The following is a 233,246-nucleotide window of genomic DNA, read 5'->3' as shown; positions in this document are numbered from 1 at the left end:
GTTAGGAAAATGATGGACCAGTAGGGGGTCAGAGATGGACACGACCAAAACATGTGGGTTAAATTTGCAGAGGAAATACGACATCTATTGCAATTTTCTTTAGCATTTGGGCATATCCATCTAGTTAAATGCAATGCTCCTTTGTGTAATACCATTCATTTCGCTTCCATATAAATTGCTGTGGTATATTATCAGCAGAGGAGGAAGGCGGTAAGTAATTTTGAGAGTGCACTTGGCAGGAAGCGGTCTGAGTCCAGTCATCTCATGCTGCCATGGCAACTGTGACATCACATATGTTATTCTTACCACCAGCAGGAGAGAAGGGGGCTAAGAAAGAACGCAGCAGATGGAATGACAAAGGGGAGCAACGGAAGAGTCATGAAAACTGCCATCAACACAAGATAAAATGTAATGAGGTCTGCAGAGAACCTCCTCACACACACGCACACGGAGGTGAGGGATAAAAATGTGAGCAGGAGGCAGAGGAAATGACTAAAAGTTATAAAGAGGGTGTAGATGAAGGTCAACACGCCACAGAAAGTGACATGGCTGACTGGATGTAAATGCCCTCAGCTTAAGACTAATACACATCTTCCTTCATGGTGTGTTAGCATCAACACTCAGCATGACAAGCTGTCAAGGACCATCTGGCTGTGGAGAACTCTTTGCTGGTCCTTTTCTCCTGTCGGGACCTCATCAAACAAGTCTCGACCGGGTTATGTCAGCGCTGAGTCAGACAGGAAGTGACACACTGTTAGGACAGAGAGCTCCCGAGGTGAGAGTAGTGTTCTTCCTGAAGTAGATGATTGAAAAAGACGGACACAGGATAGAACCCCAAGTAAACAGATGAACGAGCTGCTGGATTTAAGAGCATACTAACAACCTTTCACCCGACCTTTCACCCTTAACGCACTCTCTGTCTCGTCTCAGTCGGTTTAATTTGTCTACATCACATTGTAGTCCCTCTCTCAGCTAATCGTCTTACGCCGTGTTTTTGTCACCCCCCCCCCCACACCTGTCCATGTCAACAGCCTTTGAAGAATGGCCAGTTCAGCAGCCAGAAGATATGTCATGAGTTTAGTACATGAGCTATGATATTCAGGTACTCTGTATTTTTTTATTATTATTATTGATTTAAGAAAAACAAACACTGCGCCAATCAGAAAAAGAGCTTGGACTAAAAGTACACACACTGCACCAAGTGTCCAGCCATCCATTAGCTACACATCATTTCACCACAGAGCTCACACACGAGACTGACGCACATGGAGAAGATCACACATGTTGTCATGCTTTTTCCACTTTTCTGACCTATAAATGTAGTTAGAATGTTGCCAAAGTTTCAGATGATGAGGTTTGCGCATTTGGAAGTGATCCCTGAAAGAAATTTGAGATGTCTCTGAATGCTCACTTTCAGAGAGTTTTTTCTAACACTGGCTCTCTGTGATGCGGGCTTCCATATATGGGCGTGCGCTGTAGGCCAGATTCGCTCTCTGCCCTCCCCCAAGCTCTGCTTCTCTGTTTAAGGTGTTAGCAATGTCTCCCAGGAAGTGTTTCTTCAGGTGTAATGGAAAGCTACATTTGTTTAAAATTCATAAAGAGGCAAACATCAGGCACAAGTGGTTGGAGTTCCTGATGCCCTAGCAGCAAAAGATAAATATTTTAATATGTCAACAGCATTTCACCCTGGACTGTTTTGTGACGTATGCAGCTGAAGTAACCGACAAACTGTTGCTGGGGCCTGACGCCTTTCCAATGTTAGTCGTGTGGAAGAGTCAGAAGAGCAAACAGTAAGTAACAATTTATCAGTGTCCTAACTGTGTTTATATTGTGTAAGTCATGAAACAAAAGCGGTTGTCTGTGTGCATACAGGGAAGGGGTTGCTAATAGCCATTTCCCACCACAATTAGTGGCTCTAATAAGAGTTTTTTTAAACAGTGGCAGTCCCGCAAAAAATGTGTAATGACCACATTAGGTACAGTATTATATATATATATGGCTGTATGTTAAAAGCTGACATTTTAAAAAGATAAATCACAGTTTATTATCAACTCCTATAAAGTTGGGTTCGGCAGCTATCTGGACCTCCTTGTGAGCACGTAGTGACCTACCACAGCATAATAGGTCCCATTTAACAAAATAAGGGTATCATAAAAATAGCGTTCAAATTGAAACAATTCCCAACCCTATGGGCAAGTTGTGACCTGCACATTCACCATGTCATGAAATAACACACCAGGGACATCCCGCTGTAAACCAAGACCTCATTCAAGAACTGAGTTGGAACTGGACTTTAGGAAGCCTCTTTCAAAATCAAAAGACAGAACGACATACATTTTTGTTACAAGTACTTCCAATACATCTGTGGTTCTCAATTATTTTTGTCATGCCCCCTCCTTTTGAAATACAATTGATAAACTACTGATAATTATCTTAAAAAATATATATAATATTTATCTGTGCTGTGCAGACTGAACTCGTAACTGAAACCAGTAAAATGAAAACAATGAGGCAAATTGAAGAGTCAAATTATATGCTGAGTACGACAAATTCATACATGTTGGCAGGTCTACGCTAATGTCCAATAAGCACCAATATACAACCTCCAGTAAAACCCCTAGCTATGGTAGGTACAAGAGTGGTATTAATTAGAGGTCATTAGAAGACATAAAAGCAATAAGAAAAAGAGTATAAAACATTTGAGATGTTATAGTGGATGAATGGATATTGCCCAATTAGTTAGCTAAGCAGTATGCAAAGATTCTCGCCTAAATGTGCTAATTTTTCCCAATGTTCCAAACTCAAATACACTGACATATTAGAGTGGAAGACTCTTTCCTGGTGAAAACTCACAACCAAAACCGAGCATGCTGTGAGAAAAACACTGCCAGTTTTCATTAACATTGTGAGAGAAACGCTGACAGTTTTCTTACCAAGATGTCGCCACTTGGCTGCCTCGTCTCGAGATCACAGAAGCTGCGTGGCTCGCGCGCCGCAGTGACTGGTCCCGTGCCTCAGCTCGTGCCTTGTCGCTTGCCTGTTGCCTGACACGAGCGCGCTGCGCGGGCCCGCCAACTGCAGGCCGAAACGCCTGGTGATGACGTCACATGCACACATATTGGGGTAGACCCTGTGTGCTTATGTAACTCCTCCGCACTGTTTCCAAGGTGACCATCGCGCGCTTCTTTTCATGTACAGCGGCTTTACTGTTTACTGGCGATGCTAAATTATGTAGGGCTTGAAAGGTTCTCTGTTTGTGTCCCGTGATTGGCTGGTGCATCCTGTCTGTCACCCAAATGAGGACAAGCGACAGATGTAAGGATGTGAAAAACATCATCGGAGTCACGTGACTAATAGAAAGTTGCCTCTCCACAATTGAAATTGAGATAATATGATCCGGAACCCTTGGACTAAAAGTTTTGTAATATTTACACAGGGTCAGAAACTGATCTGAGAGCTGTTTGACACTGTGGATCAGTTTTTGCGTCGTTAATCAGAACCTTTCGTGTTACTTCAAACTGGACCTGACACACCTGTCTTTTAGTCAATCAACCAATCCTGAATACTGAACACAATATAATATTTGTATGCTAGTGTGAGCCAATATTTGGTTAAAATGAAAAACATGTGCAAACTTCTCTTTCCTGAACATCTGAAATCAAAGCCTCTGACTCAGACTTCCTGAAATGTGTGTGTTGTACTTCATCTCTCTGCAGCCTTCTTCCTCTGCAGTGGAGGCTGTTATGTAAAAGGTAATGAAAAGCGGAGGCGGGGAACTCCACCACAACACAAAGGGGCATCAATCAATACCACATTCGCGCACACACACACACTGCACCAAATGACTGCAGCTCACACACTCAGGCATGATGCACTGGCTTAACCACTTAATGTTTATCTCTCTCCTGCTGGTCTCCTTCAGGCAGCATTGTTGTGTAAAAACTAGGGGCGTCAATTCGTTAAAATATTTAATCTAGATTCATCACCTCATCTGTAGTTAACTCATAATGAATCACAGCGAGAAAGAAGTTTATACTAAGTAGGAATCGTCTTCAGTCATGGTCACAATTGTACGACAGTATTAGGAAATACATTTACAAGAGTTATACATTTGAGAAAAAATGTCGTATTATCTTTGCCCAAGGTCGCATAAGTTCCCCCCTTTTTTTTATAGCTGTCTCAGGCAATGACTTACGGAGTAGTAAAATAACCGGAGATTTCAAGAATGAAATTGTAAATTTCTGAGAAAAAACTCGTATTACCATCAGATTAAACACGTAACTTTGTTACAGGCATTGGCTGAGACGGCTATGAAAAGGGGCAACTGAGGTGACTTTTGGCACGTGGAGTGAGAAGGGCTAGACATGCTAATCAGTTTGCGCTCAGCTGCTGTTTTGCTGCTACGTTATAAATAAAAGGCAGTTTCCTTCATTCCTAACCAGCTACGACCTATTTTCCTGGTGGTATGCAATATCATGACTTCATTCTCAACACTCAGTCGTACAATTGAACCTGAATGATTACATTGGGATCCGGGATCGAACCAGCAACCATCAGGTTGTGGAACAACCACTCCACCTGCCGAGCCATGTCACCCTGGAGAATAAGCAGAATGTTTCACGTACAGTAACGTACAGTAATTTCATTTTCCACCAGTTAGGGGCGCTTCATAAACGACCTGTTCATGCAGTCCGGTCCAGACAGGAAGCAAACACGGCATTGACTCATCGCAGTGTTTTATTTTCTGCTCTTCATTTATACACAGGCATCCGCCACGGCTCGTTCAGAACCACTTCTGTCGTACCGAGAAAGAAAAACATGCACAATCTCTGCATCGCAGTCGGCACGCTGACCTGGCAGCTTCCAAGTTGTCGCAGAAGCGCTGATGGAGGGAGTTTGTCAGGTTGCATGGTGGGTAAACATGTTTCGTGACATTTAATGCTGACTTGGCTTGAAGTTCTACGAGGACCTGCTGGCTTTGAGGAAACAAGACGCCATCCATCAGCGGTTCGGACAGCGTATGCTATGATTCTTATTAACAACTCACAGTGCAGACTGGACACCGCGTGTCCGTGCTACAATCACTTGAGATCCCAGCATCCCTCTGTCACCGCGCACACGTAACACAAGGATTTTAAAAAGATAGCAATAAAAACAGCAAAACCATAAAATAAACACACATGCTCTCTCTCTCTCTCTCTCTCTCACACACACACACACACACACGTAGAAAACAAAGAATGCCAAAGTTCCCATGAGTCTCTGTTGACGACATCACTGATCAACCAATGACATCAATCACTTAGGCTCCACCCTCCAAGAGTCCAGTGTTTTGTTGGAGGGGCAGCACAAGGGGTTAAAGGTCACAGGGGAAGAGCGGCGTCGTGACCCAGACAATCATCTTCAGGAAGGGGACAGAGAAGGAGAGGAAGAGGAGGAGGAGGACAGGCGGGGATGCCGTGAGCTAGCGGTTGTTCTTTGCAGCTTCCTTGGCGGCCAGGATGAGCGGAGTCAGACTGGAGAGAGGCTTAGCCATCTTCAGGAACTGATGCTGAGGTGGACACATGAAATAGTTCAAAAACAAAAGCAATGTGTCAGAGAAGAAAACATATGCGCGCGGGAATTCAAGCTAATTCAAGTCACGATCAAAACTGTTTGACATACTGTTGTAATGTAGGCGGGAAAAGGTCATAGGTGAAAAGGCCTATTAGTATCAACTTTGGTCTTTGCCCCCCCCCCCCAATAATTTCCCAAATATTTCACATATCCTCTTAAATAATCTTCGTAAATTTTCTTCTCGTAATATTATGACTTTTCTCCCATAATGTTATAACTTTTTATCCATCTATTTTCCTCCAAAAATACAAATTTAATTTGGGTTGTTGTTTCTCATAATATTACGTTTTTAAAAATGTGATATTTTTCTAAACATAAATCTGCTTAAAATGATGGCGACCAGAACAAAAAGTACCTCGCCTCCCGCCCAAAAGTCTGGGCTTCCCGAATGAGGCTGCTGCTCCCGCGAGCCGGACCCAGAGGAAAATGGATGGATGGAATTATGACTAAATTCCGATCTTTTGGCTATTCTCATAACATTAAAATGTTTTCTGCTACCCAACTTTTTTGTTTGACGACTTAAAAAAAAACTGTCTTTAATATTACAATTTTATGAAGGTAACATTTCAGTAATTTTTCCTCATAAAACGCCAACATTATTCTCATAGAATTACACATTTTTTCTCTTAAAAGTTCAAATCCTTTTAAAATGAATGCTGATGTTTCAATTTTTGTTGTTTTTTTTAATGAAGAAAATTATTTTATTGTTAAATGATATTGTTAGAATGTGCCACGAATGACCCCCGGACCGCACATTGGACACCGCTAAGATAAACCCGTCTCTCAGACGTTCACCCTTGATTAAACAAATCGTACTTGCAGAGCAAAAAGCCTGGAGTTTGTTCTTAACCTGACCAAAAGTGACACGTGTGAAAGACCCTTACTGCTAGCATTGCCTCACTTCTTTTTCCACTTGTACGAGTTACTATGTGGCATCTGTTCTCACTCTCTGTGGCAAAGTGAATTACGCAGGTTCAAGAAGCTCCCCGTGTTCTGAAGCAGTCCGTACCTGCAACAGCTCCTTGGCTGAGCCCCTTTTCTCCACATCCATCTCCAGACATCTGTTGAGGAAGTCTCTGAAGGTGCTGGATAGTTTCTCAGGGTTCTGCAGCTCTGGCGTACCGTTGGTGGCGATGAGATAGAGGGCCTAGAGAGCACACATGACTTTTTACTATACTACCACCCAGTGGTCATGTAGGGAAAACAACAATAGTAGATGATAAAGACACCAAGAGTCAGACCAATACGCTTGCTCACCCTGAGTGGGTTTTCATTGAGGTAGGGCGGCTCCCCCTCCACCATCTCTATGGCCATGATGCCCAGGGACCAGATGTCCACTTTGGGACCGTAGGCTTTGCGGGTCACCACCTCTGGAGCCATCCAGTAGGGAGTGCCGACCATGGTGCTGCGCTTACTCTGCTCTGGCGTGATCTGGGCGCAAAAGCCAAAGTCAGCTGAAAAGAGAGAAGAGAGAGAGGCTTGGTTACCTTAAGCTTGCAAGATTTATTTATCTTCATCTTCTTTAGGTTAAAGCAACGTCCAAACCGGCATTTCATCATGGCGCTATTTGAGAAATGCTGCACTATGCTCACGTGTGAGTATGTTATTATAACAACAATGGATTAGCGCATTTAAAAAGGCACCCGAAGTGCATCACAATGAAGTCAACCCATTATTCAGTAACACATTGGTGGTTGTATACATCTGTATCCACAGATGCCCTGCGGTAGTGTGACGGGAACATGGCTGCCAATTCGCACCAACGGTCTCTGCAATCACCAACAAACATTCATACGCCAGTGTGGGCAGCACTGGGGGCAGGGTGGGTCCAATTGCCAACCTTCCCGTTTCTGGACGACCTGCTCTACCTCCTGCGCCAATGCCGTCTACTATACTGGGTGAGAGGAGTGTAAAGGTGACTATAGGGGTGCTATTTCATGTCTGGATGGCTTTAACAATGTTAAACATTTAGAAGGTTGTAAACTAATTTTCTATGCTCTTACTATAAAGATGATTATAGGGGTTTTATTTCAGGTCTGTTTAAAAAACATATTTAGAAGGTTGTATACAAACTTTCTATGCTCCAACTACAAAAATACTCTATTTATAAAATAGGAATCCTACTTCCAGAAAATTCACTTGCACCGTTGCAAGTGTCTGAAACTAATACTCAAGAGATTACTGTAATATCTAATTAAAAGTAAATACATTTTATCTTTATTGTACACCAAGAGCCAATTGAAAATGGCTGCCGGGCCACTCTTTGGACACCGCTGGGTTGAAGGACCCAACACAGAAAATGATAGCATCTTTTAGAGTTGCTAAAAGCTGTTATCAGTGGAACTACAGCACACCCTAATGGCCAAAATTAGCAACTACAAGATGGGTATACTTCCACACCAGACTAATCAGTTCGTAAAAAGCTTTGAAATTAGTTAATAGTATCAACATTTCAGCTTTCTTTGTGGTCCTCCAATATCTTATTTCAATACCTACATGGACATGGCTTTAGGCACTGGGGACACAAACAGGGTCTTCCCCCCACAATTGTCCAAACCGTCCACCAGGTAAAGAAATAACAAACAATTATACAAGCTGATGTGGACTGACTGAGCTTGACGGATCCGTCCATTCCCAGCAGGATGTTGTCGCTCTTGATGTCTCGGTGGATGACCTGGTTGGAGTGGAGGAACTCCAACGCCTGGAGACACTGGGATGGGATGGGGGGGCGACACAGGCGGTGGTTAGATCGAGCAAATCACTTTCAGACTTTCTTTGAAGAACAAAGACATGAGATGTTCCTTTACCTCTCTGCACACTGCGGCTATCTGAGCTTCATCCATGCAAGTTTCTGTGACCACGTCAGTCAAGGAACCTCCGGCCAAGTACTCCATCACCACCCACAGCTCGTCACCCACCAGGTAACTATGGCAACCACAGAGAGAAGCAGGAAACCAATGAAACAAACTCAAAACTTGAACTCCAGAGGATTAAAGTGAAGATGCCATAGTCTTCTCATTTATATGGTGACACAAGGTGCGCAGGCCTCACAGCTAGGAGACCGAGTTCGATTCCACCCTCAGCCATCTCTGTGTGGAGTTTGCATGTTCTCCGATGCATGCGTGGATTTTCCCATGGTACTCCGGTTTTCTCCCACATTCCAAAAACATACTAGATTAATTGGAGACTCCAAATGGACTTAAATATGCTTTTTCTTAAAGTAACTAATTAATTTTTGACAAACCACAATAGTGAGGGTGCAATTTATGAATCGTGACTGTGTATTAAACACATTTGAGTAGGTACATTTTTGTTAAAAGATGTGTAATAAACTCGTATAGCTTAAAATGCAAATATAAAGCAAATTCATGTACATATTTAACAAATGACAAAATTTAAGGCAGTGAAATATTTATATGTACCCTTTATCACAAGAATTATTTACCTTCAAAGGCAGTTACTATTTTACCAACAACTGCACAGTATGTACACAGACGTTAGGGGGCAGCAGTCTACATGCTGACCGCTAGAGGCCACTAAATCCCTCACACCCTACTGCTACACTTGCTGCAGAAGATTCTCTGTAGACATTTGTAATCATTATCCGAAATATAAAAGGGCTCCAGCCAAAGATCGGTGATCCGCTGTGGCGACTCCGTAATCAGGAAAAAAGCCGTAAAGAAACCAAATTTACATTGAAGAGCCAGGCCAGGACTCAAACTGTTTACTACCTACTGTATGTATTCAACAAATAATGAGTGCAATTCATGAACAAAACAGTTTTTATACACATCAAGCAAGCTGAATATAACCAAGTCAGTTGGCCACTCGATGGCAGCATTGGCTTACCTTCCACCTTTCCCTCTGCAACCAAATGGCTGCTCATGTTATCACCCCCCCCCACCCCCCACACAATATAAAAGGTAGTGTCACGTTTCATGCCATGTTTACTTTTGCTTCCTGCTCCCAAAGCGCATACAAATGAGCAATAAAGTGATAACAATGATAAAATCATGATGACCATTATTGATCAGATCATTTTCACCATTTAAAAACTCAACTGCAGTTTGAAGCCCTCTCTTACCTGTCCAGGTAGTTGACAATATTTGGGTTTTTGTTTTCCCTCATCACCAGAATCTCGTTGATGATCAGCTCCTTCTTGGGTTGCTGCTGAAGGTTCATCTGCTTGATGGCAACCTTGAGACACAAGAGATACGTTTCATCTCCTACCCGTCCCAGAAGATGACTTTTATGCATGTTCCATGCTGTGATTTTATAGACAGATTTGTGCTTGATGGACGGACGTGATAAAGGGAACCGACCTCTTGTCCGGTGGCGATGTCAATAGCCGTGTACACCGTCCCAGACGCACTGAAAAGAGACCAAATTCCAGTTCAACATCAAAATTGTTGGACACAAACTTGATTGTAAATGTCAACACCTCACCCTTGTCCTATCTTCTCAAAGCGAGTGTATTTCTTCTTGGGGTCTCCTACACTCACAATGGTTCCTGGCAAACACACACACACACACACACACACACTTATTAAGAGGATTGACTTTACTACTAAATGAAGTTCTGTTTCCAAAGAATTAGGATGGATAGAGCAGCCTATCATCCTAATTCTGATAAATCTGTGACTAGATGCAGCATGCTGACTGACAGGAAGAGCAGAGACGGAGAGGAGGATCAAACGCCAATCCACCAGGAAAGAAACAAAATGGAGAGAAGAGTTCCATGACAGTTCCCCAAGAAAGAAACGTTTGTTCCACTTGAGCAGGAAAGTTCGGACAAAACTTCACTCAGGAGAAGACTGGACAAAGGGGGCGGGGACAAGGAGATATCAGGTCTGTCCATCATGGAGACAGACAGTATCACAGTCTTACCAGCGGAGGGCGGCCTGAGCACATCTGGACATGCACGTGGGCGTGGTTTAAAACAAATACACACAGGCTTTTATTGCGGAATCCGGAAAGTCTTTTCCAAAATAAAAAGTCTTCTTCACACCTCCAACATTTTAACGACCAGATCCTGTGGCCTATTTCATCATTAAACTGATTATCACGGTTTGAAAGCGCTTACTCAGCTTCTCCAGGATCTCCTCATCTGACATCTTCTTCTTCCTTCCTTTGTCCTGAGGGCGGGGCAGGGAGGGTCCCGGGGCGGGGCTGGCGCTGGGGGGGCTTCCGGGAGCACCTTCCGGCGCGGGTGTGGGGGTGACTGCGGCGGTTGGCACGACGATGGGGGAGGTGGCGGCATCTTTGGTGGGAGGAGGCGGGAGTGGCTCGATCACTGAGCGAGTGTATATCTGATGACAACAATGGACGCAGAACATATTAGTGCATTAAATCTCATTTTAAAACACTCATCTTACTGTGTGTGTGTGTGTGTGTGTGTGGACATAAATCTGACACATGGTGAGGACATGATGGCCTCTAACGTCAAGTTCCCACAAAGTAAATCATGAGTTTAATGTGTTTGTGTGTCCAAGTTCCAATCAAGTCCAACAGAGTCATCACCATGGAGACGCTGGAGGGCGCCATAGCAGCAGCCTCTCAACCGCCAACATGGCTGAGACAACAATGTGTGTGTGTGTGAGAGAAAGAGAACGTGGAGGGGTCATCAGTCATTGCCTGATGTGAAAAAAATGTGTGCGTGCGTTCATCCTTACCGACTTGGTGTGTTCAGGTCGGGGGGCAATGATGGGCGGGGGCTCGGCCTCGTCTTCGTCCTCGTCCTCAGACACGGTGGCGATGGCGGGTGTCTCCGAGACAGTCTTAGAGCTCTGTGGGAGGGGGACCATCACATCGTAATGCCATCCCTTCCTGTCATCCTACAATAAACCGACTCCAGACTTGACACGTCTGCTTCTCGATATCCAACTAAAGGAAGCTGGGATGCAAGGACACTGAGATGTTGAGATGTCAGCGCCGCTGGGCAAGCGCCCAGGTTGCAGCAGCGGCAAAGAAAGTTGGGAAAGATGCTGATTCACGTTGCAGGGAGAAATCAAGGACTGGCATCAACAATACCTTTTCATCCCCATCTCATCTCAGCAACGTGCAGACAACACTAGCACCACATTCAACTAAAACACTCTAAAACCTCTAAAGCCTTAGAGCAGGAGTGGGAAAACTACAGCCCGGGGGCCACATGCAGCCCACCAAGTGTTTGAATCCAGCCCGCCAGTTGCTTTCTAAGTATTTCAACATACAAACTGGCAACATGACTTACAAGCTGCATGTCTTATTCAGTAAAAAACAAACAAAAAAAATGTAAAATTCAATTTCGTAGTTTGATGTGGTCTGATGTTTAAAGTGCTCCTGAAAAAAGGGACATGAGAACATATAGCTAATAAGATGACACGTTTTCAGATTAAATTAGGCAAATAATTCAAGAAAACTTATAAGCATAAAATAGTGTGTGTATTAAATATATATTCTGGCCCCCCGCACAGTTTTGTTAGCTCAACGCGGCCCACGAGTCAAAAAGTCAAATGCTGACAAAGCATTTGCAGTATACATGCTGACCACTAGTTGTCACCATATTCTCCAAACCACCCCAGCCATTGCTAAAGAAGCTTCTCTGAGGACATGAAAGGTTTGCTCCCTGACTCCATTAAAATGATTCTCTCACAATATAATATTGCTAATACAACAAGAAAAAGTACATTCCCGCAAAGTAAGATTCCTTATTTATAAATGGAAGCCTGTTTGCAACCTTATAAACATGTGTAACATTACAAGAGCCCTCTGGACATAAAATAATACCCCTATAGTCCCTTTTACATTCGTATTACTCGGCTTCAAAGTTGAGTTTTAGCCAAGCGTGGGTTGCGGCCTCAACAATAGCTCGTGTTAGGGATTATTGGAACTGTTGTGAGATAATTTAAAGCTGCAATAAAAGCCTGTCGTTCCGGCAATCAAGCCTGGTGCTTGTCCATCTTACCAAACATAACACTACTTTGAACATGTCCTCTAAATGGCTTATGTTTGTATTTGACTTTGTTTTGCCATTTTTATGCTTGGAAATGCTTAATTTAGGCCAAAATGTGTAACATTGGCATTAAATATGCATTTTTTTAAACTAATAATAGGCCATGGTCAACAACAAAACAGCATCATTTATTAAGTGTGTATATATTCATACTGAAGCGGTGGAATTTGAAGAGCAAAGTGACAAGGTACTATTGCTTCCTGAAAGCTGATTAAAAAATGATGACATATTCTTACCGCTGCAGTGGACGACATGAAGACTTCGGCACTTTTATCTGCATGGAAAACCAAAAAGTGAGATACAATTGGAAGTGTCGATAAGAAGTGTGTGTGTGTGTACCAGTGAAGCTCATGTATTTCTGGCTGTTGCTGGTCTCTTTTGAGTCGTAGAACTTAAGAACATCCAGGACAGCCTGAGGATTCTTCTTTTGCTCCAGTTTAGTGATGTTGGAGGTCTGCAGGAGGCGGGCCCACTGCTCGGGCATGCCCTGTGCACACACACACACACACACAGACATAAAAGAGTTGTCCTGTCCTTCTTTGATCACACAAATGGGTCACATGACATCAAATGAGATCACATGATTTCACTGCTGCAGTCCTTCATTCAGACAACACCACTTCAACTGGAGTGACTTCAGCCAAAAAAGAAAAAAATAGCAGCAGCATCTAGACGTGCACGCGCACACATGCACAGACTGCCGGTTAAAAGAGTTCAGTGAAGCGGATCAAGATTGAAACTAAACAAGACCTCTTTGTCTGATGGGACTATTGAGGGAAAAGTTCATTAGTGTGTAGAAACCCCCCCCCCACACACACACACTTACAGTAAACTCCCCAGTGACAGCATCAAATCCGACATGGATGGTGTGTTCAAAATCAGACGGCAAAGAAATCTCCGGGCGCTCCTTCCTCTTGTAGGCTGAAACACAAACAGACAAGACGTGTTGACGTATGTATTCATGACCTCTGACACGTACCACACACACCTTTTTATTTTTAAAAACCGTCCCACACAAAGCTGTCATTATAAATAAACCCAAAGCAACAGGTGGCGCTATAATCCCCAATTGCGGGAAAGGGGATTTCTGGTTGGGGTCTCACTCACTTTTGTCGCCTCCCCCCGTCAGGATGAATCGGATGGAGCGGTCTTTTTTCTTCTTGTCCTCCGGGTTGGGTGGGAGGGGCTTGGAGCCGTGGTTGACGGGGGCGGGGTCCTTGCCACAGGAGCCAATCATGGTGCTGGTGTTCCTCATGGGCGGGGCTGGGGGCTTGTCCTCGACCTCCCCATTGTCAGACATCTTCAGCGACGCTCCTGCAATGAGGACAGCAAGTGCATGATGGCCGCGGTCAAAGCCATTACTCTTCTTTAGCTTGGCACCACGTTGCTATTGGAGGAGTAGTCAATGATCACAACATTTTACAAGTTATCAAATTATATTGAAAAATAAGAGCAATATATTTGGTTACGCAGGAGAGTGACTTTGGAAATAAAAGTTAGGTTTGCGTCAAAGTGAAAGTTAAGTTTCTATAAGGGACGATGCATGTGTTGTGAGTCTGCTTCCCATCCTCCCAGTATTTTTCCATCAATCCTAGGTAAATGTTGCATAACCTTGATTGTGTTATGTGAGTATTTGTGTTAAAAAGGCCTTCTATGTGAAGTTATTAGACGACACTGACAATAACAATATAATAATTAAAGGATCTACCGATACATTGGCCGGCAAATATATATATATCGATATATCGGGCCAATATTTGCGTTCTTTACTTGAATCGGTATCGGCCGATACGGGCGTGGGTTCACCGATATATTTTTCCGCCGCATGATTTACAGACAGGCATCCGCTGGACAGCTATGTGTATCCGCCGGGCAACACCGCTGAGGAGCAGTCATCACATGGATGCTAGATAAAACTTAAAACTACGACAGAAATGTTTTGCACATGGTTGAATATTTATTCCTTTTAAAGTTGATAATGCCGTTTAAATGTGTGTTTAAGAAAGCTGAATCCTACTGTGTTCAGTGTTTACATTTCAATAAATATTTGTTTAAACTTGAGACCTGTAATATTTGTTATTATTGTAATTTTTTCATAAAAATTGAGGAAGCAAAAGCAGTATCGGCCACAAATATCAACCCAAGCAAAATCGGCCATCGGCTAAGAGTGATGGGAAAAAAATCGGTATCGGCATCGGGTGGAAAAAAAACATATCGGTCGATCCCTAGTAATAATGTAATAATAATAATAATATCTAACACTGCAGACCACCATGCCTAGTGGCTACAACACTTTGATGAAGAGTTGCATGGTCATAGACCATCACAATGTATCTCACTGGGCATCCTCCCCTTTCTTATGAAGCATAACAACACGCCATCACTCACATTAGCTGTTTGCAAGACAAGATTTCAATTAAAAATGCATAGAAATAAGAAACCTCCACCAACAGACCGCCAGCTCCGTGTGGATGAGAGGCTGACATGATAAAATACTTTGCTGCTTAGACCTGAAATATTTCCATGTGGATATCCCCGCAACACTAAATCAACAGGAAGTTGCACACAATACGAAAAAGCAAACATGCTCACCTGAGTGCAGACACATACACACAAAGCAAAGTGAAGTGAAAAATGTGCATGAAAGCGAGCGCAAGGCCTCCTTTTGACCAGCCTGCTGCCACAAAGTGTGATGTCACACACCATGATGTCACAAGGTGAGTCACGTGACCCCCGCAGCTTATTGTGCGTGCAGTGTGACACACACAAGGCGCAGTTTGTTTGCAGTCATCAGGCCTTCAAACGTTTGCAGTTTACAAGGAAGTGACACCCTCTTTGTTGTTTGTTGGTCTGCAACACACACACACACACACTGTTGTGTAAAGAGTGTATTTTGTGTGCCTACCGGTGGTGACACATTAGAAGGTAACTCGAGACTACTCCTTCACATCACACATAGATAGGCGTCCACCTGAAGGTCTGTGGAACATCCAACACTGTCACACTGAAATAAAGACGTGTCAAAGACAATGTGGACTTGTACCAAGCAGCAGAGTTCAGGATTTGTTGAGTCTGGATTGTGGTCTGAGACACACAACCGTAGCATTATTAGTTTGGGGAAAACACCTCCTAGACAGGTCACATGTCAGGACTCTGCTGAAAGTGACACCCCTGTCAGCACCTCCCTGTCTGTTATGAAGTCAGTGAGGACCACACCTCTTCGTGTCTTGTTGCGACAGCCTCGATACAGCTTGACTCCTAATGGACGTCCTCCGTGTGGCTAAACATCTTCCTTAAAGGAGCAAGAGTCTTGAACAGAAGCACTGAGTTAGCCGCTTTGTGTTAAATCACAAAGCGGGGGAATGAATGAGGTTGTTGAGGCTGCCATTGAACTCACCGTGCACCGGTGCCATCATGATACAGAGGTTTGCTACCCATTCCTAAACACAGTATCCAGATTCGGCTGCAACGAATGATTATTTTCATAACCGATGAATTGATTGTTGATTATTTTTTCGATGAATAGAGCAAATAAGTGTACAGACACCAGGTTGCCACTTGAATATTCTGTTAAAATAAGGTTAAATAATAAAAAATCTAAATGTTTGTCAAATGGCTTCAGTAAAACAAATGTACACTCCAATCATGATCATTTTCTAAGTGGGTTAATCTGAAGCTTGTTGTTTCCATGAATGGAGTAGGTAATCGGTCAGGCCATAGATGGACCAAATTAATACGAAGCAAACACCTACATGCACATTGCTGTTTTCCAAAGTAAAAGCTAATGTGTGAGTATCTTGTTTTGGTCTGCTTTCATGGATGACTGGGGAAATTCAAAAACATTGACATTTGAGAGGCTAAAATCAGAGGATATATACATACAGTAAAGTCTTGTTATATCGATATTCTCGGGAGTCGGAAAAAATACCGATATAACCGGACTATCCATATATCCGATCCTGCGCCGAACTGCATTAAAAGTGGGCAATAATGCAGCTTAAATCAATCTTTGCTTAAGGATTTCAATACCAAAAAAGAACACGGCGAACGGCTGCTTCCAGTCAACTTTATTTTTCACACTTCCACCACCAGAGCACAGCACACACACTGATTCCCGCACTTCCTGGTTCACAGGTCATGCTCAACCCGCCCCACATAGCTGGCCAAACACATGCCTGTATAGAATCTATACACATGAGAGAAACCACGAACGCCAGCATGTACATATGAAAAACAGTGATTATTGCAAGCGATAAAAAGATATCTGAATACAACACAATTAAATACATGTATTTGTACGCTTGTGTCTTCGTTGGAATAGGTGTGTATGCTATGTCAGTTGGTTCTTCTGTTGCAGGCATGTGTTTGGCCAGCTATGTGGGGCGGGTTGAGCATGACCTGTGAACCAGGAAGTGCGGGAATCGGTGTGTGTGCTGCGCTCTGGTGGTGGAAGTGTGAAAAATAAAGTTGACTGGAAGCAGCCGTTCGCCGTGTTCTTTTTTGGTATTGAAATCCTTAAGCAAAGATTGATTTAAGCTGCTTTTGTATCGATATAAGCAGACCAAATTGGCTTCCAGAAGCGACTGTGATAGAAATTAAAATGCATTTCTTTTGGTAGGAAATAAGGACCAACCACTTGTGCCTGATGGTGGCGACTTTAGAAATTGTCAACAAATGAGGCTTTGCGAGCAAGTAAACAGAAAAGTGCTTGGGGGAGGGCGGAGTGCTTATCTGGCTTACAGACATGCCCATATAAGGAAGCCCGTCCTTCTGTGACATCACAAAGGGGCAGTTTTACCACGCCTTTGGAAACGGAGTGTTTTGAGCCGTCGCAAACTTCTTTCAGGGCTCACTTCCAAATGTACAAATCTCATTATCGCAAACTTTGGCTTCATTTAACACGAGAATACAACATTGTAACTACATTTAGAGGTCAGAAAAGTGGAAAAGGCATAATTGGTCCCCTTTAACTTACATAAGAAGTTTGTTTTTAGAAGTGTCACTCACCTGCACAGCTTTTTCTTGTGGCTTACATTTTTTTTCTTTAATCAATAATCTTTGCATTGGTGATGCAAATGCTTTGCATTTGTTTTTAAGTCTAGACGAAAATGAAATCTACAGTTTTACATATGTATCATCAATCCATTTATATTTTCATAGCAAGAACTCTATGTAGAACTTTAGATGCCACAAAATAACCTTCTGTACACGCAAACAAAGCAACCTCAACATTACGACAGCACAAAAGAAGACCAACACACACACACACACACACACACACACAATGTAGACTCAGCTGGTCCTTAAATGCAATACGCAGAAGGGGTGGGGGGGTGACAGATGGTTGCATGAAGCTGTGTGTATGTGTATCAAGGGATCTTAAGACACATGCAGAAAAAAACGCCCTCACACAAACATACATAATCAATCTTGTGTGCTGCTTCCACTTACTCATCGACGACTTACTAAATGACACAAACTATGACATCATCACCATAACAATATCACATTCCAGTGTGTCTGTTTCGTGTCACGGCTAATGTGAGATGGACACACCCTGAAGCAGCACAGTGGACTTTAGAAGACTATGTATGAACACGTATCACTTACATCCCAGTCCAATATTCAACATTATACAGCACCAGTATTAGGCATGGACACTTTATTTACTTTTGTTGTCATTATGTTGCACTATATGTGTGTTAAAAATGGCTGAAGCCTTCCAAAGTGCTCTTAAACCATAAAAACAGTCCGACCACATATGCATGAAAAACATGGACAGGAAGAGGCGGAACTAATACTCAATAGAATTTTCTTAGTGGGGTAAATGTGGGTAGCCTTAAGGGTCTTCACCTTATTGCTCACAAAATACACAAAAACTAATTCAATATATGGTGCTTAAATAACTTAACTATAACTCGAGCCCTACTGATTTATCGACGGGTCAGTGATAACTATTCACTGATTAATTAATACGAATATGTAACTGATAGATTAACTTTTCTTGCTGCATGGGGATTCTGTCACTCTGTGCTGCTCTCTGCCCGAGTGGTTAGCGCGCAGGCCACACAGCTAGGAGCCCCGAGTTCAATTCCACCCTCGACCATTTCTGTGTGGAGTTTGCATGTTGTCCCAGTGCATGCGTGGGTTTCCTCCCACATTCCAAAAACATGCTAGGTTAATTGGCGACTCCAAATTGTCCATAGGTATGAATGTGAGTGTGAATGGTTGTTTGTCTATATGTGCCCTGTGATTGGCTGGTCACCAGTCCAGGGTGTACCCCGCCTCTTGCCCGAAAACAGCTGGGATAGGCTCCAGCACCCTCTGAGGATAAGCAGTAGAAAATGAATGAATGAATGAATTTGAAAAAAGCTTCAGCTGGCACTTTTTAACAATAACAACAACACTTAAGTTGTTCGACGTATCCAGGTGGGCAATATAAAGGGGGCCGATTTAAGCGGGTTCCATTGTTGTCGCTACAAACAGGTAGAAGCTAGCAGCCAAACCAAAAACATCACAGACAGGGTAAGAGCAACAAGTTGAAGGTCTTAGCCGCAGGTAGCCGTGCTTAGCGTTTCCCCAAATTGGAGCGTTGCATGTTAACTTAAAGACGACATGATGGCGGAGCAGAGGCGTCCTGATGGGTGCTGACTGTGACTCGCTGTCACTTCCCACTACAATCACTTTGCCGCTCTACTTCACAGACTGATAAAAAAAAAAAAAACTCCAAGAAACACTCCTCATGGTACTGCAAGGACACGCCGCTCAGCACAGGAGCCCTCAAAGAGTTTCATTGTGTCTTTTTAGTGGTATGTTAAGCTTCTTATTTTCAGACAAACTGGGTATATTCTGTCCCACGTGGGACTCTCATGAAGCGGTAGGCGTGTCTGACCTGGTGGAACAGCTAATAAAAGTGATACGTCATCGTGGTCATGGTCACCTGCAGGCTCTAGTTGTTTCTAACACCGAGTTCTACGAATGTCATTGCGATCCACACTTCCTTGTATGGGCTGCAGATTGTCTGCACTCAGTAAACGTGGACCTACATATCCGGAAGTCCTCGGGAGCGCTTGGGAGTGTGGGAATTAAATTGGCAGGAAATCCATGGAAAGGCTGCAGAAAGAGGTGTCTGGAGTCATTCGGGCCCATAATTATAGCCTAGCTTTTTGTGTTGGAAACAAAACCATTGAAGGGGCTGCGTTCCCCAAGATAATTAACATGTGTGGTGGTGGTGGACACGAAAAGTAGCAAATGTTATTGGATTTCCAAAGTGCCTGTGCTTGGTCAATATTATCTGTGTAGCCGAAATTGTGTGTGGATTTTTTTTTTCACGTCGACTAAGAATCTCAAAATATACATATACAAACATAGAATAGAAAATAGCTGTAAAGATCTCTGCAGGTTTGACAAACGTGTAACAAACAGGAAGTAAGACGCATCATTTAGTACTTCACTTCTTTTTACACTTGTATGACAGCTAATGATGTCAAAATGCAACTGTACACTTAATAAAGGCCACGGTTTGACCCTGGAATGGACTTTTTCTACAGTATTTCTATTGTGCATGGCTGTCTAGAAAAGGTTGCGACATAAGGAGAAGACACATTCATCATGTTTGGACAGTTCCGTTACATTCAATGAGCTATTTATCATGTAAATGAATGAATGAGGAGGACAACTAAGGCCCATGTGGACAGAAGCAACAATGACAAGCGTGAAGAAACACAAAAGAGGACAAAAAAGGGAGCGTCAGTGTGAGAAAATAAGACAAAACCCTTTTCTCTTTCACTTCTTGTGTCTTGTTGAACCTGGCACAAAGCAAATTCCTTTTTACTAGTGCATAAAGAGTGAATTAAATGAATTATTTAAGTGTTTTTCGTACAAATGCGAGACAGACACACCAACACCATCAAAAATGCATAAAAGAGCAGCGAGAGCACAAGACTACAGGTGTGTCGGGGGGGAGGGGCGATTCCCCATCACTTACACGCCAGCTGTCAGGCTCCGCCCCCATCTCCAAGCGGCCGTTACCATGGTGACCTCATAAATAATGGAGGCGGCAGTGCATGCTGGGAGGGGCCCCGCTTGTGGTTACGTAACGTGAAGAGACATCAGCATGATGTGTGGAAGCTTCTGGAGGCTCTAATGAGGATGTAGTGGAGGAAGACGCCTACAGGCCGCGCACTGATCGATTCTCAGCGACCTGGAGTAGATTAGAGCTACCATCAGCTGCTATGTCAACACCAAGCAAAGGAATCGGCTGGATAAAAGCTACTAGTTTATATAAGAACAATGCTAATAAAACAAAGTCAACATTCTCCAACATGGCATGGCGAACTTTTAATACTTAACATTAAAATAATTATAAAATAATTATTGTCCCAATATCAGCATAAAGTTTTTTTCCCCCCCATCCTGAAAAATGCTGTATACAACACGTGTTCATTCCACCAAAGGAGATATGTCATGTTATACATATCGGTATCATAAATTGAGAGTTGGACAATATCGCATATCAGTTTTCGGCAAAAAACCCAATATCAGACCCCTCTACTAAAAATGTCAACAATATTGGCTGTAGGTATCCGTGTGTGTGAGGTTTCATCGTGCAGTGACATCGCCAACTAGTGGCCTGGCATGCACATTACACTCTTTTCTACTGACTAAACATTTTTCCGACAGTGGAACTTCGGTATTTGTCATGAATCCGTTCCAAACGGTCAGACGAAAACAGAAATGTAATGTTACATATTATTATGTGTGGCCAGCAGTGGGGTTTTTTTATTTATAATAATTTAACAAAATTGAAAATATTTGCAGTAAATGTACAAGAATAAAATTAAAATTTAACAAAAGCAATTTTAGCAGCATAAAGTTGAAATTTTAAGGAAAAATAAGGACTTTTTTTAAGTCATAATATTCTAAAAAGTCCTAATTCAAAAAAAAAATGGATGTGTAAAAAGTTTGAATGTCATGAAAATAAGGTCAAAATATTATGAGGACAAGTCGAATGCTAACTGGACAAAAAAAAACATCACGATTTTACAAGAATAAACATACTATAAAGAAAAATATTTTTTTTGCTTAAGTACCATAAAGGTGAAATATTAATGAACACATTTGTTTTTAAAGGCGTAATAAAAAAGTTACAATATTATTGGAATAAAATAAAAATATTATGAGAATATTATGAGAAAATAATTTACAAAGATTGAAAAAAGTTGAAAAATTATAAAAGGAACAGCAAAAATCAAACAAATACTTATGTTGATACAAATAACACACGTTTTCACCTACACAGCTGAGATGTACATTTTTTCTTGAAATATATACAACTTCTTAGCATACACTGTACATTGTTGTCATTCAAAACATTCACTCAGTCTGACTTCCTGTCGCGCCGACGCAGTGTCCTGACGGTAGAGGAGAAAGACGAGAGTGGAGGATGAACAGAAGGCTGACAGCTGTGCACACATTCACACCTTACTGTCACAACACACACACGATTTATCTGCTGCTAAGCTGCCATTACAGCAGGCTAATGCTACATTTCAACACCTGTGGATCTACTTTTAACCTCCAAGCCTGTGTGTGTCTTGATCACTTACGTTAAATGCACAAGTCTCAGTGACAGTTGCTTCATCAGAAGCTTTTGCTAATCGTGTAACATGCGTCAGGATTCACACACACACACAACAACAGCATGCTCTGTCGCACACGTCATGTTTTTTCCTACTTCTGCTCTAATTAGAGAAAAAAACACTCGTAATTTTCAGAAATCCAACACATGCCGCATGTCTCTCTAATACAATGTGTGTGTGTGTGTTGCTTCGCAGAGTGCACAGAGGACACGCCGACAGGCTACATTAGAAAAAGTGCCCTGTTGGACAGACAAGGTGGTGTCATGTGTGTGCAAGTGTGAACATCAAATCAAACGTGCCCTTTGGGAGGGGGGTGGGGGGGTCGCAAGGTGTGGCTTTCGGTGGTGACAAAGGACGTAGCTTCACACAACAAACTCATCCAATTTTTTTTTCCAAAAACACTTTTCCACCAAGTACTGCAGTCCATTTGAAACTCAGCTCTGAATGTTGCAATTGACAATGTTCCACTCCAGGCCTGTAGGTGGCAGTAACGTGCATACAGAGTAGTCGACAGCTGCCAAAACCATTACAATCAGCACAACAAACTAAAGGGGACCTAAAGGGGACCTATTAAGATAATTTTTTTTATAATTTTTCGAGTTGTGGACGGCGACCGAGTGGTTAGCGCGCAGCCCTCACAGCTAGGAGACCAGGGTTCACAATTCCACCTTTGGCCATCCCTGTGTGGAGTTTGCATGTTCTCCCCGTGCATGCGTGGGTTTTCTCCGGGTACTCCGGTTTCCTCCCACATGCCAAAAACATACCAGGTTAATTGGCGACTGCAACTTGTCCATAGGTATGAATGTGAGTGTGAATGGTTGTTTGTCTATATGTGCCCTGGCGACCGGTCCAGGGTGTACCCCACCTCTCGCCCGAAGACAGCTGGGATAGGCTGCATCACGCCCGCGACCCTCGTGAGGATAAGCGGTAGAAAATGAATGAATGAGTTGTGGACTCCTACAGAGCAGCTCCACCAGCACATAAAGCTTTACAGTACTTCCAGAATATGCACCTATTCAGCTGTATTTCTTTGGATTTCGTTGTTCCCACTAGAACGGTCTGTTTTAATTCATTCCACACACAGCCCGCCTTCAGGCACACCCACTCCGCTATGGTTGGTCACACTAGCGAGTGCATAACAGGACTTCCGGTTTGTGCCGCTAGCTGGGAACGGTATAGGAGTTGATAACAAAATGTTGGCTTTTAACATACAGCCATATGTGTTGGATTCCGAATCTGATCTAGAAGTAGAGACCGGACACACACAAGTTTTTCAAGAAAAGGGGTTCCTCCATCGTAAGCAGCTTTAGCATTTTAGCATTTACTGCTTGTTCTTCTGACCCTTCCACACAACCAAGTAAGGTTGAAAAGGTGTAGGGCTTCATTAAGTTTGTGGGCTAGTCCAGCTGCATACTGGCCCATGTTCATATAACAGTCCAGTGTGAAATGCTGCTAACAGATTAAAATACATTTCTTTTGCTGGTAGGGAATCAGGAACACAAACCACTTGTGCCTGATGGTGGTGTCAACAAATGTGGTACGAGCCATTGCTATCAAGTAAACAGAGGAGCAGAGCTTGGGGGAGGGCAGAGAGCTTATCTGGTTTACAGCCACGCCCTTTTGAAATTGAGCGTTTTGAGCCATCCCAAACTTCTTTCAGGGAGCAAATACAACATTCGAATTACATTTATAGGTCAGAAAATTGGAAGAATCATAATGGGCCCCATTTAACAAGCTGCATCCCAAACAAACACTCCCATTTTACTCAAGTACTCACACTACATGGTGGCCGACACCAGTCTGCGGGACTGGCTCTCACAGTCCCGCAGTGAGCCTGCTGACCAGGGCGAGTTGCCTCCACTGCCCTGGTTCTATTTATTATTAATCAGCCTGCATTTTTACTTGCATGAATGCGTTGTTGAGTGAGAAAATGTGCTAAGTTTTTGATGTGACTGATTATCTTCACTTGGAACTGACGACTGTTTCTTAGTTGATTGATCTGAAGCTTGTTGTTTCGATTAATTGAGTAATTAATCGTGTGGCGGGGAATAAAAAACAATCATACCAGGGAAACACAATCGCAATCCGAAGCAAAAAAGTGGTGATTGACAATTTTTTGCAGAGCCACAGAGAGTGTGATGGAGTATTTATACGGCAGATAACCACATTAGTGTTGCTTCACTGCATGTGTCACACTGTAACCATACATGAAGACTGCAAGCCTGAGGAGCAACACACACACACAGAGGAAGAAGAGCGATGCACTGGGAAAACCAGGAGCAAGTGGAGCAGGAAGCAACTCTTCTTGCCAAGGATCAAAGATCAAGTGCGATGCAACTCAGACAGAGAAGACGTGTACTCTCATTCATTGATTATTGATCATTTAAATGAGGGGATGAGGACAACACTGAATGCTGAGGTGTGTGGAAACGTCACATCAGACAAATCACTGGCAGGAACGCTCACCATCATCAGTCAGCTTCTCCTGGACCACTACTGAAAATTAAACCCTGCACTGTTACCTCCGCCCTGGAAGTTTGGCTTCATCTGTTCTTCATTATTTATACAGTATAACGGACAGGATGTTCCCATTCAATTTTGGCAACTATTCATACATTGTTAGAACCTGCAATTAAACCAAGTTGAATCCAGATCTGATCCAGATAGCAGGATGCCATGTAAAACGCCCATCTGTTAATGTTGAAGCCTTGCGGAGGTCTGCACTTGTCTTGTGGAGTCTTGTCTCTGCAGTGTCATAAAGTTCATGGCGGAGCAGAGGCGGATAGCAACAGACCTGCCCAAGTGTCTTCCTCCAGTCATTCATTCATTCATTCATTCATTGAAGTCAACACTTAACGTTCCAATAAAAGCTAACATGGGCACAAGAACAAGGTGCACAGACAGGCCTGTGGGGCGTTAAAAGACGAATAAAGACGAGGTCAATTAGAGTTTTTAAAAAAAATAAGAGCAGCTTCCAGTCATTTAGCCCTCCGTCCAGTAAGTCCACCGCACGCCTCTACATCATGATAGAACATTCATTACAAGTTGATTGGAAAAGTAAAAAAAATAAACAGTCTCACCCTTTGTGTGCTTGCTGATCAGAATCCAGGGAGAGCAGCAGGGGCGAGGTATAACATACACCGGGCCACGCCGTCTGAAGTGCTGCTAAAGTCCTCTAAGCTCCACCGCCCTGCGTCTTGCTCCTCAAGCCTTAGCCCAGCCTCTGGTCCCGGCCTATTGTTAGCTAGCCACCGTGGAGCCTCCAGCAGCGCTCTCCCCGCCCCCTCAGCGCCAAGGCGACCACGCTGTTGGCCAGTCCCTCTTCTTCCTCGCTGCCTATTGGCCGCAGTGGGTGTTCCTTAAACACCACGAGGTGGATGCCAGGGATCACAGGTGGTGCGTTCAGGGACAATGGGGCATTACGCCGGGGCTGAAGAGTGGCCAGCGAGCATGCGCAAGACCGACCACGCCCTCGTGGCCAATGCCCACCTGACACTTTTTTTTATATTTCTTAACAACTTGAGTCACGTCCAACCAACATCAACATATCATAGCTAGCAATCTTCATGAATTTATTATCATTAATGTCAGTGTTTCTATTATACCATTATATTGTATTGAGTATTCTACCACAGAAACTACAGTTGCTCTGAAAAGGAGGTTACTGAATCTTACGACCTGTTGAAAAGTTAATCGGATTTGCTTTCATTCCTCCAAACCGTGAAGTCATCAAATCCATGAGGTTCTCATGTAGGTCCAATCCAACCGTGTCTATCCAATACAAGCAGGACACTGGAGTTGATGATTGGAGACACAGCGACATCCTGTGGTTAAACTGGCACTGCATTTCCAAATGAGATGACGCAATGATTAGCCTAAAATGAGGCGTGGCCAAATGTCACTCAAATGAACACTGCATCAGTGTCAGCGCATTGCTAGCGCTTATGGACAAAGTTCTCTGTTTGTTTACATTTATCGTTAGTGAGGGTGAAGGGGGGGTGGTCTCTCCCTCCTCATGTGAGCCAGGGTCGCTGCAGCTCATTCGTCCCCGGCTGCACGCCTCGTTCCTCGGCTAAGAGGAGAAGTGGTAGCCAAACTGGACACCGAGGAGAAGCAGCAGCAGCAGCCGAGGAAAAAACGTATTTGTGCGGAAGATGTTTGCAGACTTGGCAGTGTCCCTGGCGGTCCTGGTGGGCGTAGTTGCCCTGAGTGACGGCACTCGAAGGACCTTGTGGCGGATCCTCGCGGGAACGAGTGTGCGCGCGTACGCGGGTGAGCTCGTGTCTACCTTCCAGCTGTGCTGCTGCACGCACGAGCTCAGGCTGCTGTCCGAGATGGGCGTGGTCCCTGCAGGTGTGTCTCTGACGCTGACATACCTGGCGGCGGTGACCCACGGTCTCACCTTTAGGGGGGCCACAGGCAACCCCATTGGCACGGTCGAGCACGCGTACCGCGCCAGGATCTCGGGCAAGGACGCGATGCTGAAGATCTCGTGCCAGTTTGTCGCTGCCGAAGGGGCGCGCGCCGCCGTGCAGGTGATCTGGGGGCGGGGCTTGTCCGTCCTGCACACGCGCCACACTTTGAGCGGCTTCTGGTGCGCCAGCGCCATACGCGCGCCTCTGTACATGGCCGCGTGCGTGGAGTTCGCGTGCGCGTTCGCCGTTCAAACGGCTGTCACGCACACACGCGCTCTGGAGGAGAAGTACCGCGTGCACGCTATCGCTGCAGTCATCACGTCGGTGGTGTATGCAGGTATGACGTCACTTGTTACTGTGCAATTTGCAGTGTAGGGCGTCACTGATGCTGGTAGTTCAACTCCCAAGTTTGTGGGACTTGTGAGTGCACTGTGATATACTAGTACATGACAGCTGCAATGACGTGGTGTGCCTGCAGGTGGCAGTACGACAGGGGCAGTGTTCAATCCAGCCTTGGCCTTCTCCACACTCTTTAGCTGTACTGGAAGCTCATTGCTGGAATACTGTGTGGTCTACTGGATGGGACCCCTACTGGGTGAGACTCTCTCCCGTTTCCTCACATAAACCGTTGTCTGATGCTTCCTTTTAGCGCGCGTTTGCTGCTCTTCCTACAGGAATGACATTCTCTGTGCTGCTCTTTGACAAACTGTCAAGCCAAGCGTCTTCTCAGTCGCCTCTGGACACCATGAAGAGGAAGTGAGCAGCGTCTGTCCACGTCCGAAGTTGGACAAGACTACTGAGCACCATCTGACCAGAAGAGCACAAACTACAAGAATGTGTGACTTTTTAGATTGTAACAAGCCTCACATTAGTAGCCACTTCATTAGGTATGCTAAGTAAAAATACCAATACACAATACAAATACTAATGTACTCACGGTGGGATAAAAGCTCATAGTAGATGTGTACCTAATGAAGTGGCCAGCGTGTGTATAAACAATAGCATGTTTGACATTCCAGCACAGCTAGCATGACCTTTGAACTCATCTACCTCAGTCACATCAATATTAAAAAAGTTCTGATAGGTTGGCCAAGTTAGAATAATATAATAAAGCTGACGAGCAAACAAATCTACAAAAACTAATATTTTATTGACAATTACGAGGAAGGATATCACATGTTAGGTTGGTGTTTAGATACAAAAACAACTTTGACAGGAATGGACAATTCCAGTGACTACTAGCACACATGCAAGACTACTGGGATGATTGACAGTGTCAACAGGAAGTGCTGATGGCCTTGAAGAAGTGCAGCTCCCATGACGACGTTCATCTACAGACACGAGAGTGGTCTGTTAAAGCCATCTTATGTGAGACATGAGACATGTGACTTACCAGTGGTCCACATCTGCGTCCTCAAACTGACCCGCTTCCGCGGCATCAGCATCCACCTCCATCCCATCTGCACACAACATGCACTCCAAGTCAAGTCCGCTGTGACACGATATAGGATATGAACGGATCACTGCGGCGTCCAACCTTCAAACTCTGCGTTGCTTTGCTCCGTCCGCACGCCAGCCATGTGATATTGCTGCGCCACGCTGTGGGCCAACATGCCCTCCAGTCTCTCCAGCGTGGCCTGGCCCTCCTGCGTCAGTGCCGACAGACCTTCGTCGCATGTGTAGAAGGTGGGGATGTCGGCGTGGCCATGCTCTGCCGGGACGTACAGAAGACGAATGCTTAAAATGACGTGTTCAAATGTTGGATGACGCGTGACTTACCAGCCTCTGTGGCGAGTCCACGGCAGCAACCAGAGATGCACAAGCAAAGAAACGCATGTCAACTGTTAGACCCACTCCATTGCATTTTAGTGTGTGTATGTGTGTGTCTGACCGGCCTCCTCCACATCGTACTCTTCTCCTTCAAAGTCGTTGTCCGAGTCGTCGTCCTCTGGGTCAGGATGCAGCGCCTGGCACTCACACATCGCCGTGAACATGGAGTCCACTGCTCACACACATAGGCACAGAGTATGTTACCTAAGCTGCATCAGAAACATACAGTATTTATGCAACATTTCAGAAAACTGGAGAGTTTTGTAGGAAATATCCCACTTGGTTCTACCTCCAAGTGCTGCGGTAAGTATGCCTTAGCCTGGCCACAATAAAACGCCACTAGAAAATGTGCACTTTTATCACACAGTACAATGTGACAGATGTCCCAAATGTTGAGGGAGCGTGTAATAGTCATGCTGCCTGCACATCCAACCGGTCTCGCAACTTCAGACCACATATAACCAGACCAGCACAGGACAGGGATAACTGTACATGTACTGTATATTCATTAGAGTTCAAATATCCAATATAATTCCTAATGAGTTCTCACATGCAGTTTTGTCACCGGGCACAAATCGGATCTCTGTGATGGGTCCTTCATCATCATCATCACCACCGTCACTGCTGGCGTCATCACCTTCCTCATCAGGCACCTTGTCTGCCATTTCTGCCTCGTTCTCCTTCTCTGGGAGGGAAAGAGGAAAAAAAAACACCAGTGACAACGACGACTCCCATGTCTGTATGTGAAGGCTGCGGGTCTCACCACTAAGTTTTCCGTTGACCATGACGTAGAGATGCTCCTGTGGGTATGCGCTAACATCTCTGGAGATGGCATGCAGGCCAATGGTGGGGTACTCCAGACAGAAACCCAGTCCGGCACCGTCGAACCATGACAAACGCCTGCAGAGTCAAAGAGACACCATTTGTTTTTAGCAGTGAAGCTGAAACTTGCACTGAAGTTGAGAATTATGTTCATACATGCATTTTTGTATTTTACTTTGAAAGACACCAGTTAAGGACGAGCTACGCTGCAAATTCTGGTATCAATCCGATACCAAGTAAACACAATGTGAGCATAACTGATCAGGATACTTTTTACTTGACAGTTTTTCAGATTTTTTCCTTTAATTTGTTCATAATCACAATAAAACACAGGACAATTCCAGGCAAACATTAAAAAGATACTTGATATATATATAAACAGTATATAATGTACAAATATGTAATATCAACCAACATCAACAATAACACACTATATCAATGTCAATCAATTGTTCGCTTCTATTACATATAATTTTGTGAGCAAAATAAGTAACCAAAGCAAAAACTACCGTTGGTGCTTATTCATATCCATTGGCTTTATGCCCCCAAATCCTAAAAAATATGAATTATGTCATTCATACCGTTAAAACTGCATATTTGTGAACATAAACAACAGAAAAATATCGATCTCGTCATGCTAGTATCAATCCGCCCACTCCTACAATAGCTACACCGGAAGTTCCGGTTTCTTTCCAAAGATTGCATTTGTGACTCGGATATAAACACAATTTCAACACAGTGTGCTTCGAAAAACGACGCAAAGTCATTTTACTTCGCACCAGCAAGCCGTGAATATGCAATTTTGTAGCGAAAAGCGCCATGGAGGGTTTGACTTACGTTTCAGCGACGTAGAGCGTCCCGCAGCCCAACTTGTTGCCGTCCATGACCGCAGTGGTGTCGGCTTGCTGGAGCCTGACTCCCTCGGTGGGAGGATGGAAGTTCTTCAACAAAACCATCGTCAGAAGATGAGAAGAAGATTAAGAATCAAAAGCGCTCTGCTCGTCAACGGGAAGACGTTGGCGTGTCTGTTGCGGCAAATCCTGCTAATTTATCTCGATGACATTAATCTGCTAGCCGGGATCAAAAGGAGCATGGACGCTAAGTCTGCCGCAGCCCGCTGAAAGCGTGACGTCGAAGCCTGCGTAAGATCTCTAAAACGTGTTTAGTGTGAGTTCTAGCAAACCGTAAGACGTCTTTTCATGAGTTATCAGCAACACAACGTGGCCTTGTGCTAGCGCCTGACAACCGGAAATGAGAAGCCTGGCACGCAAACGGCTTCCGCCTGCCTTTTGACGTTTATTTTGCAAGTCTGTCCCGGAAGAGCTTGCTTTCCACTCAAGGATGACGAGTGAAAAAACGTATTAACAACTGTTTGAAGAAAAAGAAATCTTAAAACCCTCAAAAACTAAATACTACATTTATAAATAAATATATATACATTTATTCATTGTGTCATAAACTGTAAGCAAGTTCTCACAGAAATAATATATGTAATATTGTATAAATATATATAAAAAAGACACGTTTTTAAGGAGATGCTCGCAGTGATGTTTTTTAATAACTTAGACAACATTTAGAAGACAGTGACACTACAGTAACAACAACAGAGTCACGTCCACTTGAGTGTTTCAGTCCTGATAAGTTGCACTTGGAAAGAGGACCACTTTGTGATGGGCGCACATCAGCTTCATCAACACAGCAAACTTCCAGCAGTAAAAAAATAAAGTGTTTATTTCGTCTCATGTGACCAGGCTGGCCTGCTGGGCGTTGATTGGGTAATACATCAGAATAATTAAGTTGAAAATGGGAGCTGGAATATAAAATATTGAACATGGCCAATATGTTGTTCAAAGAATTTGATGATCCTTGTACTTTGAGGCCAAAACAGTTCAGTACTTGAAAAGAATGCATTATGTTCCAAATTAATGCTGTTATAAATATAATTGATTTTTGATTAACAATACTTTTATTACAGATGGACATTTTTCTTTAAGGCCATTTATTGCTTATACTTTATAAAACTTTGAAGATTATTATTTGTGGGAGATTAACTTTTAAAACAGTTAAAAAAAAGGTATCGTATGTTGGGGAGCAGCAGCTTTGCTCCGTCCCACCGGGCACACGCCCCCCTGGCTGCTTGCTGTAACCATAGTAACTTCGTTGCTGTTGGTCAGTTTAGCTAATGCTACGTAAATGAGCATTTCTACTTCTCGCTGTTAAAATGCTGCCCCCTGCTGGCTTGATTAAAAGTATCTTCTCCTGGTCCGCTTTCACTGCGAGCAGCTGTGGCAGAATCTCAAACATGGCGGCGAGGCTCGCAGTGCCGCAGCGGTCCTCTCCTTCATAGAGAAAATAGAACAGTGTATCTTACAAGAGCACTAAAACAGACTAAACATGTACTATTTTACAAGAAGAGCGTATGGTAAAGTATGTACAGCCAACAACCAGCTGACATTTCCAGGAAGCCACCCCCTTAAAAAGACAGAGGTTGCTTCCCCTTAAAAAGTCAGTGGTTGCTTCCCGCCAACGGGAGACAAAGTTAAGTCTCCAGGTCACGTGATTCAGAGTGTGTCCTGGCACTCATTGACTGGAGTGCTGTGAAAAGGACCACAGGGCTTTCAGGAAGAGTCAGGTGGATGGATGATCAGTTGTAGTATCCGTTTATGGTCACAGCGTGTGGCTACTTCTGTGTTGTGTTACAAGTGTTATGGCGGTTGGACTACGATGGCGAGGAAGGGGAGGGGGCACAAAAGTCCAGAAAGTTCCAAAGTAAAAGCCACAAGGAAGAATGTGGTCCATCATGACTGTGGACTGTTCTGGACAGAGTTTAATGAGTCTGACTGGGCCTGCTCGTCCTCCTCCCTTTCCTCCTCCGCATGTGAGGGGCCGTTGTGTTTGTCCTGCCCGCCTGACCTTGCACTGTCCCTGGGCTCGGCAGCAACTGCGGTCCCAGGCTTGGCCGGGCCCCTGGAGGTCCGATGTCTGTTAGACAGAGGTGGGCTGTCGCCCCGCCCCTCATCCTGAGCATCACTGTCATCTTTGCCTCCGGCTTCTGACTTTTCCATCTCCTCCTCAGACTCCCCCTCCTCATCGTCTTCATCTGAGTCGATGCGGTTGAGTCTTTTTCGTATCGGGCGGTCCTCCTCGGAGGAAGACTCTGATTCAGATTCCTGGGAGTCATCTTCATCTGTGGAAGGTCTGCGTTTTTTCAGCATCTGAGCGAGGCGCTTGCGGCGCTGCTGAGACAGCATCTCTCTCCTCTTCCCTCTGCCCATTTTGTCCGGGTCTTCCTCCTCTCTGGCTGTCCTCTCCTTGTCTTCGTCATCGTTCTTTTCCAAGGATTTCCTTTTACGCTGCCTCCCTCTCGCCTGGTCGTCGTCATCGTCCTCCTCCTCATCTTGGCGTCTTCTCCGCTTTGCTTTGGACCGGCGAGCGCAGAAGTCTTCCTCCTCGCTTCTGCTCCTCTTCTCTCTCCTCCTCCGACCACCTTCATCGTCGTCCTCCTCTTCTGAGTCCCGTGAGGAAGACGATGCTGCAAGAACAACACGTGGTGAGCACATGATGGTGTGTGTGGACGATGGTTGCTATGGCGACCACTGACCATTGCTGTAGTCGCTGGAGAGACGTTCCTTGCGTGGTCGACCGCGTGGTTTGACTTTGTCCCTTTTGGGAGACGTCCTGGAATTGTCCGATGACTCTGAAGTCTCTCTGTAGTTGACCTGCTGACGGTGGCCCCGCCTCAGCCCTCCTCGCTTCTTATCGGAGTCCGACATGTCGCTGTACTGATCTGCGTCTAACAGAAGCCCAAGAAAACATTAGAATTGCTTTTCAGCACAAGTCAGACGACCAATCAAACTCACCCAGCTCGTCATCGCTGCCGCCATCCTCTGAGGAGTGTCTCCGCCGCCGCCTCCGCCGCCCCAGTCGTCTCCCGGCTTTGTCTTTGGTCCTCCCGGGTCTGTGCTTCAGTGCCGAACGTCTGGGACGGGACGCACTGTCCCAGCTGCCCGCGCCGTCATCTTCCTCATCGTCGTCGTCATCATCATCATCATCACCTGAACCTCCGAACTCTTCATCCTCTGAGCTGTGCGAGGACGACAAAGCCACGTTTGAAATCACACGGGCTGGCAACAATGCCAGACTCAGAGATGCAGAACAAGATGATGTCACCTTTCGCTGAGCGTGAACTCATCCTCGCTCTCCGCCGCCGTGCTGTCGCTCTCCAGGTCATTCAGGCGACGCTTCTTCCTGTTCCTGGTGTGCATCTGGGCTCGGATTGGCCCGCGGCGACCCAACCTCCCGTCCTGAGACAGGAGGGCTGTGATGTCTCTGCCTCCCCCTGCTGTTACATCAGTGCCATCGCAGATTACTTAAGTTTCTTTCGGCTTTTTTACTCTTATTACATTTTTATCTTTACTTCTTTGCTTTCCTATAACATTGCTCAAGCTAAATTATATACTCTTATACCATTACCAAGCAACAATCCGTAAGCTAGTAGTATAAACCATCTCTAAGTCCACTCACTTTGAATGTCCCCAGTGTCCTCCTCGATGGCTTCATCGATGGCGTCATCAAAGTCGTCAAATCTGAGGCACAAATATACTATGTAAGTAAACACAGAGTGGTTCACATGGTAAACCAAGATGCCACACCCACCTGTAGCTAATGTGTTTCCTGGTTCTGGTTGATCTTCTCCCCAGATTTTTACTTTTCTTTGGATCTTTCTTCTTAGCAGACTTTTCTTCTCCCTCCTCCTCTTCCTCATCTCCCTGCGTGAACGAGACAGTCTCAACTGACGCACTTCAGTTCGTTCACACTGACAAGTGCACTATCAGCATCCGGGTGTGGACCCCATGATGTCCAAGTAGTGGAAGTGGAGGGACTAAGTTGAAATAATGGTAACCCATAACCAAATCGTGAACAACAATCAAAATGTGTCCACTCAAAAGCTACCGTGAATTCTGAACTATTAAGTCGCAACTACCAAATTTAAAGAGAAAAAAAATGTTGTCCCTATACAGCATATATAGGCCGTGCTTGTCTATAACACTATAAACCTTGCAATCCTACCTAGACTTGGTGTTCCCAGCCTCACTCATTAGCTCCGTAGCTCCGATGTTGAGCCGCGAGTTGCCCCGCCCCCCAAACAGAGTCGAAGCAGTCTCAGCAGAAGCTGTGGCAATTCTAAACCTGATCAAACTTAAGAATTGTCAACTGAAAACACAGTTGCCAGATAAAACATCAAAACGTGGTATTAGAATCCACTTCAGAAACTCTCAACTTGGTGAATCTGGAGTCTTAATCATGATGGGAACTGTAGTTCTTTTAGCCATATTAGCCGTATCCTTGTTTAAGCCACAGAAATCAAAGCGTGTGAAAAAAGTAGTGGCTCATGGTGGTGGTAGTAGTAGTGGCTGGAGTGTACTGACAGAAGTATTCCATTTCCATCTGCACACTCACCATTTGGGGCGTGATGAGTGCAACACCCGTGGGCTGATAGTGCACTGTGTTTTGCCGTACTTCTCACTGAGAATGTACTTGTGCACTCAAAATTCTAAGTGTGTGAGTGTGCCAATTGTACCACACAGCCACAGCTTCAGTGTTTACATTCACCATGTTGGTGCTTTACTCACAGGAATGATGTTCTCCACGCTGATCCCGACGTATACCAGCCTCTCCCTCCTGACACAAAGTTAGACAGGAGGGTCAAAGGTTACCTCACCGTAACAAGTTCACCGGCATTCTGGGCTAAGCTGCGTCAGCGTACAGGTGAAGATGCTTCATTGAGTGGTTTTTTGTGCTCACAAAAAGTGTGTGTTTACCTCCTCTCGGCTCGCTCCCGCTTCTTCAGAGCACTGTCAAGGTTCTGCAGCTGCTCCTCCAGTCTCTCACACAGCAGCTTCTGTAAACACACAAACACAGCCGATACCACATTGCTCAGAAGTGTGCAAATCCTGTTATCAAACCCATACATACAGTACAGAGGCTTTCATTGGGGGGGACTTACGTGTTGGCAGGGGGGACAGAACCACTCGCCATCAGGGATGAGCATGAGCGGTGGTCGCAGGCAGGCGGTGTGATATCCACTGTCACACGAGTCGCACAGCAGGATCTACAAAAGACACGCACGATATATGAGCATGTCAGACCGCAAGAGGACACGATGGTGGTGATGTCACTGAGGTAGAAGAGGAACACTCGCCAGTTCTGGGTGGTTGGGAAGGCCGCAGTGAGAGCAGGCGTCTTCCTTGGGAATATCCTCAGATTGATAGGATTCCTCTGAGTGGAATCCTCCCTCGCTGGCCTCCTCCTCTCTGTCCACCACCTCTTCTGCATCATTCGGTTTGCGTCTTTTGGTGCGAATGTTGGTCCAGCGGGGGCGTCCGTGTCTCCGTTTGCCCTGAAACACAACATGATGAGGAAAACAATATAAAAAGAAAGAATGTCACTCACAAAAAAAGTTACCCTTCGCTTCCTTGTTTGGACAACAGCTTGAGCTTTTCTGTCTTTCGTGGTCACCAAACTCTGTTCCTCATCATCTTCTACTTCGTCGTCATTGTCGTCCTCCTCCTCTTCTCTTGCGGTCTGCTTTCGTTTCTTTTTCTGGCCGTCAGTAGTTTTGGTGCTGGGCCTGCAGGTAGACAAAGCAGACAATCTTTAAAAAGACGACAACAACTCCGGCATGTGAATGCTTTATGGATGACGGATACAAACTTGCAAATCCTTGCAGACCTCCTGAGCGACCTCCCCTCCTCAGACACTTCCCTCTGCTGATCTTTGGCCCGCAGCTTGTTTCTGCGATGAGGGGGAATCTTAATCTTCAACCTGATTCCTTCTTTCTGGAGCTCTGAGGAGGCTTCCTCTAGCGGGCGTGGCTTGTGCTCAGAACCATGTGCAATGTCCTTCTCGCCAGACTGATCCACCAGGCCGCCATTGATGCCTTCCCCATCCTGCTGGGGTTCTGTGACAGAAGGGTCGGAGCCTAAAGTACTGGTGTCCTTCTGGAGCCTGTCTCTGCTTCCTTCCTCTTCCACATGAAGTTCCTGTGATCCCGAATTGGTGGTCATTCCTTGAAGGACGCTCGCCGCTGTGTCTTTGCCCTCATCCTTTGTTGGTTTCTTGCCCTTGTCCTCCACCTCCAGTCTCTCAGTGCCCTCCGCAGCCTGAGGCAGCAAAGTGGCGGCCACAGATGGCACCTCTACAACAACGGGTGCATTTCTCACCAGAACCGACTTCCTGCTCAACTCCCTGTCTTCCTCCACAAGTCTGCAGTCGTTCTCTTCTTCTGGACCAGCGCAGGGCATTTGAACGCGCTCGGGTGGCCCACGGATTACCCCGATGTGACCTATGACGCTCACTGCCTCGTTTTGTCCCTCTTTGTGTGGCGACAGGAGTGACGCCCTTCCATTGGTCAGCTCTCGTTTCAGGATCGACTCTGTGTGCTGTTGCAATGACACAGAGCCACTGGGGGGCGCTACTGAGACGTCCTTGCTCTGGATGACTGATGGGTTGCACACAATGATGCTGCTGCTGCTGCTGCTCTTGTTGTTGAGGTGGTTGCTCTGGTAGCTTTCTGCCAGCTTCAGCTCTCTCTTCTTCAGTGGTATCTTAGCTTGCTGGCTGCTCCTGACGACTGCACGCTCGGCCTCCTCCTCCTTGTTCACGTCCTGTTTTGATGTGGCCGTGCCAGGTGCCATGACGACAGACACAGCGCTTTTGTGGGCATCGGTGTCCCTGCGCTCTGTCTTGATGATGGAGGTGATGGTGCTCACGTGGTTATCAAAAACAGGAGGTGGGTAATCGGCCTTCTCTTCTTTCACCTCCTGCTTGATGGTCGTTATCCGCTCTTGATTTGTCACTAAAAACCACAAACAAGAATAACAATTACTGTCAGGTTTGCTATGTTAAGAATGAAATGTAATGAAAATTACTTTTTACTACCTTGTTTTAGGTTTTTTCCTTCACTGTCAACCTTCACACCATCAGAAATGCTTTCTGAGGTCTTGCTGAGTTTGGTGACCTCATCCACTTTGTCACCACACAAGAAAAAAGCTGTGTTAGGTATTTTTGGAATACATTTTATACAGCCCATTAAAGTCAGTAGCCGTCTTTAGCTGTCAATGTGAGGAAATATTGTACTTGTTACAGATGTTTCCACCTACCTGCTTCTCCCTGCGCCGGGCTGCTGTTTCCGGATCCAGCCTGGTTTTGGTTTGAAACTTGGGCCTTCAGGAGTTCCAGAGCATCAGCCAGGTCGTTGCGGGTCCTGAGGAAACAGTTTGGCGGACAAACGGGTTGAAGGGAGACAGGCCATGTTAGCTGATGGCACACTAACCGCTCCACGAGTCTCACCGGACGATGCACCTCCAGGTGGACCCGTCCAGGTCGTCCTGCTCCTCCGTGTACAACCGGATGTTCTGCTCCTGGTCCAGCTGAAGCCAGTACATCAGGCCCTGTCGGTCCCGCCCGATAGGCTGCAGCCGCATCTTCTCTGGCTCCTCTTCATTGATGGCCATCTTGAACTTGAGGTTGTCGTCAAACTGGCACTCGCACAGATACTGACAGCACACATGGGCAAAAGAAGAATGAAATGAAGAGTAATACTCGCTAACATGTTTTCTACATCAACTGTTTGGATAATCAAGTGTTGCAAAATTAGTGGTGCTATACTTTGAGGATGCTGGACTTGCACTCCATGGACATATCTTGGTAGCCGTTCTGTTCCAGCTCCCACGCCCAGGCACTATTCAGTTCCTGGCACATCTGCAGAAGTCAAATGGTACATTTAGTCTTTGGTCACCTCATTACCACACAGATGGAAAAAGTTGGTGTGGATTCTACTCGCCTTGGCAAGGTATTTTTCCCAGCGGTCAGAAGAAACAGTCTTCCCAAGCTTTCGGAGCAGTTTCACATGGAGTTCTATGAGTGGTTTAGGAACTGAAACACATTACAAACAGAATTATTGTACGCATCAAACTGCAAATGCTCCTTAGTGTTTCATCCACTTCTTATCTGAGGACATTTGACAGCTAAATTCAGAACTAGAATGGCGACCAGAGTCTTAGTGCAAAATACAAGCCTATCTGTGAATGCGCATGTGAAGAGAACGCTTAGTTTATTAACTTATTAATTTCTGTTGTTGACTTCCTTCTACGGCAACAATAAGAAACAACTGTCGTAAATAGTGTCGTAATCTGTTACGGCGTCACACCGTTCTTACGCCAAAAAATTCATCAATTTACACTGCAAAATGGAGTTAATAGTGTGCAGAAGAGTTTAAGTGGAAGCTTAAGTATCTTCAGATGTTATCAAAGCTGAAAAGAGTGTACATTAAACGCCAACACCAGCTAAAACGCGATAAACGCATATTATAGTTAGTCTCAGCATCTTGCTAACTTCTCGAGCTAGCAAACAGCTAAGAGGCCATACTGCGCATGTGCACATTTGACAGCCACAAATTAACATCCGCTGTTTTGGCTGCTACTGTAGCTTAGCAGTGACACTTATTTTACTTATAATATCCAGTAACGTATAAATAGTTACATTAACTTGTCTGTTTGCGGAATATTACTGCAAGTTCTGTTGGCAGTAAAGAAGAAGTCCACCTGACAAGGCTGAGAGCTAACAGGCTGCATCATGGCTACCTTCACGATCACATTCGTGATCTCCTTCACAACATCAACAACATGACTCTACCCAGGCCTCTTAAATGTTATGCCAAACCTTACTCACGCACTGGACCCAATTTTCCACTAACTTTAGCCCATTAGCTTCCTCCCCCACGACAAAGAATGTAATGCTTTGGGTGCTAGCTTTGTGTTAGCCAGCGACGCTTCCTCCTGGTGCAAACTTGTAAACTAGCTATAAATGTTAGTGTTTGTCTCTCAGATGGCGGAGAACCAATGGAGGCAAACACTGTGTTGTGTCCATATAACGTGCTGAAAGCTTTATTAGCGAGCTGCAGTAGCTGGTGATGTTCAGCAGGGCCACACATATCTTCATCACCCTCACCATCATCGCGATGATAGTGCTGATGGTGCCCCCCTCCTTCTCCTCCTCCAGGCTCCGAGTGTCGCAGCTTTCCGCCACTTCTTCGCTCCGCCACTAACCAGCCTCTCACCTGTCGTCTTGTCGCGCAGGTAGCCCTCCATCTGTGGGAAAGTCATCTCGGGCAGGTCGAGGGCCGCTCCGTAGCGTTCCAGAAATGAGCAGACCTCCGCGAAGCTCGGGCACAGCGCCGGCTCGGAGCTTCTCACCAGCGCCGGAGCAGCCATCTTTCCAGGCGGAGAGAAGCGGGAGGGGAGGGCCGCTGCTGGGATGCGAGTGAAAGGAATGAATGGGGAGCTTGAAGCAGTGCTGTCATCAAGGCAGCGCTGAGAGAGGTCATCTTATTTCCGGGTAAGCATTTCAATATAAAAGCACTAACTCTGTACATGACACCGGAACGTGAAAATAAAGCTTCTGGAATATCACTATTACGCCAGTACTACTGTATATATTGTAAAATTGTATTTGATAAGCGCAAATGTATGCACAATATCCACGCTACGTTCCAGTGAGGTTATTTGTATCTTAGTGCCAAAACCGCTCTTCATATTTCCGGCAATTGTCTTGGTCTGTGACAGTAACTTGTTTGGACTCAACTTGAATTTATCGCGATATAACACCAGCAGCAGTTAAACATGGTTTTGGTTTCATTAGGCAAACTTACACAACAAAGCAAAGATAGGAGGCTGCATGCAGATTGGGTTAAGGGCAATGCTTTATAACAACAAACGTTGGTATTTGCTAGAGAGAGTATTATTGGTTGTAAATTGTAAGCGTTGTTAAGCTTACTTGTTTTTCGTTGATGTTGTAGGTACAATGGTACCTTCTGTACTTCTGTACTTTAGCGCCCCTACTGGGCCGATTCACCAAGCACAGATTTGATTAAACGAAAGCCCCCAAACAAATCTTAACTTTTTTTCGACGTTAAAGTAACAGTTAATTTGTAGCGCAATACACCAACGACACCAAACTACTCGGATTAAAACAATATAGCCGAGAACCTGTTTCGATTTGCCCCCAACTAACATGTAGGCAACATTGTCAGAAATCCGAGCCGACACGAGTTCCTTGGAGGCATCAGCGTCAATAATGCCGGAAGTGGTTTTGTCCCGACGGGAAGTGGATTCTTTATAAAAGTTGTCTTTTGTTCCACCAGTTGAATGCCTCTGCTGCCTTATGATTTAAGTGAAAACGCATCGAGCCACCCTTATTGCCGCCAAGGTTGCGCCAGTTCAGTCATGTCACGGTAGAAAACGGCTTGTAAAGAACCAAGGTGAGTTATATTTAATTTTCCTGCTTTTGTTTTTATTAGAATCATCTAATCGGGCTACTTTTTAAGAATACATCATCACCGAATCTTTACTTTTTTTAAAGTAAAGAGTTAATTGAGTTGAGGTGAAACCAACTTACTTGCACGCTCTGCAGAATTAAACATTACAGTCCCGTATTTTTGTGATTGGTCTCTGCCAATTTAAGTGGTGACATCACGCTGTGACATAATTCAATATACTTGTGCAGCGCTGTTAGTGAATGTGGAGCTCTTGGTAAACATTGCAAAGCGCCACTCTTGCTGAACAAAGAAGTCTGTTTACAGTTCGGGAAGCCTGGTTGTTTTGGACTGGATTTTATTTTTAACCCGCAACCAGACAGCTGCAGATGCAATGCGGTGATGGAGACCAGCATGCCAGAGACATGCTCAATCGTGTCTGCTCTAAATATCTATAGTATATGAACTGTTGTGCTGTTTATAAGTCATTTATATGGGGAAGAACGACCGGTGGCTGGTTTTAGAATACAGGAAGCATGTTGACTATTAAGATGATACAAATAAATGATAATTGAGGGGTGTAGCTCATTTCTGTGACAGCTGCAGGCTCTGTGCACTGTGCTACTCTTCTTAGTTCCATTATGGGCACATTCATTTTTTGAATGTACGCGAACGACTCATACTTTGTACAAATACATGGAATATATTCATTGATTTTTGTTATATTCCATGCTGCACCCGTGTAATACATAATTTTGTTGTGATGTATAACTGAAATTTGATAAAATCAATGATGTTAGGATGAAATAGATACCTCATATTCCAGAATTTAAGGAAGTGGGATGCTAAAAACCCACACACACTGTCCTTCATGTGATGGCTAAACCTCAAGTCATGAGCCAAATTAAGCAAGTCTTGCAGGCTGGTATCATGTCTGGCAACTTTAAATATGTGTGTAGGTTGTCTAAGAATTGGCCATCTAGGATGTCTCTTGCCATGCCTCTGCAGGTGAACTTAAAGCGGCAACATGGCCATCGCCCATGCGGCCACAGAGTATGTGTTCAGCGACTTTCTGCTGAAGGATCCCAACCAGGCTCGATACCGCAGCGTCCGCACCGAGCTGGCGGTGGACAAAATGGTGACGTGCGTGGCTGTGGGCCTCCCCCTCCTCCTCATCTCGCTGGCCTTTGCTCAGGAAGTCTCTGTCGGTGAGCATCTCCCATGGGACTCCTGCGCACGTGAACTCGTTTGAGGAGCATGAGTATGTCAGGTGGTTTTTCTGTCTGCTTATTTCAGGCACTCAGATCAGCTGCTTTGCTCCCACCAACTTCTCCTGGCGACAGGCGGCGTACGTCGACTCGTACTGCTGGGCCTCCGTGCACACGCACACGCTCCCCCTATGGCTGCACAAGGTACACACACACCACTGTTCTTATCTGGATTGTCTGAATAAGGTCCACTGTGCCTCCTGTCCAGTTCTTTCCGTACATCCTGCTGCTGGTGGCGATGCTGACGTACACGCCGGCCTTGTTCTGGAGATTTTCTTCAGCGCCGCTCCTGCAGTCGGACCTGGGCTTCATCATGGAGGAGTTGGACCGCTGTTACAATCGCGCCGTCACGCTGGCAAAGCGGATGACCACCACAGGAGTGCAGGGTGCAGACAGGTAGAGCGGTCTTCCTGGTCTCCTCCAAGAACCCGTAGCATTAATAGCATAACAGTTGTCTCTTGGTTAGCGACCCCACTGAGGGCTGCTTCAACTACCCGCTGGTGGAGAAGTTCCTGATGACCAAGCGATGCTCGCGGGTGCTGCTGCTTCGTTACCTGCTGTGCCGCGGCCTGACGCTGGCCACGCTGCTGTGCGCCTGCCTCTACCTGGCCTACTACCTCCGCCTGGCGTCTCTCACAGACGACTTTGGCTGTACGCTGAGAGTGGGCCTGCTCGCCAACGACTCCACCGTCCCCGACAAGGTGCAGTGTAAGCTCATCGCCGTGGGAGTCTTCACGCTGCTCAGGTATGTGAGTGGTAGTTGCTATGGTTGGGTTGTCAGTTGTATTTTGTCGCGGCCCAACGGAAAGTATGTTTTGTGTCTTGAGATTGCCATAAAAAATGATAGTTGCGATACAGAAGAGATCTGCTTAGCCCCCAGATCGCAATGCAATCCAGCAGATGGCGTTGTGTTGGAAAAAGCTTGTTGTGTACCTTTTGCTGCACCATCACTAGGACTGGAGTCCATTTTATACATTTGTTGCCTAAATTAAGCATTTTCAAACATCATAATTAACTAAAATACAACTAAAAGTCATTCAGAAGGCGCATTCAAAGATGATATGTAGTATTCTACACTGGTCACTAGGTGTCAGTAATGTTGGATGAGACACACAAGCACCAGATTTGATCATCAGAATAACAGGATTTTACTGCAGCTTTGAATGACATCCCAACAGGCACAATAATCCCTAAGGTTGTGGCCGTCACGCCAAGCCAAAACTCAACTCTGAACCCCTGACGTCACTTCCTGTCTCCCCTATCACTGGAGCACATTTACAGCAACACACACAAACGCAAGTCTTATGTCCTCAATGGCTTATTTTATCTTTTTATGCCTACATAAATAAATACTACATCAATCTGTACTCCTTTACATTGGTTAATACAAGTGAATAGGTGAATTGGGGTGTTTATATATGGCTGGAGGGCTTTAATCTTGAAGGATTTCTATGCTCTAACTACGAAAATATTACATTTATCAATGAGAAATCCTACATTGCGGAAATTCACTTATCACGATTAAGTGAGTCAGGTACCAATTAACCACAATAAAGGAGGGATTACTGTACATAGTACAGAAGTGAACGATTTGGAACACACCCCTTGTCTCTTTCCTCCCAGCCTCGTCAACCTGATCATCTTTGCTGCGCTGATCCCCGTGGTCTTCTACGCCAGCCTCCGCCCACTCCTCTGTCACGGGTACGCACACTTCCTGGAAACCTACCAATCACTGCCCACAGTGAGCGTCCTGCCCAACCCGAGCGGCCAGTGGGACGACCTGTCTCTGTATGTGCTCTTCCTGGAGGAGAACATCAGTGAACTCAAGTCCTACAAGTACATGAAGGTGTGTTATTGTGCGCTGCCGCATTCGTTGCTGAACAGGACAAAATAAATACATCATGTTATTGTTATCGGTGGTAGGTGCTGGAGTTGCTGAAGAAAGGAGGAGAATGCTCTGGGGAGGACTTTGATGCCATGGGTCTGCTGCAGACGCTGTGTCTGGTCAAGATGGACTCCGTGGATTATAGAAAAGCCCCTGAAGCCACCGCCAAACCCGATCAGCTTGTCATAGATGCAGAAGGGTTGCCCGAGAACAATTCGACGAGCCCCAGCTCAGGTGCCGACAGTAAAATGGAAACTGAAATGAAAGGTGAGATTCTGATTAGGACGTTTTACTGTGAAAGGTTACAGTCAGACGTTCAAATGATTTCTTTACAGAGTTCACTCCCCTGCTGCCGGGCAACGGCGATGTGACAGGCAGCAAAACAAACAGCGAGGGCGGGGCTCTGCGGCAGCGAGCCATGTGATAGGTTGCTGGTGTCTCAGCGGAAGCGGAGTCCACTGCACGTCCGGGTGCGCAAATTGTTTTGACGATGCAGATGATGATGGGGAAGTGAGCGAAAAGCTTCGGAGCCCTGTGATGTCTTCCGCTAATTTGCATGTTTCTGTACATTGCGTGTGTGTTTGTGTGTGTTGAAGTCAATGTAGTGTTTACATTAGGAAATACCACTGCCCTCCTTCCACTTAGACCACAAAACTGTGGTCATGTGACTACTTCTACCATCCACAGCCATTAATGATCACAGTGATGGTCATTCAAAGAAAACATGATGTATTTGCACTCTTTTTGACTTTATGACATTGTTAAACACCCAAAGGCAACATGGAAGAAATGTCGGATTATAATAATGACACTTCTACCCTGGGAACTTATTGGAAACTTGTTTTCATTGTGATGTTGAAATGATGCTTCACAATGATGGTACGTGCTGGGTGACTCAATGACATGAACTTTTATATAAGACTGGAATGAAACATGTCCTGATCAAATACAACTAATAGTCGCTTCTTAACAATGTGTCTACTACCGTTTCTCTTGGCAGCATGAATGTAAAGTTTTATTGACCGTACTGGTGAAGATGTCACGTGCAAGTTTTGAGGCTCTGGAATTTTTTTTAAAGTGGTACTTTGTCTCAACCTTTCTAGCAATGAAACATACTGGTTTCAGTCCTTTGAAAAATAAACTTGCTGCTGAGTGCTTTGATCAATGTTGTCATGAATATACGTATGTGTTAGTATAATTTAACAAATTAATTTATTTTATATGAATCACATATTTTAATATGTTGGCCTTGAGCTTCTAACACTTTGTGTCTGTACTTCAATGAGAAGTTATCTTAAGCTACAGAACTGTGGTAGCTCTGTGAATAATAAGATTGCACTTATATAATTATACATTATATATAAAATGTAATATATTGAAATGTATTTGAAAATTCTAAATGATCGACAACTTGTGTAAAACCGTTTACTTTCTGTGCAAATTCAACCCAATTCTTGTTCCCACACGGTAGGTGGCGGTATACTTCGGCGTATCACGCTGGCGGCTACAAAGCATTGTCATAAGAACTACATCTCCCAGGGTGCACCTCGGCCAAACACCATGCTGCCTCTCAAGAACCGCCAGCAGAGACTTTAAATGTCGTGCTCAAACAATCCATTTACAGTGATGCAGACCTTTATCACCTTCGTGCTACTTTTCGGGGCGGTTGCGACGACCTCAAACCCCAAAGGTGAGTTTATTTAATCGTTTGCCTCAGCCCGGAACTATAGTTGTGTTAGCAACACACAGTTAACGTTGCTAGTTAGACGTAACCTTACATTTATTTGCAGCGGGTGGCCTCACCTTTAGTCTTTTTTGACCCCAATGCAGTTTAAGATGGTCGAAGAAAACATTAACCTTTCAGAGAGCCTTTTTTTCGTTTTTGATGGTAGTTTTTTGCATGTTTTCACATGCATCACCTGCAGATGACAGAATCGCTAAGCTAGTGAAATGGGCGGGTCGGTTTTGTTTTCCATAAGTAGAACCTAAAACGGATGCTAACTTCAGCCTAATTCTAACTCTCAAAAGATCACCCGAAGACATAATTTGATTTAAAAAAATACCCCTCCGGTGTTGGCTTGATTTGTTTGTATCTGCAGTGTCCCTTTCTTCCCACGGTTCCTATGAGAACTACTTCACCGCAATATGGCACAACAGGCGCTACTTGTACACAGCTGCTGCACTTGCCTTTGGACTCTGGTTCTTACTCAAGATGGTTCTGAAGAAGGTAAGGTGTCCCTCCCCGGTGACTGTACTGCAGCAATGTGTGTAACATGGGGATTATTGCAAATTATTCATTCATTCATTTTCTACCGCTTTGTGACTTCAAAATCTCTTGTTTTCAGCAAAGCGTCTCAAACGACGTCGGCCTCTTAGATGTCCACAACGCTGTGAAGAAAGACGACCATTGCGATGGATATGCGAAGCGGAACGTGTCTGGTGTCAAAGTCTTCTTTGGCTCTCAGACTGGAACAGCAAAAGTATGAATGCTGCTACAGTACAGCTGAAATACAGATTGGGATGCCAAATAGCCACACAAAATAAAACGCTGTCCTCTGCAGAGCTTTGCCAAAGATCTATGTGAGGATGTGAGGAGTTTGGGCCTTCCGGCTGAGGAAATTGACTTGAAGGTGTACGATCCAGATGATCAACTGGCTGACGAGGTAACATAACACATGCATGGAGGAAGACCGCTTAAGAGACGGAGACCGGCTTCTACAGCCCTCATTTTAACTCCACTTTGTCACGGTGTGCATGCAAAGGCGTGCATGCAGATCCAGAAAAACCTGCACTCAATCCGACACCGACTCTGAATCATAATCATAAACAAGTTGTATGACAGAGAGGAACAGTCCTTCATGTTTGTGTTGGCATCACACCCTCAAGATCAGGGGGCTCAAACTCAACCTACATGGGGGCGGGGGCACTGGCGGTGGAGTCTGTAACGCTGTCACGAGGCTGACCTCTGGGAGCTTTAATTCCCAATTAAAGAGCCTCTTCATGGGCCGCACTCTGATACAAAGTAGGGGTCAAAGTCCTGCTCAAGAAGGCTACCTAATTGAGCATGGGGTTGTTTCGCTTTTGTTTCCTTCTTTCTTCTTATGGCTTCCTTCACTGTGATCTCCTGTTTTTTTTTGTCACTCAGTGCACCAGTAAGTCGGTGTGTGTATTCCTGGTGGCCACGTACACAGACGGGCAGCCCACCGATAACGCCGAGTGGTTCTGCAAGTGGTTGGAGGAAGCGTCAACGGATTTCCGATACGGGAAGACGTACCTGAAAGGCCTTCGATACGCAGTGTTTGGTTTGGGCAACTCTGTCTATGTGGGCCACTACAACACGGTCAGTTTTGTGCTTTGTCACGTATTTGTGATGAGTGATATGGAGAACAAGCACTGATGGAGAAAGAGCATTGAGCATGAACCTCCTGCTGTGTCTCCAGGTGGGCAAAAACGTGGACAAGTGGCTGTGGATGCTTAGCGGCGCTCGCATCATGACCCGGGGAGAAGGCGATGCTAACGTGGTGAAGAGCGCCAACGGCAGCGTCCAGGCTGACTTCCTGGCATGGAAGGTCAAGTTTATGAAGCGACTGCAGGCTCTTTGTGAGGACGAGATGAAGAACTGCTGTGGGAAGAGCAAGACTTCCTGTCTGAAGACACAAGAACACGAACAGGAAGAGAACTCCAATCCGGATATTGACGGCTCTGAGGTAAGGAACGATCTTAAAGCAGGAACAAAAAAAGCACAACTTTCACTTTGACCCGAATTTAGCCATGTAGTATATTTAACCAAAATGTCTAAACGGGCTGCACGGCGGACGAGCAGTGAGCGCACAGGCCTCACTCTAGGAGACCCGAGTTCAATTCCACCCATGGCCATCTCTGTGTGGCGTTTGCATGTTCTCCCCGTGCATGCAGGGTTTTCTCTGGGTACTCCGGTTTCCTCCCACATTCCAAAAACATGCTAGGTTAATTGGCGACTCCAAATTGTCCATAGGTATGAATGTGAGTGTGAATGGTTGTTTGTCTATATGTGCCCTGTGATTGGCTGGCGACCAGTCCAGGGTGTACCCTGCCTCTCCCCCAGCTGGGACAGCTTAGGTAGACTCCAGCACCCCCGCAACCCTCGTAAGGATAAGCGGTAGAAAATGAATGAATGAATGTCTAAACGATGCCACAACATAAACAACCCCCCAAAATGGTTGTTTTACATTGAAAATAACAATTTATTTATGCATAACACCATGAACGATTTACAATTGCTACTTTTGCACATGCATCAAAATTTCCCTTTTTACAAAGCATAGATGCATGCCGAGCTCTTTGGCTTAAAACTGCACCAAACGTCTATTGTGGGGTTGCATCATCACCTGTTTGTGCCTCTTGTGCAAAAAAACATAGAAATATGTCTTTGGTAGTAAACTCACCCCCATCACCATGTATTGCACATTTGTGTATAAACAGACGTTCCATCCATCCATTTTCTATACTGCATATCCTCACTCGGGTCACAAGCATACTGGAGCTTGTAAAGTGCAAAATATCAATTTGAGATGATTAGGTAAGGTTACAGCTGTTGGTTGTAGTTGGGATTGATCTGCCCCACCTCCCCATTTAGTAGCGCCCATGCTGTTAAGAAGTGCCTGCCTTGTGTGTGATTTGACATTTCTGTCAGCTCTGTCCATCCCAACAGCACTTTTTGCTCTTCTCACCCATCACTGCAACCACACATTTTCACACACATACACACACACACACACACAGTGACAGCAGATGACCAGTTGTCATAGCAGCGGACACCTCGCAGACGACTCTGACTGAGACTTCTTCCTCTTAGCAGCTGACAACTGCATCCGTCATCTTGGTTCATCTCTTTGTATTGTATTGTTAGGAATGCATTCAATGTGTTTGCTTTTAAAAGGTTCAGTGTGTTACATGCTTTGATAAGAGGGGTCAGCATCATAGTCTGTCAGGACTGTGTTTGATCTCTTCATAAGCCTCAGTCGGCCTTTTTGAGACTTTTATTTTGTAATTCATATTTCACGTCTAAACCCACCTTTTCCCAGGAGGAGCTGCTGGAGTCCAGCAGTGATGAGGAGGGCTCGTCCCCCTCTGCCTCCGTGCTGGACGTGGAGGACCTGGGCAGCATGATGAGCGGCGTCAAACGAGCCAAGGTCAGTGTGTCGGCAAACCGGAAGCTGCATCCGCTTCACTTCCTGACTCAGCGTGCGGGTCTATTTGCGGTGTGGCGTCATGCCTTTTAAGCCTCTCGCCGCACCTTCGCCCGAGCTCAGCGTCGGCTAAAGAAGAGCGCGTCGAGGCGGCAGATGGCCCGATAGACACCAGACCATGGGTAGCGTCAAGCTGTGGCTTGCGTAAGAGCTGTGACGCCCCCATCACGCCACACACACGAGGAGTGACTCGGAAACGGAGCTCTATTGGGGACACCAGGGATTGGATATACTGGCCTTGATGCATAATTCCAGATTTAACAATCTTTGAACACTGTTTTTGCATTATATACAAAAGTATGCATTTGTAGGCATTACATGTGTAATTATTTTAGCAAGGCGGCGAACACATTTCAAGTTAGAAAATACATGTATCATTGTTCAAATTCAAACATTTTATTTATCCCTGAGGGGCCATTTAAAGGACACAAAGAGCAGCATACAGAATAAAAATGTAAAAAGCAAGACAAGGACAAGTAAAACAGCACTACTGGATACACACACATACCTCGAAGAAGAAATAATAATTAAATATTAAAGAAAAAACTTAAACAAGCTAAATGGAGGTTGTGCAAAATTTGGACAGGAAGGGTTATGCACCAGGGGTGACCAAACTGCGGCCCACGGGCCATTGTGGCTTGCAGCTGATGTGGCAGATGTAGGTCTAACGGGCGCCACATACGGGAGGTGGCAAATAACCGCGACCCTCGAAGTAGTTGCGAGGAGGAAAAGCAGCCGGTGTTGACAATTGGCTGTGGATGTGAATGCGTCGCTCACTGATGCAGCCGGCCACAGCTGCCACGTGCCGGTGACGAGACCTGCCAACCGCAGCTCCCCGTTGCCTCCTGTGTGTGGTGCTCATAAGGCAGATGGCCTGAAAAGGGGTTGGATTCCTTGGGGGTCCTGCTGCAGTGCAATCAAGCTGATTTTTCATCGAAATTCTTTTAAAGAAGGTGCCTGGTCCTCTTTAGTGAGTTAGAAAAACTTAAGTCAATTATGTTTTTGTGTAAATTTTATACCATACCATGTAAGAGCACCCCTGATAGTTCTGTGATCGGAAGTACAAACCCTGATTAGAGCAAAAAATACATTTAAGCGTGGAAAAAAAACAAAATGAAGGGAGGGGTCGGGGGGGTATGGGTGCGCACGAATGCCACAATTCAAAGCGGCACTGTCCACCCGCTTGTTCCTCTAACCCTCCTGCTAGTTGGACCTTGATGTTCTTTGTTTTTGGATCAACATTTGCAATAAAAGTGACTTTTGCAGAAAAATAAATCATAGCATTGTGTCTTCAGCAGAGCCGAGAAGACGACTGGATGGTGAAGCGGTCCAAAAATGGTGTGAGGAAGATTGAAAAGGAAGAGGAGAGACGCGAGATGATCACCCCCGCCCTCAGAGAAGCCCTAACCAAACAAGGTGGGGGGGGGGGGGGTATATTAGAATCCAGTATGTGACTTTGCTTCAGCGAGTCCTTAATGTCATAGCGAATAGCTTTTTCCAGATGAGCATCTGCCAGGTGTGTCTGGATGATGATTGTGATGGAGATGAAGCGTCATTGCTTGCCTTTATAAAAAAAAAAAAAAAGTCCACCCTAAGGGAACGCCAGCTGTCTGGCGGCACTCGTCTCCGTGCCCTCGCTGCTTGCACAAGGGCAGCAAAGTTGTAAATTCACTTTGCAAAAGTCCTAAAACTCTTGTGTTGTTTCAGTTGTAAATCAATCAAAAGCAATTTGTTAAACTCGACCAGAGGCTGCCTGGGCCGCGTGTTGCATCATTATTAAGTGATAAATCAATATGTGTTTCTTTTATGAAGGTGTCTTCTTCTGGAGCCCGTCTCTTCTTGGCTCGTTCACCTGGCGAAGTCATTGAGCAGCCCCTGGCAGCCTTTCAGCTCCCTGCTGCTAGAGCTTACGCAAGACCCTATAAATAGACACTTGTCAGAGTCCACCCGATGTTGACCCGCCGGATGCGGTCTGAATAGGCAGCTTTGAATAGGGGGAAGCCTGAGAGCGCCGGCTTTAATCAGACACTACTGTTTCTTTACTTCAACAAGTGCGGGGGGGAGAGCAGTCACGTGAGACATATTTCACTGTAATGTGATTGCTTCCTGAATTGCAGCCAGACGCATTCAACTTTTCCGTAGATGTGCATAAACATTCTTGCCATCACATTTATAGAATTGCTATCGTCCCTTTGCATAAAAGATGCTGAGATTGATACCTCCATTATGAAAGTGAAGAATGAGCAGGTTTTGCAGAATTGCGGTTTCCTGCCGCCTGCATGTTTACATTGAGTGGCAAAAAAAATAAATAATAATAACTCACCCACTTGGCGTTTTGATGAATACCTGAGCATGTGCTCGCTTTTCAGGCTTTGTTGTTTATAGGACGCCTTCTGTGGAAGTCATTAAGTCTCACATCCTGATGACTCACGGGTCCAAATAGCATGTTTCATTGAGCTGCCTGATGTATTATTACACCCGCTCCTATTTTCTGACATATTTCATCTTCTCATACATTATCCATGAGTACATCACCAGGTAATGGATATGATACACATTTTGTAGTCTTCTCAGGGCCCGTTCTGAATGCACGTACTTCATCTTGGAGAGCATTGGCGCAAAGTCTGTTTTCATTCTCTCTCTCTCTCTCTCTCTTTCTCCCTGTGCAGGTTACAAGCTGATCGGCAGTCACTCGGGGGTGAAACTCTGCCGATGGACCAAGGTACTGCACTTCACTCAAACCCCAAACTCTTTAACCCGCCGATTCACATTAAAGGCGCTTGTGTCATTTAGTCCATGTTGCGAGGACGAGGAGGCTGCTACAAGCACACCTTCTACGGCATCGAGTCCCACCGCTGCATGGAGACCACCCCCAGCCTGGCCTGCGCCAACAAGTGCGTCTTCTGCTGGAGGTACGCTACTCTGAGAAGAAAAGCCTCTGCGGCAATGTGCAGTAGTATGTATGTGCATCATGACTGAACCCATGCAGGGTAGTCATATAAGCCGCATTATTCCCTATTGAGCAACCACCTGCTGTGGAAATTCAAATATCCAACGCTAGATGCTGATTAATTGCAGCTCTGGTGAGAGACGGGACTTTCACTGCCCCCACCCCTACCCCCCGCTTTGAGCGCTGAAAGGTCGCTGTCGAGCGGCGCATCCCGTTGTCGCCGCAGATATGCTGTTTTGTCCTACAGTGGCGATTAAGGGTGACAGGAAGTCGGCGGTCTGAGGCCACAGCTGCCCAGCCATCCACCTCCACGCTGATAATCACTATGGAATGGTGTGTGACATCACAGGGCCAGTCACTGACATTTAAGGGGAAAAAAAACAAATGACAACAAATGGTTTGCATCGTTTTGATTTAAACTTTGCATATCCAGAAAGAGGTGTTTCTAATATTGTCACCATATCATGTAGCCAAATAAGATAAGCCAGTTATGCTAATCCCTCGCCATTTTGTGGCCTTTAATCATCTTTGGTGTTTGGCAGGGTTGGGTAAACTTTTTGACTCAGGGCCGCGTTGAGTTAACAAAATTGTCCGGGGGGCCAGAATACATATTTAACGCACACATTATTTTACACTTAGAATTAGAACAGTCCGCATTGAATTAATTGTCTAATTTTATCTGTAAAAGTGTCATACTATCAGCTATATGTTCTCAGGAGCACTTTAAACATCCGACCACATCAAACTACGAAATTTGAATTTTACAGTTTTTCTGAATAAGACTTCCGACTTGCAAGTCATGTTTCCAGCTTGCATGTTAAAAGTTGAAATACTTAGAAAGCAACTTGCGAGCCGGATTCAAAGGCTTGGTAGGCCACATGTGGCCCCCGGGCCGTAGTTTGGGTGTGGATGGTTCATTTTTATATACATATAATGACGAACAACTGTGTAGCTGTCACTGATGAGGCGTTCAAGCGCACTGGGTATTTCTGAATTTGTAGAGGTATCTGCTTTTTTTAAAAAAAAAATTAATCACTGTAAAAAAAGTGCCAGAATTCTGGTAGTTTGGTGAGAAATCATATTAAATACAAGAAAGTAATCGTAGGTAGCAAAGTAGCAAGTATAAACGTGGAAGGAAACCGCGTCCCCTCTCCACTCATTACTGTCTTTGCTAGCCTACAATATAAAAGATGAAGATTCAAGATGATTTTTGCATTTAATGTATCAATTGTATGTATTTAGCTTTGTTTTTTGCATGTAAAGCTATAATCTTTAGCAAATGTTTTGTGTTCATATATTTGGGTGTCTGGTACAGATTTCTTGAATTGTTTCTTGAATGTTGTTTTTGTATGTTTTGGTTTTTGTCTGACCTCTCCCATTGTACCAAACATGTTTTTTTAGACACCACACCAACCCGGTGGGCACAGAGTGGCGCTGGAAGATGGACCCCGCTGAGAAGATCCTGCAGGATGCGCTGGAGAAGCACCAGAACATGATCCGACAGTTTAGAGGTCAGTCATGCAAACATGGCAAATGCAGCCAGAAAGAACACGCAAGGCCACCATTTCCTCAGTGGCCTTCCTGATGCCATCAAGCAGCATATGAAGACTGGATGCGGCGTAGCTGGAGGAAGGAGCGTAATGCTGGCAGCCTGGTAGACAAGCTGCCTGGCTGCTGTTTTTGATGTTTAAACTTTTGCAGCAAATACCAGGCATGAATTAAATATTTCCTCTGTGCGATTGCACTCATGCATACTGCGCCGTATGATTTCAAGGGAACCCACGGAGCAAACACACACAGATGAAGATGTAGCACACTAAATATTAAGTTTTGCCGTTGATTGATGCTGTAATCTTTTCACGTTTAATCAAACGTTCAGCTCTTCATGTCAAGACGCCGCCCTTTTGTCCCTCCCCTCCAGGTGTCCCCGGAGTGAAGGCAGAGCGCTACGAGGAGGGCCTGTCGGTACAGCACTGTGCTCTGTCGCTGGTGGGGGAACCAATCATGTACCCTGAAATCAATGGCTTTGTCCGCCTTCTCCATTCCCGCCACATCTCCAGCTTTCTGGTCACCAATGCTCAATTCCCAGAGGAAATCAGGTAGCTGGAAATCCCACATTTGTTCGAGCTCTGCCTATGAACTTTGCAGCAGGCGGCAATGAATTGGGAATTAGGACACATCCAAGTGTTGTTTGCTTGCGGGAAGGCTCAGTTTTCACAATTAAAAGTGCAGCTTGACCTCAAACAAGCAGATTCTAATGCACTCTTATCTGCACCGCTTGCAGCTTTCAAACAGCAACAATACCAAAGTTAATTAAATTTAGTTTTAGCTCTTTCAGCAGAACGGCCGAAGTTCCATGCACGTCCAGGGTTTGAGGCTTTAGTTGTACAATATTTGCATGATTATATGAAGTTGAAACATTAGTTGTCATCCTCTCTTCCCGATCCTGAAAGCTGTGCAGCCATGGAGTCATTTGAGCAAGACATGTCTTTAATTCAGGCCTTTTTGTGTCGTGAGAGGTCTCGACGCGAGTGTTTTTATCTGCAGCATGTGAGCACAACAAAGGCACGCACCTACAGTGACTGTAGAAAAGCACTCAGACATGACATGGGCCAGGGGTCTCAGACTCAATTTACCTGGGGGCCACTGGAGCTAGGGTCTGGGCAAGGCTGGGCCGCATCAGGTTTAAAAAAAAAAAAAAAAACGTATTTATTAATAACAGAAAAATATAACTTTTTCAGTGCTTTGGTTCCGATTTTCTAAACGATTTTTCTGAACAAAATGAGATGAAAAATAAATAAACAAATCAAGAATAAAGAAAATCAATCAATCAGTAATAAATAAATATAATAATAATAAAACGGCAAATAATAAAAACTTAAGAAACCACATATAGTTGGTGGGTAGACAAATAATTTTTTTCAGATTAAAATTAACAAAGCATTATTAGAGCCCTGTAGACATGACAAAACACAACTATAGTCACATTTATACTTTTTTTATTTACAACATATTGCGCAACTGCAGGGTCTTGAGACACATGCTAACTCGCAAACTAGAGAGCTAGCGACCTAAACGGTAGCCTTCAAGTTATTTCCTTTAAACTTAAATAGCCAAAAACTTACCACTTCCACACGGATAGGGAGGATAACGATTAAGTTATTTAACCTTTAACATGAACATTAATCAAACGTAATAATGTTTTCTGGGTACATGATACCATACAGCATCCATATCAAACTTGCGCAGACTGCACTAACATTAAACTTTCATATCAAGGCCTCAAACTAGTGTCCTGCGGGCCACATTTGGCCCGCGGGCCGCGTGTTTGAGACCCCTGACATAGCATTTCTTATGCATGTGTATGTTTATCTGGAGAGCCTAACTGCACACATACCTCCAGGAACCTGGTGCCAGTCACCCAGTTATACGTGAGTGTGGATGCCAGCACCAAGGACAGCCTAAAGAAGATTGACAGGCCGCTCTTCAAGGACTTCTGGAGTCGCTTCCTGGACAGCCTTAAGGCCTTGGGAGAGAAGGTGAGCCCACACCAGCGCTACATGAGACCATCATAGGTGTACAGACAATATTCATTTCTTTGGCGTTTGGAGGGAATGATCTTTTTAGACTGTGTAGAGAGGCTCACGGTGGTCTGCAATTAGATCCATGTTAATCACGGTGAAATTCAAATGGCAGACGCACAAAGGATGTGTGAGATGGTAAATGTCAGAACACTTTCGCCTTTGGATGCACTCCGCTTTTTTATCGATCCGCCTAAAACTCTGTGTCTTCCTCCAGCCGAGCCTCTCTGCCAGCATGTGGCTGTGGACATTTCTATTGAGAATGTATCCGTGTCCCGCAGGATGACTTGGAGAAAGGTCGGACTTCACTGGCCTTTTTGTTGCTGGAGAAAAGAGGCAAAGTCCATTATCACAGCCTGCATCCTGCAGCGGTCTCGCTCATGTGAATCAATACTCGGCAAGGCTCTCCTAAAAAGCCAAAGTGAGGAAGGCAGAATGTTTGGGTGCATTTAGATAAGCGCTTCCATGCGGCAACCTCCGATCGGCCTCTCTGATTTTTTGATGCGGAGCAGATTGTTGACACGTCTGTCATGCTCCAGCTTGTCAGGCTCTAATCACCGCTGTGTGATTGACTGATCAATGTGGCAGCACCTTTGTACTGCAACATCACACATCCCTCTCCCTAACCTTATTTAAGCCCCGAGCACTGACAGATAATGGTGCAAAGACTGCAGATTGCATTGCTGTACAAATTGCGTCTCAGGGGCCATTTGTGGCCTGCAGCTATTTTTTATTGGCTCGTGGCACCTTATGGAAATCAAATGAAACCCTGAAAAATGGGGAAAATCGAGCAAAACAAAGTCAGCTGTTTTAGTTTGGACCAGTTTGTTGTGTTTTGATGAACTCCTCTTAGTTTAATTTTTAATTTGGATGTTGACATCACATTGCTGATGAGGAGTGATGTTGTATGCCGTTTGTTCAGTTGGCTTCCGTTGAAGATGAGAAATGTTATCAATGTGGATATAAAATGGTTGGTATCCCTCTGTGGAAGATGGTCACTGAAGGACTTCTAAAACTGACCCAAGCCGGTCAAAAGGTCAAAATGCATATGAACGAGCGACAAAGCTCCTGGCAAGTGTGACATCAGCTACAAATTGTAGACAAAACTGAAGCATAGCGGGAAAAGAACAGCATACCTCCTGTGAAACACGGAGGATACCCGGTTATCTTCTCAGTTCTGCTGTGCTGTATCCGACACAGGGTGTCTAATCTGCAGGGTACAGTGACATCCCAAGACTGTCAAGACATTCTGGAGCCAAATACGTTGCCCAGTGTCAGAATGCATGGTTTCGTCAACAGGAGAATGAGTCAAAAACACTCAAGGATAACGAAGAACCGGATATTGGATGATTGTGAAGTGGCCTTCTACCAGCCCTGATTTAAATCCATTTGAACATCCGTGGAAGTCTTTAGAATTCATCCATAAAACCTGAGAGAGCAGTAGCTCAAGTGGGCCAAAATACCTGTGGACAGGTGCAGGAGTCTGAGTGTTCTAGGAAGTCAGTCTGTGAATATTCATAATGATTTTATTGTCCAGACCAGTTGATTTAGTTTGCTTTTTAATTGTGGTTCAAGGGACTGGAAAAGAATCTTTTTTGTCAATGAACCTGAATGACAGCTGCTCAAGGTACCCTGCCTTCTTGGAGTCCATCAGCTGGTGACTCCGTCGTTCTACTGGGAGATGCCCGTGTGGGCAATGACAGTGTGACCTGGAGGGACGTGATTCGGAGCAACGGCCTCCCTGATCTGAACCTGTGCGGTTTCAATTGACTCCACACTTTACAGGATATGTTTATTCTCACGTTAATAAGGGACAGTACAGCCTTTGTCTGTCTATACAGGACACGTACTGGTCGCACATATGCCAGCTTGTGAAAATTTTTCATGCAATGTCTAAAATTTTAGAATGCTACTATTTGGAGATTCTTGTCGGTTTCCAATGATTCCACTTATTCTCCTTCTTTTGACGTAATCATGTGTGTTGTGTTTTTGAATTGGGTTGATTTGCTAATATTTGCATCAACTTAAAGACAGACTGCTTGCATACCATGAAGATTAATGAGAACGCTTCCACCTCACTGTGACATCAGGCTTTTGTCTTCCAACTTCTCTCCACTTTCTAAAAATAAACTTCATCCCTGTTCGCCACCTCACTCTCCAGTCTTTCTTTCCGCACTTCCTCATCCATCTTCTCTGGGCTTCACCTTCACCATAATTTCCCACCTGTTTCCACCCTAGTCTCTCTTCTTCCACCTGTTCTCTTTCCACTACCTTCTTTCACCTATGTTCCCTTGCTCTGTCCCCCCCCTCTCTCTCTTGCACCACCTGCTCTTTCTTTTCCCTGCAGAGTGCATGTGTATCTCAAGCTGCTGGCACAGTGTTGAGTGTCATAGGTTGCCACCACTTTTTAAAACGGTGTTTTTGGGTGGGGTGGAGGGCCCGGGGAGTTGTTGTTGTTGTTGTTGTTGTTTGTGTATTTATGGGTCAACATAGAGTTTTAAGCTTAAGACAACACAGTGGTCCTCACCCACCTCTTCTGCTGTAAAGCAACATTTCCACAAGGGCTAGTTGTCAGTTGTGCCACCCCCTCCTCTCCCCTCCCCATCCACACAGGGAACCTTTTTGGGCTGCAGAGAGCAAGACAGTAAATTGTAGGCCCTCGGTTTGTTTTTGTTTCTTAATCATTTGCTATGCATTGTCTGCAATTGCAACGTCATCCTGCACCAGTGGAACGCCAGCGCTCCTCTTCCTGTCTATCCAGCCGGGAAAGTTCACAGTGTACATATTCCCTGATCCAATTGTTTGGGTGTAGCATTAAAATGCTGGCTTGCTTTCTTTTATTTATTTATTCACTCACCGCAGTGCCGCAGCTGCTTTCACGCAGAACAATTATTTTAGTGCTCTTGGAATTAACAATGAAGTCTTGGCAAGGCTCCGAGGGAAGGTGTTTGTTTTTATTGCAAATTAGACTTCAGGACGTCCTTGATCCTGACTCTTCAACTGCAGACAATGTGGCGCTTCTGGCTTGGCTTGGCCACTTTTTAAATGTTAGTGTTGTTTGAACGTGTGTAGAGGCAGAGGACGGTCTACAGGCTGACGCTGGTGAAGGCCTGGAACGTGGAGGAGATGCAGGCCTACTCCGAGCTCATCGCGTTGGGACAGCCAGACTTCATTGAGGTCAAGGTAAGGTCGGCATTTTGTGATGGTTTTAGTCTAGTGTGTGTGTGTGTGTGTGTGTGTGTGTGTGTGAGTGTGATATCAGATGTCTTCAGAGACAGCCAGTCCTCATTTGTTTTCTTATTTCATATGAATGCCAAAAGCGCCGGCGGCCAAGCTTGCTAAAGCCTGGCATGCACAATCGTCTGTGCTTAGTTAAAAGTTATGCAAGGAAAGATTTCCGTCCCATTGGCTCCCTGGCAGAAAGCAATGAAAAAAAGCATCAGCATGTCAAACACAAGTCACTACTTAAAAGTGTGCAACATTTCATCCTGAAGCTGCACTTGTTTGTTGTATTCAAAGTAGAAACGTCCAAATGCATCTCGTCAAGTATTAGGATGACTTCTGATTTCCAGACTAAAACACATCAAGGCTTTATTATTTAACAATTTGTGGGTGCTTTGCATGCAAGTCTATTTATGTTTGCAGAAACCGATGAATAATTGACTTAGCGGGGGCCTCTGAGCAGTCAGAGTGTGACACGCGTTTGTCATCTCGTCAGATCATTGAGCTTTCTGCATCTACATGGACGCTCGCATATCGAGACGAGGCCGTCACATAACCTCCTGCCCAATGCCCCCGTCACCCTCACTCTGTTGAAGAAGTGAAGTTCATTTCATTTTTTTTCATATTTAATACAGCATGGTATTTTTGTCTGTACGTGGTCATGCGTTTACAGTTCCTCCTCCGTGTCGTGTGCTGAGGAATGACTACATTGTAGTTCCTAGTTCCTCTGTCTATGTGCGAGACACCACTCATACTATACACAGAACACTTGAAGGCATGCTTACATCTTTATTGGTATGTCTTCTGTGACACTGAGGTGTATTTTTTTTTTTTTGCAAAACAGTCGCCCCTTCCCACTTTTTCACAGCTTCATCAGAAATTGTAAAGATATATTAATGAATACATTTTTTTTAGGTTAAATATGGCCTATTATTAATCAAAGATATGCATTTCATCAATTTATTTGCCTAAATGAAACTTTTTCAAGCTTAAACATTGCTAAATTAACTAAAATATAAATAAGGCGTTCAAAGATATGTAGTTCAACACTGGTCGCTAGGTGTCAGTAATGTTACACACAACACACAAGACACACAAATACCAGACTTGATGGCCGGAACAACAGGCTTTTATTGCAGGTTTGAAGCATAACAATTCCCAACACAGACTACTGTTGTGGCCGCGACCACGCCATGCTAGAACACAACTATAAAACCCAGATGTTTTCTCTTCTGTCTACTATATTGGGTATTAAAAGTGTAAAAGGGGCTCTAATAATGTTTAAAAAACATATTTAGAAGGTTGTGTATAGGTTTTTATAGCCTATGAAAATATTCCATACACAGTATCATGGTGGAACCTACAGCAATAAACGAGGAATATTCCTTAGATGCAAAGGCTTCAGTGTCTCTATAACTGAAATATTTACGTCAGGCATCTTATAGCCGCCTATTACTAGAGATGTTCAAATACTGCAGCAGTCATCTAAAATAGTGGAGCAAACCTCTCTGGCTTGGTCAGCTCATCATTTATTTATTTGAATTATTCAACATCTGTTAAGTTGGCTGATCATTTTATGCTACGCGAGTTTGACAAAGTACTCTTATGAACTGCAAATACGTGACAGATAAAATGGAATCATTACATGAAGAGTTTGTTTTATTTATGGCTTTGTCTGTCAAATACGGCCGCAATTTTAGAAGATTCTCGGCCATATTTCCCCCCACAAAATTGTAAAATATTAATACGACCAGAAAGATATGATAATTCAACCGTAACAACCTCCAGGCAGGTGACCCACTCTAAAATGTTTAATTAAAGCTTCACACGGGAATTTTTTCTTCAAGCAAACGACGCAGCAATACAGACTGTGGCGCACACACCTTTTTGTTACTTAGTGTGTGTGTGTGTGTATACGTATGCGTGTTTGTGTGAATCTCCCTGGCCGCTGTTGTCCCATTACAAAAGCAAAGGAACAGGTGAAGCGCTTTGTTAGAATTCATGAGGCAGCTTCTCGTGGGAACGTGTGCTCTTGCGCTCTCATTCATAATCAAGAGCACATTTCATTCCTGTTTCTCCCGCTGGACGCTCTCCACCAGGCCGCCCCAGCCAATTACTTCCCCTAGGCTGGCTTCATTTGAGCGGAGAGTCTGGCCTGCTCGGGCCTCGTCATTCACCAGCCGATTGGACGGCTGCGGTAATCAGGCATCACGTTAGCGGCTGATGAACCGCGGCAGAAGGGCGCAAATGATGATGAAAGACTGCCGCTTCATGGCAGCCTTACATCCATTTTCTGTTGCGCTTGGTCTCATTAGGGTCACGGGGTGAGAAAGGGAGCCTATATTGGCTGACTTCGGCGGCAGTCTCCCTTCTACGGCAAACCCAAGTAAATAATTCAAAGTGTCTTAAGGTGTTGGGACACAGCGGGTCCCATTTTTTTCTTGTAAGTCTCTCGTGAGCGAGGCTGGTATTTTTGTGGAGGTGCCTGAGGAAGGCTCCTGTAGGTGTTTGGACAGGTACCGTGATGCATCACAATTATGCCTCCTGTGGCGTGTTGCACACCTCGTGTGGATATTTGGGGCTGCGAGGAGAGTACACTATACAAAGTAATGAGATCTGCCGCAGTCCAACACCTTTTTGGTGGCAAAACTAAACTTTTTAGGAGCGCCGACAAGCCTGCATGCTTGTACTGAATTAGGCGTCTGACTGTGTTTCCCTTAATGAAGTGTTTTAGTGTCTTGCTTGCGTTGCACTTTGCCGCTACATTACAATGAACCAGCTAACACTAGTTAGCTCATCAGTCCTCCTCCGAGCTCGTAGTCGCAGAGACAATCTGTGTTTTATTTCCTTGTGTCATCATTTTCCTGTGAAGTCTGCACGCGTAAACTAAACTACACAAGATGGACAGGAAGGGTGTACAAGTAGTCCTGGAAGTTGATAATCAAATCGATATCGGCGAATGCACTCACTGCCTTCTTTAAACTGCAGGCACAATCATAAACGGCACTTGTATTGGACCTCATTGAGCTTGTGTGCCTAATTTGGTTGTGTGTGTGTTATCTCACATGTCCTTTTTTAATGGACAACAAGCATTAAGACGTTAAGCTCTCTGCGTCTGCTCTCTCTCAAGATGAACTTTATCACGTCTCGTAAATGTCCTAGCCATTGTTTGCTTCCCGTGTGCAGATGAGGACAATCGGCTTGTATGGCTTGGCTCGGTGCTCTCACAGGGAGTTGTTCTCCCACAGACTATTGATCCTTCACTTTGTTGCTTTTCAGGCCATGAAATAGAATGGGGGTAAACTCTCAATGTTCAATGTGTATTTACAGTCTTTCCCGCAGGGCTGGGATCTATTTGTGGTGGTGCCATGATCACGTAATCGTCACATTTGCATAAGCTTTCTTATATCTCTTCTTTTTGGAGGTTTTTTTTAATGTTACACACAAGACGGACCCACCGGTGAGCGCTTTTAGATGGGGGAGGGGACCACAACAGCACTGCTTGTTGAGAAGACGGATACATGCTGTGGGTTTGACTTGATCATTTTGAGTGTTTTATTTCTATTAATTGTGTTGCTTGTCATTTCAATAATCCCATTTTATAAATTTTTTGTTCATTGGTTCCAGATCTGAAGTGAATTTCCGTGAAGTTGGATTTCTGATTCATAAATCAAATATTTTCAGAATTAGACCCCAAAATGTTTTCACAACCTTAGAGTTCAACATGATTAAAGCCCTCCAGCCATGAAATAACACCCCTATAATCACATTTACACTCATACTACACAATATGGTAGACGTAAGAGAAATATAGACATTTAAGACATCAACAAAACTCAAATGTTCATGTGTGTTTACTGTAAACGTGTTCCAGTGGCATGGACAGGAAGGGACCTCTGGGTTTCAGAGTTGAGATTTAGCTTGGTGTGGGTTACAGATGCAGCGTTTGTTGTGAGATAGTTCGAACCTGCAACGAAAGCCTGTTGTTCCAGTGATCAGGTCTGGTGCTTGTGAGTCTCAGCCAACATTACAGTAACATTTGTGGCACACGGTGACCAGTGTAGAATACCACATATCATCTTTACGCTTTTGAATCTGTCTTTTTGTATTTTAGTTCAGCCATTTTTATGCTTGAAAAAAAGTTATTAAATATGCAGATTTTTGACTGACTGTTATTACTGTCACATACTAGACTACTTATTTGAGCAGGGATTTGAATGCGTCTTCTGAATGACTTACTTTTTTATTTTTGTTCGTTTAGTCATTTGTGTATTTTGTAAATATTCAGTTTAGGCAAAACATGCGTACCATTTGTTAAATATGGATTTTTTTTTTACTTTTAATAGGCCATATTCAACTACAAAACTAATTGCTGTCGTAACCTGCAAGTAGCAATGGTATTCCTGTCATTCTTATGAGCGTGTGCATGGAATGGCATTGGGCCCTATAGACTACATCCTCCAATCGTGCCAATGCACAGGAAGTGCTTGAGGATATGAAGAGTGACTACATTCACACAGCAGCGTTTAAATTATGAAATATTAAAGCTTTGCATGACCTTCAGCGCAGTGCAGATTAAATTAACATAATCAGTTATTGAAGCTATGTCACAGGGTCATCATCACTTTGTCCTTCACCTTACCAAACATCATCATCATCATCATCTGTGCCCACTCGGCCTTGCTTTGAGTTGCTTGTCTTCCATTATCGGACCGCTGAGACTCTGCAGCCTCCGAGCTTGCAACGAGGTATCGACCGCAGCATCATGAGTCCAGTAATTAGACTGGCCCTCGTCGGCCAAATGACAGGATGACGGAACGAGTGACCCGCCTGCGTCGCCAGCTCTCATTAGTCGTCATCGCTGACTGATCGAGGCCCTGTGGCAAGCGTTTAATAGTAATAGCCGCACATGATGATCATCTTAATGTTTAATGTGTGATGGATGTTCTTCAAAAAATGTTCTTTCAAAAATAATTTCACTCATTATCGTGCTGATGAAACAACACATGTGTTGCTGGACTGAGACTTTTGCAACAGTAGCTCCACAGTTTTGGATTCCCGACTTAAAATTCTGTTCTTGAACTCAACTGGTAGGACCCAGGAGACTTTGTGAGCGATGAGTCAGTCTGCACTGCGTGCTGCCTCTGAAGAAACCAATAGATCTTAAGAGTTCCCAAACCCCCCGTAATATCTTTCTTTTCAGCTATTGATTTACACATTGTGTGTTTACATCGCCGCCCTGGGTTCCCTGGAGAAAGCACCATTCTTCAGGCAACTCGACTTTTGAAATACCTTTTTATTGACAGAGTCTATTGATTAGGGCCGAGCCCTTGAAATTGACCTTCTCATTTCTCATGTGTCAACAAGCATTGAAGAATGGAGATCTGTAGCGCAACATGACACGCTCATTGATCTGTGGGAATTTTACATGAGTGGATGAATAATATAACGCAGGCCGGCGCGCATGTGCACTACGTGGACAAAAATATTGGGCCACACTCCACACGCCTGCCTAGATGAGTGGCAAAATCACAGTAGGGACAGGTGGATGTGTCCCATTGCAGTGCATCCGGAAAGAAAAGTAGTCACAGCATTCCACAGTATTCCTCAAAGTTCAACAGCCCAGTATAAATTTTTTAGAAATGTTTAATGTATTTTAAAAAACAAACTATAAAATAATATGTGCATAAGTATTCACAGCCATTGTACAATAATTGGTTAATGTAGCAATTGGTCTGTTTTCATATGATGCCACAATATTTGGGCAGTTTGGTGCATCTCTCTTTGCAGCACATCTAAAGCTCCATCGGGTTGGATTTGGAAAAGGGCAAATCCTGTTAATATTTTTGCTACATCTTTTATTATTTACGTATCAGTATATTTCTGATGCACTAAAATTTAAATATACTGTCCAAACGGCAAAATATGGTAAAGTGTTGTATAGCCTGACTGGTGTACCTAATGAAGCGGCCATTGAGCGTTTCATTTCTTCAGTAGGATGCTAGCACTTCAGGGCCGCAAAAGCAGGAAATTGCAGTAATTGAATTCAGTGACACATTTTCTTCCTTTTGTGAGATGAAGGTGTTTTTATTCACAGTAACTCAGCTTCATCGCCCCCCCATCCTGTCCATACGTACCACGGTCCAGTTCTTGTTCATGCTGCAAGGCATCAGTGCTTCTTAAGCATCTCTGGTCGCTGGCTAATGGATGGCGATGCAGCGGTACATTTAAAAACCTAAACAGCTGTGATCGACATCGTTTATCATCCTCATTACAGGGCAACAAACCCATTTGAGCATGTAAAGTTCCTCAAAGATACAAAGCTTTCACGTCCCCCCCCATATATCACTGATGACATCTGTTCAATCGCGTAACAGCCAGCGCTCTCCACCCATTGTCTGGCCCCTACCTGTGATATATCAGGAGTCCTGCCGGTGGGCTGTTTCTCAGCAAGCCTCAAGGGTGCAGCTGCCATCATCAATTGTGTCGACCTTGTTGCTCCGCCTCCACACCATGGGGGTGAATGCACAAACAATCTTGAAGACACACGCCTTCTGCAAGAGCTCATCGCCCTGAAAATGAGCTAACCACCAGCAGAAAGAAATGTCATCTTTTGGGGAAAAAAAATACGTTTATGTAATCCGGTATCCCTCCTCCCAGAACACATTGACAAATATTACCTCCACCGGGGAGCTTCTGTGTACTCTGGTGAAGTTTGGTGTCCTGTCACAGGATGTTCCTATTGCATTTCAGCGAGAGTTCAAACCTAGACATTAACCGATGAATTAACCATTCCACACTTGACGCAATCCTCCACTGTCATGTTTAGGGCGTGACGTACTGCGGTGAAAGTTCAGCCAGCAGCCTGACCATGGCCAACGTCCCGTGGCACCAGGAAGTGGTCTCCTTCGTCCAGCAGCTGGCCAACATGCTGCCTCAGTATGAGATTGCCTGCGAGCACGAGCACTCCAACTGCCTGCTCATTGCGCACACCAAGGTAAGACACCTTTTTTTATGAGTTCAGTATTTTTTTTATTGTTTGTATCCATTCAATTCTGCTGCAGTGTGCATGCCAGGCCACTAGTTGGCACTGACAGAAAAACACACCATGGACGTGCCCCAGGCCAACAGACAATTATGGATGTTAATGTCACACTTAAATGTTTCAGATTATCAAACAAATTTAAATATTAGCCAATGACAATGCAATATGCAGTTTTTGAATGAAAGGGTGAAAAACTACAAACCGACATGGCCCTGTATAAAAAAACGTGATTGCCCCCAAATGCCGTTAAAACATAACTGTGGTTTATCACACATTAATTTATTTTCTCTAGCCACACTCGGGCCTGGTTACTGCTACATATGTTTAAGAAATCACTTAAAATAGGACCTGCCTTTCCAACGTTACTTGGTTGTGTGGAAGAGTCAGAAGGGCAAGTAGTAGATGACAATTTATCAGTGTGACCAACCACAGCAGGGTGGGCGTGCCTGGAAGCAGGCCATGGGTGTAATACATTTAAAACAGAAGCATGAAATCCAAAGAAATACAGCTGGAATAGGTGCAGATTCTGGAAGATCTGGAAAGCTTTCTGTACTGGTTATCGTGTGTAGCTGCTCTATAGGAGTCCAACTCAATACAAAGGGCCCAAAAAAGAGCATAATAGGTCTCCTTTAAGGGTTTAAAGGTTCTGGGTTCAAGGGTTCTGGCAAAAAAAAGCTTTTTGCCCGAAAACATATTTTTGATCCTCAAGACCTTTTGGGAAAATACTCTGGTCTGACGACAAAAGTGGAACTTTTTGGAGGACGTATGTCCAATTACATCTGACGTAAAAGAACCTTTTGGAAAATAAATTTTTGAAAAAGAACATCATACCAACAGTAAAAAATGGTGGTGGTAGTGTGATGGTCTGGGGATGTTTTTGCTGCTTCAGGACCTGAAAGACTTGCTGTCATAAATGGAACCATGAATTCTGCTGTCTAGCAAAAAATCCTGAAGGAGAATGTCCGTCCATTTGTCAGTGACCTCAAGATGAAACCAACTCGGGTTCTAGAGCAGGACAATGATCTAAAACACACCAGAAAGTCCACCTCTAGATGGCTGACTTTGGAGTGGCCTTGTCAAAGTCCTGACCAGAATCCTACAGAGATGCTGTGGTATGGCCAAATCTCCTCCACAGCGTTGGAAGAGACTCATTGCAAATTATTGCAAATGCTTGATTGCAGATGTTACTGCTAAGGGTGCCCAAGCAGTTATGTTTACAGGGAATCACTTTTGCACACAGGACCATATAGTTTTGGATTATTTATAAAGTTTCATTTAAAAACTATATTTTGTGTTCAGTTGTTAATATTTAAAATAGGTAAAATGATCTGAAACATTTAAGTGTGACAAACATACAAAGATAAAATCACTTTGGGGTTCTGCCTGCAGATGTATTAGACTGTATGTGATCCACACAGCACTGCATGGTCCCTGGCAGCAGGGAGAGTGGGTACCTTGTGAAACACACACAAGCACACAGAGTGGAAAAAGCAGTCAATATTCCACGCCCCCACCCCTTGTCTTTCCTCTCCTGTGCACCAGTGGCCGTTTGTGCAACCACTTCAGACGCTTTCCTTCATTTGCACGTCCTCGCCCACGCCTGTCAGCATTTCCTAATATACTCGCGCGCGCACACGCACACACACTCTTTGCACTTGTCACACAGATTGTTGTGTTGCTGTGCGATGCACTCGAGCAGACCTGCTAACTCAGAGCTGAGTGCTGACTGGCGTACTTGCTGTTGGTCGTTTTTGGAGGCTTCCTTTCAGAGCGGTTCTAAATGCTGAAACGGAAAAACACGTACATGTGTGTTAAGCGCTGGGCTTAGACGTCCACGTGGACATCGCGGTCCGATCAGATCTGTGTGATGTTATCTTGTTTTGTATGTAAATGATGCGCTCCACAACCTCAAAGTTCAGCCACCCTAATGAGGCCCAACGAGACGGAATCAGTATCCCAGCTGGATAGTCCTGTCTTTGTTCACTACATGTGGTTACTTCATTATGTGCACAATTCAACAATTCAACGAGCTCCAATGCAGTAACACCTCTCTCAATATGCGACCATGTCTATCAAAAGTGTTTTTTTTTTATAAATAACTGTTCCGTGTTAAATACTGCAGGAGCGGTGTGCCATGCATGTTGATGTACGAGTTGTGGAGTATTCACAGTCCAGCGAATGCAGTGAGTGTGAGCGATGTGGAAATGTACAACAGGAGCATGTTGTTCTTTAATTGGCCGTGTTTACACATCGTGAGTGTGCGCCGCTCCCCATCAATAATACACAACGTATGCTATCTAATGCACACGGTAAAGAACACGGCATGTGTATAGTGTTACGAGTCACTTCATTTGCTGCATTGCATTTCTTCTCCTCCCGTCGGAGGACATTCCTTCTCTGCTCTTGCTGCTTTTTCCATCCTTCCTCCTCCTCCTCCTCTTCCTATTCCCATCTAACATTATCAACTCAATCATTCTCTTCTTTATCTTCTTTCTATCATCTGCCTTCCTTGTTTTCTTCCCATCTCTACTAGCCTTCATCATCTCGTAATCGGCATCCCATCCCATTCCCCAGTCTTCCTCCTCCGCTCTCATTGCTCTTCATCATTTCATGTTCATCTTTAGAAATAATAAAGCAATTATCTGTTCCGGGGTCAAGCTGCAGGCATCATGCAAGCTTTATTTAGTGTGCAGTCAATGTTTCAAGTATTGGGGCCTATGAAATGTTTTAGTTTTTTTCCCCAAATTCCTTCAATTACCAGCCTAGAGTGCGGGATTTTTGGGTGATTGATTAAAAAGTCTGCTAATAATGCATTGATGCACTACATCAAGACAATTTACCCCAGTCATGCTAATTTGTAGCACAACAGGATGTGCTGTTATTTTGAAAGTGTCTTTATATGAGGAGACTTGACGGTGGGCAGTCAAGAAACGAACTGTGACGAGTGAATGCGCCTCCTGCAGGACTGGCTCCAGTCGTTTTGTTCACACTGCAGTCCCACAATGAGCTGGGTTCATGAATAAACGTGTTTCTCACCTTTTTTTCACTCAAAACCTGCACATCGTCATTGTTTAACGCTCCTTACATTAAAGCGGTAAAACACGTGTTTATTTAGCCCGAGGAGCGCACACACGCAACCACACTAGTGCTAAACTAAGCTAATTTGGCTGTCTAGTTTGGGAGGGAGCGATTTTGTGTTTGGGATGAGATTCCGCCACAAGGGAAAAATACATCACTCACGAACTTCCCTTCTCCTCATAATGACGCGTTTCATTGTTATGACGCTTCCCGAGAGATTCCGTGTTTAACAGTAAATTCTGTTTTTATTGGGCAATTCCGCGATTTTGTTCACGATTCCGTTTAATAATTTAGCCCCAGAAGTAGCTCTTCCCTCATGTCTTGTAATGAACACGTTATACATCTTCTACTGGACACATTTCACAAATAAACACTGTTTGTGCAAATTAAGACAAATACTGCAATATGCAATACAAGCTGCGTGTGACTCAGTGATTTTTCCTGAGGTGTGATATTAAATTAGAATTATTAAATGAGTATGCCTTACGCTCCCCTCACATGCCCAGCGCTTCATGCCACATTCAGCATGACAGGTTGGACTTTAGTTTTGGTTTTACGTAGTTTGCTGTTTTGTGCTGTTTTGTTTTTGGCGCCATGTGCAGCTGCTTCGCGGTCGCTGGAAATCGTGTAAAGCGGGACCTGTTTCTCATTAGTAGTCAGCGCTACTATTTAGGAGCCACATAACTCAAAAAGGGCAAGACCTTACAGCTGAGGGGTTTTGTTTGTTTGTTTATTTTACCAATAACCGATCTACTGATATTGTCCAGCACCTTGTTAGTGGTACAGATATTTGGCAGCAGCTCTTCCCTCCAACTCATGTCAGGTCACATGGGTACATCATGCTTCTTTTGCTTTGATGCCACAAATAAAACCTCTCTGTGCACAATATGACAAATACTGCAGCATGCAATATAAGTTATACTGTGGAAAGTGCGCCACATTTACTGTAAACCTTTTTTGTTTCAAATCATGATCAATCAATCAGACCAACCAGAAATCATGACCAATCGTCATATGAATAACATGTTTAATTGCTTCTACATTACCTTGCCTGGCTTCTCACGAGGCTACCCTCTTCTGCACTTTGTGTTTATGCTACCGGACCCGCCTCCACCCACTGAGATGGACTGTATGAGAGAAAAGGGCTCACTCTGTTCGTGCCATTGTTTTATGGAAGAATTGCGCTCCGCATTTGCATTTTGATAGGGATATTTGTTCTTCCACCCATCTATTTTCTAAATTCTATCCTCATTAGGGTTGTGGGGGTTTGACTGACTGACTTTTAGGCGAGAGGCGGGGTACACCCTGGACTGGTCGCCATTCACTCACGCATTCATACCTATGGACAATTAGGAGTCGCCAATTAACCTAGCATGTTTTTGGAATGTGGGAGGAAACCGACGCATGCACAGGGAGAACATGCAACCCAGATGTTCTGGATCGCCCGACTGTGTGATCAACATGCTAACCACTCGGCAGTCTTGTCCAATAATATCGTCCCATCCCTAGTTACTAGTGTAAAAGAGTCTTTTTTTGGGGGGAGTCGTCTTACGTCACTGTCGTCTTGAGTCCCATCTCCATGGACCATTTTGATATCAGACATGAATAGAACTTCCATTATCGTCATGTTTGCACTCTTAGTCTTTTTAGCTCTTTTGCAGCATTATTGAATCTTATTGGATTTGCCAGAGAGCACTGGTGCATTGTGGGGGAAAACAAAGGTCACACTCTCACCTGCTTGGGTTGGATTGGAGAAGCAGAATGATGTTGGAGGCTGTAGTGTGTGTGTATACACACACACACACACACACACACACTTCCATTTATCCCCCGCCTCTGGGCTCTTTAACGAGATGGATGGCGAGTTGGCTGTGAGAGCGTGAAGCAGTGATTGATAGGAGCAAGGATGCCAGGAGGAGTGCGCGAGGAAGTGAGCGAGCGAGCGAGGGAGGAAGGGAGGAAGGGAGGGAGGAAGTTTGTATCTTAACATCAGCAAATTGTTGTTTTTCTTCCTGGTTTTTAAATCAAGATCACAGCAAGGTCAAGATGTTGGTGATGTGCACAACAACCCACTTCCTGTATTTAAGAATTATATACGTGTGCATGCGTGTGTGATTGTAGTTCAAGATCGATGGCGAGTGGTGGACGTGGATCGACTACGAGCGCTTCCAGGACCTGGTCCGGGCTCACGAAGAGAGTGGGGGCCATAGAAGCTTCTCCTCAATGGACTACATGGCCCGGACCCCCGCCTGGGCTCTGTTCGGAGCTCACGAGCAGGGTTTCGACCCGGTCGAGACTCGCTTTCAGAGGCGCAACAAAACCAAAGACCTGTCTGGATGCTGATTGGTCCACTTGGACTTGCCTTTTTCAAATAACAGTTTTTATTTGGCCACACTCTTATTTTGAAGCCATTCCCTGTTTGTTTGTTTATTTTATACAAATTAATAGAGAGGGTTTAATCCGGCGAGCGCCTGATGCTTTTGATGCTTGTTGATTAAATTGATCCTCTCAGCAGGTTCATTAGCGGCCCCATGATGATTTGATCTTGGATGAGCTTCCCATAATCCTTTGCTCCTAAACACCGTATGCCACGGTGCCTGACACAACACATGAAATTGTTTTATGACGTTGCTAAATGGACCCCAGGCTCACACTGAATCCATCATGGCTCTGTTGATCCCTAACAACAATATGATGTAATTCAATGCTATTTCATCATAATAAATCTGAAAAATGTACATTTTTGTACTTACTCATTGTATGAAGTCAAAAGGAAATGAAAAAATAAAATTAAAAAAAAGTGAGTGGCCGGAAGGCCGGACCGGATCAGGACCGGTGCCGCATCGGATTCATTGTGAGCCCGGGGATGGACTTTCTGACTCAGTGATGCTGCTGATGTTTCTCATTTTTACAGGAGGTCAACCTTTTACTGTATCCACTAGCCGATACGTTGAATTCATAGTCATCCGTCCGCCACAGATTTCGATCATATAGGTATATTTGGCTCATATGTGTTTGTGTACATTTAGTTTTGACTGTTAACATTCTCATTTGATGTGACTTTATTACAGCATAGGATCCTGATTGTTTTCATTGATGCTTGGATGGTTTGTGTTTGATTACAATACAAATATCAGTTTCTACTTTCATGTGTCTTGTTATTGTTGAAATGTCTGTGAGAAAGCACACAATGTAAGAAAAGGTTGGATGTTTTTTTTTTTTTACACAACCCCACATGTACACACGTCACTGGTGCATGCAATGTAAAAGGTCACACTGCACTTACTTTTTGTTATGACTAACTGTGCTCTCTTGACTGACAGCGAGTGTGTGTGTGATTGGCGGTCAGGATGGGCCGAGGAAGAACCAACTTAGGTAACCGAGCGTCAACCCTTCAAAGCAGCGGTACCACATCACACATCAGTCATAGCCAAGCGTTATTGAGCATTATCGTCTTTTACAAAGATCTCAATAGCTAATGCAGCGTGTATTCCCAAACGCCACTGGCAGCGAGTCACGTCACAGCCCACTAGATGCAAATGTTGAAATTGTGCATGTTTACACGTGTGTAATGGTCATGTTTATCTTCACCGATTGCACAGCGAAACAAGCTAGTGATCAGTGCTTTAATGTGAGTTAAAGGAACATTATGTGTTGCTGTCACACGTGCGACGCACACCGCTTTTTAGTTAATCGTGCATGGCGGCAGCTCGCTGATGAACTTTGTGAATGATGCACTATGAAGCATCATGCCTCATTGAAGCTCTCATTTGGTGTTTTATTTATTAACACTCGTGTCTTTCAGCGCCACGTGATGACTTTTATTTGTTCAGGACTTACACTACACGCCTTTTGGAGCTTCTGTCAATCACCTGACATGGAAGGAGTGGGAAGAACCACAGCTGGAGAAAGACTTGACTCCACTTTCTCCAAGTGTAAGAATTTTTAGTTTTAAATACATTTTTCGGGATAAAACATTTGATGATTCCTTTAGAAGTGCTTTGTGAATGCTGAACAAAAGACGGCCTATTGTAAAAACACCAACCATGAAAAGTGATTTCTTGGCTTTTCTTCATTTGCTCCAAAAGGTAGGACGAAAATGTACAAATGGAAGGCAATCGCATAAATCCAATTCATCTGTTCCAGATGACAGAAATATTAACAAAACATACATTTTACAGAGAATAACTTTGCCTTTTAAATGTGGAAAACAATGTCAATTATAAATGTAGTTTATAATCTGTAGTTCAAGTGCAATATTCTACAAAAACTGACAAAAATATACAAAAAGCTTTTTTTTGCCTGTATCCCCAAGACTTGTCTTCAAGTGTCTCAAGGTTAATCTTGAGTCTCCTTCAAAGGAAAACATGATCCCAGCCCCCCCCCCCCCCCCCCCCAATCAAGCTGTTGTCCGTTTCCAATTAAGTCCATTCAACAGTGGGATTAATTTGAACCAAAAAAGTGCAAATGCAAATTTATGAAGGAAGACAATCTGGGTGAATTGCCAAACTTGGACAGATGGGGTGGGGTCTCCCATTTCCTTTTGATCCTCCTCCTTGATTTGGTTCCCTGACTTGACCGCATCCTTGGGATCAGGTGTGTTTCGCAACCTGAAATCAAGGTAAGCACCCAGGTAGTGTGTTTGACATGACAATGAACCAGTTCGGCCGTGTGGGCCTTCCATGCATTTGTTGTGTCTTTTTGCATGTATAGACTTACCGTAGGAGCCCATACCACCGGTGGTGACCTAGGCCTTAGTTAGCTTGTGGAAAGAATGTTAAAAATTGATTTATTCAAGCTATACAGTGTATTATATGCAGGTTCACACCTGGTTAAATTGGACCCTAAACATAATTTAATTTAGTGCCCCATGACATGGGGCGGCATGGCTTAGGTGTTCGTCTCCCAACCTTAAGGTTGTGGGTTTGATCTTCCGTCCTGCTGTGATCATGTCAAAGTATCCTTGGGCAAGATACTGATACTGATGCGCAGCATCAGGAGAAACTGGGGGTAAAATAGGTAAATGTGCAAACAGTGTCAAAGCGCTTTGAGCTCCATGAAGGTTGAAAAGCGCTATGCAAGTCAAGACAAAAAAAAATAATAACATTGTCCCTAACCTACTTATTAAATGCTATTTGTATACTATTGACTTGAACCTGAATTTAGTTGTGAATACATAGGGAATTATTTTTAGTGCAAGATGACCTCTACTGTCAAGGCAGCAGCTGTACCATTACACCACCTGGTACATGTGAACAGGTGTAATGTGCTATTTAATTGTAATGTCAATCATTGCGGGAACGTGATGTCAGATTACTTTTTTTCCCTCCCCTCTCCAGCCTTGAGCTGACTTGCTGACATTTGCAGAGCCCCCCCCCCCCCCCCACTCAGATTCATGGAGGGGCAGCTCTGGTTATATGGTATTATATGGTAGCATGTAAATGAGACTTCATATTTCATGTTGTCTCTTGCTAAGAACAATCAGAAAAAGCAACGTATTTCTTGATTAGCGCTTTGAGTATTCAGCCAGAACTTGAGCGCTAACGAAGTGGAGCGTTAAGCCGCACGATGATGAGGCTTAGCCGGGCCGAGTGTGGCCCGGTGTTAAACAACAGCAGTGCGATGAATCATAGCCCATCAGGCTGCTCGCTGCGTGCTGTGCGATGATTCTATCATGCAGTCCTCAGCTGTCATATGGTCTGTTTGACAAGTCACCACGCCACCAAGAATATTCCCTGCGCCATTTTCACACCTCTTGGCTGCATCAGCCGAAAGTAGCTTGTGGCTAAATGTAGAGCATTAGCATAATGTAAATATCCTGTGTGTGTGGGAGCCTGACCGAATATTTGACGGTAGAAGTCGCACAAAATCGTCACATCGGCAAACTACATGAGAGTGAGTGTCAATGTGTAAAATATGTTTAGCTTTTTCTTTGACTTTTTTTGCACCTGTCCTCAATTGTTAAGATGTTACACCATTAACATGGCTTCACTTTTTTTTTTTTTTTTTTACAATTGAGTGTAAAATCCAACCCGTTTGTGCACTTAAAGGGGAAATATTATGCTAATTTTCAACCATTTGTATTGAGTTGTGGACTATAGAGCAGCTACACATGATAACCTGCACAGAAAGCTTTCTAGATCTTCCATGGATTTCCTACTTCCCACCCAAACGTCTGGTTCATTTATTCATTTATTGTAACCACACACCCCAGCCCGCCCACTCCGCTGTGATTGGTCACACTCCCCAGGACTTCCAGATATGTACAGTAGGTCCCAATCTGCAAGCCATCTAAGGTAGTCCAGTTCACATTGACATCAGTAGAACTTAGAAAAAACTCTCTAAACCCAAACGTGCAACGCCATCCCAAACTTCATTCAGGGCTCACTTCCAAATGCACAAACCTCATTATCTGACGCTTGGGCATCATTTAACATGAGAATACATTTGTAGATCTGAAAAGTGGCCCTTAATGAAGCTTTTGATGGCCGCAGTTGGACCCTGGAGCAGACTATTTCCGTTTCCATGATGTACTATGTCATTTATGATGATGGTCATAATCATGTAGCGTGTGTAGATGTGTGTAGATGTATTTATTTCACACTCCCCATGACTTCCGGATATGTACAGTAGGTCGCAATCTGCAAGCCATATAAGGTAGACATCAGTAGAACTTAGAAAAAACTCTCTAACCCTAAACGTGAATTGCCATCCAAACTTCATTCAGGGCTCACTTCCAAATGCACAAACCTCATTATCTGACGCTTGGGCATCATTTAACATGAGAATACATTTTTAGATCCGAAAAGTGGCCCTTAATGAAGCTTTTGATGGCCGCAGTTTGACCCTGGAGCAGACTATTTCCGTTTCCACAATGTACTATGTCATTTATGCCGATGGTCATAATCACGTAGCGTGTGTAGATGTATTTATTTCTTTGAATGGGTCTGTGAAGTAGATCAGCTCCAATTAAAGGTCCATTTTGGCGCCATTAAAAGACAGTTGGCGGTAAATCGTCAGTGTGCGCGCGAGCAGAAAAGAGATGACAGACTTGAGAATGGAAGGAGTGGACTCTAACGTGTCATTGAAATGTTTCCCAGACAGTAAGGGAGACGTTTGACTTGTCTAAGGTGACATCACGAAGACGGCAGCCAATCAGCGTCCTTATGCGCGACGTTTTGCTCTCGTCTATCATCATCATCCTCCTCCTCCTCCTCTTCCCGCCGCGCGGCACCTGCAAGCGCGCGTCTCTCGTGCACGGACCCTGCCTGAGAGACATTGTCGCCGGAGGACATGTGGCAGTGAGCAGCAAAGATGGAGTAGGAAGCTGACACGAGTTGGACTCTTGTTTGGGAATATTCACCATCATTTTTTTGTTTTCTTTTTAAAAGCAGCCGCTGTGACCCAAATTCGACATGAAGACAAGAGCTGCCTTCTGCGAGTAGAACCACAAGAACTAGCTCAGTCCTCCAGTGGACCACACTGCGGTACCGACTAGTGGACCTGAGTAGAACTGAACACCTCCGAGGTATGTTGTGTCTCACATCACACCTGTTGTTTGGATGAGACTCACTTTGGACCTAGTCTACTCCTGATTGGCGTGATGATGGTTAAGCACAAACATCAAAGACACAATCATCTTCCACCACAAGGTGGCGCTCTACGGGACGGGTTTTTACAGTGTGGACACCCAGAGATGACACACTTTAGGGTCTTTTTCCTAATTTTTTTGATTTGTCTCTCACTGTCTCTGAACCGGAAATGGCTCTGTCCATCTGGAGTTTGTCTCTGTCTCCATCGCTTGTCTGTCTTTCTACCTCTGTCTCTGACTTTATTGTGTCTCCAGTGTGTCTTATTTTTTGGGCTGTCTTGTCTTTGTCTTACCTTTAGTTAGTCTATTTGTAGTCTGCATCTGTTTTAGTTTTGTTTGTGTACCTGCATCAAGTGTCTTTGTGATGCTTTACCTCAAATGTCCCTGTCTTGATGTTGTCTCTCGACTGTGTCAGTCTCATATGTAAATGTGTCTCCTTGCGTCCCTTATGTCTCTGTCTACTTGGAGCCTGTCTCGATGTGTCTTTGTCTCGGTCGTCCCTCTGTGTTGTGTTTGGAGTCTCCCAGTGGGAGCTGGTTGTTGCTCTCCATGTGGAGGAATGTTTGCCGGAGGGGCGGGGGTGCTGTGGATGAGGAGGGAGGGAGTAAGGATGATAATGATGAGGATGCTGCGTACCTGCTGCTCGGGTGCTCAAATATTAACGTCTGGGAGGGAAGCGGCGATGATGTTGCTGCCGTTGAGGCTGGAGCGTCGACTTGAAGCAGCCGTGTGGAGGCTGGGCTGTGACTCAGAGTTCTGATGGAGGAGGGGGCGGCGGCGGCGGCGGCACCGGTGCCCGAGCCTCATCCACTGGCGGGACCGGCGGAGGCTAATGGGGACCTGCCGGGGAAAGCATACCTGAGGGACGGGGGGGCGTCTGCCGGGGATGTTGTCGCTCTGCAGCGTCCCGCTGAGCTGCACCGCATGCCTTGTGGGTAAGAATCCTGCCGTCCTTTGGGATGCCTTGTCAACAGGCGCTTCACGGGTCAGCTTTCAGATCCAGACCGTGGACCATGTGGTGTTTGGTCTGTGACCTTGTGTCTCTATGTGCCTGAACACTGAAAGTACTGCAGTGTTGTCCGCACATGTCTGTGCTGCAGCAAAGAAAGGAAAACTGGACTAGGACTTGTTGTTCAGTGACATGTCGTCTGGCGTCTCTGTCAAAGCCATGTGAGGTCACTCAAGGTCACAGTTGTGAAATTTGGTGGGTGTGTTTAGTTGAAGGGTCCTTTTGAGTCATGCTAAACGCTTGGTGAGGACCAAAAGCGTCCCCTTGTTGTTCCTCTTGTCTCCAAGGAGACTCAGATGGCCACCTGTCCTCCTCCTGCAGCACAACCATTGATCAAAGCGACACATTTGCATCAGTTGCATTTATTTATTTTGTGGATTGACTATTCTGTTGTGGTAGTCAGGAGTTTTCTTGCTGTGTTGATACAGGATCTCCACCTTAGTGAGTCACGCAGTCTCATAACATTACGCACCTTTATTGTGATCTGCAGCATAAAATCAGTACGTTTTAAACATCTTAACTTACTTGGTGGAGGTAACAGACACTTTTTCACTATTTCATCATCAGAATCATCAGAAGAATCATGGAAGCAGCCAAACAGAAATACAGTGGAACAGCATGTTTTTAGGTACATGTTGAAAATCAATGCATTTTCCGATTAGTGTACAATATGGCGTACGTCTTGTCGTGTTATTGATACGCTGTGTCAGAGCAACTGTGGTCTTAAGTAATTTTTATGGCAGAACATCCTTGTTGGCAGTTTGCTAATACGTGGAAACAGGAAGCAAAAGTCGATTTCGTCGCCCGTCTGTGATGCCATTAGCTGTCGGCTCCAACACAGTTACGCCACAAGTCACAAAACACGTTTTTATAGTTTTCCATGCATGAAACAATTCTAAATGCTTATAAAGGATGACCTTCACTGAAGACGTGATTGGTAACAAAGACACATTCTGGCAGCCAGATCAACACAGACACCGCCTTTTGTGTTATTTTTTGAATTCAACAGAGTTCCTCGCCTTTTTAATCAAATGCTGGCACTTGCAACTTTCTTTGCCTCCATTTCGGGTTATTTTTGTAGCCGCAGTTAAAGGAAAAGCAGAAGCTTGAGGTGATAAACGCTACTGAATTCAAGGAGTAACTCATGGCAAAACAGGAAGGTGGTCGCATGGCGGACGAGTGGTTAGCGTGCAGGCCTCACAGCTAGGAGACCCGAGTTTGATTCCACCCTCAGCCATCTCTCTGTCGAGTTTGCATGTTGTCCTCATGTGAGGGTTTTCTCCGGGTACTCCAGTTTCCTCCCACATTCCAAAAACATGCTAGGTTAATTGGCGACTCCAAATTGTCCATAGGTATGAATGTGAGTGTGAATGGTTGTTTGTCTATATGTGCCCTGTGATTGGCTGGCCACCAGTCCAGGGTGTACCCCACCTCTCGCCCATAGACAGCTGGGATAGGCTCCAGCATCCCCTGTGACCCTCGTGAGGAAAAAGCGGTAGAAAATGAATGAATTAATGAAATTGTCCATAGGTATGAATGTGAGTGTGAATGGTTGTTTGTCTACTATATGTGCCCTGTGATTGGCTGGCCACCAGTCCAGGGTGTACCCCGCCTCTCACCCGAAGACAGCTGGGATAGGCTCCAGCACCCACGCGACCCTCGTGAGGATAAGTGGTAGAAAATGAATGAATGAAAAACAGGAAGGTGTTGTCCCTGTTGATCTCGCGGCCACATCATGTCTTTGTCAACAATCACGTCTCCACTGAAGGTAAAAGTAAGCTTAAATTTTCATTTATGTTTTTTTTAGTTATCATTTATATGTATTCATATGCCACTGGTCATTATATTTGTTTGCATTCTACTGACTGAGGGGTTTACCTTTTTGATTACGACTCTGCTGATCGCCTCCATCGCAACTATCCCACATACATACATGTGGTAGCGCCGGATCAGACTGTTTGTTTTTAACAAAAGCCATCATACGAAGGAGGAAGAAGAACGTCCAATCACGTAAGACGTCTCTATTATGCATCCTGGCCGCCTGTCCCTGCAGCTCATCCTCCAGCCTACATCAGCAGATTGCGTGCACACCTGGAAGCCTTTTGAAAGTCACCAAGTGTGTGATTTATTTAAGAGCATCCCTGCTGATGATGTAATGATGTTATCAATGCGTCCTCACCAGGAGACGCCACTCTAACCGTGATGACCATGCATTGTGGGAAATCTAACATGCGACACAAGTGTCTTGAGTGTGTGTGAGCCAGTGATTTGTTATTATGGAATGTCGGGCAACATTCCTCCGCAGAGTTGAGGCCCATGCGGCGTTAAACGGCGTCGTATTTAGATGCTTTTATATGCGACATAAAACATCTTCACGGGTCCTCGGGAGCGCCTGCGGAGCACAGAGAGGTAAATACGGTATTCATAAAGTAAAGAGCAAGCCATCATTATGATGAGATGACTTTATGCTGGTAATAAATTCCATACAGTTGGATCTACAAGTGGTCTCTGGGTTCCGTTACTAGACTGGTTTTGGTGGAAGTCCGAACTCATGCCTAAATGAACTCCAAAGTCAAGTTAAATTACAGTACTAAAAAGGCCTACCTTCTTAGAATATTGTCCAAGTCTCGCCTTCTCCCAGATCTTCTAACAGCGCAGCAAATCCATGACCTAGCATGCATTAGCATTCGGTAATCTTTATCCTAAATGATGGTTGAGCAATTCAGACCAAAAGCACGGCCGATATCGGTGATTGACGTATCTTCTTCCTGGGAGATTTTTATGTTTGTTTTCGCTTCAATGTTGATGGCTTTCCTTTTCTTTGGCGCACCACCATTTGGGAGATGCTATTCATTCATTGATTCATTTTCTACCGCTTATCCTCACAAGGGTTGCGGGGGTGCTGGAGCCTATCCCAGCTGTCTTCGGGCGAGAGCCGGGAGTACACCCTGGACTGGTGGCCAGCCAATCACAGGGCACATATAGACAAACAACCATTCACACTCACATTCATACCTATGGACAATTTGGAGTCGCCAATTAACCTAGCATGTTTTTGGAATGTGGGAGGGAGCCGGAGTAAACCCACGCATGCACGGGGAGAACATGCAAACTCCACATAGAGATGGCCGAGGGTGAAATTGAACCCTGGTCTCCTAGTTGTGAGGTCTAGCGCGTGTAGCGCGTGCTAACCACCGCCGTGCAGCCCTGGAGATACTATCATGAAGTACAAAAAGTTAACAAGTTAGTCTCTTGTTTATGGATCAAAATGAACTTTTTAATTAATTCATGGGAGCATGCTGCAACCAAGAAAACTGATAATCTTGATCTCAAAATGTTGCGATCCTGCGATCTGCCCAGATCTGTTGCCACGGCAATGAGCCCCATCTTTCTCAGGACCACCAACTCCTTCCCAAAGTGGCATGATCTCCTCCTGTATTCATGCTTACACAACACGCGTCCACACGGACAGCTTTCCACTGTGACTTTCCATTTAGTGGATGACCTGTGCTTGCTTTGTTATGGAAGCTCTTGTTTTAGCTCACAACACAAGCACATATTTGGGAGGGAGGGGAGTGGATGCTGTGGCTCAAATCAGTAAAGACTGCAGGGGGGGCATTTCATGACCCATTGAGCTCAGAAAGTCAAGATCTAGTTCATCTGAGTTTCCTTTTCATATGACCCACGCAGCCAGACACCTTCAAACGACCTAACATATCATTTTAGCATTTCCTTTGTTCTGTCCATATGTAAAAATATGTATTAAATATGACCTCGGACCTGTGGCCATGTCCATCGCATGACCTTGTCTTGTCTTCCTGTCAGGGAGAAGATGCCGTTCCATCATGTGACGGCAGGTTTGCTCTACAAGGGGAACTACTTGAGTCGCTCGCTATCAGACAGCGACAGCAACGTGCTGTCCAGCATCTCCGTGGAGGAGCTGGATGGTGAGTCTCACATGGATGCATGAAATCCGTTTCATATCATTCAATTGTGTACTGAATGACTGATAACAATAAGGGAGTCTCCTCATAGCTTTTGTGGCGGTAGCGTGAAGTGTCATCTTCTCATCAAATCCAAAAGAATCTTCTTGCTGTTGGGGGAGAGAAAAGAAAAAAAAAGACTGTTTGCCGCGCAGCTTTAGTCAAGTTCCACTTAACATATTTTCCAGAAGCAGCGACATAGCAGAGCAACCAAACACATCAAAGCCGGAGAGAGAAATATGTGCTGCATACTAATCATCACACACTGACTGCAGTGCCGCACTACACGCACCACTTCACCACCAGCGCAGCTTAATAAAGGAGAATATGGCGCAAAAGCTTGTGGATTTCAGGACTTCAATTGAGAGAAAAATAGTGATTAGATGTTTTTGTAGTTTGTTTGATGATAGTGTGAAGGTTACTATGTTGAACTTTTTTTAAAAGTTATACGAGAGCATGCATCAAGACCGCCCCTGGCCAAAATGGGGCCCTAAGCAGAATTTTATTTGGAAGCACCCAGTCCAATAACAAAATGTTTGTATCGCCGCCAGCAATTCTGGGCCAGATACTAAATAAATAAATAAATTAATAAGCCACATTGGGCCCCTGCCGGGCAGCTGTGGTCTCCGCATCTCTATTTGTGACATTTAGTTAGATTACGCTCACCCCTCCCCTCTCCATTCTTTGAGTTTTGCGGCTTCACTCTATTACGGCTTTTCAGAAATACATTAAGTAAATTAGACTTTTTTCATTCATTCATTTTCTACCGCTTATCCTCACGAGGGTTGTGAGGGTGCTGGAGCCTATTCCAGCTGTCTCCGGGCGAGAGGCGAGGTACACCCTGGACTGGTGGCCAGCCAATCAGAGGGCACATATAGACAAACAACCATTCACACTCACATTCATACCTATGGACAATTTGGAGTCGCCAATTAACCTAGCATGTTTTCTCCGGAGTACCCGGGGACAACCCACGCATGTCACAAGAGAGAACATGCAAACTGGCCGGGGCTGGAATTAAACTCGGGTCTCCTAGCTGTGAGGCCTGCGCGTTAACCGCTCATTCGCCGTGCAGCCTGTCAAATTTAACTTTTTTGTCTAAATTAAGCATTTGTAAGCATAATAATGGCTAAATGACCTAAAACACAAATATAAGGCATTCATGTTCAAAGACGCTATGATGATGTATAGTACTCTGCACTGGTAACTAGGTGGTACAGTAACTAGGTGTGTACATTGTTACATTGATGAGACAATAAGTAAAAAGTAAAAAAAAAGCAAAACAAACCAATGTACAAGGGAAGTCGCATTTTCTGTTATTATATCTACTATATTGGTAAAGTGAGTGACTATAGGGTTGTTATTTCATGTCTGGGTACTCTAATAGTTTTAAATTATATTTAAAAGGTCATGAACAGTTTTTCTATTTTTTCTTTTTGTGTAAAGATTTGGAGCATAACTTTCCCTTTGACACAAATGTAGCCATATATTCATTCGTTCATGTAGAAGTTTCAGATAATGAGGTTTGTGCATTTGGACATGAGCCCTGAAAGAAGTTTAGGATGGCTCAAAATGCTCGATTTCAGAATTTTGTGATGTCACAGAGGAGCAGGGACTTCCTTATATGGGCGTGGCTGTAAGATAAGCTCTCTGCCCTCCCTCAATTTCTGCTCCTCTGTTTACGAAACAAGCTCATCCAGAAGTTATTGTATTTGGTTATTCATTCCCAGCAAGAGAAAAATATTTTCATCTGTCAATGGCATTTCACACAGGACTATATCCGCCAAACTGTTGCTGCAGCCAGAAGCAGCGCACTTTTGCCGGTGCATTAATTGACCCACGCGGCGCCCTCACATCCGGTATCTGAGCTCCTCTGCACCAACGCCGCCTCTGACAGTGTGTCCGACAATGAGCGCTCTTCCTCGGGCAGGCAAGGTTGCCACACGTCCGTGGTCAGGGGTCTCCAGCCAGCAGATCATGAGCTGCCAGTAGTTCCTAAACACTTTTCAATTAGCTCTCCAATAAATTAAAACAGACAGTTTTCAGGGCCGGAAGCACAAATCCAAGGAAATACACCTGGAATTGAGGCATATTCCGGAAGCTCTAGAAAGTTTTCTGTGCGGTTTATTGTGTGTAGCTGCGTAATAGGTCCCAGCCGCAGCTGTACCATTACACCACTCTTATATCTCTTATTCTGCTGCGTGTTGTCATTTCCTGGCCTTTTCCTCATGGCAGAATGCGCCCCCTTTGCCCACCCTTGTGGATTGTAGTGTCATACCCACATCGGATGCTGTAAGGAAGGGCAACCTAACCTTTGGTAGCAGGATGGCCAGGGGGCTCACCTGACGGATTGCAGCAAGTCACTTGCGTCTGCCTGTGAAAAGTAGGAATGCTTTGGTGCCACATTAAGCCGTCAGCTGGAAAATTGCTTGTGCAGAGTGAGGGCGAGAGGCTCCGTCGGTGTTAATACGCTGGCGACACATTAAGTCCTCATTCCACTTCCACTAAGGTGATATCATCAGGGGAGAATGGCTGAAAGGTTGTGGCGGGGTTGACGGAGCGCTGACAAATTAATGCCTCACCTATTTGCTGCTTCCCGTTAGCCGCTGCACATATTTTGTTCTCCGCAGAGTTAGCAGCCACTCTTAGCTTGTGATGGATGTCATCAACTTATGTTATTTTTGTTCAAGTCCTTCCGTGCGCCGTTGGTCGGAGACTGAGAACAATTTACATAAAGATGAGGTGGATCAGAAGGTCAAAGAAGCCAAAATGACACTGGGAAAGTAATCAATGCTGGAAACTGATCTTGTTAACTTCAGGCAGTCATGTGAGACTGATTGCAGGGGTGGTGATGATAGAGAGAGGGAACCTTTCTGTGAGACACCTGTTCAATCATATTATTTACTCCTACAAAGCTCAGGTAGCGAGGCTATCTCCACCTGCTTGAACTAGCGTAACCTTCTTTTCAAAGCACACGCACTTGTGTCAAAGCTGTCGGCCTTATTTCTGAAATGCCCTGTGCACCCACCATTTTCTGTCATTGCAGCTAAACTGTGGAATGTTCTTGCAGCTTTGGTGACGATGGAGGGAGGTGACGCAGGACAAGGTGGGAGGGGTATTAATCCAGGGGATGGATGGAGAATGTAGGAAGGTGATGAAAGACGTGATGTGAGACCACGGGAAGGAAGTGAATGGATATGGAGGATCGTGAAGGACAGATGGGGCTTATTGCACGTACATTTGGCGGCCGCACTTTTGCAGCTTTTGCGCAGCATGATGACGTCATCCAGCTCACAAAATGGACACTCAAGGCTTTAAACCCCAGAATTTCGTCACAGACTTTTATAGACGGTATTGGCTTAAAGGGGACCTATGATGCTTTTCGACTTTTCTGACACATAAATGGAGTTACAATGTTGTATTCTCGTGTTAAACTATGCCAAAGTTTCAGATAATGAGGTTTGCGCATTTGGAAGTGTTCTTTTTTCTAACGCCGGCTCACTGTGATGTCGCAGTGAGCTGAAATCAAATAGGCTATAAAGGTTTTCCTCTCATTCTGTGTGGAAGTGGTACACCTTGGGCTTCTTTGTTCTCCTTTCCCACTCCGATTGAGGCCCTTTCTTAAGTTGACAATAAGTAAATGGGAAAGGCTTACTTACTAGCTCCATAGCTTGCTATGCTAGTGTTGGCCATCTGCGATCCTGTTACTGGGCTATGTGGTGTAAACTAGGGTTGGGAGATACGTATATTTTATGTAACGTTATACCGGTATAGATTTGTCCAATGAAATTCTTCCGAAATGATTTATACCCGTATAAATGATAAAACGTATTACATCGCGAGGTGGCGGATATATACGTAAGATGAATGAAATGCTGTGTGTGAAAATATTTACTCGACAGACCGCTCAATCATGGCAGGAAATCATTATAAACACTGAAGAATCTGCTCCTGTGTCCTGAGTTGACTTCCTGTTTGTGTGGCAGAGATCCGGGAGGCCTTCAAGGTTCTGGATCGGGATGGGAACGGCTTCATATCCAAGCAGGAGCTGGGAATGGCCATGCGTTCTTTGGGGTACATGCCCAGTGAGGTGGAGCTGGCCATCATCATGCAGAGACTGGACATGGATGGTGAGGACACACACACCCAGTTTCTTATTCGGCAGAACCGCAGACAGGTGGCAAGAATGTTGGGTACTTGAAGTTCTGTTGTCTCCACACTCTACTTGTTCTGGTCCAAATTGGAGCGGAAGCATCCATTTGCATCTTTATTTGATAATTCGTAAAAAAGTTCTCGCTGCAGACGGGACCAGCCCTGCTTTTAATTTGAAATGACGAAGGATGGTGTGTTCATGGAACATTTCACATGAGTTCTGATCCGTGCTGCTCGGATCACCGAGCGCAGCAGGATCTCAGCGGGGAGCCGCCCACATGCTGCCGGGCTACAGTACTGATCCGAGTGTGAGAACCAGAACCACATGGAGGACAACAGCAGCCATATTTAGCCATAATAAAAAAAAAAAAAACATTCACGGCTGTTGAGTCCATTGGAGCAGAACTTGGGTGCTGTTCAGGATGGGAACGTTGTTGGTGTAATAGAACATCGACTGTGTTTTCATGGAATAACCCCCTTTAAGAATGTGGGCTGTTATCCTGCAGGTGACGGACAAGTGGACTTTGAGGAGTTCATGACCATCCTCGGACCCAAACTTCTGTCGTCAGAAACCAGAGAAGGTTTCCTGGGAAGCACCATAGACACCATCTTCTGGCAGGTACTGTCTCCTCTTCTTTATAGTATGCTGCTTGGCAGTAAGAATACTTTTATAAGTACTTCAGTACTATGTAGATGAACAAAATGGCATTTCAAATTAAAGCTGCAAGCAGTGTTGAACTGGAGACATCCTACGCATAGCTTCTAGGTGTCGTCTTCATCATATCAACGAAGGAAGGAGCCATAAACGTTCACATTTTTATAGCCAATCATCCAGTTGACCATCAGCATTCATTACCAGGCGAAATTCTAGAAAATGGAAAGATGGACTACTTCAAATGTCCATTTTTGGTGAGAGGGGGCAGGGTGACGAGCACATAAGGAATGATGATTGGCTAAATTGGCCAAGGGTAGAAGCCAATCAGAACCAGACCTCAGGTCAGTGGGTGTTGTTACAAACCTCAACATTCAATGTTGGCGAGTCCGAAGCGGTCTGCGGAGTTAAGTGTCGTTTAGTGTCGTTTTTGTTCATACACCAGACGAAAACGAGGGCAAATTTTCCCGTAGAAAATAATTAGCCTATTCCAGGCACCTGAAAATATGAACAACAAATACATTTTTACAGTTTTAGACATAGAAAAACATTCAACATAATTATAAATTACTTATTATTGATGCCGGCAAAAATTGGTGAATACGTTCAACAAAATTGGAATCAATTGGAAAATTGGGGTGTACGATATTTTTCAAAAAATATCCAATGGTAACTAACTAATGGTAGAACATTGGACATGTATCTCTGTGAAAGATGAGAACAATCTTGGCATGTTCTCCTTCTTCTTTATGTGCCAACCACCACCTGCAGTGGACTGTAGACATTCACATGGGGGTGCTTTTCTTTTGTTAGCACGTAGGCCTGGGTTCCATTCCCTGCTTGGGTTTCTCTGTGTGGAGTTTGCATGTTCTCCCCATGCATGTGTGGGTTTGCTCCGGGTACTCCGGTTTCCTCCCACATTCCAAAAACATGCTAGGTTAATTGGCGACTCCAAATTGTCCATAGGTATGAATGTGAGTGTGAATGGTTGTTTGTCTAGATGTGCCCTGTGATTGGCTGGCCACCAGTCCAGGGTGTACCCCGCCTCTCGCCCAAAGACAGCTGGGATAGGCTCCAGCACCCCTGCGGCGTGGAGGACTTTATATTGTCGCATTTGGTTATACTGTCCACTTGCATCAGGGACAAACAGCTTTGTAATGTGCATTACTGCCACCTTCAGGGCTGGTGTGGGATAGATGCCACATCTTCGTTTTTAGGATTGTTAGGTGTTGGTGGAGGTCCCCTATTGGGCATATTTTCAATAACTAGTAATATTTTGAGCCTCAATTTGATCTTGTTTAGGGCCACAAAAAGCCGAGCACTGCCAGTTGTATTACATTGTCCACCTGGTGACCCATGTGACCTCCTGCTGCCGCATGAAGAGCTTTTTGTGTGGCGTACAGAGCGTTCATGAATCCTCCAGCAGCACCATGGAGACACACCAGCGCACATGCAAATCAGCTAGCACCATTCTAGAACACGCTCCACACATGCTAATGGACCGCGCTGCCGCCGTCTAGCTAGCGGCATTTTATTTGGCATCACACACACACTTTTTCTGGTGTTAGCTTAGTTTCAGTAGCATAACTGTGTTCTGTTAACTTGTATAAACTTGACTCCCCAGCACCTTAAGAGCTGCCCCGGACTTAAAACTCACTACACAGCTGGACTACGAACACCTTTAACTGCTCAGTAAAGCAACAACCTGACCGGCCAATCACATTTGAGCACATTTAAAGGCATCGGGGTGATATGCTAAAGGGGAAAAGGAGCTTTAGCGTGATGATAGAACATTTGTGCAGGAGCAGAGATTATCTTAATTTGAGATAATGTACGAAGGTCATTCACTTTATTGTACTTTAGTGTGTGACTGCAGGCCTTTTGTCTCCTCGTGTATATTTATTCCAACAATAAGCTGACTCGGCTGACTGTCTGTCTCGGAGTATTTTCTTGCCTCTGTTGCCCAAGGGTTTGCTCATGTGGGATTTGGTTTGTTTTCAGGGGGTGTTTTTTTGACTCCAAAATGACTTTTTTACCTTTTTTTTTCATGGGAGAGAGAGTGGAGGAATCTGGATAATACTCAATATTTTTCCATATGCATTCCTGCCCCCTACAGGACTGGAGATTAAGGTCATGGAACGCTATTTACAGTTTTCTCGTTTTAAACGTTATTAACAGCACAACTTATTTCCAGCTTTGTTCCTTGTACGGACACTAGGACAGTAATCTCTTGAGCTTTGAATTTTGTCCAAAATATATGAATTCTGCTATTTTATGGTTGAATACGACCTATTATTAGTCCAGAAATATGCTTATGTTGATGGCTAAATGAAGTAAAATACAAACATAAGGCACTCAGAAGACGCATTCAAAGATGTTCAGATGATATGTAGTATTCTACACTGATCACTGGGTGTCGGCACTGGTACAGTAATATTGGGTGAGACACACAAGCACCAGATGTGATTGTTGGAACAACCAACTTGGTGTCACTTTCCAATGAGGTACACAGAAATACAGTAGTTACTGAGGATTTCATTAAAAACTAATGAGGGTTAGGTAGATTTGTTGTCATTAGCTAATTAGCTAATTTGGTGTACCTTGTTGTAAAGTTACCACAGACTTTTACAGCTGGTATGGATGATCTCACAGCTAAATCTCAACTCTGAATCTGACGTCAATATCCTGTCCGCCCCCCACTTCACTCCCTTAGCATTTACAGCAACAGACACAAGCATGTGACTCTTATTTCCTCTTATTATGTCTACTATATGCTGCACAGCGGTAAAAGTGGTTAGCATGCAGGCCTCACAGCTAAAAGACCTGAGTTCAATTCCACCCTCGGCCATCTCTGTGTGGAGTTTGCATGTTCTCCCCGTTCTCCGGGTACTCCGACTTCCTCCCACATTCCAAAAACATGCTAGGTTAATTGGCGACTCCAAATTGTCAGCTGGGATAGGCTCCACCCCCCCCCCCCTCCCCACCCTGTGAGGATAAGCGATAGAAAATGAATGAATGTCTACTATATTGGGTAATGGGAATGTGAAGGTGACTATAGGGGTGTTATTTCATGTTGGACGGCCTTTGATGAGGCTACAAACTGCATTTTGAAGGTCGTAAACATCTTTTCTATGCTCCAATTATGAAAATGCTCTTGTTTTCATTTGATGGTTTAGTTTACTCGGAACTCCAACACATTTAGACAATTGAACACATCTGAAAAGGAGCGAAAACACAAGCTTTAAATCCATCTTATGAGCATTTTATTGATTTTATGAGCACACACAGCAGTTTAGTTCCAGCAGGATGTAGCGCTGTGTGCATTATTTTTGATGTCGTCGTGTTGTTGGAGTGTAGCGGGTTGTAATGTTTGACGACACTGTTTGATTCAGATTTGAATCAGAGTTCTAGAACAAATGCGGCGTGTTTATCAGGCTCTTCTACGCGGCCGTGTGTGGAATGTTTGTTTGAAGCCTTCGCCCTGCGTCACGGCCTCTCTCTCTCTCTCTCTCTCTCTCTCGGTTTTGCTCTCTCTCTCCTATAAGCATTGACCTGCACACGCGCTGCTAACGAGCAGCATGGCCCTCGGCTTAATGGTCGTAATGATGAATCACTCTGACGCTAATTGGCTATTGATAACTTTGCTCCTCACCTCTGAGATGCTGATGGGTGAAAAAAAGGCGGCGTGATGGACTGTTTCCTCCCAGATAGAGATCACGTGTTCTCTAAAGCGGACACGGGCAGCCAGCTTTTCACACACCAGATGAGAACTCCTGATGCCATGAATGACGGCCAGAATGTTTTTTTTTTTTTTTTTGATGTCATTCCCTCTTTTCACGCTGACTGCCCCCCCCCCCCACCCCCGAGAGCCCCTCCATCACCACCTTGCAGCGTAAAGGTCACTGGCTGCTGGAGGACAGTCGCTGTGCCACAGGAAAATAAATGTTTCATACTTTTCCTCTTATCTGAGGCCACCTGCTCCTCCCCTCAGCCTGGCTGTGATGTCGCCGGGGTTGGGGGGGCAACCAGTTTATTAAGTACAGCAACAATCAGCTCACTGACCTCCCCCTCCCCAAGGACATGGTCCTCACTGGGTCCATTCTAGCGTTCCCACGTTCATCAAGGAGCTATAGTTACATCTGTGAATGTGTGCCCGCAGTTTGACATGCAGAGGATCACACTGGAGGAGCTCAAGCACGTCCTCTTCTACGCCTTCAGGGACCACCTGACCATGAAGGACATTGAGAACATCATCATCAACGAGGAAGAGAGCCTCAAGGAGAACGCCGGAAACTGTCAGACCGAGTTTGAAGGAGGTAAGAGTGAGAGTGTGTGTGTGTGTGTGTGTGTGTGTGTGTGTGTGTGTGTGTGTGCTGTCAGAACATATTTGAGGTTCCTCATCAAATCTCCAGTGGGCAGAGTCGCTGCTCACCTGCTGATTTATTAATTGGAACATGTCGTCACCTGACGGAGGGAGAGGTGAGGATGCTTGCTGGCCCTATAAAAAGACAGGATTCCTCCTCATGTGATCTCACAGATCATCACGCTGTGGTTCTGATCAAGCACAGGGGGGGTGTTGACTCATTTGGGGGCTCGTTGCATCTTTGTATTGCACTTAGAAAATAAACTGTAAATGTTAGTGTTTATCATCTATTAACAAGTGTCAATATGAGGCAAATCTGTTTCCTGAGCCTTTAGTCCTTGAAATCCTTGTGGTGGATTATTAGCACCCAGCATGTGAGTCATCGAAACACTTTTACTGTCATTGATCATAACATCAAACATATACTGTGTAATATATACTGTAAATTCAAGTGTATAGGCCGCTACTTTTTTCTCAAACTTTGAACCCTGCAACTTATACAGCAGTGTGGCTAATGTGCAACTTTGTTCTTTTACTTCAGAACTACCGCTAATCGTTTACTGTGCCGCTCGCCATTCGGTGAGGAAACGGTAGCTCTTTCTTGCGCCCCTAAAAGCCAAACACGAGATATCAGTGCACTCACAACGTGCTTGTCAACCTGTCAGAAGTCTCAACATGTAACACTCTGGCTCACAGTGTCATCTCACAAAGGACACTACAATCATCATACAGCAACTTAACACTCAAACATAGCTAATAAATAAGCAATACAAGTACCAATATGAGTTTAAAATTAAAAAAAAAAACTAATGACAGCTTCCCATTATGCATTTTGGCTCTATGGCTCCTCTGGCTCCCTCTCCCCCAGCAGCCATGCTTTGCTGGGATGAAATGCATGATGGGAAGCCGTAAAGTTTAGTTTTTTATTTTATTTTAAACTGCACGTGGGACAAAGTGGGCAGGCCTCACAGCTAGGAGACCCAAGTTCAATTCCACCCTCGGCCATCTCTGTGTGGAGTTTGCATGTTCTCCCCGTCCATGCGTGGGTTTTCTCCGGGTACTCCGGTTTCCTCCCACATTCCAAAAACATGCTAGGTTAATTGACGACTCCAAATTGTCCATAGGTATGAATGTGAGTGTGAATGGTTGTTTGTCTATATGTGCCCTGTGATTGGCTGGCCACCAGTCCAGGGTGTACCCCGCCTCTCGTACGAAGACAGCTGGGATAGACTCCAGCACCCCCTGTGACCCTCGTGAGGATAAGCGGTAGAAAATGAATGAATGAGCTTGTACTGGAACTTGTGTTGTATACATTTCTTAGCTACCTTTTGAGTGTTAAGTTGCTGTGTGATGATTTTAGCATTTTATATGACACAGTGAGTCAGACTGTTAATGACTAATGACCTCCTATGACCGTCGTATGAGACTTTTGGGGGTGGCAGGAAATTTTGAGGTGTTAATTCTCTAAAGTAGAATGTAAACAAGTTATGATTTTGTTGCAGCTGTGCCACAGGCTATTGTCTCCCAGGGGAAACAAGTTGTAACACACACGTTCCATTTTATTGCTTGACTTAATATGAAATGACTGAGAATATTTATTTCTCTTGGAAATGAAATGTTTCCACGTCCCTCCTGCAATTTGCTGTTTCTGAGTTTGCCTGATGGTAAGTCCGCCCCTCATCCAGCATCATGACGGTAGATGTCGGTCCTGATGAGAGCACTGAGCTGAGTGATGTTCAGCATCATCACCTTCATCTTCTTGTGGACACTTGCGTTTTGGTTGTTCATTCGGTAAAAAATCATGAGAAACGAAGAGAATGCTGCCCTCTGCTGGATGGAACGTGTCATTACATTAACATTGCATCGCTTTACATTACAAAAGTGCCACTCGGAGCTCCTTTCACAAGATAAAAACTCATTCAGGAGAAAATCAATGGAGTGCATGTGCACGCTGAGCATCCACTTCCTCTGCGATGCTCTTCACTGAGAGATGAGGCGGCTTGCCGATCCTTTGTGGACCAGATAAGGCAATGAAGTGGAAATAGACGTACAGGGTCAAACTGTGGCCACCTTGAACGCTTTATTATACGGGGCACATTTAAACATTAAGTGTATCACAGTATTAAACAGGGGTGCCTTTTTCCTGTGAAGGTCGCAGACTGAGAAATCAAAGGCCATTTTGATGTTTTTGTGTATTTTTTTAAAACCATCTTCAACATTTAAGCTTCTTTTGTTTGATTTCATGTCATTTACCAATAAAAACGCACTTTGGACACCCCTGGTCTAAAATGTGAACAACTAAGGAGGCACATTCTGAAAGTTTCCTTTCCAGGTGAGAATTGAAGCTGGAAGTCGCCATTGACGGATTGTTCAGTGCGATGCATTCAAAGAAACATTGTAAAAACTAGCGCTGGCCTGACAGGTGTGCTTGTGTTTTGTTTCTTAGTCCACCCGTCGAAGAAGAACCGTCAGACGTGCGTGAGGAAGAGCCTCATCTGCGCCTTCGCCATGGCCTTCATCATCAGCGTCATGCTCATCGCGGCCAATCAGATGCTGAGGAACGGCATGGAGTAGCCACGCCCACTGTGAGCAGGCGGGGAGGGGGCGGCCAGCACCTGCACGTGCATGCCAGTGGGTGCGGTCACGTCTTCGCCCCCCCCCAGACACACCTTTTAAAAACGCATTTTTTTTTAACTGGGCGACACCTTGTCACTGAGAAGCCAGCATGGAGAGTCCCCGCCCCCTCTGGGGCTGCTCCTCCCCCTTTACTCTGACAGGGACTTCTTTCAAGGGCTGACATTACCCACAATCCTCTGTCCTCTCCTTGATGCAATATCCACCCAGGACGTGCACAGGGAGGAGCGCTTGATTCCGAACCTGGAGAAGTTGACATTGGTCGTCTCCTCTCTGTGGACCACAACACGTGGAAGGACACAACACGTCCAACACGGGACACGACCCAAGCTGCACCTGCCCCATATTGGCACAAGGGATGCTGGGAATTATTCTTTTCTCTTTTTTTTTTTATTTCAACTATAGTTTTGACTCCGGGCTGGAAGCAGGGATCGAACAGTGATCTCTTTGCTACAAGGCCTACTACCCTCCCCCAACTCCACCAAGCATGAATCTTTCCCCGCTTGTCACCATCATGTGACTTTCACTTCACACCACCAACAAGCGTGTTTGGTTGCTGGCCAGGAGACCAAGCGGCAACTTCGGTCTCGTCAATCTGTGCTGCGTGCGCGTGTCTCCACTGCTCACAATCCATGATATTTACGAAGTATTTAAACGTCCATATGAGAAGGTGCACATGATGGTGAAGGAGAACAGACATAGCCATAGATATACTACTATATCACACTATAGGCTATTATTATTCTTGATAATATAAATAATAGTAGCATGTGTTGTTTGCAGCTCCTCACTGTTTGTCGAAGCTGTCCTTCATTCTACAGGCGTTAGATTGACAAAAGATCCTCAACTCAACCCTTAAACAATGTACTTGGTAGAATGGAAAGACTGTCAACACGCGGGAGATCAAAGCGACCGCTAGCACCGTCGTTGGACGCACAAATGACTTCAAGGAGACATTTTAAAACAGGTTTTGTAGGCTTTTACCTTGACGTGTGCGCCCGCTGCCCTTCCTTGGAAGAAGCCACCTGCTGTCTCCGGCCCCGCCCACATTGTGTTACGTGCGTGTTGTTGTGTCACGTGACATGTACTAGTGAAACGAAACACTGTGATGCGCAAGACGTGCGCGCACCGTCTGACGCGTGTGCACGTGGTCCACAAAGCCATACATTGAAAAAAATAGCGCGGACACATACACACGGGCATTATTTGACTCAAACGTGTTCTTAGGTTGGGTCTGGTGCCGTCGAGTGGTTCTGTACGTGCCGGCTAAGGGGACAAGCAGTGACAACAGCGCCATCTGGTGGAGCTCACTGTCAACATGCGCAATCCCGTTTAAGCTGTCAAAGCTAAGCAGCGTCTTTATTTAGAGGAAAATGTACAGAAAACCACAATATTTGTTTTTATCTGAAATGTTGCATTTTTTCTTTTTTTAAATTAACCACCAAAAACGATAATTCACTGTTGTTTTCTTTTTCCAGGAACTTTGTATTTGCAATTGTCACGTGATTCTCTTTGACTTAGTGCACGAGCCCTGCAGAACGGTTGCATGTTTCCTAAAGAAAGACTTTTATTTTTGGAAGGAAGTGTCTCCGGAGTAGCATGGACGCACATGTTTTGTCTTGACACGTCCTCTTACAGTATATTAACCAAGCACACACTAGTAGACACTTTGCATGGACAACACGTATAGACTTGGCATTGTCGTCAGCCTGTAACTACTCACAACGTGTACAAACACCACAGAGCTGATGCAATAAAAGCTTTGTTTTTAAAACGACTCTTTGGGATGCCTTTTTGTCATCTCATTGTCATCTCACATCAATCAAGGGGTCTTATAGCAGGGTGGTCTTTAGCTCGGCAACACCAACAATCATTTCCATTGCTGCCTTTCTCGGGTTTAAATACATAATTCTTACATGTGAACATTTCTGGCTGCCATTTTCAAGAAATTTTTTTTGACTGTTTTGCTCCAACTATTTCCATCTTTCCTGTAAATTTTCATTTTCTTCCTGTAATTATGACTTTATTCCCATCTGATTTGGCCTTTATTGTGACATTATAACTATCCCCAACCTAATTTTACAAACAGTAAAACTTTATTTGTGGTTTTGTTTCTAACATTACAACTTTTTAAAAAATTTTTGGCATTATGCAACTAAAATGTTATTATTTTCATAAAATTATGACCTTTTTTCATTAGATTACCACTCTTTTGTGTCAATATTTTACTTTATTCTTGAAAAATTACTGTTTTTTTTCTTGTTCTATTTTCAGAATGCCATGGGCCCATACAAAACCTTAGCGGTCCGCAAATGGGCCCAGGCAGGACTTTGGACACCCCTGATGTACAACAGTTTAAAGATAAAAACTTGTAAATGTAGGCTGGCCCCTTAAGGTGGTGGCAGTGGTCCCTGTGTACGTTAGCAACAAGCTAAAACAGGAAGTTATGCTGCAAATGAATGATTATGTAAAGTATCAAGTAAGTGCTTTATTGGAAGACATGTTGACAAAAAAAACATGATGACATCATAACAATCAATACAGATGCTGACTTTTCTTCCTCCACTTGTCGTCTGACAGTACTTTCACGTCACGTCCATGAATGGACCTTCTTTGTCCTGCTGCATGCAACAAGATGCAGACACTCAGAATGTCCACCAGATCGTAAAACATGCTAGGACGCACGTATTCACACGCTGCTTTAAAGTTCATCTTTTATACGTTTGAAGAAGAAGCGTTATTGTCCGAAGAAAACGTAGACGTCAATGAAGAGTAAAGAGTCTGCTTGTGGCTTCATCCAGTCCAGAGGACAGACTTCTACTGGCTCATGGTGTTCTTGATGGTCCACCTCTGTCCAGAGCAGGTCTGCAGCACCACCTGGTGTCCAAAGTAGACGTTTGCGGGTACCACCTCCAGGCAGCGCCCCGTGGCGGCGTTTACCATGGAGTCGCCCTGCAAGGAGGGAGGGGGTCGGAGAGACTCAGCATGACAGACCAATCCCAACCCTCGATCCCATGAGAAGCAGGCATCACCTGAGTGTAAATCCACTTGGTCTGCTGGACGTCCTTCGCTTTGTCACAGTCCACCAGCTGTGGCAAGGTGCTGCTGTGATCGTCCGCCACGCAACGAGTGTCCCCCCCGGTGCTGCCCAGCGGACCCAGGAACAGCTCGCCATCTCTGGTGTAACGTCCTAACTGAGAGACACGCACGTGTTGGACGGCAGCGAGGGAAAACGACTGGACAAGGGCAGGCTCTTTGAAAGGAAAGTGGAAGGTGACTGAATGTCCTCCTACCTGAGGCCCCCACCCATGGCAGGGGTGCAAGGTGGCCGTGTGGTTCTCCTTGATTCCCTGGTCCAAACACAGGTGGGTCGCTTTGGAGTTGCGGACCTGAAAAGACAAAGCATCTTAAATCCTGTAAAGGATGGCAGCAGCTTCTTTTTCTGTCCAGAACTTTCCATCCATCCACTGTCTTCTGCTTGTTTGCGTATAAGTCCACCAGAAGGACACACAGTGTTTTCCCAGGTCAGTCACTTCGTCCTCCCAAGTTGATTGACACTTGGCCATAACAGATTGGGACCTACATGTCTCTTACACTTGAGACCAAGTCATGAGGGAAGCAGGTCTAGCAGGGTTACCTTGAATATTGTCTCCTTTAGTTCAACCAGAAAGACACCGAAGTGTTCCGAGACCAGTTCCCATGTGAGTCACTTCTGCATGCCCGATACGTCCCACCCAACACCTCCTCTTGGTTGATTATGTCTGATACACCTTGCCAGAAAGACCCAAGACCAAGTCATGATGGAAGCAGGTCTAGCAGGGATACCTAAACATTGTACCCTGTAGTTCCATCAAAAAGACACTGAAGTTCATCCAAGACCTCCTCCTGGTTGATTATGCATGGAACACTTACAGATAGGGACCTCAACCTGACACTCGTGTTTTTTAAACCCAAGACCAAATCATGAGGGAAACAGGTCTAGCAGGAATACCTAGAACCTTGGATCCTCTAGTTCCATCAAAAAGACACTGAAGTTCATCCAAGACCTCCTCCTGGTTGATTATGCATGGAACACTTACAGATAGGGACCTCAACCAAGACCAAATCATGAGGGAAGCGGGTCTAGCAAGAATACCTACAACCTCTAATTTCATCAAAAAGATCCAAAAACCCAGATCAAAGTTCATCCAAGACCACCTCCTGGTTGATTATGCATGGAACCCATCGCCAGAGACACATCCGTAACAGATAGGGACCTCAACCTGACACTAAACCCAAGACCAAATCATCAGGGAAACAGGTCTAGCAGGAATACCTAGAACCTTGGATCCTCTAGTTCCATCAAAAAGACACTGAAGTTCATCCAAGACCTCCTCCTGGTTGATTATGCATGGAACACTTACAGATAGGGACCTCAACCAAGACCAAATCACGAGGCAAGCGGGTCTAGCAAGGATACCTACAACCTCTAATTTCATCAAAAAGATCCAAAAATCCAGATCAAAGTTCATCCAAGACCACCTCCTGGTTGATTATGCATGGAATACTTTGCCATAACAGAAAGGGACCTCAAGATCACCTCATCCTCAGATACCAGAGATCCTCCACGAACCAAACGGGCGTTCATACAGGACTACCAAGTTCCTCTTTCAGTTGTACAAGGACAAAATGCAGACCGCCTGACTTATGTGGACACTCCAGGCCCGGTGAGGGTATACTACAGACTGGCTAAAAACCACAAGATTACTGCTCAAATTCAGGTTCCTCTCCTTTGGGGACTGGGAGTTTCATACCCTTGTAGTATTTTGGGCACCCCTGTGGGTGCGGACACCTCTGAAGTCCAGGAGGACTGTCCCTAATGTCCAAGCTATGTTGATGAGACCATCCAACCATGACAGTCAATCAACATCTGAAGCTTTGAGGTGTTCCACCATCGGAATTTCCCAACTACCCTGGCGACGGATGTGTCACTGTCCTCATGTAATGCTTCCTGTGTCCTCTGGTGCGTCCTTAAAGTATTCCCCCAACTGCACAACTCTATCTCCAATTCCAGTATCAGTTCCTCTCATCGTTTCTTCTAAACCCACTCACCTCTCCATAGTAGATGGTGTTGTTGTAGGTCTTCATCTCAGGGTAGATGTTATCCAGGTACCACTGGAAGTTCTTACACTGCAGCTTCTTCCTCAGCTCCACCCTCTCAGAGACGTCTCCGTAGTCGATGCCGTGATTCTGCGGGAGTCATCACACCAGGTTATCGCGTCGTCACAAGCACTCTTATGACGGCGTGTTCCTCCTCCCACCTCCATGGGGATGTTCCAGGCCAGGTAGACGTTGGACTTGAGCTCGTCCATCCACACCTCAGCCACGCGGAGGGCGTTGCGGCGCATGTGGAAGATGATGTTGCTGTGGTATGGCTTCTTCATGCGGGCGATGTGAGCCACTCTGGAACACGGAAGAACCTCCATGCTGCCCCCACACGACCACACCTGCCGGGAGTCATGGAGACGTCAAAGACTGACAGAGGAACTTGTGGAAGGTAAAACAATGGTGTCGAGCATCAAGCTGAAGGTTGTGGGTTCGATCCTCAGTTATGTGATAATGTCGAAGTATCCTTGGGCAAGAAACTGAACCCCCAGTTGCTCCTGATGCTGCGTCATCAGTCGGTATAAATGTAAACACTGTCAAATACTATACACGTGAAAGACCGTTTACCATACAATTACGTATATATTTAATTTTCTGTTTGAGGGTTTTCAAATATTTTCTTTTGAGGATTTAATATTTTTTATTTCTTTTTTAAATTATGTATTTTGTTGTACAATTAACATTTAGTGAGTTTTAGAATTTTTTAAATATCATTTTTCTAATATTTTTTTCATTCTTATTTTTAGATTAATTTTATTTCAAAGGTTTTATAAATGTTTTCTCAATATTTCTGAAAACATTTATTAAAATTTGAATTTTGCTTTTTGTTTTGAGGGTTTGTATTTTTATTTAGTTTTTTAATGTTTTCATTGAAATAAAATAAATTAGAAAATAAATGAGAATGAAACTTTTATTAAAATTAGAATTTTGCTTTTTGATTTGAGTCTTTTATATATTTATTTAAATTTTAAATGTTTTCATTATCATTTATTTTTGCAATTATTTTAGGGTTTTATATAGCTTTTATGTATTTTCATGTTTTTTTGTTATTTATTTTGTAATCAATTTTAAATAGTTATTTTAAATATTTGTGCGGGGGGGCAGGCTAGCTGACATCAGCTGGGTGATGCGGTCGCCCCCACCTGGTGACTGGTGGTCCGGGCTCGCCCCCAAGTGTCTCCAGCAGTGTGGTGATGACATCAGAGCTTCTGGTTGTCATCATTGACAAGTGAGGGTTTGGACTTAAACATGAACAAGAAAATATCAGAAACACAAACCCTGATGCCCAGTTCGATGTTCTCCCCTCCATAAACGTCCATGCCCGGGTCGAGCAGGCCCAGCTCGCCAAAGTAGACCCTGTTGACCACGAAGGAGCAACCGATCATGGCGGGACTCCTGCGAGATGTACATGACATAGAATGAATATCATCTCCGTCTTCTACTGCCAGATGCAAGTTTCGGACTGGCCCCACCTGATGGGGGCTGACATGTCCCCCTCGTCCCACCACTGTTTGGGGGGGTTGATGTACATGCACCACAGCTCCCAGTTGTAGCCGTGACCCGAATTCTCGTAGCGCTCCACCTCAAAGGTGTCGTGTTTGATGTTGTCGATGGACGGCAGGATGATCCTCGCGCGGTCCTCCTTGATTCTGGACAGAACCGGCTCGGCCCTGAAGGGACGACCCAGGTAAGGTTTGGTTCTGTTGTGCATCCACAGCTTCTCATTAGATGACGCTGGGTTTCTAATATGGCGTTGACGTGTCTCACCAGAATGGGGTAAACTCCACATGGGCGTCGAAGAAGCCCGTCACCTCTGCGGTGGCCACCTTCCAGCCCTCCAATCTGGCCCGGATCAGCCCCTCCCTCTTCTGGTTCCTGACGATCTTGACCAGGCCGGGGTAGCGCTTCTTCATGTAATCCTCCAGAGGTCCTTTCAGCTGCTCTGGAAGACGTAAAACACAACATCACCGTCATCTCCATCATCTGCTGGCGAATGTGGCCTGGAGCAGCGCCCCCTGCTGGCGTGAGAGGTGAGTAGAAGACACTGCTGCATTTCCTGACTGCAACTAAACAGGAAGTGCTCCTCATTCATGACCGAAATAAAATAAATGGCTCTTGGTGTGATCATGACGACACACACATTGTTGCTTGTTGTCACCTGAAGGAGTTTTAGGGTGAAAAGGCACACTTTGCATGGAGAAGAGGGCGTGGCTACAGACCGTCGTCACTGTGGTCGTCCACCAGGATGATCTCCTTCAGCAGGTGAGGCGGCGTGTGATTGACAGCTGAGTGCACCGAACGCAGGATGACCGACAGCGCCTCGTTGACAAAGATGAAGATGAGGGCCATCTGAGGGAGGTCTCTCAAGTGGGACACCTCTTTGCACCTAAACACAGGACAGGTGACACTAAACTGCAGCATTTCAGTAAATCTCCTTTCTTCCAGTCGCTCACCTGCTGGGTCTATGGTCCGGGATGGTCCGGTCCAGAGAGATCCTGTCGCTCAGGTAGGCGTTGTAGCCGTACTTGTCCCGCAGGTGCGTGGCCTCACTCTCCTCGGCCGGGGTCAGCGTGGCAGGGAGGCCGCCCGCTCCTCGGCCCCCGAAGCCCTCGATCAGGCCCAGGGATTTGGACAGACCTGAATTAAGGAGCCAGAACACAACAGAACTGTGAGCCACTTCCTGTGTTCCTTTCTGGCGTGGAGCAGGTCAGCATCTATTTACACTCATTTACTAGTTTAAGGTCAAAGCCAGTGGACAATAAACTGCAGAATGTAATCAATATAAAGATGGTCAATTATAAATTATAATATGATAATAATATCTCTCAATGGAATATGTTATGAATATATTGCATTTGTTTAAATATTCATGCAACTATTGATGGGAACAGTATTTTGTTGATTTAAAGCAGGGGTGCGTGTTGAAAAATATTATATATATTTTATATTATATTATATTTTTTAATATTATATTATATTTTTTTAAAAGGATCCCCCTCCAGCATAATATGTATTTAAACATGTGCCTTTTTGCTCTATTTTTCCCTCTTTTGTTTTCATTCTGGGCGGCACGGCGGACGAGTGGTTAGCACGCAGACCTCACAACTAGGAGACCAGGGTTCAATTCCACCATCTCTGTGTGGAGTTTGCATGTTCTCCCCGTGCATGCGTGGGTTTTCTCCGGGTACTCCGGTTTCCTCCCACATTCCAAAAACATGCTAGGTTAATTGGCGACTCCAGATTTTCCATAGGTATGAATGTGAGTCTGAATGGTAGTTTGTCTATATGTGCCCTGTGATTGGCTGGCCACAAGTCCAGGGTGTAACCCGCCTCTCGCCCGAAGACAGCTGGGATAGGCTCCAGCACCCCCGCGGCCCTTGTGAGGAAAAGCGGTAGAAAATGAATGAATGTTTTCATTCTACAATATGTATTATTCAATAACAAAAGTATAAAATAATATACAATATACATACAAATATTATTTAAATATTATATAATAAAAAAATGAACCATGTTCCGCAAATGGCCCCCGAGCCACACATTGGACACCCCGGGTGTCACGCACGAAAGTACCGTTGAGTTGTCTGTACACGACATCCTCCAGCAAGCTGAGCCTCTTCAGCAGTGCTTCATGGCCGACAGCGGCACCCCGCACGGTTCCGTTGGCTCGAACCGGCCTCCGTCGGTCCACGGTGGAGTCCGGAACGGCAGTTTGGACCTTGCGAGAATTACACCTGCTCCACAGAGTCATGAATCCCGCCACCGCCATGACGTTCAGCACCAGGAGAAGCCTCCATCTTCTGAACACAAAAGCCATGAAAAGCTCGCCGGTGACGGCGGGGAGCGAGGTGGGTTCCGCAGAACACGAGCAGTCACAGGTTCCGCTTCGGTGCTCCACGCGTCTGAGATGAGAATGAAGCTACAGGAAGAAAATTGCTTACATTTAACGGCATAATTGCAAATAAGTCCGTTTCGAACATGCTCCGGAATTCTGGTCCGGTTCTGCAGCAGCAGGGTCTTACCGTTCATCCCCGGCCGCGTTCGAGGAGGCATCCCGCAGCTGACCGCTCTCACAGGACACGAGAAGTGATAGGAAGCGGCCAGCATATGTCTGCTTCTATTATTCAACACCGGTACTGTTCTTCCGGTCCGGTTCGCTAGTCGTCGTCTTTGGTGCTGATGCTGGAGTGGCGGCGGCGCGCACACTAGCGGCGCGCAGCCTCCGTGCACGTCCTCACTGACACACACGCACAGACGGTATTTGATTTCTTTCCTCTAATCCTCCCCTGACATAATTGATGGATGAAGGCTTCAACTAAAACATGGCCTGGATCCACTGGAACATCACATGACCTGTCACATGACCGGAAGGCTTCATTAGCTGTTTTTAACCCCACCCACCAGGTTCTGTTATGACATGGTAGACTTCAAAGGCAACTGAACTGATTGTTTTGCCAACCGAGGCTATCCAAGGGGGCGGAGCTTCAGACGGTGCAGCATGTTGATTGGTGCACACAGAATTGTCTCCTCCATGACACTTTGTAACCTGAGTATAGTGACAATTAACTTTTAGTATTATCTTGTCAAAAGTGTTGCAGTTAACTTATATGGTAGCAATATAAGTCATGTGACTCTCGCAAACCAGGAAATGTGGACCACATAATGAAAGATCAAAGGATGCGGGAACCATTTTGATAGTTTTCATTTTGTAACCCACCCCCCTCCAAACTGTTAACAACATTTATTCATTTTCTACCGCTTTTCCTCACAAATGTCGCGGGGGGTGCTGGAGCCTATCACATTCATACCTATGGACAATTTGGAGTCAAAGGCTTTTTTTTGGAATGTGGGAGGAAACCGGAGTACCCGGAGAAAACCCACACATGCACGGGGAGAACATGCAAACTCCACACAGAGATGGCCGAGGGTGGAATTGAACCCTGGTCTCCTAGCTGTGAGGTCTGTGCGCTAACCACACGACCGCCGTGCCGCCCCTGTTAACAACATGTTTAATTGAAATAAATAAGTTTAGAACAAATTAACAGCACATGACCTCAGTGTTAAAAGGTAGCAGCTGTACCATGACAACACCAGTGAGTCTTGAGTTCTGCCATTTTTATCTGCTGCATGCTGTCAATCACTGCAGCAATGAGCGCTGTGTCGGATTATTCCTGTGTTTTCTCCCTCTCTTGCTTTGGGTTGACTTTGCACTCTATGCCTATTCGTATCCTTTGCGCATTTGCCAAGAATGCGTCCCCTTGCACTAAAGAAAGGGAGACCTGTGGTCATATCTTGACGTGTCGACAGTTACAGCTTCCTGTTTGCAAATGAATGGCAGCAAATGTGTGTTTAAATTGAATGCTTTGTCAGTGAAACAGTTAAAGATGTGTATCGACATAGCAGAGGTTGGGGGCTGAGAAAGCAGCCCTGTGGTACTCCTTGGCCTCATGTTGCTGTGTTTTTCTCCTCATGTGGAAAACACTTGACTCAGCTTCAGTGGGCATTGGCAGAAGCGGGTCATCGGACTGTCAAACAAAACAAGACATTGCTTGGGGGGGAGGGTAACATGGTGAAGAACAGCGGAAGGAGAGAGGGATCACCATGGATCACCATGGATCACGCTCCTGTTGATGAAGTCTCAGAGCCGCAATAGAATGTCTTTGTTGGGCATCACCACTGCCCTAAATGAGCAACAAGCTAAAACTCTTTATTGTGTAGCCGTCAACTGCATGCAGCAAAACATGCTAGCATGGACAGTGAATCAAACTTTTTCAGGGCAGTTAAAGTAAAAACATATCTTTCTACGCAATGTACATATTTACACATTTTTCATTTATAAATAATAATGTACATGTTTATACATGGTGAGATAAAACACTGAGTGGCTAGTTCCAGCAGTACTATTGGTAGTAGCTGTGTGTAATGTATAGTATTGACAGTAGAAGTAGAGTATAATATATACTGTATAGCAGTCATCTTTTGACCTATACATGCATATTAGATTATTTTGTATTTTAACCCGGACAAATAGCGGCTGGCTGATTTGCATGAATATTCTATTTCATGTCATGGGATGGCATTAAAATGGTTTATGGTCCACCACTGTCCAGAGCAAGTCTGCAGCACCACCTTGACGAAGGGCTCCTCCTTGATGGGCACCACCTCCAAGCAGCGCCCCGTGGCCATGTTTATCACTGACTTGTTCTGTGGTAAGAAACTCTCTGTGACAGACCGCCTCTTGCCTCCGCCAACCCCTTCACCTCACAAGACGCAGGTCTCACCTGACTGTAAATCCACCTTGTCCTCTGCACGTCCATCACCTGGTTGCAGACCATGTGCTGCGGTTCGTTTTTGCTGGGATCGTCTACCAGGCAGCGAGCGCTCCAGGAGAAGGTGCCCAGTGATCCCAACATCAGCTGATGCTCTGTGGTGTAACGAGTCAGCTGAAGGCCACAACGTGAGGACAAATGTCACCGCCAAGGACAATTAACAAAGGACAATTAAATGTGAAGGAACAGACCCGACCGTGGTAAGTGGATTTCTGCCAAGTAAGATTCCTTTTTAGAGCATAGAAAACCTCTTTTGTTTTCTAAACATTATTAGAGCCCCCTAGACATGAAATAACACCCCTATAGTCACATTTACACTCCTATTACTCAATATAGTCCACATAATAAGACAAAATAAGCCATTTAAGACAGACTTGTGTGTTCCGGTGCTTGGGGAGCTGACAGGAAATAACATTGGGGTGGAGAGTTTTAGCTGGGCGTGGGTTACGGTAGCCCGTGTTAGGGATTATTGTGCCTGCTGTGAGATCATTCAAACCTGTTGTTCCAGCGATCGAGTCTGGTGCTTGGGTGTCATACAGTAATATTACTAGTGACCAAACCTGCTATACTCGTGTCATCACAATGTATTTTACATTATTTAGCCAGGGGTGCACGGCAGACGAGTGGTTAGCGCACAGGCCTCACAGATAGGAGACCCGAGTTCAATCCCACCCTCGGCCATCTCTGGGTGGAGTTTGCATGTTCTCCCTGTGCATGCGTGGGTTTTGTCCGGGTACTCTGGTTTCCTCCCACATTCCAAAAACATGCTAGGTTAATTGGCGACTCCAAATTGTCCATAGGTATGAATGTGAGTGTGAATGGTTGTTTGTCTATATGTGCCCTGTGATTGGCTGGCGACCAGCCTCTCGCCCGACGACAGCTGGGATAGGCTCCAGCACCCTCGTGAAGATAAGCGGTAGAAAATGAATGAATCATCTAGCCATTTTATGCATACAAAGGCACAATTAAGGCAACAAAATATATGAAATGTGCTTCAATATGAATATTTTTTGACTAGTCATCTGCTGCAGAAATCCACAAAACAGTCATTATTAATATAATATATTTGAAAAATTGTGGTTGAGTGAAGTTGCAAAATTCAAAGCGTGAGGTGACCAGGGATATTTTTGTATAAACTATAAAAAATTTTAAATCCAGCAAAAATGTGAAAGTACTTTTTGTTACATCTTGGCTTCAGCATTGTGACACGGCCCCAGTATGCAGAGAGCAGGAGAGCCAAGTGCAGATAAACAAAAGAATATTTAATTGGAAATGGCTGATATACAGCAGCATGACACGAACAAAGACGGTTGGAGTAGCATGGGGAGCTACAACAAACAATGCAACAACAAACTAGGGTGCTGAACTAAATAGGAGGGGAACACAAATAGCAATAGGTGCGAATGAAAAGGGAAAAGCAAAGCAGGCAGACAAAACCCAGGGCAAAACAGGAAATGCTACCAAAACAAGAGCATAGAACAGGAACCTAGGCATAGAAGCAGAAACCAACTAAACTGTCACACAGGCTAGCTTGAGGATTGTGACACTTTTACGGGAACAAAGTCAAAAATGTGTGTTGAAAAAAGGTGTAATCCTACAACAAAAAGTCATTTTATAAGAATAAAGTTGTAATTGTCATGATCTGCACTTGTTTTGGGCGGCACGGCGGTCAGTGGTTAGCGTGCAGACCTCACAGCTAGGAGACAAGGGTTCAATTCCACCCTCGGCCATCTCTGTGTGGAGTTTGCATGTTCTCTCCGTGCATGCGTGGGTTTTCCCCGGGTACTCCGGTTTCCTCCCACATTCCAAAAACATGCTAGGTTAATTGGCGACTCCAAATTGTCCATAGGTATGAATGTGAGTGTGAATGGTTGTTTGTCTATATGTGCCCTGTGATTGGCTGGCAACCAGTCCAGCGTGTACCCCGCCTCTCGCCCGAAGACAGCTGGGATAGGCTCCAGCACCCCCACGACCCTCGTGAGGAAAAAGCAGTAGAAAATGAATGAATGCACTTGTTTTGGTCTGCTGCCCCCTGTTGTCTCTTTTCTGTCGTGCAGTGGATTCCTGCCTTGCTCTCCTGCTCTGCACACCTGTTGGCCATCAGCCATTAGGCCTTCATATACCACTCCAGTCCACTTCCATTGTTCCCCTGTCCCCTGGAAATCTTTATTTGTATTGCCAAGGGAATAACTGGGGACTCAGGTATAGAACCATAGGTGGTTTATCGTATGTAGACAAAGCCTTTGAATCGAATGTATCGTATCTTAAGGACCACACCATGTGAGAAAGTGATACGACACGTCTGTCCTACCTGAGGCCACATCCCGTGGCATTGGTACAAGATGACCGCATTGTCACCATCGGCGCCCTGGTCCAAACACAAATTCTTCATTTCGGAGTTGCGCATCTGAAATGACAACGTATGTTTCTTCTTTCAGCTGAGTATGTCCAACAAAGTCAGGCGGAGATGATGGCGTAGACTGACATCTCCGTATCGGATGGTGTTATTGAAGTTCCCTAGGCCCGGGTAGATGTTATCCAGGTACCACTGGAAGTTTTTACACTGAAGTCTCTTCCTCAGCTCCACCCTCTCAGAGATGTCTCCATAGTCGATGCCATGTTTCTGAGGAAGTGGTCACAGCAGATTAGAGCTTGGTTTCAAGTGCACGAATGAGAGCATGCCAATGTGTTACCTCCATGTTGATGTTCCAGGCCATGTAGACGTTGAACTTCAGTTCGTCCATCCACACCTCGGCCACGCGCAGGGCGTTCCGCCGCATTAGGTTGGCGATGTTGTCTACCAAGTAGGGCTTCTTGAAGCGTGCTAAGTGAGCCACTCGGGAACACGGAAGAATCTCCATGCTGCCGCCACATGTCCACGCCTGTAGGGGAGGAGGGGCGGAGTCATGGAGCCACCACAGGTAAGAAATATAACATGGAGAACCATGACATCTGTGCTTCTACCGCCTCTTAGACAAATGGGGGTTATTCAACTCAATTGTTTGGGGTGGAGTGGGGCAAACTTGTCGCTTGTATTCACTTTCGCTTTCATTTTAGCAGCAAATGGCTAACATACTCTTATATAAAGTCAGAAAATCATTAACCAAAAGAGATGTTCATAGTAGTCACAGATCCTCTACGATGCTGTTTTTAAAGATTCACTGCAAAAAGATAGTCAAAGATCATCTATATGGCGCAACTGTACAAAAAGGTAGTCCAAGATCCTCGATGTAACAGTGCTGAGCTCTTTTTTTGAATTTTAGTACCAACTGCAAAAAAGCAAGCCAAAGATCCTGTATTTTACAGCAGCTCTGATGTTTTTAAGGACCGACTGCAAAACAGCTGGTCAAATATCCCCTGTAACACACAAGCAAAGGTCCAACTGCAAAAAGAGTTAGTCAAAGATCCTCAATATGGCAGAGCGATGTGCTGTTTTTAAGGACCTACTGTAAAAAAAAAGTCAAAGATCTTATATATGGCAGGAGGAGCCCTGACATTTTAAAGACCTACTGCAAAAAAAGTCAAAGATCCTCTATATGACAGGAGGAGCCCTGACATTTTAAAGGACCTACTGCAAAAAAAAACGCTGGTCAAAGATCCTCTATAAAACGCAAGCACTTTGTAAAGACCTCTACAAAAAAGCTAGTCAAAGATCATCTTTATGACAGGAGCGCTCTGCTGTTTATAAAGACCTATTGTAAAATACCAAGTCAAAGATGATCTATATGACAGGAGGTCTGATGTTTTAAGGAAGTACTACAAAAAAAGCTAGTCAAAGATCCTGTATATAACAGGAGCATTCTGCTGTTTTTAGGAATCTGCTGCAAAAATGTTGGGAGTTGGTGTGATGTTATTGAGGGCCACCAGTGGAGTAGGATGGGCTGGGGTACACGTTGAGCAAGCAGCTAAGCTAGCACATATGCTTTCTTGGCCACTTAAAGGAGAAACAGGACACACAAACCCTGATGGCCAGTTCCACGTTCTCCCCTCCGTAGATATCCATGCCCGGGTCGAACAGGCCCAGCTCTTCAAAGTAGACCCTGTTGACCAGGAAGGAACAGCCGATCATGGCGGGACTCCTGCGACGGCAACAAAACACAGGCATGTACATTCAACGACGCGTTTCCAACCAGCTGATGTGTTTGGAGGGAGGAGTTTGGACCACCTCATGGGGGCGGTGTCATCATTCTTCTGCAGCCATTCTATGGGCGTCTTCGCGTACAGGCACCACAGCTGCCAGTCGAAGCCGTGGGCCGGATTGGAATAGGGCTGCACCTCAAAGGTGTCATGCTTGATGTTGTCGATGGTGGGCAGGACGATCCTCGTGCGGTCCTCTTTGATTCTGGACAGAATGGGCTCAGCCCTGAGAAGCATATTATTGTCTGTGCTGCAGGGACGTACGGATTAATCCAGACATCAATAGTATTGATACTAATGGTAGTACAGTCAGACCCAAATATAGTATATAGTATGTGCGTTTTTTATTGACTAACCCAATAATGGATGAGTTTGATACATTATGCCCTACGCAGTGTTGAATATGTTACTTTAAAAAAGTAATTCGTTTTAGTTATTCTCAAAAAAAGTTACTGAGTTACTCCCCTACAAAAAGTAAAAGTAACAGCAAAGACGGGTACCATTACAGAGGTTTGCAGTTATTGCAGCCGACATGTGTTTCTGTGGGTTTGAGTTGCTCACACATGACGTGGACGAAGTTTTTTTAGGGGACATAATGTACATTTTACCTTTTGACATCAACGAGGTTAAAGTAGTGTCTGTACTTGCATTTGGCAAACGTTGTCTTCTCACTAGAGTCCTCCTCACCATCATCTCTCGCTATGCTGTATCGCACTTTGGACATACTCTAAACACCCGCCCACTCAAGTTCTCTGATTAGCTGAAAACGTAATCTTACTAAACCTCAGCCAATCCTCATTGCTTATGTGCTCTAAACACCCGCCCACTCAAGTTCTCTGATTGGCTGAAGACGCAATTTTATAATAATAATAATACATTTTATTTCAAAGCGCCTTTCAGGACACCCAAGGTCGCTGTACAGAAGATATAAAAACACCAATATAAAAGAGAACATACAATAAATAAGAACATGCAATAAATGGGGGAGGCATGTGAAGCAGTAAAAGAGAATAAGCACGTTTGAACAGATGAGTTTTGAGTTTGGATTTGAAGATGGGAAGAGTGGCAGCGTTATGGAGGTCTGGTGGCAGAGAGTTCCAGAGTTGGGGAGCACAGCGGCTCAAAGCTCTGCTCCCCATAGTGCTAAGGCATGCAGAGGGAACAGTGAGATAGAGGGAGGAGAAAGATCTGAGGGAACGAGATGGATTGAGAATGTGCACGAGGTCAGAGAGGTAAGGGGGTGGGGGGGGGCAAGGTTATGGATGGACTTGTAGATGTACAGAAGGACTTTGTAGGTGATTCTTTGAGTCACTGGGAGCCAGTGGAGTTGCTGCAGGATGGGGGTGATGTGGTGGGATGAGGGGGTTCTGGTGATGATGCGGGCAGCAGAGTTCTGAACCAGTTGTAGTTTACGGAGGGATTTTTGAGGGAGGCCGAAGAGGAGTGAGTTACAATAGTCGAGGCAGGAAGTGACAAGGCTATGGACGAGGATGGCGGTGGTGTGGAGGGTGAAGGAGGGGCGTAGATGATTAATGTAGCGCAAATGGAAGTAAGCTGAGCTGGCGACGTTATTAATGTGAGATTGAAAAGATAGTGTGCTGTCAAGGATGACGCCCAGACTCTTGACCTGAGGGGAGGGGGAGACTAAGGAGCTGTCGATGGAGAGAGAGAGAAGGAGTCAACTTTAGATAAGGTGGATTTGGTGCCAATGAGTAAGAATTCAGTTTTATTGCTGCTAAGTTTCAGAAAGTTAGAGGTGAACCGTGATTTTATTTCAGAGACACAGGAGGTGAGGGAGGGAGGTGGGAGTGTAGAGTTAGGTTTGGAAGAAAGGTAGAGCTGAGTGTCATCCGCGAAGCGAAGTGGAACTGAATGTTGAATTTGCGTAAGATATGGCCGTGGGGGAGAAGGTTATGAAGTGAAGGGGCCCCAGGACAGAGCCCTGGGACACACCTGTGGTGACTGGGGAGGGATCGGAGGAGAAAGACTGAGTGCAGTCTGTGAGATAAGAATGTTTTACTAAAACCTGAGCCAATCGTCATTGCTTAAGTGGTTATTGCGCCCCCTCTCTCACTGCGCTGCAGATTAGTCATGAAGTCGGTGATATATTTTTAGGCGACTTCAGTAACGTGCAATTACGGGGTGTCAAAAATGGACACAGCGTTATGCTGACAATAAAAGTAATTACTTAGATTACCCGTTACTGAAAAAAGTTACTAACGCCGTTATTTTAAATGCCATTATTCCCATCACTGGCCCTACGGGACTACCTCCTACCTCGTGATTGTCTCACCAGAATGGGGTAAACTCCACGTGGGCGTCAAAGAAGCCCGTCACCTCTGCGGTGGCCACCTTCCAGCCCTCCAATCTGGCCCGGATCAGCCCCTCCCTCTTCTGGTTCCTGACGATCTTGACCAGGCCGGGGTAGCGCTTTTTCACATAGTTCTCCAGAGGTCCTTTCAGCTGCTCTGGAAGCCGTAAAACACAACATCATTCACATGCATGCATTCATTCATTCATAGGCAAGCTACCGTTATTTGATTTCAGGAGGATTTCAGTTCAGACCAGAGAGCAATGAATGACAGCTTTCACAATACTGAACTTTTTCCATCCGACACAAAGAGAAACATGGCGTCGCACCTTCTCACAGTTACATCAACTCTCATCAAGTCCCAAAGTCACTGTCTGTGAAGAAGCCTGCTGGTTGAAAAGCAAAAAAATGTAGTTCCTGCTGTTTGAGTCCAACCCCAGAGCAGGTGGCCGTTGTGGTATGCATGAGCTAACGTTCTAATGTTGTAATGATGTTCTGCTTATTATGGAGGCAAAAGGTTTGAACTCTTGGCACACCACCGCTTGTGCTGACGTCACCTAATTGCCTTAAACGCAGCTTCAAAGCAGACAGGACAGACAGGTTTGTCTCCTCCAGGGTTGAACCGCTTAAAACTGTCACCTATTGACGACATTTAGGGATTGCTTTCATTGTAAAATGCATGGGCTGATATAAAATATATATTTAATATTGTCGGTAGACCAGTCCCTGTTTGACAAAGGGATAATCAGAATCTGAAAAATAAAGCCCTGATTGGAGCATCACTTGTGTAGTTTTTTTGTTTTTTTGTCTAACGTCTGTGGCATTGGGCGCAGTTTTCAAATGAATGAATCAGGATTAATCACCATTTGCCACTATGTCTGAATCATGCCCATGCAGCTACAAATGAACTGAAAATTTAAATCATACTGAAGAAAATTCATTCATTCATTCATTTTCTACTGCTTTAGGTTTAGGTCTGCCGATTAATTTATTAATTTCATTAATTTTCTACCACTTATCCTCACGAGGGTTGCTGGAGCCTATACCAGCTGTCTTCGGGCGAGAGGCGGGGTACATCCTGGACTGTTGGCCAGCCAATCACAGGGCACATATAGACAAACAACCATTCACACTCACATTCATACCTATGGACAATTTGGAGTCGCCAATTAACCTAGCATGTTTTTGGAATGTGGGAGGAAACCGGAGTACCCGGAGAAAACCCACGCATGCACGGGGAGAACATGCAAACTCCACACAGAGATGGCCGAGGGTGGAATTGAACCCTGGTCTCCTAGCTGTGAGGTCTGCACGCTAACCACTCGTCCGCCGTGCAGCCCGCTGAAAGAAAATGTATTTGTTTAATTCTAGTCTCTTGAATAGGAGCAGAACATTTGAATCACACTAACAATTAGGTGTTGCGTTCAGAGACACCTGTGCGCCTGTAGCTGTATTTTCTGGGATTTGCGAGCTATTTGTTATGCTTGGATGTTGCAACTTCCGCAGTGTAGAGTCACATTAGTGAGTGCTACGAATAGTGTTCCTTGTCTTTCTGTTTATTTATAGGCCACACACTCATGACACTTTAAAGCGGTTTTTGTGATGTTCAGAGCGTCCCTGAATGCACCTCACGTTCGGCTCGTAACAATGAGTAATGCGAGGAGGAATCCGTTGCGAGTGGGTAAGAGATGGAGCTATTATATTGTATACGATGTTGGAATTGCACTGCTGTTGATATGTTCCGGTTAGAATAAACGTATGCGTCAGAGTTTGAGTGGCTACGTTGGGACGCGGTTATGTCTTCGTGTGCTGTCATAACAGAGAGGTGCGTCTTGACACAATGCCCATGTGTTATTACTCTACACATTATGGATTCTAATTATGGATTATGGATTCCAATGAATTAATCAGTAATATGCTATTTTTGACCGCCCTGAACATAAATCAACGTGACACTTTTTGGTACTTAATACCACAAAATAACGTGTTAATTAAAAAATGACAGTGATATTTATTGAGTGGCTTATATAAGCGTATTTGGACAAATGCGCCTCGTCAGGCTAAGTCTACAAGACAGCAATATTTTCCTTGCTTGTTTTATATGAATTTATTGAACAAATATAGCAAGAGCAGTTCAACTGTAATATTTGATGTGCTACACAAGAATTAGAATTGTTAAATGGGTTTAAAATTACTTTTAAATGGCAGAAAATATGCCTTTGAAAAATAGCTAGCATACTTGATACACTGCCCTTTTGAGGAAGCCATATCCATTATGACATGACTGTCACACATGACGAAGGTTTTTAAAGGGAAAGTGCTTTTTTTGGGGGGGGGGGTTGCCCGCCCATCATCCTAAGTCCTTATGTGAGACATGACCACACGTCATTCTCATTCTTGTGTGTTCTAAATATGTCAAAACAGGTAAAAAGTAGCAGGTAATTCCATGCACGTAATGGAACACGCCTAGAAAGCCCACCATTAATTGGAAAAATCCCCACTGAGGGACAAATAATGGCATATCTTATCTTTTTAAAACCCCTCCAAAAACTTCCAACTTCCGATATACATGTTCTGACCATGTAGTAAATTCATTCATTTATTTATCAATTCATTTATTTTGGTAATTTTAAGCATTAGTGGAACTTACTTCCTGGTTTCACATAGGAACATAGAAACAAAAGCTACACTTAGCATTAATGTTTCCAAACTCAAAGCAGCATTGACGAGAGCTCCAATATGTGGCTTTACCTTTCAGTATAGTGGACTGAGGCGTTGTGTGCGCGGCACTGATACGCTACAGGAGATCCTGTGGTGAAGCTAGTCCCTAGCTGGATAAAAGCTAGCTGGCGTGGTGTGGCGAAGTGTCACTCATTCATTCAATCATTTTCTACCGCTTATTCTCATGAGAGTCGCGGGGGTGCTGTAACCAGCTGTCTTCAGACGAGAGGAGGGGTACACACTGGACTCACATTCATACCTATGGACAATTTGGAGTCACCAATTAACCTAGCATGTTTTTGGAATATGGGAGGAAACCGGAGTACCTGGAGAAAACCCACACATGCATTGGGAGAACATGCAAACTCCACACAGAGATGGCCGACGGTGGAATTGAACTCGGTTCTCCTAGCTGTGAGGCCGGCGCGCGAGGTGTCACTATGCCAGTAAAGTAGTTCTATGGTGTAATCATTTTATTCATAAACAATGTTGCTGTAGCTTGATTAATATGCTGAACATATTATGTAAATTGAGCATTTTTTGTGTTTTTTCAGAAGGCTTTTTAGGCAGAATAGGTGCGTCCCATTATATCCATTCGTAGCTGCCTCTTTTAGCTGTTTTTATATCTTTAGAATGCACAGAAAAGAGAAAGACCTGTATTCATGACTCACAGAAGAATTGTGGATGATTGGGAAAATTCTAAAAAAGTGCACTTTTCCCCTAAGGCCTGTGACGACAAGTAGTCCTGCTATCACACTCATGCACACAACAACAATGTACCAAAGCAATCCAACATGTTGCGTTTGATCTGTCAGTGAACTCATCAGACTTTTTCCTCCTGGACCCAAACACTTCCTCCCCCTCACAAACACGCAAGCATTCTTGCCAAGTGAAAATACTCACCACTTGATTCACTATAAATGCCAAAAATTGCAATTTCCAACAATTCAATTTTTTGAAAATTGAAATATAAATTCCTTACTACCATACCACATAACAGTGGAACCTTTGGTTTCCTTATTTGGAAACCATTACCAAAGTGTCCGAATCGTCGAATAATAAATGAAACACAAGGGGTTAGTACGCAGGCCTCACAGCTAGGAGACCCGAGTTCAATTCCACTCTCTGCCATCTCTGTGTGGAGTTTGCATGTTTTCCCCATGCATGCATGGGTTTTCTCCGGGTACTCCGGTTTCCTCCCACATTCCAATAACATGCTAGGTTAATTGGCGACTCCAAATTGTCCATAGGTATGAATTTGAGTGGGAATGGTTGTTTGTCTATATGTGCCCTGTGATTGGCTGGCGACCAGTCCAGGGTGTACCCTCTTGCCCAAAGACAGCTGGGAAAGGCTCCAGCACGGCGGTGACCCTTGTGAGGATAAGCGGTAGAAAATAAATGAATGCATGAAATGGATAAATAAACATTTAACATCACTTTTGCTGGCAAAGACTGCAATGAGCGGTTTGAGAGGAGGGTTTCTCTCACCTTCTTTATCAAAATGCTGCTAAATTTATTTAGCCCCATGGGGTTTATTTTGTGGCTATAAATTAAAAAAAATAAATACCAGACTTGTGGTAAAGTATCTTGCTGAAAACCAGTTTTGAAACAGTCGGACCCTGTTAATTGTAACACAAGCGTTGCTTTTAATAAGCATCACAGGTCCACAAGTGTCAAATCAACAAAGAAGCCATTAGGTGTTTGATTGGTCCGGCAGTTGACGTGCGTGTTTGGGACAAATTTGACTGGACAACATGTGTGAGGGAGTTGAATTTGCGAGAAAATGACGCAACATCATAAAAAATATTAGGAATGGAGCGGTTCATTTTACGGACCGTCGTCACTGTGGTCGTCCACCAGGATGATCTCCTTCAGCAGGTGGGGTGGCGTATGATTGACAGCTGAGTGCACTGCACGCAGGATGATGGACAGAGCCTCGTCGACGAAGATGAAGATGAGGGCGATTTGGGGGAGTTTGCTCGGGTAGGACAGCTCTTTGCATCTGCAGACACAAGCGGGATTATTATTGTTATAAGCGTTACATAAAAGAGATTATTGTATTTGCTATCATTCATGCTAGTTTCCTGTTTGGGAGCACATGACCTGAGTTTATTTTTTGAGCTATATTTATGTCAGACAGACCCTCCAAGTTGGACGTACACTCACCTGCTGGGTCTGAAATCCGGAATGGTGCGGTCCAGAGAGATTCTGTCGCTCAAGTAGACGTTGTAGCCGTAATGATCGTTCACATTTTGGGCTTCTTTCTTCTTGTTTGGGGGCACCGTGGGCAGCGGTCTGTTTTGGCTCCCATTGCTGCCACCCTCGATCAGGCCCAGGGGTTTGGACAGACCTGAGAGACCGAAGCGCACAGCAAGGTCACTGACTTCCATCCATAGTAAAATAGTAAAAATAGTAAAACTGCACTTAGTGTTGTGCCAATCCTTGATAATGTCATGTACTGTAATCATCATGTAAGTTTATTGTGAGAGTACTACATACAGTACAAGTACATATACAAATACTTTATGTATTCTTTCTGACCTAACATCTTATGAAATAGGTTCTGGTTCTACCGTTCATGTGTCCGTACACGATGTCCTCCAACGACTTGACCCGGTTGCCTAGCTCATCCTTTACGGTCCAGCCAGTCAGCCTCGGCCTCCTCGCGTCCACTGGAATGTCCGGGTGCAAGATCTTTTGAAACGGGCGGGTGTTAATGGCGGTCCACACTGTCATGAACGCCACCAGCCCCATCCCATTGATCAGTAGAAAAAGCTTCCATCGTCTGGACCTCACAGCCATGAAAAGATCGCCAGGTAGCGAGCACGGTGTGGTCTCTAAAAGCAGACGTGGCTGAGCAGAGTGAGAGGTGCTGCTTAGGAGTAATTAGCACATGGCGATCAAGTTTTGTTCCACTGAGGGCGGGTTTCCCCGCGGGAATGTTAAAAATGAAGTGAGGCCACGCCCCCCTCACTGGCAATGAAGTGACAGGTGACAGCAGAGGCTGAGCATCCTCCTAAAAGTGTGTGACAGCCTGTGGCACTTCCTCTCTGGGGATTTGCTTCCCGGCAGGTGTCGGCCGGCGCAGTGGGTTGCCTTGCTGCCTTCCCCCTCACCCGCTCTTTTGTCTGCCTCACTGCTGGGGTTGAGGGGGGGCTGGGGTGTTATCCCTTGGCGGTTTGTATCTCCGTTGGCTCGGGGCCTGGTTGTGGATCTGGGTCCCCTGGTTCCCCCGCCCTGTAACGGCCTACCCAGTTTAAGATGCTTTATCAAGTTTTTTGGACTTTTATTTCCCACTTTTTTACAGAAGCTTGTCAGGTTAGGTTGATAACAGTTGTCATACTCTCTATGACAGTTGTCATACTCTGATGAATACAAGTGCAGTCATGCCGTGCTTAACAAATAAGGATAATAATTCCGTCAGGCAGCCATTGAAATTGAATCAGCAGAGGAGCCTCTTAGTCCAAATGCATCCATTGTCCCACACATGTTCCCATAGGGAAATAATGTAGACAGAAATTGTCTGTTTCAGAATCAAGCTGCCACCATCATGAATAAAGGCTGTCCAGTGGACAAAAATGAATCTATTGTAGTTGATATTCTTGTTGAGGTCACTCTAGTGGTGTCTTAATGGGCCGCTACATCAGAAGATGGCAGCGGAACTGAAACACAAATGGAGAGAAAGTAACGCCGAGCGATTGAGCGGTGTGACTTTTGTGCTGCAAACGTATTACTCTTTTGAACGCATATTGTTTTGAGAAGCAAAAAAAAAAAACTAACAAACAACTAAACAACCACAAATCGGCTCACGGGACGAAGTGGGGAAAAAGTCAGCTTTGATGCACTACATCGCTGATGAGCATTCGCATTCATGTTTAACCATATGAAGATTTTTCTGTCTAACTTTACAATAGGGTATACAAAAACACTGAGAAGGTAATGAAGAACAAAGGGAACAAAAGGCTAACTTAGGGTTAGGTTGGTTTGTTCCTCATTAACTAGTGTGATTTTGTACACATTATTGTTACCAAATTTTCAGGCCCATGCCTTTTGTTTTTTTCACTGTCAAAACGGGGTCCTTCAACAGAAGACAGTTTGGCAGGGAGTGTCATGCAATCTTGAGTCATTCTAATGATAATTGGCTGCCATTTACTGGCAACAACATTAACCACCAAAGGTGTGCCTGACTTGGAAGCAGGAAGTGCCACTTTGGCACTTGGTTACTTTTTCCAATGTAGCCGACTTTGGTGTTGCTGCTGGATTCAGTTCAAGGCCGGGGGGTACCTGAAATGACTTTCTATTATCCCACGGTCCGTGTCCTTATTATCACAGGGGTTACGCCACTGATCAGCAAATAAGAGGAAATTTCTATTGTTGACTATGTTTTCATCAAAACAGACAACACACTTTAGTCCTTGACATGGCACATTATTTACAGCTGAAAATATCAATATAAAAGGTGCAAAAATGTCCAAATTAAGGTGGAAACTGCAAAACATTTTAGCAAAGATTGAACATTAGATCCAATATCAAGTAAATACAGGGCCAGTATCGTTGATACTGATACCGATACTAAGTTTGATGCATCATCAATCTATAAATCTGAATGAATTGTGACCTTTTTTGTGATTTGGCTTTTAGATTATTAATCAATTACATTTCCTGAAATAATTTGGCCAGAGCTTATAAGTAATACTTTATTAGCACAGTAAGTTTTTATTCGGAAATAACACAAAATCACCTGAGAATATTGCACTGTTTTTTGATAAAAACCTACAAAATTATCATTCCACGACAAATATTATTATTATTATTATGCACGGTGTATCAAGTGGTTAGCGCGCAGGCCTCACAGCTGGGAGACCCGAGTTCAATTCCACCATTGGCCATCTCTGTGTAGAGTTTGCATGGGTTTTCTCCGCGTACTCCGGTTTCCTCCCACATTCCCACTCCCACAAATTGTCCATAGGTATGAATGTGAGAGTGAATGGTTGTTTGTTTATATTTAGCTTTCAAGCTTCATGCACACTTTAGCTCACTCTCTAATTGAGTTATTTATTACCAAGTCACCAGAATACATACTGTATATACAGTGAAGAAAATAAGTATTTGAACACCCTGCTATTTTGCTATTTCTCCCACTTAGAAATCATGGAGGGGTCTGAAATTTTCATCGTAGGTGCATGTCCACTGTGAGAGAGATAAACTAAAAAGAAAAATCCAGAAATCACAATGCATGATTTTTTAACAATTTATTTGTGTGATACAGCTGCAAATAAGTATTTGAACACCTGAGAAAATGAATGTTAATATTTGGTACAGTAGCCTTTGTTTGCTATTACAGAGGTCAAACGTTTCCTGTAGTTTTTCACCAGGTTTGCACACACTGCAGGAGGGATCTTGGCCCACTCCTCCACACAGATCTTCTCTAGATCAGTCAGGTTTCTGGGCTGTCGCTGAGAAACACAGAGTTTGAGCTCCCTCCAAAGATTTTCGATTGGGTTCAGGTCTGGAGACTGGCTGGGCCATGCTAGAACCTTGATATGCTTCTTACGGAGCCACTCCTTGGTTTTCCTGGCTGTGTGCTTCGGGTCGTTGTCGTGTTGGAAGACCCAGCCACGACCCATCTTCAATGCTCTGACAGAGGGAAGGAGGTTGTTCCCCAAAATCTCACAATACACGGCCCCAGTCATCCTCTCTTTAATGCAGTGCACTCGTCCTGTCCCATGTGCAGAAAAACACCCCCAAAGCATGATGCTACCACCCCCATGCTTCACAGTAGGGATGGTGTTCTTCGGATTGTACTCTTCATTCTTCTTCCTCCAAACACGCTTATTGGAATTATGACCAAAAAGTTCTATTTTGGTCTCATCTGACCATAAAACTTTCTCCCATGACTCCTCTGTATCATCCAAATGGTCATATGCAAACTTAAGACGGGCCTTGACATGTGCTGGTTTAAGCAGGGGAACCTTTCGTGCCATGCATGATTTCACATCATGACGTCTTAGTGTATTACCTACAGTAACCTTGGAAACGGTGGTCCCAGCTCTTTTCAGGTCATTGACCAAGTCCTGTCGTGTAGTTCTGGGCTGATTCCTCACCTTTCTTAGAATCATTGAGACCCCACGAGGTGATATCTTGCATGGGGCTCCACTCCGATTGAGATTGACCGTCATGTTTAGCTTCTTCCATTTTCTAATGATAGCTCCAACAGTGGACCTTTTTTCACCAAGCTGCTTGGTAATTGCTCCGTAGCCCTTTCCAGCCTTGTGGAGGTGTACAATTTTGTCTCTGGTGTCTTTGGACAGCTCTTTGGTCTTCGCCATGTTACAAGTTAAAGTCTTACTGATTGTATGGGGTGGACAGGTGTCTTTATGCAGCTAACGACCTCAAACAGGTGCATCTGATTCAGGATGATACATGGAGTGCAGGTGGACTTCTAATGGGCAGACTAACAGGTCTTTCAGGGTCAGAATTCTAGATGATACACAGGTGTTCAAATACTTATTTGCAGCTGTATCACACAAATAAATTGTTAAAAAATCATGCATTGTGATTTCTGGATTTTTCTTTTTAGTTTATCTCTCTCACAGTGGACATGCACCTACGATGAAAATTTCAGACCCCTCCATGATTTCTAAGTGGGAGAAATACCAAAATAGCAGGGTGTTCAAATACTTATTTTCTTCACTGTATAAGAAAAAGCACACAACATGCTTTTAGATGATGAACCAGTTGCTGTTTATTTGAAGGGAGGAAAGGTGTGATCACATTGTTCACTATAATTGCTTATAATTGTACAGCACAATTGTTATGATCATTGTTTGTTTGGTTAGCAGATGAAAGTTAATTTTTTTTTTTTATCGTGATTTCCCTAAATGCACTCTTCACAGTGCTTTGGTTTATCCCACATGCTAAAAATATAAATGGGTGTGTCATTAATCATTAATTGCAGTAGATTATACAACAGCCACATTGACAGACAGTGATAATAAGTAGGAAGTAAGTAGGAATATTCTGATTGTCATTGAAATGGGTTACTTTATTTGAAGCGTGCAAGGTTCCATAAAAATACATCATATTTACAGTAGAACGATTCAACGGGAAGGAGCAGGAACAAGGCGTGTGCTTGCAATCCTACCCCTTCTCTATATCATAGCAATCATCAATTTGTATTGTATTAAATTCTCAAGGTGGTTAGCGCGCAGACCTCACAGCTAGGAGACCGGGGTTCAATCTCACCCTCGGCCATCTCTGTGTGGAGTTTGAATGTTCTCCCCGTGCATGCGTGGGTTTTCTCCGGGTACTCCGGTTTCCCCCACATTCCAAAAACATGCTAGGTTTATTAGCGACTCCAAATTGTCCATAGGTATGAATGTGAGTGTGAATGGTTGTTTGTCTATATGTGCCCTGTGATTGGCTGGCCACCAGTCCAGGGTGTATCTCGTTCATGACCGACACAGCACTAGTTGTTGCGCTTTTGAGTCGGAAGGAACGTGAACATGAGTGAACGGACTGACTCGAAAACGGCTGACCGGGTCTATGCACAGGGGGAGATCACAAGCTAATGACCAATTGACTGAAATGAACGGATCTTTTTACTGAATGATTGGGTTCACTGAAATGAACGGTTTTGCCCACCACTATTTTGCAGTACTTAGTGCAGTTGTATGCGTATGAGCAGTGACAAAGAAATGTGAAAAATAAATGTGTGCATTTTTAGTAGGCACCCCTGCTCTAGACAATGTTTGGGAAATTTCACTCGTGTTTCACACTCTGCCGGCCACCCAACATTGTATCTTCATGACTATCGTTTAGCACCACTAAAGTGAAACCTCTCTTGTTTTTTTGTCATATTCTCTAAGGCAAATGTCCTTAACCAAGAATAATTTCACTCTTTTCTGGTGCAACAGTCATTAAGGATGGAGTGGGGCTCGACTGGCCAATGACAGATTCCACAGAAACAACTCCTTCCGGTGCAGGTAGGCAGTCTGGATTCTTGACCCAATGCATACAGAATGACAATGTTACTGCATCTGAGAACAGTGGGTCATGACCCACCAGTGTAGAATTTTGCCACACAACATTTAATCCATTCTTAGTTGGGGCGTGCTTTTACCTTCAGGGAAAAATACTTGTACGACCCAAGTATTTAGTCAGAGTAAAACCGTTCTTGGATAGGGTGTTTATTCTCCAAGGTAGTGTTATGCCCCAACTAAGAATGTTTGTGGTGCGGCGAGGCCTCCGCCAGCCACCCCACTCTATTGTACCCTAACGACTGTCGTTTTGCACCACAAGTGAAACTGTTGTTTTTCTGTAGGATCAAAGTATTTATGTCCCGAACCAACAATTGTTTCACTCTACTACAACAGTGGTTACTACAGAATGGGAGTGGAGCCTCTGCCAGGCAAATCAAACGACTATCGTTGGCCAGCAGAGGCCTCAATCACGCCAACACAAATGGGTGAAAACATTCTTGGTTGGGACCAATGCTCCCTCTTGGCAATCGCACACTGCTCACACTCTCAGCACACAGCCAATCCATGCAGTGCGCTAAATACAACCTGCAAATGAAACAAACACGTAGCAATTTATTCTGTACCGTTTTATAATGCAGCTCGGTGACAGGTAACAACAAGCGGACACAACGCAATGACGACTTGTATATATGTACCGTATTTTCTGGACTATAAATTGCTCCGGAGTATAAGTCGCACAAGGCCAAAAATCCATAATAAAGTAGAAAACAACATACATAAGTCACACTGGAGTTTTGTGGGTAATTTATTTTCCAAACTATTTGACCAAAACAAACGATGTTAACCTCTCGACATCCATTGCAGCCTGGTCATCCTAGAATGGGGATTTCTCCCATCTGTGATGGTTTTGAGTTTTTCCTTGCCCTGATGGGGGTTCAGATCAGAGGATGTTGTCTATTGTCTATCATCTACTGTTGTCTACTGTTGCCTGCTTGTTAAGCCCGTTGAGGCTCTTTTGTGATTAAGGGCTCTATAAATAAACTTGATTTGACGTGATCCAGGTGCTATAGTCTTTTTAATTGTGCATTGTCAAACATGTCCAACAAGCAGTTGAGTCCCGCCTTCGCAATAAAAATATCGTGCTCGTGACATTTCACATAAAGAGTCCAAGCAGATCAAAACAGCCATGATCAACATGGCTGACGTTCAAACACAATGAGTTCCTCGTGCCAAGAGTGCCTGGCAGTGTGCCGACTTCTCCTTTTGGAAGTGTACCAGCATTCCTGGGCTCTGTGGTCTCCATCTGGAACACCTTTCAGGTTCAGCTGTCCAACCTCCTCAGCCTCCTCCAGCGCAGCTCCTCCTCTGATAGGCGGAAACCATACGGAGGGGGAGGGCCTTCTCTGTGGCTGCGGGGTCCTAACCAACAAAACAGTTGAGCTGCGCTCATATGATGATGGTTAAGGCTGAAGCCCCTCACCTTGTCATTACTAAGCTTCTCCTGCTCTATAAGACCCAGTCCCCCTCTTTTACAAAATAATTGTTTAGTAATAAAATGTATTTGATTTGCAGGTTCTTTTAAGACAATAACGCCGCCGTCCTGATGCTCACCTCTGTCATAGAGGCTGTTCCTGATGGCCGCCGCCAGCTGCTCCTCTTCTGTCAGTCCACCTGTGTAAGATGAGTCACGGGCTGTGTAGTCATGGCTTCTACTTGAGTAGCCTCCATTGGTGCCACTGTAGCCTACGCACACACACACGTATGTTGATGCAGGGTCGTCTCAACAGCACACCAAGTGATGCAGTGCACGGGGTCACCTGAGGATGAGTAGGTGGAGCTTGAGGTGAAGGTGCTGGATGCTGTCCATGCTGATGAGCACACAGGTGAAGTTATCATTGTCGTGTATATGCCTTCTACATGATCATATAGTCGCATACCTGCACACATCTTCATCACCTTCTTCAGCGGTCCAGAAGTGTAGAGCAGGCCCACCAAAATACCTGACAGGTGACCAATCAGGGAGGTCCTGATGAAGAAGATGAGAATAACACTGGTGCTCTCTGTTGGCCGCTTTAATCCATAGTGCGTCCAACAGAACTAGTGCGACTACTGACCCTGGTGCTGTTATATGGATCAGCACAAGCTCCACCCAGCTAGCATAGCGATTGGACACAGGGAAACCCATCACATAGGTCACACCCCCTGGGTAGTAATGGTTACTGAGCACCTTCAAGGCAAAAATCACCCCTAGAGAGAGTCAGAAAAAGAAGAAAATGAAACCAAATGTCAAATCACATGAAAGATGTCAGGTCGCTTCACCGCATATTGTCAGATTTCTTTTTCACTTAAAATTGGAACTAATGTGTTGTTTTATGGCAACAATACTGTATGCCTAATTGTTTCTTAATGGGCAAAACTGAAATTAAAATGTAGATATATAGAGAGTATCATAAACAGGTATTTTAGCGTTTTTATGAGTTATCATTATTTGCATGGCTTTATCTTAGAATGTAACCCCCCTCCAGATAGCTACTGTATTTAAATTTAACCTGAGAAGCCAACTGCACATGCATTGCTGTACGACTGGTCCTGGGTCAGCTCAGTGAGCGCTGCCTCCAGCCCTACGTAGACTACTCCTATGAGCAGAGAGAAGACAGACAGCACATAGGAGAACCAGACGCTGCCCAGCCGCCGCTCCAGTCTGATGCCTTTCATGAGGAAGGACACCATGTTGAAGTACAGGTGCATGTCGTCCGCGTGGTGCACTGGCGACAACAGCAAGCGGCGCCAGTCTTTCAACAGGTACGCCTGCTTGACACTCACACAAGCCTGGGTCAACAGAGGTCAACAGTCAGTGTGAGAGGGTAGGATATTTGTATGTATCACTGTTAAACATATTCCCAGTACCTGCATCAGTGGTGCTGCAGGGAACAGGAACAGGTACACGTTGAGGCCCAGAACAGCCAAGGTGACAGGGGGGATGTTGTTGAAGCCCACATGGTACAGCTGGGAGGCCAGGAGAAGCAGTCCCAGCTGGGAGCTCCTCTCTCGGCGCCGCATGATGAAGACCACCAAACAGGAACCTGGACAACACACAATGTGAGCCCGAGGTCTCGCTTTAAAAAACTTCAAAACAACACTTAAGTTTTGAAAAATACTGTTTCGATTAATAACGTGTACTTTAATGTTTCAGCTATGATATACACGTACATTTGTGTACGTTGACCTGCAAATAAATTGCCCCATATATGACAGGTGACTATAAGTGCTGTACCACCATCAACTTACTTCCAGCTGAGATCAAAACTTCTTCCCGTTTCTTCGGCTAATGCTAATCCTAGCGAGAAAGTCCACTTTGTGGGCTTCAAAACGCTACAATAATGATGAGAAAGTGACACCGAAGTTACAAAGCGACACTTGTTTGGACTGTACCACGTCAGCTCAGTGTGAATTTGTCATAATTGCGCGTCAATAACCGGAAGCTTTACGGTACGTCACGTGATCAAAATATCATACGTCATGTCACACATGCGCAGTTGCACTCCCTGCTCATATTTTGCGGAAGTATGCTAGACCCACGACCATCGCACTTTTTATTACCGTGTTCCGTCGAAGAACGCAGGAATTGCCATATGTTTGAATTAATAACAATAACAGAATAATACGATGGGTGGTGGCTATTGTGGGGGAGATGCAATTCTTCACAGACGAGGACTTTTGCTGCCCCTCAGTGGTCAGAGTGAAGGACTGCCGTGTTAATTAGCTAAACGCCATTGGAGTACAATATTACATTATCATTTTAAAATAATTCAAACATAATACTCTAACATATTTTTTGTTGTCACTGTGATTAATAATCACCATGAATGTTTTTTGATAATTAACGAAAGACAGTTTGACTGGCTTAATGTATAGTATGGCAGTGATGGTAAAAGCGATGCATTCCCAGCTTTAAAAGGAAGTTGAAATGTATCACTTTGTCCAAATAGTATCGGGTGTCAATTACAGACACGTGTGTCGGGTGATGCATGAATTATTCACTAGTGACGTCATTAGACTTGTCATCTCATCACACCAGGTGAAATACGACCCCAGCTTTTCCGGTGTGTCTTCATGGGGTAGGGGGAAACCGTCAAATTGTCACTTTCTAACCTCATCGTCAACATGAGCCAGAGCAGACGGAGAAGCTTGTTGCCATGGAAACAGCTATACGCCTGGCAGATGGGGCGAGTATGACTAATCAAGTGGACGGAAATAGTCAAGAGCTCGCTTTTCAAATTAAAGCTACCTGATTTTGTTATTGATAAACCAGAGTGCAATATCTTTAGAATAACCACATGGAGGCGTTTTCATTAGAAATTATCACAATTGGAAGGCGACATTTCATGACAACATGCTGTATTTTTTTTAGCTAACAGGCAACTCCAGTGAAAGTACTCTGAAAGGGCAACGCGGGAAGTGTGTCTCCCCTCAGCGTGTAACTTGAAGTAGCGGTCAGTGGGGGGAGCGTGGACTGGCAGGTAAAGGTGCGAAGTGTTGGTCAGCGTGGGGTGGACAACAGCGAGGTGACGGAGGAGGGAGGAAGAAAGGAAACGATGGATAGAAGGAGAGAGTCGCAGAGGATGATGTCGTCGTGTGGAAGCCTGTACGACAGCACCAACCTGCTGCTGCAATACTGCAACAACACCGGTGAGTGGACACATCAACATGCACCACCACACCACTCAAATGATACAGAGAAAATGTCTAAACGCCACACCAAATTCAAAATCAGCCTTGGGTCTTTTTGTTTGGAGATAACTGCCCTGACATTAGTGTGTAGACAGGAAGTAAACGCATCCAAAAGACACATATATCCATATCCACCACTTATATTCTTCACAATGTCAATACATGTCGTGTTTTTAATGCTTAGAATCACGTGGTTAGTGCTTAAATACACATTTTGACTGGTTTGAGTCATTTTTAGTTTCATATTTTGATGTCCAATGTATCATTCATGCACCACAGAGTGACATGGTACAATAAACGAGTCTGAAAATGTTTATTTGTACTTAATATTTACTTACTCACTTTTTCTTTTCATTCCTTCGTCACTGCATTAGCTAAAAATCTGGTGTATGTGAATGAAATTCTTTGGAGAAACACACTAATGGCCTTTTAAAATGCATGAAAACAAATTGGCGGGCTGTGCAAGTGCCAAAGCAACAGGTGGCGCTACAGCCCCAAACTAAGTTGCATTTAATGAAACGTGGACTGAACTACTGCGAGTTTTGCTATCAAAACACAGAGCGTGATTCAGTGTTGGGGCCAGTGAGGTTATAGACTGGTGTTGCATTCACTGCCCACTGCGTGTGAGGGACATATTGAGGGGCAGGTGGCGAGGCAGCAAGGCTCTGAAATCATGGTTGTTTATTCTAATGCAGCTTCAGCGGATGCCACATGATACGCTGTGTCGTGTTGTGTTCAAGTGCCAACCACAACTACAGTAGACGGCGTTAGTGTTTGCTATTTGACACCTTCGGCTGAGAGTGAAGCATCATGAGCATCAATCATGTCCTCCTCCTTCATCATCTTCTTCCTCTGCCATGTGTCTTCACTGTAACCAAAAACCTCCTACAGGAAGACCAACAGTCTTGTCCTTAGAACATGCCCTTTGACCCCTGACTGACTTCCCTTTAGCTGACAGCCATCATAGCTTTTTGGCTAGCCTCGCTAAATGAGCCCCCTGAGTTAATTCATAGTGAATTATCTTAAGTTAGGCTTTTCTTAAAACAGCAGAATATAGATTTCCCCCACTTATATGTTCCTATTTATTTAAATAATGTCTGAAAATGCTTTCATGTTAGGCAAAGACGTTGAAATGGCGCTGAGCCATCTGACTGTAATACCACTTCTCTCCTTAGGGGGCAACAATGAGTCAGCTTTAAAATAAGATGGAGGTGACTAATTACTTCCCTCTCTATTTTTATTTTTTCAGTTCTAACACTGAATCAGTGAGTCCCAGTGGAATGGTTTCATTCCGAGTCTTTAACGTTTACATTTTCAGCGAAATTATTATTATTTTTTATAATTTCTTCCTTGAGTGGTATGAACTAGGATTGGGCAATACTGCTAATTTTGGTATTAATGTGATACCAAATAAATTGAGGGCAATATTCCCAATACATTTATAATAAAATGTTTCTAACCCATTGAATGATTTTGTAATTTAGCCTTTAATTTGTTGGGCTTGATTTTAATCAGGACTTATATTATTATTATTATATTAGGTAAAAATATGTTTAGCATGTAAAATATTAACAACATCATACAATTTTTATCATACAAAATAGTATCTCATTCAAGTCTTTATTTTTTTGGCCCTGTCAAAACAGTATCACACTGGCTTTGTCAATATGCTGCCCCCTAGAGGTGGCCCAACAGTTTGCTCCGATTGATGTGGATTGTTTGTTTTTTTCAACACAATTATCCGTCAGACGCAATAATAAGTTGTGTGCTTGTATGTGTTTGTGCTCATGTGTGTAGCCCTGCAGCGTCTTGGGGTGGGGTGCCTGTTACTGATGTTACCTCCATCCCCTCTATTTGCCTAAGACAGAGGAAGAGGAGGAGGCGGGGCTTAAAGGAGTAGTGGAGGAGGGGAGAAAAGGATGGAAGTAGGAAGTGGGCGTGATCAATGTGGGGGAAGCTTGAGGGAAGGGTGAGAGAGTGAGAGAGTGAGAGAGTGAGAGTGACCAAGCAGACAGGGTGGGGCCGGGGGAGTGGGGGGGAGGGGGGGGGGTGGAGCAAGGGGATATGTGCTGAGTGGGCAAGCCGCCTCTCTTGACTGTTACTCTGCGGACTGACCGTTTGATTGACAGGAGCAGGCTAGCAGGATGGCAGGTAGGCCACACTAGCCCCACCTTCATCATCATCATCATCATCATCATCATCATCATCCTCATGACCATGAAGGTTTCAGCATCACTCTCAATCTTCATCCCATTGTCTGCCCTCCTCCTCATCATTTTCCTCCTCTTCTGTGGTCATTTCTCTGCTTCCTGACTATGATCATGTGACCTTATCTGTGTGTGTGTGTGTGCGTGATTCAAGGACGTGTAAAGTACAGTACCTCTACTGCACCTCTGCATTCATCTTCCTATGTCACACTGAGTCATGCTAAAGGCTAACAATGTTGCATTTGGTAGACAACCACACAATTTCATGCAAATGTTACCGTGCACTCATGGGACACTTTATTAGGTACACTCAATGACTTCCTTTTTCGAATTTTCGGTGTTCTTATGCTTTCACAGCTGTACTGTTTGTAATATTTTGGCACTCTTGTACAGTGAAATAAGTTCAACAAAATATTCATTATAGAAACAGGCATGTTTGGAAGACAAACATTCCTACAGACACACTCCTAAAGATTGGAAGCCATTGTAGCCACAAAGAATCCAGATTTTCTTTGCTTTTCACTTCCTGGATGTGTCCCAATACTTTTGTCCAAGTATTGTATAAAAGTTGAACACTAAAAAACCATGTAGTGTCAGTAATGATTAATTGACTAATTGCTTAGGCCTCCAAATCGATATGAACCAAACAGAATTGGTCCAGAATAAATTAAACTAGAAGAGCCTTCTGAGGGAGCAGACATCCGCCAAGCACCATAGTTCCTTGCATATCGGGATTTACTCCAAATGTAATAATCCTACATTTATTTTATCTACATGTTTAGATTCATTGACCATGGAAACATACCAATAGCAATTGAAATCATAATGATACCAATATTAGTTCAGTGGTTATTCACAAAAATGGCATTTTCCGTAATGGTGGTTTTCTCCTGGATATACAGTGCATCCGGAAAGTATTCACAGCGCTTCACTTTTTCTACATTTTGTCATGTTACAGCCTCATTCCAAACTGAATTAAATTAATCTCTTACCTCAAAATTCTACACAAAATACTCCATTATGACAATGTGAAAAAAGTTTTTTTGACATGTTTTGAATTTATTAAAAATAGAAAACAAAAAAATCACATTTACATAAGTATTCACAGCCTTTGCCATGAAGCTCAAAATTGAGCTCAGGTGCATCTTTTTTCCACTGATCATCCTTGAGATCTTTCTACAGCTTAATTGGAGTCCACCTGCAGTAAATTCAGTTGATTGGACATGATTTGGAAATATAATAACTGTCTATATAAGGTCCCACAGTTGACTGTGCATGTCAGAGCACAAACACCAAGCATGAAGTCAAAAGAACTGTCTGTAGACCTGCGAGACAGGATTGTCTTGAGGCACAAATCTGGGGAAGGATACAGAAACATTTCTGCTGCTTTGAAGGTCCCAATGAGCACAGTGGCCTCCATTATTCGTAAATGGAAGACGTTTGGAACCACCAGGACTCTTCCTAGAGCTGGCCGGCCTTCTAAACTGAGCGATCGGGGAAGAAGGGCCTTAGTCAGGGAGGTGACCAAGGCCCCGATGGTCACTCTGTCAGAGCTCCAGCGTTCCTCTGTGGAGAGAGGAGAGCCTTCCAGAAGGACAACCATCTCTGCAGCAATCCACCAATCAGGCCTGTATGGTAGAGTGGCCAGACGAAAGCCATCAGACCAGAGAATTTTGTTTCTCATGGTCTGAGAGTCATTCAGGTGCTTTTTGGCAAATTCCAGACGGGCTGCCATGTTCCTTTTACTAAGGAGTGGCTTTCGTCTGGCCACTCTACCACACAGGCCTGATTGGTGGATTGCTGCAGAGATGGTTGTCTTTCTGGAAGGCTCTCCTCTCTCCACAGAGGAACGCTGGAGCTCTGACAGAGTGACCATCGGGGCCTTGGTCACCTCCCTGACTAAGGCCCTTCTTCCCCGATCGCTCAGTTTAGAAGGCCGGCCAGCTCTAGGAAGAGTCCTGGTGGTTCCAAACGTCTTCCATTTACGAATAATGGAGGCCACTGTGCTCACTGGGACCTTCAAAGCAGCAGACATTTTTCTGTATCCTTCCCCAGATTTGTGCCTCAAGACAATCCTGTCTCGCAGGTCTACAGACAGTTCTTTTGACTTCATGCTTGGTGTTTGTGCTCTGACATGCACAGTCAACTGTGGGACCTTATATAGACAGTTATTATATTTCCAAATCATGTCCAATCAACTGAATTTACTGCAGGTGGACTCCAATTAAGCTGTAGAAAGATCTCAAGGATGATCAGTGGAAAAAAGATGCACCTGAGCTCAATTTTGAGCTTCATGGCAAAGGCTGTGAATACTTATGTAAATGTGATTTTTTTTGTTTTCTATTTTTAATAAATTCAAAACATGTAAAAAAAACCTTTTTTCACATTGTCATAATGGAGTATTTTGTGTAGAATTTTGAAGTAAGAGATTAATTTAATTCAGTTTGGAATGAGGCTGTAACATGACAAAATGTAGAAAAAGTGAAGCGCTGTGAATACTTTCCGGATGCACTGTAGCTTTTCAAGCTCCATAGCTTTTGAAGATGCAACAAATCCATTGGCACACTCTACATTCCACAGTGTCTTGGCTATTTTTAATTGGGGTTGATGCATGTTTATAGCTTCATTTGTTGGCTTACTATGATAAAAAATCCAAATATTTTTTCATATTCATATTTTTCATATTCATAGTATTCAGAATTCTGTGATTGGCTGGCGACCAGTCCAGGGTGTACCCCGCCTCTCGCCCGAAGACAGCTGGGATAGGCTCCAGCACCCCCGCAACCCTTGTGAGGATAAGCAGTAGAAAATGAATGAATGAATGAGTATCCAGAATTATTCCATTATCCGAATCAGTCTTTGATATTTTGTAGAACCTTGTCCTCTATTTTCTTCCCCAAGTGTTCTAGTCATTTTTATGCACGAGCCTATCCCAGTTGTCTTTGGACGGGAGGCTGGGTACACCCTAGACTGGTCATCAGCCAATCACAGGGCACATATAGACAAACAACCAAGGTTACAGCATCGTTTTAAAAAAACTCCTGGATCCAGACAGTGATTCGGATCACCCCATTTGTATTTTTTTCTTATTGTTTTGAATATATTGGGTAATACTGTACAAGTGTCAATGTGAAAATAGGGGTGCTATTTCATGTATAGAGGGCTCTAATAATGCTAAAACTTGTATTTATTTCTGTAAAAAGTGTGTACCACCCTGCCCTGCATGGATTTAAAGTTGCCAGTAGCAGCAAAGAGACTGTTTGAAGGAAGTGAGCGGTCTGAACTGCTGCTGCATTGTTCGTCCTCCTTATCCCCATCCATCTTCATGCCGTTATGGAAATATTAACGCTGCTTCCTGTCTCATTTCACTGCCAGATGTGATACCACCACAATTAACTTTTCACTTGTGAGGCTTTAATCATCCATAACAAATTTCCTGCGAGGCGAGTGAGAAGAATAGTTCATGGACTCTATGTTGTCGGTTAGATTATACTTAGCTTACAAATAAAGTTGTTGTAGTTTTTGTGTAATCTGCTCATGTGGGCGGCAGATGCACATTTTTGTCTCATTAATCGTCTTTTCCACTCTTGATGTCATTGTGGCGGATGATCAGACAGTAAGCACAAAGAGCTGGATGGAGTCAGAAGTTGGAAAAACAAGAAATACTTAAAATAGTTTGACGCTTTAGTTTGGATTTTTTGGATTGGACGACTCCGCAGCCATTCTTGTCATTGTCTTCCCGCAGGCCTGCCATCCATCTGTGGTGTTTGGTTGCAGCAGGGCTCGATGACATTGCGGCGAAGGGCAAAACTGAGCCTTGTTGGTTTTTGTCATGAGAAATGTGCGCCATTAGCTCATGTTTTTAAACATGAAGGTCTTGGTTTATGGTTGTTGGTCTCATTTTGTGCAGCGATAGACATGCTAGCATCCCACATGGCTTTAAACACACCAGTCAAATACTCTTCATTGTTTTTTCTTCTGTCTGTCACCCGCACACCAAATCTGAATTATTCAACATGGTTATGTTTCCTCTAAGCTCTTCTTTCAGCCTCGGAGAAACTTAAAACCTGTTGCACTACATGGACAAAAGTATTGGGACAGCTCCAGGATCTAGAAAGTGACAAAACGGTGTGTCCATTTATGAAAGGTCACCGTGCCTCCCCAACAAAGTCCTCCAAGCATGCAACACAAAGCAGCAACAGAGAGCGTAGAAATGTCCCAATGTGTCTTGCAGACGACACCATGTCGGCGGGCAGCAACATGGACATGGAGGACCGCGTGTCCCACCTGGAACAGAAACTGCAGCTCCAGGAGGACGAGATCCAGCTGCTAAAGGCCGCCCTGGCCGACGCCCTGCGACGTCTGGGCTACTGCGAGGAGCACAGCCTGGCCTCGCAGGCATTGGGTGCTCAAGCCGCTGGGAGGAGGTCCCTGGGGGGAGCCACTGCGACCCCGCCTACCAAGGGTGAGCAGGGAAGTCTCTTATCTACGGAGCCATTTGATGTTTACTTATGAGACGTTTGCAGGGGTGTCCAAAGTGCGTCCTGGCGATAATATACTGTGTGTACCTGATTTTGTGTGTCACCAAGTATCCTCCATGACCAATTCTTATCAGAAAAAGCAAAAGAGGTTGAAAATGATTCAAAATAACAACTTTTTTCAGACGTAGCGTGAATATTGAGCTGCTAGGATTCCCTGCATTAGCACATGTGGCGCTCACGCTAGCTTTGTTGCCGTCAGTGCGTCAGCTGCTGCAGACTCTACCCTCCAAGCCGCTGAGCAACGGCTACATGCAACACAAACGCCTCCTGTCCTCCCCCTCCTCTCCAAAGAAGGACGTCTTGCAGTCCATCAAAAGGTATACTTCAAGCACTAATGGCTAACGTGAGGCCTCTGTGAGACGTTCTGTGTCTCGTGTTCCCCGTCCCAGGAAGAGCATGTCTACAGAGCGCCTCACGCTGGTCAGGAGGGAGGCGGCAGCGGAGAGTCGAAGTCGAACTACCTCCTCCAGCAGCTCCTCAGGTGGCAAAAGGTAATTAATTGTTTCATTTTGTATTTGATAATATGTGGCCATGTTTGGGGTGAAAAGTGTGTCCATAGTTCTTTGTATTAAAAAGTGCCTGTTAACTACAACATTAAAATGTAGGCATAAGTTCCAGAGTCAGTGAATGCAACACTCTGGTCCCTTTGTTGCAAACCAAATTATTTTTTTTATACTTCCTGTGTTCCTTTTGTCCTTCATGCTGTTTTAATTATGTCTGCACGAATCTCCTCCTCTTCCTCCTGACTTTGTCTCAGTAGCACAAGCTGTGCCTTGTACGGAGATACTACATTGACTGATGTGGTTACCTCCAAAACATAGTAATTTTCATCCAAAGTGAGGATTATTTTTAGAATTTTGACATTGGATGTCACTGGATTGAGCCACGTTCCTCCTTGCAGTGGCATTACATTTCTAGTGGGAGGGGAGTAAGCGATCCAGATATTGATAGTATCGATACCATGTGTGGCATAAAGCATTGGATCGATGCTAGCAATATGATAATGATATTTTTCATTTCTCCAATGGTTATTGAAACAAATATTCCGTATTTGGTGTTTGTGTTATTGTTACATTGTTGATATTGTTATGTTGCTAGCAAAGTGGAGTAATAACTTTTTTGTTTGCTATGAAATTTATTATGACATTTATTTATAATTTATGTATATTTTTATTATATTTTTCCAAAATGTATTTATTTAATTTAACCTCTATTTTAAACATAATTTTAATACTATATTTTGTTATTTTGCTACAATCTGACTATAATTGTCACATTAAAGTCAAAATCATTCAGGGAAAAAAGTAAAAAGTATGAGTATCTGCGATACAGGCCCTGTGTTTACTTTGCGTCTGATACCATAATGTGCAGTGTTGTCATTGGAGAAGGGGGCTGGAGGAGGAGGCGGGGCTGGACAATGGGGAAGTGTGCTGTCATTGGCTGCCAGCAGTATAAAAGTTAGCAGCAGGGTGAAGGAGGAAGTGTGAGAGCCTGTGTTGCTGAGGGACATAAAAAGTGTTTTCTTCTAACGGACGCTGGCAGCCATGAAGAGGTCCTCCAGGTAAACTTTATTCCACTTTAAGTACACAAATAATATCTGCAACCTGTGTGGTGAGTAAATAATAAGGTACAGTTGAAGCTTGATGGAAGTTATTGTCCACAATGAGCCAGGATGCAATTTTAACATTGTATGACATTGTGCTGTCATGGCAACACAACACAACAGGTAGTTTTAAACATTGATGTAGGTGGTCTTCGTACTTTATCAGCCTCATGTGTGCATTATTGATACAAGCTGTGGCTTGTTAGCGTGCAGACAAATGCAGCAAGAATGCGTGAAGAAAAAATATCCCTTTAAGAGGCTGGGTTGTGTTGCATTTAAGTGTCCAATGAAGCATCGGTTGTGATGGTGTCACGCGTCTAGTAGGGTGAAAGGAGCTCATTCTGGCGTTCCACCAGCCACAATGTCTCCACGGTGTTCCAGCAGCAATTAAGGAAGTGAAGATGGGAACACAAAAACACACACACAGTATGTACGGTGGCTTTATTTCACATTGAAATGTTGAATATGTAGCAATAAACAATAATTTGAGATGTAGATGGCCTCGGGGCCGAAAAGAAGGGCTGACTGCGGGTGGGTGTGGTTTGGTTGCTTCTGCTGAGCTTGCACTAATCTCATTAAATTGATTGGAGCTTCTGCTGTGCGATCAGTGTTGTTTTGTCGTCAACACCAGCAGCATTTCTCCTCCTCCTCCTCCTCTCTGTGCCGCATTCACCAACTTTGACATCAGAGACCATTTCTGTCTGACTGGATGCTTCCGGGAAGACTTTTAATGTGCCTCTAATGGACTGACAGTGGACAACCACAGTTTGGACCACAAGGAGCTCCATTAGCTGCAGTCTGTGTGCTTGTGTTGTTGTTGTTGACTTCCTGTTCTCATGATGATTATGATGATGATGCTGTGCACACAAGACCATGACCGTGTAATTACTTCTCATGTTTAAAGTTAATGGTGTAGTTTATTTGCAACATGCATATGTTTGCTTCATGCATGCTGCATTGGCTTCTGGTTGGCTCGTCATGTTAATGTGGTCCCACCCACTGACGAGGGCCAAGTTCACGGAATGTCCTGCTCTAATTACTGGCCCTGGATGCTGGCCCGGTCCATTGCAGGCTGTCTAGGAGACAAACAGGTCTTTGTGTGCTTGGCGGCCTTCTTGGCAGCATTTCCACAGAAACCACCCAAAAAGTCAAACAAGTTCCTTGTCTTACTTTTATGTTGTGGACATGTTTGTGCTGTGGTGTTCCTCGCATTCTCCTTGTTTGCCTACCTGCCAGGTGTTTCACGCCTGTTTGCTTTCCGTCAGCTGAGTTGGAGTTTGCTAGCATGCTAAAATGCTGCATTTGGCTATCATGCCAGAGGCTATACAGACATGGTCGTGTGCACGTTGGATGAACACACAAGATCAGTTGGCCTCCCCTAATGTGCTGCCAAGAGTGCTCTGCAGATCTAAGAGGAGCCACTAGAAGGCAGTCAGCTGCTTAAATACAGTGGGGTTTTGTTTCAATTCTATTTACTGTACATTCATTTTATTAGCATTCCCATATTGGGATATCACAATCTGGATTGTTTTTTGTTTGTTTTTTATTATTTTATCATTAAAGTAGATTTTTTTATCTTCCAGTAAATCCAAAGAATGCACCTTCAATGCAGGTAAGAGCCTTTGTCCGTACCCCCTTATTTTCTCTAAATAAGCCTTTACTGTAGCACTACAGACTTGCTAGCTATGATCGTGATATTGTCCTGAATACAGCAGATTCCCGCTATTCACAGGGGGGAAGGGGGGGGGGTTACATTCCATAGTTCTGTTACATACATTACAGTGACAAACAGCCATAGAAATGTCTATTTGTTACATGCTCAATAAAACCTGGATTAATAATAATAAAGCCTGGTTCACTCCTCCGCCTCCACACTCTCCTGCTACCTTGAGACACTGCCATTGTTAGATTTTGGATCAACATTTGCAATAAAAGTGGCTGTTGTAGTCCGACACTTTGGGCCAGCTTCAATAACTCTCCCCTCGTGACAAAGGAGGCCAACCAAGGCCCGATAATATGCTTCTTAAATGCATTTGAAATTGTAAAATGTATAGCCACCCACTACTAATAAATGATAAGGCACCGCCTCCATCTCCCTCTAAAGCGGCTCGGTAGTCTGAGATGAAGCAGCCGTTGTTCCAATGCCACACCTACATAATCCATACTCATCATATATTAACTTGGTTTCACTTTGCTGCACGTTGTGAGGCTGCTTTGCAAGAAAGTTGACTCTAGAAGTGAGTGCTGCCTCCGCCACACAGGAGGCCGCCATCTTACACCTGCCTTCCGGACCATGGCTTGAATTTCCAGGACCCTTTGAAGCTTTGAAGTTGTCAGCTTTTGAATGTTATCATGACATGAACATCCCTCTGATCCCTTTCCCCGCAGAGGATGGCTACGTCAGGATGTTCCTCCGAGGTCGTCCCGTCACCATGCACATCCCAGACGAGCAGCGGGACAGCTACAGCCTAGAGCACAAGGTGGCGCTGCCAGACCGCAAGCTGAAACTGGAGTGGGTGTATCCTCCAAGCGGTAGTTTTACGTGTAAAAGCCGGCATGGGCACAGAAAAGCAAGTTTGCCTTCCCTAACCGGGCGGTGAGCAGGTACGGCTACCGCGGGCGGGACTGTCGCTCCAACTTGTACTTGCTGCCCACTGGAGAGATCGTCTACTTCAACGCCTCAGTGGTGGTTCTGTACAACACGGAGGAGCAGCAGCAGAGGCACTACCTGGGACACACAGACGACGTCAAATGGTGAGACAAAGACCTGACCCCCGCTTTCATACACAATGTGGACGCATCAAGTCATGACGTTTTTCCTCTCAGCCTGAGTGTGCACCCTGACATGGTTACCATAGCAACAGGGCAAGTGGCCGGAAATACAAAAGATGGAAAGGTAGGCAAAGCGCACACACACACACAAACTAACAAGGTGTTGATGTTCTGTCAGGAAATTTGTGTGACTGTCATCACAGCACATCATAGCAATCTTCATACCACGCACATATGCCTCCTAGTGGCTGTCGGCAGCACAGTTCGTGGTTCAAGATTCAGAACTATTAATACATTTTCCTCTTTGATTTATGATGCGTTCAAGACTGCCGGGTACTCTGACAAATCCAACTTGGTCAGACTGAAGTCTGTTTGATTGAATTGTTGGCTAACTGTCACTTTATTGCCATGCTAGCATGTAGCTTTGTGTCACTAACTGACTGTGGGGACTCTAGCTGCTGGCGCCTCACGTTCGTGTCTGGGACTCGGTGAGCCTCAACACGCTCCACGTGCTCGGGATGGGCGTGTTCGACAGGGCCGTCACATGTGTGTCTTTCTCCAAGTCGGTGAGTGGCGCCCCCTTGTGTGCACTGTCGCCACCTCTAAAGCTTTCAGAATGGCCCACTAAAGTCCGGTGTCCTCCTCAGAATGGAGGCAGCTTCCTCTGCGCCGTGGACGATGCCAACGACCACATCCTGTCTGTCTGGAACTGGCAGAAGGAGAAGCAAGTGGCCGATGTCAAGGTAACGTGACCGCTGACCCCCATTCCATCTCTTCAGAACATTCAACCCTCCTTCCTTCTCTTCAGTGCTCCAATGACTCCGTGCTGGGGGCCGTCTTCCACCCCATGGACGCCAACCTGATTGTGACCTGTGGAAAGTCCCACATTAACTTCTGGACTATGGAGGGAAACACGCTGGCCAAAAGACAAGGACTCTTTGAGGTGACCACACTGACACGGCCTATTATTAAGTGGAAGTTTAGTAAGAACTCAAGTGTGGAACAAATGACTTGGAGGCTAACCAGTTAGCTTGGTAGCTACATATGTGCTGCCGTGTCTTATGTCCCTGTAGTGAGTCCATAGCTTTTCCCTAGCATTAGTGGCCATCTGGAGTGGAAAGGCGACTATAGGGGTGTTAGTTCATGTCTGCAGGGCTTTAATAATGGTAAAAAATATATATTTAGAAATCCATAAGCTTATAAATATTGAGTCCTAATTCACTTGTTGCAGTCAGGTTTGGAACCAATTACCCGCAATAAATGATTAACTGTATTGTGTAATAGGAGTGTAGAGGTGACTATAGGGGTGTTATTTCATGTCTAGAGGTCTCTAATAATGTGAAAAACTGTTTAACTGGTTGTTAATACTCAAACTACGGAAATATGTGTCTGGAACCAATTAACCACAATTAATGAGAAATTGCTGTATTTCTTGAGATTTAACTTTGTTTGCTAAATTTGTACATGATTTTTTTGAATGATGTATGTTGTATTTGCATTCTAGCTTATACAATTAGTCACACACGTTTTTTTACACACACAAACAAATCTAAATGTTGCCCTTTTTATATTTTAGGTTTATAAGTAGGGGGATTTTAAGCCAAATGTGTTAAAGCAGTATAGCAAACTGAAAATGGTTCAGTCACATGTGAGGCTGTATTGGGGGTGGGAAAGGACGGCATCCACGGCAAAATAAACAGTTTTTAATTGTCAAAAAGACAACAAAAATTGACTTATGACGGAGCCTTGAGGTACTTCACATGTTTACTCTGAGATGACTTTGACATTTTGCCCCCTGAATTTAAAAACTTGTTGTTTCTGTTCCAAAGAAACACGAGAAGCCCAAGTACGTGTTGTGTGTGGCGTTTGCAGAGAATGGAGACGCCATTACTGGAGACTCTAGTGGAAACATCTATGTCTGGGCCAAAGGTATACTTCCCATCTTCTCTTGATATGACAAAAAATATCAAAGCTTATGTTGTGATTGTCTGTGTTTTATTCGCTGAATAGGTGGTAACCGTATCAGTCAAGTGGTGTCGGGGGCACACGAGGGCGGCATTTTCTCTGTATGCGTCCTCAAAGATGGGACCATGGTGTCTGGAGGCGGGAAAGACCGCAAGGTGGTCCTCTGGGACCGTGACTACAGGAAGCAGGCGGAGATGGAGGTCAGGCTCCTCCCACTTCTTTTATATTTAATTAAAAATACTTTATTGTTGATGTTATTTTTGCGTGCATCCAGGTGGGTGAGGCGTTTGGTCCGGTCCGGACTCTGGCAGAAGGCAAAGCAGGCGAGCTCTTCATTGGGACCACCAAAAACGCCATCCTCAGCGCTGCCTTCCCTGACACCATGATGGCCATCGTGCAGGTGCACACTTTGAAGACTTGTTGCAGAGATTCCGTATAATTTGTTGTGATAAATAAAGGTTTTATGTTTCCTCCCAGGGGCACACAGATGAGCTGTGGGGTCTGGACATCCATCCCTGCATGGAACAGTTTGTCACATGCTCCCAGGACAAGCAGGTCCATCTGTGGGACACCAACTCCCATCAGCCTCTGTGGACCAAGACCATCGAGGTGCTGAAGATGATGGAAGGAACATCATGTCTGGAAATGTCTTCTAAATGTGACCTTGTTGTGCTTTAGGATCCTGGGAGGTCTGCAGGGTTTCATCCAAGCGGGGCGGTTCTGGCGGTTGGGACCATGTCGGGAAGGTGCGTCTCTCTACTGTTGCGTGCCTGATCATTACTTTCTGTTTGGACACATCCACTTCCTGTCACGTTTCAGGTGGTTAGTGCTGGACACGGACACCCAGGACCTTGTCTCCGTGCATACGGACGGTAACGAGATCATCTCCAACGTAAAGTACTCTCCAGGTGAGACTGGAAAACCTTCACCATAGCATTCTACGCTAACTCGGACGCTAACTGTAGTTTGGTGGTAGATGGCAACTTCCTGGCTGTGGCTTCGCATGACAACTTTGTTTACATCTACGCCGTGACGGACAACGGACGCAAGTATAGCCGCGTGGGCAAATGCACCGTAAGTGTATTTTCATGTTTCATTATTGGCCAGTGTGCTGTTACTTGAGGTCTTTCAAATCCTGCACTCCTACACTGACACCTAAATACTGTACTATGTACAATGTGTACGTAGTTCCTGGGGGGGAGGCGGATTTTGACAGTGTACTGGAAATTCATGAATGCTGTTTCGCATTTACCAGAAACCACAATTGCATTGATCTGCTTCCTCTTCGCTTCTTTTCAATTCGGGTTCGAGCACCAGACACTAACAGTGTGAAAGAACTGCTGTATTTATTATTATTGTTATTATTCCATGCACATAACTGGGATAGGCTCCAGCACCCCCGCGTCCCTTGTGAGGATAAGCAGTAGAAAATGAATGAATGAATTATTCCATGCATTTTTGGACGGTTTAACTTGCATGAAGACTCACCAAAGTCAGACCCCCAAAACTCACCCAATAGCGCCCCCTATAATTATAGAGCCAGAACACTGTCCTGCAAAGGCTCTTAATTATTTGTAGTTCTATACAGTATATTCCTTAACTTTGCTTGCATTTTTGAGTACCTTTTAACATGTATGAAAACTTACAAGCACGTCAGGTTCGGCGAAATATTTTATATTTCAGGCATCCCGAACATGAACCACCCCAAAACTCACTCAACAGTGCCTCCTTCGAATTTAGACAAAAAATTAGCCCTCGTCACCAGTTTCACAGATCATCACAAAATACGGGAGTGCCGTCAATCATGACAGAATACACAAAAAAAGTCTTAAGTTCCAAAACACCCACCATATCATCCATTTTGGTTTATGGTGGCGATTTTGGCTGAAACTAGTCCTTAGCACTTTGACCAAATGAGCCCAAATGAAAATCCAAATACTAGACAGACGGGCGATATTATATTGGGAAGATTCTTAGGATGTGTCATGAAATATTGTCAAAGCTTGCCAACAAACTTTGACCCCAATCCCCTTCCACTACGTTGCCAATTCGTTGTGCATTTGGGTTCACATTTCTCTGTGTGATCGAACTACGGCTACACAGTAAGTATAAGCCCAATTGGTACACAGCCATGGACTATTATGAAAGTGAAGTGTTGGTAGAAGAGAGACATTTAGGTGCTGTATTATGCTGTAAAAGTGCCACTCAATGAGAATGTGGGTCTCCCTGGTCCTCCTCAGGGCCATTCCAGTTTTGTGACCCACGTGGACTGGTCCACAGACAGCCAGAACCTGGTCACCAACTCAGGAGACTACGAAATCCTCTTCTGTAAGGTGGCCCACATTGAAAAGGTCCCGCCTGCATATGCGTGTGTTGATGAACAATTTTGTTTTTGTCCCAGGGGAGGCGCCCAGTGGCAAACATGTGACCAACATGGACGCCGTACGAAACCTCAAATGGGCCACTGCCACATGCACTTTGAGCTTCAACACCTTTGGTACGTCTATTCATAATATTTCATAATTTGTCCTTTTATGATCATGGCGTGTGTGTTTGTCAGGAATCTGGCCCGATGGCGCAGACGGCACGGACATCAACGGCGTGTGCAGGTCACATGACGATTCCCTGCTGGCCTCGGCTGACGATTTTGGCAAAGTGCACTTGTTGTCGTTCCCCTGCTCTCAGGCCAGGGTGGGTGTCTGCCACGATAGCGTGCTAGCATGCTAAAGAAGGTTTCGTACCCTGCATCTATTATTCTCCCCGCTCTCTCACAGGCCCCGGGTCACGAGTATGGCGGCCACAGCAGTCACGTGACCAGCGTCGCCTTCCTCCACGACGACAGCCGCCTCATCTCCACCGGCGGTAAAGACACCAGCATCCTGCAGTGGGTGGTTGCCTAGGTAACTCGGCTACCAAGCCGCCTGCTCAGCCTCTAGCCCACCAGGGGGCAGCACCTCCTTCGTGCCTGCACGTTACTAAGACACACATCACGCTGGATACGATGAATGTTTGACGACGTTATTAATCTGGTGAATGAAACCATATTTAATGTAACACATACACGATGTCACCGTGAACTTTAGCATTTAGCGCTAACTGTGCCTGAAACCCATCCTGCCCACTGAGGTATTTAGTTTCATATCACGCAATGGCGCTTCGACTTCCATCCTCTGTGCTGTGACACCACACAAGCGTCCTTCAGGTGGGTCTTCGCACCTCCTACAAACTGCTTCATGTCCCGTTGGTGCGCGCTAGGCCCGCTTGCCTTCATGCTGTATCTTCTTCAGGTCCAAAATAATAATACTGATGATTGTCAAGCTGTACACAGTGCTGTTTGTTGGATACTAGGTGGCGCTGCAGTGCAATGATTGCATGAGTTCAGCCGCCCTTCTTCATAGATGCTGTTAACAAGGTTCATTAGAGTTAATATATACTATATAAATACATATGTATGTCATGCAGTATATCTGAGTGGCTGTGCTATTTTAATATTTAACTCCTAAGGCTTATTATCATTGTTGTAATGATTGTCATTGTAGACATGTCACATGTAGTGATTGACCGACTGCTTAAGCTGTGTTTGGCCTTCTGATTTGTTAATAAAGTTTTTACCCAGTCGCTTATTGTCCTTTATTGGACAAAAAAAAAAAAGAATCCAGCACAATATTGTCAGAATATTTGGAGGAAAGAGTCAAAGTGGTCATATGAGAACAAAGTTGCAATTTCTATGACAGTGACGTTCCAAAAAAAAATTTATGATGTTTATGTTGGAAAACAAGCTCTGATATTGTATATTATGACAATATTGTCCTAATATTTGGAGGGAAATAAGTCGTCATTTGAGGGAAAAGGTCAGATTTTATGACGTTCATGTCATAATATTACAAGAAAAAGTCATAATACTGCATATTATGACATCCATTCATCTTCTACCACTTATCCGAGGTCTCTTTGTGAAGGCAGCAGCCTAACCAGGGAAAAAGTTTCCTCTCCTTGGCCACTTCGTCCAACTCCTTCTGGTCCATCCTGAGGCGTTCAAGTCCAGGCAGGTTTATTTATATCGCCCTTCATTACAAAACCGTCTCAAAGGGCGTCATGTCTTCATGTTTGCCTTTTAAAGAGGGCAGGTTTGAGTCACTAGGGGGCGGTAGGGGACTTGGAGCTTGGAGGCCAGAAGGTGTGCACACGTGCAATGTGGAATCAGGTTGTTGGTTTTCTTGGGAGTGTACACCAAAGCAAGGCATCAAACAGCAGTCTTTGTTTCTGTGCAGGTTTCACAAAATCCCTCCATGAAGCAGTTTGACTTTCAACTCGTTCTCATTTCAAAACTTCCGCTAAATCAGGGCAATTGATCTGTGCCAGTGTCAAGCTGTGGCCATCATGAAAGCATCATGAAGTGTTCAGGCAATGTTTTATGTTGCATTTTAGCGTTCTTAATGATCAGGCAATTGTAAAAAGTCAAGCGCTATATTACATTGTGGAACTACTTACTCTTTGAAAACACCAGACAGACGCGTCAGGGAGGGGTAACAGGAAGGTGTTTGCAGATGAAAAGTGTCACCTACCTACCCTCGGCCATCTCTGTGTGGAGTTTGCATGTTCTCCCCGTGCATGCGTGGGTTTTCTCCGGGTACTCCGGTTTCCTCCCACATTCCAAAAACATGCTAGGTTAATTGGCGACTCCAAATTGTCCATAGGTATGAATGTGAGTGTGAATGGTTGTTTGTCTATATGTGCCCTGTGATTGGCTGGCCACCAGTCCAGGGTGTACCCTGCCTCTCGCCTGAAGACTGCTGGGATAGGCTCCAGCACCCCTGGGACCCTTTGTGAGGATAAGCGGTAAAAATGAATGAATGAACTGTCACCTAGTGGTCCTTTTGTTGGCAATTAAAAGTGTGTGTCTGTTGGCACACATCCAGCGTTTTGTCGGTATGTACTGTATAAGTCTGGGCTGAGCAAACGTCTTCCACCCAGGGGCCAATTTGGTATTTCGAACGCTGTAAAAATGCTAAAAGCTACCAAAGCACAAAGCTTTGTGTTATTAATGCTTCTTATTATCAACATTTCAGCTTTTTTTCATTGCATGATGCCTTTTTGCTCCATTTCATGTTCAATTCTATTTCAAAATGGCCCCCACACCGCACTTTGGACACTACTGGGGTAAGTAGTCTATGTACAACATTACTTATAATTCTGTCCTGTCTTTTACCTTTTTTTCAATAAAATACAGTGACAATTTGCATATTTCAGACATAGCTGCTGATTAATCATGATTAATTAATTTGGAAACTGATCAATCTGAAAAAAATAGTTTTTTTTAATCTGACAAAAAACAGCCTGAATTAATCTTCTACCTTCTCCCTCTCGAATTATAATAAAACAGATCACTAGGAGTCAGGAGGTGAAGGCAGAGCAGCAGGTCATGTGACAAGCGTGCGGCCGACTGAGGACAACACAACTCATTGAACTTGAAGCCGCCGCATTCCTTCCTACACATCGTTTGGATTAAAACGCACTCGCCTGAAACTTTGACAAAGTGTTGTTTACAGTGAGAAGACTCAAGTTGACTTCACGCTTGATGAACGAGTTCTGCGCCGCACACGGTTTACCGCTACCACATACTAACCCTAACCCTAATCCTAACCCTAACCTCATTCAAGCACTCCTCAGCAGTGATGATGCATGGAGGCTTCATGCTGCAAAGAGAAGAATACAAAGGAGAGTCCACATGCACCGAGAGCACTAAAACAGGAAGTGTGGAGCACCAGTCTATCAGCAGCTGGAACACGCCTCCTCCCTCCATCCTCACCCCTGCCCTCCCCCCTCCTCCTCCTGTCTCAGTGTGCCGCAGCTTGCCGTCGCCGTGGATGTTAGTCAAGCAGATCTCAGCCTTTTCGTTCCTGTTTGGAAAAAATAACACTTTTGACTTTTGTTCCTCTGCAGGATTTGTTTGTTTTTGTTTGTTTGTTTGTGTGGAGGTGAGCAACAAACTCAATGTGAGTATAAAGCTTTTTTTTATTTCTTGGTCTATTTCTTATTTGTCTATTATCTGTGACATTACTGTGACAATGACACATATGGGCAAGTGGTAGATATTTGAGGCACCCCCCCGCTGTGTTAAACAACAAGACACCGGAATGGCAATATATGATCTGTGGAGGTACCACTCAGTCACCGTGTCCAAGCAAATGTACCACATTAATGACCTTTTCAAGGTCCAAAAAGATGCTAGAATGTTTCCAAATCGTAAAAGACAAATGTCAAGGAAACAAAAATACAACAATAACCCCTTACGATAACCTTAACCTAACCCATAGCTTCCAATAAAACCTGAAGGTATCTGTAATCTAAGCCTAACTGATAATTCAAACCCAACCTCAGCCCATTTCCGAATCCAAACAGCCCCAAACCTAAACCAATAGCCCCTAAGTTCAAGCAAAATGCTGAAATCAAATTTTTCAAATAACAAACTAAGCCTAACCCTAATCCAAACCCAACTCAACTCTAACCCCAAAACCAAACGCAACCCTAAATCTAACACTAACCTGAATCCAAAGCCATGTTCAAACAGAAACCTAAACCTACACCTAAACCCTAATCCCCAACCATAACCCCTAAATTCACACAAATTGCTAAACTGAATCAAATGTTTTAACAAACTAAGCCTAACCCTAATCCAAACCCAACCCAACTCTAACCCCAAATTCAAACGCACATCCAAACAGAAACCTAAACCTAACCCTAATCCAAACGGTTTGCACCAAACCCAACACTAAACCTAATTCTACCCTGAATCCAAACTCACTTCTACACCTAACCTTACCCCAAATACAAACACAGTTCCAAACTGAACCAACACTTTGGACCAAATCCAATTCCAAGTCTATCCGTCACCCCTAAATCCAAACACAACCCCACCTATCCCTGATCCTTACCCAAACATAACCCTAAACCCTGAAACCATGTCCAGTTATACCCTCACCAAAACACAAACTCAAGTAACTCTACCTCTGATACGAACCTTCAGCCTAACCACATAACCACTAATCCGTCCACACACCCAACCCTACTTCTTTTATACTGTATTTGTTTAACTAGCAGCTCCTTGTGTGTGCGTACAAGATACGGCGTGTGTAGCACGATGTGTTCACGATGCGCCATATCAGGGAGCAACACGGATGGTGAAAGCCAGCACAGAGGACGCAGTGGTGGCGGGTGGTGAGAGTCACGGTAATGAAGTGACATCTGCTTGAAGGATAACTTCCTGCCGTGGGGAAGATGACTGTCGTTTGCGTGACTGAGCTCCGTCCGGGGGTTGCACACACGTGGTTGACAGCGTTGAAGCGAGTAGTCTGGGAATCTCCTGCTTGCTGCACAAATGTTTCCTGACGCTCCAGACAATCAACAATGGATCCAAAGTCCCTCCTCCAGAATTCCTTTTTCCTCATTTCTGGTTGTGAAAGTCACTGGACTATCTCTTCTGCTCAACTTTGTCCTCAAGGCGGTCTTTTTCTTGCTCCCCCACCCCATAACACAATTGTTAGAATGTCATGCTAAATGAAGAACACATTGCACTATCTGGGCGTGGAAGCTTGAATCCAACCTCAGAATGATCCATCTAGAATCTTGAATCTAGAATTTTATTTGTGAAGATGAAAATGTTCCTTCCAACAATTTGGTTCTGGATCAGATGGTAAGGTTCCACCGTCAAAGTCCACTTCCAGAAAATGGTTTGTGAAACACTAGCTGTGACCTTGAAGCCAGACCGAGGTCTGCGGTCCACTAAGAGCTTTTTGCTAAATTTAACCCGCAGCTTCCTTATCAAGCAAACCTTCAGAAGAACACCATCACAGCTTTAGCCAAATGAAACACACAGAGCGAGGGGATGACACCAAAAACGTGTACGTCACGCCACCGCAAAAAGAATGGAAGACTTTGGACAGGAAGTCAGCGGGACTCCGACTCCGTCTGTGTCCCAGACTTGATGGTTTTAGAAAAACAGAAGAGCTGACGTGGGGTTGCAGGGAGCTGATTAAGTAAATATGACAGAGAGAGAGAGAGAGAGAGAGAGAGAGAGAGATAATGGATGTTTTGGTTGAGGCGACTAAGCTACACTAAGAGCAAGACATAGAAGATGTAAGGTCGACATTGTGTCCTCGGAAGACGAGCGCCAAGGTGCACTTAAGAGCTGCTGTGGTTTGCTAATAACGGTGATTAAGAACAGCTGATGAGGGTCAACACCCACTAACAACCACACCGGTCATGTGATGCTGTCTTCTTTGTCCTTTGTCTTTTTGTGGACTGTGACGACCTCCAGCAAAATGGAGAAGAAACACAAATAATTCCTTAAAAATGCCTCTTTTTGATACTCTATTTTCAAGCCAAACGAAGCCAAAATGCTTGTTTTACTAGAACATGTTGGTATCCTCAACTCATGTTTTGGATTAGAATCGGACGATTTTCCGTAAAAAGCACGTAATCGGCATATGTTGATCACAAAAGTTGATCACTGCGGACTTGAGGATCCAGGATCCTGAGGATCCAATCCACACCTGTGTTTTTGATCACTCCCTTGTCAAACCTATTTTTGTTCCGCTTCCCGTGCATCTTTCTTTACATGCTTTGCTTAGCGATGGCTGTTAATCTCCGCAGCTAACTAGCTAGCTAGCTAGAAATAATCCACCTATCTTCTTGTCTTCTGACTTGTCTTGTGACATTTCGTTTTTAAAGTAAGTAAACAATGTATTTAGTTTGAAGCTTCCTTTTGTCCCATGTAGAAGTGGCTATCACGTACATTGGGTACGTACTAACTTTTTCAAGTGTCTATTGTTGTTCATTCATTCATTTTCTACCGCTTTTTCCTCACGAGGGTCGCGGGGGTGCTGAAGCCTATCCCAGCTGTCTTTGGGCGAGAGGCAGGGTACACCCTGGACTGGTGGCCAGCCAATCACAGGGCACATATAGACAAACAACCATTCACACTCACATTCATACCTATGGACAATTTGGAGTCGCAAATTAACCTAGCATGTTTTTGGAATGTGGGAGGAAACCGGAGTGCCCGGAGAAAAACCCACGCATGCACGGGGAGAACATGCAAACTACACACAGCAATGGCCGAGGGTGGAATTGAACCCTGGTCTCCTAGCTGTGAGGTCTGCGCGCTAACCACTCGACCGCCGTGCCGCCCGTCTATTGTTGTTATTATACTAATTATGTCTTGTCCTCCAAACATTGTTTGTGTGTTGTTGTTGTTTCCTGAACTATTTGCCAGGGGCCCTTGGAATTGTTTAATGGCATCCCTGGCCACACATCATAAATTAATTGACAAATGTACACTTAATCCATGTGATCGGTATTGGACCATCTCACTCATGGATGATTGGCATCGGAATTGGCAGCGTAAAACCTTGATCGGAGTATTCCTAGTTTGAAGTTCTGTGCCGCTTACCAGCTGATCACATGAAAACAATATCACATACGTATTTATCGCTGGTGATTGGACTTTTGGTACTGATTCAGTACCATATGAGTATGGGCTAGTATTGCAGATACTGATACTAATATAGTCGGATATACAGTATCTACAGTGTAACTTGTGTGGTTCAACCAGCCCCACCCTAGACTTGAACCAAGGTCATCTGAATGAGAGTCGAGAGCGCTAGCCGTCAAGCTAAAAAACACAAAAAGACTGAGTGACTCTTACAGTGTCAGGGAGGTTAGGTCCACAAAGCCACACTGCCTGACACTTGTTACATATATTATAACAATTTGTAACAATATTTAAAATACAACAAAAAAATTATATTTATAAAAATAAACATAGAAACAAATTGAAAAATATCTCACCGCACAAGTACGGAGTTGATACTACTGGTGAGTGTTTGCCAGTAACAATCAAGTAAATCACCCATTTATGATTTAGTCTCAAGTCTTAAATCCTGTTCAGAATGGCATGTTTTCCACTCTGTTATGTAGAAGCCCAAATATCTTGCAGAGTGGAAAATATCCCGTTCCTAGCAATCAATCCCGAGTCTTAAGTCAAGTTTCAAGTAAAGATGTGTAAGTCCAAGTCAAGTCTCAAGTCAAGGCAAGGCAGGTGGAACCAAGTCCAAAGTTATAGGCTTAAAATTTGAGTCCCTCCAAGAAATGCAAGCCACACCCTTGTTGTTTTTTTATAATAGATGCATTCAATGAGGCAGATTCTATGGGAAAATTTGGTGTCTTGCTGGAAATAACGGTCACGTTACCTCTGGTAAAGTCTATTACTTGTGGCGTCCCACAGAGAACCCTTCTCAGACCTTTTTGCTATGCATGTGTGTGGATTAATACTACCATTTGTGTCTTCTGGCACACAGGACAGTACTTACATTGTCACATTTGTAATTTCTACGTGAAGCGTTAATCTACCCCCCCCCACACACACACACACACACTCACGCATTATCATCTAACCAAGTTCACGTATCGCTGCTGTATTGTCCGTCTGTGGTTGGGCTGGATCGCATCTTTGTCGTATACCGCAGCAGGAAATTGAAGCAACAAAGGAGGAAGGGGAGACCGGGTGTCACTCAACACTTCAACCACAACACACGCGGCCAATCAGACAAGAAGAGGGCAAAACAGGAAGTGACACAGGAAGCTGCCGCGCACTGGCACTACTCAGCCAATATAATAATGCATTCAAGTGCTCACCTGTTTAACTCCGAATACTCATTAGAGATCACACACAAGCAAACCGCCATGGTATTCATTAGTACTGTATGATTAACTGAACTAACTATGATTAACTGAACTAAAATGATCCTTATGATTGCGAATTTCAGCTTTACATCTTCTAGCAAACAAGCGCACAGGTTGCGTAACCTTCCCTTCAGGTTCACATCTTTGTTTGAGGTGTGGCTGCCACGACGCCCCTCTCATGTTTAGCCTTCGCATCTACTGTATGTGTGTGTGTGTGTGTGTGTGATTGTGTGTGTGCAGCCACTCGAGTTACCTCCATCTGTTAACACACATTGTCTCCCTCGCTCTCTCACACACACGAACACAACCAGGGGGTGAAGGTTTTCTTAATCGAAAGTGCTAACATCACATGCTAACCTCCACTGAAAGAGACTACAAATACACACCCAGTCATGTGACCTAGGCTATATGTGACTGTGTGTGTCTCTTCCTGCTGTTGTCCTGAAACAAATCAGATGCAACAACAGAAATGCAAAGACCCTCTAGGGTGATATCATACATCATCTCGCACCCACACGGACACACGCAATTACGTGACGACGGCCAGATTGGATCGATAAAGCAGGGAGGTGACGTGCGCATTTAATGAAGTCGTTCATTTTGGGGTCAAGCTCTGTGAGATGTAACGAGGCGACCACTTAAGCGTGAAATGATCATCACCTTCAATTTACAACCTGCAAGCCGAAGGACCGCTTCTTTCTTCTCCTCCTCCGCTCTTTCTTCTTTTTTCTCAGCCATCATCATCTATAACACAAACATTCATACTGTATAAGTTCACTGTAAGACTGTCGAATGACTCAAATGTATAAATGATTTTGAATGAATTAATCATGATTAATCACCATTGGGAACTGTGTCTGAAAAACACCAATTTTGGCTGTATTTTCTTAAATGGGATTATGCTCATTTTCGCCACCCTTTGTATTGAGTTGTTGACTCCTATAGAGCAACTACACACAGAAAGTTTTCTAGATCTTCCAGAATCTGCACCTATTCCAGCTGTATTTCCTTGGATTTCCAAAATCATTAGCCATACTCAGCTTGTACAGCTTGTACCCGTTCACGCCCATATAGGGGTCTTCTTCTTTCTCTTTCGGCCTTTCCCTTCAGGGGTCGCCACAGCAAATCAACCGCCTCCATCTTGACATATCATAAGACTCACTGTGATGTCACAGTGAGTCCGTGTTAGAAGAAACTCTCTCAAACCGAATGTTAGGCTATCCCAAACTTCCGGGCTCACTTTGGCATCGTTTAACACAAGAATACAACATTCTAACTCCTGTCATAGGTCAGAAAAGTGGAAAAAGCATAATCGGTCAATTTTAACAGAGATAAATGACATGATAGGATTACGTACATTACAGAACATTGAAAGCAAGCTAAAAGATACTACACATGTCTGATAATGTATTTGCTGAACGCTAGTCTTTTTCATATTCATTCAAGTGTATTTTCTGGGATTTCCAATTTTCCAGGAAATTGTACTTCCACATTGGTTAGCATGTTTGTCCCACAGTCAGGAGATCAGATGCTTGGGCATCTCTGTGTTGAGTGGGTTTTCTCCGGATATGCTCCTCCCACACTCCAAAAACACGCATGTGAGTTAATTGGCAACTCTGAATTGTCCTTAGCAACCAGTCCAGGATCTACCAAGTCAGCTGGGATAGGTACCAGCATACCCCCATGACCCTAATGGATGGATGGATGGAAGTGAGTGATAAGAATATTCACTTATTGTTTTGTCTTTATGTTTATTTAGACCTCATGAACGGTATGAATGTGAGTGTGAATGGTTGTTTGTCTATATGTGCCCTGTGATTGGCTGGCCACCAGTCCAGGGTGTACCCCGCCTGTCGCCCGAAGACAGCTGGGATAGGCTCCAGCAACCCTCGTGAGGATAAGCAGTAGAAAATGAATGAATACATGCCTCATAAAGATTTTCGGAGTGTCCCCGAATGCACCTCTCGGTTTTCTGGTGACAATGTGGAAGTGTCATTGCGAGGCTGAACAGGCTAGAGGCGTTAGTGATGGGAAACCTGATTCATTTTACTAACTCGAGGTCCAGCCCCTCCCCTGACTTGTTTCGCGGATCCCTTGGCATGTTACATTTTCCATGGCTAGTAATGGGGTGAATAAGTAAACGAGTATGCCTGAGTACTGATTCAGTATAAACCAGTTGGTTCATGTCTAAGCGCTGTGTTTGCGAGTTGGAGATACATGTTTTTTTTTGGGAGTTGCACTGCTTTTGATTAATTCAAACTAAAATAAAGTCACACTCACAGAAGGTCAGACTCTCCTCCGGCGTTAATTAAAATAACCCTATTAACAATGTAACATTATGTTTATTAAGATGTGGAGACCTTATTGTATTGGTTTCATCAGTGGCTTTTGTGTATAAGAACTCCACTTCCTGCATGGACGTGCACGCAGGAAGTGACACACTGCAGTCCAGTGATGTCATCTTGTTTTCATTCCCAGTCTGAATTCCACAAATACCTGAAAATTATTCACACTCTCCAGCAGGACAGGAAGGAAGTGTCCAGTAAAGTTGAAAACTTTATTTCAAGCATAGAGCGAAGCACTCCGCTATGAATTATTCATAAAGCATAGTGCTACTTATAAATATTAGTGTTATTGTTTTTCTGCTGGTAATGAGCATTAAGACATGGAAGTGGGCGTTTGTTTGCATGCGCGTGTGCACTCAACATGCTGTCAGTGTGGGCCGTGCACGCCCCCACCTGCCACATTAGAGCAAAGTCAAATACTGCACATAGAAGCACGCTTAAAGAGAATTTTTCCCATATGTACCACCAGCGATACATCTGGCATGATGCAATTAACAGCACAGTGTTCAGGAGACTTCCTGGTTTGGTCACACGTTCCGAGCCTTGACTTTATAAACAGCGTTTTAGCCTCCGGGTGTAGCCTCCTCGCTCCTATTAAGTCCACCTGTGTCGCCGAGGAACAGTCTTTTATTCTTGACAAAATGAGACAGTCGGGCTCCTCTGTGGCATAGTGAGTGACTTCCTGTTTCAGTTGTGTAACCCTGTCGGACTTCCTGCCTTTGTTGTGCTCTGCAGTCCAGTCAGCGTGAGCACCTGTGTCTGCTGGCTAGTGGCTGTTTATAGATAGTTCACATGCTCCGAGACCTTCCTAGAGTTCTTCTCATTTCTCCACTGACACAGGGGAGCGGCAGCCATCTTTGTTGTCTTTTTCAGAATGCTAAGGAGTGGAAGGTTTGGAATTATTAAAAATGATGACTACATTTGTTCCTACTTTTGAGGATCAAGAATTTGCTAAATGTGTATTTGAACATGTGCACAACTGCCTTGACGTCCTTTGGCATCAGATAAGACTCAAAAATAGTACAGGTCGATAGAGAACTCCAGTGTTTACATTTACTGTTGGGTCAATGTAGCCTCTGCTGCCTCTGGTAAATTCATTGAATCCATTCCAGAAACCCAACAAATACATTTTCTGGAGAATAATTTAGATTTACATGCAGAAAACCACGTTAAATAACAAATGATGAATGTATGGAACTATTCTTGATGCAGACGCCCCGTACATCCCGAAGAGCTCAATAGTGTTTCTCACATTCTTTATCAAATTGCTGTCACTTGCACCCTCCTTTGTCCCCATGGAGGGTTATTTTATCAGCCACATTCTTTGAAAAATATACAAGGTCAGTGAGTCAGCAACACATCAGGCGCACTTGATTTTGCTAAACTGTACAGTACAGGACACACCGACTAGTTTGTTACGTGCAATATTGTCGGAAAACCAAGTCAAAATGTTACCACCGTTTTTTTTCAAGCATACCAAATCAAACAAAAACTGCACAATTTTTTTTTTTTTATTGTGCTAAATAAGTACCAGGTCAAAACGGGTCCTGGGTTTGGTCATTCTTGCACAACAGTTATGCTGACTGGATTTACTTTGTCCAAACACAAGATCTACTTGATTGAAAAAAAATGTCAAAGTGGTCCAGATAGCATGACGGCTCAGGTAAATGCAGTTCTGGTGCCCAGTGAGACTAGATGGTCCCTGGATTTAAGGGGAAAAGGTAGGAGGTAGAATTGGCGTTGGCCCTAAGTGTCATGTGACTGCTTCAAACAGTGTATGATGACCTGCTGAATGGACACATGGATTCATGTTTTTATACAAAGCGATTTACTGAGCTCCATCTCTCTGTTACAGCTGTTCACAGGTAAAGTAGAGACGAAGCAGTGAGGCTGTGGAAAGGAGTCAACAAGAGACACTCACACATACACGCACACACACACACACACAGGCAGACCTCTGAAAGATTGATGAGGTCCTCTCAGGACCCACAAGGCCTGCTCTGGAGTCGATAAGGCGGCTTCTATTTCACCTCCATTCATCCCTCCTCCTCTTTTAATTGGACACGCCAGGACGAGGGGTGAGGCTGCAAAGCGCCACGGCGGATGATGACAAATTTAGGGCCCTTGGCGGCGAAGGACGGGAATCAGGAGCCATGAAAGGCCGCAAGAAGGACGCGTCGCCTCGGGTGTGTAGCTCCACGTCGGAGAGCGGCGAGCCGGGCGACACCATGTTGTTGTTAAAGTGGCGGAGTAGCAGGGGGGCAGTGAAGCCACAGAGCTGAGAGTAGCTTAAAACACATACAGTACACACCCAGGACAATGTGCAACATCTCCTTCTGCAATGTGGACAGCAAGGTGGACCAGTACTTCCAGCCGGCGCTCTACATCATCGTCATCGTGCTGGGCCTCCCCACCAACTGCATGGCGTTGTGGGCTGCCTACATGCAGGTGAGGACGCTCCTGCAGTGTGCATGCCAGGCCACTGGGTGGTGCTTGTCAGGGAATTGTATCCAAGCCTGGTTCTGCTGCTGAAGAAAAAAATATTCCAATGGTGATTGTTTTGACAAAAGGTCAAAATTATGAGATGAAATGGCAAAATTACGAGCTAAAAAGTCAAAATTATTTGGACCTAAGACTTTTTTCCCATAACTTCAAAAAATTTTTTCCCATAACTATGACTTTTTTTCTTCTAAATTTGACTTTTTAGCTCATAATGTCTACTTTTTAGCTCATAATTCTGATTCATCATTGGGATATTTTATCTTTCAGTCGCGGAAACGGGCTTCCATATGATGGAGTTAATCCATCCATCCATTTTCTATGCCGCTTATCCTCACAATGATCGTGGGGGTGCTGTAGCCTATCCCAGCTGTCTTAGGGCAAGAGGCGCTGTACACCCTGGACTAGTTGCCAGCCAATCACAGGGCACATATAGACAAACAACCATTCACAATTAACCTAACATTCATTCATTCATTCATTTTCTACCGCTTTTTCCTCACGAGGGTCGCGGGGGTGCTGAAGCCTATCTCAGCTGTCTTTGGGCGAGAGCCGGGGTACTCCCTGGACTGGTCGCCAGCCAATCACAGGGCACATATAGACAAACAACCATTCACAATTAACCTAACATGACCCAGAGAAAACCCACGCACACAAGGGAGAACATGCAAAATCCACACAGTTAATGATGGATGAAATGTCTGTTGCTGAGCTCCAGGACGATGGTGTCTTTCAAGTCTCATTCCTAGTTTTTCAAAGTGAAGCATTGGAGGTGAGTTTATTCCAAGCAGATGAAGGCAGAAGGCATCATTAAAAGTGACGAGCAGTGAACACAGAAACACCGCCCCCTGAAGGAGTAGAGTACTTGTGTCATCTTTCTCTCCTCCGCCTTCATCTTCTCTTACCTCCGTCCAGGTACGCCAACACAACGAGCTAGGCATCTACCTGATCAACCTGTCGGTGGCGGACCTGCTGTACATCAGCACACTTCCTCTGTGGATCGACTACTTCCTGCAGCGTGATGACTGGATTCACGGCCAGGAGAGCTGCAAGCTCTTTGGTTTCATCTTCTACACCAACATCTACGTCAGTATCGCTTTCCTCTGCTGCATCTCTCTGGACAGATACCTGGCTGTGGCCTACCCCATGAGGTTTGTCAAGGTGCGACGCATCAAAACAGGTACGTCTCTTTAATTTATGGACTTTGCTTTGCGCAGTGGCGGACAGAAAAGCCTTCTATTGCCCAAAATGTCTCGCTAAGATGAAGAATTAAGATTCAGAGACGTATTCCAACCTATCATTGATATGATGTTGTCCATTCATGTATACCTCAACAACAGGGGACAGGTGACCTATGAATTAATGTCATCTGTCTGTCTTTGGTTCCTCCTGCAGCCATCTTGGTCAGTGCCACGGTCTGGATCATCGAGATCGTGGCCAACTCCGCGCCGTTGTTCCATGACGAGCTCTTCCAAGGTCGCTTCAACCACACCTTCTGCTTTGAAAAGTACCCCATGCAGGACTGGGTGGCCGGGATGAACCTCTACAGGACCTTCCTGGGCTTCCTGGCTCCGTGGACCGCCATGCTGGTGGCCTACCGTGGCATCCTAGTCGCCGTGCGTTGCAACGTGTCAACCGAGCAGCAGGAAAAAGCCAAAATCCAACGGCTGGCATTGAGTCTGATTCTGATTGTGCTGTTCTGTTTCGGGCCATACCACGTTCTCCTCCTGGTGCGGAGCGTCATGTTTCTGAGGAAGCCGTGTGACTGCGGCTCAGAGGAGAGCTTGTTTGCGGCCTACCATGTCTCGCTGGCGCTCACCAGCCTCAACTGTGTCGCCGACCCCATTCTGTACTGCTTTGTCAACGAGGGGGCCAGGCACGACGTGGGCCGCGCTCTCTCGGCTTTGCTATCTGTGGCGTGCCACAGGGGCGCCGACTCCTCGCCGTCGCATGCCGACATGCTCAACGGCGCTTCCGTGACCGTAGAAACTCCACTAGCTGCAAAGAAGCAGCCGTGCGTTTACGCGGATGGCGGAAAAACCAGCAGCTACAAGACGGAACTGGTGGCACTGAAGGAGGAATGTCTGCAGATGAGCATCCTCAGGAAGTAAAGCCGTGGAAGGTACCAGAACAAGCTTACCGATTGCAAGAAGAGGGCTTTGGACATTTGTCTGGTCTTGTATCCACTTAAGCCACACCCTTTGTATGGAGACCTTGCTTTGAAGCGTCTTGATTGCTTGTCTGTTTTATTTTTTCCAAGGAAAACACAAAGTCTGTAAGTTATTTCTTATGTTGAACAGAATAAATGATATCTGGCACAAGATGGCTGAAATAGATGCGATGTAAGGTCCAATGTACCACAAAAAAAGGGGAACCCACGTAGGTTGATCCCACTTCTGTCGCCAACCCGTCTACATCCAACCGTCCAACATATTATTAATATTTAAAAAATGTGTGTGTGTGTGCTGTTGTGACTTTTTCTATATAATTTAGGAAATAAACTGAATTTGAATTTGTAGATACACGCTTATCATAAGACAGAAGTTTATTTCTAATGCAGTGCGCGTGACTCATGACCAAGCACAGAAGGGTAAATGTAAATCACGTTTTCTGGTTACAGAATACAAACATTTGCAAACGTATTCCTCCCACCACTGTGACCAATGTGACCCAGAATCCTTTTTTTTTCCACATCATGTGTCATGTTGTCATCCAAGAAAAAGTGCCATCCACCACCACTGCAAACTGCAAACACGATAATAAGCAAGTCACATTATCACAAATGCCCTCCCCATTTTCAGCATTTTCAAATGGTCAAACACCTAACACCCCCCCACTGAGAGCCACACATAATGGTTCTGGTCCATTCTAGTGTGTGAATTACGTATGTTGTTAGGGAATAAAAACATCAGGAACCTGAGGCGTAAGGACTACTTCCTGGGATGGTCCCTGTGGTGATGAGCAAGCCGTGTCAATGTAAGGTCTGTTAATCAGACCGTTTGCACATTCAATAGAGGACGTCAGTGTGATCCGCTGCAATCAGGATCGTTTGAATCCGAGCTGCTTCAAATCATCATCATCACTTCTGTGGACTGTGTCTATTTTATGATCATACTATATGTTACATTATTTCCAATTCTGTCATTTTGTCTCGTTAGCAAAGAGACTATTCAGTAAAATGTTCTTTGTTTCGGTTTACAAACCTCAGTAGGAAAACTTTCTCACGGTACCCAGACGGGTCGGACGCAGAACAAACAAACTGCAGCAGTAAAGAATACGGTGGACGTGACTTTTCATGTTTATCTTACCCCCCGCAATATGGCCGCCTGCGGAGCATGGACGCCATGATGGGAAGGAGGTCAAATTACAACCAAACAATTGTTATCTAATTACTGGAATGAACTGCTGTACACAGCTTAGATTGAATGAACAACTTGATAATGTCCCATATCCTGTCTTTAAAGCAAATGTGTCTCTCAAGGATTCACAAAGTTTAATGTGGAATAATACAACGTTCCTGGTGGATGTTTATATATCTTTAAAGGGGAACTGCACTTTTTGGGGAATTTTGTCCATCATTACCAATCCTTATGTGAAACATGAACACATCTTTATTTCCCTTTTCTGTGCATTTCTGTGCTCGGTATGCACTATTCCGTCTGTGAATGATGCTGTGGCGAGCTGTCAGAGAGACGTCTTGTTAGTTACTTAGTATCAATGCGCCGAGGAAAGAAGTTTCGGTTGTGTTGTAAATCATCAAAATACGGCAAGAAACTATTACATGTTATCATCACTGTACATGTTAATGCATGATCACAGCATGTTTATCAAAGGATTCAACATTGTTATTTTTTTTAGAGGGCTTAGTCAAAATAGGTGTATCCCAATGACTTCTATTGTAATTGACCTGAAATCAACTTGTTTTCTCGTGTTAGAATACACAGAAAAGGGGACAAATATGTGTTCATGTTTCACACATGGATTGGGAATGATGGGCAAAATTTCACCAAAGTACAGTTCCCCTTTAAAAGAACATTGAAAACAATTTGTATCTGAACAAAACCTGGCCCAATGGCGCCATCTTTTGTCTCAGAACCACCATGACACGTCTATCAACCAGAATAAAAAAATGTTCATTTTATTACATCACTGGATATTTCGATTGAAGTGAATGAATGAAATAATGAAATTATAATCGTTCCTGAGAACTTACCTCTTAATGTTGGTTGTTCACACTGACGAAAAAACCCTCAACTGATTTCAATGAAATAGCAGCCAACACCCTGTGATGCAACGACAATTTTTATTGTTATTTATGTAACATTTCATGTATACTTATTTTATTTTATGCATTTTACTCTTATATTTGTTATTTGTGTTTATCGAGTATTATCTTTTTTTTTTACAATTAACTTAAATATGTTATGTATGCCTTCCTCCGTGTACAGCGATCGGTTTAGCGGGTTTTGTAAATAAAGTTGGATTGTATGTCGACCAACAAAAAAACAGTTTGCTGTCTGGTCTCCTTTATGTGGTTAGCAGTCGCGAACCAGTTGAAAACTAAAAAATTAAAATGAAAAATTTAAAAACTAAAAAATTACTGCTACTTACTGGAGCAAAGTGTAACTCTACTATTCTTGGTAACTTTATTAAAAACAGGACAGGTGATCAAAATGGTGTTTGCCGGGAACTCGTCCACTTCCTGTCCAGTGTTACGTTAGCCGCTAAGCTAGCAGAGCACAACCGAACACTTTTAGGAGCTGCTGTTATTTGTAAACAGTTTTTTTTATCAATGTCAAACCTACTTACTAACTTGAAGTGGTGTTTTGGTTTACATGCCTTATATTGGATATTAGTCTGCTAATGTTGTGGCCTGTTAGTGAACAGTATATGAAATGTTTTGAAATATTATTCATCACAACCCATCTGACTCTTGATAGATCTGTGTCCTTCTGTTGTACAAACGAGTAGAGAAAAAGCTTCACAAAATTGGCAACATCGGTGCCAGGACGTCACAACAGATGTTTGTACTTTCAACAATTCATACTTTTCCACGTGTGGCACCATCATGTTCAGAAGCCATTTGCAGGTAAAGAACAAGGACACAATCAATGACAAGGGTGCACTCCTGAATAGTTTGATATGGACCTAGGAATTATTACTATATAGACTTATAGTATTGTAAAAACGGTAAAAAAAAAGCAAGTTTTTAGGTATTCCAGTAATGACAGCGTTTTAAAAACTAATAACAAACCAGGAAGGAAGTGTACCTTCAAAATAAAACACGAAGTTAACCAGTAGTCCTGTGAAGAGAGCTGTGAAGCATACAAGCGTATGCAAGAGTCAGATCGATTGGTGAGTACGGTTCATTTGTACATGTTAGCATGTCTGCAGTAACATTGAAAGTGCTCCTTGCCTCTCACGTACCCCCCGGGGGGTTGCCACTATTCGAGAAGCACTGGTATGTAGAAACACTTTAGGAACTGATAATTGTTTGCCTGTTGAGTGGTTTTTAGAATTTCTTTGACATTTGTTGCAGAGAACAAGAATGCTGACGGTTAAATGTAAATCAAATCAAGACATGTTATTTCTTAATCATTATCAGTTTTAATAATTTGAACTAATAAACTCAACTGCTTTCTGCTATACACTGTCATAGTTAATAAAAGATAGGCCGCACACAATCACAGAGCAGGTTGTTATGTTGCTGTCGCTTATTTCTTCTTTGTGACTTCATTGACATCATCCTTTCAATCTCACAGAGTGCTCCCCCGTCATCCTCCTCCATCGACTCTTCTATTGATCTTGGAGACGAAGCAGAGAGCAGGTCAGCGAGGAGGGCAATCATGCAAATGTGAAGTGGCGGAGGGAAGAAATGATGAAACTGTCCATGGGTGAGTTTGACTTGTGATTAGTGGCTTGCGCTTCTACTGTATGATGACAACAACAATGCAAGGAGCACTACACAGTTGACTCTAAAACATCCTCACAATTAACATTCTGGCTCATTTCTTTGTCTTTTCTTGCCTTCATCGGCATAAGCTGTCTATCCATTGCTATATTCTCTATTCTTTTCTCTTTAAGCGGAAGGACCCAAGTCCATCAATATAATACTTTGATGCTCACCAAATACTCAACATACACACCGGCAGTTTCATTTCAGACTTTACAGGTGTATTTTTCTTATCTCAATTCCTCCCTCAAGTACATTTGACTTTTGAGATTCCACCTTTCAATCATAGTGCTGCTGTTATGCATGCCACCAACAGATGGCGCCATAGGCTGAACATCCCCCCCACTGGAGCCTCTGCAGTGAGAGCTTCAATGAATGTTAGCTGCTCATATGAAAATGTTTAATGCAAATTACAAAGTTTCATCATAACTTCGTACTCAGTACAATGCTGAAGATCTGAGTGTAATATTTTGTCCTACAGCTTTTAAACTTTTTAACTCTTGTTAAAGCGTCTTCTTGTTCCACATTACATATACCGTGGCAGGTGACAAAACAGGAGCTCACAGAACCAAACCCCTGCAGAACATCTGCTGTTATATAGCCAGAGCCTCTTAAAAGACAGAAATACCACCGGGGTCGTGTGATTTTACGGCTCATGGACCCACTTGACTTTTTCCACATGCTGTGAGCGTAGAAACATCTGGATGTAGCCATGAAAGCAGCTCAGACCCAAAGGTGCCGCTGTGCAGGCCCCATATGAGCTGCCACGTACTCCTTTCTAGAACTGTGCACTGGTTCGCCTCTGCATTCTCTCATGACTGTGTGAAATTTGTGTGTGCGTGTGTGCCCGCAGGCAATGTCACCTTGACTACAAGCTACAGGAGGCGATGAGGGCGCGCTGCATCTGTGCACTGGACAGAGGAGGGACTGATGGTGTTTGCTTGTGTGTCTGAGACTGTGCATGTGTGCGTGCACGTGTGAGCGACAAGCAGCCGGAGAGGAAGAGCGAGGAGGCTTCGTCGCTCTCGGGAAGATCACAGCGCCGGAGATTCCCTCTACAGATCCCAGCTGAGCCGCCCCCGAGATGTCAACGCACTCAGGTGAGTCACATGACCGCTGACATGGCTTCCTTGTCACTGGTCACACTGGACAACAGGGGCAGGTGTATTCATAGGTGACTGAATCAGAGGTAAGACTATAGTCTCTGAATTGTAATTGAGGACATTTGGGTCACTTTGGGGACCTTTTTTGTTCCCAGTACACAAAGTAAGGTCCATGAAGGCATGCTTGGGGGAGTTTGCTGTGGTAAAACAGGCCGCTTATATCGTGGGAAATAAGAAAAGTTGCATACCAGTCACACAATCTTTTTTTTTTTTTTTCAGTCACAATCTAATGGCATCCGATACCAAGATAAGAAATCTGACTTGGGATTGAAATTGTCATATAGGAATACTAATGTGTTTATTCTTGTACTTATACAACTCTAATACTTTTTTGTTGCTTTTTTTTGTTACGTCCATGTAGCTTTTTGTTGTTTTATAATAATTGATGTGGAACAGTAGTGTCGATTGTACCTTAAAGAACACAAATGGACTCCTACTAAATTAGATACATGAGAAACAGTCTTCAGTGGAATGCAATACAGTTGTACGCCACTGGAAACTACCAATAATACACATATTATTCATGGAATACCTTCCCTACAGTGTCAATCAAAAGTGACCTTTATTATCTTTGTAACATGGAATGTTTGCATTGCATATCATTAGATTATGTACCGAATGCAGAGGCAAGGAGTATTTCGACATAAACCAGACATTAACTTGGTTCTTTCACCTAAAAATGGTACAGGTCACAAAATGTCCTGTAGTTTGCGAAAAATCAGATGTTTTTTTAAGGAAAACGTATCGAAGTTGTGGTTAACGAGAAGCCCCTGAAGGCACCGCGGAGGCTCAGGCCCTGTGACGTCACCGCCCCTCCACCCAGTGAGAGGAGGGATGCTGTGAATGCTGTGAAGGCAAAGACTGCAGCATCTTCAGCCAGAGAAGCAGTCAACGTCTCCTTCTCCCTCCGCCGCCCTCGTCGCCCACCACGGGGTGTCTGCGCGCTCCTGACACCACGCACGCTCCTCGCACGAACGCGCCCGATCCTTTTCTTCATCCGCTTCACCTTCTCGTCTTCATCGTTTTTCTTTGCTGGGATTGGATTCATTACGCGGAGGCTGGCAGGCAGCAGAGGCGCGCCCCCGCACCTCGCACCTTGTTGTGTACGTGCGTGCGCAGCGCAATGACACGCGCTTGATGGAAGACTGACGCCTCGTGCACGCGCCTCACCAGCCTGCCTCTCCTCTCCTGGAATCTTCTGCTTCTTCCTCCCTCGCTCCCTCACCCGCGCGCACAGCATCTCCCGTACTCGTGCGCGACCCCCACACAGCTTTGTGTCTTTGCCTATTGCGGACACGCGCGCGCCACCCCTCCGAGGACTCGCCCGCGCGGCCACGCTGCGTCAAGAGCGCCAGAGCAGAGCAAAGGGAAGGGGGGATTTAAGCATCCGAGAGCAAACATGATGGCCGGCGGAGCAGTGCAGCAGAACGGCCTCTTCGCCACCCCCCACCACCACAACCAGCAGCCCCACATGGAGGCCGACCCTCCGGACTCGCGAAAAAGACCCCTGGAGACCCCCACCGAGGCCAGCAGCACCAAGCGCACCAACACGGGAGGTAAGAGATGCGGGGGAGGTCTTGGTGATCTGGGAGGGGGGTGCTTTGGTTCCGAGCCGTGTTGTTGGGCCCACAGGCGGCCACGCAGGAAGCAGGTTGATGCGCCTCCTGACGTTTTATTGTTATTCGTTATTGCTGAGCCTTCAACGCGCTTAATGGAGCGTTTTTATTCGAGTGTGCGCGTCGTGCGTGATGCTAATGAAACAATGAGACGACGGGATGGAGGCAAGCAGCCCGTTAGCCTGGCCTCTAACTCGGCTGTTTTTTTTACTAAGCTCCACACTGAGGAAGAACGAGGACGTAAACAAGTGAAATCCGGATGCGGCTGGTGCGTGAAGGCATCATGACCTTGTGATAATCTCACACATCAGCCATCACCGCACACGCACACGCGGATAAACAAGCAGTGCACGCTTATTATTATTACCAAGATGTCGTCATGGCAATCTCCATACTTTTTTTTTGTTTACATGCTGTCATGCATCCCATCACAGCATTCCAACCATCAGGAGCCTCATGCACGCCATCATGGACAACACAGACACAGTGGAGCTTATTTATTGTCATACTACTACACTAGATAACATGATAAATGCATGTGTTAAACAGCTAATGTGGGTTTTTCAAGTCTTCTTTGTGACTTATGTGTGTCTAAATGATATATGCAGAGTAAGTAAATTTCAGCACGCAGCTCTACTTAAAACGACTCTTAATTTTGTGATGAATGCCCTTTTTGAATTAAGCATTATGAAATCTAAAAATCTTAACATTTAGTTTGCTGATCAGGTCAACAGAAGGTTCCAAAAAGCTCTAGTCTTTGTGAAATTAATTTTGGTATGGATGTACAGGTATTCAGAAGTCTAAATAGTAAGTACACAAAAACAAAACCTAACTTTAGACTACACGTTAAACTGTTTGTTTTGAATTATTATTATTTTTTGACATTCCAAGGGATTTAAAGCCATTAAATCTGTGCTGCATCAAAACATCTCTGATGTCTTTGCAGAGGTCTGGGTGACCTACTTGCATGGAAGACCATCAGGGAACGTCTGCAGCCTCAGCTTTGATTAGCCACTTCAATCAGTGCGCTTTTTAATAGTCACTTCAACCACTGATATTCCCGTCATTGGCTTTAAGTTGGTAACGTTTAGGTTAGTACTGTTTACATCAGCACTGTTTCACAGTACTGTCATTTCTAAGCAATAGCGTTTAAGTCAGTACAGTTTTATTAGAGAGTCAGTGCTGTTTGTCAATAGTGTTTAAGAAGTCATCAGTACTGTTGACATTAGTCCTGTACTGTAGGTCACTGATTTTTAAGTCAATACTGTCTGTCAGTCTTGTTAAAGTCAGTTCTACTTAAGTCAATACTGTTTAAGTCGGTGCTGTTTAAGTCAGAACAGTACTGTTTGACTTAAGTCGGTACTAATTAAGTCCATATTGTTTGTCATTTTGAAGTAGTAGTGTGTAAGTCAGAACAAGTCAGCACTGTTTGATTTTAGTCAGTACTAATTAAGTCCATACTGTTTCAGTCATTTTGAAGTAGCAGTGTTGAAATCAGTACTATGTCAGCCATTCTTAAGTAGTAGCATTTAAGTGAGAACAAGTCAGTGCTGTTTAAGTCAGTGATGTTTAAGTCAGCATTGTTTGCCAGCACTGTTAAAATCAACGCTGCTTACTGATGTAGTATCATTAGTCGTATTTTGATTAGTGAGTGAAGTGAGATTGTGATCTGATGTTTAACTGCAGCTTAGTGCTGCACGTAAAAGCCCCCCCGTACTCCCCCCATTCCCTACGGGCTGATGAGTGCAGCAGGCATTTAGACAAATGAAAAGGTGATGATGGTGATGGTGATGATGAGCAGCAACTGAGCTGCCTCTGCCAGCAGACTCAAAGTTTTGTTTGTTTGTTTTTGTTTTGACTTTTTCCTGATTACAGAGTCGCCACAGCAGATCTTTTTGATCTGCATACTGATTTTTGGCTTGACCTGAAAGTGAAAGTGTTTAAAATGTATTTGAGTAACAACCCAATGTGACTGATATAAAATAATGAATGAACTAGATAAGATATTTGGACAACATGGAGTTTTGTGCTCCTATTGGTTGTTTCTCTGAACCATTAGTTGACGCCACACAACCCCCCCACCCCGTCCCCCCCTGTGCTTCCTCTCTCTGTAGTGGCCTTCCTGCAGCCTCTTTTTGAAAGTGAAGGCATTGTTTTCCCACACCAAGAAACTGAGAGCCATGGTAAGACACCTTCTACCTGTTTCTATTTATAACCTTTGACCTTTTTTCAATGCAGGAGCCATGTGGCACACTTAAATAAGAACCCACTACATACACACATACACTAATGCTGTTTCTATTGTATCCATAGCATCCATTTCCATGTCTTGCTTTTCCTCACGCTACCAAGCTGATGAGTCCTCATGACCTTTGACCTCATGACCAGCCATGCCATTATTTGGGTTTGCTGCTTTTTGAAAATATATATTTTTTTCATCTTTGAACCGTTACCTCAGCCAAGGAGTTGTGTTGTCATCGTAGTTTTTGTGCGAATAAATACCACGCTGTCATTTTTAGTCAGTAGTCGGAATACCGGACTAGAATTACGAACGCATCGTAAAGCCTGGGCTATACTTCTGCAACGTCAACTGCGTAGTCACTGATGCCTTCTTGGTCCTTTCCTAGTGTTTCCTCAGGGTTAGGCACATGACCTGCAATTTTCTGTTGAAACATTAGGGGCGCTCTTTTCTGGTGAGTCAACTCGGTGAGCAACCATGGCACACGCGGCGTATTTATTACCTTGTTAGCTTCCTTTGTTGGGAGCTAATAATGGCAATCCAAGAGTGACCGAGTGTTATTGGAGTTACAGCAGTCGCTTTTATTGCAAATATTGATCCGGTATCGGAGGAGAAGGGTGGGCTCCGTGTTCTCCGAACAAGTTGTTTACACACAGGAAACTATGTTGGTCGAGCCGACCAATCACAGCCTTTATAGTCTGCAAGCCGTGGACCATACATAATCCAGGTTTAAATGAAACAAGCTAAAACTAATCCCATGTATAGGCCAGTATTTGTTAGATATTAACAGTCCATTTAATGAACAACATACCTCTGCCTTTTCTGTGCATTCTAATGAGACAAATCAAGCTAGTATGAGCTAGCTAACGACGCACGTCCTGGCACCTACCTATTTTGGCGTTAAAGCCCTAACAAAAAATCCTCAATAACACCAACAGTGTCCTGTTTACATAACAGACTTGTATATCAACCAAGCTACAGCAATATTATTATTGTAGCAGCTAACATGAAAAACTACATTTATATGGCGGAGAAACACTGCCTCGCTCGTCTCAGCGTCAATCACAGACAGAACAGATGGAAGAGAGGATGCTACTGACGTCTCAATTTTGCTATGAAAACTCTGAAGATGTTTGTTTGCCGCCAGCATGTTTTACCTAAGGACTGGAGCACAAGTCTTGTGCTGGAAGACACAGCCATTCCAAAGAGCGCGGACATTGTGTCGTTGTTGTTTCTATGCTGCTGCTGTTGACAAAAGTAGAGTAAGCTCCTGAGCTAGATCAGTGTGCCTAGAAAAAAAGTTTGGGTAGTGTTTTAAATAATCAAAATATGGCAAGATACTGTAAGTATTACATGTTATCATCCATGTACTTGTTAATGCATGATCACACTGTGTATATCAAACGATAAAATGTTATTAGAGGTTTTTTTAGAGGACCTTGTAGTCTAAATAGGTAGGCTTCTATGCCGTGCATTGTTAGCTAACTCATATTAACTTATTATAACGCACAGAAAAGACATAGACATAGACTTTCTTTATTGTCATTGCACAATAACACAGCAGTGAAATTGCCAACGAATGTCGTTGCCTGGCTCCCGTGTAATAATAAATAATAATGTGGAGAATAAATAGATTACATCAAATATGAACAATGTACAGCGTAAACTATAATTTCTACAAATAATTTCAATAATTTAGAATAAATAACAATAATTTAAAGTTTTGGTTATGCGTGTGGGCAGGTACAGGGCTTATCCTCAATGCCAAATAAAAGGGAAAGAAATATGTGTTCAGGTTTTACATAGGGATTGTGGCTGATGGGCAAAATTCCCAAAGAGTGCAGTTTTCCTTGAAGCTTTTTATTGTAACCTTATATTTATTTTTTACCATTTACAGTGTGGCCCCAATCCTCCTAATTGTATTTTTCAAATATGCCACGGGCCAGTAAAAACCAAACTGGACTGGATGTCTGTGGAAGGGTGGACTTAGGCCAAGGAAGACACCATCACATTTTGGTGAAGATCTGCCATTTTAGACATTTTCCACATTGTGTCAGTTGATGACTATCAGACATGCAATGCTGGAAGTGTGTCTGTGTGAAGGTGCACTATTTGGTGCTGATCCACTTTGTCTTGACTTGTATATGTCTGCGTGTCTTAGTTTGATGTTGGACAGACATTAGTGTCCGTAGACCTGAACAAATAGATGCCAGCTGGCCCGTAGGTCCGGATTCTGGTCCTGGCCTGTTATACTGTAGAATAATGAGGAGCTGGTCGATCAGTGTTAGAAATGATCAAAGCCTACAAGTGCTGCTTTATTCGACACTTAGTGCACAACGTGTGATAGTCACAGTAAGTATATGTGAGAGAGAGAGGCAGGCAGGCGGAGCTTGTCAACTGTCAGGTGGTCCATGTGGTAGACATGGCCGCCTGTAGCTCATAAATCACAGTAAAGTCTCATAAAGAGCTGAAGGTCTTAAAGATGAAAAGATCAATGAGGAGCTGCTGTTACAGTCCCCCCCCACCCACCTCCACCCGCACACACCCAACCAGCAGCCAATCTCCCCTCCCAGTTTAATGCAGTGACCCTGAACCCTCTCTCATTTGGGCCAGTTGTGTGTGTGTGTGTGAGAGAGATGAGCTCAGCGTATGTATGTGTTAATGTATGTGTTAAACATGTATTTTATCATGATAGGCAGGTGAGCAAGTGTCCATCGCGAGCTAATGACATGATTGCAAGACGAGAAAAGCAGACATGCCAAAAGTGATAGCGTCATAGATTTATGACTTTTATTTTATGGCGTTATTGAAAGCCAAAGGACGTAAAATACAGAAGTTATCCACTAAATTGTGTTAGCGGCTATGAGAAACTGACAAGTGTTTATGACCACCCTTCAATTAGCTCCAAAAAATACAGAAGCTAGCCACTAAATTGTGTTAGCGGCTATGAGACACTGACAAGTGTTTATGACCACACTTCAATTAGCTCCAAGCCAAAGACGAAAAGGGAATATTTTTTTTCCATGTTTCGGATCAGACGAGGCGTTTGCTTTCCGTTGCACGGCGTCTTAGCCAAGTCCAGGGGTGGAGTGATTGGGTTGGGAACGGAGGGAAGGATATAAAGGAGAGGGACACGGCGTTTGACATTTGAGCTAACGGCAGGAGCAGTCTGGCCGCTAACGAGTGTATCCTCATTAACGAGTGCATGGGTTCGCTTCATCGCTCCCGGCGATGCAACAAGTTGGCGAAGGCGAAGTAGCGAGGAGCCAGAGATGACCAGTTCAGACCTTGAGGCAGGTCTGAACTGTCAGTTGCCATGGTTACCAAAGCTGCAGTATTGCTAAACTACATGTAATCCACTCGCACTGAAAACACATTCCTTGTCTTTTCCTTTCTTTCCTTTATTATCTATGATTTATCCTGTCATTTATTTTCATTTTAGCTTTCATTCCACTTCGTATTTTCTTCTTTCCATCTTCCTTGTCTTACCTCCCATCTTTTGGACACTACTTTATTTTCCTTTTTCCACAAGTTTTCCTTTTGTTTTCCTTTTCTTAATCCCTTTGTCTTGTGTTTTTTCCTTTTCCTTCGCTTTGCCCTCTCTGTCTGTGTGATGTTTTTCATTTTGTAAATGGAAGGACTGGCACAGCAGTTTTTTGCAAGGTCAGGACAAGGAGTACTACACACACACACACACACACGCATGCAAGCACACACACGCTGTATCTGACGAGCGGTTGCTGCTATTGATCCAAGCTGTTCTTTCACTCCGAGCGGAGCATCTTTTTAATGTGGAGGAAAGTGACAACAGGAAGCAGAAAGTGAATGCTGGTAATCATGGTTTTAATTAACGAGATCATTACACAAGAGAACGTTTTCTTGGTGTCGTCCTTTTGGCCTCGTGAAGAACACGATGTTCCCTGCTTGTGCTCCTTCCTCCTCATCCATTCTAATCATGCTCTCCTTCAGACCCTCACGCCTTCTCTTCCCCCTCTTTCTCCTCCTCCATCAATCACTCAGCAACCGACGCTGTGGATCGATTCGGCAGGACGTCGAAGCCAATCGCTTCGACCTCTCTTCTCCACCTACGCACTTTTTTATTCCAAAATACTGCATCACAGTTCATTAAAAAAAAAAAGGGTGGGGCGAAAGAGCGAATAGGCGGGCACGTTCCTGCTGAGCGAGGCGTACGGTTGGCGGTTTGGGTTAGCCACTCGCTGATAGGAGAGCGGACATCGATGAATATGGATGAGGGGACCACAAAAAAAAGGCTGATCCAAGCAAGGATCACTGGAAGAGGACTGTACACCTCCCCCTCTCGAAAACACCAAACAATATACACACACACACACGGTGCAGGCAGAGAGGCTGCGGGGGTTAGCATCATTAGCGTAGCTGCTTTGACTTCACCTTACACCATCGAGATGTTTAATTGGTTCTTCATTCAAAGTGAGATGCACAACGCAGTTGTTGAAAATGTTTGGCTTGACAAAATGGGACCGTGAATCGCGTGTCGTGAGCTGCAGATTTTGGCGCCATCGTCACGCCAGCGACGTTATTCTGTCCAAAATGGCCGCTGGCCGCTATGGAGAAGTTAGCGCTCCCTGAATAAAAAAGTGAAAAGTACAAAGCCGCAGAGATGAAACACCCCCACCCTCCCCACACCCGTCTGCTCTCCTGATGAGCTCTGAGTGTATTTCGGCGTGACGGCGGCCATCTTTCAGCCCGTAGACAGCTGGTGGAGCCTTACATGTTTGTGTGTGTGCAACCCCCAACAAAAGACCGCCAGGACAAGGGGGTGTTAGACAAAGCATGTATCCCCCCAACTCTCTCTGCTTTAGATGAGATGAATATTTGAGTCCCCAGAGGCCGTCCCCCTCCCACCCCACCACTGTCCAGCCGAGGCTGCGTTCTGTCTCTCTCTCACACACACACACACACACAGAAAATACAAAAATTACTCTCCTTAATTCATTGGTGTTTTGTAAGACATTGTGCTCGTTCCAAACTCTCCCCTCATATTTATTAAATGTGATAAAACATTACGTTGGCCAAACCAACACACAATGAAGTAATAAGCTCACAAAGTGAATCATGGTCCAAGTATGTTAGCACACATTTAATCTCGTTGTAATATGAGACTCATGCGGACTTCACAGCACTGAAGACACACCGTTTACTGTGAATTTTAGCCCAGTGGACAATTTGCATTTTGTTTGAAATACCTTCAATATGTTCAAAAGGCTTTAAATCATCATAGATGACCACGTAGAAGACTTGTAAGGATGAGTGTTGGTATGTTTGCTTTATTGAGACTGTACAGATAGATGCAACATGAGAGAGGACCTCTCGAGGCAAATCCCCACGCCCCCTCCGTTGCCCCTTTTGCCACCCCCCAGGCCCGGGGACACCAGATCCAGGGATTTGAGCCTTCAATCCCGCAGCATGTGGAGCCTATTCTGGGCCCGGAGGGTCCACGGAGGCCTTAGCAACAGATTGGTCTGTTTACTCGCTGGATGTTGTTTATTATTTATGATGGAGCACCTCCACCCCTACACTACACACACACACATGCGTTGTTAAAGCTGCAAATAGCACACACACAAACACACACGACAGGAAAGTTCTCAGCGTGGAAGGGAGTGGAGCCACTGTTATTAACATGCGTCAAGCACATGATGCTGAGGGTCACCGTGAAGGTCGCTTGCTCGCAATCAGAGACAATCAGCTAGATGGTAATTATACGACTTAGTTCTGGTCCTGTTTGGACTCTTGAAGGCTTGACGTGCTCATTATGTTGTCAGCCTGAAAGACAATCGCAGGGACAAGAAACGGAGAACAATGCCGTCGACATCCCTTCTTGTGCTGTGGTTATTAGAACGATGGTTCTCATGACATCATAGGGGGTGTGACTTAATCGCAATCCCGTACCAGTCAGACGTTTATCCATCACAGCACAGTCGCAGTCATTGCACAAGTTACATCATTTTTAGGGCTGTCAAAAATAACATGTTAACGACATTTACTTATTACTTATTTATTTCATAAATTAAATATGAGTAATTAACACATATGCATCATGGGAAGCCACACCTCTTTGTTATGTGGACAGATGGCAGCACAGTGTAGCGACCCCCCCCCCCCCAAAAAAAGGGTCTGATGCTCTTACATAATTTTATTCTGAGCTGAACGCATCAACATCGCTGCATTTCCAACACAATGTATTGATCTCCATCTAACAAAACCTTGTCACGTCGAAACAACACTTCCTCATTGTCGACCATGAGACACATTCACGGACTCTCCGACCATCACTACGAAGTCCTCATAAAAAATGGTCTAAATAAATAGAAATACAAAGAAACTCACTATACAAGTGAGTGATAAGTACAATTTACTGCTGGTAAGTATCCTCAGAAAGCCCAGAAAATACACTCCAAACGTGAATTCAAATTAGATGATGTTAATAGATACAAATATATATAATCCTTCCTGTTGTTTATCGTTCTTTCAATAAAATACAGTAAAAATTGGCATATTTCAGAGCGGTGATTAATAATGACTAATTAATTGGAATATCATGATTAATCTTATTACAAATTTTAACTCCATTTAATTTGACAGCCTGAATAATTTTGCAAACAAACCAATCGTCATCCAAACAATACCACCGGACTCCACCCCTCCCATCAGGTGGTTGTGTATTATTAAACGGGAAATATATATGAGTATATTCACGTCTTATTATTTTGTTGGTCTTTTAGGCATTTATATTTCATTTAAAAGTATTTTTCAGAAACTTTACTTCCTTCACATTGTGGAGTCTTTGTGCTCAAACACCCACCAGTGGAGACCTTTGGCACCACCCATGTGTTTAATTTGTAAGGGAGTATTGAGTGGGTTAGTGTCAAGTCACCTCTGTTGGATTCGGAGGTTGATGCTGAGGGGTGGGATATAATGTACTGCATATACAGTATACTGTGTATGTATTTTCATCTCCAAATAGTGAAGGGGGGACAAATGTAAATGATCAACACTTTTGTGTGGAAAGAAGATAACGTTGCATGTTAGAGACCATTAGGATGACCTGTGGCGGGATGTTTGGAGCGACGACTTAAATTTGGCGTGTTTGTATAAAAAGCTCTCAGCAGGTTTTATTGGTTCTGCTCTTGTTCTTGGCATGAGGCTCTTAAAAGCGCCAAGCGCTTTAAAAGGCAGGAGGCTGCATCCACGTTTGGACTGTATTGGCTCAGGCCTCAGATGAAGCGCAATGGCGAGCAGTAGACAGGAAGTGGACCATCTCTGGCTTTTAATGATCGCCTTTGTGACACATATTGGAAAGGCGCCGCCAACGTTCTGCTTGCGGAGGAAGTGTTTTTGTGTTTCCTATTTACCAGTTCCCCCGCCTTATTAGCCCGGGATGGTTATAATTAGCTAGCCTCCATCTAAAGCAGGTCAGTCTGAAGGCTTCGCACGTCGCACAAGTGGGTCACCGCAGCGATGGAGGGGTGGGGGGCAGGAGTGGAAGAACAAGTGCATGATGGGAAACGTAGAGGGTGTTCAGAGGAAAAGATGAAACTGAATAATCGTACATTGGGGTTTGTTGAACGACTAGCTCAGCATTAAAATTTGACAAAGACGACTCAAGCAGACTAAAGCAAAAGCGCTGAAGAGTTAAATGCCTGGACACGAGCATGCACATCTCAGCTCCCTGCTCTTTGTCTTTCATCGCAAGGAAAGTCAGGGCGGAGCTTGTTTCCTGACCCTCCGCAACACAAAAACAGAGCCGGTCCACTTTGGATCTCTCTGAAGCGGACGGTGCTGAAACAATGACGCCTCTTTATTTCCACCTATAACCTCTTGGCAGCCCACCATATAATTTTGTCCTGCGCTCATTGCTTAGTTTTGTGTCTAAGAAGAAATCACATGGACACAGGCTGGGGCCCGTCAGTGTCGGCAGGAAATAGAATGTTAGTGGCCCGAAACCCCGCCCTCCTCCTGGGACAACAGTTCATGGGAAACACCTGTGAGCCAGAGGCGGGTCTGTGGAGCAGTTAGTCAGGAGTGAGACTTGATCACAATAAGTTACACAACATTACAGTAGTTAATGAGGAACGAACCCACCTAACTTTAACCACTACTCATTAGTTCCTCAGTAACTACTCTAAATGTGTGCCTTAGTTCCTCAGTAGCTACTGTATTTGTGTGTATTTAATTGCAAAGCTGTAAAGACCCTTCTATCTTCTATGATTTTGTTCCAAAAGGTCAGATGAACCGTGTAACTCCAACTAATTTGTCGCAGACACCAAAAAATATGAGAGAAATACATTTTACAGACAATATTTTTTGTTTTACATGCAGAAAAGTGTGAGATAATTAATAATTTAGCAGGCACATGCAATCAAGAAATACTGTAAGTAAGTGTACAGTAAGTCAGTGTACTTATGTATGATAACTGAGACAGTACACAACAAAAACAAAGAAAAACTGAGGCACTTTCTGTGTGTTGGTCCAACAATAACGTGCACAGGAAAGTGTGATATGTTTGGAACTCTGGAGTGACATTCTGGTAGTTATGGGACCTCTGCAGTCTTCTGGCTGGCTAATATGGTCTTACATTCAGGGCTTCCTTTGGACGGCGTTGACTTCCTGTTAATTTGTCTTAATATGGACAGAGTCCATTAAAATGGGAGAAGGTGTGGACATAAGACATAGGCATCCATCTGACAACATTGCCGCACACGTGTGTGAGCTGGCTTGTTGAATAATCCTCATTGAAAACCAAACATGTCGTCATCTCTTGGCGGAGGTGTGTCTATTTTTAAGCGGCGGGAAGTCGTGCTGATGGCGAGATGACGAGGCGTCCATCTGGCTGCGAGTCGCACAGTCTCAGCAGGATGTTCCAATATTTTGGTGTATTTTTACGCTCGAGTTGGTTACGCTGCGAGATCAGCGGCCCCGCCTTTGTGCGCGAGTGTGGCCCTGTAATAATAATCCTATTTTAATCTGCCCCCCCGAGGTTACGTGTCCTGGATTATCAAACATGAGGAAGGCCACACTGAGGCACATGGAGTCCAGTAGGAGGAGGCACTGAGGAGCCACGTGATCTCACCTTCATATTTGTTTTTATTCATATAATGGCGTTTTTATACATTCCGAATCAGGGGTGTCCAAACTAATTCCAGGGCCACATATAGGCACTGTATATGCTAAGAAATTGGATATATAGTTCAAGAAAAAAACTGCATCTCAGTTTTGTGATCTAATCCAGGGGTGTCAAACTCATGCCATGGAGGGCCGAGACACTACAGGTTTTCTTTCCCGCCGGTCACTAAAGCGGGTGATTTTAATAATTAACCCTCCTTTGGTTTGAGGGAAGAAGCTCGTCAATTAAATCACCTGCTGGAAAGTGGTTGGAAAGAAAACCTGCAGTGATTCGGCCCTCTGTTGGCACATGTGATCTAGTCTATTATTTATATGAACTTCAGTCTGTTGTTTTGTTTTCCATTTTTGCTGCTGCTGTTTCCTGAATTTTCTTCCTGATTCGTTTTAGTAAATTTTCTTTTTGTAATATTAAGTCTTTATTCCCATAATATTTTGGCTTTACTAGTTTGCATGTTCTCCCCGTGCATGCGTGGTTTTTCTCTGGGTACTCCGGTTTCCTCCCACATTCCAAAAACATGCTAGGTTAATTGGCGACTCCAAATTGTCCATAGGTATGAATGTGAGTGTGAATGGTTGTTTGTCTATATGTGCCCTGTGATTGGCTGGCCATCAGTCCAGGGTGTGCCCCGCCTCTTCCCCGAAGACAGCTGGGATAGGCTCCAGCACCCCCGCGACCCTCTTACGGAAAAGCGGTAGAGAATGAATGAATGAATTAATGAATATTCATTCAGGCTGCATGGCCGACGAGTGGTTAGCGCGCAGGCCACACAGCTGGGAGACCTGAGTTCAATTCCTCCCTCGGCCATCTCTGTGTGGAGTTTGCATGTTCTCCCCGTGCATGCGTGGGTTTTCTCCGGGTCTCCGGTTTCCTCCCACATTCCAAAAACATGCTAGGTTAATTGGCGACTCCCAAATTGTCCATAGGTATGAATGTGAGTGTGAATGGTTGTTTGTCTATATGTGCCTTGTGATTGGCTGTGTACACCCTGGACTGGTCGCCAGCCAATCACAGGGCAGCTTTACTAATATTTCAAATCATAACTTTATATTATTTTGTTTGTATCTTTATGCTATTAAAATGTTATTTTTCCTCTCAATATTATGATGTTATTGTTATAAAACTACAACCTAGATTCGTTTTTTGACTTTATTTTTGTAAAATTACTGCTGATTTTTCAATTTTTGCTGTTGTTTTATTGTATATTATATTTTTACTATATTATTTATTTAAAAAATGGCCGCAAGGGCGCACTTGGGACATCCATGTAATTCCTATAGATTATTAATCGGTGTGTTTTAGTTCCACGATAATGGCGATTGAATATTTCCCCATAGATTCTCAGAGCAGCTCTATCTAGCCCAGCGATTAAGCTGAAGGTGGCGATCAACTATCTTCCCTTGGCATCAGATTGCGCATTGCAGGCTCAACCAAGACGGAACCATTTTTGCTTTTGTCTTTTGGTGGGAGGACGCGCCCACGTCCACGCTTCTGTGAAGCTATGTGTCCACCAGCGGGGGTTGGATCCCATTAGCTCACCAGCGAGCAGCTTTCTCCTCGGTTCCTTGTCGCCGTGCCAACGCGCTGACGAGGACCAGATTCCTCGGGCCGACGCTGAAATTAGATCAGACCAATGTGGGTGCCGCCGCCTTCAAAGGCTTCAAGCTAATGCGCAAGAAACGAGCAATATCGCCGGCAGGGAATCCTCGCATTATGCAAATAATGACTTGTTGTGGATATCAGTCATCATTTGACGGGTTGCTTCCTTACTGATGGCACTTCAAACGTGATGGTCCTGAAATTACATTTCCATGACATGTTATCAAAAAATCAAAATGGCAGGCATGAGGACAAAGGTATAACTTTGTGTTAGCTTCAGCTTGGTTTGTAGGTAAAGTTCAAGCCAAAAAGTTCCCCCCTCTGACTTCCTCTTTCCTGTTTCCTGCTCCAGAGGAAGGTGAGTACTTCCTCAAGGTTCTGATTCCCAGCTATGCGGCTGGCTCCATCATCGGGAAGGGAGGACAGACCATCGTCCAGCTGCAGAAAGAGACGGGAGCCACCATCAAACTGTCCAAATCCAAAGACTTCTATCCTGGTAAGCTCGGATGGATGTGTGCATCAAAGATGGTTGGTTGGTGTGGTGATTGGCTGGTTGTGGAATGTCCATAAGTGTTGCGTTTCTGGATGGATGAATGGATCGAAGCTCGTTATTTGGTTCATTAGTTGATTGGTTGGTGGCTGTGATGATGAATTGTTACATTGATGGATGAATGCATTCATCAGTTGCTTCATTGATTGGTTGCTTCAAATGCCCGTCACATGCTGGCACTGCGATGTTGTCATGGCGCTGGTGGAGGGTGTGCTGCCAGCCAATCACAGCGTGAGGCTTCTCTATGTATGTGTGTGTGTGTGAGAAATGTTATATACTTTGTGACAGTGTATCATGCACATGGTCACACAATTCTTCCCGGAAAGTTTGTATGAACATTTGTACTTTTATTTATATTGAACATCGGCAGCCATCTTGTTTGTTTGTACCAATGGAGTCAGCGACGCATACAAGGCGCCCTTGTTTGAGCTGGTCACAGTGTGTCTTTTTTGGCAAGTGTCCGCCAGCTACAACAGATGCATGGTGCAAGAAGCACAGACGTGCACACACACACACGCACACACACACTCACTGATGGTCCATTGCAGCAGGTGGGCCTTTTGATTTGTCACCCAGGAAGAACCGTGCTCATTTGCATACAGATGCCTCCTTCAGCGCAGAGAACACATTCACACACATACACACACACACACACACACACAGCTTCTTTAGTCCAGACTGGAGGAGCGTACAAACATCTCTTTCTTTCTTTCACTTGTCTCCCTTCTTCCTTTTGACCTCGTCAGCCAGGCTAAGCTGTCCTGCCTTTTTGGCAGCCTGTGTGTATGTGTGCATGCGTGTGTATGTGTGTATATGTGTGTGTTTTTTTGTTTCCTCTCTGCAATTTTTTTCTGCTTGCACATGCTTTGTTGTTGTGGTGTTGTGTCATTACGTGTATGTGTGTGTGTGTCTGTAATGAAGACAGAAAAGACATTCACTGCTGCGTCTTGGCCCAGGCATCTCATTCCTCTCCTCTCGCTCCTCGGAAGACATTAGTCACTTTCCTCCCCCACCCACCACCCATAAGACACACCCCACCCCCTCCCTTCAGGCACTCTTGAAGTGGACCGTACCACTTGAGTCCTCGCGTTGAATGTCACTTATATTTTTGATGCGTATTTGGTTGAAACAAGAGCATTAAAATATGCTTGGCTTCTGGATGATGAGAACTGTTTCCATGGCAACACCTACTTAGCTACACCTGCATTTTATTGTTCCTTCCCTCCGACCTGCTTTTCCTTCTTGCAACCCTACATCCTTACTACTTAGACCTGGTTTTATTCTTGAGCGTCACATCCTTCCCTCCTCCCTATCTTCCTGCAGCCCTTCCGCCTCCTTTTAGTGCCTCTCCTCCTCAATCACGTCTGCAGGGAGAATAGTGCAGCAGCAGCAGCACTTCAGCCTGCGACAACCAATTAGGAGCAGCGCTATAAGTGCACCAACCGGGCCGCCATTCATCCTCACACACGTGTGCGGCACTGTGACAGATTTATTAGGGTGCTAGGCGATGTTAGTCCAAATATAACCTCAAACCGTATATTAGGACAAAGCTGCAAAGCTGCAGTGTGCACAAACAACGCACGTGCGAGTGCAGCAAGGACAGATGAGGAGGGAATGGAACCATCGGAAAATTTGTTTTCTCAAGTCAACTGTAATGCTTTTTTTCCTGAAAGACGGGAATATTTAGGAGTGCAGCTGGGACATTTGCTGCTTCATCACTTTGTACACAAGCACTAATGACGCTGAGGTCTCTCCACATTAAATATTCATCCCTTACACCTGTTTTTTTTTTTTAATTACAATCGACTGGCTTCCCTGCTTGCTTGCTCTATATATCCCCCCCCTCCCCCCCCACACACACACACGGAGGCAATGTCGTAAACGTAAACGAAAAGCTGCAAATGAATTATAATTGATGTCTCCCCTCCCGCTCTCTTTATGTGCTTTATGGGCACATGATATCGCTATGTGATATATGGCAAGTGATGGATTACCAAATGGATTATTGGATGGGTATACTTGTTAGTAATTACTGGTTAGCCGAAGGAAGTACGGTAACTTTTATTTTGAAATCCCAGATCCACCTCCTTGAATGGTGAAAATATGCGTACAACCTAATGTTATGTTTCGTGAGCATTGAATGTGTCGTTTTCTCTATCATCCTCTTCTTTCTTTGCTTCCATCTCTCTTCGCCGCCACCGCCGCCGCTGCAGCCACCATTTTAGAACTTTGCCTTTAATCCCACGCCATGATTGCAGCTTTCGCTCATACACACACACAGAGGCACATCTGTCACATAGTCTAGCATAGTGGCACACAACTCCCTCACACACATGCACACACCTGACACGCACGCACACACACACACACACACACGCTGGTTTGAGAGCTTTAAGCTTCTTAGTAGCGCTAAGCTCTCGCACTGCGCCATGCAAAATGACAACATCACAGAGCACACAAACATGGCCGCCACTTGCCTCCGAGGTCTTGCCGTCTTCCTACGACATACTTTTTTTTCGATAGCAGATTGGTCACATGTTGACGGACAAGCTCTTAGTGGGTGGAGCTGTGCTGTAAAAAGGTCAAATTGTGTGTTCCGCATCCCAGTAGAGAGCCTGTCTTGAGTGGCTTTTTGTGTCGGGAGGTTCCAGTGGGAGTTGAACTGTGAACCTTTGCAGTGACGTTGATGTTTTCCAGTATGAACCCCACCCCATGTGGAGAAAGGACTGCGCCGACATGCAATGCTGTGATGTTCCGTGTTGGACTCAGCAGGCTGTGCAAGCCGACCTTGAATGGTTCTGGGCTGTTTTGCTATCAAGCGACCTCGCTCTCACATTCCGGAGCGGGATGCTGGCAAATGAATCCCATTTCACGGCCTCGACACCGCGCCCTTTACATGTGTCTCGTCCAGATGTCAGAGAGGACAGGTGTCTGCCTTCGCTTGCCCCGACCCTCGGGCCACATCAGTCAGCGTCCTGTGGCCCACTGACAGGCCCGACTAATCGATCTGTGCGCAGCATCTGCCTGCCTGAAGGGGTCAGGGCGCACCCATCCCGCCACCTTTGCGATGGTCACGTCGTCTTCAACTCAAGACTGACAGTTGAGCACAGAATCTTGATGGATGACGCTCTGCGCTCGTTGTGTTTGGCCTTTTAATGAGGAAGTGTTGAGGGTCCCATAGAGGCCGAGCGTAAATAGAACAGCAGGACTGCAGCCTGGCAATCGATGCTGCTGCATAAGTGCGTGTGTGTGCGTGCATTTGCAAGTGTGTGTTGTGGGATAATGTAGTCTTCCAGTGAAATATGACCTTCGCAAACCCTCAAACACTTTCACTGCCTCTCATCACCCCCACAGTCCACACACACTGGTCACCACAGCTGTGTGTGTGGGTGCTTGTGTGTCTGTATGCCTACTTGCAGAGATGGAGTCCTGCAAAGAACCAGAGACACATTTTGAAACTCACTGATGGTTTTAATGATCAGAAAATTACTATTGGGCGGTTTGACTGTGTTGGTTGTACGCCTGTGTGTCTGTGTGTATTATGTCACAGCTTGTCAAGGCTAACCGCATCGTCACACAGACATACACACGAGCGCAGCTTGGCACACACACTGCAAGGAGTTGGACATGAAAAGTTCAAATGTTGGCAATAAAGGCGAAACGTAAGCACACACAAAGTTGAACATGATGGATGACTGTGTGGCTGACACTAATGTTACTGCATTGTATTAAAGACTTCCAGCTTACTGCAGCATACATGATGAGTAATCATAAATGACACAAACTACACATTTTGTCTGCCATTTTATGATAGAAATGTTTCCTCCACTGCTGCTGCCGCTTCTTCTGCTTCAATCCCAAATATTCAAACCAAATAAATCAAACATTCATTGTGCCAGGTCATCACAACCATGAGCAAAGACGAGGCAGTCTGTTGTCAGCAGTGCAACCAAAGCAAATATTGGAGGTATAAAAGTACAAACGAATCAAAAGAGCAGAAACCGACGACAAACACATGCACGTCTTTTGTGTCTTAACAGAGGACGAAAAAAGAAGACGTGAGGTCAGCAGCCTGGTCTCGTTTTTCAGGAGTACTTTCAAAAGCTGGCACTCGTTTTGCATTACCGCATGCTAAAAGTGTTATACCAGCCTGTAATGACCGACTCAACTCAAAAATCTAATTAAATTGGACATTTTCTTCATGGTGGGTGACCGGGACAAGAAACTAATGCTAATGAAAAAGAAAAATGCTGCAAATGCTGGCAAGAACACATATAAACCAAATAAAGTGTTAAAGAAAATGAAAGAACATTTATCTTTTCATTCCAGCTTTCTTTTGGACATCCCTCATGTCTTTAGAGCAGTGCTTCTCAATTATTGACTATCATCCCCCCCTTAAGGGACACATTTTTTTTTGCACCCCCCCACATTTGAAGTACTAGAGAAACAGATTTATTTATTCATTTATCTGCGGACAGACTGAACTTGAATATGAAAGCAGCAAAATGCAACAAAATGGAGCGCGTACTCAGGAGTCAAATTGCATGTTGAGTACTATAAATGTGTAAATGTTGGTAGGTTTGTATTGAAATGAAAGCCTCTCCCGCCCTCCCTGACAATTCCGCACACCCCGCCCCACTGTTTCTCCCGCTTCTTTAGAGGGAATCCTTCAGATCTGGCCCGACTGGTAGCCTGGCTACTTGCACCATTTCACTCATGCACTTCTTTTTAGGGGTTTGTGGCATTTGCAGCTACAATGCTAAAGGGGGGGGGGCTGTGTATGGCCCACGGTCTGTAGCTCTGAAGCTACTTAAAGTGTTTTTAAATAGTTCCACTGTTGTGTCACGGCATTCAAATCTTCTTCTCTGCTCACTTGCCAGAGACGACTTAAAAGTTCTGCTGATAAAGTACTTTTTTTTATTTTCATCAGTTGTTTTGTGAGCGCAATCCGGTCCAGCTATCTGAGGAGGAGGAGAAAGGGGAGGAGGAAGGCCTAGTGAAAGGAGCGAGTTGAATAAAGAGGAGAAAGGAGAAGGAAAGTTGAATGTGCAGAGGTTTCTATGAGCTCAAATGCTTCCCAACTGTTGTGGACAATGGTGGGGGGGGGCGTGGCTCTCTGTATGACAATAGCTTCTTTGACCCCGGTCATGAGGAGGAGGAGGAGGAAGGAGGGAAGTGGGGGGTGTCCCCATCTGCCATGGTAGAAGGAGAAAGTGTACCTCTGTGCTCACTCATTTTGTAATCTACAGACACCCAGCAAAAGTGTCAAGATTGTGGTTCTAAGATTTGGTTAGGCAAGGTGACGGTGATGAATAACTGGCAGGAGGAGCAAAGTTTTTTTTTTTGATGGAATAAAACTTCAGGCTGTGATCACGTGACTACTCAAAGGCACTCAAACAAGCTGATAGTGTTGTTATCATGAACCCTCAGTGACCCCCCCCCCCTCTTGCTTTAAACTCTTCCGTGACCCTCCTACTGTGAAAAGCGACGCCGCAGGGTGAGTCCGAGTCAGCAGACTTTAAAGTGATGGACGCCTTCTACGAGCCGCCGCCGCCGCCATGATGTGTCACTTCTCATGACAGCAGCGGGCTCAGAGAGGAGCTAGCTAAGCAACATGGCTCTCTGCGCTTCATAAGTCATCATTGTCACACACACACACAGAGAGAGAGCTCGTCTGGCTGCAAATAGCGCACATACTTTGATTTGTTTCTGTGTCGCCACAGCGATGCTCTGTTACCATGCATTCACCTCTGTTGGACAAAGCAAAGGATTGTGGGACGTGCACACCCATCGCCTCGGTGATGAGAATCAAAGTGACAACCTCCACACTGCCCCCCCCCTCCACTTGCTGTTCCTCCCCCACCCGTTCCTCTGCAGATCCCCCCCCCCCATCCCTAGCAGGTGTAAGGCAGCCAAAGAGAGATGTCTTTCTTCACGTCTTGGTCTGCGTCCAGATCCTCTCGCCTTCCGTCCCTGAGAGTAAAAGACGTAGCTTTAAACCCATCACAAATTACACTGTGTGCGTGGGGGTGTTTATGCCAGGGCCTCTGTTTCTGTTTTGCTTTCTTGTGTTGCACTCATGCAGTCGATAAATCCACCTCATGGAATGTTGTTGTTTGATGTTTCGGGGAAAAAGAAAAAGTTTACTTTTGCAGCCGAAAAAACCTGATTGTTCCTGATTTAAAAGAGTGCTTTTTGTAATTCGCTCTCTTAACAGTCCCACTACACAGACACACAGTCTAAGTGTATTTGCTCCATCCTGATTGGCCCTTGATAACACTCACACTCTGCGTCTCTGGTCGTCATGGCAACCTCCCCGCACTTACACAAAGGGGTCATATTTAAAAGGTCTACATCTGCAAATGTCTATTACTTTCTCTCTTGCACACTGGCACAGATGTGACGCTCTTAAAGGGGCAGCGCCCCTTTACTGTGGAGGCGGAGCCTCGCCTTTAAGCAGCAGGAAGAAGGTGAGAGCGACAAACAAAGAGTCACAATCATGAGGCCACAGAGGAGACTTTTTCACCCAGCTCGTCGTCCTCCTCAATCTCTTGTGAGGGGACCCCTTTATACACACACACACGCATACACACGCGCACACACAACAATAGGGCTGCTTCCACAGCTGCCCCACAACCCCCTCCCACTCTGCTTCCATTATTTTTAATCCTCCCCAGTGAAAGCCCCAATAACCATGGCCATATAACAGGCCCTGCCCCCATCCTTCCTTCCAGCCGCACCCCCCACACCCCACCCTGTGAATACCACCATCACCCCCTTTATGATTAATCCCCCCCCCCCCCACTCGGTCTGGGGTCCTACAAAGCCGTCAGCTGTGACATGTCTCTCTGACACAACCACTGCACTTCCCCTTTAAGTGTGTGTATGTAATGGTGCGTTTAGGTACAGTCAGATTTAATGATGGGGTCACATGGCTGGTAGAGACAGCAGGGGAGATGAAGGTTGACTGGCAAGGCTGCTGACCTTTGACCCCACTCTGATGAGAGTTTTTTTTGTCAGGCATCTGACAATCTTACTTCCTTTCTCCCTTCTTACGCTTTCTTTCTTGTCCAAGTATTTTTCTTCTACGTCTGACTTCCTCTCTTCATTCCACTCTTCCTTTCCTTCTCTCATCCTTTCTCTTTCTCATTCTTGACTCACTCTTTCTCTGTCCTTGTTTTGGTTCCTCTTTCCCTTCTTTCTGTTCTTTCTTAATCTTTTCTTCCTATCCCACATAACTTTCTTCCTTGTGTCCTTTCCTCTCTCATTGCATGTTTTACACTCCTTCTTCCTTGCCTTCTTGGTCTCTACTGCCTTTTTACCACCTTAATTTTTCTTTCCCCCTCCCTCCCTCCCTTCCTTCCTTCCTTCCTTCCTAGAATGTGTTACCTCCTCATCAACAAACTTTTTTTCCCTCTCCGTCCATGTTTTTCTTCTTTGCCATGAATCAAACGTAATCAAATTCCATGTGGTTTTGATTATTAAAGATGAGGTCACACTTCCAGTCAGGCTCCACCATCGACACATTCATGCTAAGGCGCACCCTCGTGAGCACGTGCACATACGTACAGTTGGGACATGGGTGGCAGAGAGGAGTGGCAACTTCATCGCCATGGTTACCAAAGAGTCATCAAGGTGAGGTCAGGTGTTTCTGTAGAGGAGATGGTAATCCATAAACCTGGGTGCCAGGGTGCCAGGTAGGCTCTTTGGAGCTAGCTTAGCGTACATGCTTTCAGGAGAGAAAGGCAAGGAAAGCGGATCCATTGTCCCTGACGCTGCAGCTTTTTTATCTTTCACGTTTTTAAAACTGCAGACAAAGCCATGATGTCATCAAAAGAGAAGTTATCTTTGATTCACACGCTCGCTAGAAACGTCAAACAAAACGAAACAATATGGCCTCTCCCCGCTGGCTGGCCGCGTCTCAAAAGACGTTTTGGAGAGGATCCACGGCAGCCACACTTTGGTGCTTTGCCCTCTGTTGGATTTGGGAATGTCATGTTGGACGTTGGGGAAGGAAGCGGCGAGGATGTTGGGACATTGTGTGTGTCAGTGTGGCGGTGGTTTGCGCCGCCACATGCACACATACACACACGTGCACGTGAGACACATGCGGTCATACATGAGTTGCACTTTGAAACGTGTGCTCCCACGAACACACACACACACATGCCGCCAGAACAAATGGGGACCAGATTGTGCATGAAGATGATGTAAAGGAGCAGGCATGCTGGTCTCCATGGCCAACCAGCGATGTTGAGTAAATGTTCTGTGTGCGTGTGTGTGTGTGTGTGTGTGTGCACAGAGGTCAACATGCCACGGGCTATTAAAGAGCGTTTCTGCGGCCAATCGCAAACATGCGCCAACGACACAACTTGTTTCCTTCATCCCTTCTCTTTTTATACTGTGTTGCGTAAAGCTCAGAGTTTGTTATGCAACTCAAATATGACGTCTGTATTTGGTCGCCCGTCGTCATGGCAACAAATATCACATTTCTAAAACATTTGATTTTTCTTCCCTAAACTTTTGGTCATCAGAGTTGTTTACATTGAAACCCAGCCGTGGTGTGTGTAAGTACATTTGATTGCTGCAATTCACTCTATGTGTAAATGTCTGGTGTCTTAAACTTCGCTTATGCTGGGGGCACCCGTGAGGTCCGCATCCAAATTCCGTCCCTTTTGCAAACACGCCCCTCCGTGCGGCTCAAAGTCAGACAAAATCACAAAGTTTCAAACTCTGTGGATAAAAATCTTAATGAATCAGATTGGACTTAGTCGAAGACAGGCCTCTATAATGTTAACTTTAATACATATGTACACGTTTACATTCAGGTAAATACCTTTTATCTTCACGTGTGTCATAGCTAGGCTAAGTTAAGATGGTAAGAGCACAAAAAGGGCAGTAGACGTCACAACACTCGCCACCTACCGAAGCAGACGTGGCATCTGTAAAGCTGAGGTTGTGGGAGTCTAACGGGTGCAAGAAAGGGAGCAAGAAGATACATTTATGCCATTGTTTTGCACTCCCTGAAGTGTGCAACCTCTTCCCGTGTGTAAACATTGTCCAAACACTAACACACATAACAATGTTCTTATACAGTCACTCCATAAATGAGACACTGTGGCGTTAACGAGCAGAGCAGGGCACTAACGCACAGGGTGGGCCTCCGTTAACGAATAATGTCACGGTATGGTGTGTTTAGGGCAGCAAGGGTGGACGGGAGGGCCGGGTTCAAACAGGTGTGAACTTGTGAAAATGTTGTTGAGGTGTTCATGAAGCAGCTGCTAGACTTTGTTGAAATGATATATGATCCATGTTATATTTAGTTTGGTGTCATTAAGTCAGTCACTGAGTTAATTAGACCAACATCACATCAGTATTGTCGCCGGCTGCTGCTGCGGCTGCGCATATTTTCCACTAAAATTAGAGTTTTCACGCTGCTTAGCGTCACAGATTTTATGGCTCAAACCACCAATTACGGATGCAAATTTACTATTTATTTTCAGTCTGTGGAAGCACTTTTATGGTCCCCAGGAACTCTCCATGGGCGCCATCTTGGCTTTTTTTCTTTTTTCCAAGAAATTACATTTTACAGTCATATTTGAGAATACTTGTAATTACATATACAGTACACACTTTTGTCCTGTATTAGTTTTTCATTGTTACTTCCTGGGGCGGCACGGCGATCGAGTGGTTAGCACGCAGACCTCACAGCTAGGAGACCAGGGTTCAATTCCACCCTCTGCCATCTCTGTGTGGAGTTTGCCTGTTCTCCCCGTGCATGCGTGGGTTTTCTCCGGGTACTCCGGTTTCCTCCCACATTCCAAAATAGGTTAATTGGTGACTCCAAATCGTCCATATGTATGAATGTGAGTGTGAATGGTTGTTTGTCTATATGTGCCCTGTGATTGGCTGGCGATCAGTCCAGGGTGTACCCCGCCTCTCGCCCAAAGACAGCTGGGATAGGCTCCAGCACCCCTGCGACCCTCATGAGGAAAAAGCGGTAGAAAATGAATGAATGAATGAATGTTACTTCCTGTTGTAGCCAGGGCAGTCGCCTCCTGCTGGTCACTTTAGACATTGCATGTTTATTAGCATCCGCCATTGTGAGTCTTTGTCAACACAGTAAGATAATTGGGGGCGGGGGGAGACTGCAGGGTGCTTCATGTTTCTGCTCTTTGAACTTGAACATCTGACACACGTGAGGTCTGAGTGTGGAGCTCCAACGGGCCTGATGGAGGGAAGAATCATGCATGTGTATTTGAGTGTTGTGGACAGTGTCAGCTGCTTTAAGCCCCCTCATCTCCTCCTTACAGTCTGCAATCCCCCACAAATCCATCTCTGACCCCCCTCCCCTCCCCCCATGTGACCACAACTGCCCCTCAGCCCTGTCAGCTGCACACACAGCCAAAGATAGAGACACGCACACAAACATGAAGAGTTGAGGTTAGAGGGGAATGTTTAGATAACTTTGAGGCCTTGGAACGTCAAGAAGTAGAGACAGTGGAATAGATGCGTGTTGGTCATGAAGACAGGTGCCACTCCATTCATGCAGTTGTGCGACACCAGATACCAACAAGGGAGATAACACTCAACGAGGTAAAGACAGCGAATGTCTAACTGTGATGCAACAAAAGACACACAGAAGGTCAGTGAGCTAAAGGTCAGCAAGCCGGCGTGCCGCTCAGCAAGGCAACACAGATCTCGGTGTGAATGATTACAAGAATGCTGGTGAAAGAAGGAATCAAAAAAAAAGGGAAAAAGACACATTCCTGCTGTAAGTTTGGAAGACGTTCCTAACTTCAGTCATATCCATCAGTAAATCACTTTGGGAATGTGCGAACTTTTAACTTCTCATCATTCAACTTTCACTTCCAGTACAATACCAGTATCGCAGCCTCTGATTATATTGATCCTACATCCACACAAATCTCACATACTCTTATTACTTATTTTTGTGGAACGTTAGAAAAAGATATTACTCATCAAACAGAACAATAGTAAGCTATAGAAGATATGAGGAAAAACGTACTCATGCTTTGTGGATGTCTGTTTTTATCATCTTTGGCTGTCATATAAAAATGTAATAATTTTTATCTTGCAAAAGTCACACACACTTTTATTTCATCACGTCACTCTCCTGTTTACAGTTCATCCAGACCTCTGCAGCACGGCTGGATGCTTTATATTTCGCCCCGATTTCAGCCTTCCTAAACTTGTTGCTGATGTTGGTTTGTTTTTAAGGCGGATCTCGTCCAAATTTTCACTTCAGCGCTCTCATTGATGTCCGAAGGCAAGCTCCAACCCGTGGTGCCGAGGACAAGACTTAAGACAAGGGGAGGCCGGGCCTTTCCTGGAGTCGGCCCAAAGCTATAGAGCACTCTCTCCCCCCACAGTTTAATGCTTTAAAGGGGAACTGCACTCTTTGGGGAATTGCCCATCACTCCCAATCCTTATGTGAAACATGAACACATATTTCTTTCCCTTTTCTGTGCATTATAACACGAGAAAACAAGTTAATATGAGATAATTAACAAAAGCCCTCACAAAAAACGGCAAGTGTTCCATTTACAAATGGTAACTGACTTGTATATTAACCAAACTCCAGCCATGTTGTTATTGTAGGAGCTAACATGAAAAAATATTTTTATCTCGCTAGCCTCTCGTCTCAGCGTCATTCACAGACGGACGAGTGGATACCTAGCTCTCAATTTCACTACAAAGACTCGACAAGATGCTAATTTGCTATCAGCATTTTTTACCTGCACTGGAGCACACGTCTTGTGCTGGAAGACACAGCCATCCCAGTGAGAGCGGACATCGTAAGTGTTGTTGCTGTATCTATACTGCTGTTGTTGACGGAACTAGCATAATGTGAAATCAATACGCCTAGGAAAGAAGTTTCAGTAGTGTTTCAAATCATCAAAATGCGGCAAGATACTGCGACTATTACATGTTATTATCAGTGTACATGTGAATGCATCATCACAGCATGGATATCAAACCATGCAACATTGTTGGCTTCATAGTCGAAATAGGTGTATCCCAATGACAGCATTGTATACTAGCTCAAATTAACTAGTTTTCCTGTATTATAATGCACAGAAAAGGGAATTAAATATGTCTTCATGTTTCACATGATGGGCAAATTCCCCAAAAAGTAGTTTAAACCACACTTTTATTTTGTTAAAATTTTCTTTTAACTCGGCATGAGAGTTTAAAGATTATTTTCTTTTAGTTATGATTGGTTTTACTTTGATCCTAGTTTTTTGTTTTACCTATTTCTTGTATTTCTTTTGTTTTTATTGTTTTTAATGTTCTTGTTTTTGTTTGATTCATTAGTTTTTACTGTATTAATTTGTCTATATGTGCCCTGTGATTGGCTGGCCACCAGTCCAGGGTGTACCCCACCTCTCACCGAAGACAGCTGGGATAGGCTCTATGTTAAATTAATTAATGAATTTGTACTTTTAGTTTGTGCAGCACTTTGGAAACACTTTGTTTATGAAATGTGCTATTGAATCAAGTATGAATCAAGTGGATGGATGTTTTGGGGGTGGGTGTTTTGCACGCATCCTCCTGCTGTGTTTGACGGTGCTGCTTCGGGTGCGCGATGCGATGGGGTTGGTCGTGTGGAACTTCTCCGGTTCCGTGTCACCACCGTTTTTCTTGCTTAGCTACAAGATCTTTTGTGGACTTTGGACTTGGTTTAGCAAGTTAGCGCTGTTTTTGTCATCGCATGGGCTCTATCTGCTTACTGCTAGAGAGGAGTGCGGGAGCCAAGTCTCGAATGCACCGCTTGTATCAGAGTGCTGATATCTGAGAATTTAGATGCAGGTTGATATAATCCGACACTCGTTGCTGACTCGTTACTCATTTTGCTGATATCGGACCAACATCTGATATCAATATTGGAGGGGGACCCCCGTTGTGTGTATGTGTGTGTGGTCAAGGTGCGAGTTAAATCATTGCAGTGGGGAACTCATTTGGTTTGAGCAGGAATTCACACCAGATCTTGTTACCTTGTGTGTGTGTGTGCGTGCGTGTGTGTGCGTGCGTGTGTGTGTGTGTGTGTGAGACAGATGAGTCTGAGGGTGAGTAGGTGTGTGTATATATAGTTGTATGTGCTCACACAGTCAGATGTGCAGCACTGTGTGAGTCTTTAAAAAGATCACTGACATGATTGATCAACTTTTCTTCACATTGTTTCAGGTAACATCGGTAAAAATTGCATTCATAGTACATGGTGGCAGCCATGTTGAACTAGAGTGACGAAAAGGGGCGTTTCCCAATTGACGTCGGCGCAGTAACACAAACATGGCGGGATGAGACAAGATGTGATTATTGCGAAGATTTCAGTTATGTGTCAGTAGTGTTCGAGGAGGAAGGAACATTCTGGAGATGAAATACGTAGATTTGGAATTAAGCCGAATTTATTTACCGACGATGAAACTAGCATGTCTGATACGGATTTGTTAGCTTCAAAGCACAGAAATCAGCTTTTAAATGTTTTCTAATATGTTTTATAACCTGCATAATGCTTTGATGCTCGTCGCTACAGTGGAATAGTGTTTAGAATGCAATATGTAAATAAGACAGAACTTCTGCAGCAACTCTGACGTCGTTCTTCTTCTCAAGTGGACGTACATTTCTCTGTACTTGCTTCATTCTTAAACTTTGTTATTCTGGAAAAGAAAAGGAACTTACAGTATCACTCAGACACTGGGAACAGCCAGCGGTAACACATGATGAAAAATATAGTGGACAAAGTGTTTACTTGGCTTTAGCTGCGCTGGAGACTCTTGAGAAAACCATTTTCTGCACTTGAGTTCATCATGGCTCCGGCCATGTACTATATAAATGTAAGTTTTACGTATTTACTGTTTGCTTTCAAAAAATAAATAACACAGACCATCATTACAAACAATAGAACATATTTATAGGGGACCTATTGTGCCTTTTCCACTTTTCTGACCTATAAATCGAGTTAGAATGTTGTATTCTCGTGTTAAACAATGCCAAAGTTTCAGATAAAGAGGTTTGTGTATTTGGAAGTGAGACCTGAAAGAAGTTTGGGATGGCTCAAAACGCTCTGTTTGAAAAGGCATGGTCGAATTGCCCCTTTGTGATGTCACAGTGGGGTGGACTTCCTTATATGGGCACGGCTGTAAGCCCGCGGGCCAAGTGTTTGAGACCCCTGGTGTAAAGCCACCATTAAATATTCTTAAGTGGGACCTATAATGTTATTCCTCTTTTCCGACCTAGAAATGTTACAATGTTGTGTTCTCATGTTAAACGATACCAACGTGTCAGATAATGAGGTGTGCGCATTTGGAAGTTGGCCCTGTAAGCAGTTTTAGGATTACAGTTTTAGGATCTCACGCTGTCTTTTACAGAGTTCTACGACACCACTGTCTTCCTTATATAGGCTGCACTCAATAAACACGGACCTACATTCCCAGAAGAGTGGACTTTGCAGGAAGAGTAAATTACAAAGCGTTTGGGCAGGAGGCAGGAAGTCCCAAGAAAACAATGCTGGAGGCGCAGAGTCTGGAAGATCTAGAAAGCTTTCTGTGTGAGTTACTGTTGTGTGTAGCTGCTCTTTCCGCATCCAAATAGTCCCGAAAATAAGTATATTAGGTTACCCATTTAAAGGTAAATAAAAGTGAGGACACGTATGGTGGAGTGTATTGTAGTACTGTACTTCTTCTTCTCTTCCCACCTTATTGGCCTTTGGAGTCAAATTACTGTTTACTTCATGACTTTTTTGCAGTTTTTTGTGTGCAGCAAGAATATATATATTCTATATTCTTGCTATATATAGCAATGAATATATAAATGGACAAGTATTCATATTTATCTCATTTTAGAATTAGTAGATTCTTACTTTTCATGCCCTTCCTGACCGCATGCCGCTGTTATGATCAAACCTCACATTGACAGTTAGACTTTTGATGACTCCAACCTCAGCAGCTGTCAGCATCTTTACATATTTCAAACCATTTACTTCATTTTTTATTTTTTTCAATGCTGTTTTCTTAACTTTGTCTTCTTTTCCGAGCTTTCACATCGATGTGACAGCAGGTACAACACACACGCAGGAGGGGTGGGGGCCAGGGCATGGGGGGTGGCGGTTGTCCTGGTCACTTGGCAACCGAGATCCTGCTTCCAAAGAAAAGACCAGAACAGCACAGGAGGGTGGATGGTGGACCGGGGAGGGGGCGAGCGGGATTGTGAGGAGAGGTCAAGGGGGCGTCGAGGGCGTCTGAGTGGGTGAGGAGGATGGGAAAAGGGGGGAGGAGTGAGTGAGGATGGGAAGCAAAGTGCAGGTCGGAATACAGAGTGATGCTAAGTTCTCCACTGTGATGTCATGACCTTTTATTTATCAACACCCTGTCCAGTGTGGACGAGAGGAGCGTGAGACTCTGATGTGTGTGTTTGTGTGATTCCGGGGGCCTTGAGGGCCGCAGGTGACTTGTGGTGGTTTGAGAGACATGGAGGGGCTGATTTGGATTGGGGACTCTCCCTGGGGGGGGGGACTTCCTGGGCCAAGTGAGGGGAAAAAAGGTGACATCAGTGCAGAGGAATCCTGTCCTTTTATTCCAACTTCTTTTGTTATTCTTTACAGAGACTTACTTTCTTCTTCTCTGAGGCTTCTGGCAATGACGGACCCCAGGGCATATAAAAGACGGGGGAGGGGACGCTTTACTTTACTTGAGCAGAAACACTCAGTAAGACTGACTGACTGAATAAGCGCTTCAGTTCTCATGCACACGCCGAGCGACAACATGTGGAAGCTCTCAGGTGCACACGTCAGCCCGCTGAGATTCCAGAAGAACTTGACTCCCTGTCTTGTTGCAGACCAGTAAAATCCAGATGACCCCAGTCAGTCCAACTTTTAATAGCTTTTTCCTAATTGCCTGTCATTTGGACCCCTCCCCCTCCCAATGCCAGCGCATTACAATGTGCCCATCACATTTTCGTCCACATAAGACTTAAAGTGCAGCTAGAACACGTCCAACTTTCCTTCCTGCTCCTGATTACATCAGCACACACACACACACACACTCATGACATCACCAGCAGCTGCAAGTACGTGTGTGTATGATTTGTACATTCACACAGTTGTGTGAGAGTTTGTTGCCAAGGTAACAGCAGCAGACTGGTCCATCCAATCAGGTGTCAGCTCCATCCGAAGTTGGCGTGCATTAGCGTACCTTAGAGTTATGATGTTGATGTTTAGTACATAGTTTTTTTATGCAGATAGACAGTGTGACTGTGGGCAAATAAAAACATGGATGCCCGAGGAGGAAGTGGGAGGTGTTTAGCGGCGTGGCTAACAGGCGGCTAATCCAGCAGATCTGATCAAAGGTAGCCGGCTAACGTGAGGTAATCCTGCACCTTGACCAGATCTTCTTAATGAGCTTAATGAGCTGAAGCTCCTCTGTTGCTGCTGTGCTCGCTCTCTCACTCCTTCTCTCTCTAGCGCCATCTTCTGTTTTAACTGTGAAGAGTCTCGGCAGAGGAAGCTTCACACTCACGTTCTCTTCAGAGGTCACGACCCCGTGACTTCTCCCCAGCGTCGCATGGCATGGTTGTTATGACACCTCGTCCCATCTCGGCTCGCATACCCTTCCACTGTCGCTGCGCATCGACTTTTTCCACGTTGATGCTGTGCCAATCCGCCCCGGCCCGCCCAGGGTCCGCGGGCGCAACACGATCCGTGTGAGCGTCAGAACTCAGAACATCAGCGGCGTGTCGTCACACTTGCGTCGTACCTGTGAAGGCATCACCTCCGGCCGCCCTGTCACTTTGGGTTTGTCCGCTCATCTCAGCGGGAGGAAGTAGAAGTCCAGAGGACAACTTTGTCCAAGTCAAGTCTGACTTTTTATCGGGTTCTTTTACTAGCTGGCTGTTTGTCTCCCTGAAGTGGAGTGTTTATAATGATGTTGTTAGCAAACAACATGAATAATGAATGATCATTGATGGAGAATAAACTCTGATAAAGAAACGCTCTCTTCCAAAGCCTTTTAATGTACCACGCTCCTATCCCGCCTTTCATTGGTGTATACATGGCATGATGTGGAAAAATGCCAGCAGTGTACGGGATTGTGTCCAACTTCCGTTGTTTCAGCACCATTTTCCAACAATTACAGTCCAATTGGCGCATTTACTTACTTAGGGAGCACCGTGCATTTTGAGTACGCGGGTGCTGCACTCCATTATCATTTCCGGTTAGCAGCTCTACGCTTGTCCAGTCTATACTTGTTGAAGGGTACTAATGGAAGTACAGTAATCTATCATTTATTACTGTTAATCGGTTCCAGACATGACAGTGATTTCTTTTTTTTTATAAATAAAAAAAAATCATATTAAGAGCATAGAAAACATAGAAAACATTCATTTTCTACCGCTTTTCCTCACAAGGGTTGCGGGTGCTGGAGCCTATCCCAGCTGTCTTCAGGCGAGAGGCGGGGTACACCCTGGACTGGTCGCCAGCCAATCACAGGGCACATATAGACAAACAACCATTCACACTCACATTCATACCTATGGGGAGGAACCGGAGTGCATAGAAAACAATCATCTCAATATTTTAACATTACAAGAGGCCTCTAGATATAAAATAACACCCCCATAGTCACTTTTGCCCTCATATTACCCAAGACAGTAGACTATAAGACTCATGCTTGTTTGTGTTGCTGTAAATATGTTTCTGTGATGGGGGGGGGGGGGGGGCAGAGTTGAGTTTGAGCTTGGTGTGTGTTACGGTGATATCATTCAGAACTGCAGTAAAAGCCCATTGTTCCGGCTACACACAAGTCTGGTGCTTGTGTGTCTCACTGAACATTAGTGACCAGTGTGTAATGATACATATAGTCATTTAGCCATTTTAGTGGTTGAACATGCTTAATTCCACAAAGAATCTCTATAATTAGCTTAAATATGCATAGTTTTTATTAATAATAGGGTGTAAACAGCATGAAAAACCATGACAGTGGCGAGTCATCTTTGTAGTTCTTTTTTGAATTCTTATCAAATTGCTGACACTTGCAAGTGTCTTTGACCCCATGGCAGGTTACTTATTAGTCAAACTATAACAAAAAATGCATTGACAGCGAGTCGGGACCACATGACGATGATACACCACATGGCAAATGGACTCCTTAGTTAAGCGCCATATTATACGAAACCCCAGGCAGAATATTGGTGGAAATGTTCATCAAATTGGGGTGTTTTTGTTTACTTTGATCTGTGAGCGTGTACGTGTGCCAGAGTCAGAAATCAGCAGCACAGCTCTGAGGTCATCAGGGAGAGGAGGAGGAGGACGAGGGACCAGGAAGGCATGAGTCATGCTAGTAGGCCTTTTAATATAAAGACCTGCAGCCTGGATGATGGTGATGAATGTTCCGGATGGTGCACGTGGTGGAAGGAAGTGACTTTAGCTTGCTGGTGTGAACTACGCTGCCATATGTCCAAGTGTTTAAGTCCTCCGTATACATCACACCCAGACTAAGAACAGTATTGCATTCATTCATTCATTTTCTACGAGGGTCGCGGGGGTGCTGGAGCCTATCCCAGCTGTCTTCGGGCGAGAGGCGGGGTACACCCTGGACTGGTGGCCAGCCAATCACAGGGCACATATAGACAAACAACCATTCACACTCACATTCATACCTATGGACAATTTGGAGTCGCCAATTAACCTAGCATGTTTTTGGAATGTGGGAGGAAACCGGAGTACCCGGAGAAAACCCACGCATGCACGGGGAGAACATGCAAACTCCACACAAAGATGGCCGAGGGTGGAATTGACCACTTGACCACCATGCAGCCCCTGTATTGCATTCATGATTTCTTTATTTTTTTTAATTTGATGACTCCCTCATCCCGAGGGAAATGTTTGGAATGAAGGAGGTCGTGGATGCGGCGGCACAGCTGTGCTGCAGCGTCACTTTGATCTCCACCGACAGACTGGCCTTTTCTTACATGCACACGTGCACACACACGCAGACACGTACGAACACACTGCACGGACAGATAAACACACACTCATGCCAAGACAATGGCCTGCTAATCCTCCATGCTGATTGGACGAGCCCAGATTACCCAGAGGGCACCAGCTGTCGGGGAGAGGCGAGGCCCACTTTCCTCAGTATCACTGCGCACACACACACACACACACACAAGCGGCCATGTCCCGCTAGTGTTGCATGGTCTGGTGTAATGCTACCAGTGACACATGTTTGTTGACGTCCAGTAAAGAAAACGTGGACACTAATGACAGAGCAGAGCAGCCAGGTATAGACAAACACGGATCATGACTCTTATTTTTAGCTCAAACCCCCCCCCCCCTTTCCATCCTGCATAGCCATCAGGCCTCAAGCCTAATGAGTTGTCATTATTTCATAGTAACAAAACTAAATAGATGTAATGTGTCCTTCCACGGGCATCCATACACACGCCAGTGAGCCGCCCGTCTGGCGTTGAGGCCGGAATTAAAATGACTTTTAATCTTTCACTCTTGGTCCAGTTGTTCACAACCCCTCCCAACCCCCACTTAATGCGTCTGTCCCTCTGGGCCGAGCCAGACTGAACCAGGCCAACAATGTGATGAGAGAGAGGACGCTGCTGCTGTGAGATGATAACACAGCAACTGTGTGTGTGTGTCTAATGAGGATGAAAATGGAGACAAAGCAAGTTAAGAGAAACATTCAGAAGGCATCCTTTTCCTATACTGCTTACTGTATAGAATCATTAATAATTAATCATTTAATTGTGATGTTTGTTTGTGTGCAGGCACCACAGAGCGTGTGTGCCTAGTCCAGGGCACGGTGGAGGCGCTGAACGGTGTTCACGACTTCATCGCCGAGAAAGTACGAGAGATGCCTCAAAGCAGCCAGAAGTCAGAACCTGTCAGCATCTTGCAACCTCAAACCACCGTCAACCCCGACCGCGTCAAACAGGTCTGTCGGCAGCGCTTCTACTGCCGCTTCCTCTCTACTCTATTCTATTTTACTCTGTGTGTACTTTACTTTTTCTATGTGTGTGTGTGTGTTTGACATGTGAGCACCAACACATGAGCAATGAGGGAGTTAAAAAGATAAAGGAGGGAAAAGGAAACAGGAAGAGGAAGTGATGACGGAGGGAGGATATTTGGAGTGAAATCTGAAAACATACACAACATACTTGCATCTCACACACACACACACACACAGGGTTAGAGTTTTGATTAGGGGTGGGGCTGAATACTGAAAAATCAAGGGGGCCACTAATATTTTGACATATTTTTTAAAGAAGTGTATATATATTTTTATTACGGTACACATTTTGAAAATTGTGGGGATACAAAATTAATTTATTTAATTTGAAAAAATATATATTTTTTGGGCAAAAACACACACACATACAGCTTCCTTTATTTATTTTTTGTTTAATTTTATTTCTACACTCTGCCACGGGCCATAAATGGCCCTCGGGATGCAATTTGAGCACCTCTGACTTAGGTTTTGGCTAACCTCGGTTAAACATAATAGTTTTAGCATTAATATTAATGTTGTTAAAGGCTATTAGCCCCTGTAGCTAATAGCTAGGCTAGTTAGCCTCAGCGTGTGATGGCTATTTATAAGTAACAGACTGATGTCCAGTCTATTTCAGGTGGGGCTTCCAAAAGTTCCTTCTGGTTCTCTTGGAGCGTGCGGCTGCTATTGCATGTGCCGCCAGCGGGACAAGGGGAGACAATAGGACGTGTTTGCACGAAGGAATGAGGGCGGGTCGGAGCGGGATGATTGATAGGCGGCGGCGATAAGAAGGCGACTGGAAGCGGATCTCGTTAGCCGGCAGCTGCCGCCATCGCCAGCAGCTGCCGCTGGAAGGGAAAGGTCACATGACGCTACGGTTACTGAGCTGATTTATGAGGCGAATAAATTCTTTTACTTAACCCCATGAGCGAGGTCACGCCGCACCAATGATAATTGTGGAGATACATTTTGTTTGTAGTCCACATTCGAATACGACACACTACATTGTCCTGACCATCTTTTTGTGCACGCTCCGCCCCACTCGGCTGCTTCCTGTGGCCATTTCCTGTGACCTTTCACCCTGGGCACAGACACCTGTTTCCTACTTCCTGTTTTATGACTCCACTCACAGGATTCTTCCTAATATTTTAGACAGAGTCAGAATATTGGAAGTACATTAGCGCTTTACTAGCAGGAGGGAGAAAGTCCTAAATGCAAACGGCTCAGACTTCCTGTCACACGATCAGCTCATGCTGCAAAGCATTGTGGGATATATATGTGTGTGACAAATAAGGAGGCATGAGGTGATGGAGGATGGAGAGGTTGGATTGAAGTAGAGAAAAAAAAGGACAAGGAGAAGCTCATTAGTGGGGAATGAGTGTCGTATAAAGATGGCGGATGTGATCGTTACAGAGGGATCACACATCACTGATGTTTATACTCCTTCTGTGTGTGGGTGGGATGAAAAGTTCATGGGTAAAAATATATATATATTTCCGGGTGCCTTCCTCGCCGTCTGTCAGGCTTGTTGTAAACGTCTGCAGTCATCTGAGGTGACAGCAGTAAAATGAAAGAAAAGTTAATTATCAGACGCCGAGTCAGGTTGATGACTCCGTGTTGCCAAGCAACCGTCCGTGAGAAGCGGAACACAACGTCACAACACAACGTCAAAACTAGCGTCAGAAACATGCCCTACCACTTCTGTCCACTGGGTGGTGCTAATTCACACCCATGAATGTCAGCGACTGCTTATTGACAAAAGTATAGGGTCATCAGAGCTCTGAATGAATGAATGGGAGGCCGGACTGGACTGAATTGGAACCTTTCATCTTAGAAATGAATGTTTGGAGGAGTTTGCCGTGGAAGAACTAGAAAGGTTTCCACAGACACACACCAAAATGGCTTTCCTCCATCCGTTTTCTTTGCCTCTTATCCTCCCCTCACATTACTTTGCTGCAAATGAAATGTGCTTCGAAGCAAAGATGTCCTTCGTGTGTGAATAGGATTGTGTTTGTCTCTCTCAAAGAACACCCCCTCGCCCTCCTTCACCCTCCTTCACCCTCCCACCAAGGAGGCGTCTTTTCATCTTTTTTTTCTCAGCTCAGCGCTGATGTTGGTCATTGTGAAGTGATGCTGACCACTGACACGCACACGGCTTTTAGAAAAACACACATGTGCTCTGTGGGAGAAAAGTGTGTGTGTGTGTGCGCATGTGTGTGTATGTGTGTGGGCGGCAGAGAGAAAATTGAACCTGTTGGTTTGGAAAAGATGCATCAGGTGAATGGTCACATGAGTCACGCCATCATTCTGTCTCGGGGATGCACATGTTGGACTTATGTCGGATTTGTATCTACTCCACTGAGGTGATTTGAACAGTGGACCACTAAAAGCAAAGGAAAGTGCACTCGTGTGTGTGTGTGTGTGTGTGTGTGTGCATAGTACTCCTTTCACTCGCCTCTCTCAATATGGGACTGGAGCTGTGTTTCTATGGCAACAGTGACCCCCTAGGAGTCAATTTTTTTCTGTTCACAAGCAGGCTTTTTAGAACCCCTACCAGCCCCTCCCCCTCCTGTTTACCTCCCTCAACAATTTTACATCACTGAGTCCTCTGCTCTGCATCATGTTTTTGTTTTTCACACGGTTGTCATGGAGATGCTGCTCACCGTCTCCTCTGTGTGTGTTCCATTTTTTTAAATGGGCATAAGCGTGGATTTACTGTTAGTGAAGATGATTGTCAACTTCCATGTTACAAATGTTGTTGTCGTCCTCGTCAGGCCAAGCTGATCGTCCCCAACAGCACGGCAGGGTTGATCATCGGGAAGGGCGGGGCAACAGTCAAGGCGGTGATGGAGCAGTCGGGGGCGTGGGTGCAGCTCTCCCAGAAGCCCGAGGGCATCAACCTGCAGGAACGTGTGGTCACCATCAGCGGCGAGCCGGAGCAGAACCGCAAAGCCGTGGAAATCATCGTGCAGAAGATCCAGGAGGACCCTCAGAGCTCGTCCTGCCTCAACATCTCCTACTCCAACATCACCGGCCCCGTCGCGAACTCCAACCCCACCGGCTCGCCGTACGCCAACTCCACCGAGGTCATGCCTGCCGCCGCTGCCGCCGCCGCGGCCACAGCGTCGTCCCTGCTGGGCCAGGCCGGCCTGGCGGGGGTGGGGGCTTTCCCGACCACTATGTCCAGCCTGTCCGGCAATGACTTGCTGGCCATCACATCGGCGCTCAACACGCTGGCAAGCTACGGGTACAACACCAACTCGCTGGGTCTCGGCCTCAACCCCGCCGCCGCGTCAGGGGTGCTCGCCGCAGTGGCGGCTAATGCTAACCCTGCGGCGGCCGCCGCAGCTAACTTGTTGGCATCCTACGCCAGCGACGCGTCCACCAGCGCCGCCCACCCAGCAGCAGGCCTGGGGGGATTCTCCTTGGGATCCCTGGCCGCCGCCACCGGAGCCACCAACGGCTACCTGAGCGCCGCCTCGCCGCTCGTGGCGTCATCGCTGCTGGCCACGGAGAAGCTAGCCGAGGGAGCGAAGGAAGTGGTGGAGATCGCCGTGCCGGAAAACCTGGTGGGAGCCATCTTGGGAAAAGGAGGGAAGACGCTAGTGGAGTACCAGGAGCTGACCGGAGCCAGGATCCAAATCTCCAAGAAAGGCGAGTTCATCCCCGGAACTCGGAACAGGAAGGTCACCATCACGGGCTCACAGGCGGCGACGCAGGCCGCACAGTACCTGATCAGCCAGCGAATCACCTACGAGCAGGGGGTGCGTGCCACCAACCCCCAAAAGGTGGGCTAAAGCTGACAGCCAATCACGAGTGAGGAGGGGAAAAAGAGGCGGGGCTTGGGGGAGGCGAGGAGGGCACGAATGTCAGATGGAATGGCTTTTTCCTCTGCGTCTTTTCAGTATTCTCGACTACAAAAAAGTGAAAATGTGCTGAGATGACAAGGGGGAGGAGTTATCACGCTGAAAAAAAAACAAGAAAAAAGTGTAAAATGTAAATAAGTTTTATTACTTCACGTCTTTCTGGATTTTTTATTGGTTTGTTTTATTGTTTGGTTTTGTAACTTAAGATGTTTGTTTGTGGACACGCTGAATGACAGGAAGTAGGGGAGGGGAGGGGCGAGTGGACGGCGTGGGCCCTTCCCCCTCCCTTCCCCACACCCCCACCCTCCTATAGGGTTTTTGTTTTCTTTGATTTGCCCCTCCCCTTTTTAGCCCCCCCTTTCTTGACATGCCCCGCCCCCTTTATGAGGGCTTGATGACTGCAAAGTTGAGATGCGTGCACGTAAGGAAACAACACAACACCTCCCCTTTCCTCCAAGAGGAGGTGGGGGTGCGGCTGTCGTGGGAGGAGTTCCCTCATGTGCACGCCGGCCCCGTGACGCCGAGGCGCACGGCGATGACCTCACGTAGCGCGCTAGCTGGCTAGCTAGGAAGGAAGCACGCGAGCGACACTGTGCACGGCGGCGTGATGACATCATCACTATTTATTACTGAGGAGTTCACGTCTTTGTTAACGTGTGAATTCATCTTGAATGTAAATGATTTTCTTTTAATTTAAGCGTTGGACTGCAGATGAATGCTAATGTCACATAGTCTAATATAATTGTCTTATTTAAGAGAGGGCGCCACCTAGTGTATGAGCAGGGAACACAACACTGGCAGCCATGTTTGACGCCAACTGTCTCGCCGATCCTCCCTCGCGCTCTGACGGAGAAAAAGAAAATAATGGAGTCACTGCTGCTCCCCCTGTGGCCCTAAAGGGAAGCAATAGCACTTAGGACTAACTACTGACACACGCCAACACTGACAGGCGACGAGTGGGGCAGAGGGCAGGGGGCGGAGTCTCGTGCATATCACGAAAAACAGATAGGCGCCCCCGTGTGGCGGACGCAAGGCTGCTCAATATACTGTTTGTTTTTGTGACTGTCTTGTTGTTTTTGTTTTTTTTTTACAGTCGCAGTACACTGAATCTTTTGTCTTAATGCACTGTGAAGCGAGGGGGCGGTCCTCGCTGCCTCTTGAGCGAGCGGGGCGGGGGTGAGGGCGGTCCTCGCGGCCTTCGAGGTCAGGGACGCAATTGGATGACTTTTGTATGGCAGGGAACACTAACATATGACATATGTGACATATGATTATATATACAGTAAGGGGCAGGAATGCATATGAAGAACCTCAGCGGGCAGGAGAGAAGGTCGATGAAGGGCATCAATCCATTGAGTTCAAAGGTCACCTCTCCTGCTGGAAAGGTGGGGGGCGTGGGGGAGCAGGAGACCAATTTCTGAATTTTCCTCAAAAGTTTGACATCCAAAAGAAATTCAAGTGTGATGGAATGTAAACATGCCAAAAAGTGGAGGAGGGGGTGCATATAATTTACTCACCCTCAGGACCCTGCTGAGGGCGGTGCAGGGGTAGGGCGGGTGGGGACTCCTCTTCCGAAGCAATGTGACCCAAATTGGTGGTGATGGAGTCACTGGGCCAGCAAGGCTCTCTGGTAAGGAGGCTTCTTTACTCCATCTTAACTCCATCCACTCTCCTCACCCCCCCTCTCCCGCCCCCTCCCACCTAGCGCACCCCCATCCCGTCTCCGCCTCCTCCTACCACATCGCTCCATGGGTGGCCATGATGCATGTCCTCCTCTTCTTCTTCTTCTGCTGCTGCTGCTTCTTCTCCTGGGGAGACGCTGTGTGCTGGAAAGGAAGTTCTACTGTTGTTTGTGTCGTCATGGTGACAACGGGAAGCGTGCTTGTCCTGCTGGAGGACGCCGCCGCCTTGTGTGCAGTAGACATTGTCCCAACCTGAAGTCGTCTTCACGAGTATTTGAGGTGTTTAGAAGTGTCATGATGAGTGATGGATCCGTGAGACAGAAGCAGGAAGCGGTGCCGGCTTGGGTGTCCTGTCCAGTACTTCCTGCCGCGCTCCTGCGGGGGCGGCGTTGAGTTCACGTTCCCATTCCCGCTCTTTGAAGTTGCTTTTTTTCGGAGTGAACATTTTGACAGCTAAAATGTGATGAGTACTGGAAGCAATACATGTGCTAGCACGTTGTCTCGTCCCGTCCTTTTCCTGTCTAGACGCTTTTACGAGTAGTTAGATGTTTTTCTCCTTTTCTTTGGTGGGAAATGCTGCTAAGAAATGCTAATTGATGTACGCAAAAACATGTCCACCCTTAGCTGGAGGTCGCTGACCACGAGTTAAAGAAGCTCGACTAGCTGACGCCGTGCCAAAATAGCTCTCACGTTGATTTGATATCGCAGACGTACTTTTATACGAGGAAAAATGTGAAAAGTGCCAAATGAAGCATATTTATCATTTCTAGGACATAAACGCAACAGCACTACCACTCTGGGCTAGATGAAACAATAACATAGCGATAGCTTAGCATTAGCATTATAATGCTGAAGAAAATGTGACTACTTAGCATTCTTAAATACAACTTTTTATAGTGACAATGAAGATGTATTTTGTGGAAATAGATGTTAACTTTTTTGCACGTATATATAAATATATATATTGCATGACGTCAAGTGTGGACTACAAAAAAAAACTACAAAAAAATTAGACTGTGTCGTTTCATTACCATGCGGGGGGCGGGGAGCGGGAGGGGTCACGCGAGCTAACAAAACCATCACGAACTAAATAACCTGAGAACAAAAAAAAACAACCCCAATGCCTCACGTGCACACTGGAGGCTTTGGCTAACGTTGCTAACAGCGTCCAAATGCTTTCACAGTTTATACTGTACCTCCTTGTTGTTGTTTTTATGCAAGTCAGTATTCGGTATTGCGGTGACACGCCCACTTCCTGTCAATTTCGGCGAAATCTTTCCTGAAAGAACAAAAAAGTGCGCGTTTGCCCGGTCGGCGTGCCGTTGCAAACCACACCTTCTCACCTCATCGCTTCTGTGTGGGGGTGCGGCTCTTCCACATATGCCCCGCCCACTCTACCAGCCCTTTTTTTCTGATTGCCCCTCCCCCGCCACCCCCCCCACACACACACACATGAGGGAGGGGGGGTGGCATGAACACCAGCAAGTGTAGAGAGCATTTGTCATGTCACTGTTTCTTCTTCTTGTTTATTTTGCTGCTTGATGACTAACTGACGACAAGATGCCATTTTGTGTGTGTAGCCTGTTTACCCCTCCACACCCCCCCGAACACACCCTCTTCTTTGCACTTTCACTGCCCACTCCTCCTCCTCCTCCAGTGCCAAACTCCGTGGCGAGGACACACAAAGGCGTCGAGGGCGTCTTTCTTAGCGTATAGTCGTGTGTGGGACATCCATCCCGAAGGCACCCATGAAGCCAGCATGCTCCGCCCCCTCATAACATGATGTCGCTCATGACGCCGCCAACCGACAGCACCTTTTTTGCCGCCCACCACCTCCGCCTCCTCCACCCTCTCCACACACCTCCACACCAGGATTAACCCCCCACCCCCCCACAGGCAGGCCGCCGCTCATGCCAGCTGCTTTCCTAATTCTGTCATCTTCTTCAGCCGTGGGACATCATTGATTGTGTGCCATAGTGTTGGGGGCACCTGTCACCCTCCTCACCCCCCCTCTCTGTCCTACCCCACCACCACCACCACCTCCACACCCTTCGCTCCATTGATTTTCCTGGATGGGAAAGATTCATTCTTCTAACGACAGCAATCTTTTTTTTTTGTTTGTTTGTGACGGCGCCGTGCGGAGTGTTGACGCCATCCTCTGTCCTCCTCTTGAACTGTTTGAACTTTCACCTCCTCCCCCCACCTCATGAACTTTATTGACCTTCCTCCTCCTCCCCCCTCCTGTGTCCATCCAGCTGTTTGGGACAATAACTCTTCATTCCATCCCTACCTCCCACCCCCCCTCAAAAAAAAAAACAAAAAACAAAACGACAACCTCTGTGAGACTGTGCAATGCTCGCTGATGTGATTGGATTCTTTTTCTTTGTTTGTTTGTTGCTCATCATCGGGGACGACGCTCTGACAAACAAAAAAGACGGAAAAAATTGGAGAAAAAAATGCAGACAAAAAAAAGAAAGAAAAAAAACACAAAACTGTTTCCTCACCTTTTTGTTCTTTCATTGTAAATATTTTTGTCAAGTGTTCGGGGGTTGGGGGGGCGTATTGGGGGCGGCAGCATAAAGACGCTGGTTAGTCGCTGTTAGTTGTGCTCTTGTTAGTCGTGTTCAGTTAGCTGCTGTATTCCCATGAACTAGATGTAGTCGTAGTAGTGATAATAGGAGTCATTGTCAGTCATTGACCTGCGGGTGGCGCCACTGTCAGACATATCACTCGCTCAGCTCGGCTCAGGTGTGTGCTTCAGGAGGCGGAGCTAACCTTTGTGCAATACAGTCCCGTTTACATGAAAGGTCAGCACATATCTCCACCTGCTCCCAAGTGTTAAAAAGGTGAGATCAGGAAGTAAACGTCTCATTTCACCGCATGGCTCCAAGCTCCACCCCTGATTTATGCTGCCCGCCCCATTTCCCACACATGAGCTATTTATTATTATCATGACACAAAATAACAGCAAGAATTTTAAAAAAGGGAACGACTGGAAAAAAAAGTGAAATTAATATTGTTTTGCTTTATTTTTGTTTTTGTTTTTTTTTTAGTATCTTAGTGGTTGCTTTTTAACAACATTCATTACCTGACGTAAAGAGTATTGAATATTTAATGTAACTGTAGCATTGTGTTTGTAAAGAGAAAAAAAAACTAGTGAGTTGTGTTTGTTGACTTGTGGATTACCAGTGAAGTGGGCCATCTAGTGCTAATAATATCTTTGAGGTCATTTTCTAAGATTCTTATTTGCCACAGCAACAGCAGTCATTATAAATGTTCATTTTAGCATCACCTGTCTTCTGTTGTCTTATTCTTCACCTTCCACCACACTCTGCATCATCACAGTAACACATCAGGGGAGGGGGGGGGAGTGTGAGTATGCGTGCGTGCGTGCGTGTGCGTGTGTGTGTGTGTGTGTGAGGGTGGGGTCTGGGTGGCGGGGGTGTCGTGTCCAGTGTCCACCAACAAGCTAAAACCAGTCAGGCTTCCATAGCTCCTCATGGAACCTCCTGACGTTATAGCTGCAAACCCTCATCATGTGATCTGACTCAGCTCGACTGTCCATAACCCCCCCACCACCACCACCACGCCACCTCTCAGTCACCTGACCAAACCAAATCAACCAATCACTGTCCTCCCCACTGCTGCCTCTTCCTCTGCTGCACACCATGTGATGTTCTCCATCGATAACATAACTACTACTAGCGTCACCTTGTCTGCAGGCCTGGGGGGGAGGGGAAGGGGGTCCGGGGCACTGGACCCTCAAGCTTCCTTTCCGCCAAGTAATACACTTCACTGGAATGTTGGTATACCTGAACCACCCTCCCATCCATCACAACCCACCCCGTGTGGGTGGTGGCGTCCTATTGTGTCTTTTGGCTCTAGTCAGAGTTCACTTGCAAGTGGACCAAGACCATCCCTTCAGGTGGTCTTCGCCCACTTGGCAAAATGGCGGTCTGCGTGGACAGAATGAGCAATGACCTTTGGTTGGGGCCCCCGAGCACAGTCGTAGCAAAGCGGGCGCTTGGTGGAAAGGTGTCAGGGTTCCGTGCCGTTCCTCCCCAGAGCTGCTGACCATGCTAGCGTTCATCCTGGTGTACGTCCAACTTTCCAAGGTCCACCTTAACCTGTTTCCATGACAACCAGAACGGAGCCAGTTGCAGCGTTCCCTAGAGGAGGTGTTAGAGGCTAGGAGGAAGGCCAGATGATGATGATGATGATGATGATGCTTCTCAGGGTGTCGTAGGTTAGCGTGTCCTCCCGACTCAGCCCAAAGATCATTCCACCCCTCACCCCCCCCCCCCCCCATCAAAGACTGGCCCACTCATCAGGATCAGTCTAGACCGGAGAGACGCTACTAACTAATGTTTACAACCCAAACGAGACCAACAACGCTGTTGAAAGAATGTTCTAGAAGAGAGCGAGCGACTGCTTCTTCTTTCTGTGTGTTCAATCATTGCATGTGACTTTATGGTTTGCAATCAAACTGTCGGAATGGACGGTACGTTTTGTGGCGAGCGCTGACGGACCAATGAATGCTCCATGTGTGACCACGCAAAGATGTAAACTTTGATTTGTACTGGTCCAATAAACCATTGAAGCAACGCAGCATCTTTAGTCTCAAGGTCATGTGACGTGGCGAGAGGTAAGTCCATCCAACATGGCTGCCACTCACTGGGGGAGAGGGGGGGGGTGGCCGGCACACCGACTCGATCCACCTGTCACACATCACAGTCCAGAAGAGGCGGGGCTCCGCCCTCTTGACATATCCATCTACCCACAATCCTCCTGTGCACCAGCGCCATGATCAGCCCGCATCCGCCATGATTCCACATGCCAGGTTCCTGTGGCGCCGCCTCCCCTCCGTGCCATGGGGCCCCGGCGGCTTTTCCAGCGGCTGCCGCAAAGCCCCCTGGGAAACGGGGTCCTCATTCACAGCATGGTCGACCAACCTCTTTCACTCTCCTCCCACACACTCCTTCCTCCTCCATACGCCTAAAGAAGTTCCTCCAGCTGCCGCCAACAAGGTCGCGTCGCCATACGTTGATACTTTATGTTCCCTTCACAGCCGGGGTGGCAAACTTTGACTTGCAGGCCCCACTGGGTTAAATAAAATTGGCGGAGGTGCTGTCTATATAAAGGTGGCCATCAAACAGAACGTGGTATACTTGCTCACGGTGCAACGAAGTGAAAACACAACACCTCACGCAAAACAACTACCACTAGGTGGGTGCTAAACAACAACTAAGCACTAAACATAATTTCCAAATGACTGCAAGGCATGCTGGGTCGTGAACTATGAACAACAAGAGTATGTTAACTCATCTTTGTTTACCTCTTTGATGACTACACATTCTTATATTAAAGTTTTTAAAAAGGGAGTTTGGAAGTGCCCGGTCGGCCGGATTAAGACGCTTGGCGGGCCTGACGTGGCCTGTGGGCCACACTTTGCCCGCCCCCTGCATCACAGCAAACACGCTTACATAACCAGCCAGAGTTCATCGACAAAAGCACTCATTTTAGTTTAAACCTCACTTTTCCTGGGCTTACACTCAAGGTGAAGGGTCAAACTGGAGGGTCACAGGTCAAACTAGAGGGCAAGGGTCACACAAGCATGCTTAGAACCTACATAGCATCATTGTGACATTAAAAGTTATGTTTACTAAGATCTGAAATGATATCATTGTTAGCAGCTGTGGTTAGCTGCCTGGTTATCAACACGCTAATTTGACAGTTTCTGTCGGCTTGGCCCCACTTTGTATCGGCGCCACCATGAGCTCCCGGTAGAAGCAAGACAGGGCCTTCATGGAAGTGGGCCGTCGGGATATCATTCCATAGCAGGAAGCTTCTATCTTTAGCTGTGACCGGCTTAAAGCCGCCTCTCGTCAAGTCCAGCGTTTTATGCCACGCCGGCTTATCCGTCTTTGTCAGCGCTAGCCCAGCAGCTGCTAGCGCCGTTAGGGCGCATATTGATCGGCCGGCGCAGACGAGACGCGGGCTAAGAATAGACGCGGGAGGCGCTTGCCGGAATTCCCAGGTCGCTACGGAAGTGAGAGTGCAGAAAAATGGTCTCCGGTCGAACAAATGTTTAATAAACGTGTTCTAATGAAGCTAACTAGCCTGCAGCTTGTATCAAGTCATGCACACAGAGCAGAGTTAAGAATAATAAACACACACACACAACACTACGTTGCTAGGCAACACAAGCAATGTGTGTGAGAGAGATAGACCAAGGAAAGAAGCACTTTACTTGTTTTTTCCAAAAAAAAGTATTTTTTAAAGCAATATAGTTTATATTAAACCAAACCAGTGAACAACATGTAAAAGTGACCTTTGGAAATCAAACCAACACATTTGGCAGCTAAAAGAGGGAGCCTGACATCACACAGAGTGATCTTAATCAACCTTGAAAATGTTTAAATACGTGTTGGGAAGGGTTTACAGCATGGCAAGACACTGTGACGATATTTTTAATCTCCATTTTTGCTCCAAATGTTTGCTGTTTTGTTTGAATAAAAAAAGATGTTGACACTTGTTGTCGTTCTTCATGTGGGCTGGGCTGCGATAAAGCAAACAAGAGTGCGGTGAAGCAGATAAGCCACGCCCATAGAGCTCGGTCGCGCTCTGGGCGACTCTGGCGCCCCCTCTGGTGACGTGCCGCCCATGCAGGCTCAATGCCGCATCCCTCTTTTTTCTTGTTTCTTCTCAACAGTTTGCGTGTGGAAGAGAAGCCAAATAATAATACACACATTGATAAAGGGGAGGGCCACCTCACAACACAAAAAACACATCAGCACACACGCTCCTTTCCAATGATAATTAAACTCCAATGATAATTAATAAAAAAAACATCATATCTGCATTGTACACCCCGTGTACATAACAGACTAGCACATGAACTTCAGTCCACATGAGGGGCTGAGACATCTGCTGTGAAGGTCACATGAAGGACCGTGTTCTCTGTTAGTGTTCCTCACTCACACACACACACACACGTACAGAAAGAATATCAATGCTATGGAGGAGGCGGTCCAAACAATGGGGGAGATGGCAGTGTGGTTTCCGTGGCAACTGCTGCAAGCTGCTAAGAGGGCTGCTTTGAGAACATATGCCAGCGAGTGTGCTGACTTCACACACAGCCTGGCAACACTGTGTGTGTGTGTGTGTGTATGTGTGTGTGTGTGTGTGTGTGTGTGTAGCCTAGCACAATGCCACTAACTTCCTGTCTGTGGCAGCCTCCATGGCAGTCATGGGCACCTAGCACGACTTGGGTTCATTTCCAAATTCCAACAATTCTTTAAAAATAAGAACTACCCAATTTGGCACTGGCCCTATGTGTATGTATGCATACCGCTTTGTAAAAAAAAATAAACAGAACAAACAAACGAAAAAAACAGGCTTCGCTACACACCTTAAAGATCATTTCCCTGCATGGGTGCTGTAGTTTTGATCATTTAGCCTACTGGTGCTTAGAGGCTGATGGGGTGTGGGAAGGGGGGCAGAGACAACATTAGTAGGCCATTCAGTTGCTGCTGCAGCAAAGATTGTCTATTGCTGGCTGCTGCAGTCTCACATGCGCACACACCACACACACACACACACACACACATACACAAAAGTGCAACACCAACAATGAGACTTTGTGTTATTGATCCACTATACACAGGAATATTTTTTTGTAAGGGGGGGGGGCGCAAGACATTAATGAGCAGGCCCCCCCATACACACTCACCATCACACTGGTCCTTGGCAGGTCCATGTTGCCATAGCAACGCTCCCGTTGCCGCAGGCTGGCTGGAGGGATGTGTGCTGGTTGGAATAGAAAAAAGAAAATGAGAGGGAGGAGGGGTAAGAGATGGAAGGTGGTGCGGTGGGGGGGTTGGTTCTTCAATTCATTACCCCTATAACGACCCCCCCTGCCCCCCCGCCAGCATCCCATCACAAGCATCAGCTGAGCCCAGTGAAGGACTCAGTGCCGCTCAGCAGTCTGAACACGTCGCAGACAAACTTCAAGCTGCGTTTATTATTCAGCTTTCTTCTTCACACACACACACACACACACACACACACACACACACACACACACACACACACACACACACACACACATAACCTACATGCTCTGGTGCCTGACAGAGGACAATACACTGACTCTTACATGAACTACACAAAAGTCACCCCCCCACGTTGGACTTTTGCGGACCTCATCTGCTGCGCATGAGTGGAAAGGTGAGCGCACTCTGACCTTCGACCCCAGCATTAAGTCACAACAATATCAACTAGAAAATGTTTTGTATGAAATGGGCCTGCTAGTTGGCTGCAATGGACATTTGCCAAAGAGCTAACTCTTAATGAGGTATGCTAAATGCTAAAGCTAGCACCTCACAACAAAAGTAACATGAGTGTCATAACTCTGGAGACAATCTGAACATGAATTCCAAAAATGCCAGTAGTGAGCATGCTAACAGTTAGCATGCTAGCAATGCATGTATGTATAATGCAAGTATGTACAGTATTAGGGATGTACTGTATATGATGTATGTAGTATAGACATAGTATAACATTAGGATAGTTTAGAACAGGGGTGGGCAAATACTTTCACTCGTGGGCCGCATTGAGGAAACAAAATTGTCCGGGGGGGCCAGAACATATATATATATATATATTTAACACACACTATTTTATACTTATAATTTTCCTTGAATTTTTTTTTGTCTAATTTTATCTGTAAGTGTTATATACTATCAGCTGTATGTTTTCATGTCCCTTTTTTTCAGGAGCACTTTAAACATCACACCACATCTAACTACGTCATTTAATTTGACAGTTTTGTTGTTTTTTTTTTACTAAATAAGACTTGCAAGTCATGTTGCCAGTTTGTATGTTAAAAGTTGAAATACTTAGAAAGCAACTGGCGGGCCGGATTCAAACGCTTGGTGGGCCGCATGTGGCCCCCGGGCCGTAGTTTGCCCACCCCTGGTTTAGAATGTGCTATGTAGTACAACATGTAATTTCAGACGTGATGCATAATACGTCATTTTATAGTACAACATTTTTTTGAACATGATGTACTGCATTACATATTTAGGGCAGGATGTACTGCATAGTACGACATTGTTTCCGGATGCGGCATTGTTGAACATTTTTAGGTCACGATGCATTGTACGCCTTTTTTCAGACATGATGTAAAGTCAGGTAGGAAAACTAATCATAATTGCACTTTTTTAAAGTTTTTTTTATATATACCAGATGTATAAAGTGACCCATTTCAGAACATAACGTATAGTAAGATGTTTTTAAATTAGTACATTATGTACAATGTGGGCTGCAAGGCAAATGAGTGGTTAGCACGCAGGCCTCACAACTAGGAGACCCAAGTTCAATTCCAACCCTCGGCCATCTCTGTGTGGAGTTTGCATGTTCTCCCAGTGCATGCGTGGGTTTTCTCCGGGTACTCCGGTTTCCTCCCACATTCCAAAAACATGCTAGGTTAATTGGTGACTCCTAATTGTCCATAGGTATAAATGTGAGTGTGAATGGTTGTTTGTCTATATGTGCCCTGTGATTGGCTGGCCACCAGTCCAGGGTGTACCCCGCCTCTCGCCCCAAGACAGCTGGGATAGGCTCCAGCACCCCCACGACCCTTTGTGAGGATAAGCGGTAGAAATGAATGAATGTACAGTGTGGGCTTTCATACGGTATTTTTAAGTGTAATACCTACTAATATATCTAATTAATAATGAAGTATTTCTATTGTTATAGTAGGCTGAGAGCCAATAATAAATATAATAATACCTCGATAAATGCATGTGGCAGATGAGGTGTTTGGGCTGTGGTCCACCAGAGGATGCAGCAGCAGCTTTGGACCATCAAATCTTCGACTGTAATGAAACCAAATGAGACAAAACAGTCAGTCGCTGATTGTGTCTTCCTGTTTTAGACAGGTATGTGTGAGTGTATAGTACATAAAAGATGCTGAGAGGGTGGAGCGAGATGAAGGTGGAAGAGGTTCTGGAGCTCATTAGGAGTCAGGACCACACTCTGGTGCGGAGAAGCACCCACTGGATGAGGAGGACAGGTGATGCAGTGGCCAACTACATTCAACCATTGAGCGCCTCTGCTGCTGCAAACATAGAAAATGTACAAAATGTCACACGAAAAAGTCACTTTTTGACGGTAAAAGAACATACTAGGAGGAAGAAGAGGATGTCTGAAAAACACTACAGTGCAAGGATCAGGAATGAAGCGGTAGTGTCACATTAAGGAAAGAGTGGAGTGTGACGCCACCTGCTGGACAATTTACGATAACAATTACTCTGAGTTTTTTTATTTATTTATCTTAGAATTGAAACAGAACACAAACAATAAACATACAAAGAGTATATACATACAAAAGTGGAAAGCAAAGTCCAGAATAAAGACAAAGCAGGCTATTGTAGAAGACAAAAAGGACAAAGTAAAGGCAGATGATAAATAAAAGCAATTAAAGTAGCAAAATAAATAACTTAATTAGGCGTTCCCATTAGGAATTAATTCCACAGCTTGTTTTTTGTCAATAAATTGAAGAGAGAAGAAGTAGCAGAGTTCCTTATGAAAGGTGGGGAAGGATGGAGTGATTCTTAAAAATCGGAATTCATTCATTCATTCATTTTCTACCGCTTATCCTCACGAGGGTCGCGGGGGTGCTGGAGCCTATCCCAGCTGTCTTCGGGCGAGAGGCGGGGTACACCCTGGACTGGTCGTCAGCCAATCACAGGGCACATATAGACAAACAACCATTCACACTCACATTCATACCTATGGACAATTTGGAGTGGCCAATTGCATGTTTTTGGAATGTGGGAGGAAACCGGAGTACCCGGAGAAAACCCACGCATGCACGGGGAGAACATGCAAACTCCACACAGAGCTTTTGTTTCCATCTCAAATCTCAAGGGAAGTTCATAAACGCCTTTTGAGAGCATACGTGCGTTCACTCAGAAAAGTACCGGAATGTTTCTACTCAGCACGCACCAAATGGTGAGGTGAGGTGTAGTGACCACAGAAATAGAAAGACGTAGAAGGCTCACGCCCAGACACAACACTCAGAGTTTCAGCGCACACGCCGCCATCTTGAGTAGCACAACTTGGCAGCTCAGCGTGCGCAGTGTATAAGGCGTATATAGTTAGTTTATAACCGCACAGTAGGACATTTTAATGCCTTATCGCCAGAATTTCAGAATCCGTAAAAACGTCGAAAGTCGCAAAAGAACAAGGTAGTGCTACACAAGATGGCGGACTCACAGCGACAAAACGCTCCTGAGTTTTCTACGTAATCTAGTTCTGTGGTAGTGACAGAGCCAAACACCCTCAATAGTCGCCATCTTGGATACGTAGCGAAAAAGGAGGGGCTGCAAGTCGTCATTTCCGGTCAGCGAACAACTGTGGCAATTGATTGGGAACAGCACTTCTCTTTCCAAATTCGTACCTCTGAAAGGAAGTACGCAAACAGCTATCGACCTTAATAGCTAGCTCAAACATGCTAAAGCTAAAAAACACAGGGCTGTAGACATCACATTAAATATAGCCAATCACATTCATCAACTTCCTTGGATCGTTGTGGAAGTTTCATTTCTTGAAACTACAAAAGTGACACGTTTACATTATAGAGATTCCCTACAGTTTTATATTCCAATAATGTTGTCAATCTTGATTTTTAAAAAAGGTATTTCATGACATTTGACAAATAATTAAAGTTTAATTCTCAATGTCTGCACCATATTCTCATTTACTGAGATGCACCTGTAGTTGTCAAATGAAGAGTCAAAGATCTAAAGATGCAAAAAGACACCAACATGTTTTTATTACAATGACGCCATTGTCCAACATGTGTTGAGCTCCGTCTTTCCATCATCGTCCATCTTCCTGCTGCGTGCTGACGTGATTATCTCGCACCATTAAGCCATCGGACAATCAAGTCCACCTGAGAAGGACAGGTGAGAACTTCCTGACTGCTCCACGGTCGAAGTTCATCAGTCGTGAAGGACAACTGGTGTGGCAGACTAGTCATCATCACTTTTGCTTTTCTTCTTTTTCTTCTTCTTCTTCTTTGGTGAGCCATCATCTTCCCAGTTGTACAAAGTGTCCACTAGTTCACTTTTCACTTCCTGTTTGATCATCACCATGGCTGCAGGTGACTCCTCTTCCATCTCTCTGTCCTTCTTCTTTCTCTTCTTCCTCCTCTTTTCCTCAACGGCGTCTCCTTCCTGGAGGACAACGTTATCGCTCTCATCCTGTTTGAGCGTCACTCTGGAGGCAGGCGACACCTCTTCCTCCTCTCTATCCGCCCTCTGTGAATCTGTAACTCCTGTTTCCTGGAAAAGGATGTCTTCCGTCACTTCCTGTTTGACCATCACCTTGGCAGTAGATGGCGGCGACTCTTCCTCGTCTCTCACCTTCTTCCTTTTCTTTCTCCTTTTTTCCACAGGGGGCCCTGCTTCTTGGAAAACGGTGTCTACTTGCACTTCTTGTTTGACTGTCACCTCTTCATCCTCTTGCTCCGTGTTTACGTGCTTTTCTTTCTTAATCTTACTTTTCTTCCTCTTCCTTCCCTCTTCACCGACTTGTGTGACTTCCAGAAGGGGGACACCGTCTGCTTCGCTCCCCCCTCCCTGAGTGGGTGTCTTGCTGCCAAAAGGGAGGAACCGCTGTTTGAGGCCAGGCGGGATGGTCGGCGCGGGAGTGGCAGGGATGATTTGCGGGGCTTGCCGGGTGCCGCCGTAGCTCTCGCTCACACTCAACAGGCCGGCGAAAGCTGGACCCATCACTGTCGCTGGTGATGAGGCCGTGTCACCGGTGAGGAGGTGGAGCTCTGAGGTGCCGTGTGTGGAGCCAAGGATGTTGTAAATCTGTTGGCCCCGCCTACTCTCTCCTCCGTCCACAGCAGGAAACTTCAGTGTCTGCAGGCTTGAGAGGCTCACATTGACACCTTGCAAACTGAAACGAAGAGGAAGAGGTGGTAGGATTCACCCACTTAAGGAACCTCATACAATTACAATGCTTTTACACAACAAACTTCACCACTGAGGTCAAGGAAGGCAATAAACAAGCTAAAAAAGGCACCAATGTTGCTGTTCTAAGGAATAGAGACTATGAACTATGCGCTACCATTCTGGGTTAAAGCTGGCAGGAGCTTTGATGAGCCACAGTTCACTGTTGTTGTTCTTCAGGCTGTCTGTTAGCGTGCTCTTGCAAGGTTCGTGTCTGAATGGCACAAAGTCATCAGGACATTTGTACCTGCTGGTCCTCTTCTCTGCAAAATAAACCAATAATAATAATTACAATAAAATTCAAGGACTCGTTTGTAATATAGCAAATACATATCTAACAAATCCCCAATTAACTGAAACATTACCTTAAGTTAAATTACACTGAGTAGCAATGAAGTAACAGTATTTAAACCCACTGTACTGTCATACTCCCAACTCAAGGTTCCTACGTGCTATGCTACTAGCTACTTTATGACCAAAGTGTTCAGTGCTAACTTACCAGGTTCCTTTTGCTTTAACAACACCTCTTCCGTCGACTTGTCCGCTTCATCTTCACTCGATGAGGGCGACACGTCTCTAAGCATGTTATATTTTGTAGTCAAACAATCGGCATGTGTTGTAGTGGCTCACTTTTAAAGCTCGGCAGCGTGGTTACGATGGACGCACATGTGTGCACATGAGTATCACCTACGACCTTTGGGTGCGTCACATCCTGTCAGCCACGTTTGTAGTCCAACAAGGGAGTGCTTGTTTGCTTACGAGTTTGAGCCCAATTTAAAAATACTACATCGCCCACACTGCACTTCGCTAGGTTACGTAATGCCCCAGCGTTCCTCCCGAGAACGGTTGACAGCCGTGAAGAGCAGGCCGATGAGGGTAAACAAACTAGACATAGAACAAATAATCGTTTAAATATCGAAACTTTAATCGCAGTCAGTATCAGGACTATGTTTATTGTTGTTACAAAACAGACCGAATGTAGTTAAATGACAAAGTCACCAGCAAATACTGATTCGACACTTGTTTAAGATAAATAGGTTAAGTTAGCTAACGTGTGCTAGCTAGCCAGCTGGCTAGTCGTCCATCATGTCGTCGCCCTCTTCCTCCTCCAGGCGACAGTGGTGCTACCTGTGTGACCTGCCCAAGATGCCCTGGACCGTGGTGTGGGATTTTAGCGAGGTGGTATGTCGCGGCTGTGTCAACTACGAGGGCGCTAATCAGATAGAGTTCCTCATAGCTAGCGCCAGGCAGCTCAAACGGACGCACGGGATGCAGGACGGCAACGTGAGGTCGCCTGGTCCCTCTCCCAACAAGCACGCCTCGTCAGGCCGGGGAGAGGCAGCTACAGAAGGCGGCAGGCCACACAGCGAGCGCTTTGAGAGGGGAGGCCGCGGAGAGAGCATCGTGTCCGCCGCTAGAGTGCCGCCCAATGGGCTGCACCGTGACGGCCAGCCGCCCCAAGAGGTGAACCGCCAGAGTCCAAGTGGAAGCCGGAGACCGATGATAGGAGCGGCGATCCCCCCGAACTTAGTGACTCAGAGCATTGCAGGGATTCCCCATGGGCTTTTGGCGGGTATGCCGGCGGGCCTGACAGCCAGGACCGCCCCTATGAGCAGCCCGATGATCTTCCCGGCGCCGGTGCTGGCCGAGATGAACCGCAGACAGCTGGGCATTGGCATGGGCATCGCCCCCTTCATCACACCGGAGCTGGAAAGGGAGCTGAGCTCCTCCCAGCCCAAGCCTCAGAGTCACACCGGCTCTGTTTCCAGCAGCAAAACCGCCGGCCTCCCCTCCTCGTCATCCTCTGTGGCAGGGGGGGTGAGTCAGACTAGCCCCAAGCCTGCTTCTTCTCCGGCGAGGCAGCCACGTCCCCTTGCCGCCAGGTCCGGAGGAGAGCCTCTGGCTTCCAGCAGCTCATCTGAGGCCACTCCCACTGCCGCAGCTCTGCCCCACAGTGGAGCCTCAGAGTTGGGATCCACTTCAGCCAGCAGCAGCCTGACGGGAACCACTCTGTCCTGCACGCTGTGCCATGAGAGGCTGGAGGACACACACTTTGTTCAATGTCCATCTGTCCCAGGACACAGGTTTGTCATCAAACTGAACTTTATTGTAGGTGGACTTACGTGAAGTGTCCATAAGTCCAGTTATTTCCTTCATTTATAATATTTACAGAAGCTGAGAAGAGTTTCTACTGTACTAGTTTTTTTTAATAAGGTGTATTTTTTTGGACATGATTCTTAGTGTTAACCTCTTGTGTTCTCACACAGGTTCTGCTTCCCATGCACCAGAGTATACATTCAGAGCCGCAGAGGCGATGGTGAGGTCTACTGTCCCAGCGGCGAGCGCTGTCCCTTGGACAACTCAGCCAACAGCCCCCCTTGGGCCTTTATGCAGGGGGAGGTGTCCACCATTCTGGGCACCGGCGTGGTGGGGGCCCCGCCGGCCGCTCCCCCTGTAGCCGGGCCCGGACCCGGTGCTAGCGCCGCCAATGGGGCCGCAGCTCAGAGCGGTGACATCACCGTCAAGAAAGAGAGGGAGACGTGATGACGGTTTCCATGGCAACCTGGACAAAGGCAGGCCCACACTTTGGCACACTTAGTTTAGTCATGTTGAGTGGACCGGACACACATTCATTGGACCCCACCGCCACACACCGCAATCAGGCAAATAGGAACCACAAAATGTAAAATCAAAGTAACACAAGCGTGTTACCTGCCAGCTGAATGTAAGAGTATTTTTACTGCAAGGTTTGTCAATGTGCAATGGTCAGTCATTGTATGCAACATTTAGAAGCTGTAATTGAAATGATTGCATGTGGTTCCCTAACCTGGCAAGTTGCTTTGTTTTGAAAGAAAGATATGTAAAGGTAGTTTTCTAGATGCAGACTGCAGCAGTGAGTCACGTTGCTGAACAATCACAAGAATGTCCTCACAGACCAACCAAAGCTAAAGCCTATATATGTGTATAAAATCTATTTAGCGCTATATCTGCTAGTTTACACTTAGTCAGAAAGTGCTGACGGGCCATTTGTACCCCTACGCCCACCCCTCCTATCTTGCCGCCAACGCGAGGGGCAGGTGAGCGTGCGCAGACACATCGTGTAACACAAGTGCCTTGTGCAGAAGTGTCCCGCCTCTTTGTGGGCGTCACCACGGCGATGACAAATCTGTTCCTTTTTGTTTTGCGTTTCTTGACTGCAGCTTCATGTACAAACGGCCAAGCAGGAATAAACAAGATGGAAACTCTGCCACATCCTCATCTTTTTGTTCATGCTCAAACTTCCACATCCTCATTAGAATGACTACTGACCAATCATGTGGGATCACAAGAATGTAAAAGTATTCACTTAATGCAATAGGAGGTATAAAGATTCCCTGGACTGTTAAAAAAACTTATGACTTTCATTCATTCATTTTCTACCGCTTTTCCTAACGAGGGTCGCGGGGAGTGCTGGAGCCTATCCCAGCTGTCTTCGTGCGAGAGGCGGGGCACACCCTGGACTGGTCACCAGCCAATCACAGGGCACATATAGACAAACAACCATTCACACTCGCATTCATACCTATGGACAATTTGGAGTCACCAATTAACCTAGCATGTTTTTGGAATGTGGGAGGAAACCGGAGTACCTGGAGAAAACCCACGCATGCACGGGGAGAACATGCAAACTCCGCACAGAGATGGCAGAGAGTGGAATTGAGCCCTGGTCTCCTAGCTGTGAGGTCTGCGCGCTAACCACCAGACCGCCGTGCCCCAACTTATGACTTGACTTCCAATTAAGAAAAAAAACGTAGCGCAGTAACCTGCGCACCTCGGTCTTGGCCACCAGAGGGCGCAGTGGTGGTGCACAGTAAAAACACTACAGCACCTATGTACATGCTTCCTTTTCCTAATACTGAAGTGTGTAACGTGCATGGTCTCCCCTTGTGATGGAGCCTAACCAGCAGTGATGTTAATTGTGAATGTAAAAAAAAAAAAAAATCGTGAGTGGATATGTGGCTTCCTCTATTAGTGTCAAGTCATTACAGCCATTGTTGAGCCAATTATGGAGGTGTTAATGGACGACGGAGGCTCATTGGCATTTAAAAAACCGCCCACAGGGAGGCCAGCTGCAAAGGCCAGGGCACTCCACAACAAAAAGATGCGTATTAAAGAAGCAGGTCCGAACCACACAGACAGCCGGTGACGTCACTCGGTGCCAGGTCACCTGATCTCATTCATACACCCTGAATATGACTTGTGATATCAGAAAAGTAACATAACAGCTACAGGTGTTTTGTTATATTTTACTTTAAACAGCTGGTCAAAGTTTTTACACCAGAGAATGCATCCTGAAAAATAGATTTTTTAAGATCAATTACCATATTATTTTTTTTTAAGGCTAATAAAAGTGTATAAGCTTATACAGTCTGGGTGGCACAAAAAAAGACTGTCATGGCTCCTATACGCAGTAGGCCCAAATGAATGAATTAATCACAATAATTGAAAATGAATTTGATCATTTTGCCAGCCTCTATACATTGCCATGTAGATGCTGTCTGTTTTCCTTGTCTCTCGCCTCCAAACAGGCAGGAAGAGAGTTCACTCTACATTGGTTGCAGCATCTTGAGCCCTTTTGTCAGTCATAGAATCTCTTGGTGGGTGGAGGCGGAACCGGTAGCATATACAACAGTATAGAAAAGTCATAGAAATTAAATGAGTTTATTGCAATATACTGTCACGTTTTCTCATTGTACTTCACTTTTCGTGGAATTTTTTTCATTCACAATCATGTGAAACATGAACACCTATTCTTTCCCTTTTCTCTGCATTTAACACGAGAAAACAAGCCAAAACAAGTCATTGGGATACACCTATTTAAAAAAACTAACGTTGCATCATTTGATAAACACACTGTGATCATGTGTTAACACGTACCCTGATAACGTGTAAAAGTTGCAGTATCTTGCTGCACTTTGATGATTTTAAACTCAAATTTGCTACCTGAGGACTAGAGCACACGTCTTGTGCTGGAAGACACAGCCATCCCAGGGAGAGCGGACATTGTATGTGTTGTCGCCGCTGTTGTTGACGGAACTAATATAAGTATGTGTATCAATTTGGCAAGAAAAGCAGGTTTGGTGGTGCTTTAAATCATCAAAATTCGGCAAGATACTGCAACTTGTACATGCTATTATTAGTGTATTTGTAAATGTACACATATGTTAATGCATGATCACAGCCGAAATAGGTGTATCCCAATGACAGCATTGGAAGCCAGCTGAAATTAACTTTTTCGTGTTATAATGCACAGGAAAGGGAAAGAAATATGTGTTCATGTTTCACATCAGGATTGGGAATGATGGGCAAAATTCCCAAAAAAGGGCAGTTCCCCTTTAAAAGCAATGTTAAAGTCTTGTGTCTTTCTCATAGACCCAATCTTGTGTATATCACTATACTGTATGTATATTATATATATTTTTGAAGACAAAGTTTTGCATCATTGTTATTGCCATTTCTTTTTTTTCTCATAACATTGTTTTTGTTTTTTTGCTTTTTTTTGCTTTCTTTAATTTTGTTCCCACAATACACCCTGGACCTGGTATCCCTGCTTTAGAGTTAATTTAACTGTATGATTAATGAAAACGAAGCAAATTTTGCAATATTAGGAATAATGGGAATGCAATATCATATTGTTAAATGGCTAGATCCCCGGCAGTGTCAATCAAACGTGATTATTATTCTGACATTTTTGTATTGGAGCTCAAGAGATGTACCTAATCAAATGTCCTACGAGTGGGCTGGATCCTTATGAAAAGATTGCTCAAAGTGGACGACCCAGCAGCGGTGACGTCACTAAGTGGATTATCTGTGCTAATTGCATCATTACAAACACAGAGGTGTCACTCCGTCTACTTTTCCACCCGGGGCCTGAATTCGCGGCGAACGTGCGCGTGCACCGCGAAACTGGGGTCCCCTCCCGCCCCGCGCCTTCCTGTTTCTGTGTCATTTGGCATCATTTAATCCCGGCGACCACCCGCGTGCGCGCCATTACATGACCATTGAGCCGCCATTAGGCCTCCATTGACATGCACACGCCTCCCGTCTTGTGTATTCCAGCGTCGCACCAGGACAGGCTGCGTTTGGCGACTTTAAAGGAAACACGACAACAACTTTAAAAGTTGCGTCAGACCGCCTGAAAAAGTATTTATTCTGTCACTCTTTCTCTTCATTTTACCAGGCTAGCCTTCAACATTGAAAGTTGCAACTTTTTTTGGACTATGAACGTGCTGGAGTGTCACGTTAAAGGTTCCAGAGAGGTGACAGCCGCGGGAATTAACGACTTTCACGCCCCCCCCGGGACACAAACTGAGCCCCCCCACCATAAACACTCATGATAAGATGGTCGCTTTATGTTTGAATGAAAACACACTGACTACCATTATTGTTATTCCTGTACTCTTCTTCCCTTAGCAGAAGACGTAAACGTGGGTGAAATTAAACGTTTTATTTTGATGTTTAAGACTGGGGGGGGGGGTCAGCAGCCGCCGGGCCAATATACAGCACGCCAGGGGGCCACATCGGCCTTTTTGCAGGACCCTTCCTGAGTGCCTTCACCGTATTCAAATGTGCAGAGGGGGGGGGGCGGGCCCAGTGATACCTTATAAGAGGACATCTGTCTGCCGGGTCCACGCCGTCTGCAAGACTCTCTCCTCCCGCCTGTCAACGCTGAATCCTGCCGGCCCATTGCAGCCATCAGCGGGCCTCCAGCATCCGATCAGAACCAGCAGGTTCTGGAAAACAATGGACGACTGAGCTTTACAGACTTTTTCCATACAACTTCATCGCTCGCATCGCAGTGGAGAACTTTCTTTTTGGTGTGGACAAACTTTTTTACCAAAAGGATTTTAACTTTTCTCGAAATCAACAATAAAAAGAAGAAGAATATATCATATTTGACAGTCGTGCGTAGATAATTAACTCTCTTTCTAAGTGGCTTGTTGGGGATGTTGAGCTCTGTGAAGATGGAAGCCCACGACCTACCTGAGTGGAATACTTTCTACAGTGAGGCCAGCGAGGTAAAAAAAAACAACCCCAACAAATATTTAAAATATCTTATAAATATTTTTAAATGTTATATCAAAAAATATTTTAGCAATGGATATGGAATTCTTTTAAATCATCTTTAATTCACATTCACTTGGTATTAAGTGAAATAAATAATGACCACATACAAAGATTGTTAACATAGTTCTTAGAGTAATAATAACAATAATATAAATCAACTTTTATATTATTATTACAACTTCTTAATAAAGAAATAAGCCTTCCAAAGGGCCTCACGCACTTGCGAAAGGCCAAAGTGGAACAATATGTCTTAATTATTTTATGGGTTAAAAGTTCTCTATTTTATCAGTAAAAAAAAATAGAAATCTGTACACGAAATTACATCGGAAAAAATATTGCAATACGAGGCCCGTCGTGGTGAAGATTCTCGCTAATCGAATTAAAAGTTAATTGGATTAGTTTGATGGGTCTCCTGATGAAATTAACACCTTGGTGATATTTTGAAGTGTCACCCAAAGGACGAGTTTTCATCTCACCTACACTAACAAACACACCACCACTCGAGGCTGATATGTCCTATTTCCAGCACAGAGAATTTTATCTTTAGGAGATTTTTCAGTGCAGGTTGTTTTTCCACGGAGAGGCCAGAGAGGACTGTGACGCGCTTTTTTACGCATTTCCACGTTCACGTGTGAGTGTGAAATCCGCGTGCACTGAGAGCTTCATTGTGCATTGATAAGAAGTCAGTCAGAAGCCTCCTTTCACGTTTAAACTCACTTTTTGCACCGCAGTGCACCTCAGAAAGTGCATGTATTGCTGCTGAAAATAAGTGTTAAAAATGTCACTTATTAAAAAAAATGATGGTGAAAAAATTGAAGTTATAGTGTGTGATTAAATGTGTTTTTGTGTGTTGCAGATGTATTCCTCTCCCAGCAGCATGAACTCCGCCCTGGGCTCTGTGGGCTCCATGGGCACCATCAACAGTTACATCAACCTGAACGCAGCCAGCGCCACCCCGGCAGGCATGAACATGGCGTACCCCAGCTCGGGCCTCAGCACCTCCCCGCTGGCCTCCATGGGCTCGGGGGCAGGGCACATGCCCCTCTCCCCGGTGGCGCCATCCCTCAGCTCGGGTTCGCTCACCCAGCTGGGTCCGGCCACTCCCGGCTCTCTGGGCTCCCTGTCCCACTACCAAAACATGGGTCAGTCCATGAACCAGCTGGGATATGCGTCGGGCGCCTCCCTGAGCCGAGCCGGGCCCAAGGAGATCCCCCCGAAGCCGTACCGGCGCTCCCTGACCCACGCCAAGCCGCCGTACTCGTACATCTCGCTCATCACCATGGCCATCCAGCAGAGCGGCAGCAAGATGCTCACCCTCAACGAGATTTACCAGTGGATAATGGACCTGTTCCCGTACTACCGCGAGAACCAGCAGCGCTGGCAGAACTCCATCCGACACTCGCTGTCCTTCAACGACTGCTTCGTCAAGGTGGCTCGTTCACCTGACAAGCCAGGCAAAGGTTCCTACTGGACCCTGCACCCGCAGTCCGGGAACATGTTTGAGAACGGCTGCTACCTGCGGCGCCAGAAACGCTTCAAGATCGAAGACAAAATGGCCAAGAAGGGGGGCAAGGAGGGGGGCAAAGGGGTCCACGGTGGAGACGTCCTGCTGGAGGACAGAAGCCCCATAGGGGGCTCTGAGGAAGCAGACTCCGCTCACTCGGACAGCTCCCACCCTGGGTCTTCCGACGACCAGCCGCTTCCCAGAAGTTCACTGGTTCCGCTAGACTGCCCCTCGCTGTCCTCCCACCTCCACAGTCCACCCCTGTCCCAGCCGCCGTCCACCTCCACCTCCTCCTCAATCCCTCCATCGTCCTTGTCCCTCTCCGCCACCTCCGCCGCCAACCCCATCTTCCACTCCCAGTCTTTAGCGGCCGGCACCCACCTCCTGCCCGGGGCCATGCATCAGCACATGGACCTACAGAGCGACGCCCTCAAATCCCTGGATCCCCACTACAACTTCAACCACCCCTTCTCCATCACCAACCTGATGTCCAATGAGCAGAAGATGGACCTCAAGTCCTACCAGGACCAGATGATGGCATACAACAGCTATGCCACCGGCTCGCCTGTGGCTGCCAAGCAGATCTACGACAGCCCCAGCCCTGCTACCATGGACTCTGGTGCCTACTACCAGACTCTGTACAGCCGCTCTGTCCTCAACGCTTCCTAATGTGCACGCTCGTGCACCACACACACACACACACACACACACAAGACTTGCATCTACAAGCCGCCATGTTTGATGGACCAAAGAAGGTTTTTCTTTTCCCATGGAGACTCTCTGGTTACACCACGCACACAATCCCGACCATGACGACCAAGATGGACTTTGTACAAAATGTAAATAGCTGCAGTGTGTGTGTGTGCGTGGGTATTTGCATTTATTTATAAAGGGAATAAATTTTAATATATCTTATATTCTGCTTTGTGGACCAGTTACAACCTTAATGTGAGTTTCTGCAGTGGGACACGCTTCATTCATGTTACAATCTCACACTACAGGAACGTTCTCCACGTGACCAAGCCAACTGTGGTAAAGACTTGAAACAACACGGCATGCTGTGTTGTTACCTGGAGTGGTGAATGCTTTGGACCCAACTATTGGGGATGGGGTGGGGGGAGCTAGTTACTAAAAAGAGAGGAGGGATGCACTATGGGAGATTTACATACAGTACTTTGCACTATGGAGCTCCCACTGGCCAGGTGGGCTGATAGTGTGTGTGTGTGTGTGTGTGTGTGTGTGTGCGTGTGTGTTACAATACTAAAGGAGTTTCCCCACACTGAGTGGGTGTGTGTGGGGGGGTGTCTGTCGGTGTAACAAAAGGTGTCACACTGCGGTCCAAAAGTGCCTTCTTCTGTCCACATGATCAGTTGTCAATAAACTGAAGGATGATAAAGACGTTCAGGTCACATGACAAAAACGAAAGATCTTATTTAAATGACGTCGCTTTTCAAACTTTGAAACAAAAAAAAAAAACTCAGTGTGTCCTTATAATATATAGTTTATTTTTCGTCTCCCTCCTTGTTTCTGTTGGTTTCAATGTGATTACATCTTTGACTTTTCCTAATAAAAAGGTTGAAAACGGGGAACATGGTGCATGGTGTTGTTTCTGTGTACCCAAAGAGACATTGAATTGTTTCCACTGCCAGATATTTTTGTCCATTTGCAGTAGTTCTGCCACACCAAACTCCTCCGAGTGTACCTTTGTGGGCTAGGGACAGAAAAGGGGCCTTTCCCCAAAGTCTTCCTAAGACAGAGAATGAAGTTCAGGGACAAATAAAGACTACCTCAGTGTTCATGACGTAGTCTTGCGCGGAATGGCCGCCAACCTCATCTAAATTTGTCTTTTTCTCAGTGCCGAGCAGCTGGCGGCGTCCTGTTGAAACAGCTCCTGACCAAATGGATGCAGCGTGCGATGCCTATAGCAGACTAAACATGGCCGCCTCACACTGAGAGCCTCAAAGAGGATCTCCGCGTGGGCCGTCGGCAGCGCGCTCGCGCTGAGAGACCACACCGCCGCTGCGGCTCCTGACCCCGGTCTGACCCGGCGTGGGCAAGTCAACAAAGCAGAAATACGGGAGGGGGAATTCTGTTGGTTTTGTCTCCTCTGTGCGTCTGCCAGCAGCGACCAATCAGCTTCCAGCAATCTTCCAACATGAAAACACTGGAAGGATGATGATTGCGGAATGTCATTAGCTTTCTAATGTACATTAATAAGTGGTTAATGTAATAAACAGCTTAACAGATCAAATGCACTTTTTCCCAGCTTTAAAATGAAATGAGTTTTTTGCAATTTGCAGATTTAACAGTTGAAATTACATTTTTTTTACACTAAATCAGCACCACACAGCCGCTTCCTCATGGTAATGGAGTAGTGTTTTGTGTGCAACAAGAGTAGACGCTAAAAACGTATTGCTCCACGCCTGCTACTCATGCACATACACCCCCCACACACACATGCTGTATAAACGTGCACACATCATACAGTCTGCTGGAGTGCTGATTGATGCTTCTCCATGTTTCAGAACATGGTTACCTGTTGCTTCAGTGACTCACAAGTGTTTTTCTGGCCTACTAACACACACACAAACACACACGCACATGAGACCGGGTTAATAGTGCTCGTTCTGGGTGCAGACTGGGGTAGTGGTAGTGGATTAGCTAATAATGACTTGCTTCACGACTTTCAGTCTGACAGACAGGTATGTAGCTTGGTAGATAGGTTGGGGGAGAGAGAGGCGGGTACATCGACAGTTAGGCACCGTAAATAGGGAGGTAGGCAGATAGGAGGTAGACGAATAGGCAGATAGACAGTTAAAGACATAGGTACACAGATATACATATGTTGGTATACTGTTATACTGTAAGTAGATAGGTAGGTATGTTGGTAGGCAGATACTCACAGTAGGAAAAGTACACAGATTGGCATGTACTGTACGTTGGCAAGTAGAAACTGTAGGTAAGTGGATGGGTAGGTACTTTGGTAGGTATACAGGCAGGTACGTAGATAGGTAGGTATTTTGGTAGATAGGTTAATGAGTGGGTATTTTGACATATTTTGACCAGGTAGGCAGATAGAGAAGCAGGTAGATAGGTATGTTGGAAGGTATAGATATTGTCGGTAGGTAAATGGGTAGGTATGTTGGTAGACAGAGAGGCAGGCAGATCTGGTAGGCAGATAGGTAGATATTTTGGTAGGTACATATATCCTGTCGGTAGGTAAAATGGTAGGTATATTGTAAGCAAACAAGGTGGGCAGATAGAGAAGCGGACAGATATGCTGGAAGGTAGCTGGGTGGGTATGTTGGTAGGCAGAAAGAGAGGAAGGAAGGAAGGTAAGCAGACAGGTAGGCTATGCAGATAGATATATAGGTATATGTTGGTATGTCTTTAGATAGGCATGGAAGCAGATATGCAGGTAGATGGCTAGTGTTTCCACGACTGGAGACGTGACAAGACATCTTTCACTTAATAAAATACCTACAAAGTGTGCGTGCGGATCACAAGGGGGTTGAGGGAGTTTAAAAGAAAAGTGGAGGATGAGGAAAAGGACCCCAGGCAACAAGGAGAAGTTTTGCATACGATCTGGGAAGGAGGGAAAGTGAGCCAGCGACGTCGCTGTCATTCTCCCATCACATGATGAATATTTGTGACCTGAGGTGCAACCGACTCTCTCACTGCTGCCCTGCGGCGCCTCTGCTGTGACGCTACATCAACACACACACACACACACCTTCTCATCCGCAACTCATCTCACGGACGATGGTGCCAAGGAAAAAAGAAAAGTACAACTACATAACAAAAAAATATATAATATATATATATAAATTATATATATATATATATTATATATAACATGCAACAATAACATTTGAAAGAAATGTGATGTAAATATGAAAAATTGAAGAGATAGAACTACAGTATTAAAGAAGTAAAAGTAAAGTGAAGCCAAAGAAAGCGATCAAATCAAATACAATGCAAAGAAGAGAAAACTTAGAGACAGTAGAGACAGAAAGTCATAAAAATAAATGAGGAGTCGCAAGTAAGATAGAAAAAGGGAGAAAGGAGATTGCGTGTGTGTGCGTGTGTGTGTGTTTTCAGGCGCTAGGATGCAAATGAGGCGGTGCATCCTGGATCCTGTTAGGTGGATGTTGTGTTTACTCTGCTTATTGCCTGTGGGGAGGGAGGGGAGGAAAGGGTGAGAAGGGGGAGGCTGCAGGGGTGAGAAGGGAGTGAAAGAGGGAGCGAAGGAGGGCGGGAGGCGTGAGGATGGGGAGGAAAAAAAACACAGCACTTACAGTTCTACCTTCAGGACAAACACACCTTAATCTATGACATGCGATACCTAGGACATACTGTACTATAGTATATACAAATGTTTTTTCCAATACAGCTCCATCTGCTGGATCAATCAATTCATCAATCCAAACTTATCCCTTTGATGTCTGTGCCACTTCTAAAAAAAAAAATCAAACATATTCAATGTGTGAATATGTTTGTTACATTGCCGTCATCATCCTGATTGGCTGTCCTTCTGTCAATCATGGAGTCACCACTAAGATTCCTGTTATGAAAACCCCAGCTTTGTTTTTTTTTTGTTGGAAATTTTTGCCAATTATTTTGCGTAGGTTTTCGAATAGTATTGGGTGTGACAAATTAGTCAGTTTACCCTGTTCTGTATCTTTCCCCACAAACCAACAAAGCCCAACCAGAGCAGCCTATGCCTTGCATTGCATTTCATGGAGTGTGGCTGCTTAAATAACCCACCATGGGGCCAAAGAAAGCTCAGAGTGCCTGCAATTTGATCAATAAGGTGATAAACATGATTGAATTTAATCTTGCCATGATGTTCGGAATGTGCACATCAACAATAACGTCAAAGCATTGGCCAATTCGCTATTTTGTCTGCATGTAAAACTACAATTATTGTCTAAAATGTTTTTGGTGGTAATATTTTTGAGTGTCTGGAACAGGTTAATTGGCTTTACATTCATTCTTATGGGAAAATGTGTAAAAAAAAAATAGTATATTTCAGGTTTAATCTGACCTCAATAGACCCCATAAATCTGTCAAGTTAATCTGAAAAGCCATCTGATAATAAGGACTTTGTTGACTTTGGTCAGAAGTGGTAGAATGGGGCTCAAAATCCACCGAGGTACCGTCATGTGAGTAAGGCCTTGTCGACACGGAGCGGTGTATTTATAAAACCATATAGTTCCCCTGTTCGTTTATGAAAAAAAAAGGTGTCCACTCAACCGCATCAATGCTAATAACACAGACAATGACAACGGCGAGGGCCGTGCCATTCCTCCATTCCATCTCGTTCTACCACCAGCTGGCAGTGCATCCGGGTCTGACCCAAAACTGGCATCTACACCCGTTACGAGGAAGATGCGTTGGACATGGAATGGTTATTTGAGGGAACGTGAGGCAGTATTTGGGCTTGCAAAAGCGCTTTAACAATAGCCACAACTAACGCAGTTCTAAGGGCATCCATGTTGTTTATGATGTAAACACAGGTCTCACATGTGACATCACTGCATACTTTGTCACAGGCAGTAACATTTGGAAACGTAAAATTCCAGGTTTTCCCCATTATTGTCTCTTCGGCCTTTGTGCCAAATAGCTGCGGGCTCGTGTGGATGATCGTAGCCAAATAATGGAAAAATAACTTTGTTTTCTGACATACCCACCTATGTGTGAACAGGGCCTAAGTGGATCTTGCCATCTAGCTAACTCTGCCCCCCAACAATGAATGGGTTCTTCTTTGGGTCATGCATTACTCTTCTACAGTCTTGTAGAAGAGTAATGCAGTATGTTTGTGTAACCTACTACCAAAATACTACAAAATGTGATCTTTTTGAATAAATTTGCTAACAAATCATGTCATTTAGGGCTGTACGGTGGTCGAGTGGTTCCACCCTCGGCCATCTCTGTGTGGAGTTTGCATGTTCTCCCTGTGCATGCGTGGGTTTTCTCCGGGTACGCCGGTTTCCTCCCACATTCCAAAAACATGCTAGGTTAATTGGTGACTCCAAATTGTCCATAGGTATAAATGTGAGTGTGAATGGTTGTTTGTCTATATGTGCCCTGTGATTGGCTGGCCACCAGTCCAGGGTGTACCCTGCCTCTCGCCCAAAGACAGCTGGGATAGGCTCCAGCAACCCCGCGACCCTCGTGAGGAAAAGCGGTAGAAAATGAATGAATGAATGAATCATGTCATTTAATAAAAATGATTTTAGTCTTAAACACAGTAAAGGTTGCCACAACCGTCTAGATGATTAATTAAATGCACTTAAAGGAAAAACACAATGTAATAAGTTACCTAGCAGCAAGGACTCATTTGAAAGAACAATATAATATATACAGTAAGTAAAATACCATAAATAAGTTACCAAGTAACACCACCAAAATAAAATAAGTGAGGACAAGCAGTAGTAAAGTGTCAAATTTACACACACACACACACACACACACACACACACTCAGACGGGCCGAGATAAACGTATGGACTTTGTCCCGTTGGCCCGGCTGTTGCAAAGAGAGCCGAGATAAAAGAACGGGACGTAGAGCCCAACACAGAGGAGGAGGCTGATTGCGTTAGACCCACTGATGTGTGTGTGTGTGTGTGTACGTGAGCGTGGGACTGTACAGTACTGATCGATCAACACCATCGACCCAGTGAGCAACAGCGTCAAGTCAGGAGGTCACACATCCCTCTTCTCTCCCAGGGCCTTCAGTCAAAAAGTTTTGGTTGAAAAGCAGAAATGTTCTTCTGTTCTTCCTACTTTGTCACACCGCTACTTTTTCTTCCTGCTTGCCATGACCCACTTTCCCTCCTTGAATCATTGAATGTTTCTTATCATCTACGTACGTTCCGTCGATCATCTTGTCTCTGTTATGACGGCACACCTGGGTGCGCAGAGGGCCACCAATTTCAGAATAAAAGCTTATAGGGTGTACTCACTGCACCTCACAATACCTCTCTTGTGCTGTTTTACTACAATTTCTGTGACTTTGTGGAGTATTTTAGTCTTACTTGGAGTCGTACTTTCTAGTGTGGAAGGTGGAGGCAATTCAATGACAGGTTTTTAATGAATGGAGTCGTGGGTCCGACTTTTGGATTATTTTCGGCCTTTTGTGTCGGCTATTAATAATAACCAATCACATCACGGGTATGTTGCATGTGTGCATGTGCTCTCACTTCTTCGATTCCGCTTTTTTACAGAATTATTTCCAGTATATTTCTTATGTAGAGTTGTTGTGATTATTTCTACTATGGAAGGTTCAGGTGTCATTATTGGTGAGAGGCACAATGGCATTAACTTAATGACTTGTCTTTAATGACCACATGACGGGCGTCATGCGAGAATGAGCATGCTGTGGATTTGACTTTTGGATTATCTAGGTCCTTTTTTTAATGTTTTTATTAGGAATTGTGTGGCTATTGCTAATAACCTGCATGAAGCGATCACATTCCTGTTATCCTGTGACTTAGCTACTTTCTTCTATTCTGCTGTTTTACTCCAATTTCACTGACTTTATAGATCATTTCCAGTCTGACAATTTCTACTGTGGAAGGTGGTAATGAACTACTTGTGAGAGACGTGATCACATTAATTTAAAGTCTTAAAGTCTTCATGGACCTAGTTGCGGGTGAGTGAGTGTGATGTGTGGGTTTGACTTTTGAATTATTTTCATTTTTTTCGTTTTGCTTACATTATGAATTGTATCAACTATTACTAAAGCCCTGGAAGGAGCGATCCCATTGAATGCATGTGCCATCACTTCTCCTATTCTTTTTTATTGCAATTTCCCTGATTTTGTGGACTATTTCCAGCCTGATTTGGAGTCGTACTGAAGCCGGCTGTCATTATTATTATTTGTGAGAGTAGAAAATGCATTAATTTAATGGCATGTCTTTAATACGCACACACATTGAGACGTGAGTGTGCTGTGGGTTTGACGTTTTGATGATTTTTGTGTTGCTATGATGAATTGTGTCGGCTATCAATCATAAGCTGCCAGGAGCAATCCCATTCCTGTCATTCTATGCTCGGCATGTGCCATCACTATTTTATTCTGCCTTTTTTTACAATTTCCCTGACTTGGTGGATCATTTCTAGCATCATTTGGAGTCTTCTGATTATTTTTACTGTGGAAGATGCAGGCTGTCATTACTTGATCATATGAATTTAATGACATCTTAATAATAAAGTCGGGGGTGAGTGTGCTATGGATTTGATTTTTTGATTATTTTCAAACTTTTTTCGGTGTCTCTATTACAAATTGTGTCGTTATGATTCATAACCTGCGAGGCACGATCGCGTTCCTGTCATGCAACCAGCTCAGAACGGCCCGTTCCGTCACGCGGCCCGCGTTCTGCTGTTGGCTTCAGGATGTTTGTGCATGCGTCACAAGGGAGAGAAGTCAAATATCCTCGGGACCTTTCAG

At 44.9% G+C, this 233,246-nt stretch overlaps 16 protein-coding genes across 27 annotated transcripts; 9 read left to right on the top strand and 7 right to left on the bottom strand.

The window, feature by feature from the left end:
- Window positions 1-4,705: 4,705 nt before the first annotated feature.
- On the bottom strand, window positions 4,706-25,534 carry pak1 (p21 protein (Cdc42/Rac)-activated kinase 1). Of its 3 annotated transcripts, XM_078792773.1 has the most exons (17): window positions 25,332-25,534; window positions 20,598-20,813; window positions 13,718-13,924; window positions 13,437-13,531; window positions 12,950-13,097; window positions 12,847-12,884; window positions 11,289-11,402; window positions 10,700-10,925; window positions 10,504-10,527; window positions 10,063-10,126; window positions 9,939-9,987; window positions 9,701-9,813; window positions 8,424-8,541; window positions 8,227-8,326; window positions 6,874-7,070; window positions 6,626-6,763; window positions 4,706-5,551 (listed from the first exon to the last, which is right to left on the bottom strand). In XM_078792773.1, the coding sequence occupies exons 3-17, from the start codon at window positions 13,908-13,910 to the stop codon at window positions 5,465-5,467; spliced, it is 1,704 nt and encodes a 567-aa protein (XP_078648899.1). In that variant the 5' UTR covers window positions 13,911-13,924; window positions 20,598-20,813; window positions 25,332-25,534; the 3' UTR covers window positions 4,706-5,464. The 3 variants fall into 3 exon arrangements, with proteins under 3 accessions (XP_078648899.1, XP_078648898.1, XP_057936810.2); XM_078792772.1 differs by lacking the exon at window positions 20,598-20,813 and having other exon boundaries at window positions 25,332-25,529; XM_058080827.2 differs by lacking the exons at window positions 10,504-10,527; window positions 20,598-20,813 and having other exon boundaries at window positions 4,707-5,551; window positions 25,332-25,518.
- A 619-nt stretch (window positions 25,535-26,153) lies between these two features.
- Window positions 26,154-28,791, top strand: aqp11 (aquaporin 11). Its single transcript, XM_058080835.2, has 3 exons — window positions 26,154-27,003; window positions 27,145-27,261; window positions 27,341-28,791. The coding sequence occupies exons 1-3, from the start codon at window positions 26,406-26,408 to the stop codon at window positions 27,424-27,426; spliced, it is 801 nt and encodes a 266-aa protein (XP_057936818.2). The 5' UTR covers window positions 26,154-26,405; the 3' UTR covers window positions 27,427-28,791.
- On the bottom strand, window positions 27,798-30,595 carry clns1a (chloride channel, nucleotide-sensitive, 1A). Its single transcript, XM_058080836.2, has 8 exons — window positions 30,156-30,595; window positions 29,260-29,396; window positions 29,047-29,181; window positions 28,558-28,668; window positions 28,446-28,451; window positions 28,204-28,377; window positions 28,060-28,126; window positions 27,798-27,997 (listed from the first exon to the last, which is right to left on the bottom strand). Coding segments are annotated over exons 1-8 (750 nt in total). The 5' UTR covers window positions 30,275-30,595; the 3' UTR covers window positions 27,798-27,996.
- A 436-nt stretch (window positions 30,596-31,031) lies between these two features.
- rsf1a (remodeling and spacing factor 1a) lies at window positions 31,032-39,659 on the bottom strand. Its single transcript, XM_058080822.2, has 18 exons — window positions 39,439-39,659; window positions 38,164-38,255; window positions 37,989-38,081; window positions 37,671-37,876; window positions 37,481-37,584; window positions 37,260-37,346; window positions 36,033-37,176; window positions 35,784-35,949; window positions 35,521-35,718; window positions 35,326-35,430; window positions 35,141-35,220; window positions 34,952-35,000; window positions 33,975-34,087; window positions 33,843-33,904; window positions 33,489-33,660; window positions 33,179-33,402; window positions 32,920-33,111; window positions 31,032-32,850 (listed from the first exon to the last, which is right to left on the bottom strand). Exons 1-18 carry the CDS (start codon window positions 39,590-39,592, stop codon window positions 32,117-32,119), a joined length of 3,975 nt encoding a protein of 1,324 aa, XP_057936805.2. The 5' UTR covers window positions 39,593-39,659; the 3' UTR covers window positions 31,032-32,116.
- Window positions 39,429-44,929, top strand: LOC131135037 (pannexin-1-like). 2 transcript variants are annotated; one of them, XM_078792774.1, is made up of 9 exons: window positions 39,429-39,716; window positions 40,522-40,638; window positions 41,641-41,840; window positions 41,929-42,044; window positions 42,109-42,296; window positions 42,367-42,645; window positions 43,524-43,746; window positions 43,824-44,052; window positions 44,121-44,929. In XM_078792774.1, the coding sequence occupies exons 3-9, from the start codon at window positions 41,660-41,662 to the stop codon at window positions 44,207-44,209; spliced, it is 1,305 nt and encodes a 434-aa protein (XP_078648900.1). In that variant the 5' UTR covers window positions 39,429-39,716; window positions 40,522-40,638; window positions 41,641-41,659; the 3' UTR covers window positions 44,210-44,929. The 2 variants fall into 2 exon arrangements, with proteins under 2 accessions (XP_078648900.1, XP_057936812.2); XM_058080829.2 differs by lacking the exon at window positions 39,429-39,716 and having other exon boundaries at window positions 40,301-40,638.
- A 389-nt stretch (window positions 44,930-45,318) lies between these two features.
- tyw1 (tRNA-yW synthesizing protein 1 homolog (S. cerevisiae)) lies at window positions 45,319-72,032 on the top strand. 2 transcript variants are annotated; one of them, XM_058080824.2, is made up of 16 exons: window positions 45,319-45,475; window positions 45,885-46,012; window positions 46,131-46,265; window positions 46,347-46,448; window positions 46,931-47,125; window positions 47,226-47,492; window positions 48,849-48,956; window positions 50,312-50,429; window positions 51,683-51,735; window positions 51,807-51,925; window positions 53,365-53,474; window positions 53,885-54,062; window positions 55,367-55,502; window positions 58,617-58,727; window positions 65,596-65,763; window positions 71,011-72,032. In XM_058080824.2, exons 1-16 carry the CDS (start codon window positions 45,382-45,384, stop codon window positions 71,230-71,232), a joined length of 2,244 nt encoding a protein of 747 aa, XP_057936807.2. In that variant the 5' UTR covers window positions 45,319-45,381; the 3' UTR covers window positions 71,233-72,032. The 2 variants fall into 2 exon arrangements, with proteins under 2 accessions (XP_057936807.2, XP_057936806.2); XM_058080823.2 differs by having other exon boundaries at window positions 50,309-50,429.
- Window positions 72,033-75,822: 3,790 nt separating this feature from the next.
- caln1 (calneuron 1) lies at window positions 75,823-95,050 on the top strand. 3 transcript variants are annotated; one of them, XM_058080833.2, is made up of 7 exons: window positions 75,823-76,208; window positions 76,281-76,417; window positions 81,315-81,436; window positions 85,459-85,602; window positions 86,131-86,243; window positions 90,436-90,592; window positions 93,086-95,050. In XM_058080833.2, exons 3-7 carry the CDS (start codon window positions 81,322-81,324, stop codon window positions 93,211-93,213), a joined length of 657 nt encoding a protein of 218 aa, XP_057936816.1. In that variant the 5' UTR covers window positions 75,823-76,208; window positions 76,281-76,417; window positions 81,315-81,321; the 3' UTR covers window positions 93,214-95,050. The 3 variants fall into 3 exon arrangements, with proteins under 3 accessions (XP_057936816.1, XP_057936814.1, XP_057936813.2); XM_058080831.2 differs by having other exon boundaries at window positions 75,823-76,417; XM_058080830.2 differs by lacking the exons at window positions 75,823-76,208; window positions 76,281-76,417 and adding an exon at window positions 77,164-77,415.
- A 683-nt stretch (window positions 95,051-95,733) lies between these two features.
- Window positions 95,734-102,851, bottom strand: galnt17 (polypeptide N-acetylgalactosaminyltransferase 17). Its single transcript, XM_058080825.2, has 12 exons — window positions 102,441-102,851; window positions 101,992-102,337; window positions 100,872-101,055; window positions 100,638-100,804; window positions 100,186-100,360; window positions 99,891-100,088; window positions 99,696-99,813; window positions 98,574-98,759; window positions 98,365-98,502; window positions 96,567-96,662; window positions 96,306-96,467; window positions 95,734-96,225 (listed from the first exon to the last, which is right to left on the bottom strand). The coding sequence occupies exons 2-12, from the start codon at window positions 102,233-102,235 to the stop codon at window positions 96,091-96,093; spliced, it is 1,803 nt and encodes a 600-aa protein (XP_057936808.2). The 5' UTR covers window positions 102,236-102,337; window positions 102,441-102,851; the 3' UTR covers window positions 95,734-96,090.
- Window positions 102,852-103,178: 327 nt separating this feature from the next.
- On the bottom strand, window positions 103,179-116,780 carry LOC131135034 (polypeptide N-acetylgalactosaminyltransferase 17-like). Its single transcript, XM_058080826.2, has 11 exons — window positions 116,490-116,780; window positions 116,083-116,266; window positions 115,752-115,918; window positions 111,178-111,352; window positions 108,913-109,110; window positions 108,709-108,826; window positions 107,441-107,629; window positions 107,233-107,370; window positions 107,059-107,154; window positions 104,700-104,861; window positions 103,179-104,622 (listed from the first exon to the last, which is right to left on the bottom strand). Exons 1-11 carry the CDS (start codon window positions 116,716-116,718, stop codon window positions 104,485-104,487), a joined length of 1,794 nt encoding a protein of 597 aa, XP_057936809.2. The 5' UTR covers window positions 116,719-116,780; the 3' UTR covers window positions 103,179-104,484.
- Window positions 116,781-122,944: 6,164 nt separating this feature from the next.
- rhbdd1 (rhomboid domain containing 1) lies at window positions 122,945-125,381 on the bottom strand. Its single transcript, XM_058080113.2, has 8 exons — window positions 125,187-125,381; window positions 124,806-124,981; window positions 124,448-124,727; window positions 124,013-124,145; window positions 123,836-123,924; window positions 123,716-123,766; window positions 123,510-123,641; window positions 122,945-123,317 (listed from the first exon to the last, which is right to left on the bottom strand). The coding sequence occupies exons 2-8, from the start codon at window positions 124,956-124,958 to the stop codon at window positions 123,220-123,222; spliced, it is 936 nt and encodes a 311-aa protein (XP_057936096.2). The 5' UTR covers window positions 124,959-124,981; window positions 125,187-125,381; the 3' UTR covers window positions 122,945-123,219.
- Window positions 125,382-126,262: 881 nt separating this feature from the next.
- eml2 (EMAP like 2) lies at window positions 126,263-143,333 on the top strand. The gene is made up of 22 exons (XM_058080405.2): window positions 126,263-126,587; window positions 133,071-133,301; window positions 133,577-133,694; window positions 133,767-133,868; window positions 136,564-136,592; window positions 137,369-137,498; window positions 137,585-137,734; window positions 137,807-137,876; window positions 138,208-138,318; window positions 138,400-138,495; window positions 138,561-138,695; window positions 139,582-139,681; window positions 139,763-139,917; window positions 139,992-140,117; window positions 140,195-140,326; window positions 140,396-140,463; window positions 140,537-140,625; window positions 140,694-140,791; window positions 141,958-142,045; window positions 142,119-142,214; window positions 142,278-142,408; window positions 142,492-143,333. The coding sequence occupies exons 1-22, from the start codon at window positions 126,494-126,496 to the stop codon at window positions 142,615-142,617; spliced, it is 2,475 nt and encodes an 824-aa protein (XP_057936388.2). The 5' UTR covers window positions 126,263-126,493; the 3' UTR covers window positions 142,618-143,333.
- Window positions 143,334-145,565: 2,232 nt separating this feature from the next.
- On the top strand, window positions 145,566-159,763 carry gpr4 (G protein-coupled receptor 4). 3 transcript variants are annotated; one of them, XM_058080894.2, is made up of 4 exons: window positions 145,566-145,713; window positions 154,661-155,253; window positions 156,220-156,484; window positions 156,700-159,763. In XM_058080894.2, the coding sequence occupies exons 2-4, from the start codon at window positions 155,125-155,127 to the stop codon at window positions 157,413-157,415; spliced, it is 1,110 nt and encodes a 369-aa protein (XP_057936877.2). In that variant the 5' UTR covers window positions 145,566-145,713; window positions 154,661-155,124; the 3' UTR covers window positions 157,416-159,763. The 3 variants fall into 3 exon arrangements, with proteins under 3 accessions (XP_057936877.2, XP_057936878.2, XP_057936876.2); XM_058080895.2 differs by lacking the exon at window positions 145,566-145,713 and adding an exon at window positions 153,348-153,475; XM_058080893.2 differs by lacking the exon at window positions 145,566-145,713 and adding an exon at window positions 153,501-153,696.
- A 1,306-nt stretch (window positions 159,764-161,069) lies between these two features.
- Window positions 161,070-207,757, top strand: nova2 (NOVA alternative splicing regulator 2). Of its 3 annotated transcripts, XM_078792770.1 has the most exons (6): window positions 161,070-161,198; window positions 162,111-162,357; window positions 166,151-166,219; window positions 177,390-177,533; window positions 197,385-197,551; window positions 200,380-207,757. In XM_078792770.1, exons 2-6 carry the CDS (start codon window positions 162,342-162,344, stop codon window positions 201,400-201,402), a joined length of 1,419 nt encoding a protein of 472 aa, XP_078648896.1. In that variant the 5' UTR covers window positions 161,070-161,198; window positions 162,111-162,341; the 3' UTR covers window positions 201,403-207,757. The 3 variants fall into 3 exon arrangements, with proteins under 3 accessions (XP_078648896.1, XP_057935033.1, XP_057935032.1); XM_058079049.2 differs by lacking the exons at window positions 161,070-161,198; window positions 162,111-162,357 and adding an exon at window positions 163,252-163,976; XM_058079050.2 differs by lacking the exons at window positions 161,070-161,198; window positions 162,111-162,357; window positions 166,151-166,219 and adding an exon at window positions 163,251-163,976.
- Window positions 207,758-214,964: 7,207 nt separating this feature from the next.
- Window positions 214,965-216,923, bottom strand: polr1g (RNA polymerase I subunit G). Its single transcript, XM_058079058.2, has 3 exons — window positions 216,681-216,923; window positions 216,300-216,444; window positions 214,965-216,128 (listed from the first exon to the last, which is right to left on the bottom strand). Exons 1-3 carry the CDS (start codon window positions 216,763-216,765, stop codon window positions 215,195-215,197), a joined length of 1,164 nt encoding a protein of 387 aa, XP_057935041.2. The 5' UTR covers window positions 216,766-216,923; the 3' UTR covers window positions 214,965-215,194.
- Window positions 216,924-216,933: 10 nt separating this feature from the next.
- On the top strand, window positions 216,934-219,550 carry irf2bp1 (interferon regulatory factor 2 binding protein 1). Of its 2 annotated transcripts, XM_058079057.2 has the most exons (3): window positions 216,934-217,057; window positions 217,294-218,265; window positions 218,449-219,550. In XM_058079057.2, the coding sequence occupies exons 2-3, from the start codon at window positions 217,328-217,330 to the stop codon at window positions 218,723-218,725; spliced, it is 1,215 nt and encodes a 404-aa protein (XP_057935040.2). In that variant the 5' UTR covers window positions 216,934-217,057; window positions 217,294-217,327; the 3' UTR covers window positions 218,726-219,550. The 2 variants fall into 2 exon arrangements, with proteins under 2 accessions (XP_057935040.2, XP_057935039.2); XM_058079056.2 differs by having other exon boundaries at window positions 216,958-218,265.
- Window positions 219,551-222,840: 3,290 nt separating this feature from the next.
- On the top strand, window positions 222,841-226,381 carry foxa3 (forkhead box A3). The gene is made up of 2 exons (XM_058079055.2): window positions 222,841-223,239; window positions 224,145-226,381. Exons 1-2 carry the CDS (start codon window positions 223,168-223,170, stop codon window positions 225,459-225,461), a joined length of 1,389 nt encoding a protein of 462 aa, XP_057935038.2. The 5' UTR covers window positions 222,841-223,167; the 3' UTR covers window positions 225,462-226,381.
- The last annotated feature ends 6,865 nt before the right edge of the window (window positions 226,382-233,246 follow it).

Source organism: Doryrhamphus excisus, linkage group LG8, assembly GCF_037039965.1.
Source record: "Doryrhamphus excisus strain RoL-2023G ecotype Guam linkage group LG8, RoL_Dexc_Guam_v1.1, whole genome shotgun sequence".
NCBI lineage: Eukaryota > Metazoa > Chordata > Actinopteri > Syngnathiformes > Syngnathidae > Doryrhamphus > Doryrhamphus excisus.
Note: the sequence above shows the minus strand (reverse complement) of the source record. Positions and strands in the feature narration are given on the sequence as shown.

Excerpts from the sequence above, each read along its gene's own strand:
- pak1 (XM_078792773.1), bottom strand. The coding sequence starts at position 13,910 with ATGTCTGACAATGGGGAGGTCGAGGACAAGCCCCCAGCCCCGCCCATG. Across the intron at positions 11,403-12,846 it reads TCATGTCGTCCACTGCAGCG|AGCTCTAAGACTGTCTCGGA; the intron begins GTAAGAATATGT and ends CCCCTCCCACAG. Across the intron at positions 9,814-9,938 it reads ACATCGCCACCGGACAAGAG|GTTGCCATCAAGCAGATGAA; the intron begins GTCGGTTCCCTT and ends TTGTGTCTCAAG.
- aqp11 (XM_058080835.2), top strand. The coding sequence starts at position 26,406 with ATGTTTGCAGACTTGGCAGTGTCCCTGGCGGTCCTGGTGGGCGTAGTT. Across the intron at positions 27,004-27,144 it reads CACGTCGGTGGTGTATGCAG|GTGGCAGTACGACAGGGGCA; the intron begins GTATGACGTCAC and ends GTGTGCCTGCAG. Across the intron at positions 27,262-27,340 it reads CTGGATGGGACCCCTACTGG|GAATGACATTCTCTGTGCTG; the intron begins GTGAGACTCTCT and ends CTCTTCCTACAG.
- clns1a (XM_058080836.2), bottom strand. The coding sequence starts at position 30,274 with ATGGTTTTGTTGAAGAACTTCCATCCTCCCACCGAGGGAGTCAGGCTC. Across the intron at positions 29,397-30,155 it reads ACGCTCTACGTCGCTGAAAC|GCGTTTGTCATGGTTCGACG; the intron begins GTAAGTCAAACC and ends TTGACTCTGCAG. Across the intron at positions 29,182-29,259 it reads GGTCAACGGAAAACTTAGTG|AGAAGGAGAACGAGGCAGAA; the intron begins GTGAGACCCGCA and ends TTTCCCTCCCAG.
- rsf1a (XM_058080822.2), bottom strand. The coding sequence starts at position 39,592 with ATGGCTGCTCCGGCGCTGGTGAGAAGCTCCGAGCCGGCGCTGTGCCCG. Across the intron at positions 38,082-38,163 it reads GGGAAAAATACCTTGCCAAG|ATGTGCCAGGAACTGAATAG; the intron begins GCGAGTAGAATC and ends TGACTTCTGCAG. Across the intron at positions 33,112-33,178 it reads CGGCAGCGATGACGAGCTGG|ACGCAGATCAGTACAGCGAC; the intron begins GTGAGTTTGATT and ends GGCTTCTGTTAG.
- LOC131135037 (XM_078792774.1), top strand. The coding sequence starts at position 41,660 with ATGGCCATCGCCCATGCGGCCACAGAGTATGTGTTCAGCGACTTTCTG. Across the intron at positions 42,045-42,108 it reads TCCCCCTATGGCTGCACAAG|TTCTTTCCGTACATCCTGCT; the intron begins GTACACACACAC and ends CCTCCTGTCCAG. Across the intron at positions 42,646-43,523 it reads GGAGTCTTCACGCTGCTCAG|CCTCGTCAACCTGATCATCT; the intron begins GTATGTGAGTGG and ends CTTTCCTCCCAG.
- tyw1 (XM_058080823.2), top strand. The coding sequence starts at position 45,382 with ATGTCGTGCTCAAACAATCCATTTACAGTGATGCAGACCTTTATCACC. Across the intron at positions 46,013-46,130 it reads TCAAGATGGTTCTGAAGAAG|CAAAGCGTCTCAAACGACGT; the intron begins GTAAGGTGTCCC and ends TCTTGTTTTCAG. Across the intron at positions 47,493-48,848 it reads CGGATATTGACGGCTCTGAG|GAGGAGCTGCTGGAGTCCAG; the intron begins GTAAGGAACGAT and ends ACCTTTTCCCAG.
- caln1 (XM_058080830.2), top strand. The coding sequence starts at position 77,240 with ATGGAGGAGGGGGCGGCGGCGGCGGCGGCACCGGTGCCCGAGCCTCAT. Across the intron at positions 81,437-85,458 it reads CTCCGTGGAGGAGCTGGATG|AGATCCGGGAGGCCTTCAAG; the intron begins GTGAGTCTCACA and ends TTTGTGTGGCAG. Across the intron at positions 90,593-93,085 it reads TCAGACCGAGTTTGAAGGAG|TCCACCCGTCGAAGAAGAAC; the intron begins GTAAGAGTGAGA and ends TTTGTTTCTTAG.
- galnt17 (XM_058080825.2), bottom strand. The coding sequence starts at position 102,235 with ATGGCTTTTGTGTTCAGAAGATGGAGGCTTCTCCTGGTGCTGAACGTC. Across the intron at positions 101,056-101,991 it reads CGTGTACAGACAACTCAACG|GTCTGTCCAAATCCCTGGGC; the intron begins GTACTTTCGTGC and ends TCCTTAATTCAG. Across the intron at positions 100,361-100,637 it reads GGACGACCACAGTGACGACG|AGCAGCTGAAAGGACCTCTG; the intron begins GTCTGTAGCCAC and ends TACGTCTTCCAG.
- LOC131135034 (XM_058080826.2), bottom strand. The coding sequence starts at position 116,718 with ATGGCTGTGAGGTCCAGACGATGGAAGCTTTTTCTACTGATCAATGGG. Across the intron at positions 107,155-107,232 it reads ACACCATCCGATACGGAGAT|ATGCGCAACTCCGAAATGAA; the intron begins GTCAGTCTACGC and ends TTGTCATTTCAG. Across the intron at positions 104,862-107,058 it reads GCCACGGGATGTGGCCTCAG|CTGACTCGTTACACCACAGA; the intron begins GTAGGACAGACG and ends TGTGGCCTTCAG.
- rhbdd1 (XM_058080113.2), bottom strand. The coding sequence starts at position 124,958 with ATGCGGCGCCGAGAGAGGAGCTCCCAGCTGGGACTGCTTCTCCTGGCC. Across the intron at positions 124,146-124,447 it reads ATGTGCAGTTGGCTTCTCAG|GGGTGATTTTTGCCTTGAAG; the intron begins GTTAAATTTAAA and ends GACTCTCTCTAG. Across the intron at positions 123,642-123,715 it reads CTCCACCTACTCATCCTCAG|GCTACAGTGGCACCAATGGA; the intron begins GTGACCCCGTGC and ends GTGTGTGCGTAG.
- eml2 (XM_058080405.2), top strand. The coding sequence starts at position 126,494 with ATGGATAGAAGGAGAGAGTCGCAGAGGATGATGTCGTCGTGTGGAAGC. Across the intron at positions 133,695-133,766 it reads GTCTTGCAGTCCATCAAAAG|GAAGAGCATGTCTACAGAGC; the intron begins GTATACTTCAAG and ends TCCCCGTCCCAG. Across the intron at positions 142,215-142,277 it reads TTTGAGCTTCAACACCTTTG|GAATCTGGCCCGATGGCGCA; the intron begins GTACGTCTATTC and ends TGTGTTTGTCAG.
- gpr4 (XM_058080894.2), top strand. The coding sequence starts at position 155,125 with ATGTGCAACATCTCCTTCTGCAATGTGGACAGCAAGGTGGACCAGTAC. Across the intron at positions 155,254-156,219 it reads TGTGGGCTGCCTACATGCAG|GTACGCCAACACAACGAGCT; the intron begins GTGAGGACGCTC and ends ACCTCCGTCCAG. Across the intron at positions 156,485-156,699 it reads GGTGCGACGCATCAAAACAG|CCATCTTGGTCAGTGCCACG; the intron begins GTACGTCTCTTT and ends TTCCTCCTGCAG.
- nova2 (XM_058079049.2), top strand. The coding sequence starts at position 163,820 with ATGATGGCCGGCGGAGCAGTGCAGCAGAACGGCCTCTTCGCCACCCCC. Across the intron at positions 177,534-197,384 it reads ATCCAAAGACTTCTATCCTG|GCACCACAGAGCGTGTGTGC; the intron begins GTAAGCTCGGAT and ends GTTTGTGTGCAG. Across the intron at positions 197,552-200,379 it reads ACCCCGACCGCGTCAAACAG|GCCAAGCTGATCGTCCCCAA; the intron begins GTCTGTCGGCAG and ends CGTCCTCGTCAG.
- polr1g (XM_058079058.2), bottom strand. The coding sequence starts at position 216,765 with ATGCTTAGAGACGTGTCGCCCTCATCGAGTGAAGATGAAGCGGACAAG. Across the intron at positions 216,445-216,680 it reads GTTAAAGCAAAAGGAACCTG|AGAAGAGGACCAGCAGGTAC; the intron begins GTAAGTTAGCAC and ends TTTATTTTGCAG. Across the intron at positions 216,129-216,299 it reads GCCAGCTTTAACCCAGAATG|TTTGCAAGGTGTCAATGTGA; the intron begins GTAGCGCATAGT and ends TCTTCGTTTCAG.
- irf2bp1 (XM_058079056.2), top strand. The coding sequence starts at position 217,268 with ATGTCGTCGCCCTCTTCCTCCTCCAGGCGACAGTGGTGCTACCTGTGT. Across the intron at positions 218,266-218,448 it reads CCATCTGTCCCAGGACACAG|GTTCTGCTTCCCATGCACCA; the intron begins GTTTGTCATCAA and ends GTTCTCACACAG.
- foxa3 (XM_058079055.2), top strand. The coding sequence starts at position 223,168 with ATGTTGAGCTCTGTGAAGATGGAAGCCCACGACCTACCTGAGTGGAAT. Across the intron at positions 223,240-224,144 it reads TCTACAGTGAGGCCAGCGAG|ATGTATTCCTCTCCCAGCAG; the intron begins GTAAAAAAAAAC and ends TGTGTGTTGCAG.